Genomic DNA, 288,358 nt, shown 5'->3' on the forward strand with positions numbered 1-288,358 from the left:
CAGTCTTGAAGAAGAGAGGGTTGTATGGCCATTATTCAAAAATCTACATCACAGTGAGCAACTATAGATTCTGTGCACCCCCAAGTCTGCACAAAATCACAAATTTAAAAGAAAAAAACTCTTCATAATCCAAAAATATGAATATACAAAATTCTGTATTAACTTTGACATATTGTCCTCTCTGTATACTTTTTAAAAGTAGCTTATGTGTCATTGGAAATGTAATATTTTAGTTAAAATCTTGAAAGTTGAAAGAAGAAAGGGGGCCTGGTCTAGAGGTGATTTCGACTACTGCTCTTAAGGACAGATATTGTTAACTTCAATGATGTGCTTGCCATACTTTCATTTCCAGATATATTGCTTTGGATAATAGGGTAAAACATTTGTACGTTAAAGTGAAATTCGATTTATGGTAGGCTTCTGTTAAAGTTATAACAGCAATGAAAAGACTTATTTGCAGATTAACTTGTTAACTTGTTATGAATAAGACAATCAGTCATCTAAAATTGGATCTCTGTATTAACCTTGCAACTTGCAAATTACATTATTTGGCCATTTTGTGTGTGCTAGTGGAGAGGTTCTAACAAAATCTGTCTATGCACAATCAAAACTGGCAATTACTTCTATAGTTTAATGTTTTAGATTTTAAAATGACTAAAACGAATTCGAGTTTTAACAACCAGTGTAACTCGAGGGGGGTTCATCTGCTACTAGAAAATTATTTATAACGTGATAAAAACCCAAACTTATTTGGGACTCAGGAGACGTGAAGCTTGGCCTGCATACGATAAATGTGTCGTTATCGCTCTCTTCTGTTAGATTTTTGCAATTGCACCAAATATTTTCATTTAGATTGTCACATTTACAAGTACAATCATTTACGGACGTAAGCCAAGGCTTACTTTTTTACACTATACCCCCCCCCCCCCCCCCCACACGCACACACACACACATTGTGATTAATATAATTATAGTTTTGCTTATATTGGGGCCAGTGGGGTGTAGGTCAGTTCAGTATACCACTCAAAAAGTGTTTTTAAATATAACAGTACAGTAAAACGTACGGCGGCGTTTTTTTGTTTCTGTTTTTTGTTGTTGCTTTGTTTTGTTGTTGCTTTGTTTTGTTTTTCAATCAGGCAAAGTTGAGGGCACCGGAGAAGGGTCCTTGTAGCCTTGCCTGTCTGAGCATTATGATCAGCAGGCAGCCAAAGATCAGCCATAGAGCAGCAGTTTCCTCTTCAACCGGTTAGTGTATCACCCGGAGCATCTTTTCTGGAAAAATACCACAGAAACAGACAGCCTCTGAGTTCACCTGCACGATTGTTGTTAATCCAGTCGACGTAAATCTCTTTGAAGACAAAGAGTATAAAGGTATGATATCCGTACAATAATCACGGGGTGGCAAGAAGTACAAAATCCTCTTTTTTTACGTTTCAGCCGAGACGACTTAACACGACGAGCTGGCGTAGCATCCACTGATCTTGTTTGTTTTTCCGCACTTATAGTCACGGAAATCCTCGTTTGTAAACCTAAACGATGACATATTCGATGTATTAACTAATGACAGTGGCGAAAACGGATAAAATAGCAACATAGCACCAATAAGGGGTTAGCTTGCAGGCTAACAATGGGACATGGAACCTGAGACAAACGTTGTTCTCTAATTAAATACTTAAACGCGAATGAGGTTAGTTTCGTTTCACTCGTAGTCTCGGACAACTCAAGAACGCTGAAAGTAAGGTGGAACTTACAATGTTCCGCTTGTTCCGCTCAATTAGCTTTCGTTACGTAACATTTTGAACCTCTTAAAAATAACTGATGTCCCCTCACAGGAAAAAAAAAAATATATATTTCACAGTTGTTGCATCTGGTGTCTTTCTCTGTCGTGAATATTCAAATTTTGAAGCAACTGTAAACATCTACCAATAAATGGTGTTCCACAATAGTGAACTTCCACGCGATGGAAAGGTTTCTCACGTTGGACATTAAGAATTGGTTTACTCCAACTGAATCTTTTCCGAGCCCAACAAATACATAATAAAGTATAACCCACCACCTTCTCCCTCCATCTATCTCAACCTAATTTAGATGCCTTCAGCAATGGTTAGCAACAATGCTGTCCAGTCGGCCAGTCCAGAGGTTGGAAATGGGAACAAGTGTGAGGCCATCCAGCAAGTTCTTGGTGTGCTAGACAAGAAGGTTCGCAACATGGAGAAAAAAAAGGTATCAACCGCACCATCATTTTCATCACAATCATCATATTCATAACATGTAGGTCAACGCTTGAGAAACAAACACAAATATCCATTGGAGCATAAGGAGAGCTGTTTTAATATCTTCCCTGTAGTTAAATACACTCACTGAGGAATATTTTGGGAAAGTGGCTTTGGTTTCTTAGCATGTCAATTTTTCATCCTCACAGTGGAAAACAGATTTAAACCCCTGCTTGTGATTAACTTTGAATCCAACACCACTGTTAAAATGCATGTCTGCTTCCAAAATTAAGTTTGTGTGCTAGAAATGAATTTTGTAAGCTTGATGGGTGCACACATTTATTTAGTGACTCTTTCTCACTTCAAGTATTTTTGTTTTTTCGACCGCATATTTGGAATGAAAAGTGTCAGTCTCCGTTAACGATGTGTTCATTGTCTACAGATTATGCCATTTTACATTTTTTACCCCCACCCGTTTCTTTCAGTCCAAGTTGGATGACTATCAAGCAAAGAAGAACAAAGGTGAAAGCCTGAATCAGGATCAGCTAGTATGTACTTGATCTCTGGTTTATATACACAGCCTGTTTTATTGACCCCAAGTCAAATTCACTTTGCTTTTTTTTTTTTTTTTTGTGTGTCCAAAGGAGGCCTTGTCAAAATACCAGGAGATTCTCTCCACAATTGAGTTTGCTCGAGAGCTGCAGAAGAGCTTCCTGACGCTTGGCCAAGAGGTGAGTATGACTAAATTGCTTTTGTTTCAAACTTAGCAATGTCATCAGTTTTTCTGAAGCTGAGCCATGATTGGTTCTGACCTGAGACCTGGCAACTGTGATGTCATTTTCAGTTGACAGCAAGTGGCAAAATGGTCGCCCCCTGAGATGGCATAAAATGGGTGAATTTTGCTGCTTAACTCACATTCCACAAACGCAATATCAATAAGAATGCTGTGTTTAGACGAGTGCGGGGACATAAAACGTATTATTGCAAAGAATTTATAGGGTTGAATTCCCCCTTAATACACAAACGTGAAGTCCAACTGGAAACAATGAAGCTGCAGGTGACAAGCATAATGCCAGGGAACATGAGGTATGACAAGAAGCAAAACAAAACTCCGGTGTCTTCCTTCGGTGAAACCAAACCTAAATAAGTCAAGGATAATTGTAGGCTGGTCCAGTTCAGGGACTCCGCCCACCTACTAACCAAATTAGACTGTGGACAGAGAGAACACACATTAGCAACAGTCCAAAATTCTGAATATGATGGAATCATAAAGGCCAGGAACCTTTTGAGCTCTTACGCGTACACACTATGCAGTACGCTCTCTCGCTGTCTTAGACTTAGACTTAGACTTAGACTTGCACACACATTCAACATTAAGCATTCAAAACAAGGCTGAGCTTTACAAGAGTTGTTGTTGATGAGTATGAGATGCCAGGGAAATTCTTCTACTTCTCCAACTTTTTGGTACTGTTGGGTTTAATTGCGTTCACCCCATTTTACTATGGTCGATTAGGTTTGTCATCTGCATCATGACTGTTGTGTTTTTCTGGGCATCCCTTGCAGTCACAACCTATCACGTTTTCACCCCAAGTTGTCTCACGTCCGCCCCATTACGTCCACTGTGGACTAAAATGCGTGCGATGCCCACTGGGGACATAGTATAAACACAAGTTGGTGCTTCTTGGTCATCATTTCTATCTAAACAATAAAGGTGCATGTTTAGATTCAGAAGACATCGAAGAAAACCGCAAGACGCCAACAGCTGCAGCGAGAGGAAATGGAGAAATGGCGAATGAAGACGGTTTTGGAGCTGCAGTTCATATTGGACCAGTTGGGAGATGACAATGTCAGGCAGGATCTGAAACGGCCCGATGCTTCTGGCTCGCCCTTGCTCACCGATGCTGACCTTGCATCACTCGATGAGCTCTACAAACTTGTCGGACCTGATCGGAATTGTGACGTCAGGTGTGTGGCACCTGCCTGGTTATGATGAACATATTATGAATTCATATGTTAGGATTCAATATTGATAAATTGTTTAACCATAATCTGAATGCATGGTATACCATGTTTACTCATTGACTTCCAGGTTGACTGAACAATATGAAGAGGCCTCACTGCACCTGTGGGAACTGCTCGATGGCAGGGACAAGGCTGTGGCAGGGACGTCATGTAAGCTTTTCCATTGCTCCTGTTTACTTTCAGTTTCCTCCCCATTTTTTTTTTTTTATTTTCTTTTTAGGAGTGTCAAGTCATGACAATCGGTTTACATTTTGGTAAAAGCTTAGTGTCGTTTATTTTTTTTTGTACGCCTTCTATATTGCATCATATTGTGCTGATGTTTAAAATAAAGTCTGCCCCTCTCAAGTCTTCCGCTTGACACAATGCTGAACTGCATTCTGGAATTTGCATTTCATTTTAATGTTTATTGTGATGACTTCCATCCACCCAGACAAGGCACTGAAGGACATCCTGGACAAGTTGCTACAGAGCGGCTACTTTGATAGACCATCAAGTGGTCGAAATGGAACATGTGAGGAGGAGGAAGAGGAGAAGCAGGAAAAGGAAACGGTAGTGGCTGATTCTAACGTGGGAGAGCAACCATCTGAACCTGGTAGGATTTAACACAACAAGATGAGGCTGGTTCAAATATGCAGAAGAAAATAAAAGATTTTTGTAACTATTTTTTTTTAGCACCAGTTCCTGAAATTCCTCAGCCTGTGCAATTGGAAACCACAGAGGTACGATACGGCTTATCGCGTCTCTAGCATACGGCACAGAGTTTTCAGTTTTGTGCTCATGTATCAACTGTATATATTTGTTGGTTGTAGTTTGTAAATAGACAATTTATCCCGGAAAACACGTACAGCAGTACCGACACCGAGCATGTGGAGGAGTGGTCAGTGGACATGCAGGTATGCTATGCTTCTTTTCTTTTTACGATGTGTAAATCCTCTGTCCAAGTAGTTTTTTTGATTCATATTTCTGTTTAAGATGGTGAATTCCCTCCAGCACCAGCCCCCTGCCCAGCTCCCACCAGAACCGAGTGCGGCTGTGAATCGTGTCAGCCCGTGTCCGTCGACTGACCCGGTGATCAGAAAGCAGGTGGTGCAAGACCTCATGGCCCAGATGCAAGGGACATACAACTTCATGCAGGTAACAGATCAACTTGGGTTGCTCGGGGGCCTTTTCACACAAGGACATGATACAAAGTATGCAAATTAGTAACCATAGTAAAGCTTACCATCCTAGGATTTTGTAGCCTTTTCTGCAATGATGCCTTTTCTGTATGGTTACACCATGATTTCCAATTGTTGTCTTCTCCCACAAGGACTCAGTGTTGGACTTTGATGGCCAAGCCCTGGACCCGGCCATTGTGTCAGCCCAGCCAATGAAGCCTGTACAGACTGTGGACCTCCAACAATTAGCCTGTGCGTATGCTGACACAGGTTTGACCTTGAATGTTAGCAAGGCTAACCACTTGCCTCACCGCGCTTCTCATAATGTATTACTTGTTTTATGGCAAAGCCACAATACATAATACACTTCGTATAAATCACCCCAAATATTAAGTTGTCATTGATTGCCAGGGATGAGTGCAACTTACTCAATAGTCATCAGATAATACTTGTCTCACATTCTCAGCTCACTCAGAGTCCAGGCTTCCTCCGATGAACATGGTGACAGGACCAAAGGAGCCCTTACAAGTAAGTCGCAGAAAGAGAACAGAACTATCATGACATGGGCCCAAGCAAGACACTTTATCCCTGTGCCACCGACTGTCGATCACAACTCGATCATGAATGTTGTTAGATTTGTGATCGGACGAGTGAGTGTGTGCATAGTAAGAACTTCCTCTCTGACAACTGACTAGCGCAATGTTATTTTGGTATGTTCGTGGCTGGCAGTAGCCGTTTGTTGTCTTAAAGAAAAGTGACAATATAATGTTATACATACTGTAGATAGTGTTTTGCCACCCCCCAAAAAATAATTTCCATACTCTTCCATTGTTACAGAAAATGAACTTCTCAAATTACTACAATTTGTTGTTTCAAGAGCGCTTAGCCGGAATTTCCCTTCTGTTTATCTTCCCACATTTCTGGTTGTCTCTCCTCCTGTTCCCCAATTTCTGAACCCTCCAGGCTGCGATGTCTCTGCCTTCTGAGCAGTCACCTGCCTCTTGCTCCCTGTCCTCTGCCTTCCCACCTGCCTCCAAATCCTCCCACACCGGAGGCATCAATGTCAATGCTGCACCCTTCCAGTCAGTGCAAGCGGTAATGCTTCATATTTGACCAGCCCTGAAGTACTTCACTGAAATGAAGTCCGGCCAATACGTGCATGTCCTCTCTTCTCTCAGTTCTATCCTCATTTTTTATTTGTCCTTGAGTAGTGACATGTGGCTCTCTCCTTCCATTTATGATAATCGATGGGCATTACGAGTGGGTTGTACAGTATTCTTTTTGTAATGTTGAAATGTCAATTCTGTTTTTAAGGTATTCAATATGAGCGCACCTGCAACACCAGCCAGTGGCCAAGCAGACCCTCATAAACCGTCTCAGTTTCCCGGGGGCTACGGGCAGAGTTTTAGTGCTCAATCAGATCCTGCTGTGGACCAGCCTGACATTCCACAGGAAACATTGCAATCTGGTGAATGAGCAATGAAGATTGACTTTTTTCCCTTCAATAACGCTCGAAACAAATGTAGGATTTCAATGTATTATGTCATGCGTGACTCCCCCAGTTGTTGCCGGGTTCCAGCCCCAAGCCCACGTCATGCCTTCACCAGTGGTGCACGAAGACTCATCGCCCAGTGCGGGCTTTGGACAATCGAGCCAGTCCTTCTACAACAGCAGGGCAGTGCCCCGGGGCGGCTTGAGGAACAGCAGAGGTACCATGAATGGCTACCGAGGCGCTTCGAATGGATTTAGAGGTATGCCGTCCTAATCAGAATTTATCTTTGGGCCAGATTGTAGTAATTAATGTTTTTTGTTTTTTTTCATCAGGGGGCTATGAAGGTTACCGCCCTCCTTTTTCCAACCCTCCTAGCAGTGGTTATGGTCAAAGCCAATTCAACACGGGGCCCCGGGACTACTCGAGCAACAACTACCAGAGGGTAAGATTATCTTTCATCGGCAAATCTTTTGTCGTGGGGGGAGCATTTACTTGAGCAGTTTGGGTGTGAACTTTATATTTAGTGTACATTCATGATTCATGTTGCAGGAGGGCTACCAACAAGGTTTCAAACGTGGAACTGCCCAGGGGCCCCGAGGACTGTCTTGAGGGATTGCTCGAGGATGGCGATCCTACTGACCGGCTTATCGCTCCACGTTGAGCATTCAGGATTTTTGAATGTGCTCACCCAAACTCACTTTTGTAACGTTTCATTTCTCATTAATAATCTTTTATTCGTTTCTGAGTCAGTCTGCTTTTGTCTGCCCATTTTCTTGAAATGTTTTAACACAAAATGCCGAGTCTCCTAACTTCATGTAAGATTATCCGCACATAGTACGTACGTGCGATAATAAACTAGATATTCCGGTAAACTTGAAAGATTTCATTAATTTATTTTTTTGTACAAAACAATGCAAAAAATACCCTGCCACTGTCAAAATGATTCCCAAGAGATTTTCCTCTGGCATGTGCTCGTTGGTCACTTTTCCTTCACATCTTGTAGACATGACAATGTATTTTTTAATCTCTCACCATCACCTCTTTGTATATCAGTCAAGACTGATTCAATAAAGCTGTGTTCTATTACAAGACATTTGCTCATGCTACCCAAGACATTATGGTTGTGTAGTTTTGCAAAAATGAAAACTTAATTCAGTTGGCTAGTTAAAACAATAGATAAACCGTGTCACAAAAAAGGTTGGGGAACGCTGCTCTAGTGTGGCTTATTCATTATTTAATTTGAACTACATAAAAACACTCAATAAAGCACATGGAATCAAAAACTTATTTTCGATCGTGCGTACCACTCCGTTTGAAAAGACATGCTCCAAAGTCCCGTTGTCCGAATCATACCTTTTAACTTCGGAGTTGCCCTTCCTTTACTGATGACCTGATGCTTCGACCGAAAATCCATCGTTGAAAATCGTTTGGATATGTAATCCTCCATTGTAAAACGAAATGTAAAAACGGGAAGAAAAAAAAACCACGCATGTAAAACGAAATAAATGGACGACTGCCCCTCAGTTGTTCACTGCAAATTTGAACTGGAGATCTCACTCTACAGGTAGGCTCATGAAGCACCTAGGGATCACTAGCGCCCCCTGCCATAAGGCTGGAGAACCTTTTTTTCGTAGCCTCCGTAAGGTCTCTTTTCAAAGCCGTCTTTTTCATCTAAAGAAACACGACGTTACAGACGGATGACAAAAAACACTAGATATTATATACATCATCTTAACTACGGAAATTAGTTAGTATAGCCACAGTGTCTGAACACTTGAACAGCGACATGAAGACAGAGGGCAGTTCAGTCTAATTGCATGGGCAGCCGTGTGATTACGCAATCCTCAGAGGAGGCTGGGGAGGAAGTTGGCTCCACCGAGCGAATCGTCTTCGGTTTTAAAATAACTAATTCTATTCGGCGATTTTGGTTCAAAATGATACAAACGTATTGAAATTAAAAGAAAAATGACTTTATAATAAAAACAATTGAATTTGTTTTTCCCCTTTTCATGATGGCAGGGGAGGCGTTGCCTCCCTTAACGCCTCTGACCGCACGTCCCTGTAGTATTATCAATTGCACCAAGTGAATGGATGTAATAATTTTATTGTCTTGAAATGAGGCATACAGTAGCAACAAACACTTGACAATTAAATCCAGCAGCAAGCAATAACAGAACCACGTGAACCTATTGTGCAAACCTTTTATGCAGAATTTTCACAAAGAAAACTTCTTGGCACAAAGAAATAATAGCTTGGAAGTATGTTTGTATGTAAAAAACAAAGAAAATATTCTGTTTTGCTGATGCAAAGAAGAGATGAACACAAAACACAACATTGCATGGCATGTCAAGTGACATCACATCTGACCTAAAATTTCAATCCTTCAGATTAGGTCACTTCATGTACAACATATCACATAAGTGAGCTGAATGCAGAGTTTCTGCATTACAGCAAATATGGCCTCTCCTTTTTTGCCCTTTTCCAAATTCAGTAGTTAAAGGTCAGATGCAACTAAAACACCAAATGCCCAAATTTTGCTGTTCAATTAAAAAAACATTTTTAGCAATAGCTGTCCAATAAGTTAAAAATGATCAATTATGATCAAATAAATGTCATATACAGTTATGTATATGATTACAAAAAATGGCCTTAAAATGTCAACAACATCCAACTCCTACACTAACACCAATCAAATGATCGGGTGTTACCAAAGGAGGAAGTCCTGTGTCAAATTAAAAACAAATCCAAAAAGAATGATTACTTTATTCCAGTCTTGGCACCTCAGTGCTCAAATTTTAACGGATAATGATTGCCTAGATTAGGTTAACAAAGATGAGGGTAACAATTAAAAGAATGGCAATAATGTGTGACAACTGTGATAAGTGGTGAACAAACAGCATACCATCTGTGTTTTTAATGGTAATTCATGTTTACCCCGAAAAAAAAATCAGAAAAAAAAAAATCTATTCAAAATTTCACATCATAGTACTGGTCTGTCTAAAGTGACTTTTTCCACAGGCCTTGAAAAATAATGTCCCTTTGCTGTCGTTATGTTGACAAAATGCTCCTGAAAATCCATAATGTGATTCGCAAGTCGGGCACCAAAAACTAGCATTGTTCATCTTGTGTGCTTCATCGTCCTGACTCCTGAGTGTGTTCAAAAGCACCAATCAGTCATCATGGTGGAAAAGGCCAGACACTCTTAGATTGGACGAGGTTGCAGCAGTCCAGTGTTGAAGGCCCTATGGAGAGTGGTTCTCAACCTGTGGGCTTCCTTGGTGGCCCAGCGGCAGATCCTGGTGTGGTTGCTCGCCCAACTGCTGATTCTGGTGTTGACTTGGGTCCTGAGCCGCATCTTGATGAACTTGCTCCGCAGGCTGATGCTCTTGGACGAGGGCCACCCGGTCGTGTTGCTGTTGATCGTCAACTGCATGCATCTCCGGTAAGGCATTTCCTTCGACTGCGGCGAAGATGCCGAATCAGCAATGTCAGACAACCTATGCTAAGAAATAATGAACGCAAACCTACCATGGACCTCGGGAGGGAGTTCTAGTTTTTCAGCCTTGAGTCGTTCCATATGATCAACTGCCTGGTGAAAACAATCGCAATGCACATTTGCTAAGTACATTTATTTCAATAGTTTGCCTCAAAAGTTCAAACTACAAAGAAATACTTTTCAGAAGACCAAATTTTGATATTAAAAGTCATTTCAATAGTTGCTTATATAACGTTCAAATTTGTTGAGCTGGTGAATTTCGGGTTTTCGAAATTCTAAGAAATAAAATCAAATATGTCTGTGTTGTGAGTTTCACTTTTTGAAATGAACATACAAGATAGCTTTAGGTTAAAAATATTTCATATGTTTGCCGACTCACAAGCCAATTTGCCCAATGAGAAGCCTAATTTAACCCAAAAAAAAAAAAACGCAGCTAACTGAGTTGGTCATGCATTGTGATGCCGCCGCTGTGGAGCTTTTCTTTCAATAACACAAGTGTACCAACAATTTTGTGCCCTTACCTGTTGCAACTCTACTTTCTGCGCGTTCAGCTGTTCCTGTTGCCGCTCCAGCTCATCTCTCTGCTTCTGAAGGTCAACAGACTTCTGGTGTAGCTCCTGTTCTTGTCGAGCGAGGTGCTCCTCAAAGTCCCTCATCTCCTCATCCGTGTAGGCCTGGTTCTGTTCCAAAGTCTACAAGCACCAAACGAACTCAGCAAACATTTTCCAGTTCTTGAATTATTTGCAAAGACCATACTTGTTGTGCGTTTTGTCTTACCTCCCAGCTATCTGGCTCCAAGAATTCTTTTTTATTTGTAGCAGTCATGAACTCATCTAAAGACACCAGCCTGTCTTTGTTTGAATCCACCTGGGGGTGTTTAGTAACGTGTTTAGTGTCCTCATGTTTGAGTTACTTTATTCAGCGTCACGTGAGAATTTAGTGTCCTAATGTTTGAGTTACTTTATCCAGCGTCACGCGAGAAACAAACAAGCTGACCATAGGTACATAACGACAGTTGCACTATACCTCATTCATAACGTGTTCCCTCATGCGTAACCTCTCCTCCTCCATTTCCACCATATCGTCCTCTTCATTAGTGGGATCATAGAGTTTTTCCAACTGAAACGTCAGCGAGCAACAGTCAAGGACTATTTAGTCCAAAACAAAAAAAACAAAAAATTCCAACCTCCTTGGTAAACAGCGACTCCAGTTCCTGTTCATCAAAGAAGCCATCGCCGTTGGTGTCTGCATCAGGCAGAGGAAGTCAAAGTGTCTGTGTGTTTTATTGAACAGAGTGAACCTGTCACAGGGAAAGAATGACTTACCGTGCAAATTGAAGAACGTTTTGGGATCAAAATCTTCTGGGTCTAAGCCATCTGTATCTTCCCACACTTCCTTGAGTTGATTCTGGCTACCCTACAAAAGTAACACCTCATTTCAATATTTTCAATAGAATCTACAAATGATGCTAAATTTTGATGATTTTTTTTTTTCCCCAACAGACAGACTCACAAAACGTTATACCGGAACCAAAAATAATGAGCCAGACTTACCGGGTGGTTGACTTTGGGGTGATCAGCATGTTTTTTCCTCAGCTCCTCATAGTGCTCCTCCTCTCGCTTTCGTTCGTCGTCATCCAGCGTCTTCAGGTGTTCCCGTCTGTCGTGCTCCTTCATCATTTCATAACGCTTGAATTCCTCATGCCTCTCTTTGTCAAAGTTCTCCAGATCGTTTGTGGCCTTGATATAGAAACGACATGCTTGACACTTTGGCAAAATTGTTCAATTAGTCCAGCAATAGTGCTTGGAGATTTCTTTGAACACTGACTTTGAAGGTCCAATACATTTTGGTCTTTTTTTTTTTTTTTAATATTTTTTTCAATAATAATAAATTACATTTTTTAAAATGTATTATTTTTGTCTTTTTTTACCTAAATTAGCAAATTGAGTCAACCTGTCAGTTTTCAAAGATATTCCTCACAGTGTGGCCAAAAATCATTCACAAAGCAGCGTCTTACAATTTAGGGAGCAAACATGCAAACATTTTTGCCGGGCGCCCAATTTACCGATTTTATTAGGCGATCCAGGTCGTCCACTTCGAATGTGTGTGGGTTCATGTGGTTCAAGTATTCAAACTGTTTCAGGAGAGCCTGGTGGTCCACTGCGATATCTATTGAAATGACACGTGTACAATTACAGCATTTTATAGAACATAAACGTGTTTTATTACCCCACACTTAACCTACCATTTCCACCTTCAATATCATGCCGAGCCTTGATGAGGGTCCTGAGTCGACTAACCTCCTGCCTCTTCAACTCGTCCAGTTTGGTTCGAACGTGGTGGCTGACAAAGTCCAGCTCTTTGGCGAGTTTACCTTGCTGGAGGTAAACATTATTCAATGTAAGGGTTGTAGCAAAAACAGCCCAAACACAAAAACACCATGACTTCTCTTTTTTTTTTTTTTTTTTATTTCAAGTTTTTCTTCTGCTATGCCCTTTCATACGGGATGAGAAAAAATAGTGGTCAGAAAGAGGGCTCGAACTGCAGCTTTCAGAGTTCAATTCTGATACTGTAGCGTCAGAGTGACATCTAATTTCTTTTGAGCATGCATATGAAATTCGGAAATCTGTTTTCCTCAAGCCACATCATACACACAAGCACACGCACACACAGTTGAATGAATTCTGACACTGTAGCGTCAGAGTGACATCTCATTTCTTTTGAGCTTGCATATGAAATTCTGAAATCTGTTTTCCTCATGCGATATAATACACCCACCACACACACACTTCTAGATGAAGATATAAGAACAGAGTTAAGAGGGCTTTACCTTGATATCTTCCATGTCTGTATTGTGGAGTTTTTCTCTGAAATGTTCATCTTTTTCTAGGAAATCAATGACTTCTCTGAGGTAACGGTCATAGTGGAGCCCAGTGTCCTTTCCCAGAAGAAACAATCAAAGGTTAAAAATATATATATATTGTGATTATACAGTGTAATTATGGCACACAATACACCGATGAATATGAACGTACACTACTGGACACAAAGTTGCATTTGATGTTTAAATACACAATGATTCATCATATTTTGTTTTAAACGTTGGTTTTACCATAAACTTAAACTTATTTGTCACCCTGAGTTAAAGTGTATTTTCCGTGTGTGTGTGTGTGGGTTCAAACTGTTATTTATTTTTGATATTATTTATTTAAATGGTCTATCTCAGAGTTTGACATCTTCATTCAAATCATTCTATAGAACACTGAGCGGTTTATTCAACAAAGGATTTAATATATGCCTTTCCTTACATTGACATTTCACAAACATAAGACAACTGTAAGCTTACCACACTAGCAGGAGCATCTTCAATTTTCACCTCTGGCTGCGTCATTTTGGTCTTGTCCTTACTGATGGGAACAGCCTCTAAAGTGAGCAGCTGGACCAGCATCAGAACCAAAACCAGAATCCAGCTGACACGACTCCACCACATCTTGACATTGGAGACATAAGAATGGAGTTTTAACAAAAACTCATATATATGAGTAATGGCAACGTGGCCTGTGGTTTTTGTCATTTCATCATACCTTGTCTGATGAAATCTAAAGGGAACTGTTGATATTAGCCTTAGCACCACCACTGACAGTTTTTAAGAGTTTTAAAAACAATTAATATCAAACCTTTAGGACAACCTAGAATGGCATTGTGGCCTATGTTTTTTGTTATTTCATCACACCTTGTGTGATAAAATCTAAAAGCTACTGTTGATATAAGCCTTAGCACTGCCACTGACAGTTTTAGCTACTGAACCTCCAAGCAATTACAAATTATATCATATTCCGATCTCATTCTGTTAGTGTCTACAATAAAGTCACGGTTTAACACGCATAACAAAAGCGAATAAATATGTCTTTATTGTATACTCACGTTACTTTGGGTGTAAAACATTGTTTGCTTTAATAATCGCCTCCACTGCCGGAGCTCTGTCGGCAAGTTGCTTGTTAGTCCGCTCATGGGCGGTCCAAATCGTAGCATTTCTTTCTCAATGGTCGATTTGCACGTCTGTCAAAGCAACTGCAGTTTGGTTGCATCGAATAGTACGTGGCGAGGTGGCGATCGTTGTTCATCATGAATCGACACTGCGCATGTGCATGGTGAGATCGCGTCCTGACGTAAAACAAATTTTCTGTGCTGTATTTCTATGTTATTGTTGTTGGGGTTTTTTTTGCTTTTGACTTTGCAAATCATAACATGTTTTCACCTGGATAAACGTTGAAAAAAATGTTTAAAAAATATTAACAACATAATTTCAAACAAGTGTAAAATAATATCAGGAAATCTGCAAATATCCGTGCCGTATACATTTTATAATTGTACTACTAAAAATAGCTCGCTAACGCCATAATTGGCAATTAAATGTCATGTGACAATGTTCAATGTTTCAGGCTTTATAAAGCCTACTACTATAGTAATTGGCTGTTTTTGCACTTCTTTTTTCTAAACGTAATAATAATGATCCAGTAATGATGTGTTGAAGCAAGTAATAAATAACACGGGTTAGCATTTTTTTTATTGAATTTTTATTGAATGATCTAAGAAAGCATTGTGTGCGTCCGTGTTTGCATTTCTAGACTATGATAACTTTCAGATTTTCTCAAAAATCAAGGCCACCGTTTGTTGCTATAGAAACTCAGCTGCGGTGTGTGTGTGTGTGTGTGTATACGTATATATATATATATATATATATATATATATATATATATATATATATATATATATATATATATATATATATATATATATATACAGAGAGAGAGAGAGAGAGAGAGAGAGAGATACAATATACAATATACAATACTAAATGCATGACAAGAAACTAGATTGAATAGTCATCATTAATCAATGACCTTTATTGTAGTTCAGGAATAAATTTTCAAAAACGTTTCATCCTTACTTTTCTACACATTTTGTGCTGTGAAATTGTTGCATCCAAATACTTTTTTTCCAAAGCATGAATAAGAAATACATCTGAAATATGTAAACAAAAAGTACTATATCTACAGGAATCACAGCGGACCAAAAGCCGCATCGTACTAACCCCGCTCCATCATGCTACTTTGTGCTCTACTTGTGCAATAAAAGTTGTCCTTGAGAAATATGTTTTGCTTGTTGCAACATGTGTTTGTTCTTAAACTCAACAGCAGCAGAATTAGCATGGAGGCTTGTACATGTCAAAGACAGTGGATTAATTGTAAGATTTTAACACAATACAATTTAGAGCGTGGATACACCGTAGAAATATGCAAAGTCAAAGCATTAAAAACATACACACCCACACAAAAACACACACACACAAAGAATGTGAAAGTTTCAGCTATTCCGCCAACATGATCTTCCTCCAGAGCGTTATACAGTGCCATGTAAACTCTGTCAGAGGAGCAGCTGATCAAATGAAATGTACTGTAGTGATAGCTCTGAGAAAGAAAGTTGAATTTCTAGTCATCGCAGCCCAGCAGCTCCATGCGTAGAGTGATGCGCTCGTGCCACTCCCAGGGAACCACTCGGACAAATCGGGCATAGAACGGTGGCTCAAATACGTTCTTCATATGACTGTTGTTGTCAATATTACCTTGGAAAAGCTGTGAGGAAGAGGAATGAATGAATGAATTATTAGTGACACAAAAAATCTGTTTTGAATTCATTCTATTCTATTTTGTGGGAACAAATTGAGGACAGCTCTTTTATGATCCAGCATGACTGAGTCTAATTGCACAAAGCAAGGTCCGTACTCGTTGAAGAACCTGAGAGCCCCATTCTCCCAATTCTAAAATATACTAAAAACTAAGAGAAATGTTGGAATGGATATAACTGACCTTATCGCTGTCTGTGGTAATGTCCTTCACCACACTCCAAGACTCTCCATCATTACTGTAAGCCACTTTAAACAAAGACACAAATTGCACCACCCCAAAGTCTTTGGCGCCCTGAGTGATGATGCCCGTCAGGCGCTTTGTCTTCTCAAGATCCACCTAAGGAAGAAACATCAACAATGAATCCTTTTGAAAATTCAAAAAAGTCATTATCCCATGGCATCATATGTCACCTGGATCCACTCTGATCGGTTGTTTTGGGAAGGAGACCACGCATTAGTCTTCCCTTGCTTATCCAGGCGGGCAAACTGAGGCAGCCAAGTAAAGGAATCGATGCCCCACGTGCGGAAGGAACTGGAGGCTGAAAGTTGGCTATCTGAGATCAGCCGAGACTTCATTCCCATTGGCTCGGAGCACCCTGTTGTGTTTGAAGAAACTGTGAATAAAGAAGCAGACAGAAGGGAGGAATGGAAAAACCGAGAGAGGAAAAGCAGAACAGATGAATAAATAAACCCACAGAAGAGATTAATCAATATCCTCCACCAGGAAATTATGTATAAAGATAAAAATGAGAATGATTCCCTTTCTAAAGCCAAAGTGGACACAAAGGAAGAAGGCAGAAAGAATAATGGTGTGCGTGCAAGGAAGCGCGCACAGTGCTACATAACACCATGTGTCTGCAAATATTTTCACTGACATTTTCATATTGTCACATTGAAAACATTCCTCTTCAATTATAAACACTGCTTTTTACTTGGGTTTGTTGTTTTGCAAGATTGGTATGTGGATGATATGATAAACAGTGTGACTTCTTAACCGAGTTGTTTGCTTGTAATGAACACAATTCCAGGACGACAGAAGCATCAATCATTTATTCCAGCACTACATTTAACGATAGCTTAGCATTAGCGTGCTTTCTCCGGATAAATATTACTCGTTTACTTTTTATGTTAAAGATATTTATCAGAGGTGTCGCTTATTTGCTGCCCACAGAGGCAATGTTTTGAGACTTTGAGAGAAGCGGCTGTTGTTTAGCTAACAAGCTAGCCAGTCACCTGCTGCTTATTATTCACCAGCAGAATTCAAATGCAACTAGATGTTTTTGCTGTGTTTACCGTTGAGTTCGCATCCCACCAACTCCATGCGCAGCGTGCACGCCTTTCGGCAAACCACAGGAATTATGCGGATGTACTGGGCCACGATGGGTGGGTCAAAAAGATTGGTCTTTGTGCTGTCGTTATCTGTGTTGCCCACCAAAACCTGCAATACAATGTTGTATCACAATATGTACTGTACATGTAGCACTAAGCTAAGGTCGAACCTTGTCTCTCCGCTGTCCATCCATTCTGTATGTGGTATAAGACTTTCCATCGAAACTGCTGGACACCTTGAAGGCCTTTATGTATTCTGCTGTGCCCATGCGACTGGCACCTTGCGTTATTATTCCTGTTAGACGCATCTTCTTCTGCAGGTCAATCTGGCGTCGAGAAGTGCTGAGGTGTTATGACTGTTGGACAACTTGTTGACAACTTTTCTCACCTCAATCCAAGGATTCTTGTCATGAGCAGCTGATGTCCAGGCATTGGCGATACCTTGATTGTTGAGGCGGGCCATCTCTGGGCCCCAGCGCTGAAGACCCAGAATACCATAGTGCACAGAAGAAGCTGAAATCTGGGACTCTGTGATTGCTCCTCCCTCCATTCCCAGTAGAGAAATACAACCTGAGACGTAAAAAACACCAGTTGTACAGAGACCGAGTGGCCTGTGTCAGGGGGTCAGGCTCACTATGTTCCCAGAGCACAGGACCATATCGCGCCCCCAGAATCTGAGATTTCCAACAGAGCCTCTTACATGAAATACATACATTACAATATACAGTACTTACATAAATAAATAATACTTAAAGATTGAATTCGATAAATTGATGAGAATGAACGGGCTGATGTTTTACAGAGCGTACGTACGTAAATGGCACTGCTTCCCAACATAAGGTGATGGGCACTGGCACGAGTAATCGCCTTCGAGATCTCTGCATAGGCCTCCGTTCTTACAAGGTCGGTTGGCGCAGTCATTCACATCTGCAAATAATGACGTTATTATTTTCAAAGCACAGAATGAAAAATGTACTTTTGACAATGATAGTCTCATCTTCTATTAGCGTATATGGCCACATACAATTTCTGTTTCCTCTTATATTTTGTTTTTTATCATGGAGTCACCCTTCTTTTAAAGAGTTGATGTCAACTAGTATTTACGTATTACTGCGAAAGACGTCCTTAGGATTGGCAATATTTTGTTGTGATTCACTGATAGTAAAAAAATGACCCAATTAACTAGTGCAAGTGTCTAAGTAACTTAATTTTGTTGACTACAATCAGTGTGAATGCAACAACTCTGCAGAACAATGGCAAGCACTGTGTTGTGCTACCTTGCATCACATGGCCTAAAAGACTCTGCTCAAGTAGACGACTGGTTGACGTAATGCCACATGGATCTGTGCAATTCTTGCTCCACTAAGAGGATTGGTCAAAACTTAGAAACAAATGCCAGTATTGCAAAATAGGCTGACTGATTTGCTCTTAATCTAGCACTGCAACACGTGTACCAAACTAAACATTGAAAAACAACATAGAGACAATTATACAGTATATATAACATTAACTCTAAATAGCTTTAAAAAAATAAAACACATATTTACCAGAACTGCACTGTTTTATTACCAGATAACAGTTTAAGCTATAACTAAAGCTCCCTGACTATAACTATACACCGTAAACCACAAGACGGTTTCTGCCAATGACATCTGATACAGAAATAGAAGTGGTGCAGGAAGCAGACTGCACAAACACCACAATTGGTGTTCAGCCTGCGGACTATGGGGAGGAGCTTTTCATTCAAAACAAGTGTTTCTTTGGTCATATCATCAAGGCGTGAGTGCAAACTTTCTTTGACGCTACATATCCGATCTTTTCACCTTCCACTTTTTTATATACAAGCAATTTACAGTCATTGAACCACAAATGAGCCAGGAAAAAAAACATTTTGACCTTCTAATCATTTTAAACAACCCTGCAATGACTGCAAGCTCTCTTGGTCATTATGTTAAGAGGATTTGAAAGGGATTCAATAAAATAATTGAGTTGTTGTTTTTTTTTTGTCAAGTTTAAGTCTGTGAAAACCGGTGTGGGTGGCATCTGCATGCTAAGAGACTTGGGGAAGGTTTCACTTACTTAATTAGCCAAACAGAAAGACCACAAAACTCTGTGAAAGGGTTTCTTTCTTTCCACTGCAGGGGCTACACATCCTATCTAACAGCGCTGACCTCAATCACGTATTCAGTCTTTGCTATTAGCGTTCGTGTGATAGTGCCGCATTTTTCATCAGAGTGTCAAAAGTGATTGTTCAGGCCTCGATAACGTTTGAAGCAACTTACTGGTTTGGCAATGAGCACCCTCGAAGCCTGCCCTGCAGTTGCAGATGTACTCAGTGAAAACGTCTCCCCTTCTGGTAGGAGTGATTACCTGGCAAGACGCGTCATTCTTACAGGGGCTGGGACTGCAAGGTCCTGAGTCAAACAAGGGGGATAATGTTCATACAAATGTTTGTCGTCAAATGATGGTTTGTTTGGCCTACCCGTCTCTGTAAGGTTGCATGTGTCGCCGGCAAAACCGTCTGCACAGATGCAGATGAAGGGTTCATCTCCTACCCCTGTCACGCACGTTCCTCCATTATGGCAATTATTCACATCACAGTAGTCACCTAGGAGATTATAAAAAAGCAGCAATATTGAAATGGATAATAATTACATGGCAATCAATTTCAACCCCATTAGAATGTTCCATCTGTAAATGTCACTCAACTTTACTTTTCCTTTTTGCCTTTCCTAACCCACTTACTGGGTATCTGTGGATTTTGAGTGCATTGGATTACCAAAGTAGGGTTAATAATTTTGACCCAGCAGATTGCGAGGGATATTTGGTGCAAAAACTGTGCTGAACACATGCTCTGGCGACCACTGACAGGCGACATTTGCATTTGTTTTTTCTTTATAGAATAGGTTAGTAATGAAATGATGCTGATTATCATTTCAAAATGTTTTAATGCTGAGTTAAATCCTTGACCCAATATGCAAACCTAACATTGGGTAGGTGGTCTCTTTTGGACCCAACGCTGGTTTGGCTATTTCGCTCACTTTGGGTTACTTTTGACCCAGCAGTTTTTTGTTGTGATGATACTGTCGACTCAATATGTTTACAAGTTTAAGAAACAATTCACCTGAACATTCTCTGCAATTTGCAAAACAATTCAGAAAAATGCAGGACATCAACAGATTTTGCAGCAAACAAAAACACCATAACAAATGATAACTTTATATCTCAAGTGGATGAATACTCTGAATGGGGTCACAACATTCAAAATGAAGAATCAGATGGAAAAGAAAACATTTGAATATGTTCATCGTGTTATTTTGGTAGTGAATATAAAGTCCTAGGAAAGTGAGTCATACTTCTTGGACGGACAGCTCCACCAAATCAGGCAGAAAAGCCCAGGGGGAGTGGCAGGGCATGGATTGTGAGTCATAATCTGAGTGTTTGTTTATACTTAAAACGCTATTCGAGGTTGTTATTTACGTACTCCCTCAGCAGCATCTGGCATCTTAGGTGAATGAGTTTGACATCAATTTGTATCGTGAACTGATAAAATTCAGTGCTCCAGTACAAAGAGCTCAAGCCTGGGACTTGCATTTTGCCACCTTAGATGGGACACGTGCTGACCCAGCCACCTTTCAAACTGTGGCTTAATGACCGTTGTGTCGCGTTCTATTCTGTGACTGTCTATGACAACAGCACAAAAACGCACCACACAATCAAGTGACTATAACCTTTCCTTTTTTGCAGCTTGTTAAATTCAAAATTGGGAACAATGTTCCAACGGTGGATCGGATTTTTATTTCACAACAAAGCGGAGTACAAAATTATCCTTACTATTTAAGGCATTGACAACAAAAACGTGTCTGAGTGTGGTTGGGATTAAGAGATTGTAGGATTAGCCAAGTGGTTGAGAAGCATACAGAATTATCAGGGAACGAGCAGTTATACAACATGACAGCGCACTGGCAAAACGCTCAAGATTTTACTGCCAATGACCTGACTGGCAGGTGATTTGTCAGTGCAACAGGTGCTGGATGTCTATATGACGTCATAACGGTGAAGTAGCACCAGACAATGGGACTTTGCACAGCCCAGACATGTTAGGTTACTATTTTCGGCAAACGATGTGTGCAGGTGCAGGAAGTTGGCAGGACATTCCCAGGTTGAGCTCAGGTTAGGTGAGCAGACAGCTGCTTTATGTTAATTCCAGACACGAGCACATATGGCGCTATTTGTCCTCACCATCTGTAGCACTGCACATGCAAGGATGTCCACTGATACAAATGAAAATATGTTGTAAATAACCATAAATTACCTTGTTTCTAGACAACGTTTCTAATAGGGAAAAGAAGTCTCAAAATTCTGTAACAATGTAATATTGTCAGAGAAAAACAAATAAGTGGAAATGCATTTCCTGCGAACAATTTAAGATCGTAAACAACTGGTATAGGAATATCACAAGAGAAGTGTGCACGATCATATTTAAATTTCATACTTTCAAAATCCTACTGTCAGCATTGACTCAAAGGACACAAGTCATAAAGAAATGGCCAATGAAGTGGCTTCATTATTTTTTAAAAAATGACATTACAAGAAACTTATGTTGTGTGGTTCAGATAGTTTATTTTGTAAATGGCACATTTAATCAATGCAACACTTTGAATTTACAGTCGTCAGCAAAGGCCATTTCATGTAAAGCGAGACAAATAAGCTTACCTATAACCGACGACAGGCAAAGAAGAAGTGTAATCGCTGTCAAGTTGACTCCTCTTGCATTTTTGGAAGATGTCATATTGATTTATTCTTTATTGAACTAGAGTTGTTTAGAATGGAGCTGAAATTCGCGTTGTAGCCGCATTCAAGTGCACTGTGAAAATCGGAATCCTGTGGCAGCCAACAGACGAAAAACCAAATGTAGTGACGTCATTGTATGGGCGGAAACCTTTCCCCCTGTAGACTGAAGAGGATTTGGGTGCAGTCCTACCAAGTACATGGGTCTGATTTATCATTCAAAAATCGCTGAATGTACTTTTTAAATATATTGGTATGATCGACACTATGTGTCCCGCAAAATGTGACATGAATAGTTCGCAGATCGGAATAAATATATTGCTAACACGGTCTTCAAAAGTAATATTCAGTATTTGGTACCACCTCAAACCAAATTACCTGCACGTTTCATATGTCATAGTTATATTCAGTCAGAAGAATTACAATGTTGACAAGATGAGACGCTTAAAAATGCAATATTTTGGCAAACTCTGTCGCCCTCAGGTGGGCACTCTTTGTAACAAACTCATCTCAATATTCAATATACAGAAAATGAAAAATTGTGCTATAGTAGTTTGAGGCCAAACAAGTGTACTTCTGCTATTTTCCAATGAGAAACTACTTATTATAAAAATGCCAACGAAAATTTATTTCAATAACAATCGGATACAATTCTGAAAGAATACACCGGGATAAAGATGTCCCAAAATGAGTCAGTGTGTTGTGACGTCACTATATTCTCAACCAATGACAGCGCCCATATGCAAATTGGAGAATCTTCTCGGAAGCGGAATCGAGCTGTCAGTGTGGTGGCTACAGTACCAGTACCTGGTGAGCTTTGCATAGGCTAACTTCCAATGCAACGGCATTACACAACAGACAGTTATGACTTAACACGAACCTAATAAACAAACGTTTTGAGGCAGTCAGCGGCGGATTCTTTCTTCGACTGTGGTAAGTAACGCCATGCTAAAGATGCTGCTGCGACTGGTGCTCTTGTCTTCCTTTGCTCTACGTATTGTATTTAACGTACGAGCCCGTGGTTTAACCTGACGATCCTGCAATAAAATGAAATAAAATTTATAGAGACACTGAGTCAAACACAAACTGAGTCGATCAGCGTGACCTGAATCTTAAAAAACAAAACAAAAAACCCCCGAGTTTTTAATATTTTATTTTTTTTATACCAGGATTGTGGAGCCAATGTAATGTGAATGGTGGGTTGGTGGTATTTAAAACGACCACCAGACATATATGAACTTTGATTTTGTTTTTTATTTGAGGTTTTTGACCGCAAGTGTTTTTTTTTTCGCCTTTTCCATCATGCAATATGCCACCAGTGTGTGTCCTTGTGGCAGCCTGCAAGTCGTGACAAAGAACGCTAGCAGACGCAACATTAGCAGACTCCCCTGACAAATCACAACGTTCATTTACTGACTCAAGTGTTGTCAAAAAAGAAATCAATTAATTGCGGCTATTCTGACATATATCCACGAATTGTGATCCAGTGTTAAAATGCGGAAACTGGACGATCTTATTAATCGTGGGTGGGGATTCAGACGCTACAACTTGTGTTAACGTGTTCTCCGTCTGGAAAATAACTATCTGGTCAAATATTTTAAGTGTTCCTAAGTCATAATTGCTTAAGCTCTCACTAAAGATGAAAATGAAGGCGTCACTAAATTGCTTGTTGTAATACCATAATTTGCGATCTACTAACTAGTGCTGACATTCAAACTCAAAAAGGATTGATGGTACTGAGTGAACAATTCACACGAGGCAATGTAATGTTGTTGTTTTTTTGCTGACATATTTTATTTCTAATGTATTGTTTATTCTGCTCTTTAGGTCTGACCACATCACTGTGACTTAACTCATCACACTTTCCTAGTTTTGGAAATAATTGTTTGTTGTAGCCACGCTGAAAACAAGTAAGTCATCTTTAAAAAAAAGCACAGAAAAGACAGATGGGGGGAATAAAAATTATATTAAGTATTTAGCGATTTTTTTTATTGCACAATACGTTTTGTTGCAGGCAATGAAATATATTTAAAAACAATTTCTCAGAATGTACACAACAAAGTTATTGACTATAAGAAATGTATATGTAAGTTAGTTGACTAACAATTCACAAAACTATTTGCACATCATTATAAAGTATCAAAAACACTTCTGTAATTCATTGCTTAAGCTTGTATCCTTCTCATTTAGTGTGCTGTACTGGTAATGATGTAAACAGGGTCATGAAAACAAATTGTGGCATAAGACTGGCACAATGCTGTGTGAATTTATGCAATGTACTTCCCCTTGAATATGATCATGACAAATATGTGACTTTCCTGTGCTCTGTGCAGTTCCTCTTCTTACTGTAATGTCATCATCCAAGTAACAATTGATCATGATCGTCTATATTTTTCTAATCGTTAATTTTTCCAAAAAAATCCCTAGCACTAACAAATTGCATATCTTTATTTTTTATACTGTATGTTGCTTATCAATTTTTATTTTTTATTCCAGAGCAATCATGAGCACGCATGAATCGGATGTGCACACCATTGCTCCGGAGCTTCCGGCGATGTTTGATGGCATGAAATTGGCAGCGGTGGCGACGGTCCTCTATGTCATTGTGCGCTGCCTCAACCTTAAGAGTCCCACCGCACCCCCAGACCTCACCTATCAAGACACACCCCTCAACCACTTCCTGCTCAAGTCCTGTTCTCAGCTGACCAAAGAGTGAGTTTTTTATCATTCATGCTGTTGCCATGGAAATGTAGATGCTGGCTTGCCATTTGGGACTGTGGCGAATGTAGCACTCAGTCTAGTGACGATCCCATCTGTTGTCAGTGTTCCTTTGTGTGCCGTACATCTGTCAGGCTTTGTCGTGGAACATGAAACAACAGGGCCCTATGGTAGAATTCATTGAACAGGAGTTACAAATGCAGAAAATGCATTTTCTTGTCAGCTTCACAGCCTGTACAGTATTTGTGAGAAAATACCTGAACTCTTGAGAGCCAACATCCTCCTCTATTTTTCCAGAGGAAACCTTAGCTCTTTAGCGGGCCTCCTTAGAATTAACTCTTAAGAGTTAACCACAGGGGTCTGCTTATGTAACCAGTTCATCTGGACCCCTTTGCCTTTCACTCTGCTTCATGTTCAGAAGAGTCATTTTAACATGTGAGTGGATAGGATAGCTGTTGTTCACCCTAATCTAATCTGTTTTATGATTGTGTTTTTAAGAAGTCATGGATATTTGTTATCCACAATGGTACATTTTGTGCAAGCGATATATTATACAACTGGAAGCTCTGAAGAGCTGGGAAGTTATCAGAGCCAACTACTCGTGACTGTTTGGTTGTGTTTGGGAATGTGCACACAACTGGGACTGTTGCATGATCAATAAAATGTCAAGTGCGCCTTGGTGCTATGTGACTGTTTAGCTATTTGTAATATGAAGGTTTTCGAAATGAGAATCACAAGGCCACTACAAACAGGCGTCTGACTACTCATCCACATTACAACAAAGAGATGATCCACCTCGGATTAAAACTGCTGTGCGCCTTCCAGAAACGTGCTGTCAAGAGCCGCTTCTGCTTACAACAAACGGCAGAGGCGACCACGTTACCAAATTGAAGCTGCTGCCTGTCCTCTTATGTAACTGTGTATTTTCAAGGTGCGGTAAATGTTGGAGCCAGAGATGAGAAAATACAGGGAGAAGGTTAAAGTACTTGTGTAACGTGACATCAGGATGAACTGTATACACAGAAACGTGTCTGCTTGAAGCTATGCAGAGCATGTAATCACTGTGTCGCTAAGGTTTTCATTGTAATATAAAAAAACAGGACTAATGTTATATATTTTTGTGCTGATCGTTGTGTTTCGGAACCAGCCAGCAAGTTTTGTAAACAAATATGGTATGACATAATATGATAGTAAACGCACCGTTTTTGTGATCTTGAGCTATGATAATGTTATCTGCGTCATGTGCAGCAATCTCAGCAGCCTATTTCATAACTAAAGACTTGAGTTCAGCAAAGGTGTCCCTGGAATGCCAGCACGCCCAATGAGTAACTTGCAACATGACCTGTGACAACGATGTCAAACATTGATGGGCTCTCATTTGCCATTGTGTAATCTTTCAAGGGCTGCACCAAAAAAGCAACTGTATGATGACCCAAACATTTCCCATTGGCATAAACCACCAATGCAAATCAGTATCCTTTGTTTACTGTTATTTATAATGCGGCCTCATGCTCCTATCTAGAGCCATAAAAACAATTTTTTTTTTTTTTGAAAGGAAGTTGTTGATGAAACTGTTGCTACACAGGTATATTCCACCATTACTTTGGGGCAAGAGCGGTCACCTCCAGACGGCCTTATACGGCAAACTAGGTCGGGTGAGCGCGCCTCATCCCAGTGGCATCAGGAAGTACTTGCCCATGTCAGATGGGGCCACTGCGACCTTTGACCTCTTTGAACCAGTGGGGGACCATCGAACAGGAGGTAATGCAATTGGATTGTGAAGGGTCGTTTGTATAGTTTTTAGCAAAGCTAAATGGCTAAACAGTACCACATTAAAATTTTTATGACTAAAACTGAAAGCAAACAAATGCAACGTTGACATTTTGAAATGATCGTAATGTTTTATTTATACATAAAAAATATGCTATTTTTCCAGAAGTGGGCTGACTTTTTTGCTTTAGCTCGAGAGAAACGGTGTAATCCTTTGGACCCCCTCCCCTTGACTTGTTGTGATCTGCTTTAAAGCAGTAAAATAATCCATAATCTCTGATTCGTGAAATATCTCTCTGCCTGTTTGACCAGATGACATCACCATGGTGATCTGCCCCGGCATCGGTAACCACAGTGAGAAGCATTACATTCGAACCTTTGTGGATTATGCCCAGAAGGATGGCTACCGCTGTGCTGTGCTAAACCACCTTGGAGCTCTACCCAACATCGAGCTCACGTCGCCACGCATGTTTACATATGGTAAATCCTGATAATGGAATCACCGAAATGCATTCTGTTCTGCCCAGAAAACTTGTATTGATCAGTAAAATTATCGTCACAGGGTGCACATGGGAGTTTGCCGCCATGGTTGGCTACATTAAGCGGATGTATCCTCAAACCCAGTTGATAGTGGTGGGCTTCAGTCTGGGTGGAAACATTGTCTGCAAGTTCCTAGGTGAGAACATGTCCAACCAGGAGCGAGTGCTGTGCTGTGTCAGCGTCTGTCAAGGTTACAGTGCTCTTAGGTTGGTGGAATTTCATTGCGTAATCTGAATCATTGGTCTCATTTGTTTATTAAGTGTAATTCCATTATATCTATCTGGTGTACGTATGTCCTCCTGACTATCTTATCACATACTGCAACTGGCACATAGATGTCGTAAAGCAGAGGGGTTGATGGGTTGCACAGAAACTGGCATATTCATAAATGCTTTCGATATTTACACACCGGTAGGAGATTATGGGAGCAAAGCTAAGTGCATACATTTGCCAACAGCTCCTAGTAAGAAACAGGAAAGACTGCTCGTTCTTTCCATATGTAAAGCTACATTCACAACTCTTTGTCGGTTCATAAATAATTTGCATTTCATTCTTAGTTTCGCCCACTGAGCTTTTTGATAATGTCTGACGCAGACCTCGGCATGACTCTTTGTCCAATGGATTACATATGACATTGCGTTGTTAGTGCTCACTCAGCATTCCTAAACTGACTTCCTGTCTGTTTGTCTCTCAGGGCCCAGGAAACATTCCTACAGTGGGATCAGTTCAGGCGCTTTTATAATTTTCTCATGGCTGACAACATGAAGAAAATAATCCTTTCACACAGGTAACGCTTGTGGAGAAGAGCCTTAATTAGATTTGAATAAAAAATTAATTTAGCAAGCCATCAGGCATAAGTTATGTTTGACTCTTACAACAAATATGGTAATTTGTTCATAAAAAGATTAAAAAATGTAGTAACTGTTTTGTATTCATATATTCCCTAACTTATCTAATGTAACCCTAACTTTTTTGCCTGGTCCAGGCACAGTCTATTTGGGGGAAACTCGGTTAAAATGGTGCCTGGAGATCTTGGTCGGCTATATACAGCAACGTCCCTTATGCAGATCGACGACAACATCATGAGGTACGTTAAAGTTGCCGCTTCTGATCTTTAAATAACACAAATTTCAATCTCTTACCATGAATCTATCGTACTATTATGTCTTTCAACAGGAAATTTCATGGCCACAGCTCTCTCAAAGAGTATTATGAGAAGGAAAGCTGCGTCCATTATATTCACAATGTAAGACACGTCCATTCATATAACGCAGGTTGACATTGTTTCTGTGGTGTTTACCTTATGAATTGTAATTGTCTTCTTGTAGGTAAATGTCCCACTGCTGCTTGTGAACGCTGCTGACGATCCTCTGGTTCATGACTCTCTGCTCAAAATCCCCCGCACATTAGCAGGTAAGCAACAATTTGCCATGACGACCACCTCAGTGGCGCGACACGTTTAGACTATGTTTCCACATATTATTGTTGGATTAGTTTCATTTGGGCTTATTTAGAACCACAAACTTCAATAGAACAATAGAGCAAAGACCAGCACGGTGTGGTTTGCAGACAAAATCTCAAAATTGTGTTTTTGTGGCCGAAGCCTTCAATTTAAAGGCAGTTTGCAGATGCTTCTTGCTAAGATGACACATTTTGAGGGAGTTGTCAAGAAGAATGTCATCCTGCTAGATGACATGACAGACAGTGATAGATTACTCACTTATGTTAGAGATATTTGAGACTGGTAAGAAAAAATATCTATGGCCAAATTGTGGCAGTAATAGGGCGCAATATCTGCAATATGAGTTATAATTTGCCAACTTTTTCATTCTAATCCAAAATTCCTTGTAACTATGTCAATAGGCCTCTAGAAGTCTAAGTATGTTGGTTAAGAAAAAATGCATGCAAAGTAAAAAAAATAATATAAATACACCTAAATTGCATGAAAATAATGTTAACACTTGACTGTGACAGCGATACATAAATGCATCCATAATACAGAGAGACAGTTTTATTTTATTCAGAGGCTTTATTCAATCATTTTGTTTTCTCTTCACACTGCTGTAATTCATATCATGTTAGATCAAATTATAATAAATGAGCCATTTGACCGCAAAAAATCCAAAGTGTATCAGATGAACCGTGCAATGTGGGTTCTCTCCCTCTTAATACTCTGCCATATACAAACCCAGAGGCTATTTGGGAATAGAAAAGTCTCTCATCTGTGAGGCTTTGTGTAACTGACTTTCAGTCATGTGTCTTTTAAGTAACACCATGACCAGCTGTTGGTTTTAAAATATAATGTAGTCATACTGGGAAAAGGCATGACAGACATCTACTGCACATGCTGCTACTCTTGTGCTCCAAACATGAACACAGAGTACACCCATGCAACCACTATTACAACTATTGTTATTATTTTAGTGTTAAATCTTGAGCGTTCCATTTAACCATCATTCTGTGCCTGGTGAAAAGATGTCGAAGGGTGTGGACAAGCACTCAAGGCAGCTTCCATGCGTAATGCACACAGTTAAAAGCCCTGTGGGATCAAAATCACAACTGAACTGAATCAGTGTCTCCCACTAACCCAGATAAGAGATACAAAATAAAGAGATCCAGGCCAATCCTTTATAGCCAAGCACGCTGCTCCGCTCGGGCACAGCTGCAGCAACCTATGCAAGTTCACGTGGCCATCGGATGAAGATGAATAATTTATCGCCTTCAGGGAAGGTGTCCTAGTTTTGACCATTATCTTTTTTGTAATAAGTCAGATATACTGACAATGTCCGATTTATTCCACAATCACCTCGTATTGGAGTTAGCCATCGTGGAACAACAGTGTGGAAAGCTCACTTAGCTACTAATGCAGGCTTTTGAGCTGCATTCACCAAATTCAAACTCATTAAAACCCCACATATGTACCCATGCTCACCTAAAAATGTCTCCGCAAGACCCACAAACAAACAAACGCATGCACACACACACACACACTCACACACAGGAAGAAATTTGACAGCCTCAACCTCCTGTCCATTAAAAAAAAATCCCACAGAAACACTCCGCCATATTGTAAAATTGTTTCCCCTGAACAATAAATGTTGTTATAGCTGCAAAAGGAGGAACAACTACATAGTTTCCTTCATTTTCATCTCAGCAATCTTTTGTGTGCTTGTATTTATTTCGTGAGACTTTTTCCACTGTATTGAACCTGTCACATTTTCGACGACAGAAAGCAGCGCTCAAGCAGTGACTAAGTGGTGTAGAAAATGGATGAATAGAGTAGTTGGCAATTTTCAAGAAAGTGGTGGCAGTTGGGTGCCGGAGGAAATCCAATAACGTTGGGGGAAATACATTGTAGCATAATCGCGGCTGAAACAACCAAATTTATTGCAGCTTGACTCTTACTGAGTGGCAAAGGCTTGCGAGGGTGTCTGCATCAAATTTTGAACTTGTTAAAAATGTCCTCAACTTTATTCCGTTTTGGAAAGGTCTTTTTTATTCCCATAGTAACTTTGATAATTCCAACAGATTTGAAAATTCACTGAATTTTGCTAACCTAATTGTGAGATTGTCTAATGTTGTATTAATGACTGAAGGGGCGCCTCATTTATGGTCTTGACGTCCGCCGTCTTCCGACTGACAAATTGTATTTGCCGCCTCCGTAGCGATGAAACAGTGTTGCAAACCAAGGACCCCCGTGTACGGTAGTCCGTCTAAGTTGACAACCGGGCCAACTGTACTGACAAATCTGAGACTAGCTTGTCCCTTTAATATGAGCTCTATTCTGCGTTGCTATGTCTTTGTCTGACTGTAATCTTTTTTTCTGCTTTATCATACTCTAATTGAAGTCCATGTGGTTGTCTGGCAAGGTGATATGGAACCATGTAGTCATGCTTTTATCTGTATAAGCCGTCATTAGTGTCATATTCCAGGCAACTTTCTGTTCTCGTGTTCAGAGTCCAAAGGGTCTGATGACTGTCCGCTTTGTCACTTCCTAGAGAAGAAGCCCAACGTCATCTTTGCCTTGACGCTACATGGTGGCCACCTAGGCTTCTTCAAGGGCGCTGTGCTCTTCCCCAAACCCCTCACCTGGATGGACAAAGTGATTGTGGGCTACGCCAACGCCATATGCCAGTGGCAGAAGCAGAAAGCGCCGTGCCAAAGTGACCCCCTGAGTGAGAGTTCCTGCACAAAGGAAAAAGCCTAAAATTTTTCTCGACGTCTTTTTCGCACTCCCTGACCACATAAGACTCCACTGTCCCGACACTTAGGAGACATGTGGAAGTGCTCCCTCCCTCCTCTGCCTTCTTCTTTGGTGCTGCACCTGCCACACGTCCCCTTGCCTTCAGCACAGGAACAACAATCTGCTTCTGTAAAGTTCAGAGCAGGAAACACATTGTTTTACCACATGTGCTCAGCGGTGACCTTTGATAATGAAGGCATTGACCAAACATGAGTCAAAGTAGTGTGACCATTACTGATCACTGCTTATCACCGCCATTATAGCCTCATGATGTCTGCTTGGTGCAGCATCAGTCATAAATATAGCAAGACTGGGAACCATGTGTAACACGATCATCACGTAGGCCCGATTCAAGCGTAGAAAATTAGCAGCTAACGAAAACAAATAATATTTTGGTAGGATTTCTGTTCCACCCCCCTCTTACTGTGTGCATGACACTTGAAGAGGAAGAAAGCACATTTGCTCGTGAGGAGGGATCAAGCCCAAAGGGATCAATCCATGCACATTCCCGCAGTCACTTTCTATTACTCTGATTCTTTGCACTTTATAGCTCCTCCCATCCCTTCAAGTTTTTCTTTTGCTCTCTGCTAGTGAGAGGACAACGTTGGGCGTATGTGTGAGATCATTCAGATGTCCCCCGTGTGCGTTGCCTCTTGTTGGTGTCACCACAATCTATTTCCACAGCTGCAGCTCGAGTGGAGACGCTGACCCACTGCCAATGCTCAGTGGCCAGAGCCAAGGCCTTGTTCGCTGTACCGTTAAAGGGACGGCTCGGCATTGGCAAGCACACTTGCTAGCTTGGCTCGAATAATCTCAGTTGACTGGTTGAAATGCCAAGTCACTAAATGATAAACCAAATGGTTATTTTTGTGTACTGTTTGAACAATACTGGTGATTGTGAGGTGTTATCAGCCAGTGAACAGTGAGTGACAGATACTAAGATGTAAGGTGAAGGAAGATGTTTTTTTTTGTCTTTTTTATGGTGTTCAGTGCTTGAGTGCACCTACTTGAACAAAAAAAATGCAGTAAATTGCTCAAATGCAAATTATTAAAACATGAATTATTAGAGATCTAATTGCAACATTAATACTTTTGACTCATAGGCAACATAACTCCAATTACTCTTATATAAACATGATGATGAGATAGTTTAGTTTACTTGAAGAAAAAAAAAAAAAGCCGTAACAACTGTGTATATTGAAAGATCCAGCACCAATTTCATGTAAAATCTGGTTTTCGCCCTCATGTGAGTATTTTGTAATTTTTTCTTACATTGTCAGAAAAGAAAAAAAAAGTAGAACGCATAACTTAGACGATTCCTTTGTCACGAAAGTGAGGAATAATGTATTACTCCCAAGTACACCCTGTTTGTTGGTATAGGGCTGATGATAGAGTCCAGCTTCTTCTACTGGTTCCATTTCTCAGTCTGGCAAAATATGATACCCCTGTTGCTTCCCTTTCAAATTTTCTTTCTCTCCTTTGCAGTTCATTTTCATTCAAATGTGACCATTGTTTGATATGGTACAAAATCTAATTTGCTGAATTTAGTTGTAAGATTAAACTAAAAAAAAAAATTACATGAAATATAACCATGGCCAATAATGGAGAGGTTTCTCATTGCCAGGAGCCTTTCTATAAAAATCACTGATGCTGTCAGGGACGCCAATCATTATCATCTCAACCAGTGAGAGGCCAATGGTTGATTTGTTTCCAATTCAGTCATCATGAATGAGATTTTATTTTTTTGTTGCCTCTTCTAACTTAACAGATCTTTATTTTTTTGTGTGAATAATACTTGTTTCCTGAATACCTTTCTGTGTGTTGGTAAGTGAGACATGCGTAGGCCTACGTTGTCTTATAATCACTGACAAAAAACCAAAACGATTGACTTTAAATAATGAAAGCGTTTAATGAATATTTGGAAAATTTATTTATTTTGAAATCTTCATTAACCCATGGATGGGGCAAAACTAAAGGGACTAAAGGCAATAAGCAACCAAATGAAATTAATGAAGATCAGTGTAATGTAAATAAGACACCGTGGTGGTTGACTTGTAATGTTATGTACCATGTTGTAAAAGAAAATGTATTTATAAGTGCCCAGTGCATCTAAAATATGTTTTTTCGCCTATCCTTTTTGGCATTTTGGGCTCATTCTTATCGAGGGGTACACACATGTTTGGAGTCAACCTTTTTGGGCATGTGGTTGAGAGCCCACATTAAAAATGAGCCACAGTAAATATGCAGCTTTAATTTTGGTTTTGTAGTTGTTTATGCTGAAATGCCATAAAAGGATGCAAAGGAGACAAAAAAGGTGCACACATTATTTTCTCATGTTGGACACTGGGTATTTTTTATTTTCTTGTTTTCTTTTTCAAGAGTCTTTATAAAAGGAGTTATGATAAAAATAAATTTTGTTTGACAAAAGCACATTTTCTGTTGTTGATTTTTCTTCCCCCAAAAAATACTTTTCAGAAGCTGTGCGAGACTGTTCTGAGTCTAATAGCAACATGAACGTGTTTGTAATTCCCTGACAAATTATATTACAGCCACAAAAAATGAAAATAAAAAATTAATATGGTTAGAAATCCACTGCAGAGCACAGAGGCAGACTATATTTAAGACCATACAGATTAACTTATAACTTTATAACATGTCACTCTTTAGGTTGTCCTGCATTGTAACTGTTTCGTTTTCTGATAGCATTCATCTGACAGGTTTGTAGCCACAAATTCTGCCAGTTTTAAAGGAAAACATGAAACGCACCACCTCCAAAATATTAACTGCACATTCCAAAATCTAAACATCCATTTTAATTATCACCTTAAGCCACCTTCTGCTAAATCTAAATACCTATGTGCTCAGCACTTCCTTATCGATTAAAAAGAAAAAAAGTTTGTCCTAGAGCTTCACAACAGGGTGCCTGTCTGACCATCGATGGTCCAAGACGAAGGACATTCCTCCTTCAGAGAGCTGTGTCCTCTGAGCCAAAGAGCCTGGCGGCGATGGCCTGGCAGTCTGCCACGCAAGCTTTCCCATCAAAATCTGTAGGCAGGATGTCGGCATCAAATTCTTTCAAGTAGTTGTCCAGCTCGTCCCCGTGGACAAACACCTGAGGTGTAAGAAATTAATGCTAATCATACTAGAAGTGATGTGGAAGAAGAGAAGTGCTTGACCCCGCCCCTCTCCCCATACCCTCTCCAGCAGCTTGCTCTTCATGAAAGGCTTGACCACATTATATGTAGTGGTGAAGTACCATGGCTGGTGGATGACGTGGACCGCCTTGAAACGAGCCGGGAACGAATCCTGCATAACCAACAAAACGACACTGGAAAAAACACTCATGCATGTGTTGATTGACAGAATATCTGAGCGACCTGAAGCATGTCCACCATCTTCTTGAGCTCAGCAGGCTTAATTCCTGAGGCGTGCTGCATGGTGAAGCCCTTGAAATTCTCAATCAGGACAAAGCCATTGATCTGGGTCTCTTCATTCTCAAGCAACTTCTCCAGGATCACGCAGTACGCTCTTAGAATCTGACACACACAAAAGACTTAATATTAGCCTGTGATGTTTTGTATTTCTTCTTCGTGACGTCCAAGATGTTTTGCCCACCTCATCAAAGGTGATCTCCTCCAGGTCCCAGTTCTCAATGTTGAAGAGCAGGACTGCATGACCATACTTGTCCCTGCTGGGCAGAACCACAGGGTAGCCCGCCTCAATGGTGCTGCGGACCGCCTCAGGCGTCAGGTTCTCAAACAACTCGGGGTACTCCTTCCTGAAATGCACGTAACCTACAAACGACATCGTTTACCTCAAACTAAAATTGAAAAAATATTTCAATTGGAAAAACACGTTTCGGGTGCGTTTCTTCCAAAAACAAAACAATTTGGAGGGTAATATTGTGTTTGAAATGACATATTAAACTGTCATTTGGTATATTTATGTTTTCAATTTCTGACACAATCCAGTCAATTATAAACATTTCGAAAAGGGTCAATTGTGATTTTTTTCCACTTTTTGCAGGAGGGCTTGGTCGTTACTGAAATATTCATTTAAAAAAAAATACTTATTGTAAATCCCTATGTTTCTATGTTTTTCTCTGTTTCAAACTGCCCTTTTTAAAAGAATAATAATAAACACTTCACTGACTCTGATGAAGGCAGAAGAAACCGCCGAAACATGTCAGGTAAAGAACCTAAAACAATTTGTTTGATATAAAAGAAACCAGTGAAGTGATTAAAAAAGGAAAAACAAAATGAACTTAGTACAACTAATGAATAATAATAAAGTTATAGGGGGCAAAGTTCTGAAATTATTCATCTTGTCATCGACGGCTGTGTGTACACTTACTATATTCACTATGGAGTTCAACCAATCAAATAATAAGGATATTGTAATGTAAAACTAACTAGTACCACGAATCAAATAATAAGGATATTGTAATGTAAAACTGACCAGTACCGCCAGTGTAACTCATGGTGCGCTATTGTGAATTTCCCATCGGTACACGATGAGTTCACACGTTAAATAATCTTGCTGTCCCAGATGGACACAAAGGAGGTCTTTGTTAGGGGCTCATCAGAGCCTCCAATTAACAAACACATGGCTTCTTTTTTTCTATGATGGACAGTGTTCCTGCTCAACTGGAGCACAAAAAAAAGAGGCCTCCCCCTCAATTACTGAAGTTATCAGTAAATATTTCTGGAATGTGAAGAGATGAAAAATGAAGACAATTACCCTTCATGAGTTCATGGGCCCTGCCAACATCAAACTTGCGGGCTCGGAGGAAGCGCAGGAGCAGAGCGTCAGGCTTATCGCCGAGACGCTCCAGCACCAATTTGGCCAGGTCATCTCCTTCTGCTGCCCTCTCCTTCATCATACCTCGCAGGTCCTTGAGGGACAGTGCCCGCCTCTCCTCTGTCTCATTCAGCTCATCCTTAGCCTGCAGAGTGGGCACCATATCTCCAGTCATGGGGTCATTGTCATATCCAACGCCATGTTACCTTTTGCATAGTGTGGCCCGGCATTTTGTGACATGGCCCAAACACAGGCCCGTGATCCTTCACTGTCAGATGCTCCAGCTTGGATCTCATGGCCTGCTCGTCCTCTGACACCACACGGAAAGATCCAGTCTGCGTGAAAGGAATAAGAGCTTACACTACATTTTTTCACAAATTGCAAAATTGAAAACTATGCCATTGAAAGATGTGCTGTTTGTTTCGTTTGGGAAAGAAAGGTTATTTTTGTGTAGTCAATGTATATATAGACCTGGCAACCCAGCAATACACTATCAGGCATGCAAAGGAGACAAACATAAATTTCTTAATCCAAATAATAACTCAACTCAACTTGAATCTTGAAATGTAATAGCGACTCAGGGTGCATAGAACATATTATTGTGAAGACATGTTTGGATTTGACTTTCTCTTTAATTGTCGGGCCTACTTGTAAGCCGACAGGGACCCCGAGCGATGCACACCCACTGAGTGACTGCTTAAGCTGCTTCACATGATCATAGAAAAAGGACTTGTAAAGCCAAGACTTTAAAAGAGGAACAATTGCGTGACATCGGCTGGCACAAGTCAAATATCTCACACTAAATTATTTCACTTACGGAAGCCATGTTTGCTTGCAGTATCTGACGGCAGCCTCACTGTGGAGGATGGTGACAAATGTTTTAGTTATGTTCTGTTAAAGTCTCACATACTGCTAAAAGAGATCATTATATATAGGAAAATAATTGACTATTTCTATATCGCGAAGGTTTGCACAAAGACCTAATGGAGAAAATGTCAGTCTTACCGTCAGCAGGTGGAATGTGATATGAGGGGAGTGTGGAAGAGAAGACCACTAGAGGAAAGTGGACCAGAAGGGGAGGAGGCATCACTTAGTTGCCACCAACCAATTGGCTAATTTGCATAATGCAAAATGAAGGTGGAGCTTGAATGACCCTGTGGGAGGGAGAAAAACAATACAATTAATATTTTAACATATACGTAGTTCTAAAGCATATCATATTCCGTACAGTATAACATTGAGATTATTGCCACTGTCTACATATCCACAGTTAGTATACAATAGAATTATAAATAGTTTGTAATGATGTTATATCAGTGTAGTGCACTTTTTTATCCCCATCGCTTACTTATTTAATTATTAAATATATTTCTGTTGTGATTGGCTGTGTGACATTGTCTGGTTCTCCGTTTCATTTAAGATGCCAAATAAGATTCCTTGTTCCATAAAGAGCAACAACAACTTGAAAACAAATGAAAGAAATTCCACTCTCATCAATGTCAATGGAACTATGAGAGAAATATTTTATGGTTTATATTTGTTACATAGTTTGCTAACATACAGCTGACAAAATCCTCAAATCTAGCATCTTGACAAAATTGGAATTTACATTAAAAAACAATGTTTTAAACGTAAGAGTAAATTAGGTTCTTTTCCAATTTGTGCTGCATAACATTTGAAGATCTCTTTTTGAATTGAACTGAAGTGAATGATTTTACTTTTCATCAATATTATATCAGAATATCAACACAGGAAACGGGAAATCAATTTCCTCTATTGATTTTTGTTTAATATTTTCTTTCCTACACTCTATAGTCTTTTATTCTAATTGATCCAGACAGTTAAGGTCATATTAGAGTGTTGTTGCCATTGTGTGGCACAACACGTGACATGAAATGTGGGGTTTGATCTCAAAATTGTGTTGAGACTGTGGGAAGGGACCATACTAGACATCATGCTGCACATTCCTTTGTGTACATTCCTTTGGAGGGGACCACTTTTTATTTTTTCACACCACACATAAGTCATGAACAAACTACCTCATACAACTATGGCTATTTAATTGCAATAATTATTGTCAACAGAAAGGACAAAAACAGTCATTGTGTTTAAATGAACTTTCGTATCCGTCAGAAAATATTTTCAAGTGATAAGAAATAGATAATAATGGTCAGTCCACCATTTTAGAACTTCTGGATCCTCTCTGACTCTGTCATGTAGTATGAATTCACGAGAGTGTCTACAATTTGGCAGGCATGTGAGCGTTGCTTTCATGGAAACAACGTGACTGTCCTGAGATGTGAGAGAGAGAGAGCAGCTTAATGAGCTGTTTGAAGAGTTCATCTCACACCGGACGGAGCTCAATGCTCTACTGGCTCCCTCATTCACACTGAGGCCTCAGTGCTGGCCGACTTACTGCGTGCACTCTGTGCTATTGTTCGTCAACTCCACATCTCATTAACAGATTCTCATGAATAAGCCCCCTTTCACCTTGAAGAAAAAAAATGGGTGAGCAATTTCTTGCAGTGTGTGTGTATGTGTGTGTGTGTGTGTTGTGTGTGTGTGTGTCTTCTACCATTCCTCAAATTTCCCAGCCTTGTGTTGCCAATCAATGCTTTTGTGGAAATCGAATGAGAAAAAATTGTGTTGGCAATGCAGACATTAATCATATAGATTCTAACTGATTTAATGGGTGTCCAAACTAAGGCCTGCAACAATTTTTATATATGGAATAGAATATGGCATGCACTTCAACTTTCAATCGCAGGGCACACAGAGACGAACAATCATCCCCACTCGCACCTACGTGCAATTTGGAGACCTCAATCAGCCTACCATGCATGTTTTTGGGATGTGGTAGGAAACTAAAGTGCCCAGAGAAAACCCACGCAGGCACAGGAAGAACATGCAAATGCCACACTGGGAGGGTTGGACCCAGAAACGAACCCGCGACCTCTGAACTGTGAGACGGGCATGCTAACCAGTGCGCCACCCACATGCAATTTATTATTAGAACAAATAATGATATAAAATATACGAGCAAGTGTTCATAAAAATATTTTAGTGCATTAAAATAAACATTAAAACCATTTTAATAGTTTACATACTTTGTGTAATGAGGAAACACTAACGGTGCTTTTCATCCACTTGCATTGTAATACATAAAAAAATCCAGTAGATGGCAGTATGTTATCATCAACGGTCATGCATTGGTCGTTGCATTGATTGTATTACTAAGGATAAAGTTTTTGTACAATTACATTTAATTACTTCCAGCAACCAATATTTGTCTCAGATCCGATAAAACTGATCTCACAGTGAAGACCAGATAACCACTTATTTATCCATTTACGAATTCATAAAACTTTGTATAAATAAACCACAAATTCCACAATGCTGCTTGAATAGGGTGTAGCAAGTAGTAATAGTTATGGCTTCCATCGGCTGATGATGAAACCAAATGTTTAATCGTATTATTGTAAATACACATCAAATTGACTAGTTTTGAAATTAAAAGTCAAGGATAAAAAGTAAATGGAAGGCACTTACATAGTGTTTTATCCACTGTGCGGTGCCCAATAATTCAAATTACTGTGAAAAGAGTTACGAAAAATCTTGCAAAATCTCGAAGTTATTTACATGATAGTACGGAATTTAGCAAGATGATTCTGATCATAGAAGCTGACACATGATTTTCTTTCACGGGCCACATAAAATGATGTGGCCAGCCAGCTCTGAGCCCCCCGGCCTTGAGTTTGACGCCCCTGTGCTCTAAACAATAATGCTGAACATTTCATTTATAATAGGGAACAGGACTTTATGGCTAAATGGAGAACTGACCCCTGTGCTTTACGCAATAGTGTTTACCATTTCACCTCAGTTGTAAGATGGAACAGGACTTTCAAGTGCCAGTGTTGGAACAAACCCTGTCAGTTGTGGGATAATCTTAGTTCCTCAATTGCAAACTGAATTGAACACTAAGATCAACACTAAGTGGGATATTTCTTATCATGATATCTAGACAGAAACCTAGGTTATGTATGAATTTATTGGATCATAAAAAGCATTAATTTGTTTTGCCTCTCAAAAAAAGAAAAAGATTATTCATTCATTCATCTTCCAAACTGCTTATTCTCACAGGGGTCGTGGGCCTGCTAGACGCTATCCCAGCAGTCTTTGGGCAGTTCAGGTACACCCAGAACCGGTCGCCAGCCAATCGCGGGCACACCATCCACACTCACAATCACACCTACAGACAAATTGGAGTTAATTGTCCTTACATTACAATTAATGATTGGCTATGTAATGTACATATGCTCTCTTGTTTCATGTCTCACAATGCTAAAACGCAATACAATGCTGTTGAAGTAGTTTTATCAATTTGTGAATATATTTTTTTTGTTCATTTTAGTTCAGTACATACAAGCTTTCTCAGATATCAATGTTTTATTTTTAAAAAAAAAGTTTTAAAAACAATCTCGTTGTTTTTTCTTGATTACATTTTCATTTTGGGTTTTAATACATAACGCATCAAGAAGAGTGCCTACTTTTAAGCCACCTCACAAAATCTCATTATGAATCATACAAGCAACAAAATATTACTGAGATCAAAAATGGGTTAAAGGCAGTATCATAAAATGTCAGTACAAATCAAATGTCATGAGGTCAGTGATAGGCTACTAGAAGCAACAACAAAACAAAAAACAAAGGCAGAATAACTTTAAAATTAATTATGTACGTATGTATACACGTTTGGAGGCACTTGTAAGGAGGCAATTATCATTTCAAACAAATGAACCAAAAGTAAATGGACACAAACATAGTTGCTAATAACATGACTCAATTGGATAAAACACAATGTGTGATACACACGGTAAACATCTTCAGTGGTTTCTTCAAGTTCAAATTGTTTGTCAGTGACGTGAAAGTTTGGATGTGCTCTGTTTACGCTTGACTAGGATGGTTATTAATCAAGACCTGTTCTTAAGTAAAACAACATATACTTATAAATCAATCATGAATTATTTTAAGAGGTAGACAGAAAGGTCTAAAAAAAAAACAAAAAAACAAAATCAAGCAATGTTAATTTGTTCCTTTAAAAAATGCACTGGTGGACATGAAAAGTCAAGGACCTACAATACTGTCATAAGGTGAGGAAAAAATGTTATCTCCATGCTCAGAACAGAGATGACGTCAAACACAAAGTCAAACTCTTGCCGCGTCTCAGCCCACAAACGTGAGTGCGGCCATGACGGTGAATCCCAGCAAGATGAAGAGCACCTTGAGCAGCTGCTTCCCAGGGGAGTTGAGCTCATGCGGGAGGATCTCGAGGAAGGTGATGTAGACAAAGGTCCCTGCCGCGAGGCCCTCCAGAACGGATTGGATGAGTGCGCCGGCCGCCAGCTGGGCCTCGATCACGCTGATGCCGATGGCAATGCCCAAAGGCGACATGACGGCGAACACGACGATATAAGCGGCAACCCATGCGGGACGAACTGCGCTCTGGACCAGCTTCACCGACAGGCTGAACACGATGATGCTCTTGTGGACCAGTATGGCGATGCAGATTTCCAACACCTGGAGGATGAAATATTCGTTTTTTTAATTCATTTCATTAGACTGATTGTGTTTGCTATTCTTCCTGTGGAGAGTTGTATTTTGTCTATTCTATTAATTTTTTTAATCATTGTGAATACGCATCAGGAATAACGCTCGATATGAAATATTGTGATAAAAATTCACAGCTGTATGGCCGAGCCCTATTTGCCAACTTTATAGTGTCATGCTAATCACTTAACAAAAATTTAACCTGTATTTTTTTCCCCATTTCAATTTATTTTAAACCAACAATGAAAGTCAGGAAGATATCTGTTTGGTAATGAATTACAAATGAATTAACCTCAGAGAGAGTTGTTTGTGTTCTGTATTGAACTTAAATGATCTATTGCAGAGTGACTGTTATGTCTTTTATCAGAAATAAACTTAAGGTCTGCCTTAAAAATGATCTATATATCTAAAGTAGAAGTAGTGTCGGTTACTTAGTATCGTTATCAATGATTTCTCAAAAGTTGAGTGCTCAAATTGATCTGAAAAAAAAGTGGTATTACTAAACATCACTACCCAATATATACAAGGGTATGCTGAACAGTCACTTATTTCATGAGAAATGGCTTCTCCCTCAAAATGGGCTGATATAACCAAAACAAGAAACATGGCATGATGAAAAGTCATACCATGGAACTGTTTGAAACTGCACAAAGTAACTCTTTCAAACGTATTTCTACTCATGAGCCTGCAATGAAACCTATAGCTAAAAAGTCCTGAAGCGAAAGAATTTTGAGGCAGAGGGTCCTATATGACCACATGACAAGACTTATGTCCTATGACCGCAAGATTACTTTCTTGCCAAAGCATTTGACCAGAAGCTGAAAATGTACTCACTAGCCACAATTTATGATACACAAAAGTTGTATCAAATTTGATAGCTGTGAATACCTTGCAATACAGCATTGGCACTCCTGATGCACTGAACAGTAGAATTGATAAACAACAACTGTTAGTTAAGACTCTGCAAAAGTGCAATTAAACAATCAGAGAAAACCTTGCTTAATATTCAGTATAACCTGCAACCTTGAGATAATTCAATATCAGAAAATGTCACTCCTCTTTTATTACCTTTGAATCAGTATCCTGCAGACCGATAGCAAGCCCCTCGAACACGGAGTGGAGTGACAACGAGAGGAAGAGCATAAAGGAGCGAAAAGGCGAGTGGGCCTGAAAGTCCACATGGACATGGTGGCCACTGCTCTCCAGATCCGGACTCACGGAGGAGGTGTGGACATGGCCGTGGCCGTGGCCATTCCTGTTGTCCTGTATAAGTGGGACTCTCTCATTCCCAGTCCCACTATTCTCCCGGCAGTTCAGAACGATCCTCTCCAACATGAGGACACCGAAGAAGCCAGCAGCAATGATGAACATAGGAAGTGGGAAGTTGACCTGTGAGAGACAATGCGATCAAGCCTTGCCATCACAAAGTTTTGCGAAAGCAAATACGTAGATACTGTTAAAATGAAGTCAATAATATGAAATACATATTCCTGATATGAGAATAACATCACACGCAACCACAATATTATTATAGCTTACTGTCAAGCGCTCTTATGTAGTAAATCTTCTGATCGCAAAAGTAATAGGTAGGCAAATTATCCAGCAGGCAGGTTAACTGTACCTCCATTGATGCCAGGGCAGCATTGATGTCCGCTAGGTAATCTGGGATAATATCCAGCAAACATGCTGCCAGAAAGACTCCACCAGCAAAGCAGCTAATCAGACTCAAAACTGTGCGGTGAGTCTCTGAAAATGCAACATTTAAAACAAAAACATTTAAATTCTGAAATCACACATGGTCATGCAATTAATTGATCCCACAATCTTTTTGTGTGTGAATTAATGACAGATTAGACCAACACGTCATAGATTAGTTTTCAGATCCTTCTTATGGTGCTCAGAGAGAAGTAATATTTTCACTTCCACACTCGACAAGTCCAGATGCACTTTGGACAAGTTCACTATGACAACCACCTTTGTTGCATTATGAAAATATACAAACATTTACGATGCCTTTGGGCTACAGCATACAGTCATTGTCAGGTCAGGTGACCCAAACTTTGGGCAGAATGGAGTTCATATTCATGTATAAAAACCACTGCTGCAAATTCAAATTTTGTATTTATAAAAAACACACGGTTTTATTCCCTGGGTATTAATCAGCGTATTAGACCTACGTAATCGATCATGTACAAGTTGATAAAATCACTGACGATTAATCTAACACGTGACTCTTCACTGAGTAAAAAATCATTCATACATCCAGCCAGGTCTATCAGAGTCCGCCTTAAAAAAATAGTTTTGATTGTAAATTAAGCCTTCGTTTACCTGTAATTCGGTCAACGTAATTCAAAAATAAAAAGCAAGAAATTCGTCAAGATCAGTAACTGCACTTACCTGTCCCATTTGTGTTTCTGAACCAAGCGACTCTGGCGGGGATGAAGCCGAAAAAAAGAGTTAGAAGTAACAAACCGACCAGAGCGCCTAATTTTACTTGAAGCAAAAAATCCATAATGTGTTAAAATGTTAGAGAGAGCCTCCCTTCCTACCTGACCTACAATTAAGTTGTGAAACTACATAAGGACTGCTCGTCAAAACAAACACGGAAGGACTGTGGATGAGTCTCTGCTTCGACGGTGGCCGACAAAGGTCGAAAAGGAGCCAATAGAAAACAGCCAGTGAGAAGAGAGCTGTCCCTGCGCTAAGATACAGCCGCCTTTTTGAGTGTGGTAGACCGACCGGCAAAAAAGCACTTTTTGACAGCTTCTCATTTACTTATACGTAAAGTATAACACACCCGCACGCACAGACTCACGCATCCATTCATTTTCTGAACTGCTTAATCCTCACGAGGGTCGCGTTACACGCACACAAACATTAGTTTAATTTTAAAAAATAAAATAAAAATAGCACGAGTAATTTTATAATCGGATGGTTAGAATGGTTTACTCTGTAGTTAACATACAACACTGAGTTTGGTTGGCAGTCGAAATGCTCAGAAAAATATAAAAAAAATATTAATAATATAATATAAATAATAAACTAAAATAATAATAAATTATTAAAAAATTGCATTTTTATGTACAAAACGCATTAATTAGGACAAGAATTTTGGAAAGTAGTGGAAATGCTTTACAAATAACATATCTGTAATAATAAATACTACGTCAAATTAAAAATTCAGTTTACAGTTAAACGTTCTGTTTGTTCTACTGTACAATGCAATGCTGTAGTTGCAAAACGGCCACAAGAGGGCAGACAACCACCAAATTTCAGTTTTGAAGGACCGGAATGACGTTTATTTCACTCGCCGGAACTGCCGATCTCAGACGGGTTGAACGCTGATGTGTTACAAGAAATAAGGAGTGATTTTTTCTGCGAGTTTTCGATGAGGTAACATACGTATTAAAGTTGGTTCGAGGACAGCGTATTGTAAGGGGACACAGTGGAAGCGAGCACAAGTATCTCTCTGAGAGATAATGGCGGTGAGGTTGCACATACTTGCACTTTTTCTTTCACTGACTCAACTGTCCGACTGTGGCGTTATCTGTGCACATTTGGACCATGGATTGATTGACATATCACCACCAGTTTTTATCCAGTGATTTTGTCATTTAGTTCACAAATAATATTCACTGTTGTAATTTATGTATGTTTTAAACAAATCTAGTCATAGAGTAAATGTACAGAGTAACTAAACATTGTATGCAAAATGAGGACGATATTATTTGTTAAAAACATCTAGAAACATATATTTACGTCAAATTTAATATATATATATATATATATATTACTATATTAAACCTCAAGAGCGAAACCAAAATAATTTAAAACCAGCAATTCATTTAATGACACGAAGTGCATATATGAAGTTATTAATGAAACCGACCCCCCGTCTCTCACTCTCTCTTTACAGCCAAAAGGCAAAGTTGGTACCAAGGGAAAGAAGCAGATTTTCGAGGACAACGAGTCAACTCTCAAGTTCTACACAAGAGTCATTCTGGGAGCTAATGTAAGCAGTAATCTTGCATATGTGTCCATTCATAATTGATTGATAATAAGCTGATATATTGTTGGTCAACTCTAAAATAATATTAATTATGCACAGGCCATATATGTTGCTGTAAATCTTTTCATCTTCTACAGTTCATCTACTTTTTGGACATGGGTGAGCATTATGTATATTGATTGATATGCTGTTCGAAATCTTTGGCCAACTATTATTCTAAGTACATTTTTGGATGTTTCCATTTTCATGCAGCTGCTATTCGCATTTGCGCTAGCTGTGTACGTTGGGAGTTACCGCTCCATGTCCACGATGGCCAAACCAGTGTTTGCTGATGACGGAAGTCTCTTTGATGGAGGAATAGACTTGAACATGGAACAAGGAATGGCAGAGTCAGTGATCACACCACATTATACTGTCGCACCATAAAATATTTCAAATTTGTATGTAACTTGAATGAATGCATTCACAAGTTACATCATTAAAATATATATTACAGTAAATATCTCTTTTTATTTTTATCTCCACCAGGCACCTGAAGGATGTTATCCTACTCACAGTGTTTGTCCAAGTCCTCAGCTGTATCTCTTCATATTTTTGGTACCTGTGGTTGCTGGTAAGAGTTTTCACTTTAATTTTTACTCTTGACCCATGTACATTTATTCGATTGCTTATTTTAAAGAGACGTAATGTGTGCGTTGTTTGCCAGGCACCGGCACGCGCCGCTCACCTGCTTTGGGTGAACATTCTGGGCCCCTGGTTTACTGCAACAAGCCAATCGGCACCGGAGGAAGTGAATGAGAAAAGGCAGAGAAGACAAGATCGGCGACAGATGAAAAGATTCTGATGCTGCAGAGCAAAAGAAAGCAGTATTTTTTATACACAGGATCTACTGTAATCCTAAATTATGACATAGAAGACATTATGTTGTTTAAATTAAATGCAAACCTGATCTTGTCATCATGTCATTTCCATGTTTGTTTTCTTCCTGCATGCAATCCAGTTTCCTTGTTTCCTTCCCTGTCATGTATAGGTGTCAATGTCCACTTGGCACCTGTACATTTTTATTTTGTGCTGCGCATAAACATCCAACCCATACAAGTAAAATTGAGTTCCAAGTCATATTATGCTGCAGGGATGTTTTTGTCTTTATTTTATTTTATTTTTGATTAAAACATTGACGATACTCTGCAGTTTGGCTGTCTGTTGATAATGCAACCATGCAGCCATTTTTATTCTATTCTGCAAGGCTACGCGGCACAGTGAACTAGTGGTTAGCATTTCAGCCTCATAGTTGTCTGGGTACGAATCTCGACTTTTGCCTCTTAGTATTTGTGTATGATTTCTTTGGGCAATTTCGCTTCCTCTTATATTTCTGGAATATGCCAATTTAGAGAAGACTCCATTGGTCATTGTTGCGCGCGATGATTTGTCTTTGCTATTGGCTGGAGGCCAGTCCAGGGTCTACTTGCCTCTCACTCAGCTGGGAAAGCAAAGTTTGGTCATTGGAATAAAAGATATAATAATTTAAAAATAATGATTTAAAAAAAAAAATTAACATTATGTTGGCTACTTGCAACAAAATTTAGGCACAACTTTATATACAGTAAATAAATGTAAATGTTTATTTTTACTTTAGTTGATCATTTATGTAATTTATGACTAACTATAGACAGTTGACACATGGCAATAGTTTTGTCTGTTGGAGACATGCCTTGAACTTAAAAAGAAAGACATATCAAAGAGTTGATCTGAAACAAGGAAACAAGGAAACCAAATCGTCAACAGCTCAAGCTGTGACATTGTCGGTGCACGCACTCACATGTATGCATGCTATTTGAGCGTAGGTGATGACTACTTTCCTAAATTGAGAGTTTGTTAAATGTATCTTTTACGTGTAAACAAAGTGTGTCAATGATTGCGCTGTTAATGCAAAGAGAGGGAGTAGGCTGGTGAAATTCAGATCCATCCGCAATATAATTACACATTTCTCTTGTAATTACATACGCAGCCGCTTAACTCAACAAACCACTACCTCCTGTTGCAGTCCTTCCACTCAGTTTGAAAGTCAATTGTTGCAAGAAAATAAAAATACCAACAAAAATCAAAGCTTGAGTTAATCCATTCCATACAGTCATTCAAACAAGCTCATTTTAGCTAAGGTCATTCTTCTCCGGAAACTTTTCCAGGATAACTTGCTTTTACTTTGTCTGTGTCCTGCCCTGTGGTCCAATGCTGTCTCTATTATAGGGTTGTAAACAAAGTAACCAAAATGAGAGCAGCACTGCATCCAGTTGTCAGGGCCAATCCCACATGTGGCTTGTGAGAGGGACCAGGTTTCAGTGTAATTTAGCACTGGGTTTCCTCACACGCATGTTTGCCCAACCCCCACAAAATCACCAATATATAAATATAGTATGTGTGTGTGTGTGTGTGTGTGTGTGTGTGTGTGTGTGTGTGTGTGTGTGTGTGTGTGTGTGCGTGTGTGTGTGTGTGTGTGTGTGTGTGTGTGTGTGTGTGTGTGTGTGTGCAGAACATTGAGGCTTATTTGATCTTCAACCCCACTCTTCCACGGAGCCGGTCTTACTAGGTTCAATATCGTAAGTAATACTTTCAATAAAACGTACACACAAATTTATGTTCGTCCACCCACTTTCCATTTCATGCTGTTGGAGTGAAACACGGAGTGAGATGGATCCCGAGATAATTTACAGCATATGAGAGTCCTTCTTGGCCGCTGCTTGAAGTTGGAGAGAAGAGTAAAGGGAGAGCGTCTCATGCGCCATGGATGGCTGTAAAAAGGGTTTCTCCTGACAAGATGAAATAAGGGAGTTGAAAAAGCATTCCATTTACAAAGCTTGCCTCAGACTCTTTGCATGCACCTTTTTCAAAATGGCCTCAACTGTTGCAGTTGATTCAAGATGAACAAGAACGTACAATGACCAGCCACAAGAAATACTGTGCCAAGGTAATACGACGTCATTTCAATCGATACAAACAGCTAATGGGATATGTTTATTGGTGTTCCGTATATAAGGTGAAATAAAGCTGGACTGGGACCAGTTGATGTTTTTGTCTGGTTAAACCTAAAAGAAAGTGACCTTCACATTTGAGATCCTTTTAACCTGTCACACCAGACGTAACAGGAAATTGAGGGGGCATTAGGCACTGCTGGAGCTTTTGACCTTTGAACTGCAGCCATCCTTGACTTTGAAGTTAGGGGAGAGAATCACAAGCAATTACAAGTTGTGCTGAGTGTGTTGCCTTCAACATTTCGCCCCCTCTATGTAAACAGAATCAGAGCTGAGAGTATGTTTGGCAATGTGTGGGTGCTGGCTCCTTCAATTTCATCAAGCCCTACTTCATTTTGACCTTGTTTTCACTCTGAACCACATTGACCTAATACTTCGTGTAACGTCAAGCCAAAAGTTACTTCCCCAGTTTAATCTGATCATCTGATGATGATGATTCCTCCTGTGTCCATCTTGGCAGCGCGCACAGTTTTCAAATTGTTTCCTTAAAAGGAAGCTGTGGTCAAACTACTGAAAATGCAAAAATAAAAAGGCAAAAAAGCAAGACTTGCACCTGCTCAGCATATTTGGGAAGTTACTGATGTTAAGTTGCCATAGTAACTCTGTTTGGCAACATCATCCCCGCCCCTACCATTAAGGATTTCAATTCCCTGGTTGGTCTATTAGTCAAATAAATAAATAAAAGGTCACCCGTGAGCGACCACAGCCATTAGTCGTGGCAGTGGCGCCACTGTCCACATGACTCCAGCCTGCCCGAGATCTGTGAAAGGGGACCGGCTTCATCACACTGTGCTTCCCTTCCTTTTCCTTTGTTTTCATCCCGTTTCCTTCCTCATTTTCTTAGACACTGTCTCCCCACGTGGAAGTCAAAACAAAAAACAATATTGTGAAAGTTACCAGACTACATCTACATATATGACGCCCTTTACATTCTGGTGATTCACTATAGGAAGGATCACAATGATTGATTAAATTCCAACTTCTTTCATAATGTCCCCAAATGCCGAAGCAGCAAATGTGGTCTCAAATGCAACATCTATGTACAAAGTAAGAGCAACAGCTGGTTACTGTGTGTTCCACATCAATGCATAAATGACAGATCAGGGGCATGCAAAGTTCGGGACCAATTATTGGGGGCATCCAGGTCGTGCACACTTTACCAAACCAAAGACTTACAAGAAGAACCTGCAGTGCGAATACAATAGCTCATCCATCACAAGAGTTTATGGTGAAATCGAGAAGCTAGTAGAAAATCCTGAAGCCCATATGGAATTGTAAATGAATCCTCATGCTAAATGGAAAATGCTTTCATTTTATCACAATGGCGTCCACCTTGCACTATTACACAAATATGGCAACAGAACTCCACATCCCCACATATTTTAGGAATGATTAGTGTTTTCCATTAGTTAGAAGAAGAGAAGAGTGATTAACGAGCTTAACTGTTGCCGCTAGCCTTGCCCAAGTCAGAGTCAGACCCAAGACGGAGGAAGAAAAATTAATATCTCGCCTTAAAACATGACATGCATGGAAATTCACCACAGGGAAATCTGAGTGAAAAATTCAAAGGCTTGTCGCAGCATTAGAGCTGAGTGTGACGAGTGAGTAGAGATTTACACCTCCCTGGTGCCACAAGTAAAGCGGACGAGGATGGGCGTGTGCACTACTGAGACCCGCTGACAAGGAAAGGTTGGGTTTGAGGTCTCTTGACATTCATTGCCCTCTTGACCTGCTAGCCTATTCTGCAGCGGAAATAAATCAACCTATAGTGTGAGTGCACAATAAACAATGTTGTTGTTGTGTTTGCTGTTTTGGTAACACTTGTGCTCGACTGCAATTCAAAGTACATCATCAGAGATGCCCGCCAAATGAAATGTTTCTGATATTTGGGGTCCCGTTCAATATATGTTGTGTATGATCACAGACGGTATATTTTTAATTTTAAAATGGAACCCTCTCTCTGACAGTATGACTAATTTATTAAGTGACGCTTGAAGTGTTTGTCCGCATGGGGGCGACAAAAGCACCACACGTGCTTCAACAAATTCCCTATGCAGTAACCCCTCATTTATTGCTGGGGTTACATTCTGAAAAGAACTCGTGATAGGTGAAATCCATGACGTGGAAACTTTTAATTTTTTTACCATTATTATACATGTATAACAGTGAAACCAAAAAACCTGTTTTCAGGCCCAAGCATTTGTTTACCAAATTTAAATTAAATGAAGTTAAATTAAATCAAAAATTTGTTTTACAAATAACTACAGTAAAATAATCATTTTAATTATCAATACGAAGTACGTATTGAAGGACAAATTGTGACTCACGTGTATTTCGCTGCACCTCCGACTGTGCCACTTCGGCCTGCTCTGTGGTGTCTTTTTTTTCTGAAGCCATAACACAACGACTGTGAAAAAAAATCTGTGAAGGTGAACCGTGGTGTAGCGAGGAAATATTGTATACCTTCTGATTTAATTTGATATTGCAGAACATATTTCTGGAGTCCCCATAAATAGTTTTGTTTGTACTTTTGTCTCCAAGAAAAGACACAAAATGAAGAGAACAGACTGAAGTGGGGATGCATGCAGTGACGAAATTTCATGGAAGAAATATGGACTTGTACTGTAAATAGGAGACAGTGCTTCTGACTGTTTCGTTCAGAAAGGAAGGCATCACTGGCCCTCAGTGCTCCCGACAGGTTAAGTCCAAATGACTATTTTTGAAAATAAAGCTGACTTGCAAACATTAACATTTGATCAGTCTATTGTTACAAACCTTTATAGAGGACAGTCTGGCGCGGGTCCAGAATTCTAGCAAGACATTATCTCCAGCACCCCTTCATGTTTTCATAAGAGGACCTGTGAGTCTTTCCAGTCCAGTCTATAAGAGGCTGGGAGTAGTTGTGTGTGCATGTTTATGTATGCATGCATGTGTGTGTGTGCGCGCGTGTGTGTGTGCGTGCGTGTGTGTGTGTGTGTGTGTGTGTGTGTGTGTGCGTGTGCGTGCGTGCGTGTGTGTGTGTGTGTGTGTGTGTGTGTGTGTGTGTGTGTGTGTGTGTGTGTGTGTGTGTGTGTGTGTGTGTGTGTGTGTGTCCACTGCCGCCTCGGTAGGGCAACCCAGTCTGCCATGTCTCTGGTCTTGAGGAGGGCCATTAGGGGGAGTGATGAAGGTGATGACATGCTGTTCCTGTGGGCCCCAGACTCCTCGTTGCTGCCGCTGGGGCGCTGGGGAGCCTGCAGGTCTGCCCCCGGACAGACATGGAGACGCAAGGACGGCGTTTATTTTGGGAGGCGGTTTGGTGCTGGACACAGTGTCTACACTTCTGCTAGCCTCTATACACCCCACCCATCTCTTCCCACACTCAAAACACATACACACCTTATCACTAGCACTCACGCAACAATGTTTTGGTTGGGCGACTGGAATGACAGAGATTGTTAGTGGGTCGGTTCACTCAAAGTGGACACAAAACAGCTCAGCTGTAACCTACACCGAGGAGATTGTTTGTGGAAAGCGAAATAGTAGTTTTATAGGAAGTAAATTAGTGGAGCATACTCGGAAAAAATGACATTTGAATAAGGACGCCACCATGATGTTTTTCATGGGGCTTATTGGATTCACATCTGGCTTTGTTAAGTGAAAAATATGCTCTGTTAGATTGCCATTTGGCCACTGATTTGACCGTTGACGAAGTTTAAAATGGAAGATTAAAGACTTCAGCTTGGTTGTTGTTACTGTTATTTGCAAATAGGCTGAGTGTGAGCTTCTAGTAAAATCCTTTACACCTTACAATTCATACATTTTGTAGTCCAGTGTCCTTGATAATTTTATGTCACTTTCATTGTGGTAGTGTATAAAGTTTAAATGTACATAAAATTTACATAACATACACAAAGACTATATATATAAACTCAGCGTCCAAATACCTCTGGATAGAGGATTTAAAGTATTATAATCCGCGAAGTTCCTTCCTTACCACTATATCTCTATAAATGATTGAGTTACAGAAGGAAACACATTTTGGACAGGTGCCCAGTGAAGCACACGACTCCCCTCGCTTGCTCCTTCAATGATACGGTCTGTCAGTCACTTGCAACACGACTCCCGTCTCTTCAGGCAGATTTGGAGGAGTCTGTTGGCGACAGGACACATACGCTGACCTGTAACATTGAGGGCTCTATATATATTCATAGAATGAAAAAACGTGTGTATTCTGATTTCAAAATATTGGCACACTTAGTGTAATGAGATTTTGGTGAATTCAATTAGACAGATCAGAGAGACAAATTGTGATCACAGATGTGTGGTAGATGTCATCATAATTTATTCTTATACATAACAGCATCCATCAAACTGTGTTAAGAATTGCAGAAAGGTGAACGGATTATTATTATCATCACCATCTTTGTTAAGCATGCTTGCCGTTCCTTTGTCTCACTTCTTCCCTCCACCTGTCGGCGTATCCCCCACAAAGGAGAAAACTCGTTTCAATTATTGGTGAATCAAGCTGGCTGTGTTCACACCCAGGTTCTCCCTATTAGCATTTGGGGGGAGGCAAATCACCAAATTAGATACAAATAAAAGTGAAGAACATTTAAAAGCTGCAAAACTATCCAACATTTACAGTAGATTGGCGCTCCTAGAAAAAATACATCCAGTGCTGTACATTTTTTGTACAGTTTTATAAGTATTGTTCAGTTGTATTCATTTACATGTATTGTATCATTGCATACAATACAGTTGCGTCTTAACTTTAAACCCAGTTCGTTTTGAACTATTAAACTGAATTTTTTAACATTGAAATGCTCAAAACATTTGGTTTTCTTTGGAGAGTAGTTTGTGAATCAACAACAGCATAACCCAAATCGATTCAGCAGTTTTTTGAGTGTAATACGTACGTACACAAGAAAATTTGCCCCCCTACATGATAATGTACATATAATACTAACCATAGGCTATTGAAAGCTATTTCTAATATTTTGGTCACCTTATGAGATGGACACATTTTAGCAGCATTTTTTTTTATTGTAGTTGAATTGGTCCCAGCGATTACTACGATGTTATTTCCCCTTAAAGCAAAGCAGGATGTAAAGACTTTTTAAGAGTTGAGAAACTTGAAACCCTTTGCGCCACCAGCCAGTGCGTCTCCCCGCCGCCTGAACGTCTAGACTGGCACATGATGATGGGAATTAGAGAGAGAGGGAGAGAGAGACTTCAAAATAAAAGTATTACAAGTGGGTCATTACAAGTTAATTCAGAGGTGAATGTATTTCCTCTACTAACATTATGTATGATGTTTCGATTGAGCAGCGCACATGTAAATTCATGTCATTGAAACAAAATGCAAACTCAGTTATTGCAGTATTATTGCAGTACAATTTCATTTGATTTTTTCATGTCCTAGAAGTGTTTTTCATACATATCTGTATTATTAATGTAATGGGTTTTGTCATGTCTTGTCCCCGGTTTGTTTATTATGTGCATATTGTCTTAGTTTCTGTCCGTGTGCCTGTGTGCTCGCCCCTCCCCTCCTGTTTGCCCATCATTAAGTGTGATCATTCTCACCTACCTCTTGTTACCTGTCGTGTATATACGCCCTGTCTGCCCCTCACGCCCCGTCGGTTCATTGTTGTCGTACTGTCTTGTTGTCGTCATGTCCTGCTGTCTTCTTGTTTCACGTCCCGGTCAGTCAATCAAGTTATTGTTTTGTTAAGTCATGTCAGTTTGCTGAGTCTGTTAGTTTGTGTTCTCCAATAAACCCTGGTCCAAGCTGCATTTGGTCGCCCCGCTCCATCCGATCCGTGACAGGTTTGGTAATTTGTTGATTGCTGAATGATGATTTACAAACATCTGAATCTGAATATGTTGTGTGTGTTTTAACCCTTTAATTTTTTTTTTGAGTTTTGTTTTTAAAAGCACCCTACTGACTCAGGCACAGGTTTAGGTTGTCACACACGGTTGTCACATTGTCTGCTTCACGGAAGTCAAATTTACGTCATCTGCAAGTGGAGGTCTTGCAGTTCTTTGTAAATGTAGATCTATTTTGTGCATGTTAATCTCTTGCAAGGACTCTAGTGAGTCCGCTTCCACCAGACAGTGCGCTTCCCCTGCACGATATAGTCTTTAAACTTAAGGAAAGCTGCTGCTTCTATTTGTCAGTAAACAATGTATCTGTGTTCAGTCCCTAAATCAAACACCTACCACGCGCTTCTACGAAAAGAAAACTCCATCAATTTGCACAATTAGAAATTGCTTTGCGTCAGACTTGTCCTAGGCCCATAAAGTCAAATGTTTTTCTTAGAGGTTGTTCATTTAATTTTTATTACAAAAACGTTTGTACATTGTTACATAGTTTAAGATCTAATTATTCACATTTTTCTTTGTTAGCAAAATTTGTCGTTTCACTACCTCTGGTCCAAGAAATTTTTGTTGTTGCTCTTGCACATTTAGAATGTCAATTAACACAACACCAGGCAGCTCTTGATAGTCCTCCCCACCACCATTTTATTATTATTATTATTATTATTATTATTATTATTATTATTATTATTATTATTATTATTATTATTATTATTATATTATTATTTGTAGTAGTACTACTAGCAGCAGTAGTGCTGTTATTATCACTATTATTAAATATAAATATTAAATGTACATTATACTGCAACGGTACGTCGTAAAATTCATGATTAATAATAAATATAACTGACAGATCTAAGGGCCCAAAATCAAATTTTGCGCGGGGCGACTTGGCGGTTGTCTTTTATTCTGAAAATACATGCGGAATTAGACTCTCCTTCCAATGGCCGTTTTGATGTCGCGTCATTCCAATGCCTGCGCATGTTTGAGTGCGCGTGTATGTGCCTGTGGAGGACTTGCTTGCAGGGGGACTGGAGAGGAACGATTCCAACTCAGTTTCAAAGAACGGAAGCTATCATTGAAAAAGAGCTCCAGTGTGGTGCTTTATCTCCGGATTTTGTAGCAGGATTATAAAGGGATTTCTGTCGATTTGGGATTTACGTCGGAGTGGAAGTTTTCTTTTATGTGGATGTCGGAATTTCCAAAGGAGGAGGCAAACTCCTGGCAGGCGCTTGGATGTAATCCTGCACATGTTGCTTTTTAGATGCTGTTGTGGTGCCGAAGAAAAAGAAACACTGGAGGTGTGACACGAACGCCACACTGTCAGATGATAGTGATAGTGCTCTTGGAACTATGGTTCGAGGACTGTGCGTGGGATGTGGAGTTGAATGAGTTGAGGTTCCATAGAGTTTCGACGCAAGATCTTCAACGTGTGTGGTGTGCGTGCTTCACGTGGAGCTGTGATGTCGAAGTGAACGCTTTCTTTCCCAAATGTTGCGTGTGAGCCCGGGGACGGCCACCCCTGGCTGCGCTTGTTGGGCGCACTGTGCACCATCCGCACGTCCCGGTCGCCTAGTCTAAATAAACCCATGTGGGACCCTCCGAGAGCCGGACGAGACCGACGCGACGCATCCGGGACGGTCTAGGTTGTCGTATGTTCAGGCCGAGACGCTCCGGGCTTGTACGGCGACTGTGGAGAAGCCGTGCGCTCACCCAGAGCGATGGAAGCGGCCGAGCTGAAGGAGGATGTCCATGTGGCTCCGGGCTGCCCAGAAAAGAACAGGGGCCGGTGACACGCGCCGGGGAGGACCCCGCGGGCGAAGCTGGGGACAGGGAGGAAGGGGAGCAGGCTGACGACGATCGGGGACGCACAAGCTCTCGCAGTCAACAGGAGGCGGACGCGACAGTGACGTGTTGTTTGTTTGGGGAGTGGGATAGCAGACCTCGGGGCCCCCACTCAGGCCCCCCTAAAGACAACAGGGCCCCCTGCGAGTGTAACATCGTGAATATTGCCTACGCTTTTCTCAAAAGACTTCCGGAGCAAAGTCTGGACCTGTTACTGAAGGCTGTGGAGTCCAAAGGAGGGGTGCCAAGTGAGTGCGTCATGGTCCCCAGCACAAAGTTTCGGTTAGGGGCTCATCACGTCTCGCCTCAGTACCTCCTGGGTCGGATGTACCGATGGAGCGACCTGGCGCTCTCGTCCCCGCTCAAAGTTCTGCACCACTGCCAAAGTTTCCAAGGGGGGGATGGTGGAAAGGTGTGCTGCAACCCTTACCACTACAGTCGATTATGTGGGCCAGGTGAATAGCCTCTGTCTGTCTGTCTGTCTGTCTGTCTGTCTGTCTGTCTGTCTGTCTGTCTGTCTGTCTGTCTGTCTGTCTGTCTGTCTGTCTGTCTGTCATCCATTCATCCACTCACCCATCCACTCACTCACCCATCCATCCATCCATCCATCCATCCATCCATCCATCCATCCATCCATCCATCCATCCATCCATCCATCCATCCATCCATCCATCCATCCATCCATCCATCCATCCATCCATCCATCCGTCCATCCGTCCAACCATCCGTCCGATATGAAACCACCAAATACCTCGGGGAAGTGTGTGTGTGTGTGTGTGTGTGTGTGTGTGAGAGAGTGTGTGAAGAGCCCATTTGGGAGCCCATTTGGTGAACCTTGAAGCCAGCCACACGGCTAGCCATGACGCATGCACTCAATGAGAGTAGAGTTTGACATCGGAAGTCACATAAGCATGGAAACCCGTTTGAGTGTCAAACTCATTTTCGTTGTAGTTATGGCTTCCCTTATTGGGTCGTTATGATGGTGAAACCAAATAAATGTTTAATCGTCTATCATTATTACGTATTACATATACACAACAAATTGATGCCTTATTAGTTTTAAAATCAGAAGTCAACAATAATAGTTTGCTGAATTATTGGTTAAGCTCTTTTATTCCTGCCAGACATTCAAACACAACTCTTACAGACCTTTTAAATTTGCTCCAGAAAACTTGCTTGCAACAGCATCCGATTGAAGGCTGCTCTCAAATTGCAACGGGGTTCTGACCCCCCCTCTGTCTCCTTCTGACAAGGAGGTCCTCTTCTTGTTATTTAGGTGAAGGAGTGCCGATAATATACAGTTTGCATAGAGCTGGCGCCAGACTGACTCGCTGGGTATCTGACAGAGGACTCGGCAATTACTGCCTGCGCTCTTAAAGGGGCAGCGCGCTTCATTTCACTGTGTACGTGTTGAAGGGACAGAGCCTGAACACAAGAGTTGTGCTGTTTGGTATGGCGGGAATCATCATTTTAGTAATATACATGAGCAACACTGACTGCTCCACGAAAGAAACACTGTTATAGGTGATCAGTTAAAACTTTCTAAACGTTGCCGTGTGTGTTTTGTTCCAGAGTCACCTCCTCCTCCATACTCGGTGTCCCATTCGGATGAACACAAGCCACTGGGTGAGTTTGGCAGCAGACACACGACAAAGCAGTAAATGACAGGCATCGTCATCTTGCAGGCTGACACGTTTTCTTCTGTGGTTGACATCATGGCTTGGATGTAAAATTACATGTTGAAAAATAAAGTCTATCTAAAAATGAATCTGATGCTTAATCACATGTTTCCACTGGGTGTTTAGAAAGGATACCAAACTACAGTCTGGGTACTAACTACTGACCTGTGAAAGCAGTAGGCCATAGAAAACAGATGGATGGTTTAAGAAAAACAAACAACGTAATTTCTCGTCTGGTTGTTAACCAAAAGATTCATATTAGTTCAAAGTTCGATAAAAACGTTTGGAATGAACACATGGAAATTCAAAAAGGCTGTCACCATCATAAATAATTTATGGTGTCAAAAGGAGTGTTTAATGTTCCACTATATTTTGTTTACCATACCAAAGGAATGTCACCAGCTAAGCCTCAATTTTATACAGACTTTGGGAATCCCCCCCCAAAATTTAGATAGAAAGTCTTGGAAGAGGAAAAAAAATCAGAGCCATGCATACGAGTGTATCGGGTAATTGCAGTAGGGGAATACGTACTAAGATACTAATGACACTAAGATAAGATGTTTATGGTTGGGGAGTAACATCATTATTCTAGGTGAAAATGAATACAATATAATTATCAAAAATTAGAAGAAAACGAGGGCGGCTCGGTGGCGCACTGGGTAGCACGTCCGCCTCACAGTTAGGAAGGTGCGGGTTCGATTCCACCTCCGGCCCTCCCTGTGCGGAGTTTGCATGTTCTCCCCGAGCCCGCGTGGGTTTTCTCCGGGCACTCCGGTTTCCTCCCACATCCCAAAAACATGCTTGGTAGGCCAATTGATCACTCCAAATTGTCCCTAGGTGTGAGTGCGAGTGCGAAGGGTTGTTTGTCTCTGTGTGCCCTGCGATTGGCTGGCAACCGGTTCAGGGTGTCCCCCGCCTACTGCCCGATGACGGCTGGGATAGGCTCCAGCACGCCCGCGACCCCCGTGGGGACTAAGCGGTTCAGAAAATGGATGGATGGATGGATAGAAGAAAACGAATAGACATCGTATTATTGCAGCAAAACCGAACAATAGCAAAAGAACTATAATGCGTGTAAATAAGAATCGTTATTTGAAATGAAAATGAAATTTTCGATCTCTGAAACAGAGAGCGTCCATAAACTGTGACGTGTAATGTTACGTTCTTACATTACCTGAAATCATTGCACACGTTCATGACTTTAAAGTAATCCCAAAAGTCATTCTTGATTTCCATGTTTAAAATAGCCCATAATGCCTTTTTGCTTTACAGCTTGCTTCCTTGCGAAAGCTACGATGTCTCAAAGTCATAAAGATCAAACAGTCCTTACCGATTGCTGTCTCTGTAGTAGTCGCGTGTTGTGTTCCAAATGTTTTAAGGTTAGTAGTAAAATGTATTTACGACGAAAAAAAAAATGGGGGCCATGACCAAACTGCCTTAGGTAGAAAGTCGTGTAGAATCGAACCATGTAAAATTAGGGCTTTGCTGTATTTGTTTAATATGAAATTGATGGGAAAAGGGGAAACTTTAATCCAAGTGTGTAATATGCTTTCCTTTTTTCAACATTTTCCAGACTCTGTATTGTCTTACACTGAAACTCCGCCCTCTCCCATCAGACTGACCGACTATACAGGTAGAGTACATTGCAGTATTTTTTAATTGCAAATATTCGAGTTTTTCCCACTCCTATGGAGAACCAAAGTGCTAAAATTAAATAAATGTATACACTATGAAATATTTAATAAAAAATGTCATTAATTAAATGTTTCATTTATAAATTAAATACAGAATTGTACAAATCAAACAAAAAATAAATACAGCATTAAATATTGAATTAGATGTTCTATTAATCAAATGTTTCTTTTATTCCTTAAATATGGAATTCAATGAATCAATGTGTTATTGAAGTAATCAACACAATTTCCAACAATAGGTAATTATAATGATTATTTCAATAAAATTTTCATGGTCCGTGCAGTGTTTTATGATTCTTTTGTATTATTTAATGGTGTATTCATTTATTATCATTTAATTTCGGATTTAATTAAGACATTAAACATTAAATTAAATAATGATATTTTAGTTCAACATTTTATGGTGTATTTATTGATCGACTTAATTTTGGCACTTTTGTCCTCCATACATTCCTGTGGTACATGGCTGTGAAATTGTAATGGTGTATACCTCTCAAGCAAACAAAATTGTATGAATGTAGTTGTGCGTATTTGTGTGCGTATGTTGAAATGACCCCGCCACCCCTCTTTCAGAACATCTGCATAGATTGATAAGTTGCTGCGCTGTTGCAATGTCGTGCCTTCCTTCCTATTTTCGAAGGCTGTTAAGATAACCCCAAAGCCTGCAGCATAAAGCGTCTATTGTCAGTGAAGCATGGGGGACTTTGTTTGGGGTCTCTCACTGCCCTGATGCTGCAAAAGTAGCCTTCCACTCCCCCTTTCCCCATCTCTCTTTTCCTCTCCACCACAGCCAAATATTTCACTGGGATGAAGTTGCAATAAGATCTCCACGCATACACCCAATCCCCTTTGCCTCTCCAAGCGCCCATCCCCCTCTTTCTTCCCTCAAATCCCTTCATTCCTCTCGGCAATTGAGCAGTGGAAAGAGACTTGTATTTTGGGGGCGGGGGAGCCTGGCGGTTGTGATCTGGCTTAGGTGTAGAATTTGTGTGTGTATATGTGGAAAGGGGCAGTTTAGGGTTGCGCTTGGCCAGGAAACAGCCCCCTCTAGATGATGAAACTAGAGCTTTATTTGTTTAAGTGCTGGGGTCGGCCAGAGAGGTCCACGTAGTATTAAAAAAAAAAAAAAAAAATGGCCACAAACCCACTCGATCACGCCTGTCTGGACAACGTTGTGGAAGGTGCTGAAAGATGAACGGGCACCAAAGAAGCCCGTGCGGTGTCGTCGCGGCATCCCAGACATGTCCGATGTACAGCTGATGTACTCGTCACTGTCTTGCCTTGTTGTCATGAGTGTTGGAGGCCGCCTGACAATTTGACACCCCCCCAGCCCACCCCACGCATAGCTCGTGGCTTTTATGGGATTTTAGACCAGATATGTCTAATAGTGTCATAATAAAGTACAAAAGTGGGATCTGCCAAATGTTCTACGTACATAGCAAGATCGCCTCGACTTTCTCAGCTCAACTACAAATCTGGTTCCTCCAAGGATCACAAATGACTCAGATGTATCTATTGCAATAACGATGACGCATTCAATACATGCCCAATGGAACTTTTATACCACAGCTTGCCTAAATTATTAATATAAATGATTACCCAAATCGTTTTCTGGTTTGGGTTCTGGTTATTACGCAATGAGTTGTGGTGAAGCTTTTTGACCGAAATTATGTTTTCAATGGTCAACCATAGTAATTGTTGTTATGCATTAGGTACAGTCACGAATCAATGGTATTAGGATTTGAATAGGTGTAAAAAAGAGAACATTGAATGCTAATTTTCTCATTTGGAGTTAGTCAGGAATATTTGTGATGAGTTGATGTTCCAAATTAGGATTGGCCTTGTTGTAGGCCCGGACTCTATTATTCTTGTTAGACATGTTTTGAATTTTGAAGGCCGCTTTTAGTAAATCATCATCCCTCACTATGAGTACTTAAAGACTTTGTGCAAGTCTTTTGCAGCAATCAGGGTTTTATTTATTGATTGTTTGAACTATGTTAATGTTTAGATGTCTTACATCTACCGGAAGTGAAAGAATATAATCAATGGTTTGTCTGGCTCTTTAGGAAGTCTAAAAACGTCAACATGCAGATTTCAAACTGATCATAAAAATCATGATTCTTTTCTTCATTTTACTCCACACCATTTTATAATTTGGATTCTAAGGTGTTAACAAAGTCTGATCTGAATTACACAAACAAAAACATAGTTTTTGATGAAAAGCTTGCGAGGGATTCCACTTGAGGTGGCCATTTGGATACTGTGAACCGCAACAGGAGGCAGCACTGATTGTGCTGGGCGACATGAAGCAGCGCTTAATTTCCTTACAGACATGCTCCGTGTCGTGTTTGTGCGAGAGCACGCATGTGTGTGGTCTCAGCTCTCCTGCCCCCCACACCGCACCCACTGCACTAACGCTGCGACTGGAGCCCAGCGCTGGAACTTTTATGCAGTACACACAAGAAACAAACAGATCTGCACATTGTTCTCATCTCAGACTTTGTTGAGATGTTCCAGTGGCGACACAGGTGGTTTGTTCACCACAAGGTGAACATGTTGTCGATGAAGAGGCCGGATTATGAAACATTTACTGTCTCCTTTGAAACTATTATGAGTCTTTCACTAACTAGCCTGTGATGTTTTCTACATAACAAATGCGCTTTGGCTTCTTCGTTAAAGCTGCTATTTGCTTGAGGTTTAGAAGTAAAAAGCAGCAAGTGCGTATGTGCGGGTGTGGTCCATACATACCTTTGACCTCGCCTCTTTTATCATTCAATCACTTAATACTCCCTTTAAACTACAGCACACGGCGCAGCTCGAAAAAGGAAACTTCAGTAGATTTTGGTTCCTCATGTGATATTGTCAATTTTTAGCATTCAACTCTTATTGTCTGTGAGTGTGTGCTCGTGTGCATGTGCGTGTGTGTGTGTGTGTTTGTGACACAGAGGAATTTCTGCCATGACTTGCTGATAAGATCATTTCAGTGTGCTCAAATAGGGGTTCCATCAGGACAAACACAGATGCACTCACGCACATGACCACACGAGTTGAACGAAAGTTGGTTGTTGCCTTTCATCATTGAATGCATGTGTATAAATTAGTATACGTATGGTTTAGTCGATTTTAATAATTTATGATTAGCAACTGATGGATTTTTTTTCTGAAATGTTAGAGCTACAAATTACAACGCATGGTAGTAAAATCTGTATTGTGCAAGCTTTTAAAGGTCAAAATTAAAAAATATAAATGTAAAAAATGTAATATAAAACAAAAACATTTAAAGATCTAAAAAAAGTGTTGATATAGAAAAAAAGTAAATACATTTAATAAACATAAATCATGTATACCTGCATACATCAGCATAAAAAATACATTCAGGCACACAAAGCCATGTCTGATTAAAATGTACTGTTGACCAGTGTAATTATATTAAAAATGAAATGTAATCGGCAACAGGGGCAAGGGTAGGCGTGGGGTGGAGGTAGCGAGGGTCCGACTGAGCCAGAAATAGACCAGCCGTTCCGGAAACTCCCAGAATTTAGGGTTAGGGTTAAACCCGACTCTCGGAGCCAAACAAAACTTATAACCTGGTACACTTGCTATATTCGCCAAGTGAGCCGGGCTCTGCTTCCCCCGTGAATCGGGCCAATCAAATGATAAAAATGTACTAATGAACACAAAAACAAATGCTGAAGGCATCTAAATGAGATGAGCGTATTTTCTTGAACAACAATAAATGACAGGTTGCCTTTGTATCGTCGGCACAGAGACAAGTTCCGCTATCCATGTGCTGTCCCAACCAAAACACAAGGAATAACAGTTCTGGAGCGACAAATAAGGGGGCTGGTGGAGCGAACTCTCTGCCACCCCCATCATATTTTTTTTTTTTGTAAGTTGAGCAAGGTATCAGCCAAACAATCACGTCTCTAAGCCCTGTCTGCACTCACTGCAGCATTAACCCCATGAATTGGCTCTTTGACTGATGGGGCACAGCCCAGGAATGTTGGGAAGGTGAGGGGGAGTAGGGTCTCGGTGCAAAAGAGGCGGGAGAGGGGGCCGGTGGGGTCTGAATGACTCTGGAGAGTGACATCTGATACATGTTTGAACATATCACCGCTAATAGTTAAGACACACAGAGGAGCCGACATTCTTGGAAGTTTGGGAGACAGTTTCAAGAGAACGTTGTTGAAGTGGTCTTGCGGGATAAAAATGTTCCACGTTCGTCGACGCTGTATGACAAGCATCGGTCAACGTTCTGTTGGGGCTCTGTTCTTCTCAAGTTCACGTCAGACAATGAATATTAAATTAGATTCCAGAGCAAAATCCAGGAAGAATCAATTCCCGAGATATTATGAGGCTCAAAGTAAAAATAGTGCAAACAGTAGACATCCAAAGTGTGCTGTGACCAGTATGTCTGCCCAAGTCCGGACGGGTTGTCTTAGTGGGCTGTTTGCTGGCACGCTCACGATTTGAACTCTCATGCCTGGCTGAGACCTATTAGGCTATGGAATTCTACATCAAGGGTTGGCCCATTAACCGTTTGCCATTTCCTCAAATATTTTCCATCACGGCCCTTTTTCACCACAAGCCTCTAAAGACACCGAGTCACGCATTGGTAGGCTATCTGTTTTCCTCCAGTTTTACTACTTGCTCATCAGCGTTTCTGTCAGCTTTATGTTTTCTCTTGGCTTTCGTGTTTACTGAACACGCGTATGTAATTCGATTGAGTTTTGGCTGTCTTGTCATTCTCTGTGTCTTTCCAATGCGCTGCCTTAGTCTATGTTGTCAGATCTTCACGGTTTAAAATAAGGTTTAAATTACAGGACTGGCTGTGGCTTTCCTTTGTTCCCTTAGAGTTTCTGCCAACTCGCAATTTGGCTTTTAATGGAATCCTGCCATGCCGCCGAACTTAAAGATTCTTTGCAGATGTTGAAAGGCTCTGACTTGATGAAATGTAGGACAGCGTAGCCTGCGCTGTGACTGTGAATGCAATGCCGAATGACTGAAAATGTGTTTATCTTGGAAAAGCAACACTCACCTTGTTTTCACAAGCTGTGGTGGCTTTTTGTGTGAGTCAGCAATATTTACGTTTTCATCACGGAGTCATCTCACAGGCCACAGAAGAGACACGATCTTGAGTACGTTGAGTCTAATATCCCGAATTTGGATTTGGGATTACAACATGCTTTCGTTTTGATATGAATATCATTGCATCAGAAAGGCCCAAAGCTTTTAAAAAATGATACACAGTTATTTTACTTACCATGTAAAGCTCACACAGTCTATATAAATTTACTGTGCAAACATTATATTCTGCTGCTGGAATTTCATACTTTGATAATGCCCCCTAATTAACCATTCGTCGAAATTTCTTCCTCATAGTGGAACAAGTGGATGTGTTCCATGACTAATTTGTGTAATTACGTTCTGAAGAGTGAAGGCCATATAGTTGGCCCACGTGAGACTCAATGAGACACTTGTCAACTTGACCTCCACGACTGGCTGAGCGGGGGAGGAAGTGTCGAGGAAGAGGGCTTGTCCAGGAATGTGTTGGAAGGGCGCATGTCAACTATAAGGCCCCCCCCCCCCCCTTTTTTTACTCTTTAACTTGCTGCTTGAACGTATTCCCATTCGAATAAAAACATAATTAGACAAGTTTATTCATCATCAGATTTATGTCCCTATATGAATTTATGGTTACAAGGCTACATCAGAGAGTTTTCCTCAGACATGCGACCACATGCAGGATTTTTAAGTGCTGTATACCACATGAACTGGGACTGCGCTAACTCTGTTTGTTACGGAAAATCCAACAAGATTAACCGAGAGCTTGACTGATATGCTTAGATCATACAGATTACCGCAACATTCATTATAACGCTGAATTTGTGTCACTCATTATGTTAATGTTTTTCAATATGATGATCCTTTGTTAACTTTAAATCAAAGGGACTCAAAGTGTTTGGACTATGCATTTGGCAAAGTGACAATTTGGTGGCAGAAAGTTTATTGAAACCTTAGGCCTGCTCAGACCATATCTACATAACTCCAGCACAGGCTAGATAGCTGGTCAAACAACATATTTTGGTCATGAATATAACAGTGGGCATCAAACCCTTTGAGCCATTGTTTTATGTTTTGAAATCCTCACATTGGGTACTCAAATGATTGAGGACGGTGTCCATTTCACAACCCAGATGCACTTCTACCATGTGGAGACTATCGTGCGACTAGTGTGTCGCATTTAAAAAGAATCAAAGGAGCTACTTTGATTGGCCATGCCTGAAGTCGACTGTGACCACTCCCACAGCGGCGCGACCCTCCCTTTTGCAGATATACCGCTCCCTGCTCTTTGGTGAAATAACCACCATCGGGTCTAATGCATCTCCACGCAGAGATACACCACACAGAGCCTACTCGGACTTGATGAAAAGGTTGAGGCCTCCATGCCTCTCCCACCAATTATTATGTATACATAATAGAAATGACCCAAGATAATCCACAAAGCTAATGGTACACTTGCCCATGCAGGACGAATGTACCAATGATGAGTGATAAGCAACTTTTTGACACTAAACAAATAAATAGAGTGGTTTGAAATAAGTCAGGAAAATTGCTGTAATTGTCATGCAATGTGTAATGTACCGCAACAACTTTTTCAAGGTACTTGAATGAATTCCCTGTAAAGGCTCAGTAACTCGGTCCAGCATACATATTGTGCCAAGGCAAAGCTTCTTGGTGGATGATATAATGTTTAGACGTCCAGTCAAGCAGGATAAATGACGTATGTCATACCTGAAGAATTCCCTGGCTCGACACGGAGAAATGCAGGAAACTGGTCACTTTCTCTTTTCCTCTGGAAGAATTCTGCTGGAGTCACACATCTGTGGAATTCTACTGGCATTCTCAGATTCTAAGAATTCGGGAAGCTGTGGAAGAATGGAATATTAATATTGTTAAACTAGAAGCATGGGATTTTCACACTGCAGCATCGAAACGGAGGGAGCAGTGTGCGTGTTTGTGAGCAACAGCCTCATTGTGGTGGACTGTGAAGCCAATGTCTGGCGATAACAGTCCTCTGATGGCAGAGATAGTCAAGACGCCAGCCGGATTTGTGGCGTGCTAGATTCAAAGTCGCTGCTTGATTTTTGTTGTCCCAAACACAGAAAGTAGCATTCGTTGCCAGGATTGCGCTTCTCTGAATTTCCTGTTGATCACTGATTTTCAGGGAATTCAAGGCTTCTGAAAGAAAACATGCTGACAGTAGTCAGTCGTTGAGACCTTTTTTCCCCTGTGCCCCCACCCCCACCCTGCCTAAAACCACCCAGTTCTTTCAACACAGTGGAAGAGTCTAATAACTGGAGGGGAATCTAATCCTTGGCAGTGGATGAAAGACAAGGGTCTCCCTCACTCCCTCTTTTTCTCACAGTCTTTCTCTCTTCATTTTTTCCATGGATGCTAGTTATGCTTGGCAGGTTCTCTCTCTCTTTCATTTTCCAGTTCCCTTTTTCACTGAGGTTTTTTTACACCCTTTGACTTCCCCAGTTTCTCCTTGCTGTATTCCTGCTCCCCTGCAGGTTGAGGTTGGCAACAGGAAGCCTCCCTTGCTGTGACCTGGAAATGTGTGAATTAAAAAGAGACAGTAATTCAGTTTTCATATCCATATAGTGTAACATTCATTGTCTTGCCTGGAAAGAAAAATCTCAATAAGTCACTCAACCTAAAATTACAATTTGACGCTGATCACCTATTTTTTTTAAATTATTATTATTATTATTATTATTGTAATTTTTGGTGCAATAGGCAGTTTGCAGCTATAGGGCAGGGCACATACTGTACATAAGGTCCGCGGCCATATTTAAGTCATATTTATTGATGGCGGCCATTTACGTTGTCTGCTGCCACACCGATGTTCTCGTCACTCACAGATCGCTGTGATCCTGTTCCCCAGAGAGTTGTTCTCCAAGTGAGATGTGAGCATGCCGAATTATAGGGAATGAGAAGATCCCCTTTGATTGGCAGTGATGTAGTTGGCTGTGTTTACACCCACAGTAGCGCAAACGGCCCTATAAAATGTGCCGGCTTGCGCATGGCTGCGAAATTACCAACATTTGTTCGAACCCGCCTCCAAGGCAGAATACACTCTGGAGTGTTCGCTAGCAAGTCACAGGAGTTAAAAACCTCATGTTATCTTTACAGGCGCTCACTTTTTCTCACACTTGAGGATCTATTTGCAAGTAGAAGCAAGCAGCCAGCCGCACCAGAGCCAGTCCTGCCAGCATTGCCAAAGAGGAGATCACATACCAGCTTGCACACACACACACACACACACACACTGTTAGGCATACACTTGCTGGTGAGATGACGACTGGCAGCCCTCGAACCCTCTCAAGCAGCAAAGTTCAGGCTCCAGTAATGAAAACCAGACCCGCTGGTTCCCTTGCATGAACAGGGCCAGACCCCCAAAAACTTTCTTCAAAGCTATTTTGATCAAGTATCTCACAGACATGTTATAAAAACACCTCAAACTGTTAAATTGTGAAATGAAATGTTCCTTTAAGTTGCAACTTAAGCATAAAAAGCAGGAATAATATGCTGATTACATGTGGTGGTAAAACTGATTTTGTTATCTCCAAATCGAAAGATAGTTATCTGTAGCTTGATATTGTCTTTCTTTATACTGTCTGGCCAGACATGAAAACATTCTGTAAATACTGGCGCTATAACAAAATGATCACGTAGAATGCAGTGACCATGTAACACATTCCGCAGGTATGTGACAATCTCCAGGTCGAGAGAAGAAGCTAATAAAAAAATGTATGTTAAAACACTCTTGTACGAAGGAGAATGTTTTACAGTGAGATTGGCACTAAGAGACAGTGCTTTTGAAATGAAACAACAAAGGTTACTTATCTAATTGGTAAACAGGGCTGTTTAAGGTTGGCTGGCTTAAATGCTTGCAGGACGCAGTAATTGCAGCCAGCCCTCCCTCGCATCCAGAAAATGCGTATAGGCACGCACAATCTCCCAGGCACACACTTAGTCGCCCCAAACATAAACACACTGATAACCTCCCATTTTAACCCGTCTTTAAAAAATTCCATTGAAGAACTCGGTTTCCTCCAAGCTCCTCCCTGCTGCTTTGCTCTCACACTGGCACATTATACCTTGAGTTGGATAGGAGCCAAGCTGAGCCCGATGACACTAAGAACCGTCCGTGCCAGAAACATTCAACATGACATACCACGCCACGCATTCGTGATTAATCTTGTCTGTGTTTTGTTTCTGACGTCACAGAATAAGTGGAGCCGTTGGTATTATTTTAAATATAGTAATTGCACCTCTGTGTTTTGGTTCCAAGTCCCATTTTTGCTTTATTCCACAATGACATATTTGTAAGGCTTTATCGACATAAATCCTTGTCATAAGACAAGAGACAAGAATAAGACATTAACTAGATCAGTCTTGTAAAGTGATGAGGTCAAAGAACCCCTGCCCCCTCCCCTTTAAGAAACAACTGGTAAATGAATTATTGAGAGTGCAAAACTCTGCCAAAGAAGCTCACTTCACAATATACTACACTACAACTTTTTAAATGGCTTTTAACTTTAGATTGCTGAAAGTCAAGACTCTTCTTTTAAACACTAGGATGGTGAGAAGTGGTGTCTCACTACACGTTAAACTGATTTCTTCACTTATTTGCTGCTGTTGATTTGTAGAGCTCGACAACAGGCAAATGAAAAGTGTTGTTTTCAACGACTGCAGGTTAATGGACAACTCACGCGACGTGATTTTTCTTTGTGTTTTTGAGAAGTCCATTTAGAAAAACAGCTGATGTCATACGCATGCCAGGCCAGTGGGTGGCACTGTCAATTTGTCAGGAAACACCACGCATTCACGCCCACTACTTGTCCTCCAGGTTTTTATCCAAAACCATGCCTGAAATTCCTTTTGTCTGCATGTGTGGGTTTAAATTGATGTAATGCCCCTTGGCTTTATGCCATAGTGGAGCAATGCTATCTAGCTTGTGGTCTGACATTTGCTGTTTTGGCTAGGCCACTTGCCTACACAGAACCAATGTCCACTCTCACAAATGACCTTGTCACATATTCAGACTAAAATGTTTTTGGAGACTCATTGACATGAAAAAATTAGGGCCTAAATGGCATTTGTATGTTTTAGATCAGGGATAGTCAACTGGTGGTCCGCGGCTTTCTAGTGGTCCCTGGCGGTATTGCAGGTGGTCCGCAAAATTGAAAATAGAAAATAATTGTACCATTTTTAAAAAGAAAATTGATCTATTATTGAGACTTGGTTTATTCTCCAGCCAATTTTGTGAATCATTTATACCTAATACATAATACACAGGGCTAATGATAAGTTTCATAGCTTTCTGTGGGGATATTTTATAGGGTTGGAAATGTATGGGTGCATGCATGTTCCAAGCAATAAAAAGTATTTTTGAGGCTACCAGCACAATGATAAAACCAAGCCTTATTCTAGAGAATGCACGACTTGGTAAAGTTGACTTGACTTGACCTAACATAACCCGTGGCTCGCCAAAGAGCTTCTGGTTCTGCAGAGGTCTTCCCAGTGTTCTTCCTGTCGATTTGTTAAGACATTTGAACTGAAATTTGCGGCCTTCCTCCTGGTGTACTGTGGGGAAAAATGCTCGTGAGCTCATAAAGTCTAGCTGTGTTTCCGCATACATGTTTGTGTTGCCTTATTACAGGTGCGTGCGTGTGTGTGTGTGTGTGTGTGTGTGTGTGTGTGTGTGTGTGTGTGTGTGTGTGTGTGTGTGTGTGTGTGTGTGTGTGTGTGCGCGAGTGTGTTTGTGTGCGTGTGTGATTGGAGAGATGTAAAACCTCCAGACCGCAGGAGTTGCCAGCCTGGAATTCACTAATGATACACGTGGGGCTCAAATGAAATGTGCAATTTTGTGTGTATGTGCTTGTGTGTATGTGAGAGTGTGTATGCGTGCGGGGTAATAGTTTATGTTTGAACCACTAAGGCCAATTTTCGCGTGCATGTGCGACGTGCTATCTCATCATGTAGTGTGCGCTTGTATTTTGCACAGACAAGCAGACTTTTATCTCTTCCTACAAAGCCCTCCTCCTCCCTGCCAAATAAATACGCCCCCCCTCAATTAAAATGGCCGCTGCATACACAGCACACCTAATCTTGATATGTTTCACCCAAATGCAGCTTGTTAATTTAAAAAGGGGCTAGTTTTCTGATGGTAGAAAAGGGGGTGCGCCTGCGGAATATGACAGGAATGGGGCCATGGGCACATGGGTCTTTAAATCCTCTGTGTCAGTGGAGTCTCTGGAGAAAAATAATGGCATCACTCTACGAGGGAGTTAATGTGAGCTGATAGCATGAGGGCTTGGGGGTGGGGGGGTCAAGGGTTCACCGCCTTGCACAAGGTTGACAGAGAGCTGAATGCTTCCCACCCCTCTCGTCTTTGCCGCCCTGCACCTTCACTCCAATGCAGGATGTGAAGGAGTGATGAGAAGGGGGGATGTTGGAGGATTTCCCTGGAGGAAGCCGACCATTGACCCTCCTCTTTGAAAAAACATAGTAAATACAGTATAGCCTTCTGATAGCTCTGACTAGTTGTTAATCGTCAAAGTTCAGACCAAAGAAATGATCGCCAAATATTACCATTCATGGTGCCAATATATTTGATTGCTCAGAAATTCTTCTCATACGTCCAATCAAGTGTCTTGGATCCTCACCCCGCCGCCGCAAATTATGATGAACATTTTTAAAGAATATTGTGTCTGTATTGACAGTTGTAAACTACACATACAGATTATTCCTCTTTTTTTCTCACCTTCAGTAACCGGTAGCTCCCTGGGCTCGTCAACCACCAGCGGACATCGTTCTCACTGGTGCAGTGTTGCCTACTGGGAACAGCGCACGCGTGTGGGCCGCCTTTACCCAGCTTACGAAGCCTCGCTCAGCATCTTCTATGACCTACCTCAGGGCACGGGCCTATGCCTCAGCCAACTCCACTCCAACCACAGTCGTCACGACAACCGAGGCACATCTGGACTTCCGGCTTACCCCGGCCACGGAGGGAACAGCAGCAGCGTCCAACAGATCCGCAGTAAAATTGGCCATGGCATCGTGCTGAGCCGTGAGCCGGATGGCGTGTGGGTGTACAACCGCAGCCAGCACCCAGTGTTCGTCCACTCGCCCACTCTGGACCTTAGCGCTCGAGGATTGAGCGTAAAGAGGCTGATGCCGGGCTTCTCCCTCAAGATGTTTGACTATGAGAGCTCCAACTGGATGGCCGAGCATGGCGTGAAGCCTGAAAGCCAGGAGGGGCCCTGGGACCCCCACAGTGTTCGTATTAGTTTTGCTAAAGGATGGGGCCCCTGCTACTCCAGACAGTTCATCACTTCCTGTCCGTGCTGGCTCGAGGTGTTACTTAACACTCACAGATAGCACCCAGCCTGGATCACAGTTGTAATCCACCAAGATTTAATATAAAGCTTATTATATATTGTATAAAATCTATTATCATGTAAATATTTCATTTTGTCATTTTACAATGCAACTATTTATGTATAGTGTCACGTGTGTATGGACAAAACAAAAAGGAACAAGATTATGCACTTTTCAGTCTTCATATATGCATTACAGAGTTTCTCAGTGTCATTTTGCAAATATAAAGATACTCAGTTTATGTTGTCATGATTTCACTATTTCAAAGTACGCCTTACACGTGTCAATAAAACATTTGTATTAAATTAAATATTCAGCAGTTTCCAGTGCTTGAGGAATCATTACACCGAAAGGTCACTTTACTGCCATATTGAACTTCCAAAATCCTTCATTCGTTTCCAATAGTATTTGGTTTCTTGTGATGTCTGGGCACACTCATGAGTGGTCACCAGTCAATTGCGGGAGAACATTCACACTCACATTTGTGCCAGTTCAAAATTCTCTTGCATGCTTTGCGAATGAGGGGGAAAACTGTACCATCAGGAGCAAGCATGGACAGAACATGCAAAATCCACACAGCAAGGCCGCAGCCAAATTCAAACCATCAACTTCACAACTGTAAGACAGGTAGTGTACAAAATAAAAAAAGGTAATATCTCATCTTTATAGGGGTTTCAATTTTTGGGAATGATTGATTTTAGGATTTCAGAATCAAGCAAATTGTACAAACTTGCATTTAGTCTTTGGGACAGCATAGGGAATTTGCCGTAATGGTCGGACCATGGTAACCACTTTTTTTTTTTTTCAAGGGGGTGGGTTATAATTTATAGATTGTAAATTTATATAGATAATTTTTGCACTGTTTTATTGTGCTGCCTATGCTATTAAAGTTTATGTACAAATACAAATCTTTAAATAATAATTTAATATGGTTGTAAAGCACCAATTGGCAGTGAAATAATTTGTACATTTGTATATAATGCTACCAAGTACTACTAGCCGATCGAAAAAGTGTCCAAAGAAACATGAGTGGGTATTTGAAAAGAGCCAGAAAGGAAAAATTTGTGTGGGCTGACAATTGGAATGAAGACCCAGATCAATTTTCCAGCAGAAACATCAAAATTTTATGTGAAAACCTTCAAATTGCACTTACATCAAGTCATAATTATGCAACGATGCAATTCAAATGTAACACACATAGAGGGTAAATCAAATTTGTACCTAAATAAAAATTTCGAAATAATCTTAATAATCTTAAAGATTAAGACGAAGTCGGAGGTTGCTGCCAAAACTGTCGGAAAAGTTTTTTAAGGTAAAACCTGCACACCTTGTTTGAACAAAAGAATACAATGGCTGTAATCTTAAAGATAAATGCAAATGCATTGAACTTAAAAGGTAAATACAACAGAACTCTGCTGGGCCAGTGATTCATTTGTGGGCCACTAGAGGGAGCCCCTACACACCGCCCCTTATATATGTATATACACATATATATATATATATATATATATACACATATATATATATATATATATATATATATATATATATATATATATATATATATAGAGAGAGAGAGAGAGAGAGAGAGAGAGAGAGAGAGAGAGAGAGAGAGAGAGAGAGAGAGAGAGAGAGAGCGAGAGAGAGAGACACACACACACACACACACACACACACACACACAGAGAGAGAGGCTGAAAGTGGCCACATGATTTTCCAGGAGCCATCTTGTAGCTCAACTCTCCTTCTATGTATAACACATTTGAATTAAATAGCTTTTCATATCTCTAAATCTTTCATAGTTAAAAAATAATAATTTAAAGACACACTGTACTGTAAAAATACCCTTTTGGGGTGAAGCCATTTTACCTCACAAAATTAAGAGCTTTTTTTAATAATGACTTTATTTTTATTACAAGTCACATTGGTAAAGTCCAGTGATATATGTTAAATTTAAAAGGCTTTTTTTTTTTTTTAGACAATTGGGACTCATTGGCTGCCTATCAACACAACATGCCTGGACTGACCTCAGTAACAAAATAACATTGATTTTTGTTTTTCACTGAATCAGATCAGCCACAATGTGCAGATCCTATGGTTGTTTGATGCTTTAAAAGTCCACTTCTGCATATGACAACTCTTACCCCTACTAACACTGTCACAACGTCAACACATCACACAATGCTGACTGCTGAGACAAGTTTCAAAACCTTTTTAAAAATCATTACATCAGTATGAATCATAATCAGGCCAATCTATGTCCATGGTATTAAATAGAAGCAGCAGAAATGGAAAGCAGAAAAAAAAGGCATCAGAGTTCCCGTGTTAAAAAAATAAATCACATAACTGAGTGATTACACAACAAACCGCAGAAGGGCACTTGGGCTTAGATTGATTTTGGTGGGTGAAAATTTGGCATTTGCGTCTCCCAACAATACAATTATTTACAGTACATAAAAAGGAAGAAATAAAAGAGCAAGCAAAACCAATGGAAAGCTCTAATAATGAGACTTTCTGGAGACACTCAGCAGACGTCTTGCTCCAACCTGTGATTAAGTTTTAGTCAAAGCGTTAGGAAGGTTCCGCAAGTTAGTCACAGCTCTCCGTCTGAAAAATAGACTCACAATACACTACGCTCAAACTCTCGACTACTTCATGGGGGTTATTTTAAACTCCCGTTTATATATGACATCTTACAGTATATATATTGTAATAATAGCTTTCATAAACGCCCACAATAACCAAATATAAGCCCTCTTCCAAAACATTCCTAAGCATATTTCAGGCAAGTGTCTTCTCAAGGGTTACAGTTAGTGGTTAGAATACAATAGAAGGATTCAGGGAAGTGTACAAAGCATTCCGTGTTTCACATATATCTCTTTTTTGACTTTTATTTTGCCTCACCCCTTTAATATACAATGTCTTTTTTCTTCTTTGTCACCACAGGTCATGTCTTCAATATTGTCCTTCATTGGTGTCATGGAAAATATAAATCACCACAACATGGTGGTCTTGCTGCACCCTGTCAGAGGATGAAAACAGTCCATCAGTACCTCGTACGTGCGATTCAGCTTGGCAAGAACTCGTTTTTTTTTTTTTCCTGTCCACACTATGATGTTGTCACTCTAGTAATGAATGCAAGATGGGCAATGAGAGGCATTTTGTTTTTGCTGGCCAGCAAGATTTATACTGGGTATTTACAAGTCTGCAATACGTTTAATACATTGGAATTTTAAATATCATTCCTAAAGTGTATGACCGTGTTGTGGTTTTGGTGATGCATTGGCTAAACACCACATGACATTTTAAATTGTTATTATTATTGACTGCACATTTAGCAAAGGGGTTCAGGGAGCCTCCGATTACATCACATAAAAGTCCAAATTTAAGCACATTGTTTTTCAAAATTCACAAAAAGAATTGAATCTCTTCACAACTAATTAAAATTAAAAGTTGAGCAACACAAATTTTCTAATCATTACAAAAACTGAAAAAAAAAAAGGCAGTACTGACTTAAAAATAACAACAGGAGTGTCAAACTCATTTTTATCATGGGTCACATTATAGTCACAGTTTTATTCGGAGGGCCATGGTAACTGTCAACCCAAATAAATGTACGAATGCCTCAGTATAGGCTACACAACAAATTAATAACTAGTTTGGAAATCAGAGACCAGTAAAATTGTTCAAATATTTAAAAAGATGAATGGTAACAAAATATCTGTATATTTTGAAAGTGAAGACAATTTAGTATTGACACAGGAAGTTGATGCATAATTTGTCTTTCCGGGCCACATAAAATGATGTGGCGGGCCGTATCTGGCCCCCGGGCCGTGAGTTTGATTCATGTGAGTTAAATGTTGGAGCTTCTTTTCAGTCTCTTGTATCGACTTTGAAACCAGGAGACAATTTTCTGAAGAATCTGCTGAAAGGACAACTTTTCTCTGAGCTCAATAACAATCTGAGATTTATATGTACCTCACTCAGAATAACATTTAAATTTCAAAAAGAGTGAGACACTTGATCCATTTTCAAAGCGTATGACTTCAGCGTGAGCTTTATAAGCGCAATTAAAAGCATGAAATCACCCTAGAAGAATAAAAAAAGAACATGATTGCGATCTTTATGGTTTCAATTGTAAAAAATGGTTCCGCACCTCCACTAACCATCAAAGGCTGCCACATTAAAAGTGCATGCTCACCCTTCCGATGAGTGGCCGAGGTACTGTTTATTTTCCAGCCTGTCTTTGTTTTGTAATTTTAAGAACTACGTCTGTCAGCTATAGTGTAATTATATGGAGACAGAGACACAGGAAGGGGGGTGTTGCTCGAGACAGCCTTCTTCTCTTTCAGCCATGACCGACCAGTATACTGCCTGGAGCTGCTGGTCTTTTGAAGAACAGACAAGACACTCCTCAAGTCCCTTTTTAACCCCTTTAGAAGGTTTAGAAATCTTCTACCTGCGCTTTTCAGAGCGGTCCAACAATGAAGGCACATCGGATTAGCTCTGCCATGTGTCGAAGAATACTTGGACCTTACATGGCATGACAAATCCAATATTCGCTGGATAAGAACCAATTTTGAATGGACACAGAATGGAAAAATGTATGAGCGTAATTAAAAGCTAAATTACATGAACAAATAAGAAAAATGCAGACACTGATTCTAGCTCAAGGGCTTACTGTACATTTTGGAGGACGTACAGCGTCAGCAACAAATTACAATCGTTTGTGAAATATAAAGAAAGACAATGTGGTTTCATTAGATCACAAAGTACATTTGAACATTGTGAAATTACAGGGGTGAGCTATTTCCCTGAATGTCAAGACAACACTGGACCACAACATAAATCCACTCCCCTGTATCCGCACTAATCATATTTGCTTTTGCCAAAGAATATTTTGGACCACAATTTGTGCTTTTCTTCAAACCAGAATGATAAAAGCTGATGTGCATACTTTAAGACAAATTGGCAAGACTTTAATGGAAACAAACAATTGTAATTTATCTTATAATCATCTCTAACCATGAAATCAAGTACAAAACCCAATCTCGGTTTGGTTTTCAATTTGTTATTGTTGACAGATAAAAGGTTGCCTTCGCAGACTTGCATTAAACAGGACATGCAACGAAAGGACGGATGATTTTTCTTCTTGGGAAGTTTAAATGTTTTCCATATTGTGGGACTCTAAATGGATGCAGGAAATGCTGTCACTCCGCTGTGCTTTCCAAACTTCCAGAATGAGGTTTTGGCTGCAGCAGATGCCAGTGCAATAAATTCCATCGCAGCACCGACCCAGCTCAGGTTTCCTACTGTTGGTAGAGAGACTTGAGCAGTCTCCACCCACACTTGGTTCTACAGATGAAATGAGCTGATTTGGATTCTCTTTGGGTCATTTTGAGAATAACCTCTGCGTGTTGCTTTGGTTATATGTCAGCATCATCTCCTCATCTGACAACATAACACATTTTTTTTTCATTGAGTCTTACTTTACGACTTGCCGTTTTGCTGTCTTCCAATAAAACACCACCCATATATAATCAGAGATGAATCCTTTTGGACAAACAAGCCTGCTAGCTAAATATTTCCATGTAGAAAAAGCCAATGTAATATACCCGAACTGCTTGAATCACTTACAGTGCCTTCTTTATCACTTTTTATTTCTTCATGTCTCTTTGTTCTTCCTCACCGATGTTATTCCACATTTGAAATTGATTCACGATTTTCAGGTTTAAGATCAGTATTCATTTTTGCAAAACTCGTTCCAAAGGAGAACATCATGTTTTAAATACGGTATTTGAAGTATACACTCTCACCAGGCGGCCACAACATTAGTTAGATACAGCCAAAGAGGTACAATGTATTCTTTAACAACTAGCATGGATATCTATACAAAGGATGGTTTATTATATAAATCTTATAATAATTTTTATTCGATGAACTAGTGTACACAATGTTACCACGTGTTGGCATTTACTCATGGAATTTTTGTATGAATTTATCAGCCAAGCAGAGATGAAAAATGCCTGGAAATGCGAGCGTAATGATCTGATGATAAATGCAGTCATTGCATGCCTTGCAGTTCAACAGTATTTTATATTCTAATATATTTGTCTGACGTTTCTGTCATGAGTAAAATATCAGGTATTGTGATAGTTTAATGCTCGAAGAGTGTTAAATGGTTTATTAGTTTACACAGTAAACCACATGATGATAAATTCATTAACATGTCAAATTACTTATGTAACACAATAGGGGGAACAAATCAAATAGGCCTGGAGGTAGAATGCTTGAGTAAAAACTAAGATTTTATTTAAATGACGCCTTTCCTGGGAAAGGTTGAGTGCAATTGATTTGTATGTTCAAATACAAATACTAAATTACACTCTACTTTCCAATTGTGGATTCCTGCTGCCCTCTATAGACGAAAAGAACTCGCCCTTCTAGAAATGAGTGGAAGGCTTTCTGTTTTGCAGAAACATTATAGTTACAGTTAAATGAGGAAATATTATGGAACAGATGCAAACTGATTAGTCTACTTGCAGTTGTTTAGGGCAATTAAGCACGGGTAATATGTTTTTGGAGACAGTACAGTCCAAACCACAATAGAAGTTAGTTAATTACATAATCATTAAAAACAAGTGGAACCATGGGAAAGAAAATAGCCTTTGTACATGATTGAAAAAGTCAGTAAGTGTATCCTTTGAAATTTATTTTAAGACATTTAGAAGAACGTTACAATAATCGTTATTTTGTTTAGGGTTTATTTCAATGACTGTTCTACATGAAAGATCATCATGATTCTTCATTTCCGGCCACCTTCCACTCTTAGTTCAAGTGCAGCAGCTGCCCAAGGACATTATTTGCATAATGTCAAGGAGGGGTGTGACAACAGCGTGCAAGAATAATAAATTGTTTCCGCCACACTGCCGAACAATGGTCTGCGAACAAGTGTACAATTTCCTATGCATATGTCATCGCACTTTCAGGACTTGATGCAAGCAGACTGGTGTGCAAGGTAAGCATGACCAAAAATACAACCAAAATAATGTCCAGCAGCTTCACGAATGTTTACATGGCTTGCAGTATTGCAATTTCTCCACTTGAGTGTAGTGTAATGCATGCTTTTCACGAGGAAGCAAACTTGAGTTTGGAGTTCGGAACACACATGTGACATGCGTAATCATAAGCAAATAAAGAGGTAGGAATCACGGTGTAAATTACAATAGTTTGATATTGCAATGATACAATGAATATGTGTATATTTGAAAACAAGTATTTATTCACTGAAATTGAGTCTCATAACTTTTGTTAAAAAAGTACATAAAAGAAATTTGCACATTTCAAAAGTTAGAATTTTTTGTATGCATATAAATTATTTTTGGATAAAGGTGTGAGAGCTAATAAGCTATGCTTATTCTCACTCCTTTCCAAATGTCTTTTTTTTCTCCTTGTGTTTATTTTGCTTCCTCAATTTCATCTGCAAATGGTTTTATGCAAGGACTGTCTCAAGACAAACAGGAAACTTTGTATGATTTGTAATATCTGAATATTAAGGATAAAAACAAAACAAACAAAGGTTGTATTTTGCTGAATTTCCTCGGCTCCTCAGATGCTGACAGCATGAAACGTGATCTGTGTTTGTTATGAGCCCTGTCATCGATTGAATTATCATCCAGACTTGATCACACACATCTGCACATGATTATTGCAAAATACTGCAATGTTGACCTGATTTGGAAATCCCAAGTGAGTCACCAGCACCCCAGTCGACCTCAGCATGTGCATGTGTCAAATGATATGAAATGATGTCTCACATGTGACACAGACCTCCATGCCTGTTTCCGTTTACATCTTCAACTGGATGACTTCAATTTAATATCCGGTCTGATATCAACAAGATTAAGCAGGTATGCTACCAACAGGAAATTTGCTCTCACGAGGCATTACGCAACAGTCATTTTTGGTCATTCGTGAGTGAGGTCATAGTGATGGTGTCCCAGGTTAAGCTTCCATTTCAGAGTAGTCACAGTCAGGAAAAGAGGTTATCTCAAGCAGTGTTGTTTCACGTGAGTCACCACTCAAGTCGGGGTATGCGAAGCGTGGTGATGACTTACCTGCGTTATGACTCACGTGTTTGTGTTTGGTCCACCCACATCAGCAGACAGAGCCCACGGGCAACTAGTAGTTATGACTCTGCTGCTGTGTTATGTTACTACACAACAGTGTGACCTGGATCCCTCTGAGAACTTAGTCCGTAAGTACTTCTTAAACAAAAGAGAAATAAATAAATTCTGGCCAGCTCCTTTTAACTGGGGATGTTTTCCAGTGGTATCCCTATTCAATAGTAAACCAAAAAGGATTATTATTTGTTATTGTAATAAAAGGACACATTTATTCTGAATTTACAGTAGGTGAGCCGCCGCTGAGCTGAGTGACAGGCAATTATTACTGCGTGTGTTTTGATGATGATGATGTCTCAGGTACGACGGGCTTTCCTGTCAGGCACTGGTGAATGGCTGGTGATGTATTTTTGCAAGAGAAAACAAACTGTCATGTTGGAGCAGAGTCAGCCTTTTAAAACGTTTTTATGCAGTCTTGTTGCCTAGAGATGGATCCTCATAAAAATACCTGACATTCTCTCACCTGTATCAGAAAGGTATTGCTCAAACACAAACAGGTGTGTCTTATGGTTAGACACTAGGGCAAAAAAAATAGTATCGACATTACAATATAGGACAGGGGCATCAATGTTTAATCAGTTCTTAATATCATTTTACATACATAAATTGATGAACAACTGTGAAATCAGAAATCAAGGAAAATAATTCCAACTATTGTTTAAGTTACTGGAAGCTGACACGCTTGATTTGCTTTTGCAGGCCATATAAAGTGATTTGCTACAAAATTGCTACATAGAGTCAAAATACTGGTTGACAGGTACAAGCACAAATCTCGAACATCCACAGACACCACTTGAAACTACAGCCAAGAGAAAAATGACAAAATGAAGAGAATGGAGGGCTGGGAATAAATCAATACAATTTCAAGGATGAAATAAATATAAATTAGGTTGCTTGTGTCAATTTGTGCTTCTGATGCTGTTTAGGCTCCATGGTGATTTTAACTGTCACCCACAGAGCTCTCAATGGTTATGCGCTTAATTTCTAGGTAGAGCTTGTATTTAATAGCTGGGCACCTTAGAAAATTAGAGGACAACCAATCAGCCAGTCTGTGGCTTAGAGCAGTGTTTTCTAAAGCAGTTACAAACATTTGTTAGTCTACACTTCGATTTCATATCAGTTATTACATTGAACGTTCTTTGGTGTGTAAAGGAAAGATCATGAAATCTATCATTTTCAGACCTGATTTAGGATATTAATTAGCTAAATGGAGGTCTGTGCTTTTTCTTTTTTTTCCCCCTTCTGCTCCTTTGGGACGCCAGCTGACATCACACACACCACCCTCCTTGGTTCCCCACAGACACACTCAGGAACTCCGGACAGGTCCCCTGAGGTCACATCCAACACAATGTCATTATCATCCATCGGATTGCATGTGGTCACTGCCCATTCGGTCTTGCTGACAAGCCTTTTGTGCTCAGTAATTCTTCTCATAGGACCCCCCCCACCCCCCACCTCCCTTCCATCCACCACCAACCCCTCCCCTCCTGTCTACTGTGGCCCATCTGTAATCCCATCCCCCGTCCTGCATCCCCATATCCGCCCTGTCTCGACCCATACTACTCCAAAACAAACCAGCTGTCTTGGCCAGTCGTGTCCCGCGGGGGGCGTAAACAGTTACCATGAGGACCAGAGGGGCCTTGTCGTCATCGCCAGCTCCTGCAAGCTGCCATCCCATCATGATATGTTGTTGTGCCCCAAAGGTGATGCAAGTATTAACTGTTCCGACATGGGATGATTTAAAAATATACGTATATCTTGCAACATCTTCCCAAGTAGTTCACCAAAAAGCCCATATTTTAAGCGTGTGTGTACTGTAAAAGGCTAAATGAAGAACGAAAAGCCCTCAGCAGATCTAAAAATACACATACTGTACCTGTGGTCAAGTAACCAAAATAGATAAAAGCAAAGAGGTTGTCCGGCTGAGTCCAGCAGTATTTTTAGCACAAATGACACACTGTGCTCACAGAGGGGGCGGGGGGGTCCTGGGGGGAGGAGGTCAGTGTGGGCTGTACACACATACCAAAATGTTACCCACAGGTCGATGTAACTATTTTTGTATGACTGTGAAGTGTCAGTGGGGGCTCTGATTAAAGGCTCGCTCTTCTCTGATGCACAATAGCCTTTTGACTGCAAAGTACATCAGAGAAAGAGGAAGTGGTTGCGCATCCGGGTTGCCAGTCACATTTCACATCATCACACAATGTCGCTCGTGCACTTTTGCTAATAAATGATTCCTCACCTCAACTACATATTGTTTTAAGGGATAGTTGAACTTTTCAACATTGTTGAATACAATGCATCACCCTGACTCAACTCTACTGTAAATCTAGCAATGAAAGGCCAGCAAGTGCACCATCCCATGTGTGCATTCAACTTTCTTGCAGCCTGTTCTTGAACGTAATAAAGTCTTGCTTTTTGAAGCTCCACAACAAAGGCACTTTAACGCCCTTAACCCACTATCACTTTCACAGTGTGTGATTCAACATGGCTGTGTCTTGTATTGTGCATCTGGTGTTGGATGGTCAACAGTGTGTGCGTGTAGGTGTGTGGCTGTGTGTGTGTGTGCGTGTGTGTGTGTGCATACATGTACAGTATTCTGCACATCAAACTTTCATCTTGTTAAGTGGGTATTTTTTGTTCGTAGCGCTAACAAGCTGAGACAAGTGGCATAGCTTGTCTACATGCGCAAAATTCCATTTAAATTATGAAGCGCCTCGCAAACTACCCAAATGAATATTTTGACCCTGCAGTGAAACCTGTGCTTTGTTGATACTAGTTAACAATTAACAATAAAGAATGCGATGGGGTGGGGAAAACAGCTTGTGTAACGTAGGTAAGTGGTACGCTATGGCAATTCATTAAAAACAATGTTGCTTTCTCAGTTGTATATTGAATCATATCTGGCTTTCAAATTAATGTTTTGTCCAGTGTTGCATAACTCCCATTGGAGGGCTACAGCAGCATACTCTTTTTTTTTTTTTAGCAGAGTGCAAGTGCACTATTAGAAAAGGGGAATGGGTTGCATAATTGTCCAGCTGCTTAGACGGCCTTTTGAAGGGTGAGTTGTGCAGTCTGAAGTTTCAATAGACACGCTCAGCTGCAGCTCCTGCATTTGCATTTCATGCAGACTTTGCACGGGGAACCGCGGATGACTCTAAACTAACATACTAAGGAATACAGTACACTATTTCGACAAACAAATTTCTATTTGAGTTGATTTGGTGAATAATAGTGAGTTTGGGGATTAGTCATTGGTATATTTCTTAAAATAACCGTTGTTTGAAAACGTGTAGATGGGACTAGGTTTCCTGGCGGAAGGCTACTAATTCCACAGCGCAACAGACTGCCATCGCACATTTCATGAGCTCCAGTCGGGCGGACAGAGTTCACTTCAACGTTAAACCCCGGGATGCAACAATTTGCATTGAATCGCATTCAAATATCGTGGAAATAACCATTTTGCCCGTGGCGTGCGGTCTGCATTGAAAGACAACTCGCTTCCTTTTTTTTTTAAATTCCCACGGCAGCCGAACTTGTGGCTATTGGAAGAAGTCAAGAGCAAATCTAAAAGATGTCAATCCTGCCTTTCACTCCCCCCATCGTCAAGCGACTTTTGGGCTGGAAGAAAGGCGAGCAGAACGGCCAGGAGGAGAAGTGGTGTGAAAAGGCGGTGAAAAGTCTAGTGAAGAAGCTGAAGAAGACAGGACAGCTGGACGAACTGGAGAAAGCCATCACCACGCAAAATATCAACACAAAATGCATCACTATACCAAGGTAAGAAGAGGTGACAAGAACAGGTTAATTACGACTTTGTGCAGTGAAATCACACATGCACTGTTTTTTGTTTTTTTGTTTTTAACTTAGTCGCTGCGGTATATAATATCGCCCTCACTTCCGCTTCCTTTGTAGCGCCAATATGACATATTGCACTCAACGTATTTAAATAACACGCGAATAACGTGGTTTAGACACACGCAAAGGAAAGTGCTGGTGGACAGCAAGCAAAGCGTTGCTCATTTGTTCCACGCCACGCCAGCAAAACATACTTTTCATGACTTGAGTAGCAAAGGCACTGCAGGACGTTTTCTGTAGCTGTGCATTGACACATGCAATGCACAGGCTCAAATGGAGTCCAAGTTATATAACTTGTCCTTAATCTGCTTGGTTTTCTGGCGCTAGTGCTGACCTACTCTCGCCCTTCTCCTCTATGAGCTGCGTGGAGAGGCAATCAACGACACTGAATCAGTGCTTGGAGTAGACTAGAAAGTTGTTAGTGATGGGAAGATGAAGCTTCAAATTTGCTTCATGAACCATTTTCTGATTCCACTTGAAGGCGCTGTTGATTTAAAAAAAAAATGGTTTAAACCAGTAAGGTTTGTCATTATTTGGGTTTGTATCCAAAATGCTTATCATTTTTAAGCACATTTTGTGACATTGCACCAAACAAACATGCAACTTATCATCTGTTTCCATTTGTTATTATTTTGCGAATATTGAGGCGCCATCAGATGACATCATAGTATAAGAGCGTCTCTTCCATAAGACTGTCGGTTGCCTGTCAGCCTGATTTATTTATTTTTTTGGGGTTCTTTTTTAATTTGGGGGTCATTAATTAGTAATCGAACATAATTTTGGGATGGCATTGTGTTCATATTGATGGCAAACAGTTTGTGTCGATGATATAAACTGGCCCCAACTACGAGTCAAGACAGCCGCCATGTCAACCCTCGCAGCCGCGGGAAAACTTCAAAATGAAAGAAAACCAAGGCATTGATGTAAATTAATTCTTTGGTCCGCTAAGATTTATTTTGAAATTTTCCTTCTCGCTGTGTGTTACCATCATAAATAGTTCTCCCATCAGAGAACAGATGAAGCATATCACCCACAGATTTGACCAAAAATAACGAAAACAGGGAGACGTTTCGTATAATTTCCTGTTCCTGTGCCGAAAAAATTTGTCTTTTCAGGTGTAAATATCATAGTCTATGATATTACATTTATAATTGAATCGATTATATGAAATCTTACCTATGTATTTTTAAGCAACCTTTTTATTTTGTTCTTGTGTAGTTGCCGTACATTAACTACCTTCTGTAGTTGTCGTACATTAGCGACATCGCGCAGGGACTGCCAATTGCGCAATAGGGAGGTCATATCTGCCATCAACTGAGTTTTTCGCATGCTGCAGTCTTCTAGTGGATGCTGACATGGAAGCGAAATGTTGAAGCTGAAAAATTGCCCATTGATCAATCAACATCAGGAGCAAATTGAGGGTCAATATTTTGTAGTTTACAGGACAATTCAGATACGAGAATACTACACAAGCCTTTCTTCCCTTTTGGCGACTGCCTGTCACATGACTGTTTAACGGCAGCAACAGTGAATTCCAGAACGTGCACTAAGTTGTGAAAAGTAACACACAGAGGCTGTAATTTTGACTTAATCACATACCGCGTGTGAGCTGAAACTGAAGCTTACGCGGGCACTCCCAGATTCTTGATTGCCACAAGTGCACAGCTCGTACCGTACAACCCAGGCCAACAGCAATCATACTTAAGCCCTGCCGGAAATGTATACAATGTTTGGCATGATCCAGGTTTCGTATTTCCCACCACTAATGCGGAAGGGAAGAGGCAGAGCGCATTAAGATGACCCAGGATCAGAATTGGCTGTCATTGTGACCAAAGCGAGAGCCGCTGCTTCTATTAATTCTCCTGTGCGCCGGCATGCCGAGAGCAGCTGCCTGCATGTCGAGGCCTGTCCGTGTTGAGGTCAGCTCCTTGCTCTCCCTGACACTCAAACTCCGAGCCGAGGCTTAGCTACTGCACCCGTGAGCCGGTTGTCGGTGCACCTGCTGGTGGAGTGAATACAACTGTTTGACGGGATGTGCTTCAATTTACAGCCAATACCTCATTTCTAATATCATTTGTTTGATTAACATTAAGAGGCTCTGCTTAATGGCTGTGTATAAAGTAGACATTGCCCAAATCTTTGGTAAACCCCAAAACACGTCAGTCAGGCTTACTTTCACCAGTACTTTGACTGTTGGATTGCTCCATGTAAAATACCCCAAAACGTTCTTTGTTTGTTATTGTTTGCTAACCCCCTGCATGATGCTGTTTATCTTTTTTGGTCGATCATCTCCAAAGGGCTGCATCTTTTCTTGCCCTTGACGTCATTGTGGTTTGACCAGGAGTCTTCTTCTTTTTTGAAGCTCAATAAACACTCCACGCTTGATGGTTAAGAACCCCGTTCACCAAGGAGCACTTGTGGAATTGTGGTAATGACTTACTGTAGCTCCTTCCTCCTTCTCTGCCTGCTTTCTATCATTTCCATTTGCCAAGAGCAGTCAACTTGAGATCGTCACAAACAGCAAATTTTCAATGAGTCGGCTATGAGGCGACGCATTTGTGGTTTGAATAATTGCAAAAAAAATAGTGACAACTTAAATACGATTTTTGCACACATTTCTAGCCTCAGATCTATATATGTTGAATGTTGAACACCTTGCATTTGGAGTTTGACCAAAATATTTAGGGAACTCTGAGTGACGTCCAAGATGCATGTTTAATGCTACTGATTTACTTCCAAAAACCTCCATGTTCATAACCGTGACTTAAGTATTTGTAATAGTCTTTGTATTTGTTCACACATTGTTGTGTGTGGGTACTCTTTGCTTGACAGACACAAATTAGGTCACATTTGTGTGAAGATCTTTGAGACTCGTAAAAAAAAAAAAAAAAAAAGCTATACATGCAAAGGCTGGAGGGAAACTGGGACAGCTGATGTTTTCAATAGACACAACACTTTCCACACATATGTGGAAAGTACCGTGCAGATTGCTTAGGGACACAGCTTGTTAAGACGTTCATGCCATAAAGATATAAACCCGCTCTCCAAATAAAAACTTGAACTCTTGCATCAACTGGAAACAGCAGCAGCAAAAATAATGCAAGGATTTATGTATGTTGCTTTTATGTTTTTCTTCTGATTGAGTTTACTGTCTCTTGCTTTAGTATTTCATAATTTGGTCTCTGTACATGAGGAACATTTTCTTCATATACAGTCTGTCGCATTTAGTGAGTTTAGAAGTGGTGTGAAATTCATGTGACATAGAAAGAGTTCATGTGACAAAGAAAGAGTTGTAGAGAAGTCCTTGTAATGTGTCGTTATCAAGTTCAAAGACAAGTGTGTTATTGGCTGGACAAATAACCAAATAGAAAGAGATTTGTAATAAGTGATAGAAGTTGTTTGTTTCCACACCAGAGTGCTATTTTCTCAATGCTGAATTTAGATTTTTTTGCAAATTAAAGCCAGGGATGTTTATTTGCACAGCAACCGAAGAAGATGGCACAACATGATATTGCGATGAGTGATTTGTGCTTGCTGGGCTGCTGTCCATTTAAGCTGTAGGTCACTTGTTGGTCGAGTCATTTGTCATTTCAACATCTGCAGGAAGTTTTCTCAAGTCTAGCATCAGGATTTGAACAGAATGATGGCTGTTTGACGTAAGGAGTGTACGTTGTTTATCAAAATAACTCAAAATAGGTTTACATGGCTTACATGAATGAAATCAATCAAACAACTCTAACTTCAGGAGCCACTTTAGGCTTTTGGAAATCCATTTCTCATGGTGTGTTGGATTTTGATGCTCGATAACTGCGGTCAAAGTCAATCATTGCATACTCATTCACTCTTATTCTTTTCAATCTGTCAAGGCGCACACCTGAGTCATTCGAGATGTTATTGTGTATATGAGTCAGAGAGTAGAAATCAAGGTGATTCACTCAGCGGTTGCACGGTCAACCCGAATGCCGATAATAAGTGAATGAGAATTTCTACACGTTATTGTTTGCTATCTTTCTGTGTAATTTCCCTGTCAGTGTGAGCGTGTTAGCTTAGGGCAATGGTCTTTGAGACTGCCAGGAACTCTGGGCGGGTGTGGCCTGCTGTTTGCTTTATGGAGGGGTTAAGGAGACAGCTTGGCCTTGACTTTGCCCTGGCCCGTCTATCTGCGGGGGTGTGCGTGCGCGTGCATGTGCTTCCATGTGCACAAGCTGCATACACACAGACACGCACGCTCAGCAGACAACAAACCTGCCTTTGTGCTCACTGGGTACTGGTTTACAACTACCCGTGTGCAGGAAAACAACCGCACATAAAGAACCATAGACTGCTGCTTCAAAGTCATAATCAAGTTAATTCTAAAACAGGGGTTTTCAACTGGTTTCGTCTAAGGGACCTCCATTATAACCAAGAAGAAATTTAGGGGCCTCTGCTTTGGCGCAGTATGATTTTATTTTGCACTGAAGGAGGATAGACCTATACAGGATACCGTATTTTCCGGACTATAAGGCGCACCTAAAACCTGAAATTTTCTCAAAAGCCGACAGTGCGCCTTACAGTCCGGTGTGCCTTATATATATGGACCAAATTCATAAATTTAAACTGGCCCGAAGCATTGTGTCATGAAATCAATCATAAGTGGCCCGCTGAAGACTATGAATGATGAATCAAAACTACTTTGGATCATTATTTTGTGATTATAAAGTAATTTGTTGCGTCTGAAGTTGAAATAAAAAAGATAAAATGGAGAATGATTTGGATTAAAAATCTGACATGATGGATTAATGGTGTGCCTCATAGTCCGGTGCACCTTACATAAGGACAATGTTTTAAAATGGGCCATTCATTGAAGGTGCGCCTTATAGTCCGGTGCGCCTTATAGTCTGGAAAATACGGTATTTATTTGCATCTGTATGTCTATTTTGGGAATCTCAGCTACATTTGACATCATTTGGATGTGTATATGATTTACAAAATTAGCTGAAAAATAAATCAAGTCTAAATTGACTTGAGGATTGAACCCACCACCTTCAAGGTTGACGTTTATCACTCTATAACCAAGCCACGCCCCTTTAACTTGGAACTTGCTTGTTCAAATATGCTACACTTGGTGAAAACATCCCAAGAACACAAAATGTAAATTGAGGCTGCCATGAATGGTGCTGACAGGCCCTACTGGGAGCAAAATAGAAATATAAAATGCCTCGCTCAAGGACACTTTGACATGATCGCCGGGCTTGATGATTGAACCCAGCACCTACAAGTTTGGACGCTATCACTCCACGACTGAGCCATCTGAAAAGGTCATTCGGCTGTCAGGAATCATCGTTGGCTAGAAAAAGTTGGTTTGTCCATAATTCATCATTGGTAAATTGAGCCACGAAGAAATTGGGGTAGAATGGGAGGTACTACTTGGTCACAGCCAGTAGCGGCATTGTTGATCCACTTTCATAGACTCTGTAGTTGTTTTGGCACACAGCACTAGTTAGGTCAACACAAAACTGGCAATGAATTAGGGGTTTTGAATATTCTCCAAGGGACTCTCACAATTTTTTAAAATAGCAATTAATTTATTATAAATGTTGTTTTTCTTTTGCCCATGAACGTGCCTCAGTGTGGCCCAAGTTATTTTAGCACCCAGCATTCACCCCAGTTGTCGAACAGCAGCTCAAAGCTAATTGGTTTGCATCGCCATTCATGAGTAGTAGCCTGCCGCTTCTGACTGGTGAGCTTAGCGGTAGCGGAGGGAGACAACGTTAACATGTGAAATAGTTGCCACAATGGATTCCAAACAGCAGCTTTTGAGGTCACGCAATTGCTTGGAATTATGATTTTGATCAGAAAACAATAATTGTTCATCTCTAATTACAGTGGTAATTGAATTTTATAGCTAAATTAACCATTCTTCACCAAGCTCCTAATCGCTGTCCCGTATCTCTACTTCCAGAAAAGCTGTGTAACTGCCATTGATGTTTCCATTTATAACTCAAGTTACTGATTGTAATTTCATTAAATGGATGTTCGTTACTTAATCCCACTCCTGAAATGTAATCATACATTCCTATTGGCCCTATTAGTGAACACCAACTGTCTCAGTTTCTTGGATTTTAGAATGGGAATGTCACTCAAGTAACTGAATAGTTTATACAGATGTTGTGTGTGTGTGTGTGTGTGTGCGCGTGTGTATGTATATATACGTATATATATATATATACGTATATATACATATATATACATATATATATATATATATATATATATATATATATATATATATATATATATATATATATATATATATATATATATATATATATAAATAATTATTATTTGTTTTATTTGCTGTTTAAGAAAATTAATTTTTTAATTTGGCCTGCAGGCCGGGCTGACGTGTCTACCGTTCGCCTCACTATATTGCTTGGCATTTGAGTTAATTTGTCGATCCCATCTGGAACATTAAAATCATCATTCATTTTTATTTCAAAAGTCACAGGCTGCTCTAGTCATTAACCACCATTAAAGGTAGCCGGCAAGATTTAGCAGCAAACTCATTTATGGCCTAATTTATGAAACTTTTTTTTTAATGAAATCCAAATGGACGTGTCACAACAAAGAATGAATTCCAAGAAAAAACAAACATGTTAAGTTTACAATTTTTGGCTTTCAAGTACATTCCTCCAGTGGTGCAAGCGAACCATAGGAACTTATGCACACGCACACACACACACACACACACACGCACACACACGCACACACGCACACACACGCACACACACGCACACACACGCACACACACGCACACACACGCACACACTCTCACCTCCCACCTTCCTTCCAGCCTTTCTGGAAAAGCTATTAGATGTGTCTTTTCCTTACAAAAGGGGATGCAGAGTGAAAGGAACCAATAATTGGGTGGGCGAGAAAAGCGAAAGCCAGCTTGAGCGTGTCCCACAGGTGATATCATTGGGTTGGAGAGCGCTGGAACCAATGAGTGACGGGCCAAATGTGACATATGAAACCAGTAGACATACTGTACACGACCAGGCCAGTCTAGAGAGTCGAGTGAATTCCTCATGACAATGAAATGTTTTCCCCTGCATGAGAAAATTCACTTCATGACCAACCTGAAACTTAACAGACAAAATACAAGTCTTTGTCAAATGGCACTTTTATTAAAAGTTGCTATCAACTGTCTTTGTTTGAATGTAAACTCAATTGAATGACATCTGAAGATGAATTGAAACTTCATCTGGGAGAAACTGAATGTGTATGGATGAGATTATTTTTGAAATGCGAATACAAGTTCTTTTGCCACTTCCATGTGTCCATGTAGTAGTTATTAAAAAATAATTATAATAATGAAAGCTCAAAATCCCACAGGTTTATGAATAATTTGGGGCTAAACTGTAAATCTAAATTTGAGGTAAAAGTAACAGCAGTGTGGCAATATTGGTAAACACAAAATGTTTATACCTTTTTATCCATATTGTGTTATCGGACACCTCCCATTTACTTTTGAGAGAAATCAGGCAAATGAGCTCAAAACCCATAAGTGACCTTGATTACTCAGAAAAATTATGATTCTGCTCGTGTTGTCATTAAAGGACACCAGCTCAATGTTATTAGTCTGTCCCTTCCCCTACACAACCTTCTCTGGAGGTAGACAGACGGAGGAGAGGGGGTTATAGGGGTGGGGGTCACCAGGCCCAGACACTCTGAGCTGCCCTGAGCTTTTGAGACACCCTGCCAGCCCCTTTGTCCAGCAGCAACCTCCTTTCTTTAACCCTCCCCAACTTGGTTCATTACCCCCCTTCCCCCTTCATGTTTATGTACACTCACTTACCACATGGGGAGGTACAATTACCCCCAAATTTCAACAGCGTCCTCTTTATTTATTTTCTTACTTCAGTTTCAATGCTATAATATTCATCACTTTGAAACAACAGAAAGCGTCTGTCTGTTTCGTGTGCATACATTTAAAATGCTGGAAGTTTGACCGAGGTCTATGTCAAAAGAATCGAGGGTGGCTGTGCGGGTTAGGACTAGCAAAGCCACACAAACGTTTGCGTCTCTCGGACAAAAGCTTTCCTCGTTTTCTTCGTTTGTTTTGCCCTCAAGCTAAAGTCCGTCAGGTTCAATCTGCTCTGTCTGAGCCGGCCGGCTATATGGCTTTGAGACGTCACACTGGGTCGCACACAAACATTCACTGACAAACTACCGATCTATCTCACGTTTAACAGATGATTATCCAATTTACAGAGAAGATCTGTAAAAGCTTTGGCATGAATTGCTGTTCGGTTATTTTTGTTCAGCTGTTGTCAAATATAGTACTTGTGGTTGAACGTTCAGACAACAATATTAAACTATCCGCGTGCTGATGAAGATTTCAGCCTCAGGTCCCATATCAGAATCTTATTGACACAATATTGCCTGTGGTGGAACTGTGTAAAGGGCGGCACGGTGACGCATTGGTTAGCACGTCCGCCTCACAGTTCAGAGGGTGCAGGTTTGATTCCACCGTTGGCCCTCCCTGTGTGGAGTCTGCATGTTCTCCACGTGCCTGCGTGGTTTTTTTCTGGGCACTCCGGTTTCTTCCCACTTCCCAAAAACATGCATAGTAGGCTGATTGAGCACTCCAAATTGCCCCTAGGTGCGGATGATTGTTCGTTTCTGTGTGCCCTGTGTTTTGCTGGCAACCGGTTCAGGGTGTCCCCCCTCCTACTCCTGGGATAGGCTCCAGCATGCCTACGACCATTGTGAGGAAAAGCAGTTCAGAAGATGGATGGATGGATGGATGGATGGATGGATGGATGGATGGATGGATGGATGGATGGATGGATGGATGGATGGATGGATGGATGGAAATCCGTACAAATTGGTCCTTTTTATTTGTTAACCACTAGTTGAGGTTTGTAGTTTTACTGAGAATCAACAGGAGGCCGAGAAACATGAAAAGAAGTACGCCCACGTTCCAGCGTCACTCCTCTCAACTAATTTCTTTCTGTAATCCTCCTGACATCCTGTTACAATTTAAGTATTTATGATCGTGCTCTGACTCACCATGTTATGACAATATTAATCATTCAGACATGCAAGATTTAGTTACATTGAAATATTATTTGAGTAACTTCGACGAGGGTGCCCTATTTAAGACTGGTAAATATGAATGAATGTTCAATCTGTCTTACATGAAATCAAATAAGAAATCAGTTCTCTTTGGAAAATAATCATTTTAAAACAAACGCGACTATGTTTTCATTGGAAGCCCCTCACCTTCTCCACAAACACAAGCGGTTGCACGTTTGCTGACCGACTAGCCTCCTGCCACTAAACATCCCTTCAGGTTGTGGTTGTTTAGACAATGTGACCACTTCTTCCTCTCAGTAGCAAGCCCAAGCGTGAAAGCGGTGCAGTTTTTACTGCTGTTTCTCATCAGCATTGTAAATGTCCTCATGGAAGTGAGTCATTGGAATGAAGGGCACATATAATGTGTGTCTGGACCTGTCTGTCCTTCTGGATTTCATGTTCACAGTGTTTGGCTTGAGCAGCCATATAGCAAGAAGAGACTGTCATGACCTGTCGCACTATCCCGCATCCCCCTGTCCTACTCAACGTTTTTACAACCATGACTTACTCACAGGCTTATCTTGATGAGGCACATTCCTGCTTTGATACAAAAACAAAAAATTCTGTACATATTTACATAATTGCAGAATAAAGTGTAGCAATTTTTTTCTTTTTAAATAGCTCGATCCCAATCTTGGTTTTGTTAAGATTAGAGGTTCCAGTGTAATAATGAGGTACATAAAAGGGTATTTTCAAAGAAAATGAAGCAAAGTAGGATGACACGGCAGCCACTGGACTTTGTGCATGTCTGTGTGAGCCCACGCAGAGTCTCGTCCCAAGCAGACACCCACGCAGCAACAGCAGCAGCGACATAAGACGCATACCAAAGACATCGCATCATTTCATACATCAACACTCAAGCGAGCTGGTTTTACTTAAACATGCAAAAAGACAAAGGGAACACCCTGTAGCTGGATCCAATGCCAATTTTACAGTAGTTATATTTTCAGAGAGGTATTTTCAGAACCGCAAGTTGAATTGCTTTTATCCAACAGGCTAATGGTTTTAAGTAAATGTTTTTCTTCCATTCTCTTTTCCTCTTTGCTAATCTATTCTCCATGTTTTCCTTCTAGTCAGCAGGAGCTTTGGACATTTTAGCTGCTTGCATCAGTCCAAACTTTCACAAGTAACCCCATTGTCAATGTGAACAGTATAATATAAATTTTGTTAAATTTGACCCAGGGTTCTTTTTTGTATGTGGACATACACCGGATATTTATTCAATATGATTGCTCCGCAGCCATTTCCCTGCAACAAGCAGAACAAATGGTAATATTTACAGAGAGTGTGTGTTCTGTAACCCAAGCGGTTTGGTTCTTTGCTCGGCGGTCCCGTCAGCGCATGTTAGAGCATGTGAGTCCAATCTTTTGCTAAACATATTGTCAGAACAGCCGACCTCGTGGAGTATTGAGCTTCTCTTTCAATAGCTACATTTACCAGTCAGCGTACACTGAATTGCTTTTTGTTGTTCTACTCTGGTTTCTGGACAGGCAGCAATTGTTTTGATCTTATTTTCAGATCATAATCCTGTAAAAGGCAATGGTCGGAAATGCTTTCACGTGTACTTTCATCCGTGATGACATTCGATATCACACATATGCTTTGGAGATTTTTTTTTCTGCACTACTTTCCATTCTTTTAACTCCAAGTGTATGCCAGTGTGGTTCATGATTGATGAGGCACTGAATCATCCGATGTAGGATTTAAAAATAGCAACCCAAAACAAAACATCAGCCTATATTGCCATTTTGATGGAAAGAAACATTTTTCATCAAGAGATTGCCCCAGGAATTGTGGTTAAAGAAGTGACTAGGTTTGGATGTCCTCAACGTTCTTGATTCAAATGATCGTTATCAGGCTTGTGCAAAGCTTGCTGGTGAGCTGATCATTTTAATTAGGTTTGTGGAAGTAGGGATGCACTTCATTCAGGCTGCATGGAGGGTTTCAAGGACCAGACTTTGTCAAACAATATTGCAACCCTGCTGCTTCCCTCAGCAATCCCGGCACTATAACTGTGGTCTCACTTCTCTCCCATGTGCAGGTCTCTGGATGGCCGTCTGCAGGTATCGCACAGAAAAGGTCTGCCCCATGTTATCTACTGTCGTTTGTGGCGTTGGCCCGACCTGCAGTCCCACCATGAACTGCGGGCGGTGGAGTTGTGCGAGTACGCCTTTCACACAAAGAAGGACGAGGTGTGCGTCAATCCCTACCACTACCAGAGAGTGGAGACTCCAGGTAAGATTTTCATTGGGCACATTTTGTTTTTGTTTGGGTTACTTTCTCATGCGTCTGTGTGTCCTTCATACAGTCCTCCCGCCTGTGCTGGTGCCCAGACACACGGAAATCCCCAGTGAATTTCCACCTCTGGATGACTACAGCCATTCAATACCTGAAAATACCAACTTCCCTGCTGGCATTGAACCCCAGAGCAACTATATACCAGGTACAGCGTCGACCTACAAAAGCACATGCTGCACTCGCATGGGATTCTTTTATGCTGTGTATTGTTAAGGCTAATCATTCATCCACGTGGTGCTACTGATTCATGCTTGTTTTTACACAGAGAAAGTCAAACAAACATTTAGGGCACAGGTGTCAAACTCAAGGCCCGGGGGCCAGATACAGCCCGCTACATCATTTTATGTGGCCGGCGAAGACAAATTGTGCATAATATTCGTGTGTCATTACTAGAATTGCAAATTATCTTCACTTTTAAAAATGTCTTTTTTTTTTTTTTTATATTTGACCAGTTTTTACTAGTCTGATTTGAAAACGAGTTATTTGCCAGTTTGTTTTGTAGCTTATACTGTATATAATATGAGGTGCTCATACATTTATTTGGGTTGACAGTCATAATAGCCCTCCGAAAGAAACTATGACTACAATGCGGCCTGCAAAAAAAAAAAATGTTTGACACCCCTGATTTAGGGCATGAAATGAAAATTCCTGTCATTTTTTAAAAAACTTAATAGCATGGCACCATCAAATGTACAGTGCCTGACTGTCTGCCAGGGATATGTACGTATATTTAAATGAGATCGGTGAGACGGTGTTTGTTTGCATGCTCAGAAACGCCACCCCCAGGCTACCTCAGTGAGGATGGCGAGACCAGCGACCACCAGATGACCCACAGCATGGACACGGGCTCACCAAACCTATCGCCCAATCCTGTTTCCCCCACACACAATAACTTGGGTAAGGACTGTGTTTAAGTGTTTCTTTGTTTTTTTTTTAGTCTGTCCGCCTTCACTCGCAGACAAATGTTGTGATAGAACGTCTCCCCAGTGGGAAAGCCGCGTTTGATTTGACTCCTTTTTTGTAAGAGGAAACCAGGTGATGAAAGAGCCTTTTGTTTTCCTTGCACCGTGTGAGCTGTGAAACAGCCAAGATAGCATTCCGGCCACACAGACATCAGTGACAATATCCCATGTTTATCCAATCAGGACGGAAAACAGCAGGAGTTTTGGCAGCTTGTTTCCATTCATGAAAGTAGAGGACAAAATGTTGCAAATGACCAGAACCATTTTTTTTTTGGAAGTGTCATATAATTTGACCATTTCTGGCTCTCAAATGACCAGAACCAGAGGATTTTTTCGGAAGTATCATATAATTTGACCATTTCTGGCTCTGGTGTCCCAACAGTGAGGCTTGAGTTTCCACTATTAGTCTGGTAAAAGCTTCTGGGACACAGCGGATGATATTGAAATGGTGTGACGCAAGCTCAGTATAATGTCTTCCACACTTTGTGTTTTGAGTCTCCATGTTCATGTGGTCCTCATCATCACTGTGCTTTGTTGTGGCTGCTCTGTCGCTCTCTGGAACTGACTTATTCTGAAACATTGTGACCTTAAGCTTGTTCTACAGTCTAGTCGGGGGAAAAAAGGAAAAACAGACAACACACTGTGGTGTTCCATTTTGCCATGGACATGAGATCCAGAAAAGCAAATGTGGATTCATGTATTGACCATTGAATGAATGAATGGACCTATTTCATGTCGTTGATTGTGGCTTGTGCTGATCTCAGATCTCCAGCCCGTGACATATTGTGAGCCAGCCTTCTGGTGCTCCATTTCCTACTACGAGCTGAACCAGCGAGTAGGAGAGACTTTCCACGCCTCGCAGCCCTCGCTGACGGTAGACGGTTTCACCGACCCTTCCAACTCTGAGCGTTTCTGCCTGGGCCTCTTGTCTAACGTCAACCGCAATGCTGCAGTGGAGCTAACGCGCAGACATATTGGTGGGCATTCCCTGCTGGATGGAGCCGTTACTGCCACAGCCGGATTAATTGATCGTTGACATTTGACACCGTCTCGCTCGTATCTTCTTGGCACTATTTGCCTGAGGACTCTTTGCTTCTTTTGAGGTCGCGGAGTGCGACTGTATTACATCGGAGGAGAAGTGTTCGCCGAGTGTCTCAGCGACAGCGCCATCTTTGTGCAGAGCCCCAACTGTAACCAGCGCTACGGCTGGCACCCTGCCACCGTCTGCAAGATCCCTCCAGGTGAGTCCAGGACAGAGTAGAGATCGGCATGGAATCAAGGAAGAAAAAGGGAGGGAAGGTGCTCATAAGTCCATCTCGATAATTAGACTTATCACGCTCTAAATAAAACGGGATAGAAAAGTTTTTTCTACACTTGATAAACTTTTGTTAAAGATTTTTTATTGTGCTACATTTCTATTCAAATGTGCTGTATTCTTGATAATTAAAAAACAACTAATTTGAAAATTGACAGAGCTTACTTCAATTTGCTCATCATTAAAAAAAAAAAAAAAACTATAAAAAACGATACCATTGTTTACCGTCATAGTTTCTGAGAAAATCATCATTCTGGAAAAATTTGCTCTCGTGAAGTTGGCAAGCATTGCATTGGAATCTGAGATCAGGCCCTTTTGTCTGTTACGGCTTCCTCCAACATTCCATCGGCATGTGTGTCAAGTGAAATAAAGACTCTTTAGATGGCCCATTGTCTGTCTGTTGCTGGAATGGTCACCCACGACTGACTTTGACAAAACAAATAAATTTTTCACTGCATGAATAGTTTGTTGATATGTTTTGACCATCAAATATACTTTGAAACATTCCCTGAGGCAAGAATCAGTTGCATCGTTTCCATCCTAATGTCATCTGGCTCTTTCCGCTCTTCTGTCAGGCTGTAATCTGAAGATCTTCAACAACCAGGAGTTTGCTGCTCTGCTGGCGCAATCTGTCAACCAAGGTTTTGAGGCCGTCTACCAACTCACCAGGATGTGCACTATTCGCATGAGTTTTGTGAAGGGTTGGGGGGCTGAATACAGGTAAGTTGTCGCTCATTTGCTGTGCAAGGCTGCATTTGTAATTAAATATCATGCTGTACATTCGTAGTATCTTAAGTTAATAAGGGAAATAAATGTGAAGGTTAACCTCAATTAAGTCAATGCGGAGAGGGCTTCCTTTATTAAATTTGTATTAGATTTTAAGAGGGATCTTTATACTGTATGTAGTTGACTAAAAATCCAGATATGCAGCAACTGTGTTTGCAATCATTTACTCATTTCCGACTTCCTAATCATGTGGATTTTTAAAAAGTGGACTACATGGCTCACTAAAGATGTCTCTCAAGAGGACATTAGAGTACCTCAGTGGATGCATTTCTTCCTGTCCCAGAGACCATCTTCCCCAGGTCTCAGACGTCTTCTGGCTTCCCTCAATAAGGCCGGCCGGCCGGCCTCAGCTGGCACGACAGGCTATTTTCAAACACACACACATGGACTGTGTCAAAAAGAGATGTCAGACTTTCCCTCTACGGTTCCCTCCCACTTTTCCACGGTGTCTGACTCATTGATAGTAAGAATGATTAGCGCCCACGGGGGAGATGCTATTGCGCCGGGAGTGGCGGCGTTCCAGCTTGGTCATGTGGAGACACTTAAAAACAGGATTCTGACAACTAACTTTCTTCAGCTGAATGATTAAAATCTTCTGGCCGCACTCTATTCTCAAAATTTATTGAGAGGAAAGGAAAAAAAGATCACGACGATAACATTTACGAGTTGTTTTTTGTTATTCTGGTATCATCTCCTCTGCCAGAGTAGTAAAAGCTCATTCATCCAACTGGATCTGTTTGCAGGCGACAGACGGTGACCAGCACCCCCTGCTGGATCGAGCTGCACCTGAACGGCCCTTTGCAGTGGCTGGACAAGGTGCTCACGCAGATGGGCTCCCCCAGCATCCGCTGCTCCAGCGTCTCCTAGGGAACCCATCTATGGTAGGGACTGAAAACAACAAAATGATCCTTCAGTGACCCACAAGCCTGCTCTTCCCCCCTTACCAGCTGTCAGTAGCACTTTTTTTTATATACTGGACATGTTTGATTTTTATGTGGCAAAAGGGGACAAGTGCATTAAAGTAAGACCATGTTAGTATGAACTCTGCTTGTTGATTGTTCTTGTCACTTCTCAACAAGGAGGTGTTCTTGTTATTCAATTAAGAGAACCATTTATTGATTTTGATCAATTGTTTTAATATTGTACATACAGTATGTCATATTGTATTGTTGAAAAAAGAATCGCTGTCTTTAAGATCTTGTTTAACCGCCTATTATTTGGCTGTCTGGTGCGTGTACCATTTTTCCCCCCAAAATTTTAAAACCAGGTGTCTCAGAAACATATTGGACATGCTTCCTATCACACTAATGATATTTGGAACTGATTATCTGCACCACAGATTCACGTTTTTCAACATCTTCCCCTTGTTAGAAGGGTGGCTAGATAGAGATAGTAGCTCCGCCCCTGCTGTTAACGCAGCCTTTGCTACTGACACTCCTATTGCTCACGTCACAAAACCTTGTTGTGTTGTCTCAAAATTGTCATGTAGTAGGAATCCGCAATAAGGACGCCAGAGTCATCTCATATGGCTTAACATTTGCATTTGTGTTGACAGTGCAGTTGCTTCCCTACTTTATATTCATGTTTAAATTCTCAGGACTGTAAAAAACACAGCCTCATTGTATACAGAAACCAGAGGAAAAGATCGTCCTAACCCAAAATGACTTCTATTTTTCTGGTCAGAGACTTTTTCTCCATTAAGCTTTTGATAAAGGAAAAGTTTTTGATGGCAGCATGTAAATAATAACAGCTCAGCTCAATTTTTATTTGTACTATATCGTTTATATTGTTGTTTTTGACCAGTTTACCTTTGTAATGTTTTGTCAAAAGGTGATCAAAGATGGATGAGAAATATTCAGTCTTAGCTTTACTTCTTGCAGGGAGTTCATTTACTTCCAAAATAAACACTCCATTACCTGAACACGGATAAGAAACAAAACCTTCTTAGATAATATCGTATTTTCCGGAGTACAAGTCGCACCAGCCATAAAATGCTTAACAAAGAAGAAAAAGACATATATAAGTCGCACTGGAGTACAAGTCACATTTTTGGGGGGAATTTATTTGATAAAATCCAACACCAGACAAGTCATCTTGAAAGGCAATTTAAAATAAAAATAGAATAGAGGCAACAACAGGCTGAATAATTGTACGGTATGCTAACGTTACATGACACATAAACAACAAACTGAGAACGTGCCTGGTATGTTAACATAGCATATTAAGAGTTATTCAGATAACTATAGCATAAATAACATGCTAACAAGCTTACCATACCATCCGTGTCACTCCAAATCACTAAATCCAGTGAAATCTTCATTCTAGATGTCACTTTTAAACAACTCCGCTAACTCCGTCGGTAGAAGATGCTGCGCTTCTTCTACATGGCTTGTGTCAGACTCATTGTCAATTGCAGTTCCAATTATTCCACAGGCCTTGAGTGCCCTCTTGCGGTTTAGTGTGAAACTAACATGTGAAATGATATAATGTGTTATAATTTCACACATAAGTCGCTCCTGAGTATAAATCGCACCCCCGGCCAAACATGAAAAAAAACCTGTGACTTATATTCTGGAAAATATACCAGTTGTCTTCATAAATACGTACATCTTTGGAATTAATCCCTGCCCAATGGTGCTAATATTTAACATTATTGGGACGTAAAGCAAGTGTGTTATTTTAAACAGATGGGTGGTGATGATCAAACCCTGTCAGTGTTCAGTTTGTTTCAGAAAAGTAGCATCTACCAATCTGAGACTATGACTCCTTTTTGTGGTGTCACTGATCGCCTCAGTGCAAGTCCTTAAAGGGCTTTTATTAGACCCGCTAATCCGAGAAAGATTCTTTGTACACTCTTTAATTACTGTGTTTGAGTATTTCCAAATTGCTCACTTTATTAGTTCATCTGTAATAGTTGTGATTTTGCTTCATTTTGAATCTCTGGTATACAATTATGTCCATTATGTTCTCCTGTTTAGAAAAAGAATGATGTGTTGCTTTATACATTTGTTTTATCTATAAAATAAAATATATACCGTATAGCTTGTGATTCTTGACAATCTAATTGATGATATAAAATACTACAGTTTTGTATACAGTATGTATCACCAGACCTATAATTTTGTATTGTCTATAATGATCGTACTGTTTCAAAAAGTCTCTCTTGCGCAATGAAAGTGCTCACGTGATTCTTACTCCCCAATTTGCTCATGAATCTGTCGGCCAGCTGTCGTAATTGTTAAACCTGTTCATTACTTTGGTTTGTTAATCCGTACGCGTGTGGTTTACTGCACACCACGTTGGGCCGAGCCACAGGGCATGTGTGAGCTGGTCATCTGGAATACGACACGCGATCAAAGCAATAAGCATTTTTTCCTCTTCAAGGTTGGTGTCTCTCACATTCAAAAACTTGGTATCCGTGTAGTCTGTTAGTTACAGTGAAGTTGTAATGACAAAAAAAAAAAGAATGTGATGTTGAGCAAGGCTCAATGGCAGGAATTAGACACTCTGTCTGTAGACCTTTCAGATTTTAGTGGTCCATCTGCTTGACTGTGCAGTTTTGAGATTTCCTCAACCCCAGAGGCGAGTTTGGCAGCATCCTCAGAAGCAAACAGAAACAATAATTACCGGCCCAGAGCATGCAGACACTCTTGTTTCTGTGCTGCTGTGTGTTGGAGACTAATGAAAAGCATAACCATTCCTCCTGTCACAGACGCACTGCAGGGGTTAGAATATGAATGCAGACTTTGTTCTGGTACCCTTGGGGTAAAAGAGACTGCACGCCCTACCAAACCACTTAAGTGAGGGTTCAAATAGTTGGGCTGCTTGAGAAAAAAAGCTTGCAGAGCTGTTGCAGGAAAGGTAAACCTGTTGAACCTACCATTATGTAATATTTTAATAAGCTTGCCTCCAATTTGTATTAACTACAGCACCTAAATAGTCTGATTGACTGACTTTTCATTACTAGAGATGAATTAAATATGCAATAATGCTAACTTGTGACTGACCCCAGGACTTAGGTACTAATTGAATAATCTACGTTCTAATTAAATCGTAGGTGCATAAAAATGCACTGCCTCATGCTGAGAGTTGTAGATAACCTCTAATGTTATAAACCTCGTGTTGCAAAATATGCGTATCTACTATTTACTACATATATATATATATATATAGTAGTACTGTACTGGAGACTTTTAAAAAGCCTCCAAGTTAAATTTTCTAATGCTTCTGCTGTTGGTCCCTATTGAATGACAGTTTGTAAGTGCTACACTGCCCTCTGCTGGCTGGAAAAATAAATCCAAATGCAATCCCGCTGCTACGGGAGGCCCAATTGGTCATTAGGTTTAGGAAGAAAAAAACATAACACATAGGACCGGTTAGGTTTTGCTTTCCTTCCTTAATAATGAAAGCCACCATTTAAAAAGTACATTTTGTATTCTCTTTTATTAATATTTAAATCTCTTGAATGATGGCAAACATTGAGACAAACATGCCAAAAATAAAAAATCAGGAAGGAGGAAAACTATATCCCACCTCCCCCCAAATATTTTTATCTATCTATCTATCTATCTATCTATCTATCTATCTATCTATCTATCTATCTATCTATCTATCTATCTATCTATCTATCTATCTATCTATCTTATCTATCTTATCTATCTTATCTATCTTATCTATCTATCTATCTATCTATCTATCTATCTATCTATCTATCTATCTATCTATCTATCTATCTATCTATTTATCTGTTTATCTGTTTGTCTGTTTGTCTGTTTGTCTGTTTGTCTGTTTGTCTGTTTGTCTGTTTGTCTGTTTGTCTGTTTGTCTGTTTGTCTGTCTGTCTGTCTGTCTGTCTGTCTGTCTGTCTGTCTGTCTGTCTGTCTGTCTGTCTGTCTGTCTGTTTAATTTTCATTGCAGTCCTAACAGAAAGATCAGCAACAGTGAGCGTTTTGTTGTTGTTTTTTGGTCACATTTATGACAAAAGATTTGTCACACTTTTCCTCACGTCTCCATTTGGACATGCAGCAACATCTCACTAGAGCGTGCAATTTCATTTTCTTGTGAAATTCAGTGACAGTCACACACATATCCGAGACATTCTTGCGTACTACAAGTGAAATAACCAGAAAGGGCAAACGTTTCATCGCTCTCCATCATTTATCATTGCAACGTTGAGAAATGATCACAGGCGGGTATTGGTGCCTTGTGTGCATCCATGTGATTACAACAAATTGGGACTAAATGTGCATCACATGTTTTGAACAGTCTGTTGAATCAATAGAAATAAAGTGTGTACTCATAAGCACATGAGATGCATAATCATTTGTAACGTAATGCATATCAACCCTATATGAAATTTGTAAATGAAGCTAAATTTTAATGTTGCAAAGTCGCAAACTGCTCATCCTCTACAGTTCACATTATACACTAACTACAATATTTTCTAATTTTTGGGATTGGGTGTAGTTACAGTGCTTTACTTGCACATATTGAAACTTAATTACATTTTCTTTTCACTTGTCTTCATTCGGGTTGCGGCTCTTCTGGAGCCTATTCTAACCGACTTGCAATAAAGCAGATAAGAGCAAGAAATTGTCATGAGAAGAACACATCATGAGAGCATTACATTGAGGGATAAAACCGAAGAAATAACGTGGGAGTGAAGGAAACATATACTTACTGACATCCATGGGCTGTCAGCACTCTGATTAATGGTGCTTGGAATCCGTGCTTGGTGGAAAGGTGTCGTTGAGGTGTCGACAGAGCCACGTACTGAACCAGAACTAATAGCATTCAACTTGAACAAGCTGTCTAGCCTGCTGCCAGCGCAACACCAGGCATGAAGAAAAGAGCAAATCAGAAAAGTTGAGAACAAACAAACAGCCAGCCAGAGACAAGATTTCCATTTCATGCATCTGCCTACTTTGTTTCTTTTACCCTGAGATTAGCAATGCTATATCAGGCTATTGTAATATATATGTAATATATAGTATATTTTTTTTTGTTTTTAAAGAGGAATAATTCGCTTTGTCTTGATTCAATTGGATTACGATTCATAAGGCTCAGTTTAAATAGGAATTAACTGATCAATCGGATGGTCAGTCTCACAGAAAAGTTTCGTCCCATCTTGTGCCCCAGGAATGTAAATCGTAAAGTGAATGCTTAATCACATCCCGGAAGTGTCGAGATTCGCGAGTATTTCTCATGTTAATAACCAGCACAGTGGGCATCAACTCAACACATAACACATTTAACAAGCCATGTTTCCTGCTAAACTCTGGAAAACACAAACAAACTGTCTGTTTTCATGGAGTCTACGTTGTATTAGCCAATAACATCATTCCATCATCTTTGCTTTTGCTGAAGGCGACAGCGAGTCCAACAGCTGGGACATAATGAAGCTTTCAGGCACTTGTTCTCCCCTCGTGTAGTGCCAGCCTCTGCCGGCTTCTGCCACATGTTCCATCATTGCACTCCAAAGTCCCTGCTGCCAGAAAAAAGAGGATGTCTGCCAGCAAACTAGATACCTGCTAGTTCCACACTGGATTAATGCCTCTGGGGGGATAGTTGGGTTAATTGCTTATTTCCTGTTTATTGGCAGGGTTCTGTTATCGCATGTTTGGTGGGAAAAATCAGCTTTGCTCAAACATTTGAATTGATTTGGAAAGTAAGAATATACTTGAAAGAAAATAAAAAAAGAGTTAAATATTCCTGAAGGGCTCATCTGTTTTGAGAAAGTTACCAGCGCGAATTAAATCATTAGACAGGGAAAAATGAATCCCAGCGAAGGAGTTGGAAGACATGAAAGGCTTCAGGAAAATGAAGTTCTGATACAGGAGAGACTTGACCTCTAAAAGTCTCTTTTACACAAACGTCAAGCAAAATAGATACTTTACTGAAACCTTATGAAGAACTCATGCATGGACTTGATACAGGATGGACCGTTTATACACAACGTTGACCTGAGAAAAAAAAAAGAATGAAAGAGGGACAATTATATATCTTGTTTTGTAAATGAAAACCGTGGGATGAGATCATCCGGGTAATAGAAAATGCCTTGCAGCATGGCGTGGCATGTCAAACCCTCAAACACGGTAAACCAGACACGAAGTTTTGACGCCAAGTGGACATTCGCCTGTCTATGAAAATAAAGCCAGATGTCTGCATGAAGTGTACCTTGACCAGGTTATATGTAAACTAAAACACCATGCTTTCTTATTTCAAAATAAAATAATAAAAAATAATGATATTTGTCTTTTTGGGCAATAGTTGATAATTTAGTTAGAATTCATTGCGTGTTGCTGCTCATTAATTAAATGGTTTCATTTATGCCTCACTCATAGCCCATTTAGACTGTAAATGTGGAACATTGTCAAAAAGTGCTTTATTTTGAAGTAAATGAGGACATCTCTGAAGCCTACCTCATCACTGATCCGTGCACATTTAGACGTTAAACATCTGGAAATTGGCTTCTACGGCACTATGGCTTTGCCATCATCCTCCCGTCATTAGGTTTCTCTACTGCCCCGGGGTTCATAATGTCGTTATCTTACGTAGAAGCGCACGATAGTCACGTTACGTGATGGCTCTTTACTACTTTATTGAAGCAGCCTGCCATGCAGCATGCTTGTCTTATTCCGTGGACACCACAGGGAAAATAGGCCTGATGAGAACGCAGGCTTGATGACAGGCGGTTTAACATTTCTTGCGTCAAACATCATTGAATTTGGGGATTAGGCAAATAAAAAGCATCATTGCGGCAAGCAGGAGAAGCTCTGTAGTAGTGCTACACGTTTGGAATGGGCTGTTTGGGAGCTGCTATTATGCCAGTTTGCCTGCATGAGCTTTAGTACTTGTTCACACTCTCTTTTAGATACAGACTCAGTTCATTGTATTTCCTGCTCACATTTGTCCATACAGAATTGTAGAAATGCGCCATCCCAGCATTACTAGTTTTAATCGAATGTGCAGTCAAAATGATTAGCCACGATGTCTTAAATAATGTAGTTGTAATTACAAACAGATGGAAGGCTTTATTTGCACTTAAGGCGGCTATGTGCATGGGAAATGCAGTGTGAAGAAGAATAATTAAGAAGTTAGAGTCTTGTTCTTTCCAAGTTGCCGTTAAATAATTAACACAGTGATGTAAATTTGTTTTAAATTAACTATACGGCTATATTAATACTTTGCTTGCAGCCTTTGGGCCTTCGGGGTGGCAAGAAATAGTTCATTACTGAGAGTTCAGCTGGAGGCTTTCTGCAGGGAAACTGTGTAACTACTGTGGCGCATCATGCCTCGGTGCTTTGTTACCTAAGGGCTCATCGGGGAGACGCTAAGTTGAGGAACAGCCGTTACACCCTGCACCCCCAACTGGAGCGTTTGGGGGAGATTACGAGCTCCTACTTTAAATGAATGAGGGTCCAAGTGGTGCTTTTACACATCTTTCAAATTCAGCATATTGCAAGTGTAACGTTTTCCCATTTAATGTATGCCGTGATCTTCCTTCTAGAGCTTGCTTGGCATACTTACGGAATATGTGGTACATGATATATATTTTTTTTATTTACACAAAAAAATGGTTTAGTTTAATAGTCTTGTCACCATGTCTAAGTAATCTAAATTGTCTGTTGCAGCGCTCTTATTATACAGCAGAGGTCGCTAGAGGCTACGCTTGCGCGATTTGAGATCACTCAGAGGCCCAGTGTCAAATGCGGACAACAGCCGTGCTTAAACCTTAATTCAACCATTTGTGTCTGAGTGAGACTCAGACTGATACATTTACTGAGTTATGCGCTTAGATTGCATTTTTTATTTTATTTATGCCGTGACTTTGCGTGTGCAATAAATAACACACTTGAACAAGAAATTCCTGGTCTGAGTTTCAGCATTTTAAAAAATGTAACAATTTAACCTACAAATTACAGAAAAAGCAAATGTGGATTTTACATTTACAATGCAGTTTTGCCGCTGGGAAGAGTTCAAAATTAAGTGTATTACATAAAATGCAAATGTAGATTTTACATTTACACACAATACTGTTTTGTTGGTAAAATACGGACAAGGTTAACTTGAAATATTTATTTTATCTGTTTTAAAGCACTCAAATGTAACACCAAAACCATAAGTGGCTGTGTTCAGAATGAACAAATCACATTCAAACTCATGTTAGATGTTAGGCAGCACACCCTTTCCAGCATTTAAATCACCTCTAAATAAAGTCAAATAAGGTTCAGCCATTCTTGTAGCCTTGACAACTCAACCTAAGGTCCCCAAAGAGTGTCCACTGCATCACAGCAATGTTATTTTTCTTTGTCATTCAGGAGACGAGTGCAAAATAATTTCCAAAGCAATGAAAATACTACAGAACACAGCGACAAAAGTCAAGTCATGCGTCATGACCAAGAAAAGTATATGCCCGTCCAAAATTGAAGACGATAAGAAAACTGTGAGGCCGACAACAACTCCAAAGGAGGTGTAGGTATTTCTGGAAAGTACTTTCTCATGCAGCAATAATCATGTTTCCCTAATTTACAAAGAAAGTGGAAAACACACTTGAAATCTCCCCTAGGCATTTAGTTTTTGGGAAAATGTGTTACGGTCCAATCAATGAAATAAAGGTTGTGCCTTACAAAGTAACAGAAGACGGCTTGGACCAACACTGTGCACTTCATGACTACTGTGATGAAAATAGCACACAGTAAAGCAAGCAGATGGTTTGTAATATAAGTGGATTTAGTGACACCAATGCACAGGGTTGCTTGTGAGTTACTCATTAGGTGAAGGATGCTCCAACAGTCCAAGCTAAACACGCTTTGATCATCATTCCATAGAAGCGTATATTTAGTACCTAATAGTGTCATTACAATAAATTACTATAAAAGCCATATCCTTGTGAAATTGGAACCCGATATTTCTACTCTCGCAATTATAGCCTCCTTCAAGAGGGGACGTATTTATGCACAGCAGTTAGCGATGCATTGATTTAATATGTTTCTAATCAGGACATACAGCTAGAGGGCCCAAAATGTTAATTTTACACGCTGCTTACAAAGTAGCCTTTGATTTTCTGTCAGCGCAGTAATTACAGTGTTTTGCCACTAGATAGAGAGAGCGCTTTGTCTCCTCTAATTATGAGATAATCATTGCTGCAGTGCCAACGTGTCGTCCTCACCTTTACGCTTAATAATGTTTTCATTTTTATTTCTTTCATTTTTGCCCTACTCGCTTTGCCTTTCCACACACAATGTTGTTAAAGCCGTGCAAGCGTGTTTCTTCGTGTTGGAGCACGGCAGCCTTGTGGCTGCAATTGTTGGGGGTATGGGTGTTGTTAATTACTGGAGTAAATGGTTGAATTGGAGCCAGGCTCCACTGTGATTGCAGAGTGGTGTGTCGAGGCAGAAAGAGGCAGAGGGCTGGAGAATTGTTTCTACCATCTGGGGATGGAGGGGAAAAAGAAGGGGAGGCAAAAAAAGGGGGGACAGTGGCACACACAGGGGCTCAATAGGTGGCCTCAGCCTTGGGGTGCGCGGGCCCATATGGAAGGCAACACTTTGCCGTGCTCTTTATTGCACACCTTGCTGTTTTAATCATTGGCAAGCCTGTTCACAGTGCCTAGAGCAGCGGTGGCGGTTGTTTGTCTGACTTCCACTTTCCCTGCTCCATCACACTTCTTATCAAAGCACTGCGAGCAGCGCTACTTTTGCAGCTCTCGGGATGAATTGCTTGTGCCTTGACAAAATTTGCATATGTGTGAGTTAAATGATCTTGGACGTGATATCATTTTGGCCTCTAATTGCCTCTCTGTAATTACGCGGCAAAGCAGAGAGCGCTTTTTCCATTCACAGTTTTGAGTTTTCAAGGAAATTGAATGGGATTAATCAACAAATGATGTGATGGGAATATACAATGGCAATTATTGTTATTGCTCAGATGCTGTCTATGCACTTAATGACATAAACATCTGCAATGAGATCCAATACAAGTGCTGTATCCAAAATTCCGCTTTACTACTGTGATTATTGTTGTAGCGGTCTATAATTGCACTCATCATTCTGAACGGTATTTTCTTGATACAATTCATGAGCGCGACAAATGTGCAAATATCTCTTAGTATGCTCTGTAAAGTATTATTTTCTTATACACATCTAACAGTTTACATTTTTCCTTTTCAATTGTTGTTCAACAGCTCACAAAATAAGATTTTATTACTGTTGTTAAATTCCCTCTAACATCACTTTTTAATGTACTGGCTGGAACAGTGTCAAAGACAGTCTTTATGCAATGGTTCACAGTCAAAAACATTGAATTGATCTAAAAAGTCAGCTGCAGTATGTGGACCACGACACAACTAATCACGCAAAGGACACACACACACACACACACACACCAATATAAGGCTGAGGACAAAGGCTGTGCACATTTTGGCCTTTGCCATCACCGCGATGGCCAACTGTGATCACTTTCTTCATGATTAAATTCAGCAGAGTGCTGCTGATGGCCAAATTGTTCAGCCACTCCCCATTACTGTCTTGGGAGGGTACCTCAGAATGCTTAACACAGCAATTAACAACTTCATTAAGTGCCACAGCCATTGTGGCACTTCTGGAGCCACGCAACAAGGACCATATTGATGGCAGGGAATTGCCAGTTGGCCCTCAATTGATTGCTCAATTGATTGGCTCGGATAGGCATTCGTCAATGACCCAGGGAAAGACGCGCATGTTATTTTTCTTGTCTCAGAGGAAGAAGTCGTCATGCGGCTGCTGTGTCACACAGTGATAATGACCTGCCAAACTGGTTGTGCGGCCTATCCGAATCCCCCTGGGTATGACACACACACACACATGCCTGGTATCAATCATTCACTCTCACCTTGTTCCACACACACATACACACACACAAACAATGCCACTAGTCGAAACACATTGTTACGATTAATGTTTCGTTTGTGGAATAGTGTGTGTGTGGAAAAATGTGTTGGCTTGTAGATTTGACATAGCACATTGAGTCACGATTCTGTTCCAACGACTAATAATGGTAAATTGAAGCTACCAAGAAATCGATTACCAGGTCGTCAGTAGCCTTTGGCTGTGGTTAAAAACAATGCTAATTTTACGACCAATATTATCTAAGAAGAAGCTACAACTCGGAGTCACCACACACTCTTAAAACTGCTGGGTCAAAAACAACCCAATTTGGGTCAAATTGACCCGTTAGTGGGCAGATGCAATTTTTAACCCAGTATTGTTAAGCTTGTAATATATTTGCCATATTTTCAATTCAGGCTTGGGACCAAGAGACCCAAGATCATACTTGTGTTTGCAGTGACGGCGATTTCCACCATTCAGCCACCACCAATGGTGTTTATTAATGTTAAATTTACTTCAACTTCAGTGAACACCAAAATGGCAACCAGCTTCATCTTTTCATCCCACCCAAATCCAGTCTTCAATTCAATCCGTACGAATTTGTCAAACAATTATCCTAACCTCAGTTTAATGTAACTCAACCTACTCACAACATCTGAGTTTAGGAAACAATCCAATATTTTTTAGTGTGTATGAGAAAGACATGAACGTGAACACTGATACACACACACACACACACACACACACACACACACACACACACACGCACGCACGCACGCACGCACGCACGCACGCACGCACACACGCACGCACGCACGCACGCACACACACACACACACACACACACACGCACATGCGCACACACACACACACACACACACACACACACACACACACACACACACACACACACACACACACACACACACCAGAATGTATCTGATAGACACACGTAGTGCTCCCAGGAGAGCAGTTAGGGATGCACTTGCAGCTAGATATAGGAAAGGAGTGAAGTGGTGGTAGGACGTCAAATAAACTGTCATGTCTTATTGTGTCAGTGAAGTAATTCCCTTTTAAAGGCTTGACCCTCGACCCCGGAGGAGCTCCACAATTGCACAGTGCATCAGGAGAGCCAAGAGGTAATAACAAATGACTCAAGCGAAGGGGGCCAGCTGCCACGCCACAATCATTTGGAACCAATTACACCACTTAACCAGGTAGAGGTTATCTCTAAATAATAAATGAAAGTTGAAAAATATTGGGCATGGAACTGGAAATGAATTGACCCATGACACATATCTAAAGTATCTTAATGCAGTTGCAAGATGAGCTTTCATAATTACGTATTATTTATTTTGTAGTTCTATATGCTACCATTAAGCGGTAGTGTCTCATGGACTACCTGAAATACAGTATAGTAGTCAAGACTAGGTCACATCTAAAATGTTGCAGACCAACATCAACCAAATGTGTGTGTATGTGTGTGTGTGTGTCACAGTGTTTGACAGTTTCTGTTTTGTGTGTGTGACTGCTGTGGTTTGGAGGTGTTCAACTTATGACCTGTAATTACATTGCAGCAACTTTCCTCTCATGTCTCAGCAGTGCAGGCTGCTCTCATTCACTTAAATGACCTCACCTCAGTACCTCTGCGGCTCTCACATTCTTAACAAAATAATAATGACTGCCCGGGGAATGTACTAATTCTGAATTTACGCCATGTGCACTACCCATGAAATGTGGAACAATTAGTGTTTTCTTTCTGGATTTTTATTTTACAATTGACCAAATGTGACACTTTTCCACTCATTCCAAGACACTTCAACAAGGGTAGCTTAAGGGAACAACGCTGCAAGGTCACTACTGTCCAACGCACGCACACACGCACGCACACGCACACGCACACAAAAATGCTCTGCATCTATTTGAATTCAAACATGAGATGGAGAAGATCTGTTCTAGAAAATTTGAAGGTTGGGTCCAGGTTGAAACGGGTGCCCTTGTGTGGTTCTGTCACATTGTGTAACAGAGCCACAGCTGCACGACGGCAGATTTTAATGAAAAAGCGGGGGCTGCCACGTCCAGGTAGACCCCTGGAGGTTGTCTTTGCAGTGCTTTGTTATATCCCACAATGAACCAGACACACACACACACACACACACACACACACACACACACACACACACACACACACACACACACACACACACACACACACACACACACACACACAAACGCACATACAGACACGCACACACGCTGAATCAGACAAATATTTCTGTTATTATTTATCACACATTCATAAAGCTCTATCATGAATGTGAATGTGTAGAGCACAAATACAATACAGTTTGGCATGTCCTTGAAGAGTTTGTTGCAAAGTAAAACATCTGAAAACTTCCCTCATGTGACATTTTAGTTAAATCACCCGTCCAGCAGGTTTCAACGTACATAAATATAGTATTTTGGGCGAAAATAACAATAGTGTAAAATGGGTGTATATATTTTACATATTTTCTAATTAATCACTTTTTTCATGTTTAGGCTGGTGAGAATTTTGCCACAAAACAAAATCATGAATATGAATTATAAACCTCTTATGTCGGCAAGCATTTCAGCATGCTTATAGAAATTTGATCAGCGAACAGTAATGATCATGTGTTCACACTTTCTAATTATATATTTTAAAAGCGAAAATCCAACCAATGACATGACTAAGGAGTTACTGTTTTTGATATCATTTACCATCACTTAAACTTTATTACCAGGCCAAATTGAAAAAGGTACATTGACCAAAGGTCAAAAGCATCACTTACTGCAGGAGAAGGACCAGCAAGCCACCTCCACCACTGTGACCCGTTCCTTATTCCCTATCAATTATTGACATGCGGTTGTCTGCTGTAAAGGCAGCCAGACTTTCCGTTGATGTGTTCAATGAATATTTCAGCTAACAAACCGGTCACCTGACACTGTGTACTGAAATAGAAGCTGCACCCATGATGTGCATTTACTGCACATTCACTGTCAACTCACACTATTGCAGCTCAATTCTGTCATGTCATGACATTAAACATTGAAATGTTCGTTTTCTGTTCAGACAGTTAGCAGAAGAGGAATTTAATGTAGCGTATTTTCCGCACTATAAGGTGCACCTAAAAACCTCCAATTTTCTCAATAGCCGACAGTGCGCCTTATAATCAGGTGCGCCTTATATATGGACCAATATTGAGCCACTACAGCAGGTGTGTCCAAAGACCGGCCCGTGGGCCAAATGTATATATCTTATATATGGACAAAGTTTTAAAATGGGCCATTCATTGAAGGTGCGCCTTATAATCCGGTGCACCTTATATATGGACAAAGTTTTCAAAAATGTTTTCCACTCATCCTTTTGAGCACTTGATTTAAGGAAAAAAAGTCCAGACACGGACAAGTATAAAATAGTAGTAGAATTTTATATCAACCAATAATCTTTATTCTGATTTATGCCTTAGCGTTTAACAGTTTAATTATTCAAATATCACAAAAATAATAATTGACAATTTGATGCTGCTACCTTAATCCGTATCGATTTCGGGGAATATTTACTCGTGTCGGATCGATACCAAAATAGTCAATATCGCCCACCACTAGTCAAGACTCAATCTGATACTTTTCATACCTTTCACCAATTTGTTCCAGTCATCGTATCATGTGGCGAAAACTACACATTCAGCATTCAGTAAAGTCACTTTAGTGGCAAAAAAAAAAAAATAGAGCCAGTGGAGCTGTGGTGTTGTTATTTATGTTAGACACAGTTGGAAAGCAGCCTCTATGGAGAGGACACAGCTCATAAATCTTGCTATGGCCCCTATGAGCAGGTCAGAAAGGCACCAATATTTCCTCTTTATTAGAAACAACAGAGAGAACACGTAGCCGTAAAAGGGGGGGGGGCGAAGAGGTGAATCTCAAACAAGAGTAAGAGCAGCTAAAGCATACTTCTACACAATCATTCTTTAAACATCAGCTCCATTTATTGGGGCTTTCCCACTCTGATACACTTTCGCTTATGCTGCTTTTGACCTGAAGGTCATTAACATGTTTTCGCTGTTATGTGATAATATACCGTCATTCTTTCCCCCTATATTATCTTTCAATTGACTAATGTGCTCTATATTTAGACTTTTTATTTAGTAGCTGCCTCTGAATATATTTTGTGACTTGGATTATTTTAAGTGAAATAGAGAAGGACCTGAAAATGGCCTTTGCGCATTGCCTTCAAATCATTAAAACCAGCCCTGTTCATCACATGTCAACTTTGAGATGAACTTTACAGGAAGGTGTAACAAATGATGTCAGCCACGGTGGCGATTCATGGCTGACGGCGTGCCATAACCCTCTATATACCCTGACCTCAATTTGGAGTGTTCGTGTTGAAGGCCCATCTGAGGGAGATGGTATCGATCTGAGTGGCTGCTCAAACAACGTCAATAAACAACAGGCTTCGGGCTTCAAGGCTGAGGAGACGCATCTCCATTTTAGGAGGGTACGCATCTGGATCACAGAGTTTGGACAAGAGAGTTAGCGCTGTTGAATTCACAGCAGTTCCTCTGAGTCACTGACAACTTCCTCACTGTTACTGCCAACGAGGTAAGTAACCGCAAGCACGCACGTGCATGTTGACTTTGAATAATTAATATTTATGTTGAGGGACACACCCGATTGATGTAGCTGTCAATAACTGGAAGAGCAATCAGTGCTTAAAAGCAGAAGATGAATAGTGTTTGGAGATCTCCTAGATCAGCATTGCAGTGAAAGAAGACAGAGCTCAAGTTGGCTCTTCAATCGATGAACAAAACAATCTAACAAATACACATGATTAATGAAATAATGATCACATCAACAAGAAAAGGAAGCGCAGGCAATTAAAAACAAGGCGTAGTACACAATACTGCACGTTTCCTTCTGGTCTCCACTTAATCCTGGTTAAATAAAGTCCGCCTCATATATTTAGAGTCAAACTGGGCTCTGTTTGTGCTAAGCAGCTTGTCAATACGAAGAAAAGAGGTAACAGCCAAGAGAGGAGGTCCGATAAAATGACTTTTAATTACCAGACAGTGAATGCTGGCCTTCCTCTTCCACTTTCTCATCCAAGCAAAGTCAGGAGTTTGATTTCTGATAATGTAGATTGCTGACTGAGCGTCATCCTGCTTGCCCCTAAAAGCAGAAGGTCCTAACGTCAAGCCCTGGGAGAACGTGTTTGACAAATGGGCCAAATAGATCCTCTGCTCTTCATCTGAGGCCACTGCTTGTGGAGGCACTAATCAACGCACTTGAGAGTCTCCCATCTTTTACTCATGCTGCAATTAGACATGCAACCATTTTGGCATGCTCAATGGATCTTCATCGTGAAAGTTGGCCCAGGAAGCACAATACTGTACTAATGCACTAATGGCCAAGTCATAAACAGTGATGCTCCGTGCAAGAAAGGTGACAAGCCGTGCGCAAGGGCACTTTGGCAGAGCTGTGGAAGCAACCCGACGCCTCCACAGCAACCAATCCCAACAGCCATGCTTGGGTCATATTACTTCTACGCCAGGTGTTGAACCTGACACCTGGTCCCAAGTCCAGTATCTTCTCAAACTGGGGTCTCCGGACTCCCGGTGACCCACGGGGCGTAACTTGTGGTCCGCCAAATGATGGTCGATAAATTATTGTGTTGAATCAAATTAGAAAGTCCTTACAAATATTCACACTGATGACGTGACTGTAATGCAACATTATGATGTGAAGTTGGAAAGTTAGACTTTTTCGACTTCAGACTAGTAAAAGTGCACTAGAACGCCCCTGAGTTGCAAAGTTGAAAAGAAAAAAGAACCACATGTTCGCCAATGGACTTCGGTATCACAGCACTCGACAATGGCTATACAGACTGTGAATGGCAAAATACCATTTACAAGATTAAAAACATATATATACTAGCTCTATTTATTTATTTATTTATTTATTTATTTATTTATTTATTTATTTATTTATTTATTTATTTATTTATTTGTTTGTTTATTACATTTATTTATTTATTCAAAAATAATTTCACATAACTCAATGTGATTTACTGACTGCATGAAGTTATCTGGTGAAATGAATGACATACTTTGAAGATATTCATTTATTTATATAAGTCAAAGTCAAAGTCAAAGTCAGCTTTATTGTCAATTTCTCCACATGCCAAAGACACACAAAGAAACCGAAATTTCGTTCCCCCCTATCCCACGGTGACAAGACATGGCTCACAACAGACAAACAAGTAACAAGTATAACAAAAGCGTGCTGAATAAATAATGAATAAATAACACAACAATAAATAAATAAAGTCAAGGGGAATTATGATGAAGGTTTCGCTGGAGGCCAAAATTAGTTGTGCTGACCCAAAACAAAATAAAATTGATCAGAATCAGCTATTGTTTACATTCGCCCTGAAAGCTTTGAGGCACTCTTTCCACTATGCTGCATATGATCACAGCAAGTATAATAGTTCAATTGCATTAATTGAATCCCCCTCTCGTGCCTCAAAATATTTTTTTACAATAACGTGCAATGTTAACATTTGACGATGAATCATAATGAGTCAGCTAACTGAGACTGCAGTGATTTGTCTGATCTGATTCAAAGAGTAATTGAATATTTGAAGAACCTGCTTCAGACCAAAAGCACATTTGTCTACTTTCTCTTTTAATTTGAAACGAACTGAACGGATGTCAATTCTGTGCTATTACTGGGACACTTGTGATTTCCTTTCAAACACATTCATAGCCAAGCATCCACAATATAACACGCTAAAACTTTAGCAGAACGGTTTTTGGAGTTCTTTTGGCTCGTGAAACAATTATGACATGATTCTGACTCTCACACAGTTACTGTTACCGTCCTTTAAGTGTGTGCATGACTTAATACAAGCATATGGACTGAAAGGGATGCTAACGTGTGTTAGCATACGTCAACAGGAAATTAGCTCGTTAGCTTGGATAAATGTTGTTATGAAGCTTATTTTCTCGTCCTTCTATTAACAATCTGCTTTAGTAGCATCTTCATAATGGACACCGAGGCAATTGTAATCCGAATAAAAACTCCGTTAGGGGACATGGATTCTTCTGTCGACTGTCCATCACTGCTAAACTTCAGTGACTTGCTGGTAAGTCCAGCGATGCTTTTGCTGCTATAAGTAGCTGTGAAATCAGTGTTAGTTATTTGATTTGTTTCATTAAAGTTCAATCGTATATTCTGTTATAGGTCGCTATCAGGGATGTTATGCCCGAAGCCACCGTCACTGCATTTGAATGTAAGTGTACAGTATTTGAAACTTTTCCAGTGTTTGAATACTGTTGTTTTTAATATTAAGAGCAGAGAGCTTTCTCCTGCGTTGCCCTCAATACAAATTCCTTTTTCATTATGCTCGGATCACTTCCTGTTGAATTACATTCTTTAATAACATAATTGATTTAATAACACATTCATCTTGTTGATGTGTACATCTGGTTGCATTAGTTTTATTTTCAAAAGTTTAAACTAACTGTGTATTTATCATTTAGATGAAGATGAAGTTGGTGACAGAATCACTGTGAGAAGTGATGAAGAGCTCAAAGCCATGTTGTCATATGTAAGTACGGCAATGATTAAATTTCCGTTTGTTTCTCATTGTGGCATAAAATAATGAGGTATTGGTTGTATTTTCAGATTTTTTTTAATTATGGGAAAACATAAGGGTGCCTATTGGATTGTAATGCAGTTTCTTATAACTGGGTACTAGAAATAGAATTACATTCTCACAGATTGTTCGCACAGAAAATAAGAAGTTACTAAATGCGTGGCGCTGTCACATGACTGGTTACGACACAGTACAGTGTATTAATGTCCCATATCAAAGTAAAGCAAAATATGCATTGTTGCTGTCTTGAAAATTGTGCAAAAGATGAGATGAGTTCAGCAGAATTACCAGCATGTCAAAGTGACCCAATTGTGGAGCGCTGGGGCATTATCTTGTTTTATTCTTGTAGACCTCGTGCTAACATCTGGCAACTTGCTAGAAAAAGATAGGAAGGTTTGTCAACTGGTTGTTAGCTGCCACTTGACATCATTGTTCACCGATAACCTCTTGATGTAATTTTTGTCTGCACAACCGATTGTACCTCTCTGAAGAGGCTGTGAGCACGTTAGGCATTGATACTGGCTTCATTGCGTGATTTCATCTAGGGCTGATCAATACATTATATTGATACATTTGCATTCCTTTCAAAAGCAGCTTATGTTTTACAAAGTGTGTCCTCGCTGAGTGCAAATAGAGAAGACAAAAGCACAGTCACTGTCATTAAGTTAGCAACTTTTACCACTATGTTTCAAAATCACGACAAGCAGTTTTACGTTCCGCTATGAAGCAGACATGAGTGGAATTATTTTCTCATTGTTTTCAGTATGAAAACAACACAGTGAAAGGCAATCACACGCATGGGCTGGCTAGACTAAGTGTTGTTGTTTTTTTATCACAGACACACGCAAGCCGCTGCATCATGGCAAATTTTAAAAAAAGAGATTTTAGAGCCATTGTGCATATGTCGGCTTAGAGAGAGGTGTGTCATGTCATGGAAAAACAGTCTATTTTACTTATGTTTGTGTTTACTCGAATATCAGTGTCCAACATTTCTTTGGTCGTGTACAGTGTCTTATCAATTTTTTTTATGCGATGATCCGACAACACAGGCACATGCGCACACACTGGTTAGTGTTCATGAGGCGGACAGCACGTGTAATGATGTGTGATGGGTCTCTCTACAAAGAGGACATACTGACAGATAAATGGCTGTCGATTTTTGATTATTTATTATTCAGTACTTAAAGATTCGCCTCATTAAGAAGCACACACGAAACCCCCACCCCCTCGGGCTGCTCCAAATCTGCGTTCATCTGTAGATGTCTTTTACCCCCCCATCAACTCAGATTTCCGCAGGACCCAACTTGTTTCAGGAAGATGGGACGAGTAATGTACGGTGAGGGTAAGGAACAAGTCATGAAGCAAAGCACACTGCGGAAACATGTATAACGGCGACAACTGCAGTTGATCAGACTTACTGGTGTTCCTTGACAATACTGCTGACAAAAGTTACTAGATCAGAAGATCTAATTCCAAAGTGTGTAATGCTATACTCACCATTAAAAATCTCTATCCCAGCATTGCTTTGTCCACAACATTCAAGTCATTTGCAGAATAAATATTTCGCAAACAAATACAGCAGCTCCGTAATGGTTTCCTTGTCCCATCGGGACAAGCATGTTTGTGAAAAGCTGCTGACCACCTGGAAAGTCGAATGTACACTACATGAATTCCCATCATGTCTTTTTCGAGTGAGTCCTGGAGATTTGCCATAGTCGCTTGCTATTTGTTTTGGGATTTATTAATTTCATTTGATTTCATTGTGGGCAGCTGATTTTATGCCTCGACATAAAGTTCAATGTATCAGTTTGTATGCATCGCTAATCTTTATCTCACCGTATTATTTTTGTCTCTACTTAATAATTCCCTTCCTCTCATTGCTGAATAAAATGAATGCTCAAATTCAGCAGTTAATTAACATGAGTCTGCAGAGGACATTTACTGTGAAAAGTCTGGCCATCAGTGAAAACACTGATTGCTACATGCTCCTGTGAGACCCACTAGTCTTGCAGGCATCCCTAATCATTATTGGACACCTTGAAAGACAGATGCCCCTGTTCAAAGTTAAAGACTGGCCTCTGTCAGGTGCTAAAAAAACATGTGACCTCATCTGTTCCTCAATCAGCTCCCCCTGGAGGTAATGGCTCTAATTCCACCATTCCTGCTCCCATCGCCCCTCAGCCTGCTAATGATGATGAGACCCTCTCCCTGCTCTTGTCCCTTTAGGCTGAGCGATTGTATTTGGGATTGGACACAGTTTAGTTATTGGCCAACAATGGAGAATGTCTTTTAATAACACACCTTCCACAGATTTGGCGGTAATTGCCAGCTTAATCAATAAGCTAGCTGAGCGGAAAATTAAAGGTACGCGAAGAGCGCCCTCACAACACGTGCGACATGTTTTTGGTATTAGGCCCATTGTTCAGAAGTGGACGAGTGAGAATGCCGGAGGGCAAGAGCGGAGAGCTAGAAGCGAGGAGGGATGTGACAGTGATAAATAGGCCGTTTAATAACAGCTGTGCCACTTGAGTAGCCATTCTGATCCATTTCTATCCAAGCCGTCCTCCATCCCTCCCCCGCAATGAGAAAAGGCATTTACATATCTGCGTAATGACTTGAGGCTTCATGCCGGAGTGTAAATGAAAAGATACAATTAACACCTGTACGTAAAAGCTACACCGATTTGTACGTTTTTGCAACCGTAGCGGCGGCAAGGTCATCGTGTTAATTGTTGTTGATTTGAAGGCTCCTCCAAAAAAGGAGGAAGATGCACACACATGCAGACAAACTCACAAAAACATACACCCGCGCTTTAACAGATGGTTTGGTTAACTGAAACATCAATTATTGCAATGGCTTGGCAAGTGTCTGAGAGGCTCCCGTGTGTGTCTACACGTGTTAGTCCTGTAGGATATGAGTGTTTGGTGAGCTGTTGACCTGGAGGAGAAAAGGGTAATACTACACTCCTTCACAACAAGCCCACGGGGCATTAGTCCTCATCGACAACAGATTTCAACACAGCGTGCGCACATTTTGGAAACTCATTGGCTGGCGATTGAGCATTTTTGCATTATTTGAATCCACTGAAGCGAATGTCACCCGTTTTTTTAATGTTTATGTCATTTTAGCACACTTTGAGATAGTCTTCTTGGTGAAAGATAAAGCTTGTAACAGTGAGTTTTATTTTCACCTTTAGTACTGCAGTACAATGAATGAACAACGCATGAATGGACAGCTTCCAGAGCCTCTTCAGATATTTCCACGAGGTATGAAGTAATTGCTATTCATCATGAATTTGAATTTGAAAAAGATATTTATGATTGATGAGTTCGCTATGGGACACCTTCTCAGCTCTGGCTGCGTTTTGTACTATGCAAAACAACGATGAAAGTGGCTGGAGGTAACAATGTAGCCTCTCAACCCGGGGTGGCCCATTAATTGCGAAAAGGAGCTACATGAGAAATTTGAAGGCCAAACCAAAATGCTAACCTCAACTTTGTCTATACTTTGTAATGTAGAAAAAGTCTAGTCTTGTTATGATAAATAGCTACATTTATAGATTGTTAGAATTGAGAAATAGTCATTCCAAACAAAATTCTAAACGGTTATTGAAATTACATCTTTAAAAATGAAAAATAATTGTTAAATTACCGTATTTTCCGCACTATAAGGCGCACCGGATTACAAGGTGCACCTTCAATGAATGGCCCATTTTAAAACTTTGTCCATATATAAGGTGCACCGAATTATAAGGCGCACCTTCAATGAATGGCGCATTTTAAAACTTTCTCCATATATAAGTCCATATATTTGGACACGCCTGCCGTAGTGGCTCAATATTGGTCCATATATACGGCGCACCGGATTATAAGGCGCACTGTCGGCTTTTGAGAAAATTGGAGGTTTTTAGGTGCGCCTTATAGTGCGGAAAATACGGTATTTGCACCAACTGATGCTAGCTGATCCGAGTCAGAACTCCCAAAGACATAGCTAAGCGGAAAAGTATACTGTGCCTCTCCATATTTTTCATCATGTTTTCAGTATGAATGCTTTTCCAATCTATCTGCATGTTTGCTCATACATATATCCACGCAAGCAAGCCCCAAGGGCTTAGTGCCAAAGAATTGTATTGTGTCCTTCAGTGCTTTGATATTCATTTTTTCTCTCACTTCTCTCTTGTACATTTCAATGCCCGGAACTGTTTCCCTTCCTCCAAGCCACCGGGGCGTCTCAAGAGGCCAGCAACCCTCTCACTTTCTTGTCTTTAGCTAATTTCAAGTCCCTCATTTCATTTCTATTTTTTTCTTGATAAAACTGAAGTGATGCATTTGTAAATGGCCCAGTGATGTGTTCTTCAATCTAGTCAATTACTGTTTCAGCCGGCAAGACTCCGGGGATCCGGAACATACATGGCCTGAAGGTACCTATCTCAATAATTGTTTCAGCTGCCTTACACAGAATGAGGAGGAGGTATTGAAGTGAATGGATTGCTAACACCGTGTTCCACTTATTGAAATGTCAATTGCAGTCAAGCCTTTCCTTCTGTCTCACTCATGTCTACGTTTTTTTTTTTTTTTTTGTATGGAGTGGGCTGTTGTAGGACTTTTCTGTCAGTGCACTCCACTGCCCCTTAAAAATCATGTTGGGCACATGTTGCTATTGAATGGAAATGCAACTGGTTGATTGATAGCATGTCCTCAATCAAAATGATCAATATTATAGACATCTTCATTTGAAAAATAAATCCTCCTTCCCCCATCCTTGAATGCATGGGCTATTGCAGCAACGCTCTGACTCCGGCTAGTGCACTACGACGGTCAAGGGTCCGTTATGACAAGATGATGTTTTCCCCCAAACCTTTGGAAAACGTTCACCTCTTTTGTCTCATGTTAATATAAAAGTAATTGACTGAGTAGAGTCGTGTGTGCTGTTTAAATGAGATCTTCCTGGGCACTAATTAAAGAGAAAATTCCTTCGCTTTAGTGGACCCAATACACCCGCCTTTTAACCTCAATTAAAAGAGTCATTTTCAGTATTCCCCGAGTAGTCTCTTGTCTTTTCTTTCATGTCTTTGGAGTAAACATGGATACACATGAAAAGATTTGAGGGACAATGTCCCTAGTGAAGCATGACATTTTGAATGTCCTAACTTTCTTATCTTTCTTCAGTCTTATTGATGTGATATGTACTGTATGTCCTTGAATGTACCATCATTTGAGAACTGCTTTGGGTAAAAGTGGATCCTCCTTCTTTTAGCTCAAAATAATGTAAACAGTAAAGAGAGACAGTTTTTCATAGACCCATCCCTCAATTATCTATATTCTCCTGTTCAAAATATTATGCACCACAGGATATTGTGTTTTTGAGGGACGTTGTAATTTTGGAGGGGTGTTGTGAAAGTAATCCTTACGAAATGTCCATAGCGGCTGAGATACAATTCATTTTAGCCTATGGATAATTTTAGTTTCCTGATTATTGTGAAAAACAATATCATGATCAGTATCTTCTCATAAATGAATATCATAAATTGTTAATCATTTTATTGTTTTGGATGTGTTCGAAATAAAGATATCAATCAATCAATCAATCAATCAATCAATCAATCAATCAATCAATCAATCAATCAATCAATCAATCATAACAACTAAAGTTGATTTGAGGAAATGTTTTGTTTCAGAGGTGTGTATCAAACTGGTAGCTCCTCACATAAATCAGTAATTAAATCGCCAAGTACCTCTCAGTTTCAAACATGTACGTAGGTGACCTCTAATTCAGACAGTGATTTCCAAACGTTTAAAACAGTGGAAATGCCTGCATAAAACCCCACGAATAAAAATACTTATAAGACATGAGACCTATTTTCAAGATGGAAATAATAATTGAAGTGATGTGTAAAATATATACATATATATACATATACACGTATATTTCACTTTACTACCATTGCGCTTAACTGTCTTTTGCCACTTAATTCTGTGAGTTCCAGCGAAAATATGGATTCACTTTAACTCTAAACTTGGCCAGGTTATGCACAAGTTTTGTATTAACTGTTTGTCGCTCCATTTTCTTCTGTTGCTTTGCAAATTAGGTTAATACTAGACCTAATCCAGCCAATGACTGCACGCATGGTGTCATTGTCACCGACTCGATGGCCAACAACAGGTAAGCTCAGGGAAAGGTTCATTTGAAAGATGGAATAAAGAGGAAAATTGCAGAGCATGTGTTAATACAACTGTTTTGAATGTGATTCAGTTTAAAGAAATCATCTGCTGAGCTGAAGAGAATCTTGACAACCGGACAGGTCAGTGTGTTTTGATTTAAGTGAATGCTTTGCTTTTTGTGTCCCAGAGAGACCTTCAAGGCTTTTGCTTACCATGTATGTAACATGTTCTGTACATTGGAAACTTAGTTTGCGATTACCCAGTTCACAAACAAAGTTACAACAATGGGTTCGTTTATTTTGTTTTAAGTTCCTCTGCATATGTGGACAAATGACGATGGGTTTAGAAGTAAACTGATAAGACCATAGTCTCCATTTTGTTGACATAATGGAAGAACATAATTAACAATAGTATTACAACAGTGAACAATTTTTTTTTTTTTTGTTGCCTCTTCCATTTCATTTTGGCGTCGGTACCTACTGTATTAAGATATATCTTGTTCTTGTTACTTTTCAGATAAATGCCCAAGATATCCAATACCAAGAGCAGCTTGGACAAGGAAATGGAGGCACAGTTTACAAGTAAGTGTTTCTTGGCTAACGCAACATGGCACTGAAGTCACAATGTTGGGAATTTACTCTGAAAAGATACATGCTGATGCTCTGACATGATACGATTGGGGATGGTGGTAGGGGATTTTCTTGTCTAGTTTGGACCTTTCACTCTGCAGCTGACTTCTTTGACCATGCTTGGTTGCCCCGTTTTTTTTGTTTTTGTTTTTTATCTTCAATCAAGCTATTATATGACTATTTTGTCAGTTATTTATTTTGTTGCGGAGTTAACCAATATGCACTCGATTGAGGCAATGAGATTGACTTAATTGGCCTTTATTTAACAACCATGATCTGCAGCTCTGTCCTCAATGGTGAGACGGATGTATTTTTTAGCAGCTAAAGTTATGACAGTAATGTTGCTTCTCTCTTTCCTGCACTCCTCCCTTATTTCCTCCCTCTATCAATCCACCTACATTGAGCGGTTTTATTGAGATTGAAGTATTGATTACTGCTCCAACTAACCTTGACTCAGCCGAGTGTTCTCTCACATCCACAGCAAACCCAGTAAATTTCCAATCGAGCAAGGCCACAATGCTGTCTATTTATTTTCTCTTGTCTCAGTCCAAACAAATTTGACTCTTTTATCGCTTTGAGATTGTTTCATTAAAGTCCAATCTCTCATAGTTGTAGGACAAACTGAATGTTGATGTTTAGTGGTACAAATGGTTACAGTACACTTGCGAAGGCCAATATTGCAAATCCAACAACTTCTCAGTCAATTTAGCTCAGCAGAAAATCCATATGATTTGGTGCTGAAAATTTTATGGTTGAGAGAAGAGGGGAGAAAATAATACATATCTCACTTGTTTTGCTGTTGTGCATTGTTTTGTTATAAAAGTACTTAATAGTAGAAGCAAGGCATTTTCATACTGTAAGCACTTCGTATACAAAACCAACATCAATAAAGTTGAGGTTGAAATGCTATTGCGTGGAAATTGATACGTTATACCAGGTATAGTCAAACGGTGGTCCGCGACCCTCTTGTGGTCTGTGGCATTATTGCAGATGGGCCGCAAAATTGGAAATGGAAAATAATTGCAACATATTTAACAACCAAATGTATTTATTATTTAGACTTGAATGATTTTCCAGCTAATTTACCCACTCAAATGACCGTATTTAAGTCTCTCCAGAGTACAAGTCGCACTTGAGTATAAGTTGCGTTTTTGGGGGAAATTTATTTGATAAAACCCAACACCAAGAACAGACATGTCATCTTGAAAGGCAATTTAAAATAAAAATAGAATGTAGGCAACAACAGGCTGAATAATTGTACGGTATGCTAACGTTACATGACACAAACAACAAACTGAGAACGTGCCTGGTATGTTAACATAACATAGTAAGAGTTATTCAGATAACTATAGCATAAATAACATGATAACAAGTTCATCAAACCATCCGTATCACTCCAATTCACTAAATCCAATGAAATCTTCATCTTCTGTGTCACTTTTAAGAAGCTCCGCTAACGCCGGAAGTAGAAGATGCAGCACTCTTGTACGTCGCTTACGTCAGACTTATCGTCAGTTGCAGTTCCAATTATTCCACCGGCATAGAGCGCCCTCTAGCGGTTTAGTGTGAAAATAACATGTGAAATGATCTACTGTGTTAATAATTTCACACAAGTCGCTCCTGAGTATAATTCGCACCCCTGGCCAAACTATGAAAAAAAACTGCGCCTAATAATCCGGAAAATACAGTATGTCAAATGTAGCTGAGATTCTCAAAATATACATACAGATGCAAATAAATAGCCTGTCCTCCTTCGATACAAAATAAAATCATGTTCCTCCAAAGCAGAGTTGAGTTGCTTCTTGGTTATAATGGTAGTCCCTTGGACAAAACCAGTTGAAAACCCCTGTGTTATACAATTGGAACAATTTAAAAAAAAAAAAAAAAAAAAGTTTAAAAATTGTTACTATATTTCAGTAAAAAAAAATAAAAATTTAAATTCTGATTAAATGTATACCGTATTTTCCGGACTATAAGTCGCTCCGGAGTATAAGTCGCACCAGCCATAAAATGCCCCAAAAAGTGAAAAAGCCATATATAAGTCGCTCCGGAGTATAAGTCGCATTTTGAGGGGCAATTTATTCGACAAAATCCCACACCAAAAACAGTCATGAAATAGCAACAACAGGCTAAACAATAGCAACAACAGGCTAAACGATAGGTATGCTAATGTGACAAATACAAACAAAGAGCTGAGAACGGGCCTGACGTAACATATACAGTGATTAAGTACAACTATTACATGAATAACATGTTTATAAAACCATCGGTGTCACTCCAATACATTAAATAGCAACAACAGGCTAAACAATAGGTATGCTAACGTGACAAACACAAACAAAATGCTGAGAACGGGCCAAATAATAATAAATAATAATAATAAATATAAGAGGAGCAAAAATAGAGCAAGTGTACATGCAGCAGACAGTGGACTTGGATATGGTGCTTTAAAGTGTTAATTGCTTTATTTGATGTTTTCTCTATTTTTTATGTTTTGAATATGTTCAAGATAAAGATATAAAAGCATGTGAAGTGATCAACTATACTAAAAATAACATGGGAAGTGGTCAACTATACTTGTAAGTAAGTGATGTCTTAATGATCAAGTAAAAATTTGTGAAAAAAAACATATATAAGTCGCTCCTGAGTATAAGTCGCCCCCCCCACCCAAACTATGAAAAAAAGCGCGACTTATAGTCCGGAAATTACGGTACTTGAAAAGATTATTCCTGTCGCCCATTTATGCTCGTCCGCCGTAATCCACTGGTCCTGTTTTTGTTGTGCTTATCAAGTGTAAAGGCATCACTAAAGGCCCCCACAGCCTTTAACCCTTTGACCCATTTATGAACCAAAGCCATTTTGACTCAATTGGATGTTACCAACATCTCAACTCTCTAAAGCCATAAGACGTGACCTGGCCATCCATCAGTGTCAGCCTATTATTATTATTTTTATTTTTAAACACACATTTTCAGGAGTCCATCTCATCTGCCTCATCTGAATACACAAGTGCAATTAAATTCAGATTCTTTGCAGAGTTCTGAAGGCCCTCATAGTATCTCTGAGTACAAATTGTAGTTGCATCTCTGTTTGTGTTTAGGATTTGGCCTCTGTGTCTTAACTGAGGCCATAATAGCTGTCAGGTAGAGAGAGCGGTGGCCTGTCAAGCACGTGGCAGTGTACAAGTACTGCATTAGCCCTGATCCAGGAGGCCAGCCTTCCTAACATACAGCCCCTACTTGAGACACATCGCGAGAGGGCCTATGAATACTGCATGATGGAGCTTTTATTACACAGGAGCTACAGTGTAAATAAGATCCAGACAATGAGGCACATTTACTGGGGTCGGATCAGGGGGAAGTGATGGGGGTTGCTATGTAACCTTGTCCCCATCTCTCCCGCTGTCACAGGCTTGTAACTCTGTAATTCAAACGGCAGCGTTAAGGCCTGAGGTGGTCAAGGACAGTCTTCTTTAACCAAGCTGTACCATATGTTTATCTATATAACACCCCCCACACTTTTAAAAATGCAATGTGTCTCTTTTACCATGCTTAATTAAGATTCTGATTCTGTCTTCTAGCGTCCTTATACAGTTATTACTGTATCGGTTTTGACAAACAAATTGTTCCACGGCAAGCAATGTTTAATTTACTGTCAGCTCTAATTCAAGCGAAAACTCTCCGTTTAGCTCAATGCATTTCATTTTAAGAGACTTTTATTTTTTTATTCCAAATAAAACAAAGCTTCCTGTTTGTTTTCGGACAAAGTCCTTGCATAAAACCAAAATGTAATTGAGGAGGCAAAATAAACATGTAAACGTGTGCACGCACGCACGCACGCACACTCACACGCACGCACACGCACACGCACACACACACACGCACGCACGCACGCACGCACACACACACACACACACACACACACACACACACACACACACACACACACACACACACACACACACACACACACACACATACATAATGAGAGCATGACTTTCATATTTTGGTTATTTTACTTTCGTGGTAAACCAGATCTCTCGCTATGATAATTTTATACCTCAGCCAACTACAAGCACAATGATAGCCGTTATTAAACGTAAATCCTCCTGACAGCGTAAATTGTGAGTCAAATATAAAGATTATTGTTGTAAATAAAAAATATTTTGCACAGCTCTTGTAATGAAACCATTGCAGTATATGTGCAAGTGGTCATAATGTGATTGGTCTGTTCAGAGACCAATCGACATTCTAAAGACATGATTCAAGCAAAATTAGAACAAATTTTGAACACAGCAACTCAGCCACATGCTTGGTAACTCAGGCTCGAATAATGGGAGGACTCCAGGTAGTTTGTTTGATAGCTTTTTAGGCTTCCACAACCTGCTCATTCAGCATTAACTTTTCTACCCCTGCGATCTAGCCTCAATTAACATCCTCGTTTTAATTACGAGGCAGCAGTCATGCTTAGCTGATATTGATTGTTGTTTAGAACAACACTGAGACATCAACGGGAAAACAAGGACATCAGCCTTTTGTGAAATTGCTCTTTCGTGGAGAACATGACACTACAGTTCAAAAACACTCTTGGGGCTAAAAGAAATAACAGTGTATTCATTCAAGTCAGTTTTGTGTCCATATATTTAGCCATTCCACTTTGATTTATGTGTATGAGTCATCTAAAGGACACCTATTGACTTGCAATAGTTTGAATTCAAACACACACAAGTTGTAGGTGTCTAGCCAAGAAGCAATGTGATACTAGTCTGGATCACTGTTTACAGGTAGGTAACACGCTTAAGTAAACCATGTGATATCTGGACCCAGACCATCTCTCGTCACCTGGCTCCTGTTAGACCATGTGCATTCTTGACAAATGTGTGGTGAGAGGTCTTTAACTATTGTGACTAGTAAACTATTCATGCAGTGTGTAACTAACCCTCTATTCTGGTATTAAGGACTTTAATCATTAAATCATAATAGGGCTGTGCTTCTCTTGCCAACATACTAACCTTGGGACTGTCTGTAATTGCTGCAGTGTAGCCAATTTGACCTTGCTGTGTCTTACTGTCACTCCTGTCTTATTTTAAAGCTCCTTTAAAAGAAGAGCACAAGCAAATATGTGACATGCAGTTTTTATGTGGTCTTCTTTTTTTTTTGTCCTTCTAGAGCTTATCATCTACTCGGCAAGCGTGTCTTAGCTGTTAAGGTGAGACATTCATATGCCTTATATTTTGTTTTTCTTGAGGTTGACGCGATTTTCAGTATTGACTTTTTCAAGTACCTTAAAATTGAAGATGCACACTACCTTAAAATTGAACAAGTAAAGGAAAATGTTAAATGAGCATTTCAGTGGACTTTGTCAAGTATCTTAAAATTGAAGATGCTCACTACCTTAAAATAGAACGATTAAAGGAAAATGCAAAATGAGCATTTCAGTATTGACTTTGTCAGGTACCTTAAAATTGAAGATGCTCATGACCTGAAAATTGGACGAGTAAATGAAAATGCTAAATGAGCATTTCAGTTTATGTTCAAATCAAAGATATTTTTAGAGGAGAAAAAAGGTCAACAAACTTAATTGTAATTGTAACTATTGAAGGGATTTTTTATTTTTTTATTTACCTCAACACGATAGTGAGAGTGACCACTTAAATTTTATTATCCATGTGCAACCAAAGAAATTAGAACTGATTCAGGATGTTCAGAACTGAATGTATTTTTAATTTTTCTTTTTTTTTTCTTTTTTTTCTTTTCTTGGCTGCGCAATGGAACTGGAAAGGTGGGAAACCATCTGTAGAACAATTTGCAGGAATCCTTTGGGTTTTTATTTGTGCCATGTACAAGCACGAAGTGCTCCAACTTTTTTGCCCCTGTTAGATTAGCATCGGCGTAAGCACACAGCTCAAAGTATCATGTCATACCTACTTTTTGTTTGTCTATTGCTCACCTCAGAGGAAAAATAAATTATATTAATATTTATTTATTAATATTTATTTATATTATAAATATTTAATTAATTAATAAATTATCAAGTAAAATGTTTTCCCTCATCAACCTTGACTATGTTTGATACTTGGGGATCCTTGACAAAGACTTTATCTTAAAAAAAAAGATACCTGGGAACTGATTTAAGATGTGGTGGGTGTGGGTGGAATAAACTCTCTTTAATTGTGGTATTTCTATTTTGCATTATTCTAATAGGTGATTCCTCTTGACATCACTGTGGAGCTACAGAAGCAGATCATGTCAGAGTTAGAAATTCTCTACAAGGTTAGTTTCTGTGTAATTCATTTTATTGAACAATTTGATGTCCAGATTATAGGTACATCTAGAACGTTTTTTGTTTAAGTTATTTATTGAACTGTTCCACACGGGAAAATTCCAGTATGCTGCAGCTATAATAATATAATTGAAGAAAATTAAAAACAAAAACAGGCGTTAAAACAATTTAAAGATTTAAAAATAGAATCTACATGAATCTCATTTACGGTTAATTGGTAATTTGTCTTGTTTTTGTTATGCTAGATTTCAAGCCAGACATAACCTAATGTCCTTGAAATGTAACTCGCCTCCATTGTACTCGCGTTCGTCTGTAAACTAAAGGTGCATTCAGTGACCGCTCACAAAGTAGGACGCCTCAAAACTACATAGAAAAAATAATTTATTGCACCAAATAACAATGGCGAATACTTGAATACACTGCGAGATGTATGTGGAAACATTTTATAATTTGATTAATGCAACAAAATCAAAACAGCCATACGGCAACTCAAATTGCAGGGACAGCTACTCTGAGAAACTGGGCATGTGTTTAATCTGCAAGGGCGGTACAGGGGTGGCGTCTCACGTTGTGACATCACACAGTGAGAACCGATCATTTTCTTAGATCTGGTGGGGCTGCTCCTTAGAGAGAAGGAATGAGTAGGATTGCTTCAAGATGAGAGAACGAAAGAAAGCATCACTTAGTGAAGAATTGGCATTAAAACATGCCTAAAAGCTAAAAAAAAAAAAGAATATGTTTTGAATAGAACGATTAAAGGAAAATGATATGTGAGGGGATATGACATGAGTCCTTTTACAGTATGAGATTTTTTTTCCCAATGTCTGGTGTTTTCATTCCTTTCGCAAGGCGTTGGACTATAATGTGCTTTTTATCAGCCAAAACAGCCTTCATTCCACCCTCATGATACATTAGATACAAATTGTTATAATGAAGAGCAACCTCTTTGGAAAATGTTCTCTTAATTACTAGGCTAATCTGGGAAACAATCAAACCTGTCAGATATTTTTATTAGTAATGCATATATAAAAGATAGAAACATTTCCAGACCCCCAAAAAACTTGGCTTGGAAAACCGACATCATTTTTTTTTTAATTTAATTTAGGTCTTCTAATAATATGGGTGATTTGAAGTACTGTTTTTATACTCTGCAATTATTCTTTTTTTCTATTTTTATTGCAGTGTGACTCACCCTACATCATCACTTTCTTCAGTGCTTTTTTTGTGGAGAACAGGATATCCATATGTACAGAATTTATGGATGGTGAGTTTTTCTGTGACATCAACGACTGGTGTTGCTCTGACCTGTCCTCCATGTCTCTCCCATGTATCCATTTACACATCTGCTGATCAAAAGAATGTCACGGTGTTGTGAGCTGCTTAGCATGCCAGTGTGCTAAAAGCTACAAGGGTGTAACAAATCTGACTTGAGTGGAATTTGAAGTGCGTGTGTGTGTGTGTGTGTTTTGTGTGAGTGTGTACGCGCGTGCACTCCCATTTCAATCAGTGTGAGATGTGTTAGTAGTTGTGTGTCAACTCTGTTAATGCATTGAATCCCCTGTTTCACACTTTTGCCAAACTGTCAACAAAGTATATCTAACAGCTTGGCATTTGTTTTAAACGTTGATAGTTAATAATTTTCCTCTCTTCAAAAAGCAGATAGTTTTTTTTTTATTCCCTGAATCTTTTGTTTCTATTTAAAAATAGGCAATTTTTAATTTTCCAGATGGAAAAAAAAACTGGATTTTAAGCAATACAATAACTTTTTGTATACTGAATACACAATTGTGAGTGATTTTTGGGGGAAATTTGTGACCCAGTCAGACATTTATTCATTTTCCACTGTTTTTAATAAGCAGTAAATGACCTTTCAGTAAATTACCTTTGATTCATTGTGGATGACGACACATAAGGGTGATCAAAAACTAATTGTTGAAAATTCTGAAAATATTTTGTTTGCATGCGATGTGATTCTGTTCAAAGTGCATCTTACATTTGTCAATGTAAAAAGCTTATTCTCTTGAAGGAGCTATATTATGCTTTCACACTTCCAGAGACACAACTACGGCATTTGTATGGCAAACATTAAAAAGCCAGGTTTCCATAATTTGTCATCAATTAATTATAATCAAGTGATTGTTTTTGGATAAATGAAATAACTGTTTATCCCAATACAGGTGGTTCACTTGACGTGTATAAAAGGATTCCAGAGCATGTCCTGGGAAGGATTGCTGTGGCAGTAAGTTATAGCACACAACATGGAAACAGTTGGCCAACAGAGGAGATTTCCAACCTGAAATGGTGCATCGCTACCTTTTGATGGCGATTTAGAATTACCACCCCTCAAAGTGATCAAAATTTAAAGCGCCAGCGCGTCAATCCCTCTTGATGGAAAGAAAATGCATCTAATGGCATAACGCGACCTTGGCACTGAATGTTTCGATCGTAGTCAACTTCTTACGTTGTTCTTGGCATTTACTGAGCTAAGACTTTTTAAATAGAAAGGGGTGACCGACTCACAATTTTTTAACCAAATGTACAAGATAAATGGGGATTGAATACATGAAACTTGTTTGATAAAAGCAGATTAGAAGAAAGAAAACACGTGTGAAAAGATTAATTAGCCTCGATATAGTGCAGTCCTGACCACAGGCTATGTGCCTGAAGGATCAACTCTTCTTTTTTTTTTTTTTCTTTTAATCCTCCATTATACAGTACCTTGCCCTTTAATAGTAATGGCCTTGATGTTATGTGAATGTCCTCTTTGAAAAATCATTACCATTTTCTGGTCGCTCATCCTCTACTCTGTCTCCCTCCTCAAACTTTGTCTTTAATCAATGACATCTATTAAGTCTGTGTTAAATCAGTAATTTACGACTTTCCCTTCTGTTTACCATCACCTTTAATTATCACGTGAAAGGCATCTAAGAGGGCCGAAGTATAAAGCTCTAACTTCATTCGTACCACTTTAGGCTTCTTGACCAAAGATACTTTTTTTTTACTTTATGGATGGTCAAAAAGCTTCAGAAAAAGCTCCCACTGCTGGTTGTTGCATTACTTTTTACAAGTGTACTTTTCCGACTCTGTGCTGTTGTACTAACTGCACTTTCTAATGGCGTTCAGGAGAGACGCTATTCAGCTCAATTAATTCTCAGTATCTGCACTTGGGTAGTAACTAATTCAAGGTTTACAGAGCCAAAAGTTTGACTAATGAAAGAATGGTAATCGCAAGGTCTACACACAAATGAAAAACTTTTTTTCTGTCATTTTGTCTTGAATCATTGACTTATTTTTATCGACTGCCTGAATGACAAGTCCTCTTGTCATCATGGCCAATTAATGACATTCCCCGTCTACAAAAGGGACTCACTTGAGATGAGACTACAGATCAAAACAATCCCACTTATGAGCCTGTACTTACAAGCATTTCATAGAATAGCTGACAAAATTAATACACTATTGCAATTTATTACTTGATTATTTGAAAAGGAGTGAAGTTGAATGACGTTGAAATTTCTTAATTAGGATCTTTTTCTTTTTTCTGGGCAGGTTGTGAAAGGCCTAACATATCTGTGGAGCTTAAAGATTCTTCACAGAGGTGAGTGAACCTTGGTTTGGGCTTTGTGTTAGTAAAAGGATCCAAGTTGATAAAGATCAGTGTCAGATTGCTGATGTTGCAGTTGTATCATGCAGTTTGTTTCTGCAGATGTCAAGCCCTCCAATATGCTGGTGAACACCCGAGGACAAGTCAAGCTATGCGACTTCGGTGTCAGCACTCAGGTAAACTCGTTTGTTGAATGTTAGGTTGATGGTTGGAAGATACACTTTTCTATTGCGTGCAGTGCTTTGTGCCTTTGGTCAAGTTGTCAATCAATGCATTCATTTTACAACCAGTGCTTTCCCAAGGGTCTTTCTCATGCGTTCACATTACCCCCCATGCCATTGTTCTACAGTACACCCTTCAAAAATATCTCGTTATAATTATGACCACATCCACAACTGCGAAGCCTCATTGATATGCATTCAAAAGAGGTAGTGAAAGCATGGGTGACTGACAATACCCTTGTCATTGTGTTTCTTCTCAGTATGTGCCTTTGGAGAATGTTGCAATGTGTGTTTGTAATGGCAGTATTTGGGACATTTATCTGAACATCAAACCTGAATATTTAGATTTTTTTTAATAGACAAAAAAAGTCTTGAAACTGCTATTTTTTAACCTCAAATGAAGGTTCCAACATCATACACCTACAAAATAACACTGGATAACAGCTATAAGGTATTTCATTCAGTATCTGTTTTACTCTTTACAGTTGGTGAATTCAATTGCCAAAACATATGTGGGAACAAATGCATACATGGCGGTAAGTGGACATAAGCTATCATGGCTTTTGTCTGACTGAGAAACCATGTCCATGACCGATTTTTTTTTTCTTACACAGCCAGAACGGATATCCGGCGAACAGTACGGTATCCATGCAGATGTCTGGAGCGTTGGAATCTCTTTCATGGAGGTATGATGATAAATTGTCAGATTTTATGAGATTAGATTCATAGGTGTGTTTGTGCATGCGTGTGTCTTGTGAGAGCTGAAGATGATGCAGTGAAGCAGTGTTCATTGTTCCCGAGGGTCTTGCTAAAGTGCCTGATTGACAATGTGTTTTCAAATATAATTTAAATTTTAGTATCCCACTCCTGTCACTTGCCTGCCCACTCAGGCTATCGATTTTCAATCCGTTTCTGGCTACAGTAGAACAAATGATTTGCTCTTCTGCCTCAGCTTTTTGTGTCAATATTGTTTAATATCATTAAAAGTGAAACAATAAGACAGCTCACACAAAATGAGCCAAGTCAAAATTATTGACAGGAACTCTCTGTGATTGTTTAACCCCGTTTTACCTGTCTCCTTTTATTCAGTTCATCTTCGCGAGGTATTGAGCGACATGAAATGACTTGCATGCCTAATCGATTTAGATTGAGCTTCCTCCATCATGATCATGTTTCAATCAATAAAACCCGTTTTGGACTTGTAACTTGTTGTGACACCCGTCACAAATCCCCCTACAACACATGTGTCAAAGTAAAGGCCCAGGGGCCAGATACGGCCCGCCAAATCATTTTAGGTGGCCCGTGAAGAAATTGTGCATCGAATTCATATGTCAATTCCAAAATTTCAGTTCAAACATCCAACCAACCATCCATGATCTCCTTCCCATTTATTCTGTTCATGGTCAAGGGGGGGGGTTTTCTTGAATACTAAAATATATTCACTTACATTTTGTACTCATTTCCACACAGCTGGCCCTCGGAATGTTTCCCTATCCACAGGTAAGTTTTTAATTTCATTTTTAATTTCTAGTCAAAAAGGTACAAAATAAATAAAAAGACATGAATAATACACGGTATGTTATGAAATATACGTATAAAAATACATAAAAGCCATTTTAATGTATTTGTATTAAATTCCATGTCCTTGTGATAAAGTTTGTATTTTAAGAAGTAATTGTGCAGTATTTATACCACAAAGGTACAGTTTCTGATACTTCCAAGCATAATACAAGCACACTGGTATTAATCCACACATACATTCAGTTGTTTGAAATCCTTCAATAGGGAAAGATTTAATATTAAAATGATCGACTTACCTGACTGTGCTTTTATGGTCTTCAGGTAATGTACTAAATTATACAAAGACAGTCAAACTAATCTTAAACTGAACTCTGTATATACAATGCATGAAACTGACTTTGTTAGTCACTTTTCACGGGAATAATAAAGGATTCCAAGGTTTCATTAGATGTCCTCTTGAAAGCCAATAATAAAGGATTCCAAGGTTTCATTAGATGTCCTCTTGAAAGCCAGGATGAAGAGGTTTGTGTCAACTAGATTGTTCTTTAGTTTTGGGTTGTTGTTTGTTGCTTTTTTTTTTTTTAAATTGATGCACGCTGTCTTTTATTTGAGTGCAGCATTTTCTCTCATTGCATTACCTTAAGTCCTGCTCAGATGTAATTGCCGACCACAGAAGTGACTTCCCAATCTCATCAAGTCTTAATTAGCCCTTCAAATGGGTTTATCTCACTAATCTCTAGTTGAGCAATCTGATTCTGGTTACCTCAGCTTCCATCTCGGGCCTATGCACGAAATGAGAGCCTGTGGTTTCTATCTACAGTGCAGTGTTTCAGCTATGCTTTGAGTTTACGTACTTTCAGGGCTTTTCAAGGCACCCAAGGTCACGCAGTTTTTGGAAGACGTTTTTTTTTTCCTGTATTGATTGCTTTTGCTTTACTTAATATTCATATATATAGTTTATTATGTTATAATAATATTAATGACTCCCCAAAAAATCTTGTGCTCATTTCCTCTCACCTTTGCTTTTGCTTTTCTAAATATTCATATATATTTTATTATGTTATATTAATATTAATCATACACTGTTTGACTCCAAAATAATTATTGTGCCCATTTTCTCTCACTTGTCTCCGGTGAATCAAAAATCACTCATTTGCCTACACCTGGTTCCGAATGCAGATGCAAGGCTTCTCACTGAGCCACGCATACAACAATACATCACCATAATTGACCTTTCACGGAAGATCCGCCCCGCCACCCACCCCCTCTCACTTGGCTCTTCCGGGTCTGTCATTTGAATGTTTATGGAACAATACAAGCGCAATATCTTTGAGATCGAGGCTGAAGGGCTATAATATGCAGTGGAAAGATGAAGTTTTAAGATGAAGATGAAGTTTTAAGACTGGCTTTTGAGAAGGAAGGAGGTAGGCAAGAAAGGGAGTGGGGGAAGGAAGGAAGGAAGGAAGGAAGGAAGGAAGGAAGGAAGGAAGGAAGGAAGGAAGGAAGGAAGGAAGGAAGGAAGGAAGGAAGGAAGGACCCTGTTGTTGGGTTCTTCTGCAATGCCTTGCTTTACTCATTTTTACACAGTAGGTCGTATGATAGCTGTTGTCCATTTAAACTGTAAATGCATGCTTCTTCAATTCACTTTGTAAACATGTTTTTAAAGTGCTTTATAATAAATAGACATATAGATGAGTTATTATTATTTATTATAAAGCACTATATAATAAATAATAGATGAGTTGTTATAATTATTATTATTATTATTAACTGTAAAGCCATGGTGCGGACCTTGTCATATCTGGTTCTTGGTCTTTTTTTAATTTTTTTTTTTTAAGTGAAGCAATACGTAAAAGCTCCAAAAGTCTTAGTGTCTTAGTGTCATGCAGCTTTTAATCTCTTAATTTTTCTCAGCCTCCATATGGTACTGCTGACCGATCACCTGCAGGCTGTTGCCGAGTGGTCTGGCAAGAGGACTTGGATCTAGCAAGGCACAGCTATAGCCAAAGTCCTCAGGCCTAAACTGTCATTTTTACAGACGTTGGGACAGCTGTTTATAAATCCCCCCCCACTACACTTTCTCAGAAAGCATTTTAATACAGACCGAGAAATGATTTTTTTTTTGTCTGTATTGTAGTCTAGTGAAAGATAACATGATGCATGTTATTGTGCTCACAGTAATAATAATAATAATCATGATACATTTTATTTATAAGGCGCCTTTCAAGACACTCAAGGTCGTCGTATAGTAGTAGATCGTAATGTGTGAATACTTCTTTGTCATGATCAAAGATCTTTGTCAGGAGTTAATTGAGGTCTTTCTCCAATGGCCCAAAAGTATTCGAAGACACTCGATCTGATGTGCCAGCAGCACATTTGATTCCGACTGACATGTCTGTTTGTATGCTAAATGGGATTTTTATTTTTCACTTTGCTGTTTTACTGCAAAACACAAGGCCGTGTTTGTGAACGTTTTGACTTGCTCCAGCTATCCAGAGCAAGGTCTTAATTCATCATAGTCCTATAATGCTGTAGTGTGTATGAAAGGTCGTATAGAAGACAAGACCGTGTACAAACAGAGCACACAGGGACGCGAGGAAATGTCTGAAACATTTAAGCGTGACAAAAATGCAAAATGTCCTGTTTTAGATCAACTTAACGTTTATGTTCAAATTCAAATGATAAGCAAACTCCATGTCAAGAAAGATATGCAGAAGATCAATTTTGATATGTGGTTAGGCTTCCCCGTACAAAAATAAGTGCTTGGTTATGCTTGAATTGGTTTGTGTTCCACAATACAATTTCAACCTCTGAAGCAGTATGCAATTTGGTCCAAGTAATTATTTCAGGGCAAATTACTTTTACATTGTTGCCTTTAATGTGTCTGAATCAGGCAAAAGTGGATATGGAGGCAGTTTAAGAGTCTCTTGATATTTACAGTGTGTGGGAACCTGTATTTAATTGAGTGAATCAATAAGTGCTGGAATATACTGTCAAAAAAGTTGCATTATGAGCATTTTTTTAGGAAACGTCATTAGATTAGACACACATTAGGAAAGCCTTGATGTTGGAACAGCCATCAATTGGTAGAACAAAATCTAAACTTTTTTCCTAGAAAGGTTTTTGTGGAACTGATCCTCGGGTATTTACTGTAAATTCTCACTGGTGTGTGCTCAAGCCAATCAATAAAAGACTTTCGAGCTGTCTTGTGGAATCTTGCTGTTCTAGAGTTTCATTAATTTATGGTGTCGTCTGTTTGACATGTCCTGTTTTTTTGGCGTTCCTTTGCGAAAGCCAAAAGATGAAAGTGAACGTTTTGTTTTGCTCCAGATGCAGTTACCAATAGTCGTCTTTTCATCTCGCAAATTCCCCAACAGTTATTGTTGAGTAAAATTGCAGAAAAATGAGTTGTTATATGTTAATTGTATGTCGACGATGGTTCATGATACGCTCCGTTTCAATTGCTTTGCTGCCATCTTGTGGCATATGTATGTAATGACTAACTCCTTTTGTGGGCACTCAATTATTTGTGGGTTCTCACTATTAATGGCAAGTAGGGGTGTCCGTATTCGATATTGATATGAGCTGTGGCCCAATTTGAGTTTTTCACGAAAATGCAGAGCTGGAACAGATATTGTATATCTCTTCGCACAGGATCTCACAATGTCTTGTGAAAGTAAAAATCCACTTGTTCATAACCCCTTTGCAACCTGTAAAAATATCAATGACTATTTTCTGTTAGGCATTCTATTACATCTTTCACTGAGTAATATAAAGATACAGTATTTAAATAATGAAGCCTGGATTGAGAAAATAAGACCGAGTTGTTTCAAAAAAACAAAACTCACTGTGGTGACCACTAATGGGACAAACCGAAAGTCACAACAACATTGAGCGTCCACATTGAGAATCTTTTGTGCTCTCTGACTTGACTCTTAAGAATTAATAATTCGGCGTTTTTTTTTTTGTTTTGTTTTTTATGGTCAACTCGCTACTCTGTATATTTTTTTTCCATTATTCCTTTTGGAAAAAATATATTCTGATTCCAGACAAATCGGAGACCAGCATCTTGAATCGACTTCAAGTTCCACTGTGTTATAGATTAGAACTTGGTGCTTGCTCACTTTGACATCTGGTCATGCCGATTGTAGCAATTATTGTACATCTCAGTACCTCGAGATAACCTGCAGGGCAAGAATAAAATGGTACTCTGAGAATTCACATTAGTGGATCTTTTATGCCCATTCTCCCAAATGAGAGCAAGGCCATTAACAATTGTGTGTTTTCATTATGTAAATGGTGTTACGCATACCCACAAATTGCCACCAGGAAAGCAATAATTTTCTCCTAGTGATCATAATGTGTCCAAGTGGATCGTCTTGATTATGATATGCTAATTACATATTGCCGTATCTCTTGTTTGTGTTACAGATCCAGAAAAACCAAGGATCACTAATGGTAAGTTCTATTTTTCTTTGCAAACTCTTAGTCTGGTCTCATGTTCTCACATTTCACAGGAGTTGCAGTAAAATATTTGTTCAGGCTCAAAATGCTGGTATTGTTGCGAAAAAAAAATAATAATATAGGAGCTAAGGATGGCTTTGTCTGACTTTCCTGCATTTGATTTATTTGCAAAGACGAATCACAACACGGCTTTCCATATTGCCCTGAAAATCCCTATCAACTAACGTGAAATTCATCTCCTCTTTCAGCCTCTTCAGTTACTGCAATGCATTGTTGATGAGGTGAGTCGTTGTCTTTCCGTGCTTTTGCATCTAAAGTCAGTCCTAATGGACCAGAAAGCTTATATTTTGTTTCCTAATGAAGCAAACCACTCGGGCAGCTTATCTCCCCGCTCGCTCAGCCTTTCACCCAAAGCAACCGCCTTAGGCTATACAATACAATATATATACATTTGTACTGTATGACGGACCCTTCGTTCGTTAAGTGTTATGCACAACACTGCTGTTTTGCATTCTAAAGTTGCACCAAAGTAGATAAAAAAATATTTTGAAACAGAAACCCTTGCACAAGCAAATAGTGCCAGTTAAGTTTGCTGACCGTCCAAGTGGCAAAGGACATATCCAGACTTGGATATTTATTTATTTGGTTCATGTAGGAAGGATTTAACCTGATGCGCATTCCACCTTGTGTGTGTAGTCTGACAAGATGGACACAGAGTTGGAACGCCTTTACTGTATGTACAAGGAGGAGCATTAAAACATGCCCTTGTGCTGCGCGACCAGTTGAAATTTTTACAAGCACACTCGTGCTGGGGGGAAGAAAGTCGACCTACTCGATTCCATCAACCACAAAATTTGTCGAAACAAAATGTTTGGTTTATTAATTATTATTATATTTTAATAATTTGGCGGGTGTTCAGAACCAACGATTGTTGCTGCAACAATATTCGTCTGTCCACCACTGCATGGCAGTAGGATAAAAGTTTGTTTTTTACTTATTAGCAGATGTAATATACTAAGCTATCCCTAGTTAGACCACATTCTGTGACGTATGTAGAATCCATACTTTGTTGTACTTATTTGGAGGGGCGATGGGTACTCCCAGATTAATCAATGGACTAGTTTGGATTGTGTTCATTATGTCTCCAGTACTAATAGCCTTTTGGTTTTCTTTTGTTCAGACAAATTATGTAGGTCTTACCTTAAAACCCTTTTCCGACAGTTTCTGTGGCAACTTAAGGTAAGACCTACATAATTTGTCTGAACAAAAGAAAACCAAAAGGCAATCAATGGAATAAGCGGTAGGATAATTACCGTAATTTCCGGACTATAAATCGCGTTTTTTTTCATGGTCTGGGTGGGGGGCGACTTATACTCAGGAGCGACTTGTATGTTTTTTTTCCATCCATCCATCCATCTTCTTCCGCTTATCCGGGGTCGGGTCGCGGGGGCAACAGCTTCAGGAGGGACTCCCAGACTTCCCTCTCCCCAGCCACTTCATCCAGCTCATCCCGGGGGATCCCAAGGCGTTCCCAGGCCAGCTGAGAGACATAGTCTCTCCAGCGCGTCCTGGGTCGTCCCCGGGGTCTCCTACCGGTGGGACATGCCCGGAACACCTCCCCAGGGAGGCGTCCAGGAGGCATCCTGATAAGATGCCCGAGCCACCTCATCTGGCTCCTCTCAACGTGGAGGAGTAGCGACTCTACTCCGAGTCTCTCCCGGATGACCGAGCTTCTCACCCTATCTCTAAGGGAGAGCCCGGACATCCTGCGGAGAAAACTCATTTCGGCCGCTTGTATCCGAGATCTCGTTCTTTCGGTCACGACCCATAGCTCGTGACCATAGGTGAGGGTAGGAGCGTAAATCGACCGGTAAATTGAGAGCTTTGCCTTTTGGCTCAGCTCTCTCTTCACCACAACGGACCGGTACAGGGTCCGCATTACTGCCGACGCTGCACCGATCCGCCTGTCGATCTCACGCTCCATCCTCCCCTCACTCGTGAACAAGACTCCAAGATACTTGAACTCCTCCACTTGGGGCAGGATCTCATCCCCGATCCGGAGAGGGCATTCCACCCTTTTCCGATCGAGGACCATGGACTCGGATTTGGAGGTGCTGACCCTCATCCCGACCGCTTCACACTCGGCTGCGAACCGTTCCAGCGAGAGCTGGAGATCACGGCCTGAAGAAGCCAACAGCACCACGTCATCTGCAAAAAGCAGAGACGCGATGCTGAGGTCCCCAAACCGGACCCCCTCAACGCCTCGGCTGCGCCTAGAAATTCTGTCCATAAAAATTATGAACAGAATCGGTGACAAAGGGCAGCCTTGGCGGAGTCCAACCCTCACTGGGAACGAATCCGACTTACTGCCGGAAATGCGGACCAGACTCTGGCATCGGTGATACAGGGACCGAACCGCCCTTATCAGTTGGCTCGGCACCCCGTACTCCCGAAGCACCCTCCACAGAACCTCCCGAGGGACACGGTCGAACGCCTTCTCCAAGTCCACAAAACACATGTGGACTGGTTGGGCAAACTCCCATGCACCCTCGAGGATCCTGCCGAGGGTGTAGAGCTGGTCCACTGTTCCACGGCCAGGACGAAAGCCACACTGCTCCTCCTGAATCCGAGGTTCGACCTCCCGACGGACCCTCCTCTCCAGCACCCCTGAATAGACCTTACCAGGGAGGCTGAGGAGTGTGATTCCCCTGTAATTGGAACACACCCTCCGGTCCCCCTTCTTAAAGAGGGGAACCACCACCCCAGTCTGCCAATCCAGAGGCACTGTCCCCGATGTCCACGCAACGTTGTAGAGGCGTGTCAGCCATGACAGCCCCACAACATCCAGAGCCTTTAAGAACTCCGGGCGGATCTCATCCACCCCCGGGGCCTTGCCACCGAGGAGTTTTTTAACTACCTCAGTGACTTCGACCCCAGAGATTGGAGAATCCGCCTCAGAGTCTCTAGGCCCTGCTTCCTCAATGGAAGGCGTGTAGGTGGAATTGAGGAGGTCTTCGAAGTATTCTCCCCACCGACTCACGACGTCCCGAGTCGAGGTCAGCAGCACGCCATCCCCACTGTAAACAGTGTTGACGTTGCACTGCTTCCCCCTCCTGAGACGCCGGATGGTGGACCAGAATTTCCTCGAAGCCGTCCGAAAGTCATTCTCCATGGCCTCACCGAACTCCTCCCACGCCCGGGTTTTTGCCTCAGCAACCGCCGAAGCCGCGTTCCGCTTGGCCATCCGGTACCTGTCAGCTGCCTCCGGAGTCCCGCAGGCCAAAACGGCCCGATAGGACTCCTTCTTCAGCTTGACGGCATCCCTTACCGCCGGTGTCCACCAGCGGGTTCGGGGGTTGCCGCCACGACAGGCACCAACGACCTTACGGCCACAGCTCCGATCGGCCGCCTCAACAATGGAGGCGCGGAACATGGTCCACTCAGACTCAATGTCCCCCGCCTCCCCCGGGACGTGGGAAAAGCTCTGCCGGAGGTGGGAGTTGAAGCTCTTCCTGACAGGAGATTCTGCCAGACGTTCCCAGCAGACCCTCACAGAGCGTTTGGGTCTGCCAGGTCGGACCGGCATCTTCCCCCACCATCGGAGCCAACCCACCACCAGGTGGTGATCAGTTGACAGCTCCGCCCCTCTCTTCACCCGAGTGTCCAAAACATGCGGCCGCAAATCCGATGACACGACTACAAAGTCGATCATCGAACTGCGGCCTAGGGTGTCCTGGTGCCAAGTGCACACATGGACACCCTTATGTTTGAACATGGTGTTCATTATTGAAAATCCGTGTCGAGCACAGAAGTCCAACAATAGAACACCGCTCGGGTTCAGATCAGGGGGGCCGTTCCTCCCAATCACGCCCTTCCAGGTCTCACTGTCATTGCCCACGTGAGCATTGAAGTCACCCAGTAGAACGATAGAGTCCCCAGAAGGAGCGCTCTCCAGCACTTCCTCCAGGGACCCCAAGAAGGGTGGGTACTCTGAGCTGCTGTTTGGTGCATAGACACAAACAACAGTCAGGACCCGTCCCCCCACCCGAAGGCGGAGGGAGGCTACCCTCTCGTTCACCGGGGTGAACCCCAATGTGCAGGCGCCCAGCCGGGGGGCAATAAGTATACCCACACCTGCTCGACGCCTCTCACCGTGGGCAACTCCAGAGTGGAAGAGAGTCCAGCCCCTCTCGAGAGGGCTTGTACCGGAACCCAAACTGTGTGTGGAGGCTAGTCCGACTATATCTAGTCGGAATCTTTCTGCCTCGCACACCAGCTCGGGCTCCTTTCCAGCCAGAGAGGTGACATTCCATGTCCCAAGAGCCAGCTTCTGCAGCCGGGGATCAGACCGCCAAGGTCCCCGCCTTTGGCTGCCGCCCAGCTCACATTGCACCCGACCCCTTCGGCCCCTCCCACAGGTGGTGAGCCCGTGGGAAGGGGGACCCACGTTTCCATTTCGGGCTATGCCCGGCCGGGCCCCATGGGCGAAGGCCCGGCCACCAGACGCTCGCCTTCGAGCCCCGCCTCCAGGCCTGGCTCCAGAGGGAGGCCCCGGTGACCCGCGTCCGGGCGAGGGAAAACTAAGTCCATTTATATCACTCATCATAAGGGGCTTGTGAGCCGTGCTTTGTCTGGCCCCTCACCTAGGACCCGTTTGCCATGGGTGACCCTACCAGGGGCATGAAGCCCCCGACAACATGGCTCCTAGGATCATAGGGGCACGCAAACCCCTCCACCACGATAAGGTGACGACTCGCGGAGGGGATGTTTTTTTTCACAAATTTTTACTTGATCATTAAGACATCACTTACTTACAAGTATAGTTGACCACTTCTCATGTTATTTTTAGTATAGTTGATCACTTCACATGCTTTTATATCTTTATCTTGAACATATTCAAAACATGAAAAATAGAGAAAACATCAAATAAAGCAATTAACACTTTAAAGCACCATATCCAAGTCCACTGTCTGCTGTATGTACACTGGCTACATTTTTGCTCCTCTTATATTTATTATTATTGTTTATTATTATTTGTTTGTTTATCATTTATTCAACACTCTTATTTATTCATTGTTTGTGCCTTCTTGGTTTTTTTTGTGTTGCTTGTATGCATATGTGTACTATCTCACCGAGGGATAGTGGGAACGTAATTTCAATCTCTTTGTGTGTCTTGGTATATGAAAAAAAATCGACGATAAAGCAGACTTTGGCAAAACAACCAAATAAACAAAACAAAAAACTACATCTGAAAAAAATTATATTTTCAGACGAAACTGGATGAGGGCGCTCTAAATTTCACCGTTGGCCGTGGCTCATCAACTGGGTGGGCTTAAGAAAAATGACACCAAAAAGAAACTCATATTTTGCAGGTTACAAACTTCAAGTTGTAAAATATGCAGCTGAAAGAAAGTAATCGAGCAGCAGAAAGAAAGTTTGGGGAACCGTGATGTCCCAAGGGATTACTATTTCAAGTGACGTCACGTGGCACGGCGCGGCACGGCGCGGCGGTTGTTTACATAAAGGACAAACGTACCCACGTAAGGACTACCGGCATCATTAGCGGTGATCATTTCTAAGTGACACGGAGGACAAAGAGTTTGAAGGAATTAAGGATTTGGAGTGACATAGAAGGTTTGAAAAACTGTTATGGCTTTTACGCACGCCCGGTCCTACTCTACTGAGTCGGGGGCCGGCGCTCGGCCGAGTGGCTGTCCGCGAACGGTGCATGGGGCTCGGACATGGCCATTACGCACGCCCGATCCTATGCCATGGAGCTCTCGTGTCTGGAAGTCCACGCCGCCACACGCTTGGAAGTTTGTTTTGTTTAATAAAGAGCCGTTTGCCAAACCCACGTCTATCCTTGTACTTTGTTAACGCTACAATATAGTTATATACTAGATCTGTGGAATAAAGACGAGGCTGATGTCAGGGCGCACGCACCGCGATGTTGACAAAGGACGAGGAATTTGATAGATGGATTTAATGGATTTAAAGTGCACGGATGGTTTGATAATCCATCCATCCATCCATCCATCCATCCATCCATCCATCCATCCATCCATCCATCCATCCATCTTCTTCCGCTTATCCGGGGTCGGGTCGCGGGGGCAGCAGCTTTAGGAGGGACTCCCAGACTTCCCTCTCCCCAGCTCATCCCAGGGGATCCCAAGGTGTTCCCAGGCCAGCTGAGAGACATAGTCTCTCCAGCGCGTCCTGGGTCGTCCCCGGGGTCTCTACCGGTGGGACATGCTTGGAACACCTCCCCAGGGAGGCGTCCAGGAGGCATCTTGATAAGATGCCCGAGCCACCTCATCTGGCTCCTCTCAACGTGGAGGAGTAGCGACTCTACTCCGAGTCTCTCCCGGATGACCGAGCTTCTCACCCTATCTCTAAGGGAGAGCCCGGACATCCTGCGGAGAAAACTCATTTCGGCCGCTTGTATTCGGGATCTCGTTCTTTCGGTCACGACCCATAGCTCGTGACCATAGGTGAGGGTAGGAGCGCAAATCGACCGGTAAATTGAGAGCTTTGCCTTTTGGCTCAGCTCTCTCTTTACCACAACGGACCGGTACAGGGTCCGCATTACTGCCGACGCTGCACCGATCCGCCTGTCGATCTCGCGCTCCATCCTCCCCTCACTTGTGAACAAGACTCCAAGATACTTGTACTCCTCCACTTGGGGCAGGATCTCATCCCCGATCTGGAGAGAGCATTCCACCCTTTTCCGATCCAGGACCATGGACTCGGATTTGGAGGTGCTGACCCTCATCCCGACCGCTTCACACTCGGCTGCGAACCGTTCCAGCGAGAGCTGGAGATCACAGCCTGAAGAAGCCAACAGAACCACGTCATCTGCAAAAAGCAGAGACGCGATGCTGAGGTCCCCAAACCAGACCCCCTCAACACTTCGGCTGCGCCTAGAAATTCTGTCCATAAAAATTATCAACAGAATCGGTGACAAAGGGCAGCCTTGGCGGAGTCCAACCCTCACTGGGAACGAATCCGACTTACTGCCGGAAATGCAGACCGAACTCTGGCATCGGTGATACAGGGACCGAACCGCCCTTATCAGTTGGCTCGGCACCCCGTACTCCCGAAGCACCCTCCACAGAACCTCCCAAGGGACACGGTCGAATGCCTTCTCCAAGTCCACAAAACACATGTGGACTGGTTGGGCGAACTCCCATGCACCCTCGAGGATCCTGCCGAGGGTGTAGAGCTGGTCCACTGTTCCACGGCCAGGACGAAAGCCACACTGCTCCTCCTGAATCCGAGGTTCGACCTCCCGACGGACCCTCCTCTCCAGCACCCCTGAATAGACCTTACCGGGGAGGCTGAGGAGTGTGATTCCCCTGTAATTGGAACACACCCTCCGTTCCCCCTTCTTAAAGAGGGGAACCACCACCCCAGTCTGCCAATCCAGAGGCACTGTCCCCGATGTCCACTCAATGTTGTAGAGGCGTGTCAGCCATGACAGCCCCACAACATCCAGAGCCTTTAAGAATTCCGGGCGGATCTCATCCACCCCCGGGGCCTTGCCACCAAGGAGTTTTTTAACTACCTCGGTGACTTCGACCCCAGAGATTGGAGAATCTGCCTCAGAGTCTCCAGGCCCTGCTTCCTCAATGGAAGGCGATTAGGTGGAATTGAGGAGGTCTTCGAAGTATTCTCCCCACCGACTCACGACGTCCCGAGTCGAGGTCAGCAGCACGCCATCCCCACTGTAAACAGTGTTGAAGTTGCACTGCTTCCCCCTCCTGAGACGCCGGATGGTGGACCAGAATTTCATCGAAGCCGTCCGGAAGTCATTCTCCATGGCCTCACCAAACTCCTCCCACGCCCGGGTTTTTGCCTCAGCAACCGCCGAAGCCGCGTTCCGCTTGGCCATCTGTCAGCTGCCTCCGGAGTCCCGCAGGCCAAAACGGCCCGATAGGACTCCTTCTTCAGCTTGACGGCATCCCTTTACCGCCGGTGTCCACCAGCGGGTTCGGGGATTGCCGCCACGACAGGCACCAACGACCTTACGGCCACAGCTTCGGTCGGCCGCCTCAACAATGGAGGCGCGGAACATGGTCCACTCAGACTCAATGTCCCCCGCCTCCCCCGGGACGTGGGAAAAGCTCTGCCGGAGGTGGGAGTTGAAGCTCTTCCTGACAGGAGATTCTGCCAGACGTTCCCAGCAGACCCTCACAGAGCGTTTGGGTCTGCCAGGTCGGACCGGCATCTTCCCCCACCATCGGAGCCAACCCACCACCAGGTGGTGATCAGTTGACAGCTCCGCCCCTCTCTTCACCCGAGTGTCCAAAACATGCGGCCACAAATCCGATGACACGACTACAAAGTCGATCATCAAGCTGCGGCCTAGGGTGTCCTGGTGCCAAGTGCACACATGGACACCCTTATGTTTGAACATGGTGTTCATTATTGAAAATCCGTGTCGAGCACAGAGGTCCAATAATAGAACACCACTCGGGTTCAGATCGGGGGGGGGGCGTTCCTCCCAATCAAGCCCTTCCATGTCTCACTGTCATTGCCCATGTGAGCATTGAAGTCACCCAGTAGAACGATGGAGTCCCCCGAAGGAGCGCTCTCCAGCACTTCCTCCAGGGACTCCAAGAAGGGTGGGTACTCTGAGCTGCCGTTTGGTGCATAGACACAAACAACAGTCAGGATCCGTCCCCCCACCCGAAGGCGGAGGGAGGCTACCCTCTCGTTCACCGGGTGTCATTTGCAGGCACCCAGCCGGGGGGCAATAAGTATACCCACACCTGCTCGACGCCTCTCACCGTGGGCAACTCCAGAGTGGAAGAGAGTCCAGCCCCTCTCCAGAGGGCTTGTACCGGAACCCAAACTGTGCGTGGAGGCTCCTCCGACTACATCTAGTCGGAATTTTTCTGCCTCGCACACCAGCTCGGGCTCCTTTCCAGCCAGAGAGGTGACATTCCATGTCCCAAGAGCCAGCTTCTGCAGCCGGGGATCAGACCGCCAAGGTCCCTGCCTTTGGCCGCCGCCCAGCTCACACTGCACCCAACCCCTTTGGCCCCTCCCACAGGTGGTGAGCCCATGGGAAGGGGGACCCACGTTTCCTTTTCGGGCTGTGCCCGGCCGGGCCCCATGGGCGAAGGCCCGGCCACCAGACGCTCGCCTTCGAGCCCCGCCTCCAGGCCTGGCTCCAGAGGGGGGCCCCGGTGACCCGCGTCCGGGCGAGGGAAAACGAAGTCCATTTATTTTACTCGTCATCAGGGGCTTCTGTGAGCCGTGCTTTGTCTGGCCCCTCACCTAGGACCCGTTTGCCATGGGTGACCCTACCAGGGGCATGAAGCCCCCGACAACATGGCTCCTAGGATCATAGGGGCACGCAAACCCCTCCACCACGGTAAGGTGACGACTCACGGAGGGGTGGTTTGATAATGTTATTGCTTATATTGTAGTTATTTAAAATATAGTTTATCTATCGTTATATGAGCCTGTGGAATATTTTGAAGTGCAAGCGCCCTCAGCCGCGCGTACCCATTGTTGACAAAGAACGATCGATGGATTTAATGAATTGGAGTGACACCGATGATTTTAGAAACGTGTTATTCATGTAATCGTTTTCTTTAATAACTCTATATGTTACGTCAGGCCCATTCTCAGCTCTCCGTTTGTGTTTGTCACGTTAGCATACCTATCGTTTAGCCTGTTGGTATCGTATTGAACGATCGATGGATTTAATGAATTGGAGTGACACCGATGGTTTTATAAACATGTTATTTATGTAATAGTTGTCCTAAATCACTCTATATGTTACGTCAGGCCCGTTCTCAGCTCCTCGTTTGTGTTTGTCACGTTAGCATACCTATCATCTAGCCTGTTGCTATCGTATCGAACGATCGATGGATTTAATGAATTGGAGTGACACCGATGGTTTTATAAACATGTTATTCATGTAATAGTTGTCCTTAATCACTCTATATGTTACGTCAGGCCCGTTCTCAGCTCTTTGTTTGTGTTTGTCACGTTAGCATACCTATCGTTTAGCCTGTTGTTGCTATCGCTTAGCCTGTTGTTGCTCGTTCATGACTGTTTTTGGTGTGGGATTTTGTCGAATAAATTGCCCCCCAAAATGCGACTTGTACTCCGGAGCAAGTTATATATGTTTTTTTTCACTTTTTGGGGCATTTTATGGCTGGTGCGACTTATACTCCGGAGCGACCTATAGTCCGGAAAATACGGTATTACAAAAAAAGTCATTTGTGACGGTCCTACAGCAACCGATGAAAAACCAAACATAATGGTTGCAATTTCGAGCCTTCAGTAACTCATTATATACCCTCAATAGATTCCTCTAACTTGTTACTTTTGTTATACATAACCCCAACACTAACGCTAAGGCATAAAAATCCTGCCTGTTAATGTAATATGAAACAACTCATTCAAAGAAATTGTTCTCTCCTTCATGTTATGGTGATTTGTTAACTGTTTTTAGTTGATACCTTGAAGCAGGGCTTCTCTGTAGTTCGTCCTACCATCTGCCCACTGTCCGCTCTCATTAATGTGCCGCTTTTCTGTTTGGGTAAAAGCAAGCAGCTCCACTTTATTTTCAAGACTGTAATTACTGATCTAATTTTGCCTCATAATTGCTTCATGGCAATGACATGTATATTTACTCGTAGCCTTGTACCCTTGTTCACATCGTGGAACCAGGTTGACAACCAGAGGAATAATTCACATAGAAGAGCCACTTTCATCAGCCTGCTTGTCTTTTGTGCTTTAGCCTATTGCCACATCAAAGCTACAGTAGTCTTCCTCTCAGCTGGAAACATGAATACATGCATAAATGCATGTTTTTTTGATACCGCGAAAGGTACATGTGCCAGTGAATAGGTGGACTTTAACAGCAGAATGTATTTCTTTTAAATTGATATTGATTTGGTACACTCACTTTAAAAGAGTGGTGTGATATGACCACATTTTCTTATCTCATTATTCTTGCTGGAAATCTCGATAGCGATACAATAACAATATTACTATGGGTTCAGCACTGCAAAGTGCAGTGGGATGAGATGGAACCAATGTATTTGTTCAGTTAAATATTAAAAATTCCAGGATCTCATTCCTTATTACACACATGTTGTGAGGTGCCCAGATAAAGGGGCTGTTAAGGAGTGCTGGCGAACATGACACAGTTCATAACCTACGAATGTGACACAAAACCTATTTCCCAGAAGTTACATAAAATTTGCAACGATTAGTAATTGCAGAAGACCTATAAAGCTCTTTATCCACATCATACATTGCCAAAAACGTTTTAAAACGGCAGACTTTCTATTATTTGAAAAGGTATTAAACCATGAAACCGTAATCATATGCTGCTGCAAAGAAGACAAAGTAGAACAAAGCAAAGAAGAAAACAGAAAATAAATGGCAAAGAAAACCCGAGACGTAGTGTTTGTTTTTGGCTCTGATCATTAAAACTCATGGAATTGTTTAGCGATATTGACGTTGATTGGTTCGTTACAAACCATCCATCCACCGATAAATAAAAATGAACACACCACCCCTAATCTTCACATGTATACCTTTATATCTTCAAAGGATCCTCCAGTACTTCCTGCGGGACAGTTCAGCGAGATTTTTGTTCACTTCGTTACTCAGTGGTAAGTCTAGTTTTTAACAAGATGTCATTGTTGTCATCGGAATGTATTCACCTCTACTTCACAGTCTCATAAATATTTTCACTGTCCACACAACGTTGCCCTGAGGGACTTATTTTGTCTTTGAGGATACGTATTAATTTGTTTTATCTAAATAACTAACTATTGCCGTATCAACTTAGCCTTGCAACAGACTGAATGGACTTTTTTATGGATTTTAGCAAAAACCATACAGTACATATCTTATATTGAATACATTTTGACTCTCTGCTCTTTCAGTATGAGACGACAACCCAAAGAGAGACCTGCCCCCAATAACTTAATGGTAAGTAAAACCAATTTGTTCAAGCAGTTGTAACCTTCGAAATAATCATCACATTGAGAATCTGTGTATACAGTGTCATCATATTCTTGCGCATTTCAATTAAATGAAGTTTTATCTGCGTAGCTTTTGTCTACAGTTGTACTTTTTGTAAAGTTGCAGAGTTCGCGGTCAAGCACATTTAAAATTCTACTAATGAGTAAAAATAACGTGAATGAACTTTCATGTAATGAAAAAAAGCCACAAAGATCTGTGGAAAACCTTGAGACTGGTTGAAGGTGCACTTCAGCAGTAATTCATTAAATTGGCACTTTGTTGATTCCAGCTAAGTACTGTTCAAGAGTTAATCAAATCTATTGTGACCATTTTTAGCATACAAGCTTCTGTGCCTGTTCGTATTTGAGGATTATGCTTCATAGGGGCTAGGCGATCTAACCAAAAAGTATATCACAATATATACAAGTGAAAGTACTGGTATTTCTTATTGGTCAATATCAGTATATGTTGAAAATTTTTATTTTTTTCTATATTATATAGCGCTGAAATAAAAAGGCTGAATTTGGGATGTTTCATTTTAACACTTATTGTTTCATAAGAAATCAACGCAAACATGAAAAAGTCAAATGAAGTGGTCAATATAAAAATTGAAGCAACACGTTTTTAAACATAATGATTATTAAAGTAATAAGCCTGGGTGATATGGCTGAAAATATTAATATTTTTTTCTTTTTTTTTTGCCTATTTAAAATAATAAAAACATCAAATTTTGTGTACATTATAGTTTAATGGGCAAAGTTACTCCTCTAGCAGTGCACCGTAAATGCTTATTTGCGGAAGATGCTACCCCAAAGTAGTATTGTTTGCTTCATTCAATATTCAGACAAAGTGATGTCAGACCCACAGTAGCGGTTTTGCTGGCTGAAACAACACCATTGTCATCCCTGCACGCGCAGATGATGAGTGCCCTAAAAAATAGATGGAATATGTTTAACATACAAGTTATTATATTAAACAAATTTATTTCTTAATTCATATAAGTGCAGATGTGATTAAATTTATTGATATCCTAAAAAGCATTCAATACATCATATTATATTTGGCATTCATCTTTCCCCTTGCTTCCCAAAGTTGTTTCACAGCCTAGTCTCTAATGTATGACACTTCTGTGCATGGCGTTCTCTGCGCCGCAAGACTGTTATTTGTACTAACCACCTTTAAAGCGGAGAGACATTTTCCTCTCTGTTTTAAGGCCAAGGACAAGCGACAGTTGGGTCCTCGGAGAGTTTTGGGGTGAAGTTTTACGTTGTGAGAACAGAGCATCAAAGGGTGTAAATGTGGAGCTGCTAACAGATAGCAAGTTTGCAGTCTGACACCATAGAGGGCTAAATGGAAACCATGGTCTGACACTCATCGGAAGTGAATGTCTCATGACAAAGAGGGTGTTCTTAGCAGCTCTTCTTAGGCAAATGTTAGGTTTTGGATGTACTAGTTCTCGTGGCAGCTTGATCATCATTTGAACAAATAATACCTCTATCGACATCACTTCATCCAAAACAAGTTGAATCAGGTTGTGTTGAGCCAAAAGGTAAAGCTCTGAATTTACTCTGCTCCTCTGCCTTGAGAGGAGCTCGATGAAGTGGCTCGGGCATCCTTTTAGGATGAGTCTTAGACGCCTTCCTGGTGAGCTGGTAGCAGGCCCCTGGGACAACCCAAGACACGCTGGAGAACCAATGTCTCCTGGCAAGCCTGGGAATGCCTCAGGGATCGCCCTGGAAGATCTGAACAAAGTGAATGTGGAAAGGAAAGTCTGTTCTTCTCTGCTGAAGCTACTGCCCGCTTGACCTGTCTTCTGATAAGTGGAAGTAAATGGATAGATGGACAGCATCATTAATAAACACGTTGGATATTTAGAAATGTACCTAATTCTTTTGTTGTTGGCTTTTGCCCTGTCAGCTGTCTCTATATCATCTACTTTTCCCCTTACCTGTATTTTTGTCTTCCTTGAGGCATGTTCTTTCATTCTCCCCGCTATGAGCCAAGAGATGTAAGGTCATGGATGCCTGCCTTTGTAATGCCAGCCTGCTGATTATCTCTGTCTTCCTCTCTCTCCTGCCTCATTCCCCCTTTCTTGCACACTTCTTACTCTGCTTTCCCATTCCACCAGCCTCCTGAGTCCATTAAAACTCTTTTACCTATTCTATCTGTATGTTAATGTGCCAAACGGCATCGACCTGTTTTGCTTGTGCTGCCGTTTGCCTTTAGTTTTTATCTTAGCTACTCCTTTCTACTGGAAGGCAAACGTACCAAATAATAACACAGGTAGATATGCTGAGCTAATCAACATGCTTGTAGGAATAATAGCATTTCAACCCTATGAGGACCAGGTTTTGCAGTTTTGCTCTGAAAAGAGACTGCTTTTCTGTTCCTCGTGAACTTGTAACTTATGGACTGAAGTTGGACAGTGAAAATATTGTCTTTTTGTTGACCATAGGTTTAAATTAGGTCGACTCGATCAAATTGAATCAGTCGTCATTTTTCTGGTTTAAAAGATAACTAACTCTACCTAGTATTTGTACAAATCTTAAGCTTTTGTAGTGAACATGTGATAAGCCATCTCAGATGAAAGTGAGTGTTTTTCTCTCCTTATACTTATGCATTTTTTATTGTGGACACACTATACTGTCGTCATAAGTTAATGACGTTGCGCAGTTGAGGAGACTTTTCATTGGCCTCTCTCCAGGAGCTTAGTTGGTAGGATTTAATGATCACCTATCATGTTTGACATTTCTTGCTTTTGCTCCTTAACTGACTATCCTATGTTGGTCCAAAAGTGTGAAACATATGTGACAAATAAGTAAAACAAAAATAAACAAAGCAACAAATAATTACACAGAATAACTAAAATCTAAATGCAACAGGAAATGAAAATAACAAAAACTAAACAAAACAGCAAATGAAAATCACAAAATACCTAAACAATACAAGAAAACAAAACAGCAAATAAAAAACAAAACAAATAACTAAACAAAAATTTAGAAATAAAAAATATAAACTATATAAAAATGAACCTACTAACCTATATAATTAACCTACTGGAAGTGTTTTATGTTGCTGCATTTAGCTGTTTGTTGTTTTGTTTAGTGGTTGTTATTTTCATTTGCTCTTTTTTATTAAGGTCATTATTTGTTGTGTTTTGCACTCCAGGGCTTCCATATTTCCCCCTGCCTCTTTTGCTTAAAAAAAGAAATCCACATTTTAAAATGACCTTATTTCACATTTATCAGACTTCAGTGGTCTGAATATTTTGTCCATGTGCATGTTTTTGTCCATGAAGGCCAGAAAAACAAGTGCAAGCATTCAACACAGTTACATTATTTGATTGGGATTTGATTGACATGTCATCCCCCCTGCTCAGCCTCATCATCCCTAATTCCCTAGCCAGTAGCCTTCACACAGCCTTTTAGCACCCTTGTCAATGCAGCCCCCCTATTCTGCTTCTCTATTCAAAGGCGTGCACAGACACATTCAACCTCAGAGACACCAGATGAGCCCCTCTAGTTTCCACAAAAGAATCCCTCCCATGTCGCTCTGTCTCCAAATTAACACATATATGCAGACATAAAATACAGTACATATATCTCATTTTCTCAGCTGTATTTTTTAAATCAACTGAACTCTAATTTTGCCTTAGTTATCTGTCTGCGTAAAACATGTTAGGAAACTATTCCTCACATAGCAGTCTATTTAAAATGTACCTCCGGAGATCCCAAATTGAGGTCTTGATGGAGAAAGGGAGTGATATCACACCACTTGCTATTGAGTGATATGCCAGATCGCTTGGATATGGATGGTAATCTTTTCTTTTCTTTATGTGGCGCATAATCAGCCTCTCAATATGGGGATCTCTGGAGGTACATTTTAAGTTAATCATGTAATGTTTAAACGACTAAATATTTAGTACATAGTGTAATGCCATATTACCTGCATCTGAGGTCAGCATATCATTGCACCTAATTTGGGTTCCTCATGTGTGTTGTCGGATGTCTTCTTCCACCCTGAACTTTCCTGTCAGCACCTTGACTCCAAAATGCTTTCACGTTTGACCCATGGGTTTTTGTTGACAAATATCCCATTCACACATACTGGTGTGCTGCACTGTGGCACTCATGCATAGTTGGTCACGCCATTGAAGCGTCATTCAAGTCCCATCGCCAGTCAACTTTTCTCCATAGTTGTCTGAAGCCGACAGTTTTCTTTTAGTTATATACAACTCAGATGAAACTTGATTTTGCACGTTAGTGGGAAGATACCATAATCTCTATTAACAGGCAAAGTTATGGTGTGATTACAGTAAATATTTGCATGAAAACACTTCTGAATCTGTATATGTATAACATACACTACCAAATAATTTGACATAGCTTCTTATTCAGTAGCACTAGAAAGTGTGTCTCATTTCCTTGCTTGCAAACCAACTGATACAAAAACAGTCATTACTGCTTTCTCTTTGCACTTTAGGGAGATTACTGTTGGAATTGTAAAAATCATTGCCCAAGTTCTATTCCTTTTAACCGGAGATCTACAGAATGAGTGCAAGGGAATTTCTATCCCTCAGTTTCATCACCCTCATCTGTGTTGAGTTATCTTTCAAATCTATTCCAATGAGGCAAAGATGAGTCTTTTGTTATACTTGCCTCAGTTATTTTAAAATTTCAGTAGCATATTAATCATACTGCCTTATAAAATAGCATTATATCCATTTAACATACCTCTTTTAAGACCTTAATTATTTAAATAGTTAAGTAGAATTTCCCCAGTGTTTGGGTTATTTGTATTGCCGTACGGTGCTTGTAAATGATTATTCTTGTTTTGATGTGGTAATTAATGTGACACTTCAGAGTAATTTCCTCCCATCTCAACTATCATATGTGCAAAATAACCTATGCTGATCTAAAGAGTACCTGTCTGCGGCTCTTCCAGTGTTGTCACGATACCAACATTTTGACTTTGACATTATACGTGCATAGAGTATCTTGATACTTGATCGCAAACGCTGATATAGCAGTGGAGCGTTTCATAGATCCACACTTTGACATCTAAAACGAGAGATATAAAACACATTTCCCAACAGTTTGTAATGAGACATTTAATATGGATCTCAGCCAAGGCCAATTGTGCCAAAGCCAGACTAAAGAGATAACGCAGGTCAACAGCAAATATGTTGTCTGAGTTTTTTCAGCTGATTTAGGATGAATCTGATGCGCTGAATCCTAAAATCACATTGGTTTTGCTCAATCATGTCAAGTTTTTGAGATATGGCCACGTGTGCTTACCATGCATATTTCGGAATTAAACTTGGTGACCAGGATAAAGCCTGGGCACCACACATAGTGTGCAAGGCATGCACTGAGACTCTGCGTGGATGGACCAATGGCAAGAGGAGTCTGAAATTTGGGATTCCTATGGTTTGGAGGGAGCCGACAAACCATGTCACTGACTGCTACTTCTGTGCTGTTGATGTGACCGGTATCAACAGAAAGAACCGAGGAAGCCTCAAGTATCCTGATCTTCAATCAGCACGTCGTCCTGTAGCTCATTGTGATGAAATGAGCCAGTGCCTATCTGCGGAGAACTTCCTGACATTAGTGACGAAGATGTTTCCAGTGTTGAAGAACATGAAGAATAAGCAGAAGTGGTTTTTGAAGATGATGCTCGACATCCATTTTCCCAAAACGAGTTGAATGATCTAGTTCGCGACCTCAGCTTGTCAAAGGACAACCGAACTGTTGGCATCTAGATTGAAAGAAAAAAAACTACTCTCTAACAGTGCTCGTATCAGTTTCTACCACAATAGGCATCGAGAGTATCTCAGTTTTTTCTCTGAGGAGAAGGACTTGGTGTACTGTGCAGATATTGCCCAGCTTCTGCTAACGCTTGGTGTGTCACAGTACGAACCCAAAGATTGGAGACTCTTCATTGACAGCTGTAAGGGATCACTGAAATGTGTTCTGTTACACAACGGCAACCTGTTTGCCTCTGTACCTATCGCCCACTCAACTACGCTGAAGGAGAAGTATGAAGCAGTGAAGTACGTACTGGAGAAAATTGGCTATGATCGGCATAAGTGGTTTATTTGTGTTGACCTGAAGATGGTGAACTTTTTGTTGGGACAACAGTCTGGCTTCACCAAGTACCCATGTTTTTTGTGCATTTGGGATAGTAGAGACCATGCTCAGCATTACACGAAGAAGGACTGGCCTGTGCGGGAGGAATTGGTGCCTTGTAAGGAGAGGAACGTCATCAACGACCCTCTGGTGGACAGAGACAGAATACTCTTCCCACCTCTGCACATCAAACTTGGCTTAATCAAACAGTTCACCAAGGCTCTGGACAAGGATGGTGACCGTTTCACTTACTTGTGCCAAGCTTTTCCAGGATTACCCATGGAAAAGTTGAAAGCTGGCATCTTTGACGGTCCTCAGATCCGTGAGCTCATCAGAGATCCAGAGTTCGAAAATTTAATGAACGAAGTGGAACTGGAAGCTTGGAAGGCATTTGTTCTGGTAGTGAAAAACTGTGATTTTGTCACGAGATCTGATTTTTTTCAAATCAATTTGGCACAAAAACCTGACCTGATGGAGACAAATGGATGTTATTTCCTGATTCAGCAGCGCAAAGCTACCCTAAATCAGTTGTAAAAATCAAGACAACATTCAAAAAGTAAAAAATTGTTGCCCAGCTTTTATGATTTTTTTTTTTGTTAGGGTGTGTTTAAACTGACCAGCCACAGGGTTGTTTTTTCTAATTGTACAACCAGAGGCCCCATGCAAAATTAATGGGCGGCTTCGATTCACTTGCTGTCATTTACAAATTCATCCTTTGTTAACTTTTGACCTCTGACCACCCTTAACAAGAACTGTGTAGTCTTTCAGATGAGAGTGGTGATTGTTGTCATTGAGACATCACATACCACATCTGTGTTTGACTTGGTAAGCTTTTGCAATTGTGGAGGTCAACACTGTAGCAGCATGTGAAGATGTACCAAAGATAGACATTTTCTAATTATGTGCTGTTACTAAACTATTTCACCGCCTGTCAAGCAGATCAATAAAGCCAATAATCACAAACGTCCTGACAAGACATTATGATAATAAAGTGTAATCTGTTGGTCTTAAATATTTAACAACATCTTGTCATCTTCCACTTTGATTTATTGAGGGATATTTTTATTATTATGTGCACTTACAAGCTGTTAATAGTAAAAATGATCATAAAAGATATTGCACATTGAGAGTGAAACAACATCGGAAAGAAAAAAAGTGTATTTTTATTGTTCCTCCTGTTCATTTAAGCATCAATGTATTATTCTGTCACCACCAGGAAGAAGTATTGGAAGTAATTTATTTATGGGGAAAAATAACTGAGCAAAAATATTGTAGAATGTTTTTTTTTTTTTTTGAATGGATGGATGGATAGATGTGGATATATATCTGTGGACTGAATAATTAGCTGTGTTCTAATGAAAGCATTTGAATACTTTCTGAATGCACTGTAACTGATAAGTCTAGTTGCAGTATACAGCAATCCTATTTATTTATCTCTTTTGCTTCATCCTGTTTTAGGATCATTCCTTCATTGTACAATACAATGACGGAAATGCCGAGGTCGTGTCCATGTGGGTTTGTCGCTGTTTGGAAGCAAGACGAACGCAGCAGGTTCAAGGTCGTAACTTACGCCTTGATGGACCATGATATTCTGAGCCAATGCCTTGACTGCTGCACCGCTTCAAGGTCATGTACTGTATGTCCACCTGCAAATGAGTCATCGGTGAAGGTTGTCAATCACGAAATGTTTGAGCCAATTCCCATCACTTTTGTGCAGTGACAGGAGCTCACTTTCTTTGGACACACTCTTAAGCTTTGCATTCATTATGAAGAACTCTCTGGTGCCGATCGTCTTCTGCTGTCCAACCAGATGAAGGAAGTTGAAAAGGTGATTAGTGCTTGTACGACCTCAACGTTTAAGATTGCAATATTATGCGAGCGATGGTGGTTCTGGCACCCTGCTAAGGTGTCTGCCTGTGGTAGGGGGGGTCACGGCTCAGTGGTTGAGTGGTCGTCTCCTTACCCCAGAGGTTGGAGGTTCAATCCCCAGCCACTGTGATCATGTCCAAGTGTCCTTGAGCAAGACACTGAACCCCCTGTTGCTCCTGATGGCATGTCATCAGTAGATGAATGAGAAACCAGCGTGAAGCGCTTTGATTACCAAAAGGTCAAAAAGCACTATACAGTACTGCCCGTTTACCATGTGTATGCTCCTCTTCCCAGTGGTATCATTTATCGCTTCAGCAGCTATAGTGGTTCTCCACAATGGTTATCTTTCCTGGCAAAATATACCAATTTATAACGGCTTGAGGAGAAGATCAGGTGTCCCAATTCCTTGATAATGACAAGAATCAGGGTGTGCTAAACTATTTCAGCTCTAAACAAGTAGGAAATTTGACTCCTCCCAGCAAAGAATTATTGCACCTTAAGTATTGAACCTACTTATCTTATTCAGATTAACTGATGGTAAACTACTCGATATGAATTTAGGATTGCAGCACAAATCAAAATACCCTTTGCCATGAATATGTCCACAGACGTACTTGACAATCAATAAATAGCTTTTTGTTCTGACAATCGTTGAGCCACTAGAAGTGTATCTCCGGAGATCCCATATTGAGGTCTTGATGGGGAAAGTTTGTAAAGTTTGGTCAATATCCAGTGTTCCCATTTTTATGTCTTGTATTTGCCAAATGGATTCTTTTAGTGCACATCGCCATGTTGGGAACGGACGGTGTCTCAATTCCTCAATTTCAGAGAGGTTGATCATTCACCAGGCATGTTTTAAGAATGATGTATACTCCATTGTAAAATCACAGGCTTTAATTCGTTTTGGACAGCTTCGTTTCCTAAAATGTGCAAAGCCCATGACAGAAATGCCGTTCTCAAAAGAAAGACCAACCTCTGTATTTGCTTTTGGTGCACACACGCATGGAGTGAACAAACAAAACATTCCCCCTCTTATAAACCAAACATTGTTACATTCAAGACACTGCTTTGTTCTGTGGTGTGTCTAAAAATAAAGTTGTAATGTGATCGTACATAATGTTCATGGAGGACATTAATGCAAGTGTACTATACTGGTACTTCTCTTTGAGAACCATGATATGGATTTTCCATGAAAAAAAAAACACAATTTGAAAAAACAAATGTGATATTTGACCATTTCTATATGCTTCAAGATGCCTTCACTGCCCTGAAGACAAGGTAAGAAACGTGGAACAGTAGCACAGATTTTGTCAGGAGTTTGGTCTACTGAATTTCTTGTCCTGCACAGTTGAAACAATGTCTAAAATTTAAAAGTTAAGTTAAAGTTAAAGTCCCAATGATCATCGTCACACACACATCTGGGTGTGGTGAAATTTGTCCTCTGCATTTAACTCATCCCCATGTATTTTGATCCATTCCCTGGGGGAGAGGGGAGCAGTGAGCAGCAGCGGTGCCGCGCTCGGGAATGATTTGGTGATCTAACCCCCCAATTCCAACCCTTAATGCTGAGTGCCAAGCAGGGAGGCAATGGGTCCCATTTTTATAGTCTTTGGTATGACCCGGCCGGGGATTGAACCCACAACCTTCCAGTCTCAGGGTGGACACTCTACCACTAGGCCACTAGGTCAACGTCTTGGTATTTTTTCTGTCATCCCCTAATAAGATGACGCTATGCCAGATCTGATCTTACGATCTTCATACATCGTAATTACATACAAAAAAAATATGAAAGTTTGTAAAGTGGGGCAAATTATACTTAAAAAATATAGACAAAACTGATAATTATTTTTTTTATACTTAATTTGAAGATTTATGGATGTCAATGGGAAAGTAGGGTTGTGTCTTGTGTGCTTCCACAGAGTCACCAATGTGAAAAGACCTTGTTTATTGTACCAGCAGCCAATGAGTCCTTAGGAGCTGGTGAGCATTGTCATAAAGCATTTTGTATTTACCTCAAAAACATATTCAGTTCTTATGAAAGAAATAAAATGAGCTCTGGATTGTAAATGGCAGAGAGAAGGGTTCCTATTAAAGTGATGTTAAAAGTTGTTTAATGCGTTCAGGGTTGCGACCTCATAGCTTCATTCCCCAGATGATATTTGCATGTCGTGCCATAGTCACCCAAACCTGTATGCACCTTGCAGGCTGAAATTCACCTTTAATTTGCATTTTGTAATTAATCTGAGTCAACCTTTAGTTAGAAGCAGCCTTTTTGGTAGGTAATTGTTTTCATTAACCTGGGAAGAGGTGCTTAAACCACAAATGTCATAGATTAGAAGATGAGTCCAGATTTTGAGGTGGGGGGGGTGGGGGGGGGGCATTCTATTATACCCTCTACTGTGAGCACTTTTGACTGTTCACTTCTATAGAAAAGATATATAAATCCAATGCATTATTGTCATTACTAAATATTAAATAGTTATTCACTTTAATTTGATGAGTGTTCCATTAATTTGAGTGGGTGAATTCAAACCAAATGTGCTCTGTTCAACACATCGAGATGTAAATACCACAAAATAAAGGCTGGCCTTCTAAACTTTGGTCTCATTCATCTTTTGATCTAAAACTTAAAATGTCTTCAGTATACAGTACATCCATACATAACGAAGAGATTGACCTTGCCATTCTAAAACTTTTTTACTGTGTATATCATCCATATTTGAATAGCTGGAAATACAAGCTGAAATGTCTCATATTCATCTTCTAAATATCCAGCAAAAATAATGAAACTGGCCTTACTCTGCCACTACTTTTGAAGGTGGGTGGCGATGCCTTTTGTAAGCTCTAAATGAAAAGCTTGAATTAAGCATTTATTCTGATGTAGTTTTAACACTATGACCTTCTAGAAGCTTAATTATAGGAGACAAATGATTCATGTCTGTGCTCACTGTTTTTCTTAGAAATACCTTCCAAATATCTATTTTCTCTTATCGAGGATGTCAAGTTCACCAATTTGTTTTGTCACTGCTATAACGTTGTTGTCTTATTTTGATTTCCACGTGGACTTTCAAATGCCATCTTTGTTTTACTTTAAAGCTAGATAAAACGCTGCCTTGTCACCACTGACCTTGGACAGTTTATTTATTCAAGTAGATGTCTGAATACATGCGTGAATCTTCTTTGTTCCGTAACCAAGTTATTATACAGCTGCGTGCTCCGTGGCGGTTCTCGAAGACCCTGACACGCGCACCACCCGCATAGAGTCACTCATTGCTCATTGACTTGTATTACATGTATTTTAAGCTTTTAATCAAGTTCCTCAGCGTGGAGGACAAATTGCATGTTTTGATGTGTCTACCCTTCATGTTACTATCTACAAATTCTCTGATTAAAAATGTAGCACAAAACATAATGATGTTTGTGTATGGGAGTTATTTCTTTGCTGCAATGCAATAAAATGTATGTCCCATGAAATTTTTTCCGAATCTACACACCACTGAAGCTCATGATCGTTAAATTAATGTTATGAGACTATTTGTCTTGTCTTTCCAACCTTCACCCATCCAAACACCAAATGAAAAGGCTCCTTTAAAATGATTTCCAATTGAAAATGTATTGCCAAGATTATTATTACTACAAAGAAATAATCCATGGATTTTCAATTGGACAGTCCACATCTTTGGGGGGGGGGGGTTCTTTTTTCAATTATTGACCATTCTAAAGTGTTGAAAATGGTTTGCCATCTTTGCCGATGCAATGATGATGGTTGAACAAATGAGTTTGGAGGTACATAGTTTTGGCCCATTGCCAGCAACATTTTTAAGTACCAAGACTCATCAATGTATTTTCAAAACCGTTCCTGAACTTTTTTTTTTCAATTGCAATTGGCTGGATCAAATGCTCATGTGGATCATTAGTGGCCCACAGCCAAATGTGCGATACCGCTGGTTTGTGAGAAGTTTTGTATCTGTCTGTTTAATCTAATTTATGAGTTGCAGATGCAAGATTAGATCAACACTGATCTTGATAGTCCAGTATGTAAATATGAAGTTCAAGTCTACTTTAAATATCAAATGGTGCACAGTGCGCTTGCCTCTACAAGTGGTCTTGGGGCAGAAGTATAAATCACTGGTGTGATTTTAAGCGGGCTGCAAACGTACGCGCGCTGCGTGTGCGTGTATGTGCCAACTCCACGCGTAATTTCCCTCAACAGATGATCTATGGGTCTGCTTCAAGTGACCTATAGTGCTAAACATGTCTCAATGAGAATGTGGATGCGCCACGCGATCTCATCTGGTGATATTGAGCGCGCATTGTTTGAAGATGCGTCTTCATTTGGCTCATATTCCCAAATTCCCAGTGATCTCCTTTGAATGGGACGGTGACCTTTTCCACCCCTTCCTCCTTTCCGCGCGTCAGTCCGACTTGATTAGCACGTCAGGCGCGACAATGCGTGGGTGTCCCGCGTCCTGCCATTAGCCACATCCCTTTATCAATGCCCTGTAATTAAAATGTCACCGTTTAATTTTCAAGGCATCGCGTTGCTCTCGGCGGAATCTTTGCTACAATAAAAAAAAAGTGCAATCGAAATGCTCTTTTCACTGGAAAAAAAAAGTCTGAGCAGGGAGGGATCAATAGGGCCTTTAGTCCAAGAGGAGGATTGATTGCGCTCTAAAATGGGATTTATTGGCTCACGCTTTTATAGAGTGCTGATACAACTGTTAATTATAAAACGTTTGGCCCAGTTGCTACTCTTATTAAAGCTGCCCCATCTGATTTATCTTTTTACTCTAGTATGCGTACTTGTAGAAATACACTATGAATGACCACGCCCACTAATGTCCCATTGACTTTAATAACCACTTGCAATGTGATATCGGCTCTAAAAATAACGGAGATGTCCAAGTTGTACCTGGAGAAGCCGGGGCTCGTTGATCACAAAGAAACACAATACTTCTGCTGATGTTGACGTGTTTAGAATTTAATGAAAGCCATTGCACAATTAAAGGATAAAAGTAATCGAAAGTTATTCAATGCAAATTTGCGTAATGATTTTATTTGTATTGCTTGTAGCCTACATAAACAATGATTAATGATAATAATTAGATTGCTCTTGAAGTCATCTTTAAAGAAAAAGTTATTGGAATCATCTCAAACGGGAGAGGTGAGTAAAATGCGTTCGCTTCATCCGCCCCGCGTAAAGTAAACCCTTATCAGCCTGCGTGCTTCCGACGTTAAACCACGCATGCACGCATGAATATTTCACGTTACAGGTTTGTTTGAACAATCGGCCGCCTATCTACTAGGCCCTGCTCGTTTGTATCCAACGGAAATAATAAGGAGCTCGCCGAAAACGACTGCTTAAATGTCGTCCACGTCAGCTCACGTTTCTCGCGGAATAAGCAGCCACAACGGCTTCACTGAGCTGGCCCGTGTAAATAATTAAGAGGAGAGGAATAATTACAGTGTAAAATTGTAATTATTGCTGGGGGCGGCAGGAAAGCCTCTTGATGGTGAAAGACGAGATCGAGGATCATGTTTAGCATCAATATTGTAGAGAGGATGAGGACGCAGCTTATCTTGCGTCAGTAGAGACTGTGCGGTAGTGATACAGTACCGCACAGTCTTCCTCAAGTACCACAAACAACTCAGAAATGTCTCACAATTGCTGCCAAGAGCCATCAAAATACCTAAAAATAATTTTTGGGGCTGTATAGTTGTGCCCATTGATTCATAAATTAAAATTAGGTTCCCCCCCACGCCTGCGTGCGGGGGAACCTAAAATTAGTACAGTGACTCCACCTTTGTATATCAATTGGTGTTTGTTTTATTCTTGATATTTCATCAACATGTAATTCTGAGAAGCCAATTGTCTAATGTGGTGCCAAACAGGGAGTTTTGTTAACTAAACGTATGCCATGTGCACCCTCTTGTCAATTCCTGCAAATTATCCTCCCCCAAATTGTAGACCACAACTGTCTCAAGGCTGCATGGCCTGGAGGCTGTCCTTTGTGTGTGTGTGTGTGTGTGTGTGTGTGTGTGTTGTGTGTGCGCACGTGTGTGTGTGTGTGTCTGTGCGTGTGTGTAGGCCTGCAGCTGCTACGTTTTGAGCCCCCCCCCACCACCACCACCACCACCATCAGCCCAAAACAACATTTTGGTAACTGTCTCTCACCTGCCACCCTGTCAAATTCAAGGCTGCCTTTAACCATAATGAAAAATTGAGTTGCTGTTGATTGCAACACAACTACTTTTAATGTACTTTAATATGATTTATTATTAAAATTATTACATCAGTATTATTATTGTTATCCACTACATTTTGCAAATTAAATGCAACCAGATTAGCTTCAGCCTTTCTTTGCCATCATTAGGTAAATATCATCTCTTGACTCTGTGCACCTGCTGCAGGTATATCCACAATGTCTCGCATAACCCCCCCTCCCCCTCCCTGGGCTAATAGTCATAGATATGAAAACATTTTTTAAACATCAGCTCTTAGCCCTCCCTCTTTCTGCCACATTTCCCTTCATTGCTGAGGCCTCACATTGATTTGCGTGACCGTGGAAGCCAAGCAGATGGTGTTGTAACTTGATAAATGAGCTGAGCCAATTGTCTGTCGCGGTGCACCGTGGAGCAGCTAGCTCAGTCTGTTTCCTCTGTGAAAACACTGGCTGTAGTCCAATCTAAAATGACACTTTATGAGACTCTTGTGGCCATCAATGCCGGATGTAGGAACGGACAATTTTTGGGTTAAAATACTCAGATTTTCACTTGCTGCTTTGGTGTAAATGACTGGTTGAATTTAATGGTACATCAGCCTCATAACACGCCTCTAAATAATATTCATGAAAAACAGACTTTTTATTATTAGTTTGCATGAAGAGAGTATGGTGGTATTTTAGGGACAAAATGTGTTTTGCGGTAAGGCCCTTTATGCGATGTAAGGAGCCCAGACTACTCTATTATCATGAATCATGCAGCTATTTTCAAATATATTTTTATAGAAATGTTAAGAGACAAATGAGTCATTATAGATTGATTTGGAAAGTTCCACTTTTTATTTTACTAACAGTATTAGATGGAAAATAATACACCCATGCATGTGATGTAATTAAAATGGATGCCATTGTTTTTTCTTTTTTTTTTTTTTGTTTGATTGCGAGGTGGCAGTATGCTTAATGACTGGTGGCTCAGCACCCCTCAGTTTCACAACATAGACTTTCCTCACACATATTTCATCCAAAGGACCCCAAAACTATTAGAGCTGCTATGGCCTAAAATGTTTTATCGTGTGGTGCGTCATTGCCGCACAATTATCCTAACCGGGGTTTTGCTGTTCATCGCGTCTGAAAGCGAGACGGCGAGAAGAGCTTGATTTTGAGAAAGAGAGAGAGAGGGGAGGTGGGTGAGCAAAAGAGAGAGGGCGATCGAGAGGTGGCGTGTGTTGGCTGTCTACCCGCTATTTACCTCCCTGCTGGCCGACAGGATGGAGGCACCTTGTCTGCTGCACCATGTGTGCATATTAGTCAAATAACGCATCCAGCACATTTTATACTGTCCTAGTTGTAGCATTGTTTGCATTTCTATTAATTATTATTATAGTGTTGTGCCCAATTTCGGGGGGGAGTGTCGTCTTTTTGAACAGAAGGTAAGAAATTTATTATTTATTAAAGTAATTATTCATTTCGTGTTTTTGCGCGCTTAATCCGAATTTTGAAAAAAAAATTTTTTACACGTTTAGTGCCATTCGTTTTTCCTCGTGGAGCCACGTAAAAGCTCGCAAAAGCGTAAATGTGTGTAAGTGTAGACGAGGTGGACCTGCTTCCTGGCAGTTTGAGGTTAATCCGTGCCGATGCTTTAATTATAAATAGGATTGGTCTTTTATTAACAATACGAATACGCACGTTTGGATCTGTGTAATTACCAGCAAAGGAGCTTACACCTGTTCTTTTCCTCCCCGCTAAGCGCATTTGCGCAGCTAAGGCTGCATTTTCATCCTGTCCTTATCTGCCTCTAAAGGTTTTATGTGGGTCTTTAAGAAGTTGACTCATAAGTGCTGATCCGATCTGAAGATAAGAGGAGCAGCACATCCACTCTTCAGCACAGGAGGGACATTACATACACGCATGCAGGAGGAATTAAGACAAAAGTTCACTTTATAATGTATAGGAACTCAAGAAAGGGCTTGCTACCGTATAATTTATTTTGTTGACGCACTAGGATGACTCTTTTTTCGTTTTCGCATTTTATATATGTTGTTTTGTGTCCAGCGTCAATCCAGTTTTCCATGTGAATGACAGGCTTCCAGGGATGGAGTCAATAGCCGGACAGCTTCGAGAGCCTGGAAGAGAAGCCAGCTCCACCCCAAGTCCCAAACGGGACACCCAGGGCCTCTCCGGCCCCCTCAAACCGAACCAAGTGAGCGAGACCTCCCTGTACGGGGTGCCCATCGTCTCCCTTGTCATCGACGGGAGAGAACGACTGTGCCTGGCCCAGATCTCCAACACCCTCCTGAAGAACTACAGCTACAACGAGATCCACAACCGCAGGGTGGCATTGGGCATCACCTGTGTGCAGTGCACCCCCGTGCAGCTGGAGCTCCTGCGACGCGCCGGCGCCATGCCCATCTCGTCCAGACGCTGCGGCATGATCACCAAGCGGGAGGCCGAGCGGCTCTGCAAGTCCTTCCTTGGGGCGCACAGCCCCCCAAAGCTGCCCGAGAATTTCGCATTCGATGTGTCCCACGAGTGTGCGTGGGGTTGCAGGGGAAGCTTCATCCCGGCCCGATACAACAGCTCCCGGGCCAAGTGCATCAAGTGCACCTTTTGCAACATGTATTTCTCCCCGAATAAATTCATTTTCCACTCGCATCGCACCCCTGAGTCCAAGTACCTGCAGCCGGACGCGGCCAACTTCAACTCGTGGAGGCGCCACCTGAAACTGACGGAGAAGAAGCCCTCGGACGAGATCAACCACGCGTGGGAGGATGTCAAGGCCATGTTTAACGGGGGCAGCAGAAAGAGGACGCTTCCTATGGGGAGCTCGCGGGAGCAGTCGCCCATGAAAGCGCAAGCTTCATCCGCACTCAGCCGCACCGCTTCCCCGGAAGTCCCGCGCAAAACTTTACGGTGCGACGAGGATCAAGGAAGTAATAACATCACTTTGGCGAGCAGTGCGAGGAGCTATCCACTCATCCCGGTCCCCAGTAAAAACTTTGGCATGCTCCAAAAAATCCCCCCACCCTTATTCCCGCACCACCCGTATGGTTTCGCTAGCTACGGCTTGTGTCCGAAAAAAAGTGACAGCGTGCCAGATGTGACTAAAAGCAACGTCCCCGGCGTGTTTTGGCCGACTACCAAGGACGCAATTTATCCCGCTTTCCCCGTCTTTTGGCCCTCGGCTAGTAGCCTCCCCATGCCGCCCTACCAGGCCAAACCTCCGGAGCTGCCCGGGGTTCGCCAGGCCGACCTCGACTTATCAGACCAAAGCGAAAGGGGTGTGAGCACCCCCAAAGACGGCCACCAGCAGCAGGATGCGGGAGAGCGACGCCCCAGTTCGTCCAGCAACTGCAGGAACGACGATGACAGGTCCGGGGACGAGACGATTTCACACCGGAAGATCAGCTACATCTCCGCCTTTAGACCTGTCGTCAAAGACGCGGAGACCATCGCCAAGTTGTACGGGACCCGGGAGGGTTTCAATGTGCGGGCTGGCTACCTCTCCCCGGACTTTGTTAGCGAAACGTCCAGCTATAGATCCATGTCCCCGGACAGAGACACCGTGGAAGACGACGACGACGACGAGGATCCCGACGTTGATGTGGAGTCAAGCAGAGGAGCAGAGGATGAAGAGCCGATCCGGATCTCGCCGAGAGGGAACCGCCACGAGTCTCCTGCGCCCGAGGCGCCTGAAGAGAGCCAGGGGAAGGGTGCACCTTGCAGCCCCGCTGTAGCATCACCTGAGGACTCGGCGCACACTGGCTCTTCCGATGAAGGCAGGCTCATCCGGGATGGCTCACCTATTCATCACGTAAGATAACATTCAACTCTAAAATGAGGTCAAGTCGTATTTGCACGGATATTTTAACCCTTGAATCGGTTGTTCAAAATCAAATAAAAATAGCATTGCTTGCATGCAAATCAGTGACTGTGTGTGTAACATTTTAAATAAATGAAGGTACACTGTTAAAAAAGTGGCTTGGAAAAAAAACTGTTTTAAATGCTATTATTTTACCCAGATAATCAATTCTATTGTAGCCTACGTTTCATCCTTTCCTTTAATTATACTTAATTTGATCACATTAATACACAATTTGAATCCGTGGCTTCCTCATTTATTCGCAGGGTGCCTGTCATTTGTAAAATCAAGGCCTCCATTGTAAAGTTGAAATGACGGTAAATGTGCGTGTGCGTCTGCGCCATTTTTGCAGGTGTATGCGGATGAAAAGGACTGCCAAGTGCAAGTGGACGAGACATTCGAGTCGCCGAGCAGCCCCTGCAGATCAAACGGTGATTATTTGGGTCATTTACCTTTCGTGCGTGTGAACCTGTTCGTCCTCCTTTTTAAATACTTTTTTCTTTCCTCTTTCTTTTTTTTTTTTTCATTTTCAGGTGCGCACCATGGTCAACAAAATATAACATCCAATCAGGAACAGATGGACAAACAAGGTATTTTTACATTTGAAGGGATTTTCACATGATAAATATGCTCTTAAAATATTTGCATTAAGCCAATACATTTTATGTTGTGTTTTTATTTAAATGCACAATATACTCTGTTGTAACTAGCCAAACTTTCGATTTATTTATTTATTTATTTATTTATTTATTTATTTATTTATTTATTTATTTATTTATTTATTTTACAGCTGAGGGAGCTTTACGCATTGACATCAGTGTACATGAACGAAATCTGGAGAACATGGCAAAAGGTAAAAGATTTAGAAAATAGATGCTTTTAAATTATTATTGGATGCAGCAAAAAATAGGGCCCACTTTCAGTATATTTATGTGCAGTATAGGGATGTATGTAATATTAAATTCAATGCATTTATTGTTTGGACTTCTGTGCAAAAACGATCATTCTATTGCTGATTCCTGATTTATGAACCCCCCCAAACACACACACACACACGTTTTAAATGCATGCATCTGTCCTGCTAAATATAATGTGGCACATTACACATGCGAATTTGCATCTTATGAGGCCAAACCGTTCCCATAGGTGTTGCGGACTAAATCACAAGACATGGTCGTTTGGACTTATTATTGTAAGAGGAAATCGTTTAGAGGCTATTAATATTTTAACGAACAGAGCCACAACCCCGAGGCGTGGCAGCTAATTATTTTTGAACGCTTGGAAAAACCCCTAGACCCAAATATCATGGCCTCGCGTAGCCTGCGGGTGCTGTGCGACAATTATGTAGCGCGCGCACACATGCACGAGTCCGACAGGCGACGCTTGTTGTAAATGCCCCTCATGTCGCGGTCTACTACATGCTCGCGTTTTCACGTGCATATATTCAAAACATATTATTTCAAGAGAGTGATGGGAAAATTGAAGAGAAGATTGCCTCATTATGCACGCGGTACGCATGCACAATCTGCTTTAATTTCGCTTGGCTCCGTCACAAATGTATTGTTTGTTGCGGTTGTGGCGATGGCTGTCGCCTACTTATACTTTATTTAGCTACACGGGGCAGTCAAAACATTAGACACTGCAGTGCATCAAATAATATATAGTTAAATAAAATATTATTCATGAAAATTAAGCATAATGCATTCTACGGGTATGTCCAGGTGTTTCCAGAGTGTATAATATTTTTGTATTGTTTGGCTTCACAGAGGAGTTGCAGAAGCAGCTCCTGGAGCAGATGGAGCTGAGGAAAAAGCTGGAGAGAGAATTTCAACATTTGAAAGGTAATTTTCTCATGTTTAACCGTTATCTTGTTTCAAGCATTATGAACGAGTCTCCACAATATCTGGTATTCCTCAGATAATTTTCAGGATCAAATGAAGCGCGAGCTGTCCTACAGAGAGGAAATGGTCCAGCAGCTGCAGATTGTTCGAGGTGGGTGTCTCTCCGCTTTATGCATCAATAGATGCAACTTTGAAGCAGAAGTAGATGAGTGCTCTTTAATCTAATGGAAACAACTTGGAGCCATATTTTTTTGAATCTATAACTCAAATCAAAATGAAAAAGGGACACTTCTTTATGTTTAAAAAATAACAATTCAGTCAGGTCCTGAATGGACGTATTGGCTGGATTTAAAGACTTTAGTCCATGACCACAATGAATTTTAACCGTCACAATTGTAATGTGACAAATGTGTCACAAAAATCTGGTATTTAGGCTTTTTGGAAATTATGATGCTGACTACCTCAATTGTGTTTGACAAAACAAGTTTCACCCAGGTCATAAAAGGTGTGGTTATATTTACATATTATACCAATTGTCAAAAAAATAATTAGCTTTTAAAAATGCAGGCTTTTGAGAGGCAAAAATCAAGACTATTGTTACTGTCCTAATATTTTTCGACCTAAGTGCATTGTGTCCCTTATATGTCTTTCCACCTCATGTTATTTTTTTTTTTCCTGCTGTGGTTGATTAGAATAACAGAGCTCTAAAAACAAAAAAGTGAAACTGAAACCACGCTGTTTTGTTTGTCAGGGTTATTTTCTCTTAAATCGTCGCCTGGAAAATTGAATAGACAGCCCGTTATGTGGTGCTGTATCAGTTACATGGGCTAGACGGCAACTAAAGCTACCCGCTAAAGGATTGGCTTCGTGTTACACTTGTTTAAGTACACAGAGCAGGGTCACAGTAAATATGATGAGGGCAAACAGCATGTTCGTACTCAAACCCCCCTCCCTAATTATTTTTATTAATTTTATTCTAATAGATACTTTGTGCTTGGACCAAGAGCGAAAAGCCTTTTCATTACAATACCATAATAACGATTCAATGTGCTACTTTTTTTGTTTGAAATCACTACAGCAATAGATAACTGATCAATGTCAATATTTTGGGTGAGAAGTAAGCAAGTAATTTGAATGTGAGTGGACATGTTCTTACTGATGGGCCCGTTCCTCCTTAGAAGCTCACGACGCCCTTCACCATTTCTCCTGCAAGATGTTGACCCCTCGCCAGTGTACTGGAGCCTGCGCTTTTAAACCTCCTCTACTGCCTCCTTAAATTCCGGCACAAACCCTTCACCCACCCTTAACCCCCAACACACACAAAAACACTCCTATCAATGATCAAGCACTTGAGCAAACACTCAGAAAAAGCAGGATTTATTCCAACACTGTTTTACGTTGAGTCCAGTGGTCTGATATGAACGCTCATACCAAGAATTCACCTGCTATTTAACGATTCAGAAAAATGGTGGCAAAGCACTAATACAATATATACCATGTGACAATGTGCAATGGCATGTCTAATTGTGATAAGTTGAAACCTATGTCATACTTTCGCTTTTTATTGCTTGTTTAAATCACTTCAGTTCTGTATTCATCTTCATTTCTCTTTCAGATTATTTGTATCACCATATGTGTTGTAAAGCACTTTAAATGGGCAACATCTCTGCTTTTGTCGTCCTTTATATACCAAATGTTCATATCAGAAAAAAAAAAGAAAAAGAAAAGAAGGATGTTTAGGTTGAAAAGGAAGCACTTACTTCAAAAGTGACAGATCATAATGTTTGTTTGAGATCATGCAATAAAAGATTGTCTCTCTCATGTGTCATGATGCCTTCATACACTTTGGACGTTCTGCGCCTTTTTTTTTTTTTGTTTTTTTTTGTTTTGCCAGTAGTCTTAGCCTGCCACCTACTGGAGACATACAGAATGATCTTATTGTCTCGGCATATTTGACTTCACTGTGATCGCTTTCATTTGGCACGGACATCAGGAAGTCAACTTACAATGTTTGACACGGTGTCAGGGGAGCAGGCTGATCTAATAGTGAAATTTAATTCTTCTGAAGGGAGTCCTAATAGATATTGATTGTGCCGCTGCGAGTCCCCGGACGGTTCATGCTGAGACATAAAGTCACTGAACTGACACACAATGAATGTTAATTTTCTGTGATTGTAAATGCCGGCGTTTTTCTGTATGCATACTAAAACGTCCTACTGAATTAGTTGCTTTATTACATATTTTATTTAGCACAAAAACTCTTAAAGGTCATTTAGTGGGAGTTGAAAGAAACCTCAGAAAACCACTCATGATTATTTGTTTACAGATCATTTCATCATAATAAAAGATATTTGGAGATTTCAGCTCATTGAGTACAGATAGTAGTTAGCTTTTTATTAACATTTTTTGTGATAACGCCAGAGAAGACTGCCAGTGATGACAAAGAGCAAAAGTGTCATGCCCATAGAACACGCTACTAATTCATGGTGATTGAATGGACCCCTTTTCCAGTTTAAAATGGTAAACATATTTATGGACATGCTGCTTTATATAGTTTTCATGAGCCACACATTTACTCAGTGGTTAGTATGTCTGACTCACATTCCAAAGGTTCTGGGTTCAACTCTGGGCATGGAGTTTGCACTATTCTCCAGGCTGTTAGGACCCTGAACTCTCTACCCCCTTCTGCGTAGCGTGTGGCACTGTTGCGCTATTTTCTGGAATGTACGCTCACTTGCTCCTTTTTGCTCCTCTTATTTATTTGTTGTGTTATTTATTCATTATTTATTCAGCGCGCTGTTGTTTACTTGTTTACTTGATTGTCTATTGTGGGCCATGTCTTGTCACCGTGGGATAGCGGGAAACGAAATTTCGGTTTCTTTGTGTGTCTTTGGCATGTGGAGAAATTGACAATAAAGCTGACTTTGACTTTGACTTGTGTGGGGTTTTTCCCGTAACTCTAACTTCCTCCCAAAAACATGCATGTTCGGTGAATCAAAGACTATAGATTGTCGTGGTGAATCCACGTCTCATCCAAAATAAGAGCTGGATTGGCTCCAGCTCCCTTGTGAGCCTTCTATAGAATGAATAGATTTTATTTTTTCTTGTATGACTGTTAAAAAAAGTTTTCATGTGTGATGAATAAGCTTAGCACAGCTTCAGCAGTGATCCCTTTGTATGTTACAAAATTTAAGGGTGGGTAGTTTGAGCCGGAGTTCAGATTGCCAACCTTTTGCCAGTGGTAATATTATGAACTGACTGCATATTAGATAAATGGGCCATGCATATCATTTAATTCTGGCCACATTATTTATTGTTTGTACTATTACTGTGAGCGTGTCTTGATTTCTGTTTATCCAATGTGCCTTTCATTTAGTTAGACTGCATTTGCACAGCCAATTTTAAAACAGCATTCAGTCTCAGCTCCCATGTGTTAACCACTGGTGACATTGTCTGACTGTATTTGCTGGGATTATTTAAAACTTGTATAAACATGTGTGGTCACATACACCTGTCGCATCTATGACTGTTAACAATGCACCAGATGGCGGACATACTGTACATACTGTTGAAATAAAACCTTTTCCATACTAAACGGTATGACTTGTTTCACTATAGAATCTTTTGTGGCTGAATCTCAGTGTGATAATAGATGAAAGCCCAAAAGCAAATTACTTTTTATGCTTTTGCTGTGTACAAACATTAGGTTGCAAAGGGAAGACATAACAAACTATTGCAAATACAAAGGAAAGAGATGATTGGCGAAAACAAACAAGGATGGTGACCTTAATGCTCAATTTCTTGGGGTCTTTATTTGCTGTACAAAGGCGTCATCTACTGTCTAAAAAAGGAAATGCATTTATTGAAATTGGCAAATTCATGAAGCGTGCAAAGATTAATTACCATTTATGCATGGTTCAAGTTCTGTATCCGTCAAACTGAATTAATTAATCAGATATTAATAGAGATAAGATTACATATAAAATTCAATAATATTTTTTTTTACCTTGAATGTTTTCATATCTATGTAGTAGTTTTCTGAATGAATGAATTGTGTGATCGTTGAGGGTATAGCAGAAAATAATTTAAAAATAAAAATTATTTATATTCCTTCTGGTGCTTGATTATACAACCGACAAAAGCACACCTCGTGAACTTGTGAGGCGCTTATTGTAAATAAATTAAGCAAAACAAAACAAAACAAAACAAAACAAAACAAAACAAAACAAAACAAAACAAAACAAAACAAAACAAAACAAAACAAAACAAAACAAAACAAAACAAAACAACAAAAACAAAACAAAACAGAAATAGAGTCGTGGATTGAAAAAAAAAACGGACGAAATCTGAATGAACATAAGGACTTCAACTAAACTGTATTTGATAACAAAATTGTACAGTGCATCTGTTTTTTAGGGGGTAAATGCATTTGTGTTTTTGAACGTACTGGAACCCAGTGGATATGAGCGCGTTCACGAAGGGACATACGCGTGCCCGTTGGCAGGATTCCTCACCACGCCTGCGCAGAGAAATACAAGATGGCGGAGAGTGCGGAACTGAAGGTAAGGCGCAGCCTAAAATCGGGATGGTTTTCCGCGCTGGTCGAAGGTTCACTTGTCAAGTCAGTCGTGGCGCTGCCGGTTTAAGCGTCTGTGTGTTGCGATTTCGTCCGGGATGACGCTGACAGCGCAAACAGTCTGGCAACTTTATTGAGTGCACGCGCGAGCGTGTTTATGTTGATATGGAGACTCGCAGGTTTGGCTGAACTGCAGGGACCCTTTCCCCCTCTCAGTCCAGTTGAGCGGCTGCTGAATGGGCGGGCATCAATGTTTCACGTTTAAACAGCACGCTAGAAGCTCCCATCAGAGGGGTTAAAATATGCATTTTGGAAGTAGGTTTGCAGATGTCGGCGTTTTGTTTCGCCGACTGACTGTCGAGGCTGTCACACAGGGCACGAACATGACAGCGGGTTCGTGTGTATCGTGCACGCAAATTCACGCTGCAAAATCATCTCACACTCGCCGCTTATTTGTCCATATATTTTACACGACTCAAACGATGAGTCTAAGCTCTTTCAGCCATAGTTGCTTACCTGTCCCGTTCATGTGACGCTCACTTTACCTGTTGATGACAGCAGCAGTGCTTTAGCGCCTCCTGAACCGTTATGCACTCCAAATACACTTTCCATGCACCTTGTGCATAAATTGAGCATTAGAGACCTCATTGCCGTTTTTAAATAGATTTTTCATGTGTGTATGAACTTGTGTATTTGCTTTTACTCACCAGTAATACTAACATTTTGACTTTCATACTGTACCTGCATAAATTACCTCAATGCCAGTACTGAAACGCTACCTCGCCAAAGTTTTTTTTTTTAAAAAAAGCTGCAAAAATAAAGCTGACAAAAGAACTTGATTATTTCTTTTATTATTTACTCAAAATATTGGATATGCTTAATCAGAAAATAACATTTGAAATATAAACACTTAGCACATTATCACACTTAAACCTTGTTAAACACTATTGAACACAAAAATACAATATTGAGCAGGTTATGATCATTTTCATGGCCTGATATGCAGCCCATTCTGGTGTTAATAATGCATGGTCTTTTATATAAATAATAAGATTAATGCCTGAGATTAATATGTTTGCACACTATGCATACTCTTGTGTATACATTTCATATACAGCATATTTATGAAGTTACTGCATATGAATGAGATAAAAAGTTTCATCTATCAAGCAGACGCAGTGCTGCCGATTTGTTTTAACTACAGAATTTTTTTATTTTTAGTTCCTACTGGCTTGCCTAAAATAGAATCGTTGATTGCATTGTGGCCAATGGTAGAGTCCGGCTCGGTTATTGCACACGTTAGTGTTGCAAAATAGTGATAAATATTTCTCCCAGCAAACACTGGATGTCTTAGTGTCTTCTTGGGAGCTCGTTGTCGAGACCATAGATATACAACATCTCGAGTGCTTGTGTTTGGCTCCGTTCATTATAACTCATTGAATTCTTCAGCGATTTTGACCCGGAGTCGGTTGTTACAAACATTAGACACGCAGTTATGATGCAAGTGGAACATGTGCCAATTTAATATCGGTGCTTCAGCAAAGAAACCATCGCAGGACTCCCTCTTCAACACGACAGTAAAGACTCTCTACGCCATGTCTGCCTAGCAGTTCGGAGATTTTGGTTTTGAATCCCAGTTCTTGGCTGCTTTCCTGTTTGAAGTGTTGCCTGTATGGGTTTTCTCCAGGTACTCTGACTTCCCCCTACATTCCAAAGACATGCATGTTGGATTAACGGAACACCCTAATAGCCCATAGTTGTGCGTGTTAGTGGACTTTTATTTCTCAATGTGCCCTGTAATTGGCAGGCTGCCAGTCAAGGGTGTACCCAGCCGCTCCCCCAATGTCAGCTGATAGGTTGCAGCTCCCTTGTTACTCTGGTGACTTGCTCAACAGAAAATGGATGCCCCAAACAAATGTCTGGTATTTTATATTATGAGCGTTAAATATTGTCACGATTCCTCTCAACTGTAATTTTTACACAGTAAAAATTCATAGGTTGCCTACCAATGCTTTGGTTGTTACTTCTTTTTGCCAGTTGGTGTTCTCATTGTCTCAGCATAGGTCGCTAACCCCCAAATGGTGTGATTGAAGAGGAAAGCAGAAAAAATAAGACAGTTGGTACTAACACAAACAAAGTTGGCTCCAAAAAGCTCATCTGAAAAATAGATAGAATAATGGGCCAGCAAGACAAAGATGGATGGAACTTGAATGTTTATAAAAAAAACATCCCCAAAAGCTTTCTCTTATAATTGATGCTCTGATTAATTTGTCACTAGCTTCCTCCAGGCGGTGATTGTTTTGAGTCATAATATTTGGAGGCTTTGAGGATGTGTGACGTGCATCTCAGTGTTTCATTTTCCTGGAGTGAAGAGAAATCTTAGATTAATTTGATTTGATCTACAAAGATAGCCATTTCCTTTCTTACGAATATAAAACAGGGTTCTTGCGTTGAGTGATAATTCACAAAAGTCTAAAGGAGACAGTTTTATAGCGTGCTGATAAGAAATGTAACTTTGGCTGAGTGGTAGAAAGCACACACGATGCACTTGCTTCCTTGGGATTAAAATAACAGATGAACCACAGACACAACCACATTGAAATGTACGCTGAAATTACTCTTCTCTCTTCTTCTTCTCTCGGTGTTGACTGTTTTGATGTTGATAGTTTTCCATTTAATCTTTATTTATAGCTGTGAGATAAGGACTTTCAAATATCTACAAAATATGAACGCTGTGTACATTTGGCCTTCATAGAGGCTAGTAGAGGAAACCTTCAAGGTTGAACACCGGCTCTATCGAGTGAGTAAGTCATAATATTTTGCAAGAATAGCCATAGTATTACTATTCCTTGGCTGTGAGAAAATTAATATATTGTAAAGTACCCATGAAAATACACTCGTGTACAGTTCATATGTCCATTGGCATGTATTTTAATAATGATAATAATGATATATTTTAGGGGCAAAAAAGTCTTGAACATTAAAGTGTTCGGGGTGGGTCAGAACACTGAGAGAGTCACATTCATAACACAGCGATAAATTATGATATCAAGATTTGACCTGGGTGTGTTGATGCTCTATCTTATTCAGTCGAGTTACAGAACATTCAGGCACATCTAGATTTAACCTGAATGTTGTTAGTCACTTAAATGTTGTACAGAGGCTGAGATCAACCGGAGTCAAATTCCTTGTTTGGGATGCACAAACTTGGCCAATAAAGCTGATTCTGACAGTGTCACATTGGGGATCAATCTGTTCTAGTTGCAACTCTTCTGGCACTGTTTCAGGATGTGCGAAGGGACATGAAACTAGCTGAAGTGACATGTCTATTTTTCCAAAATCAGAGAACCGACATGCATGCAGTGTATTTTTTCACATGTCGAGGGACCTCTTTCAGTGTCGCTGTTGTGGGGAAATGAGCCAATGACTTGTTTAACATTTGCTTTCAAACTAAGGTGAGCTTGGTTTTGACCGCTGTGACGTTTGTGTACATTTCATTCACAAACTGGTCTTTCCCTTGTAGCTGCATATTCAGCGCGTTCATATATGTCAGTATGTCCACAGCAAATGCTAACTCACAAAGCCAATCTGTGTCACTCAGCTGAGGAAAATTGTCAACTTTCTCAAGTAGTTCCAAAAATGAGATAATCTCTGGGTTGAGCTCCCACACTCATTGACACACTTTCCCCAAATTTAACCAGCGGGGGCTTTTCTCTACTTAATCCACACGTAGGACACACCGCATTATAAGATGCATGCATGCCATGACTTATGGTAAAAAAAAAAAAAAAAAAGAAACATCACAGAAGCAAGGCAGTCAGTTACATTGTACTTTATTCTACTATTTAATCATGTACTGTATTTTACTCACGTTGTTAATCGATATTAATACGCAAATTCATCAAAATCCTCATCTTCTGTATCCAAATTAAACAGTTTGGCAAGTTCGCCATTAAACATGCCAAGTTCCTTCTCGTCGTTGTCACGTTGCTCTTCTGCGATGATCCTGGCTTTCCAGATTTTTCTAATTGCGCCTCGTAAACATGTCTCTTTGTCCATGCCATTTTAGAGGGTTCTAATGCTTTGCACAAACGATAGTATTTATTTTTCAATGGCGGCGGAGGTGCGTACTCTACGTGTTGCGTATAGTCCTCAGATTGGTTTACCGCCCCGATCTACGTAAAACGTAATGTCTTCTGATTGGTTCATCGGGTCTACACATTACGCCTGTATATTACGGAAGCCAGACAAATTTATTTTACCTTTTATTAAAAGGCGCTCCTTTGTTTTTGGAGAAAATTAAAGGCTTTTAAGTGCACCTTATGGTGCAGAAAATACGGTATGTATTTGATTTGAGCATGTATGAATAGTAAATGAAAAGCAGTTTTTACTATTGTTTTGCCATAATGACAGTTGTACACGTAATCCGGTTACCATGCTAACAAGCCTGATGTCAAGATCACTCGACAGGTTTTTAGAACCAGTTGATAGTGGTTCAAATCCGAGTTGATGTTCCTACAACCTCCTCCTGCTATAAGACGAAGAGTCTGTCCAAACAGTTTACATTGTTCAAGGTGCTGAAGAGGTGCCTGTGTGTGTTCACTGTTTACATTTACTTGACTTACGCATTGTACATGAGAATACAATACTTGGTGCTTTCCATGTTGGGTTTGAAGTCACCTCCGGTGCCACTGGGCTGGGTCACGCAAGCATTTTTGGGATGATTGAAATTCCAATATCTTGACTACACGTCTTGGTAATAATGTCTATGTTCCCCTTTCTCGTTTGCTATGACAAACAAAGACGACATTGTATGTTAAAGTGTAAATAAGTGTGACTTTTTTTTTTTTTCTCTACCAAAAAACAGAAATGTTAGTCTTTCCCTTGATGCAGTGAAAATTGAACCAGTTTTCACACAACACAAACAGAAGAACCAGGAAAGCTCGATTTAGATCTTGGAGGCTTTCGTGAGAAATTCTGAGAATGTGGCACTCTCAATGTTGCAGGTCGAGAGACCAATTTACTTCGGAAAAATCATTCCTTAATCAACACATTTGAAGTGAAACGGTATTGTGATTGGTGGTTTTATTTGACAAGCCAAATTACAAGATGCTGCTGTATAAAGATCAATAGAATGTACTCACGTGTGTCTTTGTTAATGTAATAAGAAAAATTGTGTCATACCAAGATACGTATATTAATTGGGAGAAAAGGACCTTGTTGAAATATAAACTAGGTCATTTTCGAATGCTTTGCTGTAACATGATTTGATTTGATTTGAAGGAAATTAGAAGTTGCCTGCCATTTGTACTTAGGGTTGGGTTATGTGGCTATAAATAAAATCTCTATTTCTCACTTTAATAATTCTTCTTCTTCCCTTTCTTCTCTAAATCCAAATCAGGTTTTTCTTTTTGTCATTTCCACTGGAGATTAGTATTTTATTTCTCCAGATACTATCCAAACTCTGAAACTGTTAATTTTCCCTCCTGAGCATTAACTAACATCAACTTCCACGTAAAAAAAGGCTATTTCGGCAAAGATATTACCTTGCAAGTATATACTATATTTCAGGTAAAAAAAAAAAAAAAAAAAAAAAACATGTTGAAATGTATGTGTATGTACCATGTTTTTGGCAGTGTGAGTAATTCTGTGATTGCCTTTCATTGGGATCCCCTTCTTGTTATACAACGTCAAAACAATGTCAAAGTGATTCCACCAATTTTGTCGTAAACATAGTAAAGCTACAAATTGTGCTTTTTAGCTCTCCTTTGCTGGCAGACACGCTGTTAGTGGAGGTGGCACACATCAGTGGGGACACACGGAAACGGATTTAAAAAAAAAAAAAACTGCTTGAAAAATATCAGTCTGACAAATCAAATTAATTTTAAATAGTCCTATATCAGTCTGACAAATCAAATCAATTTTAAATAGTCCTATTTCTATTTATTTTTTCAAGCAATTGCAAAAGTACTGAAATTATGTTGTTTACCCACAGTCTCAATCCCAAAGATTATATTTTTAATTTGGAAAGCTGTCATGATTTTGGCAAATTATACTGTCATTGAGATGATCAAAGTTGCTCGGTGGGCAAGTAGTATTATAATCGCTGTAACAAATTATTTTGCCAATGTTGAACCTTTTTTTTTTTAATTGCTATGTGAATTCATATTAATACAAAGTATATTGGTGTACGATCACCATGCAGGCACTCAAATGTGTCCTGTTGCGTTTAATTGAGTTTCAAAGGAGACCCGGCCCGCCGCAGCTTCTTTGAACTGTCTTGCTTCTCTCTTTTCTCCAGCAGCAACATGGCAATACAAATAAGCATCTGGGCTCTGGCAGCTTATATGAGGAGACAGTCTATTTGTAGAGCCTGTGGCTAGGTTAATCCCTAATGATACAGGTCCTCTGCTTTTCTCTCCTACCTGAGTTCTTGTCTTTTCTGCCTTTGTGTGCATGCTAAGCATTCACACCGCGGGTGGGAATTTTCAAGCAATATAGTTTAATTACAATTCGAGTATAGATTGTGGAGGGATGTTGAATCAATTTTTTTGTATAGCTTTCTTTTTCCTTCCTTTTATCCATATATGTAATGACGCATATTATCATGAGTAAAATAAATTAGAGACCCATCGAATGCCATTAACTTTGTTTGCTAACAAAAATGTTTCAAGTATTCAAATCATTAGCTAAATCATCACAATAGTGTTAGTAATTCAAGTTTTGTTTGTTGCGTTAGATCATGATGATGCCTGTTGATTTTTGCATTAACCTGATGTCTTATCACCCACAAATCAATTCACGCATCCTCCACTTGAATAACACACTCAGTCCCGTACGTCCACAGCCACGTCACAGAAAGCTGAGGCGCTTGCTCACGTCACTGACATCTGAAGTTGTCTCCTTCTTCAGTGCTGCACCCACTGACAAATAAACGCAAGTCACATTTTAAATTTGGAATAGATTGGCTTTTCCCTTGCATTATGTGGTTGTGGAACTCATTGTAAATGTGCATTCATTGTTGTAGCACTTTTGGCTGTGCGAGTGATTTACTGTATGTAGCAAATGCTTGAACAAAGCGATATGTAATGGAATGCCCGACTTGCTTTTACCGCAATTGTCGCTGTCCCCTAAGTACCATCACACAAATTGTCGGCATAGTCTTCAGCACGCATCTAATAATTATCTTATATTATGAAAGATGCCTCCTGCGTTCGGTTCGGTCTCTGTTGCACAAATTTAGTGTAAATACTGTTAAATTTCTCAATTAATAAAAAAAAAATGGCATTTTAGCTCGTTAGATGCATTTCTCAGCAATCTGACCAATACAATTTGCTTATTTTTTGTCATAAGGCATAAATAACACTACCAAGCCTATTTTATTTTTTTATTTATTTTGTCCTTTGCATAACAATTGCATGTTTTCTACAGCCTAGCTCAGGCACTGGCTTATACTGTGCCTCGAATTTGTCAGCAGCCATTGACGTCTGGAACGATTTAGCAAGGGGGGAGCTCTTGTTGACTTCTGTGGTGATTTTGTTAAGCAGTTCTGTTGCTATGGAAACCTGTCACATTTGAGATGGACATGGCTAGATAACAGTTTGGAACGCAAGTGTGTGCTTCCAACTGGAAGAGAAAGACATTTCATTGACTACCCTCCTGTTGGGTTGGCTGACAGCTGAAAATTTGCTTTTGTTATTTAGGTAGAGATTGATCGTTACAGACATTTTTTTTCATTTGTATTTTTTTTCACTGCAAAGCAATTTTTCAAATCAATGACTTCATTTGAGGACTAACTTTCTAATTTTGAGAAGCATTTTTTTTGCTGGTTAGCACTAGGGACCGGAAGCAAGGGTTTCATTAAACAACAAAAAAACAACAACCCTTGCTTCAGGTCCCTTGAAGTTTTGATTTTTTTTTTTTTTTTTTTCCGCGATGTACTGAAGCTGCGATAAATGAACCGCGATGTAGCGAAGGATTACTGTATATATACTGTTCTTTATCTTATATCCTCATTGTATAGTATAGCGGCAAACTATTTTCTTATCTAGAAACTTTTTAGTCATGTGATATTAGAAAGCTGTGCCCTTGGGCACTTTGATATCATTTTCAATTTTGCTGCTTCATTTTATAGTCGTAAAATGAAATATTAATCAAAATACCGTTTGTTGGATTAGTTGGGGCCCATAGAACATACCTTTTTTTTTTTTATCTTGGCATACCTCTTAAAGCAAACTCAGGGATGGCAGAATCACATACAAGTTGCACACTTGCTTCGCAAGTACACATTTTTGTTTTTCATTTCCATTAATTGCCCAGCCCTAACTGATACTAAATGAGGGGTTGAATCATACATGCAATATATCAGAGGTAGAAATGCCTGGCTGGATGTCTGAAGGGAGTATGACCGAAGTGACAAGTTTAATATCTGACTGGATGCCCCTAAATGCTGACTGAGTAATTGCCACTGTTGTAGATGCTGTTGCTGATGTCAAATTATCTGACTGCACATTACGGCTACAGGATTATCCTGCTTCCGTGAGTTCCGCCTCAAATGCACTGACAAATAAATGCTGGGTGGTTATGCCTGTGATGCACCAATCTAGCTGAAAGGCTGTGAAAGAGGGGCTGAGGCTTTCTTGTTGGCTTATGGCACTATCTTCTGTTATATCCCTGAAATAATTTGCAGGTTACACTGTGTCACGCAAACCAACCCAATTTACACACCCTGTGGTGTAAATCCAATCCAGATTAGGGTTTATCATTTTAAACGACTTTGGTAAACTGGACTAAACCGTACAGCTCGGTAGAAGCTCGTGCTTACGGGATGTGTTTGTGCGCTCAAATCCGGCCCCTTTTTGTGCTATGATATGAGCCGCGATTTTGGATACTATAGAGGCCGGAGGAAGATAAAACAACAGGCGGAGGTATTTCAGAGTCAGAGAAGCTGGAAGGCTAAGAGGTGGGGGGATGGGAGCACAGAGGAGAAGAGGATAGGGAGGGATCCAACGCTCAGTACAGAGTCCTTTCGCAGAGAGTGGGAGCTTTATATAATGGCCAGGTAGTGTGCAGGATTCCACCCCCATGCCTACACAACTGTTTAACACCCACATACACAAACACACATTCCACACACAATGCTATTACCCTCACCATCTTCCAGTCTCCCGGGACTTGTAAGAACAGTCTTATTTTACAGCTTTTCTTAACCACGTGCAGCATAGTTTTATTACTGTGTGAAAACATTGTGGAGTCACTGTGCAAAAACAAGGTCAGGAGCTTAAAACGTATCCTATAGAATTTTCTGTCCCCTGGAAGGAAACAGTTGTTTACGTGACATTGTTTTCATTTGAAAGCTGTTTGGAACGGGTCTGTGTGTTTTGTAGCTCCGAGATGCAAACACTAAAAAAGAGCAGTTTTTTTGATAACAACATGGTTATTCTTTCTGAGTAAATGCTGAAAACTGTTATCTGTGCAAGAGAGACATCCAGATGTGTGACTGTAGACATGCACTAATCAACCAAATCAACATTAACTAAGCACTTGGTAGATTTTGCACGTCTGTATGTGTTTTGTTGCGCAAGAGAATGAATTTGACAATGTTTCTCCACACACCAGTGTCGGTACCATTGGAGACCTACAAAAGGTCAAACTCTAAACCTGTATACATGCTGACAAAGGGTATACAAGATGCACCTTTGGCTGCCATTATTTGCATAATTCTGCAGTACGTGTACAAAAAAACCCCAACAACAACATAATGGCAGAACATTAATTTATCTCTTGCCAAAGACAAAGGCTTTTGCCTGTGATATGGTCTTGTGCTGTATACCCCCACACAGCATTGATGGGAATTGTGGTTATGATTATGCATTCACTATTTGCTTTGGACTTGGTTGCAGTAGTTGTAGTAGTAAAGTAAAAACTCAGGCTCATGTATGGCAAATAAACTAGGACAAAATGTATAGGTCACTTAAAGATACTTAGGTTCAATTAAATTGTAAATATAATTATAAAAAAATTGTCATAATACGTGGCATATTTAATATTAACAATTGAAAAGACTGTCAGCACAGGAACAAGAGTTTTACCAAATGTCTCCCGTTTTGCGTTACTTTGGTCAAATCCGCAATGAATTTTGGGTAGTACGGTTCATCAGAGGGGTCATTGACGTGGGCTCAGGTGAAGTGATTATATTATATAATTATATAATTATTTTGTCTATCATTTCAGTGACTTTTGTGGGCTTTTCTGATTTTAACGGAAGGGTACAATTTTGTCCAAACGTGTACGTGATTCTTCCTTCCTCAGAATTTTATATATAGAGCGTATTCCTCAAGTGTGGTCATGAAACAGATTGATGCCTTTAAGGCTTTGTGCACCACACTAGCCATTTGGAAATCAGTGTGAGCTTGATGATCTCTGGTGCTGTGTGAAGATTCTAATGCTTTGTGGGTATCCCTCGCATGCCAATCTTTTTGTGTGCCAGATTGGTGGCACGCATGCACTTTGTCTTTGTGACTGCCCTCTGCGTGTGTGCTGAGTTAAGCTGAAACGTTGCATGATAACTGTGAAATGTCGGCTTTGGGCATGCGTGCATAAATGCCAGGTGTGTGTGTGTGAGTGGTTTCTTGATTTTCCAGTTTGCAATAGTCATTCCACACCCTACACATTCGCAAAATTGTTACAGAAATCGGAATTAAATCTGAATAACCCGAATATTGACTGCCTGTAAACTAACAGCTTGTTCCAGTTAAAAAATGATGGAGCTTGGAAGCTCGCAGAGTTCCAAAAACTATGAATTGCAAGTGTAGCTAGCAAGCAGATACTAAAGGTAAGCTTTCCTTTAAATTGTGACCAATTTTGTGTGTTTTTGCCTTTCTTACGTATTAATTTTAGCGGCACGTTCCAAGGCCACAAGAACTCCTTCCTGAGCTTCCGCCTTCTTGTCTACTCAAAGTGTGGAGAATGCCATTTGGTTTGGAGGCTCATCTGCTCTCTCGCACCCTTTACTTCATCTTACCATCCCTTAGTTTCACTTGCAATTATCATCCAACACATCATTCTGTCCGTCCACCAGCAATCAGATAGTTTTTAATATTATTTGGAACTTAGAATTAATGGTATGCTGCCAGGGGTAATTTGCAATAGAACACAGATGCTATTAATTGTATCATGTCTCCATAGATACATGTTACTTTGAATCGTGAGTCGAACAGATTTCCACTTTTTGAGACTTCTGGGAATAAGTATTACGCTCTGTGAGCACAACTAGCATGGAAAATGTTATTCTTTTGTTTTAAATGTTGCATTCCATGAAGCAAAATTTAAGACCGGTGTTAGAGGTGCTATGCTGAAATGGGAAGTAGAACATGTGATTTCCAGTTTTTGTGGTCTGCACCAGTTCTGCAATGCTGCAACGTTTCAAGGGAGTTGCACATCCGGTTCACAACCCTCTTTGTTTGGCATAAGCAGGTTACATGTATCAGCACTTTCTGGAAGTATAAATCAGCTTCATACACAGGATCAGACATTTTTTCTTTTTTACCACACATATAAAATTGCTGCAAAGTTTTCCAACTTTGATTTTTAAGAAATGGGATTAGGTTGACTAAATATGCTAAAACTAACAATCATGATTGAAAGTGGACTAACATTGAGACCAAATAAGAAAAAAAAAATACTGATAAAATTAGCCTTGTGTACCATTACAACAAATCAAAATAAACTGAAGTTCTAATTTCTTTCATTTTAAGCTTTAAATTTGAGGATACAAATTGCCTGGCTCAATGGTAGTGTTCATCTCCCAACCTTATTCGTGTAGCATCAAAGTGATGTACTCAATCCGTCTGATAGTCTCATCTGCGTAGTGCTTCTCTTTTAATAAAATGTCAACAGACTTCGACGTGTCGGGAGACGGACGGCAAACGAACCACTTCGGCTGCCCAACAACATGCCTGACCTAAATTACCGTATTTTCCACACTATAAGGCGCACTGGATTATAAGGCGCACCTTCAATGAATGGCCCATTTTAAAACTTTGTTCATATATAAAACGCACCGGATTATAAGGCGCAGAGAATAAATAACTCAACGTTGCTCACACGTTAATGCAATCACAATATAGTAACACTCGAAATAGTGAAAACAATAACAATATATTAATAACTCAACATTGTTCAAACGTTAATATCACACAACACACAAAATAAACACGTAAAGCTTAGTTTAATAAATTAGTCCTCTTCCACGAATCTATATTGGTCCATATATAAAGCACACCGGACTGTAAGGCGCACTGTCGGCTTTTGAGAAAATTGGAGGTTTTTAGGTGCGCCTTATAGTGCGGAAAATACGGTAATGTAACAAAGGACCCAAAGCTCCCTAAAAACAAGCCTTTAAAAAAAAAATACTTTCGGGGTTAACGTGATTCCCAAATTCTGGACCCCAAAGTCCGTGTAATATCAAGATTTAGGTGTATTATGTGCTAAATTGGGTAGTAACGTTACAAAATGATCATACTAATCATTTGAAATGTCTTATCAGTAAACTACCATTCTTTCACACCTGTGTGTCTGCTTTGACCACATACTGTATGATGATATGTACATGGCCATCAGTTGAAAAATTCTGTCAAAGTCTCTAACTGGAAAAGCTACAGTACCTCTCTGGCTGTACTGTTGAGACTCAAGATCTTAGAAAATCAAATGGTGACCTATAACCTATTGTGCTATTGTTTTCTCCTGTATTTGTCTTCCTCTATTTTTTTCTGTTGTTCTGGCAGAGGAATGTTACACATCCGCGGTGTGGTGGATGGTGAAGGTTTGCTTGTGTTTTTGCTGTTTTCTCTGTTTTATGTGCGTGTTTGCTTTGAAATGAGAGTGAGTGGTATGCTTTGTATGTGTTTGTGTTATAGAAATATAGAAAAGTGTGTTTGAAATAGTGGCCTGCCAGTGTAATCGTTTGGCTAAACCACCCCCACCTCATCTTTGCCATTCCGCCACATGCATATTTCATGGAGCTGGTCATTTATGTCACCAGCAGGGTAGTTCCTTGGCAGCATGTGTGTTTGTGGAAAGGGGATATGAAACAGAATAACATCTAGTTAGCAAGTCATTCTAGTACAAATCCACAGATGGACAGCTGCTACTCGCATGCTGCTGCTGTGATTGAAGCTCCTTGTCTTGCTGTCAGAGCCATCTGTGTTTGAATTATGTGTTTTTAGAACTGCACTGTTATTCACATCCAGACCCTCAGAATTACATTTACATAATGTGTGCTTCCAGCGAGGTGCAGTGTTTATTTGTTGATACAAAGGAGAGAGAGCTAAGCCATGACTGCAAGCAGTGTCTGGATATAATGCAGGTGCAGTACATACTGATCGATTGGACTGTAAGGAAGTGCTCATAGAATAGAATAGAATAGAATAGAATAGAATAGAATAGAATAGAATAGAATAGAATAGAATAGAATACGTCATTGTACAACAGGTATACAGTGATCCCTTGGGAAATGCATTCCAGAAACACTCGCGAAAATCTGCAAAGTACATATGGTATACGTATGTATTAATGAGAAATCTAAACTTCATCGTAGAAAAATATCCAACACGTAATGTTGCTTGTTGGCTGCCAGAGGGCATGGGTGTAGAGCAAGTCATTTAGAAGAGAGGTTTTCTTCCCAAACAATGCATAGTGTGCACCTTTACCACATTACACTAACCCAGGGGACATCTTGCTTAGCAAAACCAAAGTGAGTCATGGTTGCGAATGATTCTCCTATTGCGTTGTGGTCCAGTTCCAATTATTCCACTGGCCTCGAGCGCCTAGTATGAAAATAACATGTGAAATGATATAATAATGTGTTAATAATTTCACACATAAGTTGCGCCAGAGTATAAGTCGCACACCCGCCCAAACTGAAAAAAGCTGCGAGTTATAGTCTGGAAAATACGGAAGTTGGGCTGCACAGAACATCTTAGTACAAAGAAAATTTAGGGGTTGACTTCCACTTTAAGTGGTGACGTTTTACACATTGGGATAGCTCTGTTGCTACACGCATATTAGCTTTTCTTTCTCTTAGTATGACAAACTAAATTACACTCAATGCAACCATTAGGCAAATGTAAAAGTTTGGTTCTTAGTTTAATTGGCCATGCTTGGAGAGGGATGGACAAATGGATCATCTATTCTTTTGCCAACTAGAATACTTTTTGCCATCAGGCGACGACTACAATTTTTCAATGGATGGTAGGAATAAGAAGTTTACACACGCTCTCATTCAGCCCATCACCGCTGACCGCAACGTCGGCGACTCAAGTGAGTGGCAATCCTAGGGGAGAGATTGAAACTGTCAAAAGTGTGGTTTCATTTTTCAAAGTTTGATGGTGGCAAATGCATGTTGCCACACGTGCAATCAATCATTAAAATGTCAGCGAGAAACACAAGCAAGCTAAACAAACAGAAAATGTGCGTCTCTCCTCACAGATGTGCTTTTTCCAGCCCAACTGCATGTACCAGCCTTGGTTCTCAACACTACTTGTCTTTTACACTAAATAATTGTTGATTTAATTATTAACATACTGACAAAACGCTTGTTTTTCTAGAGATCTTCATTTTATTTATTTGGGCACATTCTGTTGTTAACACTGTTTACAGTGGGGACGGTGTGCTCCTGACCTCGAATCAGGACGTCACGAGTCGGTGGGGAGAACATTTCGAAGACCTCCTCAATTCCACCGACACGCCTTCCATTGTGGAAGCAGGGCCTAGAGAGTCTGTGGTGAACTCTCCAATCTCTGGGGTCGAATTCACGGAGGTAGTTTAAAAAGATCCTCAGAGGCAAGGCCCCGGGGGTGGATGAGATCCGCCCGGTGTTCTGGATGTTGTGGGGCAGTCCTGGCTGACACGCCTCTACAACATTGCGTGGAGAGTGCCTCTGGATTGGCAGACTGGGGTGATGGTCCCCCTTTTTAAGAAGGGGGGACCGGAGAGTGTGTTCCAACTACAGAGGGATCACACTCCTCAGCCTCCCTGGTAAGGTCTATTTAGGGGTGCTGGAGAGGAGGATCCGTCGGGAGGTCGAATCTCGGATTCAGGAGGAGCAGTGTGGTTTTTGTCCCGGCCGTGGAACAGTGAACGAGCGCTATACCCTTGGCAGGATCCTCGAGGGTGCATGGAAATTCGCTCGCATGCGTTTTGTGGACCAGGAGAAGGCGTTCGACCGTGTCCCTCAGGGAGTTCTGTGGGGAGTGACACGGGAGTATGGGGTGCTGAACCAACTGATAAGGGCTGTTTGGTCCCTGTATCATCGATGCCAGATTTTGGTCTGCATTTCCGGTTTGGTGATCTCAGCATTGCGTCTCTGGAGCTCATGATGTTTCCTTCCTTTTATATTGTAATAGCACCAACTTGCACAAACGCACACAATTTGTTCCTCCGCACTCTCTGATGTCTTTTATTTCAATGCCATAGTTTCAATAAAGTTAAGTTACAATACAACTGTCAACAATGTCTGTGGGATTTAGCTATTTCTCTTTTTGATCAAAAGATCTGACGTCTTAGCCATTCTCTCTATTACATTTGTTTTTGAATGCAAGCTGATTGCATTGACATGATTGCAATGTTCTCATTCTTCTGTTTCTCTCCATTTGTGTTTGCTTTAGCAAATGGTGATGAGCCTGCGGGTGTCTGAGCTCCAGGTGCTGCTGGGCTACGCCGGGCGCAACAAGCACGGACGTAAGCACGAGCTTCTAACCAAGGCGTTGCATCTGGTAAAGGCAGGCTCGAGCCCCGCCGTGCATATGAAGATCAAGGAGCTGTACCGTAGACGCTTCCCTGCAAAAATGGTGTCGCACTCCGAGCTCTCCTTGCCCGGACCGCATCACCCAGCCACAGCGGGGGTGGTTGGAGGAGGCGGAGCCGCTTTGCCTAGTGGCCTGACACAGCTGGCGTACGAAGGCCACGCAGGTCACGGTGGAACCCCGTCACCCGCCGCCTTACTACCCCTCTCGCTACTCGGCCCCGGAAAGCACGAGTTCACTGGGTTGACACACCACCTGTCCGCTGCAGTCCCGCTACACCCCGTCCATCCAGATGTGAAGCTCCAGAGGTTGCCATTTTATGACATGCTTGATGAGCTCATCAAGCCAACCAGTCTAGGTGAGACCATTTCAATGTTTTTCATATGTGAGGTGGTTTAGTTATGTTCACTATGTATGGGAGGCTCAAAATAAGCGCTTTTGTGTCGTCGTGTTCCCATCAAAATTAATATTTTGCATGTAAAGTAGTGGCTTGTATTAGGAGCCGTTCTCATGTTCTCTTATTGACTTTGCCACCTTCTCTTCACAATGACATGGAATATTTTATTCTAGACTCAGAACTGTCTCCATGCATAGATTTATAACATTAGAAAGGTCAAGTTTGAAATCGTGTCCGTAATGGTTCTCTTGCATCTATTTGTTTGCATTTACTTATTACTATATTAAATCAAACACCAAGTAATAAACAATATTAAAACATACCACACACAGTTAACACTATCTTGTGTGACTTATCTCTGCCAGCTCACTAATGAAAATCATAGCTATGGAGTTTACGTCTTCACTTGGGGCCTGTTTCTAAGAGGACGCATAGAGGTGAAAATTCCAAAATATCAGCTGCGCCTTTCGTTTAGACCAAGGGTGTCAAACTCATTTTTGAATCATTACAATAGGTCACTGTTATTTATAGGAAAGGCACTTTACAGTTTTGGTATTTCAAACATTCAGTTGACACACATAATTTGCCTTTGTAGGCCACATAAAATGATGCGTTGGGCCGGCTCTGACCCCCGGGCCTTGAGTTTGACACACACTTTGACTAAGTTAAATATGCTCTGCCGTTGCATTCTCATATACACGGCTCAACCGTTTGCATTGTGAGGGTAACAATGATTTCTTAGTTACAGACAGTAAATGCAGCAGCATGTCTATATGTTAATGCATTTTTGTTTAATCACTTTTTATTTCATCATTTTAGCTTCTCTACTTGACTATGGAATTAACCTCTTCAGAAATGATCATGAATAATTTACCCATAATTTTATATAGTGAGATTCGTGATACAGACTATTATTGTGAAGGGATTCGTGATAGACCATTATCGTGATGGGATAGAATTGGTACTATTACCGTAATTTTCGGACTAAAAGTCGCTCCGGAATATGGGCCGCATTAACCATAAAATGCACAATAGCGTGGAAAAAACATATATAAGTCGCACCGGAGCATAAGTTGCATTTTGGGGGGAAATTTATTCGACAAAATCCAACACCAAGAACAGACATGAACGAGCAACAACAGGCTAAACGATAGGTATGCTAACGTGACATAAACACAAACAAAGAGCTGAGAACGGGCCTGACGTAACATTCAGAGTTATTAAAAAAAATCTATTACATAAATAACACGTTTATAAAACCATCTGTGTCACTCCAATTCATTAAATCCATCGATCGTCCTTTGTCAACAATGGGTGCGCGCCGCTGACGGATCTTGCACTTCAAAATATTCCACAGGCCCATATAACGATATATAAATTAGATATCAAATAACTATTATATAAGCAATAATATTATCAAACCCTCTGTGCACTCTAAATCATTAAATCCATCGATCAAATTCCTCATCCTTTGTCAACAACGCCGCGCGTGCGCCCTGACGTCAGCCTCGTCGTTATTCCACAGATTCAAGATTCAAGAGTTTTTTATTTGCCATGTTTGAGCGTGCCAAACAAGGAATTTGATTTCGGTAAATCACAGCCTCTGTTCAACATTTAGGTGACTAACAACACTCAGGACATGTGAAAAATGGCAAATATTCTCAAACATCCCCTGATCCTAAACTCCCAAGAGGGCAAGGAAAAACTCAAAACTCCAGCTAGGGGAAATGAGAAACCTTGAGAAGAGACCACAGATGGGAAGGTCCCTCTTCTAGGAGGACCAGGCTGCAATGGATGCAGAGAGGACACATAGTACACACAGTGTAGACAATTCAAAAAAGGTGTGGAGAGCAGGATGTTTTTGCACAGTAATGACTCTGAGACTCTAAGAGTGGTGTGAGTTCATCAGAGCAACAGCCTGGGGGAAGAAGCTGTCTCTGTGTCTGCTGGTTTTGGCGTACAGAGCTCTATAACGCCGTCCGGAGGGGAGTAGTTCAAACAGACTGCAACCCGGGTGAGAAGGGTGTGTAGAGATGTTACTTGCACGTTTCCTGGTCCTGGACAGGTACAAGTCTTGGATAGATGGGAGGTTGATTCCAATTATCTTTTCTGCAGTCCTGATTGTCCGTTGCAGTCTGTGCTTGTCTTGTTTGGAGGCCAATCCAAACCAGACAGTGATGGAGGTGCAGAGGACAGACTGGATGATGGCAGTGTAGAAGGTCTTCAGCAGCTCCCGCGGCAGGTTAAACTTCTTGAGCTGTCTCAGGAAGTACAGCCTCTGCTGGGCCTTCTTCCGGACAGAGTCTATGTGGCCGGTCCATTTCAGGTCCCGAGAGATTGTGGTTCCCAGGAACTTGAAGGTGTCTGTTGAGAGAATAGTATTACTGCGGATAGTGAGGGGTGAAAGTGGTGAAGGGTCTCGCCTGAAGTCCACTGTCATCTCCACGGTCTTGAGCGGGTTCAGCTCCAGGTTGTTTTGGCTGCACCAGTGGGCCAGCCGCTCCACCTCCTGTCTGTACGCAGTCTCATCACCGTCCAGGATCAGTCCGATGAGAGTGGTGTCGTCTGCATACTTCAGGATCTTCACAGGAGAGTCACCTGAGGAGAAATCATTGGTGTAGAGAGAGAAGAGCAGTGGGGAGAGGACGCACCCCTGAGTATTGGTGGTCCGGGTATCAGATGTGATGCTCCCCAGCCTCACACTCTGTCTCCTAGTATCTGATCTAGCTGATCTAGTATATAACTATATTGTAGCGTTAACAAAGTACAAGGAAAGACGTGGGTTTGGTAAACGGCTCTCAATTTAACAAAACAAACTTCCAGGCGTGTGGCGGCGTGGACTTCCAGCCACGGAGGTGGAAGAGAGATCCATAGAATAGGACCGGGCGTGCGTAAAAGCCATGACCGAGCCCCATCCACCGTCCCCGGACAGCCACCCGGCCGAGCGCCGGCCCCCGACTTCTATTCACGGAGATGAAAGAGAGCTCCGTAGAGTAGGACCGGGCGTGTGTAAAAGCCATAATAGTTTTTCAAACCTTCTGTGTCACTCCAAATCCTTAAATCCTTCAAACTCTTCGTCCTCCGTGTCACTTAGAAACAAAGCCGCTAATGATGCCGGTAGTACGTGGGGCCCTTCGTCATCTTCGTCATCCCGTGATCAATCTTTGTCCTTTTTGTAAACAACCGCTACGCCGCGCCGCGCTGCTGACGTCACTTGAAATTCAAATGACAGTAATCCCTTGCTACATCGCGGTTCCACTTTTTTTTCTTTTTTTTTTTTTAATTTTTGAAAAAATTCACATATAAGTCGCTCCTTATTATAAGTCGCCCCCCCCACCCAAACTATGAAAAAAAAACGCGACTTATAGTCCAAAAATTACGGTATATGAATTTTAGGCCATATTGCTCAACCCTATGCATATGCTAGCGCTTATCAATCTGGTCCAGTATTCTTACTTAATCGTATTTTTGTTTTGAAAAATAAATATTAGAATGCTGCTTTATTAATATTATTTTCAGTATAAATACTAATACAACCTGTCCCTGCAGCTACAACAACATACATTTAAAATAAAACAACCTAAAAAGAAATGGATTGAACAAATCACTATTTTAATGTTAACCACCTGCGATTGGCTGGCAACCAGTTCAGGGTGTAGTCCGCCTACCGCTGCTCCTCTTTCAAAGTGGGGCAGTGATGCGGTGGCAGCCCGTTATGCTGTTATTTTATACTGCACTGGCACAGAAAGTTCCTGTGCCTGTGTAGTGTATGACGTGGAGGGATTGTAAAATGCTTCAAAGATGAATATATTAATTTTATTGCTAGTTCGAAATGAGATCAGAGGTAAAATGTGTAAAATAGCGTTCATATAGACTAAATAAATCAAAAATTAATTTCAGTAATTTCTCTCTTTAATGGACCGTTAACGAAACTGCTAAGGGTGAAGCATAATGATGCTCTGGTCTTTAATAATTCAGCTCCGGGGCCGGTTTATTACCGGGGCTCGGTACCCATCCCTATCGACTGCTGCCTTTGTTTGTTGGCTTTTTTTGTAACCACTTTAGATGATGGTGAAAACTCCAAAAGTTGTGTGCAATTTGGCTCATATTTCTCATTTAAGTCTTGTTTGAACTTTGCAGATTGTACGATTGGCAGTATGTCAGTACTTATGCTTTTGTTTTCCATGTTGGCCTTATTTTTAAGAAAGGCACAAGAACCTTTAGCAATTATTCATAAAGTGTTCACTACTGGTTATAATAATAATAACAATTGGCCTTTTTTAAATGATTAAAATTTACAATTGCCCAATTTTTATTCTTTCAACATACTATATTGTTTTAGATTTTAAATTATAGTGTGAATTGGTGCCATCTTAAATACATTTTTATCCCAAATTGACATTCCAATGCCAAATTAAATGTTGACAGCTGTCAAATTAGGATTTGAGAATGGGATTTTACGAACAACAAGGATAAAGCCAAACACGTGACAACACAGAAAATTTTATCTAGTCTTGTCTTAAGCCTCTATCGCACTGAGAGGTGTAGCGTTCTCAGCAGGCTTTGTAAGAGGTTGCAAATGTTCAAACGGTCAGCACACGTTTTTTCCGCCGAACATCTGGTGAACGTTTTGCAAACACTTGTGACCTTGAACGAACCACAACAAAATCAGACGAGAATGTGACACTTGCAATTGTTTGCAGCTCAGTAGGATAGGTGCTTCAGTGAACATTTTTAATCATGCCTATTTTAGAGTGGATGATGAATTCTCTAGTTTGGCCAGGTTTGATTCCAACCCTGGTGAGATCTATCATTGTCTCGAATGCTCCTCCAGTATCCACCTTTTATATACTGTCGAATTTAAATGCTCTGGCTTTGTAAGATATGACTAAATAATGGAAATATGTCTGTGACGTTTTTCATTTCCATTTTAATAGCATAAGAAAGGATCATGTCATTTCTTTTCTTGCCAATCCATGGTGGCATTTCTCCTCCCGTACATTGTCCTAAATGAGTCCTTCCCCTTCATTTGTTTTCTTTCACCACTCTGCCTGCCATTATCCGCTTTGCACGCAAACATTTGCATTCAAAGTGATAAAATTGTGCAGGCCCACAACTGTGCCTGTAGAATACATTGGCCCTTTTATTTGAATCGGTATTGCACGACGTTGATGTCTCTGCACATGTTTCCTTCCAAAACTAGACCTACTTCGATATTAATAATATATAAGTGTTCGCTCAACAGTGAGAAAAAAAAACCCTGCAGAATATGGTGCACATGATTTCACCAGGCTGAATATATGGTTCTGAAAGACTGCTCAGCTTCAGTTTCTATGTGATCACTATATTTAACCTAATTATAAGGTAGAGACTCCTGTTACCATTTCATCATGCACATTTGCCTCAGTCAGATCTGATGAGCCGTATTCATACAACTCCCGCAATTGTTTCTTTCCAGCATCCCTTCTTGCCTCATTCACAATATCATTCTTACCGAATCCCTACCCCCCACTCCTTCTGCTGCATTTATTTATACATTGAGTATTGATTGCCATGTGTGTCATAAAATGATAAAACAATACTCTTCTTAATTCCGATTGATCATAGCTGAAAGGGTTTCAGTTAGGGCACGATACATTCATGTGAACAGGTTTGTGGCCAATGAATTATGTTCCAGCGGCCCTCCCCTCAGTGAGTCTGATATTTTTACAAAAGAAAGACAGAAAATGACTTACAGAATTTTCCGGACTATAAGGCGCACCTAAAAACCTAAAGTTTTCTCAAAAGCCGACAGTGCACCTTATAGTCCGATGCGCCTTATATATGGATCAAATTCCTAAATTTAAACTGGCCCGAAACGTTGGGTCATGAAATCAATCATAAGTGGCCCGCTGAAGACTACGAATTATGAATCAAAAAGACTATGGATCATTTTGTCATTATAAAGTAATTTGTTCCATCTGAAGTTGAAATAAAAAAGATAAAATGGAGAATGATTTGATTTGGATTAAAAATCTGACATGATGCATTCCAGCAATGGTGCGCCTTATAGTCCGGTGCGCCTTATATAAGGACAAAGTTTTAAAATGGGCCATTCATTGAAGGTGCGCCTTATAGTCCGGTGCGCCTTATAGTCCGGAAAATACGGTAAATGTTGAATGAATTTATCCAGGGGTTTTTTCCTGATAAAACAAATGAACAAACTCAATGCTGTAGTGATAAACAAGACAGAAAGGAGCACCCCTCCGTGAGTCGTCACCTTATCGTGGTGGAGGGGTTTGCGTGCCCCTATGATCCTAGGAGCCATGTGTCGGGGGCTTCATGCCCCTGGTAGGGTCACCCATGGCAAACGGGTCCTAGGTGAGGGGCCAAACAAAGCACGGCTCACAGAAGCCCCTTATGATGATTAAAATAAATGGACTTTGTTTTCCCTCGCCCGGACGCGGGTCACCGGGGCCTCCCTCTGGAGCCAGGCCTGGAGGCGGGGCTTGAAGGCGAGCGTCTGGTGGCCGGGCCTTCGCCCATGGGGCCCGGCCGGGCACAGCCCGAAAAGGAAACGTGGGTCCCCCTTCCCTGTGGGAGGGGCCAAAAGGGTTGGGTGCAATGTGAGCTGGGCGGCGGTCTGATCCCCGGCTGCAGAAGCTGGCTCTTGGGACATGGAATGTCACCTCTCTGGCTGGAAAGGAGCCCGAGCTGGTGTGCAAGGCAGAAAAATTCAGACTAGATATAGTCGGACTAGCCTCCACACACAGTTTGGGTTCCGGTACAAGCCCTCTCGAGAGGGGCTGGACTCTCTTCCACTCTGGAGTTGCCCACGGTAAGAGGCGTCGAGCAGGTGTGGGTATACTTATTTCCCCCCGGCTGGGCGCCTGCACATTGGGGTTCACCCCGGTGAACGAGAGGGTAGCCTCCCTCCGCCTTCGGGTGGGGGGACGGGTCCTGACTGTTGTTTGTGTCTATGCACCAAACGGCAGCTCAGAGTACCCACCCTTCTTGGAGTCCCTGGAGGAAGTGCTGGAGAGCGCTGCTTCGGGGGACTCCATCATTCTACTGGGTGACTGGCAATGACAGTGAGACCTGGAAGGGCGTGATTGGGAGGAACGGCCCCCCCCGATCTGAACCCGAGTGGTGTTCTATTATTGGACCTCTGTGCTCGACACGGATTTTCAATAATGAACACCATGTTCAAACATAAGGGTGTCCATGTGTGCACTTGGCACCAGGACACCCTAGGCCGCAGCTTAATGATCGACTTTGTAGTCGTGTCATCGGATTTGCGGCCGCATGTTTTGGAGACACGGGTGAAGAGAGGGGCGGAGCTGTCAACTGATCACCACCTGGTGGTGGGTTGGCTCCGATGGTGGGGGAAGATGCCGGTCCGACCTGGCATACCCAAACGCTCTGTGAGGGTCTGCTGGGAGCGTCTGGCAGAATCTCCTGTCAGGAAGAGCTTCAACTCCCACCCCCGGCAGAGCTTTTCCCACGTCCCGGTGGAGGCGGGGGACATTGAGTCCGAGTGGACCATGTTCCGCGCCTCCATTGTTGAGGCGGCCGACCGAAGCTGTGGCCGTAAGGTCGTTGGTGCCTGTCGTGGCGGCAATCCCCGAACCCGCTGGTGGACACCGGCGGTAAGGGATGCCGTCAAGCTGAAGAAGGAGTCCTATCGGGCCGTTTTGGCCTGCGGGACTCCGGAGGCAGCTGACAGGTACCGGACGGCCAAGCGGAACGAGGCTTCGGCGGTTGCTGAGGCAAAAACCCGGGTGTGGGAGGAGTTTGGTGAGGCCATGGAGATTGACTCCCGGACGGCTTCGAGGAAATTCTGGTCCACTATCCGCCGTCTCAGGAGGGGGAAGCAGTGCAACGTCAACACTGTTTACAGGGGGGATGGCGTGCTGCTGACCTCGACTCGGGACGTCGTTAGTCGGTGGGGAGAATACTTCGAAGACCTCCTCAATTCAACCTACACGCCTTCCATTGAGGAAGCAGGGCCTGGAGACTCTGAGGCGGATTCTCCAATCTCTGGGGTCGAAGTCACTAAGGTAGTTAAAAAACTCCTCGGTGGCAAGGCCCCGGGGGTGCATGAGATCCGCCCGGAGTTCTTAAAGGCTCTGGATGTCGTGGGGCTGTCATGGCTGACACGCCCCTACAACATTGCGTGGACATCGGGGACAGTGCCTCTGGATTGGCAGACTGGCGTGGTGGTTCCCCTCTTTAAGAAGGGGGATCGGAGGGTGTGTTCCAATTACAGGGGAATCACACTCCTCAGCCTCCCCGGTAAGGTCTATTCAGGGGTGCTGGAGAGGAGGGTCCGTCGGGAGGTTGAACCTCGGATTCAGGAGGAGCAGTGTGGCTTTCGTCCTGGCCGTGGAACAGTGGACCAGCTCTACACCCTCGGCAGGATCCTCGAGGGTGCATGGGAGTTCGCCCAACCAGTCCACATGTGTTTTGTGGACTTGGAGAAGGCGTTCGACCGTGTCCCTCGGGAGGTTTTGTGGAGGGTGCTTCAGGAGTACGGGGTGCCGAGCCAACTGATAAGGGCGGTTCGGTCCCTGTATCACCAATGCCAGAGTCTGGTCCGCATTTCCGGCAGTAAGTCGGATTCGTTCCCAGTGAGGGTTGGACTCCGCCAAGGCTGCCCTTTGTCACCAATTCTGTTCATAATTTTTATGGACAGAATTTCTAGGCGCAGCCGAGGCGTTGAGGGGGTCCGGTTTGGGGACCTCAGCATCGCGTCTCTGCTTTTTGCAGATGACGTGGTGCTGTTGGCTTCTTCAGGCCGTGATCTCCAGCTCTCGCTGGAACGGTTCGCAGCCGAGTGTGAAGCGGTCGGGATGAGGGTCAGCACCTCCAAATCCGAGTCCATGGTCCTCGATCGGAAAAGGGTGGAATGCCCTCTCCGGATCGGGGATGAGATCCTGCCCCAAGTGGAGGAGTTCAAGTATCTTGGAGTCCTGTTCACGAGTGAGGGGAGGATGGAGCGCGAGATCGACAGGCGGATCGGTGCAGCGTCGGCAGTAATGCGGACCCTGTACCGGTCCGTTGTGAAGAGAGAGCTGAGCCAAAAGGCAAAGCTCTCAATTTACCGGTCGATTTGCGCTCCTACCCTCACCTATGGTCACGAGCTATGGGTCGTGACCGAAAGAACGAGATCCCGGATACAAGCGGCCGAAATGAGTTTTCTCCGCAGGATGTCCGGGCTCTCCCTTAGAGATAGGGTGAGAAGCTCGGTCATCCAGGAGAGACTCGGAGTAGAGTCGCTACTCCTCCACGTTGAGAGGAGCCAGATGAGGTGGCTCGAGCATCTTATCAAGATGCCTCCTGGACGCCTCCCTGGGGAGGTGTTCCGGGCATGTCCCACTGGTAGGAGACAACCCAGGACACGCTGGAGAGACTATGTCTCTCAGCTGGCCTTGGAACGCCTTGGGATCCCCTGGGATGAGCTGGATAAAGTGGCTGGGGAGAGGGAAGTCTGGGAGTCCCTCCTAAAGCTGCTGCCCCCGTGACCCGACCCCGGATAAGCGGAAGATGGATGGATGGATGGATGGATGGATGGATGGATGGATGGATGGATGGATGGATGGATGGATGGATGGATGGATGGAAAGGAGCACATGACCAACTAAATTGTGCTTGAATTTTGACTCTTCTTATGCAAGTTTGCAGATACGTCTTGGGTGTGGCCCATGTAGTGGAGCACTGACACGTCCTGTAAAATATGTCCTATTTGCATTGATGAGAATAGCAGGAGCAACTGCCAGACTGATCTAAGCATTTCTGTATGTGCGCACTGGAATGCCTTAATGAGCCCAGTGACATTGCTGGAGAACAACCCCATTCAGTTCTCAAACAGTCCCTCTTGTTACTGAAGAAGGAAGAAGTTATACAGGTTGGATTGTAAATTCTAGAAGTTATCTATATTGTTTAGCAATTTTGTCATTTTCATGTTGTTGTTCTTGTTTTTCTGAGAATGGAGCTGTCTTTTGTGTTCATCTGCATGTGAGTCTGTTTGCTGTGACCTACTAAATTAATGGAAAAAGTAGCAAAGGCCTGACCAAGCTAACAAGATCCAGCTGGGGTTTTTTTTGTGCTTATTAGGCAGATTGAGTCGAGTAAATGCTCTCTATCTTAGCTCATACCTAAGACCAGACCTTAAGCAATATGTTTTTTGTTTTTTTTTTACTTTAGGGCCATAATCAGCACTATTACCATATTGCACCATTTTTAAATCGCTTGCTATGTTATCCATGCATGTTATTTCAAAAGAAAGAATACCTCCTGTTGTCTTTAAAAACAATCCAAGGATCTTGGGATAACAGTAAAAGATATTACCCCAACTTGTATTGAATACCCCTCTTCTTCCTACAGAACTATGCAATTTTTTTTTTTTTTTTAAGACCATCTTTTTAGGTAGACATGACATCACAACAGTTGGTCTACTTCGATCAATTATTTTTATTTGTTTCATTTATTTATTTTAAATAACAGCAGAACAGTTGGACTACATATTGTCTTTACACTACATAGTTTTGGTGCCACAAAGCAGATTTATTTCACAACCCCCTCCCAAAAAATCAGTTCTGCATCAAGTTATAGATCTGAACATATTTTCACTTACAATGAATGATTTAGAGGCCTTTTCTACAGTCTGTCTGTGAATCGTTGGCATGGAGACACATTCCACGATACATGTGTGGACCCAGCCAAAATACACATTGAAGAAATTAACAGCTCGGGGGGCCTCAAATAGTGTACATCCGGCCCGCTGGCCGCCTAATGAGGGCCTGAGGTTAAGTGTTGTCTCAGTTCGCTACTTTTGAGGTGCATGGAAAATCAAATTAGGGAAGAATCAGCCAAGCCAACTAAACATTAGGACCCTATTTTGGTAAACTGGCACCAGTGCACTCGGCATTAAAACGGGCGTAGCTTTTCATTTTCGTGCCCGTGCAAGTCCAGTCTAGCATGTTTGGAGCCGCGCTGCACTCATTTGGGTGTGCCGGCACGCAAATCAGCCTCCTGACGCACTTGATAGATTGGTGGCAGAAAGTCCCATCATTTCCAGATTAGTGTGAAACCTCTATTTACGACCTTAATTGGTTCCGTGATCGGATTCGTAGGTAGAAAAGTTTATAAGTAGAAGCAGTTTTTCTCATAAGAATGAATGCAAAATGTGACATTAATTTTAAGTGCTTTCCCTTGAAAGACGTGGCGATTTGCTGTAAGAGTAAGCACTTGAGAGACGGGGGGCGGTGGGGGATGGTGATTGGGGGGGGGGGGGGGGGTAAGACAAAGAAAACAAATCATTTTACATATAACAGTTATGAAAAATCCATAGATAAGCTGCACTTTTTGCACAAGCTTTGAACCTTGTGGAAGTTAAGGTAGTTTGCACCTGGCACAAAAGCGTGTGCGTCATCATTTTTGTGCTTGGGCAATGGTTTAGTTTGGTGTGTTTGTGAATTTGGTAGACGCTGTAAACTTCACTGGGCGTTTCTGCTTCCCCCACAAGCTCATGTGCAAATTTTGTTACAAAACTTTGAATAAATTTTAGACCGGGGAAAAGCTGGTCTAATTACAGACGCAGGCAGTCTAACGCAATTTTGGTGCATTCAATCGAAGCATTGACAGAAAAATTGGCACTCGGTGGGTTTGACGTCATTTCATGAATAAATATGACATCAGCATGGGACAATCACTCTGAATCTTTAATTGAATGGATTCTGATATGATTTGACATCCCATTACTAATCCTACATGGGGAAATTCCAGTATACAGCAGTGAACAGGAGTTAGAAAACAATGGATATGCTCTAAGAGGCTGCCGCTTCCCCGGTGCCAGAAGTTAAATAATTTAAAAAAAACAACATAAAACACTTATAAAACATTGGCAACAATGCAAACATAACAACTATCCCTCTGTATGCCAGTTACACCCAATTCTACCATAGCCAAGTCTAGCAAAATAGCAAATGAAAGAAAACTGCACCCATGCGCACACTTGGACTGTGTTTTGCGATTAGACTGCACTTTGCATGAGACTTTAAGTAAGGCCTATCAGAATATGCCCCCAAAAATTCAGATGACATTCAAACATGCCATGGTTGAATAATGTAGTTGCACATGCTTGGTCTGTTTGTCCAAGCCTCACCTACCAAACATGAAATTGATCAATATCTCTTATAAAGAACATCAATGATCGTCCCATTATGTCATCATTTCTACCTCAATTCGTCATTTTTATTCACACAGTTTGTCTTTCAACATTACTTTCTGTTCCACAGCGTCATAATCACCACCGGGCAGGAATATAATGAAATTAAGTACCAGAAGCGTTCTCTCCTCATGATCATGACTCATATGTCTCTTACAGCAAAATACCTACAGTACCAGTGTATAGATTAAATATGCAGAATTACCTGGTGTTGCAGTCTCACTGCATTCATATGTGATGGGTTTTCTTTGCGGATGACATAGTATGTGCAGATGAAACCTTTGCAGAAAGATAATCTTAGCGTTTGATCAAGTCTAAGATGATATTACCACAACAATTCTGATGTGTCACCAGCCTTTTCATTTGCTTCTCTCATGTGAACTGTACTGCCTTTATTAAAAGCTTTGTGTCAGCTAAGGGTTATGCTTGATGATTAAGATAAACGTTATGGGCATACAAAAAGGGATACGAATCATATGGGGGAGTAGTTAGTCTTTAATCTCTTTGGTCGACTTCAGAGCTCTGTCTTGATATTTTTTTTTTATTCTCTTTATGCAACTTAAAAAAAGTGGCAGTTGCATGATTGTAGATTTAAAGTAGGTGGGAGTTGTCACCTTTTCCATGTCTTTTAGCCACACTGCAACATGAGAACAAATTCAGTTTTGTGGTGAGAGTGACTGACTTATAATGGAGCGGCCATGGGGAGTGAGAAAAAGCAAGCAAGGACAGAGTGAGAAGGGGGAGGGAGAGGGAGAAAGGGAGTGATGGAGCTAGAGTGATCGAGATCTATTTTTAGCTTCAGTTGCCCGAATGAAGAAAAGTCTGAAAGCACATGACATGTAATATTATTCTGTGGCACAGACAGGCTCCAAAATGCATGAAAGAAAAGAGATGGTACAATGAATGTATAATATGCCATTTACAGAGTGAGTGGCAATTACACCCTTAATACTGCTGGCTTGGAAATTAGACTGACCCAGAAAGTAGGGTCAATTTGACCAACTTTAATTTATTTTGCAAAAATTGTTTTGGACCGAAAATGTTTTTGTTTTTTAACATTTGGCTCAACTTCCTGGGTCGGTCCAATTTTTTTTAACCCAAATTGGGTTGATTTTAACCCAGCAATTTTAAGGGTGTACCAAGGACATGAAATAATCACAATACCTAATGACCACGACTGATTATCTTAAATAGATGAACTACCATAAGTAATATCCATGTGTTTTCAAAAGTGTTTTAACCAGTATCAAACTAGAATTTTTTGTTTTGCTTCAATTGTACACTAATTCTTGATTTTACAATAAAAAATTACTATCCTGCTGTTGCCAAACACGATTGGTTTAAAAAAAAAAAAAAGTTTTAAGTGTGAATTATTCTGTCTATCTTCATGTTATGGCTTCTTGTTTTTCTGCAGCTTCGGACAACAGCCAGAGATTCCAGGAGACATGTTTTGCCTTTGCATTAACGCCACAGCAAGTCCAGCAGATCAGCAGTTCAATGTAAGACAAATGAAACGCCATTTTTGTCCCAGCCAGACTGTGAATTATCAGGCTGCTTGGTTCATATCTGCTTTTTGTGCATTAAGGGACATCTCGGGGACCAAATGTGATTTCTCAGTTCAAGTCCAATTGCGGTTTTGCCTGTCAGAGACAAGCTGTCCTCAGGAAGATCATTTTCCACCCAGTTTGTGTGTGAAAGTAAACGGCAAGCCATGTAACCTGCCGGTGAGAAACACAAACACATGCTGTACACAAGCAGCCTAATACCATGTTTTGAGTTGGATCTCGATACAATACGCAATAATCATGTTTTTGCCATTTAATATCACAGGGTTATCTTCCTCCGACCAAAAACGGTGTTGAGCCCAAGCGGCCCAGCCGACCCATCAACATTACCTCACTGGTGAGATTGTCCACGACAGTCCCTAATACCATTGTGGTGTCCTGGACTGCTGAGATTGGAAGGGTGAGCGACAGAGGGATGGATTTACTAAAATCCCATATAGAAGGCATGAAAATGGGTGTTCCCTCTCCCAGACTTGTATGCGCTGTTGGTTTCCCATGTTACACCACATTTAATAAGTTTGGCTGTAGGCGACTGTCACATTTTGAGGCTTTTGCACTTTGATGACGTTCTTCATTGGAAAATTGGGGGTGCACCACCTGGAAAAAATACAATTTGAAGGTATGGTGATGTGGAAGACAAACATCAGCTCTCCACCCTGCCTAACAATGCCCCCTTCCTCCCCAAAAATGACGTTTAGTGTTAAAGTTATACTTCATTACGAATAGGGTGATTTTCTGTGGTGACACAGTTCTAGCAGGTCAGAGCGAGGCTGTGGGGCTATGCCCATAATCTGTGCTCGCCAGTGTACGCCAAATAATCGACACCTTGTAAGTTGCGTCGTCGGTCTCTGAGTGGTTGGTTTTTTTCTTTTTTTTTTTTCTCAGTAGCTATTGTTTCTGTTAAATCAAATTCGAGGCATAAGGTGAGGCTAGCAATAATTGATTTTTTTTCACAGATCATATTTAATTTGGTCAAATGTCAAATCTTAATGACCATTGTAAAAAAAAGTCTATTGTTGTTTTTAATGTGCTCAGTAAATAAATTTAATTAGTCTGAAGCATGAAATAAAATGAAGAAATTTATCATTTTGGTACACATTTAAGCAAGAAACATTACGCGGGCCCTATAAAATGATGTCTTGAGCCAGATCTGGCCTCTGGGCCTTGAGTTTGACACCATCCAGAAGCTTTAAAATTGCAGTGCTGAATAGACAACTAAGCACACTATGCTTGTTTTTTTGTTTATGGATTTTGAAAAATATTGACGCAAGCAGAAAAGAGCTTTTCTGCCCACCATCTCTCATTTTGCATCTATTCGTCATGGTTACACACAGTGATGCCGTTTGCCCCTGTCTTTCAGATGGGCTACTTAAAGATGCGAAATTAGCCAATGCAATTCCTCTTTGGTTTGCTAAATAACATTGAACCATGCTAAATTGATCTATTTGCCTATAGGTATATAACCTAGAGGTACTCCTCAGAATGCCCAAAATTACCAGTGCAGCAATTTAGCATGTTAGACCGATGCAATTCTGGGTGCCCCAGTGAGTAAATCAGCTTCCACATTTGGGTGAACAATCAAGTTTTTTTTAAGTTTTTTAATCGGTTTTGCACACAGATGCCTTGAGTAAATTACCTCCAAACTCTTCCAAGGTCTACCTTTCTTTGCAATTCTAGAGAAATACAATAGATGGCAGTATTACACCTGTCAAAATTGTCTTAGGAAAGCAGACTGTCTATTTGGTACCCTTTGTTTTAGTATGTTGTTTTTCACCTCCACAGAATTACTCTATGGCAGTGTACTTAGTGAAGCAGCAGTCCTCCACGGTGCTTTTACAGAGGCTTCGGGCTAAAGGCATAAGGAATCCAGACCACTCCAGAGCACTCAGTAAGGCCTCTCTGAACTCTTTGTGTTTAGTAAAGCTCAGGTCCAATTATGGTGTGCCAATTTCTAGATACCCACTAATTTATCTATTCTTTGCTAGCTCCAGTGACAAATTTCTGTTCTATAATGGACGGATATGTATATTTATTTTTACAACAGTATGGCAGGGTGCAATGTGACTGTAGTCTGCAAAATGGATAACTTACACCAATCTGACTAATCTTTAGTCTTTATTACACTTTGATGTTGGTATTTATTATCCTCCCCATTTGCCTACAGTCAAAGAGAAGCTAACAGCAGACCCAGACAGTGAGATAGCAACAACTAGCCTTCGTGTGTCTTTGCTCTGCCCGGTAAGCCTGCTGCTTTCATTTGAAGGCAATCCTGTCAGTCTCTTTTCGATCGCTAGTGTGCACCTTTTCCACATGCTTGACGTGTTTTTGATGCTACCCATAGACAGTACCTTATGCCCCTGCTATGCGAGTGACCTCTCTATTGCCTTAAGACATATCCTTGCACATTTTCAGCTCGGAAAAATGCGGCTGATGATTCCATGCCGGGCGCTGACATGCTCCCACCTGCAGTGCTTTGACGCCACACTGTATATTCAAATGAACGAGAAGAAGCCCACCTGGGTTTGTCCTGTTTGTGACAAGAAAGCCCCTTATGAACTCCTCATCATCGATGGGTAAATTACGCTGCTTCTCATCCCGTGGCAGAGCAATGCAATGTTTTTTTTATGGGATGGTCTGTTTTATTTGTATTCGATCCAATCCTGGAAATGTTATGAATTTTAGAATATACATGACAGCAGTATGGTCAAGTAAGGTTTATTTCAATTTATGAAACAGCATCTTCATGATTATTTAAACCTTATACCAATTATCTGATCACCCTGAATCTGAATTCAGTAGTCTCCGTTTTAATCCAGATGTGATTTAATGAATAAATGAAATATATCAGGTTTGCACAATTGGGCACCACTTTAAGTTGACTTGCATATCTGTTATTCTTCATCTCACTGTTAAATCACTCAGGCTTTTTGTGGAGATCCTGAACAGCTGTGTGGATTGTGATGAGATCCAATTCAAGGAAGATGGGAACTGGGCCCCCATGAGGACAAAAAAGGACTTGCAGGAAGTCTCCTGTGCTGCTTTAAGCAGCAGCTTGAATGGTAAGAAATGAAATGGTGGCAGGGTTTAGTAAGCAGCAAATAAGAAGGACTGCTAATTAAGTCATTAAATCAATGATACAAGAACCGAATGTAAGGATACACAAACTAGGGAAACACATATGATGATGGTGATGAAGATGGTTGAATATTATCCGTGGGCCACCACATATTAGTAGCTTGGCATTCGCAAAGTCACCTATTTCCTAATTTTTGTTATGAGGGAGGAACCTATCCTCCAGTATTCTATTGATTACACTATTTGGAATTTTCAGATTTTTTTATTTAATGTTGCAAATGTCTTATATGGAATAAGCACAAATAATAATCGGTTTGGTTCCATGAAAATCTACAGAAATCTGAGCATTCGGGATTTGGACACTTTTAATATAAACAATGGTTTTAAACGAATAGTAAACGAGTATTTGTTGATCAAAATAGTTGTCAAGTAATTTGAAGTTCAATGAATTGTCCATTCATTTTGACATCTACTCTCAATGGCGCTCTCCAGGTCTGTGTCCGACGTCTGCTGGCTCAGATCAGCAGTGCTCCTTGTCAGCCAACCACAGCAGTGGCAATAATGACAGCAGCAGCAAGAAAATGGCAGTGATCGACTTGACGTTAGACAGCTCCTCAGAAGATGACGAGCAGGACACCCCGCCGCCACTGCCGCCACCGCCTCTACCTTCATTGCCTCCTCCCGCCAAACGATCCTGTCCTTCCATTTCCCCAACATCGCCGCCCATCCTCAACAAAGGGTCAGTCAGACCCGGAGCACCGGTTGTGATTTTCTCTGCTCTGATAGCTTGGGAATCATCAAATGTGGAAAAAGCTCACATGGGAAGCGAAGCATGTAGATAATTGAATGAATCATGAGATGTACACTTGAATGCCCGAATAGGGTTTTACCATTTTGCTTGAACAACCACATAAAAGGTTGTGTCTGTGTAACAATTGTACTTCAAATCTCTTGTGGCAGTCAGAACGCTTACTGGAGATTTTTCCTGGAGTAATAGACATGAAAAGCAGTCTCTTGAGTAGTCATTTAGTGAATAAGACTAACTTGGTTTGGTACAATTAGATTGATGTTCTTAAAAGAAATCTTTCATGTTGACTGCATCACGTGAATTCTCACAAAAATGGATTTGATAAACGTACAAGATGTTCTAAAATCACTGTTTCCAAGCTAAGCTTAAATTGTCTTACATTCAAACGTGCTCATGTCAACCATATGACATTTCTCACAACTTTGGCTCATTGGAAGTGCAAAAACACATTGACTTCACTGATGAAATGTCAAGTATGACTCTAACTGTGTGACCACTTGTCCCCACCTACCTCAGGGTGTTGAACCTGCACCATCAGGCCTCCCCGGTGAGTCGTGCATCCAGCATGCCAGCTGTGGACACGAGCTACATGCCTCCTGTCCCACCACTCATCCAGGACTATAGACCCTACTACCACACCACCAATGACCTTCCAGGTAATGACGAAGACAAGTTGAATTCAGTGTTGAATGCAGTGAAACAAGCCATAGATGTCCCTCCATTCCAAATGTTTGTGCATGCGTGCGTATAGATAGATAGATAGATAGATAGATAGATAGATAGATAGATAGATAGATAGATAGATAGATAGATAGATAGATAGATAGAATCAAATGAATTGTTGTGTGTCCTCCACTTTACCAGTCTCTCCTATTTCTCTCCGATTTACAGATTTGAACTTCTTCTCGTTCCTGCAAGGTGACAATCATCAGGTCTGTGTCACAGCAAAGTCCTCACTGCAAGAAAGAATGCAACCCCTGGCGTTGGCATTTAGAAAGCAACATTTTGAAGCGCCACCGTATAATTATATTGAGTCACAACCAGCATGATTTGATTGAAAAGAAAATAGCACATTGCCTTGGCAACTGAAGCTATTGGCAAAAGACAATGCAAAGAAAGGAAAATGAGAGCACTTTCATGATTATCATGGGCCATGTGCTACTTGTCGTCAGCTTTCTGGATGGTGATTATGCCTCCTTTGCAAATTTCACCAGGAGGCATGCAGAAATATTTTTTTGCTCGCCATGCATAACCTCAATATTTGTACAGAACCACCATAGTGGTGTGATTCAAAGTCTAACGTTGAACTTAATTTCTGGATTGTAGACTTTTCACAAATTCCATAAAGATTCATTTGGAAAATATGTCACATTTTAAATCAGTAATCTGGAAGTCAGACTGATTGTCAACAGTGAAGTGCTTGCCGCAAACTTTTTGGGGAAAACCTACTTAATTTGTATCTGAAAAAAGACTCTTGATTGTTGGAGTTTGGGTCCAGATGCACCTGCAAAGTCCGGTAGCAAGGTATTGCTCACTCCGTGGTGTTAAAAGTATCAAGTGATTGACCAAACATCACATCTTCTTTGTCAGCATTACAACATGGTGATGGCGGCGGCCGCCTCCGCCTCGGAGGACCACGAGCTTCTGCTCAACCGCTTCCTGCCCTACAGCACCTCTGGCTCCTCGGCATCTTTACTGACGCCGCCCTCCAACGGGGCCGGTGGGTCCGGCAGCAGCAGCAGCCTGGTGTCGTCCGGCGGCCTCCGGGATCCTCACTCCTTATCCTCACACTCGCATGGCGGGGTGCTGGCCAGCCGGGGTGCCGCAGAAGCAGCGGTGGCAGCTATTTACGGAGGCATTCCTGATGTTATATCGTTGGACTGACTCACAAAGAGTCGGGCCGGATCCAGCGATCAATTTGGCTGCAGGGTAGAGAAATGACTCACAAACCAGACTAGAATCGTGCGACTCCTCTGCGGAGTCGCTGCCTAAGAGGAGCACCAGGCAATGTTGCCTTAAACTGTCGTGAAGGTCAGCTGGGCACATTGACGTTTTTAGTTGCCAGCGTTATGGCTTTACAGCTCTCAACCTGGCACAAACAGCAAAAACTCAAAGGAGGACAGCTCTCTCTTTTTTTTATGAACTCTAGGAGAGGCATCATGTACAGAGAACAAAATCTATTTTCTTCTTTGACTTTTGTATGGTCAACGGGGACACGTCCAGGCTCCTGAGCTGCTTCAACTGCTGTTTCTGACCATGTTTGAGTTTGGCTCCTGCCATGTACCTGCTAACCTGGTTTTGAAGTCCTCACCCTCCTCTTACAGTCATTTCTGTCTTATGTTTATGAATTCTGCTTTTACACAATATGCATTCCTTTTCACGTTTTCAGGTTAGCCCGGTTGTGTGATAGGCAAAGCAGTCACATCTGCTTTATCATGTTCACTCCTTTTAAAGATTCCATCAACATCCAGCATTTAGACTGTTCTCAGAGCTTCACAGTATTTATATATGTAAATTATGAAAAGAAAATAATTTTTTCATTTCTTTTTTTTTTGCTTATGCCAAAAAGTAACAAGGTACCTTGACGATGATCAGAGTGCAGTCGGAGCGCTTAAAAGATGAAGTGTTCTTTTGTTTCTTTTCTTTCTTTGGACACTTAAAACACATTCATTGCGACATTCTCATTCAACCATTGGGAATAAATGAACAATGCAGTTGGAATTCAAACAGCAGCCCATCTTAAGGATTCAATCCACGGCGGACTTGAGTTTCAACTTGTGCCTGTTTGTGCAAATGCGTCACTGCTTGTCAGTGATGAAAGTTTCTCCTGAGTTAAAGAAGGATGTCTTCATATGTCTCCTGGAGGTTTAGCTTAGAGTGGACTCTTAGAGTTTGAATGCTGTACAGTTAGGGATGGGCAGTGAGGAAAATGACCACGTTCTATATAGGACATGGTCATTTAGAGCATCTTTGGTTGATGGGCAGGTTGCAGTCGTCTGTTCACATTCGCCTCGGCCCCTGTCAGGCTCGCCGTTCGTTTTGCCTGCATGTCTTAAAATCTTTCAAGATTCCACTCCTAGACGTGTGCAGTCAGATAGCACATTCCCAAGTGTCACTGCTGACAACAAGCGGCGTTTTTTGCAGCGCACGCTCCCATAGCTGGGTGACCCACTTTTATTTCACTCTTGGCACCTGTTAAGGAGTCCAAATGAAGTCTTAGCCATTAGTCAGCATTTTTTGTGAATGGCCCCTGAAGATGTTTGCTTGTTGTTCATAGAGGAGCTTTTGGAACAAACAATTCACTTTGCCTTGTCTCCATTGATCAGGTTTTCACAGGAAGTTACTTATAGGGTACCTGGCATTAATTGAGTTCCCCTTAGACCTGAAGTGTGCCAGAGAAAGGACTAGGCTCCCTTTTTAATGAATCAACCATAAGAACAGACTCCATTTTCTTCTAATGACGTTTGTTCAAGAAGGCATCCATCGAGCTGATCTTTTCATCTTTTCACAAGAACCAACCCAGTCTATCAAACTCACTCAATCATTTTTGGGAGTAAGCTCTCGTGTCTTTCCTGTGTTGTGCAGTATTTTATTTATTTGTGTTTTGAGCAATTTGTGAGAGAATGCGTGAGTATTCTTTATTCCCGTTGTGTTGAGTTCCCTTTTGTATTTAACTCCCTTCGACAGAAGTGTTTTTTTTCTGCCTAACGACAAAGGTACAATTAAGTTCTGAACAAGACATGTTCATTCATTCTCTTGAGAGCTTTAATGGTGTAAGAATCTTAGCCTGCTCATGCAAAAGACAATGACTTAATGGATGTAGCATGCCTTCCTGTCCTTAAGTCATTACGAGTTAACTTAATGGATCAATTCATAATTACGCAATGTGCAGAAAAGATATTTGATGTTAAGTCATTGGAGCATTTATTGTATTAATACATGATTTGACCCCACCCAAAATTTTTAAGTGTGAACGTATAAAAGCATTGAAGAAGGTCAAACTAAGGTTTAGTAGCCACTCCCAACTATTGGAGTGAATTCAATGTACTGGAACTTGCATCTGGGCTGCGTATCAGACTACATAATAAGGGTGTAGTGGGTGATGCAGGCCATGTTGGATGTGTTTCTGCTCAAGTGCCCTGGATAGACAAAAAGTATCTCAAAATGTCCCGATTGTCTACAGCGCTGCCCTGGTTCACTACAGATATTAAGCTACTGTATTTATCTCTCCTTTAAAATGACTGACTTGTGTGAGAGGACAGCTGAGCCTGACAGCATGCAGGGAAGGATAAGCGCACGTCTGCACACGTGCACATTGTGACTTGTCCATTATCTACCCTGTGAAGTCAGCACGAGTGTGCTGGAGCCCAGCCTACTTTCAATCCAATGGATGAAATGAGGCCACTCCGCAAAAAAACAAAACGCTTATGTGTCCCAATGATCAAAAGGGAAAATTCAACAATGTGCGTATTCTGCCTGTATGGGTTCCTGAACATTGAGATCCAAATGTGTTTGATGTCCGTTTGTACACTTTTTGTGTCGATTCAGAGCCGTGCGAAGAAAGTAATTTATATATATTTTTAAGAGAACGGAAGCCGTAGCTAACTATCGAAGAAAGGACTGTGGCCAATAAAGAGTGTCGTCGATCTGTAATAGTCAACCCCCGCACTCACTGCCTTAAAACATGCACAGGTTTGGTTTCATGGTTCCAACTCCAAAACCACACGAGGCTTTTAAAGAGGACTGTATCGACTACAGTAAACCCTTGTCAGTTTGTACAAATGTACCAAGTGGAAGAAAATATTTATTACATGCATTGGAATAAATTGTTTACTTCTTGAATGTTAACTGTTGATGTAGAAAAGTTTAGATGTATTAAAAGTGCATTCTGCTAATTCACTGTTTGTTTGACCCCCTGAATGGTCCATAACTGCACTACGGTAGCACCAACATAGCTGAGCTACCTTTTTATTTTATTATTTAGGTTTGACAAAGATTCTGTCTTTTCATCGATTTTCTCTCCAAACAAAAGACAGTGGTATTCACGTTTTGTTCCAAAAGGGTTAGCTTTGACCCTTCCTTTATTTACATCCGCTTTCCGTTGTAGAAAGATGGTGGTCTTTAATTCGCTGTCATATACCCATTGCCATTTCAGCCTTAGTGTAAAAAATGAGCAGATCACAAACTAGACAGTGAATATTTAATAAACAGTGGACAATGATCATATTTATTTCACAGAAGCCAGATCAACGGCTATATGTTTGATATGCAGAGAAGCTATTGCAACAGCATGTTAGCAACATTATTTCATTTCCTGCATAGTGGAATGAAGAAGGCCAAGAAGATTTGGCTTGATAATACGTACACAAATCTACAGTTACAAATACTTCTTGCGTTTATAAGAAGCCATAAATATAAAATTATACATCACTGTCAATAATATACTTCCCACGTAACTTTATATTTTGGAGCCTTGTCTACATCAGGCTGAGTTAGTTGTAAGTATAATAATCTAGATTAAAATGTCTATTTTCTAAATTATAACAATATATAGCATATCTAAACACGCAGCACATTTTTTTTCTACACGCAAACTCAAAATTGAGGTTAGCGTGTTAGCTTGGCAAATTACCTACATGAGAGAGTCGTGTTTTTTGACTCATTTAGATGGCACTGTTATTTTAAATAAATGGGTTAAAACAATGGCAAGTCAAGGTACTTTTAGACCAATGTTGAACACAGCGCCATCCAGCGGAGTCAAAAAATACAACGGGTTTATGAAGCAAATTCGAAGCTTCATTTCCCTATGACTACATGGAACACAGGGAAAATAGGCATCAAGAAATTTATAAGAGCCCCCATCAGAAATCTGTGTAGCCCCAGTTTTAAGCCCCCGCAGCATTTTATTTGATATCCTAATATGTATTTCAAGAAAAAAATCCACTGTTTAATAGAAACAATTTATTGGTTTACATTTTCCTTTTTTTTTTTATTATGGTCATTTCCACCTTTATTAAAAATATGCAACAATAGAAACACTTAAGTTCACTTATGAAACACTTAGTTGGACTACATGCTTGGTCATGGACCCAATGTTTAGAGAAGAGAAGGTGCCTCTGCTGCTGTGTCAGTGGTGTGAGAGTCGTGATGATGATGTTTGTGGTAGAGGGGAGGGGGGATGTGAGTGAAAAGGGCTGAGAAGTCGGGGCTGCATATGAGAGCGGCTCATGACTGCAGCGGAGCCGGTCGAGCCATGAGCGAAGACAAATACACCGTTTGGTCCAACAGCTCCACTTTTCTTAACCTGGACGACATTGACGTCTTTGCGGACAAAAGCCCCGTTCTCAGAGTCTTCATCTGCTCGGTTTATATCCTGGTGTGCGCCGCGGGTCTTGTGGGCAACCTTCTGGTCTTTCTTCTCTTGGGGACCAGACAAGAGCGTAAGGCGTCCCGGATGAACTTTTTCGTGCTTAACTTGGCGCTGACGGACCTGCAGTTCGTGCTGACTCTGCCCTTCTGGGCCGTGGACACGGTGCTGGACTTCAGCTGGCCCTTCGGCAGCACCATGTGCAAAGTGGTGCTGTCCGTCACTGTGATGAACATGTACGCCAGCGTCTTTTTCCTTACGGCCATGAGCGTCACCAGATACTTATCGCTCACGTCGGCTCTCAAGCGCACGGACGCGCAAAGCCCCCGTTCCGACAAGTGGACCTGCGGCGCCATCTGGATCCTCGCCACCGTAGTCACTTTACCCACCTCGATTTACTCCACCGTCAGCCACGTGAGCGGAGAAAACCTGTGTTTGCTCAAGTTCCCCGGCGGACAGGACTGGCTGGCGGCTTACCACATTCAAAAGATCCTCGTCGGCTTCTTGGTGCCCATTTCTGTGGTGTCTGTCAGCTACATCAAGCTTCTGCGCGTGATCCGCCTCAGGAGTATGAAGACGAGCAACCCCAAAAGCATATCGCGAGTCACCAAGTCTGTCACTATCATTGTGCTCTCCTTCTTCCTCTGCTGGATGCCCAACCATGCCATCACCCTGTGGAGTGTTCTGGTCAAACTAAATGTGGCCAACTGGGACAGAAGCTACTATATGGCGCACACGTACGTCTTCCCGCTCACCGTGTGTTTGGCCCACGCCAACAGCTGTCTCAACCCAGTCATATATTGCCTCATGAGGCCCAACTTCAGGACTAAGCTTAGGCTTCTTATCTACAGACATGTGTCCGATATTTAGTTACATTATTTATTTATCTATTTATTAATCTTGTTTGTTTGTTTTAATGTTTATTTGTTGTAAACGGGAAAGTCACCCCCAACATTTTCTTGGGGATAAGTATGCCCCACTAGTCTAAAAACGGTATTCTGATTAATATTGCGTTAGTGGAATGGGTTATGCAGCAAAATTCACCCCTTTTTAGTCATCTTGAGAGGGCAGCCATTTTGTCACTTGTTTTTGATTGAAAATGACATCACACTCGCCCGGTGTCAGGTCACAATCAATCATGCTTCAATATGTGAAAACTGGTTAGCTGTGATTGGTTGTGAACTGAGACCTGTCAACTGTGATGTAATTTTCAGTTGACAGTAAATGGCCACCCTTGAGAAGAATAAAAACAGGTGGATTGTGCCTGTTTAATTCATATTCCACAAATAAACTCTGTTTTGACGAGTTCAGCTGCACAGAACATCATTTTAAAGAGAAGATTTTGGGATTGACTTGCCCTTTAAACTTTGGGTCAGCACGTAATTACATGCATTTTAGCGAGCTGTTTTTAGTGACTAGTACTGTGCTTTCGTGAACTCAGTGACATGTTTAGATCAGTGGGGGGTGAACTGGCAAAAACCACAGACTGGGTGCTGGGGGTCAGAATTTCTTGTTCGGGGACTTTTTGTTTTGCTCACGTCACAGTTTTTGCTGGACAGGGGGGCTGTTTGCGAAGCCTCCCCACTGACTTTATCGGTCGGATGACTCCCAGCCACCTATGAAGATAAAAGCTTTGCAACCGATTTTCTCTCCCCTGGCTCCAAATACAAAGCAGAAAATGGCAAACATGTACAATCAAGATCTGCATTGATTTTAAAATGGATAAATGAGTGAAACAAGGCATAGAAAAAAATACAGAAAAAACTTCTTATCTTGGCTCAGAACATCCTGTGTAGACACGCCAGGTTGTTGTGATGACCCCACCCCTCTCTCTCCCCCGCCCCATATCATTGGGTTAAAATTGTTTTTCACAAAATGGCTACAGTGACCGAAACCTGGCATGATAAGGCTAGTGGTTCCTGTACAGGTTTCAGTACAGAAAACCCTTTTGGAAGAAGTTCTTCAAGGGCTGTTGAAAACATGGGAATTAGAAGATTGTGTCCAACAAATCTTCAAATATTTAGCCAAGTTTCAGTATTTGTAATGCAATGTATTTGTAATGCACTGATCAATTTATTGTGCTCAGTCTGCTACAGTTATTTCATGCCATACAAAATTGAATTGATACATGTATTGAGCAGCGTCGTGAGCTGAGGGGTTCCCTGCACTGGGTTTTGAACATCAGTCTCCAAGACAAATAACTGTACTAACCAGTCACCTGATGAACTAAACCCAACTGGAAAGCATATCATGCCACGTGTGGTTGTAACACCACCTTCTCCTTCAGGATCGAGACGCATGTCAAAGCACTTTGGCATAACTTTCTCGACACAAATCTCTAGCTGCCTGCTTGTTCAAACTTAGAAAATGATCAAGCAAATGAGCGTTCCCATTCCAAATTTTGAACCTGAGTCTCTCAGACCACAAACAACTTCACACACAGCCAAAGTCAACTCTCTTTTGGACCAGTTTCAGACCTGGCGTGGGAACACAACCCAAATGTACTGTACTTTCCGGACTATGAGTCTTGAACATACTGAAAACATAAAAAATAGAGAAAACATCAAATAAAGCAATTAACACTTTAAAGCACCATATCCAAGTCCACTGTCTGCTGTATGTACACTTGCTCCATTTTTGCTCCTCTTATCCATCCATCCATTTTCTGAACCGCTTAGTCCCCACGGGGGTCGCGGGCGTGCTGGAGCCTATCCCAGCCGTCATCGGGCAGTAGGCGGGGGACACCCTGAGACGGTTGCCAGCCAATCGCAGGGCACACAGAGACAGACAACCAATCTCACTCACACTCACACCTAGGGAAAATTTGGAGTCTTCAATCGGCCTACCAAGCATGTTTTTGGAATGTGGGAGGAAACCGGAGTGCCCGGAGAAAACCCACGCGGGCCCGGGGAGAACATGCAAACTCCACACAGGGAGGGCCGGAGGTGGAATCGAACCCGCACCCTCGTAACTGTGAGGCGGACGTGCTACCCAGTGCGCCACCGAGCCGCCTTGCTCCTCTCATATTTATTATTATTATTTATTATGATTTGTTTATTTATCATTTATTCAACACTCTTATTTATTCATTGTTTGTGCCTTCTTGGGTTTTTTTTGTGTTGCTTGTATGCATATGTGTACTATCTCACCGAGGGATAGTGGGAACGTAATTTCAATCTCTTTGTGTGTCTTGGTATATGAAAAAAAATCGACGATAAAGCAGACTTTGACAAAACAACCAAATAAACAAAACAAAAAACTACATCTGAAAGAAATTATATTTTCAGACGAAACAGGATGAGGGCGCTCTAAATTTCACCGTTGGCCGTGACTCATCAACTGGGTGGGCTTAAGAAAAATGGCACCAAAAAGAAACTCATATTTTGCAGGTTACAAACTTCAAGTTGTAAAATATGCAGCTGAAAACGGTAATCGAGCAGCAGAAAGAAAGTTTGAAGAACTGTGATGTACCAAGGGATTACTATTTCAAGCGACGTCAGTGGCGCGGCGGTTGTTTACATAAAGGACAAACGTACCCACGTAAGGACTACCGGCATCATTAGCGGTGATCATTTCTAAGTGACACGGAGGACAAAGAGTTTGAAGGAATTAAGGATTTGGAGTGACATAGAAGGTTTGAAAAACTATTACGGCTTTTACGCACGCCCGGTCCTACTCTACTGAGTCGGGGGCTGGCGCTCAGCCAAGCGGCTGTCCGCGAACGGTGCAAGTTTGGCTCGGACAAGTTTGTTTTGTTTAATAAAGAGCCGTTTACCAAACCCACGTCTATCCTTGTACTTTGTTAACGCTACAATATAGTTAGTTATATACTAGATCTGTGGAATAAAGACGAGGCTGACGTCAGGGCGCACGCGCGGCGATGTTGACAAAGGACGAGGAATTTGATCGATGGATTTAATGGATTTAATGTGCACGGATGGTTTGATAATATTATTGCTTATATTATAGTTATTGGAAATATAGTTTATCTATCGTTATATGAGCCTGTGGAATATTTTGAAGTGCAAGCGCCCTCGGCCGTGCGCACCCATTGTTGACAAATATCGATGGATTTAATGAATTGGAGTGACACCAATGGTTTTATAAACATGTTATTCATGTAATAGTTGTCCTTGATCACTCTATATGTTACGTCAGGCCTGTTCTCAGCTCTTTGTTTGTGTTTGTCTAGTTAGCATACCTATCGTTTAGCCTGTTGTTGCTATCGTTTAGCCTGTTGTTGCTCGTTCATGACTGTTTTTGGTGTGGGATTTTGTCGAATAAATTGCCCCCCAAAATGCGACTTATACTCCGGAGCGACTTATATATCTTTTTTTTTTCACTTTTTGGGGCATTTTATGGCTGGTGCGACTTATACTCCGGAGCGACTTATAGTCCGGACAATACGGTAATGCAACTACCTAAAATTTTCTTAAAACCCGACAGTGCGCCTTATAGTCCTTATATATGGACCAAATTCCTAAATTTAAACTGTCCCGAAGCATTGTGTCATGAAATCAATCATAAGTGGCCCGCTGAAGACTATGAATCATGAATCAAAAAGACTATGGATCATTATTTTGTGATTATAAAGTAATTTGTTGCATCTGAAGTTGAAATAAAAAAGATAAAATGGAGAATGATTTGATTTGGATTAATGGTGCTCCTTATAGTCCGGTACGCCTTATATAAGGACAAAGTTTCAAAATGGGCCCTTCATTGAAGGTGCGCCTTATAGTCCGGTGTGCCTTATAGTCCGGAAAAATACGGTAATATGAGGCAGTGCAATGTGTGTGGGATTGAGTTTGGGGGCATTTGCCTGCTGAAGATCTTTCATGATTTTCCCAGTGATAATTTCCAATTCATGGCTTCAGTTCAAAGGCTGTGACGACGAACAGCAACACACGTTTACCCAGACACAAAGGATTTAATGGAGTTTTGTAGCTTAAAGTAGTGATCGACATCCTGATGTAACAGAAAGAAACATACCTACCTGTCACGAAACAACAGGCCCCATCCGGTTATTATAAGACTCAAAGCTCTTAACATCATCAAAATCCATTAAATTATGTGTTTGCCTTTTCAATGTGTCAAGATCTGCATCATGGAAAAGCAGATCAAGAACTTCACTATTACGGCAGATAGAATAAAAAGCTATTTTTCTGTGTGGGCTGTTTGAGTACTGAACCTTGCAGGTGTATTTACCATTCTTGTCTTTCAATTGGGATGAAAGCAGAGTTCTCAAATAGTGAACGGCAACCTTGCAAAACAAAAAGAATTTTGACAATACCTTGGAACTGAAGGAACAGACAGAGTAGAAGAGACAGAACATGTGATCAGCCTGACAGAAAGCGTTCTCTGGTCACGGACACTTTTTACATGGAGAAACGTTTCCACAGTTAATTATGATTGCAGCATAGTTGTAAAGTCGGCAATCAATTCACTGAGTGTTACGCTGCGTTCAGATTACTTCACTCAAGTTGTGGTAAAAAAAACTCTTCAGGCTATTTGGGTTTTGCTGGCAGTGTTGGCAGTAAAGCATTACCAAATTACGGCAATTTACGAAAACATTACATTTTTCTGCAACATTACATGAAACCACGGTGCGCTATGAAGACATTAGTTAAAAAAAAAAAAAGTGTGTCCTCTATTTGGCATCACCAGAGTCCTCAAAGTTGTAGTGAGTTGGCTATTTAAATTTTTTAGATATAAAGGTTAGTGCATTTTAAAGTGCACGATGCATTATTTGGAGTTGCACTACTATGAAACTATAAACTATAAATAGAAAAACAAATACTTGTAAAAACATATACTCTATACTCTTCTTGGGCACCATGCCTTTTTTAATGTAGACGATAGTGAAATTAAGTAGTAGTAAAATTAAGAGTAAAATTAGGGGAATTGCACAGTAAAACTGTTACATTGGTTTTAATTTTGTTTTTATTTAACCTTTTTCCAGATTGTTTTATTATTCCTTCCAATATGCATAATTTGACCTACACATTGATAAGCAAGCACTCAACACAAAAAAACAGCAGGTAAAAACATCTAAAGATTAGGAGGCACAAATCTTTTTAGCACTGTAAATTACTACATTTTAACAACCTCGGGAGGTTATGAGTTTTATTGTTAGGTATTGTCGTTAAGGGCTTGTGGCAAATATCTCCTTAATATTCAAGATGATTAGCAGATGTGCTAAAATAGAAGTGATTGAGTGAACATAATACATCATTTTCACACGTGGGTTAGCCAACAAAGGGACCACATTTGAACTCCATTGTTAATCTTGGCTTTGTACTTTAGCTGTCAAATGTCATCCACACAGCTCCCCTAATACGAACTCAGAACTGTCACTGCAGCAAGCTTCCAAACTAGACATGCTTGCATGTATAATTTCTTAAAATGCCACCTAATTTCATCTCTGTTTACTTTTATCTCTCTTCTAGTTTGATTTGGAGCGATGCTGGCTGGTACTCCACTTGATGAGAAAAGTCTGGTTTTGCACCTTGGTTACCTCCAGGATTTCCTCAAGTAATGTTTTAATGCTGGTGGGACTCTCTACTGTCATGTTTCATTCAGATCCACATTAGTACAGTCAGTCCTGTTCCATGTTCTCCAAACAGAACTGATTTTGTGCAGCAAAGTGCACACTCAGAATTTATACAGTGCACTCACTGTTTTAACGGCTCTGATTTTTTTTTAATAACACAAGGTCCTGGCATTTGGAAATGGGTGTGGACTTTTTTTCCATACAATATTGCAGTATGACATGCCAAATATTTTCAGACAAGTATTCCTTGGATAAGTGGAAAGGATTCTACTTGTGTTAACAGTCTTTTGACCTTTTAATAGCTTGTGGATAACACCATCATTGTTAATTCACATCATATCTGACGACAGCTATCTAGTTAATAATGCATCCACAGTCTTTAATGCAAGCGACTATGAGGTGGCGTCCCCAGAGTACCACGGCAAGACTGTATGAGAACTGGACACATTCTTCCGTTTCCCAGGCCACCTGCGTTATTACCATTACCACGCTCCTGAGTGCACACTTGGATGACATTTTCACTTGGACAAAGGTCTAAAGTGCTCATCACACTTCAGAGATAAATGAGGGACTCTTTTAAAGCTAAAAGGTTATGTCTCAATGTGGATTTCCTTTTTCTGGTTCTCCACTTTAAAAAGCACACTAAAAAGACTTCTGATTCGAAAGCTGCACTCACTCTTCGTTGTACAGTTTATGTTGCTTTCATTTTTTCAAGCTGTATACTTCATAAACAAATGTACACAATGCTGTTTGATGTCTTAGTGTTGTTGTTCCTAAATTAAAACAAAACTATTATACCGGCATCAAGTTCACATAAAGTTACTGCTGTTGGATGCACCATTTTGCACATTGTGTTTATTTGAATGTTTCAGTCATGGGGACAACACTTTATAAGCGATGTAGATACAAGGGCTTTGGCCGGTTCAACAATGTTGGGCTTTTGAGTCTGTGATTTACACAATCCAAAAACGAGGGGCAGGGCATTGTTACTCTGCGTCACAAATCCTATGCCTCTAGCTTTGTTTCCATGGTAACTACTCTGTTGCCATGGAGTCACTGAGAAACACATTTCGCAGCTGGCAGCATTTTTAAAAGGAACCATGTCCAAAACGACAAATGAATCTTAAAAACACAACGACAAAGCTCTACTATCAAAACACACGATTAGAAATACGTACAATAATAATTTCTTGCAAATTAATAGAATTTTGCATACAAGATACTTTCATACAAAGTGGCTGCCATGTTTTTGCATGCACAATGCATTCTGGATGATGACATGATATGGTTGCAAACCACATTGATGCCCTCAAATAATAATAATAACAATAATAATAACATTTAATAATAATAATATTTAATAATAATAATAATAATCATGAGTGGCTGATAGTGTAGGTACACTCGCCTGACTTGTCCATGTGGGTGTGACTTTTCTTCCGTCTCTATATGTTTGCCGACAGTTCAAGGTATAGTCTGCCTTTTGCTCGATGTCAGCTGGGATAGGCTCCAGCACCCTCTGAACAGTGTTGAAAATGGATGGATAGACCATAATAATTAGCGGATGAACCTCACAATGCAGAGGTTGCAGGTTTGATTCTGGCCTTCCTGTGTGGGGTTTGCTTGTTCTCCTCGTGCCTGTGCAGGTTTCCTCAGAGGACTCCCATTTCCTTCCACATCCCAAAAAAATACCTGCTAGGCCAATTGAGCACTCCAAATTGCCTGTAGGAATGGTTGTGAGCATGAATAGTTGTCCATCTATGTGTGCGCTGCAATTGGCTGGCAACCACTTCATGGTGTCCCCGGCCTACTGCCCAAAAGCTGCTTGGATAGGCTCCAGCACGCCCAGGTCCCTTGTGAGGGCAAGCAGTTCAGAAAAAAAAAAAAAGACTGCTGTGAACTAGGACTAGCATCAGAAAAAAATTGTCAAAATGCCAACTGTGTTTTTTATTTACTAATTTTAAATCAGCTTTCTATGCTTCCATAAGAAAGAAAATTAAGAAAAGGATCTCATCTCTGCTAACAGATCACTGACTCGAAGAAACAACAGCACGCATCCATGTCACGCCCAGATTGCGACGTAAACAATAACTGCGATGTATATGCAAAACCAGTTTGTATTTAATGTATTAAATTCAAAATTATTTTTCTTACAATTAAAATACCCACAACCAAATACATCAGCAAACATCGTTACAGTCAGTGTTCCTACAGATTCCAATCCGGTTGGTCACAATTAACTACTGAGTAACGTCAGTATGCATTTTGTCTTTGTTAAATACTGTCTTTGCCAATACACCGATTGACCAGAAATAATCATAAATATTGATCACAATGGCAGTATGAGGGAATACACTAAAACAGTTGGACCTGCATTGGAAAGTCTCTGCCTGGCGTTTGCATGTTCTCCCCATCCTCGTATTGATTTCCCTTCCACATCACTAAAATGTGTTGCTTAGGTTAATTCAATGTCTTTCTCAGTTTACTTGGGTGTTTTTACTAAGAAAAAAATAAAAGTTTTTCTTCTTTGCATTGAGCTACATTGTGTATGCTACTTGTGCATTTTTATCTACAGGTATTTATTATTGCTTGTGCATTTTATTTTGGTTAATCAGAGAGACTTTGGTCAAGATATTTTCAGTTTTTCTATCCAAGGACCAGGAACGTTTTACTCCATCTGACCAACCAGAAACAGGTAGTCATATGAGCGCAGACAGCCCCACAAAGAACCAAAGTTATCAACGTGACTTGTTCACATGAAGCAAGGGAAAACATCAATTTTTCCCATATAGTCTATAGCTTAATTGAGGATATGACAGAAAATAGATAGGCAATGACAGAGAACAGCCTTATTAAGCACTCTCATATGTGGCTAAAATATTGATGTTTAAGCCCACAAAGAACCCAACTTTGAACTGGAGACACATACAAGATACTCTCAGCATCTCTTAGCCAATAAATCTGGATGAATCCACTTGTAAATTTTCTATATAATCAAACTTTATACATTTATGTTAGAATCTTTTTATTTACAACTTATTTACAGCCTATTATGTTGTTTCTTGTCAGTAATCACGATTATTCATTTATTTGTGAGGAAATTGCCCTGTTTAATGTTAAAAAATATTGCTTTAATGTTAAATTGCTATTTATGTATTTTCTATTTGACATCCATGCATTAAAAATAAATTGTGTGTACTCGCCAATTGAGTACTTGAGTAGTTTTGGCACTGAATATTCATGATATCCAATTATTTAGAGGACTCTTTCTTTTTAACTTTAACTTGCGTCATTCTAAAGTAATTATCTTGAGGATTTTTTTTGAAAATTTTTAAATACGTACTTTGCCCACCCCACCTCTGCCTGACATGAGTCAGTTGTGACACCATACAAATATTATATCTCATTTACAACATTCACTTCGTGCTGAGATATCCATATCAAACATGTCTTATACAAAAAGCTTTATGGTGTTTGTGTTTTCTATTTCAGGTGTTTCGGTTTCAGGTAACCCTGACGTCACCCCGCCTTGTCCCAGGATGTCTCCAACTTTTCCCATCAATACCACAAGGAAGTCCCGCCCTGTAACGCAACTGATTGGATTACAAATGAACCAGCCTGCTAATACTCGCCTCTGATTGGCTGCAGTGGCTCCTTCCTCTCTTCTGATCTGGCTTTGCGGTTAGGAGTCAGGTGGAACTCACCCCGTGGGAGAACTGGATAAAACTTCGTATTCATCCACGGGAAGTTGTTTTTTTTCTCTCTCTCTTGCATTGTTGATGCTTTTATTAAAGAAAGAAGGAATTTGACTAACCGTCAAGTCGAAATGAAGAGTCTCAAGTATCGTCTGAAAAAGCACGAAGTTAACATCAATGTAAGTGGACTTTTGTTGTTTCCTGACGATTGCGATCGACTCCGTTTGTGATTGCCGATTTAGCTTTAGTTGTGTGATCGTGAACAAAGTTCACCACAACAAGAATTTAGAGTGTAGTGTATAGTGTAGTTTAGACTTCTTCTCCACCACTTTACGCCGATCTCGTTCCCACCGTGTTCTTTTCCAAACTCGCGAGCCTTTGGAGAGCACCTGCAGTTGTTATGAACTAGCCACTTGTTGTATGTACTACGCCAGCTCAAAATACACAACCAAACTTGACTGACCGGTGCTTTCTATTTCACGTGGATCCAAGCGCCTATTTTGTTTAGTTTTTTTTATTTTCTGTTTCTCCGGGTACACGCTAGACCGATTTATACACTGAAGCTTTAATTCGCATAATGTCAAGCTGTGCGGGCCTGATTCAATGTTCTGCCAGACTAGGACGGTGCATCTGTCCAATACCAATATTACCCGATCAGAAATGACGGTATACGACTTGCATTATAAAATAGATGTATTGAATAAATCCTAAACCTGGCTGACAAAAATGTTGTTTATCAATGTGGACAAGAAGACACTGTTGATCAAGTTCAAAATTCAGATACGCTCCTATACAAGACACTGTTTAAAAACAGCTAACATTTTTGCTGGATGCCTTTTTAAAATGAATCATAATTATTAAAGGGTTTATATCTAACCATCTATCTTCATCCCTCTATATCGACTGATCGGTCGAGTGAACTACATTGAAACCTTCAACATAGAAGTCAGTGGCTCCATAATTATTTGGTAGAAAAATCTAAGAAAAACAAAACTAATCCATCCATCCATCTTCTACCGCTTATCCGGGGTCAGGTCGCGGGGTCTCTCCAGCGCGTCCTGAGTCGTCCCAGGGGTCTCTTGCCGGTGGTGGGACATGCCCAGAACACCTCCCCAGCCGGGGAGAGACAATGTTTAAGTGTTTTGATTTTTCCAATGTTAAGGCATTAAAAATCATTAATTTCAACAATGCGCAAAAAAATCAGTCATATCACATGGACATTTTTATAGATAATTGTAGGCCTAGTAATTGCTCATTTATGTTACATGGGTCACACCTCACCATATAGGACGCTGACATGTCTCACCGCCATCTTTCTATCGTGGATGCCCAAAGGAGAACATTTCCCAATCACAAATATGCTCTATGACTACAGTGTGTCATTTGTGATGAATGACATTTTCTTGCACCTCTGCTAAAGGATGTGGTGGTAGGCTTGCAACGTGTGGTTTCTCTTTGGCACCGTAGTGTGCATGAGTCAAATCGTGCGCTTCGAACTCAGGTCCTTGCATTCTATTAGTTCACCACTACATGACATAGTCCCTTTAACCAGGGTTATGAAATCATAGGCATTCATCGCAGTTATGCTCACCCTTCACAGGCTGGTTATAATGAAGAAAATACACATGTATAAACGGCTTGGTATTGTTCAGCTCCAGAAAATTGGTGAGCCGTTATTGGTTGTGACCCAAGAGCTGGCAACTGTGATGTCATTTTAAGTCGATGGCAAGTGGCCAATCGGCCACCCTCTGAGATGGATAAAAACACGTGGATTTGGCCTATTTAATTCATATTCCACTATTAAAACATTAGAGCATCAGAACACTGTTTCAACTGGACCGCGCAGAACATATTGGCACAACGGAAATTTAGGTGTTGACTTCCACCTTAATGAAAAGGCTTAACCAAAAAAAAAAAACAATATATTATTTGAAAGTTTAAAGTCGAATTCTTGTAGGCTGAAATGTGGACATTTTTCCGATGACTGTGCTTGACTCACTGTTTGTTTTCATAGTCTGTAAAATGAGATGGAGTGTTAGGGCTGGCCTGCGTCCGTCTCCAAGTCGCACAGCGTGTGTTTTTTTTCTTCTTTGTTTCTGCCATGCTTCAAGAAAATGTAGGCCCTGAAAACTTCTTCTGTGTTGGACCACAGAGCTTTTTTTTTTGCCATGACTTTGTATCTTGGTGAAATGGAGTTAGATGTCGCTAGTAGTATGTTAGCTTGGTGAAACAGACTCGCCTGAAAAAAAATCGAAACAAATGGATATGTTTAGTGTGACAGAGCAAAAGTAGTATTTCTTCTGAACAAACACACTAAATGTAAAAAAAAAAAAAAAAACGTTGAATTACAAGTAGAATTTGATGATAGCCTTTCTATAGCATTGCATAATGTTGCAGTGACATTACAATCTATTTAATAACATTTACTATGGCCTTAATATGAGGTGCAGGTTCATTTCAAGCAAACAAAAGCAAAACAAAACATATTTTAGTCCAAGAGTGTCTCAAGTAAACTGATAAAAGCCAGCTTGTCTCACTGTGTGTGGCTGTACGTATTTAGTTTGAACAAATGGTGTATTGATTGATTGATTGATACATAGTGACATACGTATAAGTACATCAGTGTTAAGCAGTGATGATTCATGTGTCTTTATCCAAAGTTCATTTTAAAGCCTCATACAACATCCGTGGTTTAAGGGTGCCGTGTTGGCGATAGAATGTGTGGGAGGGTGACCAGTCTGTGTTTTTAGGATTATTGTCTGGCTCTTTGGGGGCCAGCCATGAGGTCATCTCCGGTTTTACCCGTCTGTGCTCCCATGCTGTGCAGGCCGGCAGTGGCATGCTTGCAGTGTTTGTACGCCAACTCATTAGATTTGTGTTGTTTTAATATTCCAGGCATGTATCTTGTCTGGTCCTGTGGATGTTTATACGCAGTAGCAAATATTTGAGAGTCCACCACTTCTCATGGATGATGGTATGCGAGAGGGCTGAAGCTCGTTGACCCACTTTGGTCAGGGTACAGCTGAAATCATCTCTACCAATGCACACACAGATGCCTACATACCATATGTTAAAGTATTAGGCATGCTCGGCAGCAGTGGCGGCAGGAACCAGTTTTGCTGATGAGCAGCAAACTGTTGTGACTTGGCTCAGACTAAGCCTCATCAAGCTGTGCTATGGCAGTTGTTGTTTGTTTTTTCTTTCACCTGACACTTGTGACAAATTAGTTTTCTGCTCCTTCATGGCATGGGAAAATCTTTGCGGGTCTACACGAAGAAAATAAGTGGTAGTGTGTTGAAAACATTGTCTGACCAATTTTCGTTCTACTTGAATATAATCTACAGCATGTTATTTGGAATTGCAATGCAGTCAGAATGTGTATTGCAAAGACATTTTTTTTTTTTTTTTTTTTAAAACTTGGCACGATGGGATAAAACAAGGCAATTGTATCCCATGTGCAACATTAAACCTTATCTTTACATCTTATGGTTTTTCGGAAATTGTGCTCGGTCTAAATGTCAAATCAGTCGTTTACAGACCATATCACTAATTTTCTCCCCTCACAAATAAAATAAACCATTCACCCTTCAAACAGGTCAAGTTCCCACTGATCGTTGTAATCCTTGTGGAGTTTATTTTTATTGCCTGAATGTTGATTGTACCACATAGCTTCTCAAACAAGTTTGCAATGTGTGTGTGTACTCTTATGTTTCTTAAGACTGGGTGGAGATCTCTCTTAAATGTTATTTGTCACTCACAGGTCCCTTGTTATGTGTTAGGCAGGTTCGTACACGCTTGTTCTCGACTAATCTTTATCTGCTGTCAAAAGAATGTGTGAACATAGGAATTGAGGGCTCTCCCTCATCTCAAATGTCTTTTCTTATTGTTTTTTTTATGTTCAATGTACTAGCCTCTTTGAATATGTGTGTGTGTGTGTGTGTGTGTGTGTGTGTGTGTGTGTGTGTGTGTGTGTGTGTGTGTGTGTGTGTGTGTGTGTGTGTGTGTGTGTGTGTGTGTGTGTGTGTGTGTGTGTGTGTGTGTGTGTGTGTATTGGTAAAAATAGCAATAGGCACTCTAAACATATTTGAGAAATTAGTAAGTATGTATGTACAATACGTATGTGTATTTATAGTGGTTCAATATTGAATCAGCAACTTCCCCTTCAATTCCATATTGATTCAGCAAATCCTCTGAATCAAATGATTCATCTTTTCACCCTCAGTGTGGGAGGCACTTTGCATATGACTTTCATAAAATTTGGAAAGAAGATAAAAAATCATGGTGACGGAAGCTAATAGAACGCCCGAAACGATTGCCTTCTACTTCTGAATCTGACGTTAAATCTGATGTTTTTAAAGTGCGTATTTCCATGTTGTCTCATCTCTTCAATTAGGAGATTTGGAGCAAAAAAAATAATGTGTCTTCCACCATTTCCAACCACATCTCAAAATTTGAAGAAAATCTGAAAGGTAAAGGGAAAAATGTAATGTACAAAATGGGGATTTTGAAAATGAGTCCAAGTTTGACTTTTTGTACAATATTTTTTCCCATAAAAATGCTCGTTGTACTCCAGAGAAACTTAAAATCTTCATGATGTATTTTTTGATCGGTAAAACTTGTGCTTAAAAAATACAATACCAATAATTGGTCTCTGTATTGGCCCTGAACAAAACATATAGTAGGTCTAGAACTAAATAAAACATTAATATTCTTCACTAAGCTTTTAAGGCCTAGAAGGTGTGAATTGGCTAATCCATTAGGGATAAATTCAGCTAATAGCATTATTTTGGTATTATAGTAGCTTTTGTACAGATTTAACAATAGTCCTCTATTCTCACAATAAGTGATCATGAGCAATTTTGATTTTGACTGATTAAACTGATTTTCTAATCTCCACATTTGCACAACTGTGTTATTATGACTTTATTGCATCTTAAGTCTCTCTATTGGAACACTGACATGGGCAAAGTTCACTTGGCTTGGCCAAATGAAAGACTGATATTCCCTCTGGCAGTGTGAACCGTAGAAAGAATCACAAATCTCAATGGTCTGTCCCAAAACGTAGGGAGTCTGGGGCCTCGTTTATCAACATGTAAAAGTGTGCGGAATGAATGCGTACGAGCATTCCAACACGTAGTATTAGATTTGGACTGAGGAATAGGAACATATATATTCAAGCACAATTATTCTGTGTGCACACACAAAATTATGTGGTAGCTTCAAATCTATATCACTATATTTCAAGGATTAACTTTTTTGAAAAACATGGGGAAATAATTACTGAACTATTGAACCACTATATCTGATAGGTGCTTTGAAACAACAGCATTTTTATTTCATTTTATTTTATTACACAATATTGATGTGCTGTTCCACCACCAGTCTTGCCTGAAATATTTTTTTTGCATTTGTTCTTGAATTAGTTCTTCATTGGCACTTGAGTAGGGTGAGTAGTTTTGGTACTATAAGGCAGTAGATAGTATATCACACAGCTGTAGCTGACACTCTCTCTTGAAAAGAATTGTGAAAACTATAGTACCCCCAGTGCCTCTCATGTCGGATATGTATTGATTTAAATTAAAGCTAAATAAAGTTACCATAATATTTCAAAGAATTATCAGACTGAATGGTGTCTTTACACTGTTTGTCCACTAAGTAGAGCTGTGACTTCATTTAACCCTCAACGCTTCTCAGTAGAGACAACTACAGCCAGACCTGTTTACAGTAATGGGCTGAACGGAGCATTCCAACAGGGCACTGTAATTTGGTGAAATTAACAGTGACTCAACATGTTCCCATTTTAGATTAACTGTCTGTCATGAGTGCCTGACAACGCGTGCATCGTTCGGCTAGCTTTTGCTTACTTTTCATTGATAAGGTTTTAAAGTTGTTCCACCTGCACAATGAACTACCACCAATTTACAGCAACCAGAGGTATCTCAAAACCCATTTATAATTTGATCTATTTTTATTTTAGTTAAACAATTAATAATAATAACCATATTTTCCAGACTATAAGTCGCAGTTCTTTTCATAGTTTGGCCGGGGGTGCGACTTATACTCGAGCGACGTGTGAAATTATTAACACAGATCATTTCACATGGCATTTTCACACTAAAACCAAAGAGGGCGCTCTAGGCCTCTGGAATAATTGGAACTGCAACTGACGCTGAGTGACGTAAACAACATAGAAGAGGAAGCGCTGCATCTTCCACTTCCGGCGTTAGTGGAGTTGTTTATAAGTGATAGGATGAAGATTTCGTAGGATTTAATTATTTCAAGTGACATGGATGGTTCGATAAACTTGTTAGCGTGTTATTTATGCGCTAGTTATTTGAATAACTATTACAATCTTATGTTAACATACCAGACATGTTCTCAGGTCGTTGTTTGTGTCATTAACGTTAGCATACTGTACAATTATTCAGCCTGTTGTTGCCTCTATACTATTTTTATTTTAAATTGCCTTTCAAGATGACAAGTCTGTTATTGGTGTTGGATTTTATAAAAAAAAAAAATCCCCCAAAATGCGATTTATGCTCCAGTGTGACTTGCATGCGTCTTTTCCTTCTTTATTATGCTTTTTATGGCTGGTGCGACTTGTATTCCAGTGCGATTTATAGTCCAGAAAATATGGTACCCTAACCCTAACCCCCCCCCCCCCCCCCCCCCCATATCAACATTGGATTCCAAAAAAGGTTGTGCCCTACTCTTGACCCTCACATTCTCCTGCCTTAATTTGTTTTATTTGCATGCTACATCCCCAGACAGCTGCACAGTTCAAACTGCCAGGTAGATGTCGCTGCCCAATGGTGGAGGGAGAGTAGGGTGTAAAATTGAAATACACCCAATGAATACTTTGCATGGCAACTCTGAAATAAAAATGTATTTCACTTTACCACTAAATCACTGTCTTTGGACTTGGGGAATTGCAGTTCAAACAGTGAGCAGCCAACAATTAAAATAATTAACATTTTTACCCAACATGCCTGTGACCCTCGTGAGGATAAGTGGTTCAGAAAATGAGTGGATGGATTATTATTCTCAACAGATTGATTGATGTATGATTTTAGGAATAGGCAGGTGCAAACAGATTTATGACAAGCACAATATTTGGGTTAAAAAAAACTTTTTTTGTGAACTGTATGAACAAAAACTTGCTCTCACTGTCATAATGAAAATGATAAATGTAACCAAAGGCCTACCAAGAATGCAAGTGGAATGTACTGATGACGCCTGGATTGAGCTGTAAAAACAACAAAAGTGATGTGAAATTCATCCCCCTGCCCTAACCCGGGCAGAGTCGTTTACACAAAACCTATTTTGGGCTACAGTTTGAGAAGCTTTTATAACATTTTGATGATATGATTCTATTTTGTTTTTATAGCCTGGTCACCAAGTACAGTTAAGACCCTAAATTCAGATAGTTTAATCTGAACTTGCAAGGCCAAAATAACTATCGTTTGACATTAAAAATTTTTTACATTTTTAGTTGCAGACTTACTGGGACGCACTGTGGAATATATTAAATAATATTGTTTAGTACTTATTTCACAGCATGCATACGTGACTACCCTGGCAATTACTTGGACTCGCATAGTTTCTGGATATTGCTATGACACAGTTAGTTTCATAATGTTATCGTTATAGCTCCGATACAGGCAGGGATTTGGGGTCTTACCGCCACAGTATATTGCACCAATAAATCAGCATGTCACCGTGTTTTTCATGAGCATGAAGCTATGTTAATGCAATATGTCATTGGTTCCAGTGATGATAGAATGGAGCAACTGGTGATTAGGGTCTAATTTAGGTATCATCACAGACCAAGTGTGGAGTAATGTTATACCCTATTGTGATACTGACCAGTACCCGAATTTGTAGGCATTGGTTTTGTTCATCTTCCTAAATAGTCAATGCGATTTATTGTTTATGGAACATATTTTTGGAAATCATTACCGTATACTAGACTGTGTAATATTCATGACTTTATGGATAAGAAACTTGTTTTAAGGTGTTATCTTATCAGTGAGAATAGTGTTTGTTTGATTATTGAATAATCACGTAGCAGAAAATATCCTAGTGGGAATATTCTGAATTGTTGTAATAGGAATAGAAACAACATCACCTTTACAACTCTCTTAATCATAGAACTTTTAAGTTAATTGATGTTTTGATGAGACAACCATTATACCTGCTCCATTGAGGTGATGGGAAAACTGTTTGAGATGATACCACATAAATCGATGACCAAACTTTACCCAGCTATATGTTTGATACTTGAGGCGCGGTATTTGCAGTATCATACCACAACAAAAATGGGAAATGGTACCCCCGGATTATTGTTGTGGCCAAAATTTATTTCTGGCGGAACTCTTCAGCTAAATGCATTTGTGGGAAACACTACGGATGTCTTATTTGGCTCAGCCAATCACGGACAATTTGGAGTTTTCAATAAACCTACCATGCATGTTTTTGTGGGAGGAAACTGGAGTAGTGACATTATTTTGCATGAATTGTTCGATTTGACAGAATGCTTAATTACTATGGTCAACCCTAATGCATGTAGTTGAGTTCAAAAGTAACTAACTGTTTGATAGTAGTGGATTAATGTAAACCGCATTTATTTGAAAATGCATGCATTACTAATACTTTGAACAAGGTGCCTAGCTTTTCTCGATCAAACTTTGACATTTCATACCACGTCATGAATCACAAATAGATACATACAGTATGTCTACTATGATAGATTTCACCACCATCTCCATAACCTTGTGAAACCACATCTGTAACATCAGTAGTTTGGCAGTATCCGTTTACGTATTAGCCTACAGTTTTATGTTTGTGTCCTGGCAGGAGGCTGTTATGAGATGACTGGTTTTCTATTTGCTGCCAGTGATTTCATCCTTCAGGACATTAGAGACCCGTCAGTCTTGCTGGGAGAGAGGCAGGAAACCAAGGTGTCGTGAAGAGTTACAGCCTGTATTGAGGGCTTAATAGCACGAGTAAAGGATGACAGAAGCCTCACGCTGAAATATTTTCAGGCAGAAAGAATGTGTGAATAGTTAAACACCTTGGGTGTGTCAGGTGATGTTATGCAGCAAAGGTCAGTGTGTTTAAATAGCAACTTGATATGCTGACATGCTACCTTTAGATACATGTAAACAAGACGTGTATTAATGCTTTGTCCCGCCAAAACAGGCTATTCGTATTTAACTATTTTAACTTTTATTGTGACAATGCTAGCACATGCTTCTGCCTCACAATTGAGGAGGCAGTATCCTTTCACCGTCTTATGCTAAAATGATTTTACTTGGGACGGACGGGCACAGCAATCTTTTGGAATTTGCATGGCTGTGTGGAATGGATTGTTTAATAATGTCTTGTGCAAGTTGAAATGTTTGCTTCAGTTTAACACATTTGAGTGATGGTGAATAAAATTCTCAAAATACATGCTCAATATGCTGTCGCTCTGATATCCCCACAAAAGTATGACCAGTGTTGTGATCTAGTCGTAGAACAAATTAAACCTGAGGGTCAAAGTACGACATGTCTATTTGATTTCTCAAAGTGTGTGTTGTATTCCTCTATAGCGCCAGCTCTCCTCAAAAGCAACTAACTCTGGGGTTGTATTTTGTTTGCTAACAGCTCTATTTTTAACTAGTACATAAACAGCGTGACAAACAAATACACACACAATCAACGCATGTGAGATCTTTACTTGATGTGCTCTACAGTATGCTGAGCAGCTAGGTGCCATTTTGGCACCTTGGTCTCCATGCCAGGGTGAGCAGCTTTCGTAAATTGACACCCACTTCTTAATATGACCTGTCATGTGGAGGATTGTGCGTGTTGTTGGATCTCCGAGCTGCTCTTTTTACACCACTCCTGAGGAGAGGCCAGTAACACGAGTCCACTCTGACCCGAAAATTTTCTCCGTTAGATACTCTCCTCATCTCTTTCACTCTTATTTTTAAGAGTGACTTTTCACTGACTTTTTTCCACCGCTCTACATCGGTGGTGGTGGTACGACTGTGTTTCAGTCTCAGATGGCTGGTTGTACAAAGGCTGACGTTTAACCCTGCTATCGTGGAACTCGGATGAGGGGGCTTTGTAAAAGCAGCTCTCTTGTCTTTAGCTGGACGGGTCAACAGTAGCCTTTGCCCAACTAATACGCTATGTGTGTAAATGGCAAGACCCTTTCAAATGTGCAAACACTAATCCCGCTCTGGCCTTAATATTTTCAGATGGGGTACACGGTGGGGGGTAGTAATGTACGCGGTGTCTTTTGGATGGACTTCTTTCATGCTAGGCGTGGTGACTCTTTAGCCATTACTCATGGTGCAGTAATGTGCAGAATGTATTCTTGGCTCCTGTATTCCAATCAGTCACTATAGAAAGGTTTGCAAGTCCAAAAAAGAGGTAGCCAGTCTACAGGCTGTCTGCACCACTGCTATTTACCAGGGAGGGGGTGATATTTTAAACCGGAGAGCCCACATATTTACCCCACTGAGCTTGACTGACCTTGCCATTTGTTGGGGGTTAAGACGCATGAGACCACAGACAGTAAAAAGAAGCTGGGAAAGAGAGAGGCTTTGTAGATAAGCAGCCTGCTCCCTGTGACTGTAGGCAGCCTGAAAGCAGTCCAGAGAGGAGAAGGAAGACTGTCAAAAAGAAAACTGAGTAAGGCAACTCATGTAAGATTTTGACGAGCGTAGCGGAAGACATTTGGTGGAGTTGAGAAGAAGCCAAGCTGAGCTGACTTCCCCCCCGAGGAGGAGTTGCAGTTGCCGGCCGGGGCAGGTCCCAACGGCTGGCAGGGGCTGGCCCGACTGCTTCTCCACCTCCATTTCTTTCCTCCTCTTCCATTCTTCCTTATCCTCCCTTGAAGAATCGACTGCTGTGCAGTGCTGAACTTACAGGCAGAGCCCGTAAGAAACCCAGGAATGCTCGAATGAAGAACACTCCAGAGGATGAGCCTTTTATGAGAGGACCTCTGCTGCTTTTGATCCCCTTTTTTGCACTCACTGGTTGAGTGCATATAGGAAAATAGCATCCCTTTTCCCCCTTCTAATTGTTTTTTGTTTTTTTTTTAAACCGGAACGCTGGCAACCTTTTCGGTAGCGCGGTGCAAGGACCAGCTCCACTCACCCAAGATGAGCCGCTGGCTGAAATGCACGTCCATGCACTTTGTAGGTACTTCTTTCTAAGAGCAACTAGTAAATGCTGTTTTTTGTTTTATTCAATGCGTTTCCAATAAAATTAGAGCTAGACAAAACGGTATTTGAACTTTATGATTGGTGGCTTGTTGGCAGCCAAATGCAGCAAACAAGTTGCCATTCTCGCTTGCCGTAATGCACTTACCATAAAACGTATGACCGTATTTTCTGATTTAATCCGGCTTTGTGCTGGTGCTTCATATAACACTTTTGATTTGCATAAAATAACCCCACCAAAAATTGTAGATCTTAATCATTGATCTAAACTATGTTTCTATCAACAACTGTCCAAGATTACATCTCTGATAGTGTTGTGTTGTTATTGTCAGAACACAGACTGGAACAAGCATGATGATCGGCTGATGAAGGCAGTGGAACGAGGGGAAGTGGACAAGGCGGCTGCTGTCCTGAGCAAGAAGGGTATCATCCCAACCAAGCTTGATGTGGAGGGACGCTCTGCGTAAGTAAACAGACACGCACTTTTCCATACTCAGACATGCTCACGCCCAGTCACTGTCTGTTGACATACAGAAGTAGAGACCTTTACAAAACACTTCAAATATTCATTACCAATACACTAAGAGCATATTGCTCCTGCTCATATTTAGAAAAAAATATAAGTTGTTAGCTCAGGTCTTAACTGTTTACTCATAAATATTTCTTTATGACCTCAAGGCTTGGTCTCACTTACTGACACGCTCAAAATTGCAATAAAAGCCTGACAGTTATGGAGAAGGTTTCACTTTAAATGTTCATCCAACTGCCTTACATTTTTGCTTAACTGTTGGGCTTTATATATATCCAGCTTGTCCCATTAAATGGCCATCTGCCTCCGGAGGTCAGTGTCGGAGTTAGTCAAAAGAATGTTTGCGGCCTCTCGAGGCTTGACCACACTGGCCACGGGCTTTTTGGGTAGTTCTCACAGGAACTAAAAATTCAGCTTTGCTTTGTTGTGGTGTTCACTACATCAAGTCAAACAGATGTTTTGCTTGAAATGAAATCTATTTTTGGGATCAGTTGACATCTTGAATGGACATGTTTTATTTACATAGTTTCATTTTTGTTATGGAGCCTCCCAATTTTCTGCAGAGAAAGCCAGGCAAACTTGACTCCACGTTTCATGAAATGAAGTCACATGACCGCCCAATATATTGCAATCTTTGGCCTCTTCTAGGGTCAATTTGGAAATTACTTTAATAGCTTATCACTATAGAGCCTCTAATCCGACAAATATTTCCAGTCTGTGTAAATTGGTTTTCAGCACTGTTGCACAAAGCAGGAAAACATTCAGTCCTGATCTCAGATTTATCATAATATTGTGCTCGAATGTATTCGAAGTGAATGCTGTAACCCGGACCTCATCCTGTTGCTTGGTCTGCCCAAAACAAAAATGAACCACAACTGCTACTCAGCAAGTCTACATTTAGTTCAGTGTGCCACACACAGGCAAACGCGTGTCTAGAGCAATCTGGCTGCTGCAAAAGCCAGGAAAGAATGTCGAATGGTGACCGCCAGTGGTTATTAAAGACTTCTCTATGCGGGAAACACAAACTGCTAATGCATTAATTCAATTTGTCGTAATTTGTTTGTCAGTCTGTACTTGTTATTAATAGGGGTGTTCGCAAGATGGATTAGCATTGTAATTACTTTAGGCGTCCAGCTGAACAAACACAGTAATGCCTGTCATGGCATTAGTTGTGTAATTCGCCACATACTTTCACACATACTTGACTGTGGTCCCATTATTATTCAAAGATTAGCAGTCATTTTTATTATTTTAACAACAATATATGACTGTCAATGTTGAATTAAAGACTTGGGGCTATACTGTATTCGCCTGTGTATGTCATGATTGGGTACTAAAAGAGCATCTCTGAAAGGTTCGGTCGTTCACAAGCAAGGATTGGGTGCAATCATCTACGATCAATAATGTCCTCAAAAGATTCAGAAAATCTGGAGAAATGCCACGTGCACTCAGGAACACTTTAGAAAGCCATTGTCAGTTAACACAGTTAAACTCTTCCATGCAAAGCGAAAGCCATATGGGAAGTTCTCTGACGTTTTAGGCCAACCTGCTGCTCACGCGTCAGAGCATTTTTGATGATAAAGGGGGAGTGTTTTAGTGACTATGGCATAAGTAACTTGCACATCTGTTAAGGCACCATAGATGCTAAAACGTACAAATGGATTTTGGAGCAACGTATGCTCTTTTTTGCGGACGTCCCAGTTTATTTCAGTAAGACAATGTCATGCCACAATCTGTATGTGTTACAACACCGTGGTTTTGAAGTGAAAGTAGGGCTGTGCAATACGGACAAAATTCCATATCTCGTAATTTTTGCCAGATATCTCTAACAACGTGGTAACAATATTATTCTGGGTTCACTTAAAACTAAGCTTTTTTTTTTTTAAAGAAAAATCTAAATATTACCGTATTTTCCGGACTATAAGTCGCTCCGGAGTATAAATCGCACCAGCCATAAAATGCCCCAAAAAGTGAAAAAAAACATATATAAGTCGCTCCGGAGTATAAGTCGCATTTTGGGGGCAATTTATTCGACAAAATCCCACACCAAAAACAGTCATGAACGAGCAACAACAGGCTAAACGATAGCAACAACAGGCTAAACGATAGGTATGTTAACGTGACAAACACAAACAAAGAGCTGAGAACGGGCCTGACGTAACATAGAGTGATTAAGGACAACTATTACATGAATAACATGTTTATAAAACCATCAGTGTCACTCCAATTCATTAAATAGCAACAACAGGCTAAACGATAGGTATGCTAACGTGACAAACTCAAACAAAGAGCTGAGAACGGGCCTGACGTAACATATAGAGTGATTAAGGACAACTATTACATGAATAACATGTTTATAAAACCATCGGTGTCACTCCAATTCATTAAATAGCAACAACAGGCTAAACGATAGGTATGCTAACGTGACAAACACAAACAAAGAGCTGAGAACGGGCCTGACGTAACATATAGAGTGATTAAGGACAACTATTACATGAATAACATGTTTATAAAACCATCGGTGTCACTCCAATTCATTAAATAGCAACAACAGGCTAAACGATAGGTATGCTAACGTGACAAACACAAACAAAGAGCTGAGAACGGGCCTGACGTAACATATAGAGTGATTAAGGACAACTATTACATGAATAACATGTTTATAAAACCATCGGTGTCACTCCAATTCATTAAATCCATCGATCGTTCTTTGTCAACAATGGGTGCGCACGGCTGAGGGCGCTTGCGCTTCAAAATATTCCACAGGCTCATATAACGATAGATAAACTATATTTTAAATAACTATAATACAAGCCAATAATATTATCAAACCATCCGTGCACTTTAATTCCATTAAATCCATCGATCAAATTCCTCGTCCTTTGTCAACATCGCCGCGCGTGCGCCCTGACGTCAGCCTCGTCTTTATTCCACAGATCTACTATATAACTATATTGTAGCGTTAACAAAGTACAAGGATAGACGTAGGTTTGGTAAACGGCTCTTTATTAAACAAAACAAACTTCCAAGCGTGTGGCGGCGTGGACTTCCAGACTGACCGGGCGTGCGTAATGGCCATGTCCGAGCCCCGCGCACCGTTCGCGGACAGCCACTCGGCCGATCGTCGGCCCCCGACTCAGTAGAGACCGGGCGTGCGTAAAAGCCATAATAGTTTTTCAAACCTTCTATGTCACTCCAAATCCTTAATTCCTTCAAACTCTTTGTCCTCCGTGTCACTTAGAAATGATCACCGCTAATGATGCCGGTAGTCCTTGTGTGGGCACGTTTGTATGTAAACAACCGGCGCGCCGCGCTACTGACGTCACTTGAAATAGTAATCCATTGGTACATCACGGTTCTCCAAACTTTCTTTCTGCTGCTCGATTACTGTTTTCAGCTGCATATTTTACAACTTGAAGTTTGTAACCTGCAAAATATGAGTTTCTTTTTGGTGCCATTTTTCTTAAGCCCACCCAGTTGATGAGTCACGGCCAACGGTAAAATTTAGAGCGCCCTCATCCAGTTTCGTCTGAAAATATAATTTTTTTTGGTTGTTTTATCAAAGTCAAAGTCTGCTTTATCGTCGATATATTTTTTTTATATACTAAGACACACAAAGAGATTGAAATTACATTTCCTCTATCCCTCGGTGAGATAGTACACATATTGTCAGGAATGAGTTGAGCCAGGGCGACCAAATGCAGCTTGAACCAGGATTTATTGCAGGGAAAAGGAGTTGGAAGGGAGGCAGGTGGGGAACCGACGACACAGACGGGAGGAAGACTCACGGCCAGCAAAACAGACAGACTGACCGACATGAAGTCCCCTTGGACAAGATTAAAATTCTGACCGTGAGCCTTCAGACAGACCGAGGGAAAACCAGATGACACGAACAGGAACACTGGGCACGAACAGGAATGGACACCACAGTAGACACCGACAGGGAGAAACACACGGGCAGGGCTTAAATACACAGGGTAACAAGAGGAAGCAGGTGACAGACATTACGGTAACGAAAGGGGTGTGGCTGAGCGAAGTGGCACGGGCGTGACAGTACCCCCCCCACAAGGGACGGCTCCCGACGTTCCAAAAAAGAAAAAAAACCCAAGACTGTCCAACATGGGCCGGGAGGAAATGGGGAGGTGGCCGCACGTCACACACCGCCGAAGGCCGACTGGGTGACGGCCGCTGGATCCACGCCGCCGGAACTGGTGGCGGCCGCAGCATCCGCGCCGTCGGTACTGGATCGGGGGGCGGCCGTGTGTCATGCGCCGTTGAAGCCGACTGGGTGACGGCCGCTGGATCTGCGCCGCCGGAACTGGTGGCGGCCACAGCATCCGCGCCGTCGGGACTGGATCGGGGGGCGGCCGTGCGTCATGCACCGTTGAAGGCCGACGGTGACAGCCGCTGGATCCGCGCCGCCGGAACAAGTGGCGGCCGCTGGATTCGCGCCGTCGGATCTGTTTTTGGGGGGGGGCAACCGTGCATCTTGCGTCGCTTGAACTCATCTCCTTGGCGACCATGCAGCAGTTGCGGGAGCCGGCAAAGGGTTGGTCCAAGCGCTGGTCGCTGTGATGGTCGGTGTCTTCTGTCAGGAATGAGTTGAGCCAGGGCGACCAAATGCAGCTTGAACCAGGATTTATTGCAGGGAAAAGGAGTTGGAAGGGAGGCAGGTGGGGAACCGACGACACAGACGGGAGGAAGACTCACGGCCAGCAAAACAGACAGACTGACCGACATGAAGTCCCCTTGGACAAGATTAAAATTCTGACCGTGAGCCTTCAGACAGACCGAGGGAAAACCAGATGACACGAACAGGAACACTGGGCACGAACAGGAATGGACACCACAGTAGACACCGACAGGGAGAAACACACGGGCAGGGCTTAAATACACAGGGTAACAAGAGGAAGCAGGTGACAGACATTACGGTAACGAAAGGGGTGTGGCTGAGCGAAGTGGCACGGGCGTGACACATATGCATACAAGCAACACAAAAAAAACCAAGAAGGCACTAACAATGAATAAATAAGAGTATTGAATAAATGATAAATAAACAAATAATAATAAATAATAATAATAAATATAAGAGGAGCAAAAATGGAGCAAGTGTACATACAGCAGACAGTGGACTTGGATATGGTGCTTTAAAGTGTTAATTGCTTTATTTGATGTTTTCTCTATTTTTTATGTTTTGAATATGTTCAAGATAAAGAAATGAAAGCATGTGAAGTGATCAACTATACTAAAAATAACATGGGAAGTGGTCAACTATACTTGTAAGTGATGTCTTAATGATCAAGTAAAAATTTGTGAAAAAAAACCATATATAAGTCGCTCCTGAGTATAAGTCGCCCCCCCATCCAAACTATGAAAAAAACCGCGACTTATAGTCCGGAAATTACGGTAATCCAAAAGGCAACTGCCCTTACTAACAGCCATCAACATGAACAAAATCGACATTAATAAATCTACCTTACCTACAATGTTATGATACAACACAAGTGTTTGTTGTGTTTGCGTGATGTTAACTACATTGTGTGTTTTTCTGTTCATGCATTTGGCTTGATGAATTGCGTACGTAGATTTCGTCCTAAAGTCAGCCTGCACAGGGCACAATGCTTCTAAACCCGACGTGGATTGGGGCAAAAACAGTTAGCCGCTCATCCAATGATTAAAAAAAAAAACTTTTCCCAGATTACTGTTTATTTATCAATTATTTTGGTGTATTTGGCATTTTAAGTAATTAAAAACAACTAAACTGCAGATAAGGAATATCGAACAAGAAGGATTAATAGTCATCGATTTCCAACGTAAAAGCAGACGTTTGCAAATGTCCTATTTTGATTAAAAACAAAAGATGAATCAGCCTAGAGAAATCTGAGAATTATTTATTTTGAAAGTCTGAAATTTGATTTGGAGTTGGACAATATATCTAAACAATGGCTCTATACCAGGGGTCACCAACCTTTCTTAAACCGAGAGCTACTTCCTGGGTACTGATTAAGGCAAAGGGCTACCAGTTTGACACGCACTTCTGAAATAGCAAATTTGCTCAATTTGGCTTTCACTATGTGTTATTATTGTCATTTCCAGTTCATATGTAAGTGTGATTTTAACAAGAATAGCAAAAATACAGTCAAACCTTGGTTTTTGACCACAATCCGTTCCAGAAGGTGGTTCGAGAAGCGAATCGGTCGAATTCCGAATCTATTTTTCCCATTACAAATAATGGGAATTTTTTTTATCCCTTTCAAGACAAAACACCCCGCCTTTTTTAAGCATTATTTTTCATTTGCGCATATTTGTCCGATCGCGCAACTGCAGCTCACCGCCGAACGTGCAACCGTAGCGCGTCGCCCACCGCGCAACTGCACCACGCTGGTCGCATTATTGTGACAGAGCCGTCGCTGTAATTTAGAAAATATTTTTAAAGTCCTGATGTACTTTCAAAAATGTAAGTGTACCTCAGTGCGCAGGGAGCTTAATTAGGCCCGATCGCCCAACTGCAGCGCACCGCCGAACGCGCAACAGTAGCACGTCGCTGACCGTGCAACTGCACCGCGCTGGTCGCATTATTGCGACAGAGCCGTCGCTAAAATTTAAAAAATATTTTTAAAGTCCTGATGTACTTTCCAAAATGTAAGTGGACCTCAGTGCGCAGGGAGATTAATTTGGTTCGATCGCGCAATCGCAGTGCGCCGGGCGCTCACTGTCGCATTGCTTTAAGAGCGTCTTTGTGTTTAAGGATGACTTTACTGCTCCCACTTGCTTTCTTTGGAGGCATGATTAGGGGTTAATACAATCGTCAAAGTAACGAAAATACAATAACAACAGTCAGTCGGCATCCGGGCCGCGAGGTCGGGTTTTCTCGGGTCCTCCCGGCTCATCTCGCGAGGTTCGACCTCCGAATTTTGTTCGACAACTGAAGCTAAAAAATCTTGAATTTTTTGTTTGAAATCCGATTTGTTCGAGAACCAGGACGTTCGAAAACCGAGGTTTGACTGTAAAATAAATAGATGCATCTCACTGACAAGTGCCGCGATTTGAGCTAATTTTAGAACAATCCTGCGGGCGACTCATGCGGTCCTCACGGGCGACCTGGTGCCCGCGGGCACCGTGTTGGTGACCCCTGCTCTATACAACTACTTGATTATTAAAATACAAGGTGATGAATTTTACAATCAATTTGTTAATTATTTTTGACACAGGTATTGTGAGAGGAATATGAGAGTTACCAAATCAACTTCAATACACAATTTTTAGACATTTTTCAAGTCGGTGTACATGACAGGTTATTGAAGGAGTGTCCTCATCCTAAAGTGAGAGTTACTTCCAGTAGTTTCTCTGGTTAACATGTCTCATGCAGTCTAAAAATAGCCACCATACCCTGTAGGCTGCCAACCTTAAAGCTGCCCAAATAACATGTAGGATGACAAAATGACATCACTGAATGGACGGTCTTGAAGCTCAGAATTATGTTTAGCCTTTTTATGAAGCCGGTTTGTTGGGTAGCTTGCATGTATCTGATTTCAGCTTTTATGTACATATATCTTTATGTTCCATTATTAACATGCTTGGCAGCACTGTTGTGTCTTAACATTCTTTGTATGGGGTCAAATGACTTGTATCCCCCCCAAACTAGTTTCTGCTTTGGAGGTGTTTACTCATTGAGGTGGGGAGGGACCCTCCAGTTCTCCCCCAAGAACCGGCCTCCCGGGGCCATCCTCACTGCTTTTAATACTCATATGGGTGTTGAGGTGACAGCCATGCTGTCGCCTTGGCAGATAGCTTGGGGTTAGTGTATAAACAGATTCATGTGACTTGATGTGTTATGGACTGAGGTCAGTTTACACAGTGCGGGTGTTTTTCTGAGCAGCCAATGGTCACTTTGCTGCTTTGGGTTAAGTCACTGCAGAGAGTCGCAAATCTTAATTCTCCAATGTGGTGATTAAAGACATGTTGTGCATTTGATCTCATTATACTTTTGCAATCTCCCATAATCGTTTTGGAATCCTTATCAAGAGATTATACAAAGTGTGCACGCATTGAACGTGACAGCTCTTAGGTAGTTTTCCTTGCTGCCATGGTTTCATCACATATTTTTTTCTCTTCCTCCTAGGTTTCATCTGGCTGCAACACGAGGACACTTGGACTGTCTCAATCTCATCTTGTCACACGGTGCTGATATCACTGCAACTGATGCCACTGGTGAGTCACCAGTAAAAAAATGAAGCTTCATGAACCAGTTGTATTTTTTTTACTTCTCGATATGGCACTGTTGTTTTCAATAAAGGGGTTCAAGAAATGGCAAGTCAGTATATACTTTTGTCCTCTAATGGAATGAAAAAATACAACTGGCTGATGAAGCAAATTTCAAGATTCATTTTGCATCACTACTACCTTACTTCCATACAGTGTTGCTCCACGGATGAATGGCAACAGCTAAATAATTTTACTTGACTTGAGGGTCTCATTCTTATTTTTCTCAATATTACTGATCATGCAACCTCGAATTATTAAGGGGGAATGTCTGCTCGTATTTTGTAACTGAATTTGCTTTTAAACACAGTATAACTGCTTGGAAAAAGCTTTTGTGAATAGACTACCGTAATTGCCGGACTATTAGCCGCACAGGATTATAAACCGCACCAGCTAAAATTCAGGGAGATTTCAGTTTTTTTCTTACATAAGCCGCACCGGTCTATAAGCCGCACGTGCACACGAGTTTTTTACAAAGAAAGACAGTTTTTAACGTTTTAATAACATACTTGAACATGTCTTTCTAAACATTGCCTGTAACGCAGCAGTAGTACCGCAGCAACGGGGAAGTGTGCATGCGAGTTATTAGCAAAGAAAGACTGGACACAGAAAGTTTTTTTAAAGCTTTAATAACATACCTTAACATTTCTTTCCAAACACTGCCTGCGACGCGGCAGTAATACCGCAGCAACACGGAAGTAACACAGCAAAGTCACTGAGATGCGGCGGTAACACAGCAGCAATACGGTAGCACAGCACTAACAGGGCTGGTTAAAAAAAACATACCAGCAAAAGTAAAAAAAGAGCCGTCTTCATCTTCCTCCTGTGCACTGAAACCATCGAAGTCTTCCTCCTTAGTGTCCGATTGGAATAGCGTTAGATATCCTTCGCCTCACACTTTCTCAGTCTCTCTTTCGTCGTCGGTTTTATGCATTTCTTCGAGTGTGAAAAGGGTCTGTTCATGCTAATCTTATTCATGCACGAAGCGCTAAATTACATTAAACTAGCGAGCGACACGTATAGCTTAAAAGCGGCATCATATGCATTTCTTTTGTCCCCCATAATGACGGTTTGTGTATAAAAGCTCCTGTCTTTGTGTGAATGCGGGTGTGTGCGTGATGCGCGAAATGTAAACACAAACTAGCACGTCTTCTTCAGCGCATTATCTCTTCTTCGTCTGTCTCGCTCTTGCTTCCTGCTAGAGCGCCCCCTGGAGACCGGAGGCTGTAAAAATCCATACGTACGCTCCAGAGTAGACACAAGATAATGTCATCAACATTGACTGCCTTTGGCTTAAAACCGGCATCATATGCATTTCTATTGTCCCCCATGATGACGGTTTGTGTATAAAGGCTTCCTTTCAGTAATGTCCGTCTTGATCGCGTTCTGCGTGATGCGCGAAATGTAAACACAAACTAGCACGTCTTCTTCGGCGCATTATCTCTTCTTCGCCTGTCTCGCTCTTGCTTCCTGCTAGAGCGCCCCTGGAGGCCGGAGGCCGTAAAAATCCACAAGTACGCCGCGCCGCCGTTTAAGGTTCAAAGTAACCTTCTGAATAAAATGCATTAAAAGTTCACATTCATTACAACTTGTTTTTGGTGAGCAAAATGTCAGAAGAATTGAATTTAAATGCTGATTGATTGGGTTTTAATACAATGCAGATGGTGCAAACAGCGCCACTGCTTTGTGTAATCTCTGAGTGACATGGCAGAGTAAGAGAAAGGGTTTAGAGCACAGGTGTCAAACTCAAGGCCCGGGGTCATTCTATGTGGCCTGCAAAGACAAATTGTGCATCAAATTCATGTGTCATTACTAGAATTGCAAATTGTCTTCACTTTTAATAATATCTTTTTTTTAAATATTTGACCAGTTTTTACTCGTCTGATTTGAAAACGAGTTATTTGTCAGTTTGTTTTGTAGCTTTTACTGTATATAATAGTGTTAAGAGTAAAAGTGATCAAGTCATCACAAAAATCACGAAAAAAATCTTATATAAACCGCACCTAACTATAAGCCGCAGGGTCCAAAATTTTGGAAAAAAGTCGCGTCTTATAGTCCGGAAATTACGGTACTTCAATTTCGAAACAGTTCCTGATGCTGGTTTTTTTTTCCTATTTGTGATTTGACTCTGTAGGTAAAAACGCTCTTCATCTGGCTTCAAGAAATGGCCATTCGCTGTGTGTGCAAAAACTCCTGCAGGTAGAGTGATTTTAGTGTTATTTTAAGGCTCTCATTTGTATAATGTGTTGGGAAAGGAATGTTTTTCTTGGTCAGTGTCTAGACACTTAACTGGGTACACTTGCACAATCTAATACAATCCATCACAGCCTTAAGGTCTTGAATGACGCTGCCCAGAGGTATTGCTAAAATACAGTTCATTGTGTGCAATGCAGTGCAATTACAAAGCTTTCATAAGTCAACCACTAACTAAGCATATAAATACGTAAATAAGTACCCTTCAAAAAAACACCCAAGAATGCATTTTAGTTTTGTAATGAAGTTGATGCAACTTTTGCATTGGATTGATCACTTTTTGCAGATGTATGGCAGAGCTTGTTGTGGCTGCTGATGTCATTTGTGTTTTTTTTTTGCATTTTATAATGTGTATTATTGATGGTGAGACCTTCCAGTCAGAGCATTTTTCCTTTCAACTTATTTGAATAATTCATGCAAAAATAAACTGGCAGTTGTAGCCGCTGCCTGCTGTATGCTGCAATATTGTTCCCTCACTGAAATGGAGCCCCCACCTCCTAAATGTCCCTTTTCCTCATGGCTAGTGATTTAAGAGGGCATGTCTGTTGATTTCCAAAGTGCCCTGCTGCCCATTCTGGGTGCCGTCATCGTTCCAGACATAGCCGCACGATCTCAGTCTCAACTGCCACAGTCTAACTTCGTCATCGTCTTTTAGGATATCCCCCTTAGATGCTCTAAAATCAACTCCCCCAGCAAACCTGCTAACCCCCACCACCTACCCTGAATGGTCATTTGAGCATGATGCTCAACTTTGGCCTTTGTTGCCAGAGAGAAGTGGATTTTTATAGTGCGTATGGGTCCGTATTGACTGGCAAACTACCCAGCAACATCAGGCCTCCTTCTGATCTGATGGCTGTCATAGCAGGTCCTCTTCACTGGAGTGGAACACTATGTCTTGTTGTGACTAAATCTGTTGGCTGAAATGTCTAGTGCATAGTATCGCAGCTCCACTTGCCCTAACTTGACATGCTTGATGCCTCACATTTCACTGCCACCCACCCAAAATAGAACCTTTGGCACATTTTCTGCTACAGCGACTACAATGGAATGCATTTACAATGTTAGTAGTATGGAAGCTTTTATGTGTTTGTTTTTGTGACTGCGTGTTTTCGCCCATGGTACATTAAGAGAGACAGAAGTGGTAAGGAGGAGCCTTTTCTGCGGTATTGTTTATGTCCCTATCATGGTTCTGTGTGACACGAAATAAATAGGCTGAAATTTCACACTGAGTTGGTAAATTTGATCATATATCAGTATTCATTCTTTTTCATGAGATGGTGGCAATAATTTACATTTATTTGACGTTTGCATGTTTTACGTAGTTCTCTCACTGTTGAAACATCCCATCGCAAAATCTCATGTTGGTGGTGATTGTTCATTAGTTGAAAAAAAAAAAAACAGTAGAGCTGCTGTTTGAAAATACACTAATGCATACTGTCGAGTTTCAGTTGTGATGGCAGTAATTCATTTGTTCATGGCTCTCATTCATTCTGCTACAGTAAAAAAAAAAATGGCCAATAGTTGTTGAAGAGATGCTAGTCTGCTTCCTGACCACTGTGGTACGTGCTCTTGAGCAAGGCACTAACCCATCCACCTCAAGAGTTGCTGCCCTATTTGCATGGCCTTTCAGTCTGACAACTCTGCGTGCATGAATTCGGGTTCTCTGTGAAGGTGTCAAATTAATTTCCTCTTGAGAGTTTATCAATAATATCATAAATTCACTTTAATCAAAGGAAAATTTCAATGTTACACTGTGAACCTGTACAAGATGGTCATTAATGTCACTTGACCACAGTTTTTAAGTGAAAGATGAAATACTACTGTGGTAATTTGTTATCAGCTCTTGTAAGCTTGTGTTTTACTCTTATAGCATAACTGTCCAGTTGGGAATGTGGACCTTCAAGGAAGAACAGCTCTGCATGATGCTGGTAAGAATATTCAATTCTAGTGGATAATAATAAGTTGTTCAGAACAAAACATATCACAATCGTAACTTAGCAAAAGGTAAGGAATCATCATGATAAGGAATGCATATTTGTTGAACGTTTTAGCTAATAGCAATTGATGTACAGTGTGTGTTAGTCGTTTTGAAATGACTGACTGGATGGTTATTTTGTTCTCTCCACAGTCATGGCAGGCTGCTCATCCAGTGTGAAACTTCTCTGCGACAGTGGCGCTTGTGTCAATGCCAGTGATTTTGTAAGAATCCAAATTTCATTTGACACCAAACATCAGGGCCGCCCACACATTTTCAGCTACTTATGAAATGACCAAGTCCAAAGGAGCTACGTACTAGTTGGTTGGTCGGTCTGGTCCATCAGTTAAAGAATATTTACAATTCTTTCTGGCTGGCATAACAAAATATTCGTTATAATACGAATGAGATCAAACATACATATGGAATACAAAGAAACAGTATAACATTAAGAACATACAGAAATCTTAATTCTATCTTCAAATTCTATCTTGTCTCTTGAAATACCACACTCAAATTGATGAGCATTTGTGTTTCAAAGTGAAAGACTGTTGTTGCTACACATTAATGGAACACTTCCTGGGCATGCATGTGTAAATATGGCATGTCTGTCATTCATCTCTTTTTTAGGATGGCAGGACTCCTCTGGTGCTTGCAACCCAAATGTGTCATCCACGCATCTGTCAACTCCTTGTCGAACGAGGGGCTGATATCGCTGTGCGAGACAAACAAAAAAAGTAGGAATCAATGTTGCTTGCATGAATAGACATTTTTTTTTTTTTACTGACGTAGTGAAATATTGCTAAAATGTTGATCATATTTTCTAGTCATTTTTTGTGCCATAAGAATTTCAAATTATGATGAGCAAAAGGGTTAGGTTAATTAATACTAGCTTATTGTCAATTGTTTGATTTTATGCATATTTTGTAATTAAATTGCTTGTTATATTGAGTTAGTTGTTGCTGAAGCCCTTTTTTTTTTCTCCTCATCAACTTTAGAACAGCACTCATTCTGGGTTGTGAGTATAGCTGCAAAGACGCAGTGGAGGTGTTGTTGAAGAGTGGTGCTGATGTGAAGGACGTGGATAGCTTGGGTCATGATGCGTTCCACTACGCTCGCCTCAGCAAGAATCCAGAGCTTGTTACTTTGGTCAAAGGTTACCTCGAGAGAGCCAGTAAAGGTGAGAATGTGTGAGTTATTGGAGCTCTGCAGAAGCACAGCATTGATGTCTATCAAGACATAACGATGTGAAAACAAACACCCCTGTTCAAATGTTGATCTATAATCAAATTTAATCTCTAAAAATGATTTTCTGATTCAAACATTCATTCATTTTTGTTACTTGGCCTTAACATTAGGTCATGGGCATAAAATAGACTTGCACACTAAAACAGTGGTCTAAATAGCTTTGTATATGAAGACAGTAAATGGTGATTGGGAAAATTGGAGTTTACTGTTGAAATTGTTTATATTAATGCAAGATAAAAGTTGGCATGTGAGTAAGAGTCATCTTGTTTCTCTTCTGGATCGTCATACCAATGTTGAAAAAATGTGATGCCATAACAGTGGTATGTTTTAATGTTTTGTGGTTGCAATGTTTTTCCTTTTGGCTTAACAGAAAGTAATTCTGAAATTTATTTCACCCTACAGGAAGAGAGGCAGCAAAAATAGAACAATGGAGGAGACAGGTAATGTGGCGTTAAAAAACAAACACATTTCACCCATAGTCAATGTTCCCTCTAAGATGCATGCATGCAAAAATCGCACACTATTCTCACCCTCTCAGTGCACAGATTAAAGTGCATTAAAAAAACTTCAAACCTGAGTTGTATTGGCGTTTTGTTTTTTTCCATATTCGCGTCGTACAAATTGTCTAAATGAATTTCTAAAAACACCATTTGACTGGCTCAATCCGGAGCTGAAATGTAGTTAATCTTTTTTTTAATCTTATACTCATGTTGTTATTGATAAGCAACAATATACGATTAAAAAATGCTTTTTAGTTAGTCCAATTCATGAAAAAAAAGTGGCATTGAATTTATTCTCAAAAAGTATGTCTCATTTGATGAGTCATACAAATCTCCAATCCAACGATATACTCTATTGTTATATATTTGAATTTTTTGTAGGAACATTATAATTATGTAGTTTACCAGTCGCATGCAAAATTCGAGGGAACGTTGCTAGTGATAGATGCCTAACAGAGAGCACTCAGACATTTCAAAAGCTCTTCAAGGCTTTTTTTTGCTTGCAGGCTACAAGTATTCCTATTATGATCACATGCAATAGTCTCCAACTATTTTCAATTTGAAGCTAACTTGGTGTGCATTTTTGCTGCTTGAGTGTAGATTGTTACAGGAATGTTGCTGTTTTAAAAATAGTAATAATCATAACTGTCCTTTCCTCAGCAGTCAGTGACAGACACCATGGAGGCTAACAAAAAGGATCATATTATACATGTAAGCACAATCTTTTTTCATGTTAACAGATTCTGCAGCCAATCAATATATTGTATCTGATGTTAGTCTTGTCATTTTTCTTTAAATTTTGAGCCACTGATATTTGATTTGGTTTAAGTTGTCACAAATGATTTTATTACTGGTTTTATATATCAGGACCTGGAGAGGCTGAATGAGTCCCTGCAGGAAAGTCTCAGGAAGTCACAATTGGAGCAGAGGGCCTTGTTTGATAAGGTCAACCTGTTACAACAACAGCTCACACAGGTAAATGCTTGTCGTAACATGTACACATTGCTTGCGTAGGACAGACACAGAAAAACAAAAATAAAGTGCGTGGATGAATTAATGTACAGTACTAAGTTCAAACTCACTGAAGTTGTACTGTTGAGTGAGACAAAAATGCAATTGAACAATTTGGAAATCCTTTTCTTTTAATTGCAATAAGCACTTGGGAACTAAGGATACTAATTTTGCTAGTTTGCTTTGGTTCTTATGTGTCCTTGTTACAGAACATCAGGATGCACAAAAAGTACAGAAACAATCTGTTAGATATGCATTCAGAAGCAGAGCCGTCGAATCCAGTGCAAAAAGTAAAAACTCTGCCACATTTTGGCTTTAGCTACATCTGCTTAACCGAGGCAGGTTTTTTTTTTTTTTTCTGAACCTGGATTTGACACTTCTGTTCAAAAGTTTAGAGAGTAAAGTAAAGTTCATTGGGAAAGGTTACAGTGCATTTTAGGTTCATGCTTTACTTTCACCCAGAATCTGAATATCCTTAACATTTCATCTATATTTATTTTGTATGAAGAAACACAGCCGCATTTTCCAGGCTTCAATCAGGATATAAAATTGTTTTGCGGCAATGTTTTCATCATGTCTTGCTGTGGTAGTAAGAAAATTACAGTTTAGTTATTTAGAACATAACTTCTAACTTTGAATTGACATATTTTGATAGAGCAGCCCTTCATTGGCTCTGTCTAATTTTTTTTGTATTTATAGGAAAAGAAGACAGTAGAAGACACTCACAAAGAGGTACAGTGTAAAATAAAAAAATCCATTTGTGTATCCGGGATTTTGTTTAACATGTTGAAACATGTCCTGCAAAACTGGGATAGGGTACTCTTTTTATGATTGTTGGTATTTTTCTTTTTTTGAAGAGTTTTTTCATGCACATTGATAGTTAAAAAGATATTTTCTTAACAAATGTCCTGCATGCTTCTATGTTCATTGAACACGTGACTCGAGAATGTGGGTAGAGACCTCGCGTGTTTGACACAAGCACTGTGGACCAACACAAAACAAATAGGACTAACCTCTTTCGATTGAGGAAAAATCCAGTGCCGCATCATCGGAATCAAGCCAGCGGCTACAGCGATTGTTCGTACTATGCATTATGGAAACCTGCCACCAGCGGGGCGATTGCAAACCAGCAAAACCCAAAATGACATGGACATCAATTCTTTGTAAATGTCCATTTGACCAGTGTCCCTTAAAAACCAGTGCAGAACATCTAATAGTACCCATTAAAGCACCGAGATGACCATAATGAAGTATGATGTAATCCTAATTTTGTTCTCCCTTTGAGAATTGTTTGAAAAACACAGGCTTCTAAAAGGACAATTAAGATTTGTTTTTGTTAAACTTATTTGTTCTTTTTTTGTTTTTGTTTTTTTTCATTGTATCACAAGGAGCAATTAAAGGCGTTACTTAGTGCCAACGAACCAGAAGGGTCACGAGGCTTGGAGACTGTCAAGGTCCAGCTCAAAAGCACCATGGTCTGTGAATGTATACAGATCATTTGATATTTCCTGATAGGAAACTGTTGGAGTGCATTTCCCTCAGTTGTTCTTTTATTGTGTGATGTTTTTTTTTTTTTTTTATATATATATATATATATATATATATATATATATATATATATATATATATGTAAGTGTTGTTCACTTACTCCAAATGTATTGTTTTTGCAGGGGGATTACTCTGGACAGTCAGTGATCAAAGGTTTGACTTACTCGTCTTTCATGAAAATATAGCTATACAAACAAAAACACATGAAATGTACATCACTTAATTGATATTAACTTGCTTGAAATTGTGTTAATTAATTTTTGGACTGTCCTTTAGGAAAAGAGAACATTTTGGTCAAGCAAGCTTATAGCCTGGATTTGGATCAGGTAAACTAAGTTACTTACAATTGATACATATGTGGGTTGTCAATTTGTCTCACATGCATCTTTCACTTCTCCTGGCAGAAAGTCCAGAATCCAGCAATGTCACGTTCACTGTGTAGACCACTAGAGAAAGGTCTTTCTGGTGAGCGCGATCTTCTCCGACATGAGCTTGAGATGCTAAAAAGGAAACAGCAAACAACCGAAGAGGAAAGGATGCGACTTCACACGGCTCTGAGCCGAAAAAATCGAGAGTACCAAGAACTCGTTCAGAACACAGAGCTCATCAAGAGACAAGGTGACCAGCAAGTCAAAGAACTCGAGGATGCCTTGGGGGACGTCCAGAAGAGGATGCTTGATTCGGAATGCAAGGTTAAGCAGCTGCAGGCCCATGTGGTTGCAGTGAAGGAACACTTGGGAGGCCAGGCCACAGAAGAGCTTCGTGCTCAGCTTCAGGATGTCAAAACCAAGTATGAAGGCGCTTCGGCTGAAGTGGGTCGTGTTCGTAATCGTCTTAAACAGAGTGAGAAGGCATTGGAGGAGTACAAGAACAGTGAAAGCCAGCTGGCAACTGAAGCCGAACGGTTAAACGAACAGCTCGGAGTTGTGACTGCAGAGAGAGATGAACTTTCAGAAACTGTCCTCGCCATGGAGACCCAGTTGAAGGGAGCTCAATCCAAGCAGAGCAACATGGTGCCGGCCGAGAAATTTGACAACATGAAAAACCTACTGACCAATGCAGTAGATGAAAAGGAACGGCAACTTGCTGAGCTGAGAGACGACTATGATCGTGTCCTCGAGGAGGTCGCGGAGCTCCATCGGAAGTTGGATCATCCGACCCAGGGAGGAGCGGGGGCGGTGCCCACTGAGGAGCAACAAAGGATTCAGGCTGCCCTGGAAGAGCAGAATATCTCGCTGAAAAGAAAGCTACATGATGTAACTGCAAAAAGCCAGGCACTTATTCACGAGATGGAGGAGAGTGAGGAAGAGCGGGAGATACTGCAAGAGAAGCTGGAGGAGCTGAATTGCAGGCTTGAGGTGGACTTCATCCCGATGAAGGAACACGATGAAGCTCGCATGAGGATGGCATCCGCTGTGGAGGAGCTGGAGGACAAACTTGTGGAAGCCAGTGAACGTTTTGGCAAAGCAGAGGCACAAGTCCAACTGCTTCACACCGAGAGGTTGATGCTCCAGGAGAATATTAACAATCTGCAAAGTACCAATGAGAAACGGGAGAGTGAAATAGAAGCCCTGAAGACTCACAATGCCGAACTGATGAGAAAATTTGAACGATTACAGACGAGCTGCGACGACAGAGACAAGCAGTGTGAACAGCTGACAGCGCAGAGCTGGACTTTGAAACAGAGCCTCGAGGGAGACTATGTGCCGAGACAACAGCATGAGCAACTGAGGATAGAACTAACCGCTACTCTAGAGAGTGTCAAGGCTGAGAATTTAAGTTTGGAGTCCGCATGTAAAGAATTTAGAGAGGAATTAAAGAATGTGAAAGAAGGAAACGGCAAGTTACAGGAAAAGTTGGAAAAGGTTCTGTTAGAGATGAAAAACGACTACGTGAGCGTGAAGGATCACAGAAATATCACAGAAAAGCTGGGTGATGCTGTTGTACAGGCAGAGAATAGAGCAAGCCAACTGTCAGACACACACGTGCTGGCCCAGGAGGACAATGTGAAGCTGACGGAAGAATTGCAAGCTCAAAAGAAAGAACTCGACACACTCATGGAGGCTATTCAGTCCAAGTTTGTCCCACTGGCAGCCGTTGAGGACAAAGAAAACTCGTACAACACTCAAATCAAGGAGTTGAAGGCCAAACTGTTGGAAATGGAGGAGAAATATAACAGAGAGAAGTCTGAAAGAGAGAATAACAAATTGGAGAAAGACAAACTGAAAGTTGAGATTGAATCTGTTCAACAAAAACTTGACACTGCTCTTGTCACCGGTGAGAAGCGCAAGGGATACGAGGTAGAGTTCAAGGGTCGCTACGAGGCCGTGTCTCTCAAGTTAACCAGTCTGGAAGAAAAGCACAATGAGGTAAATCGTCAAAAGGCTGAGCTTGAAGACCAGAATGCCCTGTGCAACACTCAAATCCAGAATCTTCAGGACCGTCTCAAATCGGAGCTGACACGAATCGCAACCTATGACACTGAGCTGAAGGCCCTTCACGACGCCATGCAGCATGCCCAAGCCGATTGCAAGAAAGCACGAGAGGCTCAGCAGGTGGAGGCCCAGAAGGTTTGCGCTCTGCAGAAGGAAGTTCAGGAACTCCACAGAGAACAGGCTTCTCTGTTGCAGGAGCACAGCAAGGCCAATGAAGCCCTGGCGACTGAAGTCTCGACGCTTCGAATAGCGCTCCGAGAAGAGGAGGAGAACAGCGGCCAGAGGGCCGAGGACGTTTCAGCCCTACAATCTGAACTTCTTCAAGCCACTCAAGCTCTCGAAGAGCTTCGCTTCAAAGAAGGTCATATGACCCAAATGAAGAAAGAGAAACAGCATTTTGAGGAGGAAGCTACCAACTTGACCAACAAGCTGTTGAGTTTAACAGAAGAATGTAAAGCGGTCCACCGGGAGGCAACTCAAGCAAGGGAGGGCGAAAGCAAGGCCAGAAGGGAGATGGATGCTGTTCGTGAGAAGGGACAGGCCATCGAACGAGAAATTAGGGAGCTGAAGGAACGATATGATGAGTCACTCAGCACCATTGGCGATCTTCAGAGACGGATTCAGACATCATCTCAGCTGACTGAAGCCAAAGACAAGAAGGTAACAGTTGAATCAAGGATCAGAGCGTGTTATTTCCTCCATCTTTTAAATTGTCCTTAAGTTGTCTTGTCCTTCTGTTGTGTGGTTGCGTAATGAATCCATTGTCTTAATGCTTCTGCTTGGCTCAGATCACAGAGTTGCTGATGGACGTGGAGCGGCTGAAGCAAGCACTGAATGGTTTGTCCCAGCTGGCGTACACGAGCAACACCCCTAACAAAAGGCAAATGCAGCTCATCGACACCCTCCAAGCCCAGATCAAGAACCTACAGCAACAGCTGGCTGTGAGTCAATGAGCAAAACACACAAGACATGGCATGTACTTGACTCATCGACAGATAGTAACTTGTGTGCTTCATTGTTGACTTAGCGTTAAAGCCCAATGAATGTTATTGACGGAAGTGTGGAAGCTGTCAAGGTGGAGTAAACAGTTTTTGCCGTACGTTCAGACGTACTTGTTCAAATGCACTTGGAGCTAAATGCTACAAACGTAGCTTTTTTCTCGTAAAGTCATACGGAATTGACTTGTGCATATGCAAGTAGAAAAGCTATTATGTTTTAAGCACTTGGCCCACATTATACCAATATGTTCAAAAATGGCTCCATTGCTTGATTCTCACTCTGCATTCCCCCATATGGGCAAAATGCTGTTTGTAGAAATTAGCTCCAAGTGCGTTTGAACAAATTAGCGAGTATATTTGAACATATTTGCCAGTAAAAAAAAAATCTCTACATTGGCAGCCAATGCTTCTGTAATTATCGAACAAATGTTTGGCTGAAGTTTATATTGGGTGATGTAGCCGTTGAAGCAGTACTAATTTTGTGTTTTGTCTCTGTTCATTTAGGATGCTGAGAGACAACACCGAGAGGTGGTTTCCATATATCGAACACACCTCCTCAGTGCAGCGCAGGTTAGTTGTCACGAAATATAATATACTTCATTAAACATTTGATATGGTGACAAACCAAAACAATATGTATAAGTGTAGAAAATGCTTTTAGTCAAAATTGCCTAGTTGGGGTCATGGGTTAGTTGCACCCGATACTAGCTGACTGGAGGCAGGCAGATTACACCCCGGTCTCATTGCCAGTCAATTGCAGTGGGCATATAGACAAACCAGCATTCAAACGAATGTCATTCATTCATTCATTCATTCATTCATTCATTCATTCATTCATTCATTCATTCATTCATTCATTCATTCATTCATTCATTCATTCATTCATTCATCTGTCATACAACATTGTGGTTTGTATCAGTTTCTAAAAGTGAGGTAAGGTCCTGTTTGCACAGCTCACACTCCTTGCATGCCTGCATGTGTAACCTGGTTCTCTGTTCTCTGTGCAAAACAAATATACAGCAGAGTAGCGTGAATTTCCCCTTGAAAGATTATCTTGTGTAACACACAAATAAGTCAGGTGTAAAATATGTCGCACGCACAGCAAGCCTAATGATGCAACTCAAATCGTAATCTGACACATAGATTCTTACCCTGATTTTCTATTCTGGCAGAACCAGTTTCCATTTAGTTCTAAATGCATTTTTCCATGAACGGTGAAAACTGTTGGATTCTTGAGGATGGGATATGTTCAAGTTTATAATGCAAGATGTTGGGGAAAGGAGTGGTAACGGGAAAACAATAATTCTTACACCCTTCCCACCCAAAAAAAAACCTGATGAAAATAATTGCATAAAGCCAATGGTTCCAATTCACAATTTATGATTACACAATGTAGAAAGGTAGTTGTACAGAATTCTTGTGTAAGTGTATTTTTTATCTTTGTAGGGCCACATGGACGAGGACGTCCAAGCTGCCTTGCTACAGATCATCCGCATGAGACAAGAGTTTGTGTGTTAAAGCTTTCCTCAGCATAATGTTATGCTCCCGCCTGCAGACTCAAATTCACCATTCTCACACTTCCACGACACCGCCATGTTTCACACTGCATTATGTCACACGGATGATAGCTCTTCAAATGGACTGTTATTGAATCCCATTTCATGTCAAGTATAGCTATTGGTACATTGGCTCCCAAGTAAACCTGATTGTGATTTGATCAGATGGCAAAAGGGTGTGGTTACATATTGTGTTATTCAGGAGATACAACAATATCACGACTGAAAATCTCAAGTCTCAGCGCCAAATCCAGATACTGTTTTAGTACCAAGGCTGACATGTAGAGACGGCATGATGCCACAGGGCGTCTAGAATGGAAGCTAGGCTAACTTGGCGTAATTGATAATCATGGTTGCAGTCTCTTCTAGTCGTTTTTGTTGTGGCAGATGACCTCGGCAACATGTTCGAAAAACAAGCAATTGCTTCTGTATAAGATTCCACTGCTGGACAACATCGGTGCCATTGAAATCTTAAACAGATTTGGGATTGTTGGCCCTGCCCATTGTTATCCTGACCATTGTTTGTCAGTCAATTGAACTTTTACTCCCCACCACCACCCCCCACCCCAAAAAGTCTTGAAATTTAGCCTGATTCTTTTTACAAGCATACCCCACTTTATAGTAGTGTACAATAGTAGTAGTGTACAGGACTAGTTAAAGATGGCCTCCATGAAAATAAACTAAAAGTGATGTCATTTTATAGATTTTTAGTGTTAACGCCACAAACACACTGATCACTTCCACATTCCCATACTTAGCCCTCAGATAGGTTGTTTGCTGTGTGCTCTCAGCTGACGGATTCAAAGTACAACATTGCAAGTACAAATATATTCAAATTGTATAATAGGTACAGATTGAATCGTCTTCTCACAATATCTGCTTGTTTTTTTTCTGTGACCAGCAGTGCTGAAGAGAAGCCTCAGTGACATAATGTTGTGTACAAATAATTGTGGTTTTGCAATTAATGTTAAAGTGTGGTGAAATCCTACATTTCCACGGTTTTGTACCCATTAAATACAATATTTGAAAACAAATTTTGTTCCCTGTTACCAGGGCTTTTCCAGCGTAACACCACCAAAGACGTCATCTAACCCTGAAAATGGCTCACCATTATTGTAGAGGGTCTCATCTGGCAATTATAGTGGTTCGTTGTTGTGGATAATGTTGGATTTGAGTCCGGTATGTGTGTGTTTGTGTGTGTGTGTGTGTGTGTGTGTGTGTGTGTGTGTGTGTGTATGTGTGTGTGAGTGTGTGTATGAGAAATGGGTTCTCTTGCTGTGTAGTTATTGCGGTGGCTGCCAGGGATGAGAATTTTCCACGGATCCGCGGATTTCCGTGGGTTTTTTTCCATTGAAAGTGTCATTTTCGTGAATTGTGTAAATCCATTGAGAATTTTTTTTTTATATATATATGGGGTGGTTATATGGAAGCGGCCGGCCAGCTGGCCGGGCAACGTTAGCCTCGGCGACTCGCGAGCATTCGGCATCTTTTGGCATATATCTCAAGGCAAAAAAGAAAAAAATATATATATAAAGTAGCCGAGGGTCTGGGGGGGCCGATGATGTATAGAACCCCGGTCGGCTCCCCCAGAACCCTGGTGGGCCCCCCAGAACCCCGGTCGGCCCCCCAGACCCCCGGCCACTTTTCAGTGTTTTTTCACAATTGCCATTCTCATCCCTGGGCTGATCATCTCCTTGTTGAAACCTGAGTGCCCTCTAGCGGTCAGACTTGGCAGGCCAAGTTAATAAAATGTTAACTTCAGTGTGTGGGAGGTGGACACACTTTAGTCTTTGGGAGCTGCTTTTGTAAGAAACATTGAAAACTTGTCCATAAGAAAATGGAAATTGAAAACTCCGGCAGCTCCCCAGGACAACAGCTGTAGCGCCTTCCTCCCCCGAAGCGGCCGCGTGTGTCCCCTGAGGGTGTAGTGTTTTTTGTTTTTCTTGATTGAGCGAGTCTCTTGTGCCTTTTCACTGACTTTTTCAATGCTTTGTACTATTTTAATGACTGTACTAAAGTGTGACAGTTGCAACGTTCAGCAGGTCTGGAAGTAGAAAGGCACAACTCGGATGTTACTTACCGTATAGGATGATTTTCAAATAGAATCAAACAAAATCCATTAAGATATGGTTAGTTAACCTCCTAAAAATGTGTTATTTGAAGCACTCCTGTCTTTTCCTGTGATCCTAACCCTCTTAAACTCTGTTTTTATACTTTGGCCTGATTTCTTCAGATCTTTAGGATGGACTTTTAGTCCCTCAAACTTCAACCAAGACTATGTTAAAGCTGTTAATACAAATATTTGTGTTTGTGAGTCATTAAGACTATAATTAATAAAAGTGCCTAACATAGAAACTATGTTTGTGTTTGGTTTATTTTTTTATTGCCAGTTCCTCCGCACAGACAAGTTGCTCGCCAGAAGTTTTAATTTGAACAATTGCCCTTCAATAAATCCAGGTGGAAATTTCTATTCCATCCACCCATTTTCCATAGTCCATCCTATCCCAGCAGGGACGCGCGCACACACACACACACACACACACGCACACACACACACACACACACACACACACACACAGGTCCATGGGAAGGTAGTTTCATATGTTTTCACTTTAAATGTAATCAACCCAGGAATGAGAGTGAGTAGCTCTTTGGCACGCGGCACTAACTTTTTGCTCTTTCAACTTGTGTTTTTATTGATTTGTCTCCTGCATGCTCGCCGTCTCATCTCAAAGTTTATTTTCATCAAAATGCTCGCATACACGATGTTCCTTCTTCAATTGAGGTCAAAGCTATTCCAAACAAATTCCTATCATGCAATCACATCAAAACGATTTCCGTAAACTATTTCAAATAGTTGAAAACAAGCTTGCTGACAGCACCAGTACATACTCATCAGCTGGAGCATATCTGGACACTCAACACAATGTCTATTTGATGCAATACTTTCCCTGGCTTTTACTTAACTTTATTTTTAATCCTTATTGATGCTATTTTGTCTTGTGGCCTTGATTTAAACCTGTGCAGTTTCCACCACTAACATCATGTTAAATGTGCTGCTCTTTCATTAGTACTTTGTCTCATTTTGGCTCTCAAGAACACTTTGGAGAAGAACACAACACTCCTTTACAAGTCATTTTCATTTCCGCTTCTTCATGTTAAGTACAGGGAACCACTCGAAGAACCTGAATCAAAGGGACAGGAAACCAACCCTTGAGTTTTTGTTTTTGAATTCTAATTTCCAATTCAATGGTAATGTTGTTAGTTTCACAGACAATATATTTAGTGTGTGATTCATGGCTGCACACATTTCCTGGTCATGTCACACATGCCCAGCCAGTGGCCATGTCGTAGTTGCTTGGCATGTCTCAAGTGGAAAGAAATAGCATGGAGGTCATGCCCACTTATGCTGTTTGGAAGGTCAATCCAGCATGACAAGGAAGTCAGGAAATTGCTTCAAAAACAGAATTATAAGGATAATGTTACAAGTATGTTTATTCACAATTTTGAAGTTGAAGTACTACTCTCGATTACATACAGTAAGCAATGGGCCTTTACAAACCATCCTTCCATCTAGGTAATTTCTGATGATCAACTCGGTGATAAGAGTTGTGCCTTATTTGTTTTTGTTGTCTAATTGCAAACTGTTTTTTTTGGTCATTAATAGTCGGTTACTCAGGCAGCACCAGCAGAGCATCAGGCCAGGGGCTCTCTTATTTTCATTAGTCCCCAGAGGAAGTAGACCGATCTTGGATTGGGGCCGAGACAAGCAAGGCCTCCTTAATGTTTTTGCAGGGTTCCAAAGCACTTTGTTGCTTCGTTTATGGGATAGTAAGCGTCCGGAGGACACATGGTGCTGATTTGAGGTGAATGTCTTCAACATGGTTCCCATTTCCACAATTTGCTCCCTTGGCTTCCCTTCATCTTTTTGACTTTGTGGCTCATCTGGTTCCTTTTTCTTTCCCCGCTTCCTCACCTTTTCTTTTGTTTCTTCATCTACCGTCATTGGTGCCATACTGAAACCGGCTGTTCTGGCTTTGACCTGGAATTTGCACATCAGCAAGGGCAGTAAAGTGAGGAGCCTAAGGATGGATACACCGAATTGTTAATATAAAAATTTACATGTTTGCCGGTGGTGCACTCGTACAGCCTAACAATTTTAGTTAACTGAAAACTGAGAAGGCAATAAGAATTTTCTCCCTGAAGTCATAATAAAATAGAAAGTCGTCCATGGGTTTTGGATGAGGTGAAATCCCTCAAGGCGCAAAATGCAAAGAAGTAGAATCAGATCAAGTTGCTGGAAAGCTGCGTCACTGATCTGGAGCATTATTATTATTATCATTATTTTTACCTTTCAGAATGGTCACTGTATGAGTAGTGCCTCAAAATGTCATATGTGACTTTGCTTGACCACATTGCAGAAAGATGTCTTGCCCTGGCTATGACCAAAGGGAAATATTTAGAAATCATTTGCTCAACAAATATTGAAGCTGACTCACAGTGCGAAAGCTATTCCACCCTCGCCACAATTGTGCAAATAAATCTCCAAGTGGGCCTGTTGACACACCTGAAAATCTCTGCACTGACCTATGTTCTTTTGACGACCTCTGATCCACAGTGCTGGGACCTGAAAATGGCTGCATGAGTGTGCACTACACTGCTCACTGAAAGATTGCATGTTAACAACTGGACTTGAAGGAGCCATTTTTGGTCATTTAAACCAGTGAGTCTGCATTTGAGTCAGGTTGAGGGACCAGAATTGGATTGCTGATAGGATCAAGAAATTACAAGTGGCTCAAGCTCCTGTTTTTTCAACCATATAGACATTAAACTTTGAAAGGTTATGAACGGCACTCAATAAACCAGTTTACAGCCAAGCGCCCTCTGGCAATATGCACGCCGCCTCTCACCCATAAGTCAGCCTGGATTGGGTCCAGCTAAAGCAGGAGGGCTATAGAAGATTGATTGATTGATTGATTGATTGATTGATTGATTGATTGATTGATTGATTATAAACATGACAATGATTACACGTTTTGGCATTTACTATATCAGTATTGTAGGAAATGTTCTCAAATACGCTTGTGGCTTTGCTAATTATAGCAGCCATCTGCACTAATGCTCGTGGAAACGTTGGCCTGTTGCATACATTATTAGACACGCAAATGCCTCAGAGGTGTGCGTGCGGCCGTGTGTTAAACGTAGCTGCTGTCCATCTTGCATGTGGGAGGAATTAGAAAGCAATTGCAAGTGACTATTTGTTTAACGTGTTTAGAAAATATGTGCAGTTTTTCTGTTGTATCCATATGGTCTAACAATGGTTGACTACCATATTGAAAAAAAATCTGCAAAACCTATTTACAACAAAGTCAAGCACCGTTGCGATTATACAAATTTGATCAAACATCACACTATATGACACTAACAATGTTGTGTAGTCTGACAACTGACAGTAATAATAATAATAGCAATAATAATATTACTATTACTACTACTACCACCAATACCTCTACTACTACTACTACTACTAATGATAATAATTGATTTAATCCCATTAAAACGTTTTTTGAATTCTTTGTTTTACAACTCCGGTTTTATTTTTGACCCAACACCAGAAGAGTTTCATGTTTTACTTTATCTACCAGATTACATCATTAATATAATAATAATACTTCTGACGAAGGGGAAGAATTGCATTGCTTCTGGGTATAGAAAGACTATGGAAACAAACCCAGTGAGCCTCTGACGTAAATTCAATATCAATATGACATCAAACACTGACGTTTGATGTCATATTGATGTTGAATTGACATCAGATGACCACTGGGAACTACTATGAGAAAATATCAAAACAATAATGACAAAACTGGCATTTTCTATGACAAGAACTAGAATTAGCAAATAACCTGAAAAATGAAAATAACAGACTGTTGTGAAACACGAGTCAGCACTTACAGCAAAGGTAAAACCGAAATATAACACTGTACCCCTTGGGAACTGGAATTTTCTATTGTGTCTGTCCACATTGGGATTGTGGGTGTGCTGGGACTATTCAGATGTGCAAACTATTTTTTCCGCTAGAGGGCAGCACTTACTTATCTATTCAGTTTTGATGTGGACACTTTCAGCAAATATGAACTGAAGCCTCATGGATCTGGGCTTATTCATGTGGAAATTGGTCACAGGAAAATGAAATAGTTGGTTTCATGCAGACAATTGAAAGTACAATAATAACACCAGGAGACTTTTTAAGTGCCCCTACTTTGGTGACTGTAACTTGCTGTGCCTATCACAGGTTAGGGAAAGCTGTTAGAGCATTTTTTTCAATGTTCTTAACGGGCATCTCAAGGTCTATGCTCTTTGTCTTAGAATTTAGTGCACTAGTCGAATAATCGCATCGGTAGGATTTTTTACTACTGGATGACATTTCTGCACTCTAGTAGGACAACTTGGACAATCTGTGTTAGTAGAACTAGTAGGCTATAATTTAATGACATACTTGTTCTACTAATATGTAAAAGTTGTATTACTAATGTAGAAAAATAATGATTTCCCAGAAAGAAAGGGCTGAAACAGCTTTTGAGGACATGAATCAACTTTGACCTCATGAAGAAGTGATCACTGTCGACACACTCACAACAGAAAGTGAAAAACAGTCACAAGAACCTGAGGCCAACTCCACCACCGCACTACTAAATGCGTACTCAAGTCAAACCTCATAGAAAGCCTCAGAGTGTCTGTCTGCCTGCCTTTTGGTGAGACATCGTAAACCACTATTTTCCTTCTAAGAAAAAAAAAAAAGATGACCTCATTCTGAACATGGCTCTCATGAGAAAAACTTATTTGATTCTGGGCCTGACCATGTGGGGGCCTTGCGGATGGATAAACCAGGCTGCTGCTCCATTGCACTCATGCACTTTCACGCTCATAAACACAGTCAAGGCTCAGTGCAGGCACACTCATCACTGAACTCCTGCCCCTCCAATCCGTCTTCCAAATTCCTCCACACACATACACCCACAGTGCTCCTTCTTGCAGCAGTTAAGCTGGTTGTTGTAATTAAATAATTTATTTGCCATTTGTTTCTCCTGCTCAAGGCTAATTGAGTGTTCAAGATCTTAATTAGATTAGTGCTCTCTCTTTTCAACCCAGCCTTTATCTCTCAAACGCTTGGCTTTTCATGTTTGGAGTGCAGCGTTGTAAAGCTGCAAAAGATGTGATCACTGAGCAACCTCTGCTAATCATCCGATGCGTTCTGGCAGCATCAGTAATTAATGAATTCCTCGCAAAGGGACAGGTACACCACAGCCAAAAGTGTTTATAGCTTTAAGAGCACAGAGGGACCCCCACCCCACCTCCTTTCAATTTTCCTCATACTCGTTTTGTTTCTGTCAGTGCATGTAAACACTCGTGTTTCAGAGACAAACAAATCCCAGCCAACTTGTTTTGCAATCTTGGTGAAGCTGCTGACAGATAAAAGCTTTAAATTATTTATGGTGTGGTTGTTAGCAGAGATACTTCGGGTCCTAATAATCTCGACACTGTTTGATCTTTTCTGTATCTTTGTGCTAAAATAGGAGATTCAGAGCTGCATTCCGCCAGAACGCCCTTAGTTGGTGTTTGTTTGTTGTTCTGTGACTTGTATTTGTCATATTGTCTCATTTGAAAGTTAGGTTAACAAAAACTTCAGTAATTGGATATGGAACTTTGTGACTTTTTCAAAACTAGACTTAAATAGGGACTGCATTCGTTTTTTTTTTTCTGTAATTATTATCATTTAAGCAAGATTCCTTTTGCCATTGTCATCTTTGTGCAATACAGTTCAAACAAATCATAAAGTACTGAACTACACATGCTAATGTGGAATGATTTAAGCAATACAGACTACAACTATTATTATGGAGTGTGCTTTAGTGTTAATTTATTTGTGTAACAATAGCCTGTTTAGACAAAAAATTAAATGCTATTTCATGTCTCACCAGTGCACCAAAGCAGTGAACTAAGATTACACGAGTCACTTCTGAAGTGATTTTTGTTCTGGAGCCACAACTGACAGTCCAAAGTGGGGCAATTGCACCACATGACACCAACAAGGACATTCTAAATTCCCAAACTCTGTGAAAACCGATGTCAGTCTTCCAAGGTTAATATCACAACGGGCCAGAATTCCAAAACAGCAGGTCGTTGCAGGCTGCAAGCACATTTGTCAATGGAAACCACACGCTTAGTGGAGCAGGATATTATTATTGCCTGCCAAACCACCTGCTGATCAACTCTTTGCAGCCTGCTACACTTATGCGTGTTGAAGAGAAATAAGCAAGAAACGCAAATGACAGTTAATGAGGACAAGAAAATCATTTTATTTGCGGTATGGAATTTGAACGCCTGTCAAAATCTAGGTCATCTTTTACAGCCACTATGCTCGTGTGCTTCCAACATTATGCAGTATATTCCTTATCTTTTTGTACATTTTCCAATTAAATATTCATGTACCACTTGCATTATTCACTCTCAATCACTTCACAGTCTTGTGTCGGATGAATTACGTATTTGTTCTCATGTAAATGGCACATAAGATGGCATTATAGGAGGCCTTTATTGAGCCCTCACAATATTTTGGTCACAATAGGAAACAGTACACCATTATAGGGGGAGTCAACCACAAACATTTTTTTGTAACCTGTTCTGTGTAGGCCAATTAGTCAACACATGGTGTTTTGATTCATGTTTTGTTTGTGGAATATGAGTTAAATAGGTAGCAGTTTTTATCCATCTCTAATGGCGGCCATTTTGCTACTTGTTGTCGACTGAAAATGACATCACAGTTGCCAGGCCTTGGGTCACGACCAATCACGGCTCAGCTTCAGAAAACTGATGCGCAAGTGGCAAAATAGTTGAGATAGATGAAAACAGATGGATTTTGCTTCTCAATTCATATTCCGCAAACAATATACTATGAATGAGAAGACTAGGTTTAGGCTAGTGGGTCACATAGAACATATTATTGTAAAGAAAATGTTGCCGTTGACTTCCCCTTTAAGTCATACAAAACTAACATCCTTGCATGCAACACACATGGATCTAAACATCATTACACATGCGCAACTATTTATTGCATCACAGTTCTGGGTTTGAATTTTGATTTTATTTTTCTTGTTTTTGTCTCAAGTTGCAGCATTTTTACCTCCTCAATTCAACATGCACGTAATCGATTCTGACGACTCTTGTGACGCGTGTATTCTGCCTCTACAGAACAGGTAATGAAGAAGAAGAACAATAATCTTTTTTTTTTTTTTTTTTTTTTTACAATGACACTGATTTTTTTATTTCTTAACGCCTTGTCTCTATGCTCAAGCTATCAGAACCGTAACAGAGCACATCCCCTCTGGAAGAGAAATGATTGTCTTTGTGGTTGCGGCACTCCAGACAGAAAATGTCACTCCAGAGAAGGACCAGGCATCCCTAAATATTCAAGGGTGGAGAGGTTTATAGGGTTTGTCCTTAAGGATTTATGGTGGACCGCAGAAGTGCACATGAAAGTGGGCCTTTGGATATTGTTGATGCAGTGCTAGCACCTCAGAGGGCATCGGCTCATGTGGGATCTATTAAGAGTAGCAAATGCATAACATACTTCCAGTGTGAAAGTCATTAAGATGGATGGTATTATGAGGCTTTTATATTTTGTTGCAGGGTTAAGGTTACGCCTGTAATGTTTTCAGGCTTTATTATGCCGAATGTGCTCCGTTGGCTTAATTTACATTCTCGCGGATACTCTATACAACAATTCTTAGTCATGACTGTGCCACTATAAAGACTGGTGCTGAGGATAAAACAAAACTGAAGGCAAAATGCCCCAAGAGCAAAAGGATTGCAGTCGAGGCCTGACTGAGCATCACCAGGGATGAAATGCAGTGTCTGGTGATGCTTACACGTTCCAGACGTCAGGCTGCTAAGGATTTGCAACCAAGTAGTATTCAGAAGTAAACGTTGGAATTCTGATTTTTCATTTGTACTTTGTACTCTAAAAGTGGAGCTTTGTATAAAAACAGATGTAAATCTTCACATTCACATTGTCTTCATTTCCAATCCATTGCGGTGTTGTTTGGACCCATTAAGATGAGAATTTTGTCCATGTCCCAATATTTACGGCCCTGACTGTAATTCACTGATGTTTGATTTTGATAGAGGAAGCATTAATCACCACCCCGCTCCACTGTCATGCCAGATAATATGACATAATTCTGCTGTCATTCTTTGCGTCCCCACAACCTATTTTACAGATGCGCACACACTCATGATCCACCCAACCAGAAAATGGGCCACAGATCTGCTTTCCTCTAGTTTTGCTGTCCCCCAAAATGTTGCTCTGTCAGGATATCCCTAAGGACAACCTCAGGCTTTGTGTCTGCATGTCAGTGGCTTTGAGAGTGTTGCTACCCGGTTGAAAAAGACTGATTTGTTGTGACCATGGACAGCTTGGTGACATTTGTCAGCATTAAGTGGGGTTAGTGAACAAAGACTCTAATTGTGACTCATCGTCGACACGGTCTCGGGGAATATATGTGTGTTTTCTATTTGTTGGGTACATGAGCCTGTCGTGCAGACATGGCTGACGTAGACATCGCTCTGTGCATGTGAAAGTTCTGTTGCTTTGTTGAGGATCTGTCTAAAAGTGTTGCTTTTCACAATTTGAGTCCTTCAATGGCACCAAAGTGGACTTTCACCAGATCAGAATTATCATTTTCCAAAACAAGAGAGCTTGATGAACAAATTTGCACTGTACCAAAATGTGATCATTTTGATTCTCCTAGAATCATCAGTACAATTATTTTTTAATCATCTCAAGTTTTCCCACAGTTTATACATGGAGTTGCTTTACGTGACCCCACTAACATTCATCAACATTAATTTTTCTCTGTCCATGCAATTGTACATTGATATACCAATTAGAAAGTGGTTGACAATAAATTCAACTATAACATGGAAGATGGATGTTCTTTTGCACTGGGTATAAAACGTAGTGAATTGAATACAAAACACAGACCCAGTTAAACACTTGCAGTCCACATTTGCTTTACAAACTCACCAATGCTTTGAGATTTACTGTTTAATATTTTTGTATGTATTTATTTGCCCATAGACAACAAAAAACAATACAATAACCCCAAAACATTTGGAGAAATTGAGACCATAAAACCCATACAGGAAAAGATCACGCCTCTCTTGTCTCTTCATACACAGTGTACAAACAAAAACAACATGCAAAGTATATACGGACATGTATAAGGAGTTGTTATCTTACAATATTTCAATCAAAAAGATGTACAATGAGGTTTAGTGGGTTTTGCTCATCAAATGTTTTGAGCTTCAATTGCTCAGTGAAGCTGCCTGATCTGATAATTGAATATATTTGTAATCTGTAGGGCAGCATGGTGGTACACTGGTCAGCACGTCTGCCTCACAGCTCAGAGGGTGTGGGTTTGATCCCACCTGACCATTTAAATGATGTCCAAAAACATTCCTAACAATGACATTCTTCTAACGTGGTTGTTTCTTGTGCCCAGACCTAGATTTTAATCGTCTCATCCTTTTATTGAAACATCTACAGTATCTAACAGGCAAACAGTTTGGGAATATGTAGGACATCTTTAAATATGAATACAGAGGCATTAAAAAGAAGAGCGAAAAATGTGGTATTATAGTAACACATTTTTGAGTCTGCACGTGATAACCTTGACAGAATTATAAATCAGCGTAGAGACAATACCGCTCTCAGCCGCCTCACTTAGAGTCTTTAGTTACAACCATTACAGAGCGGGTAAAAGTCGGGAGGTCTGCCAATAATTGTTTCGACAGGGTTTTGAATAACAATGAGCATGGGGCCAATTATAAACTCACCGTGCGACACCACAGACGTGTACGGCAGCGATAGAAGGTGACAAGGGACCCACAGGACGAGCGATGGGAAAGAGGGACTCAAGTAGAGAAGATATGAGCGGAGCTGTTTCATCACTTTTGCTCGCCATCCTCAGCAGCACATTATTAATAACATAAATCAGTGGCGCCATCAATTTTAATAGAGGGCTTTGGAAAAACAGTCAAGGCCTCCGTAGATAGCTCCTCATTTGAAATTCCATTTGCATAAAAGATTTACACAACACCGCAGATTAGATTATTTCTTTATTTATTTTTAAATTGCATATTCATTCATTAGTAATAAAATCATTTTTACATGGTGGGATTGATGCAGCAGCACTTTCCAGTTTTTCTTCCAATTTACACATCATGCATGTGCATTAGCTGCAGTAAAAGTAGCAGAGTGTGTGCATGTTTGTGAAGATGCTCTAATGCGCTGTGATGTTCTTTTTAGGTGACATGACAACAGTAGACAAGGCTGAGTGGCCACCTGGAGGCTGTTCTCCTCTCAGAAACAAAGGAACAACTGTTCCCATATTAGTGGGTGGAGAAGCCTTGTCAGGTGGAGCAAGACTTTGCTCACAACTGACAGGGATAGATTATGGTCGTGTTTGTAATGAAATGACAAATGTTGTACCCTTAATGACAAATAAGTGTGTACTTTTCTCCATCCATCCATTTTCTATGCCACTTCTCATTAGGGTTGGGAGGAGTCTACATCACCTATGTTCACAGTCGCCACTCAATAGCAGATGTGCATATTCAAATATCCTACATCCCCTTGTATTATTGCAATTAGCATGTTTGTGATTTTAACTCGCAATTGCAAAAACTCACCTATTAGAAGAGGCGGAGCTAGCACATATTCAGTGGAGTGGCCAGAGTGCCACGACCACTTCTTATAGTGTGGCTGTTCCATGAAATGCACACATGAAGCTCACCTTGCCCAAAACACTCATACATAATGCAGACAGGGACAAATCTCAGGGAAAGCAATACTTGGCTGATTTTAATTTACTAGAAAATGTTGTGAAATCTTGGCTGGATTACTGTAGTGCACTTTGGAGTCAGCGAACATCTTCAGTCGGTCCAAAATACTGCTGCTTGCCTCCTAACTGGAGCTTGTAGGAGGGATCACAACTCCAATTCTGGCCTTCACTGGCTCACTGCACATTCATCAGAGTTCATTTTAAGTTTCTTTTATCTTCAAATGTTTAGCTCCTCTACAAACCTGCCCAATGCCTTGGGTCAGCGCACTATATGGTACTGGAGGTACCAAGGCTCAGAGAAGCTCTGCCCCTGCCTATGAACTGTTTTTGTGTTCATAACAAAGTACCTTTGGGGCCATCTTCTGGCGTCTTGGTTCCCAAAAAAAAACCCACAGTCTAAATGAAGAAAAGAGTGTTATTTCAATAGGCCATAGCACTGTCTAATAGAAAAGTAGTGCTTTGCCACCATCATGTGGCATCTACCAGTAATCATAAACACCTGTAACATGAATTACCACTAGGATTATTCTTTCATGGCTAGACCTCGGTTCTCTCTTTAACCATTTTCACGTCAACTAATAGAAGCAGAGATTATCCAATTAAAATAGGCACTAGTCCCCCTCCAGACCTGCAGGGGGCAGAAAAAAAACAGCCTAATCACAATTCACCAAATTTCCTGTAAGATACCTGGGTCGGCCATAGCTTGTGAGCTGGGGGAACAAACAAGTCTGTTAGTGAAAGAAAAAAAAAAAAGCTTAAACAGAGAAAGCAAAGAAAAGAAAAAAACGAAGACTCCTCAGTTCCTGGTCACACGCAACTGGTAGGAAATTGATTTGGATGCAGTTCTACGTTTGGTTAATGCTTAGTTTGTTTGAAATATTTGGTTTGAGCTAAAGCTGTGTTTATCTGAACTTTGAGTGGCTTAATCAATTTGTTCTAAGGACCAAGGCCCTTTTTCAAGTTGGGGCTAAGAACACTGTTTATACAGTAGAATCAAACCTCTATGTTAAACACACTCCATTACAGAACACAAGTCAACCTCCAACTCTTTTGTACAGCCTATCATTGAAAATTTGCCTTGAAGAGGGATAGATGATTAATTAATCAACTCCAAACTTTAGCAACTTTCAGATGTCATACACATCTTGAAAACATGCTTTCAGAAAAGTTCAAATATATTGTGTAAATTATATATACAGTGACAAATGAGAAATGAATGAAAAATTCAAACATTTAGATTGCATTTACTGCTTTGTATTTAAAACACATTGCCAACTGAATGACTATTCTTCTCCTTTCAAGCTCAGTTTATTCTGTCTCTTGATGAAGCAATCAATGCTGTTTTAATTGTTTGCAGTTAGCCTTAGCGCTGTCCTAATAGAGCTGGATTTGCCTGTTTGCAGGAGGAGGCCATTGTGCTGAATAATGCATGGCCCATTGCACAGCTTTGCCGTATGAATTATGGACACATTGGGCTGACATGAACTTGCTCTGACTAGCTGCGGGTGAGAATAAAGAATGAGACTGGGGAAAAAAAAGACATACCTTTATTGGATTTGATGAACGAGAGGAGACTGCAATGTCTTGCCACTTCCATGTGATGTGTTAAATGTCTATGAAATCTAAAGGGAGGTAACCCCCCCAAGGAAAGTTTTTTTTTTTCTCTTATGATGCAACTGTGCATGGATGTGTGAGCATGAAGACATAATTGTCTCCTTTTTACGTTGTGTCGCCTTGCTTGTCTTCAGTGATGAGTACCTCCCCAATTAAAGCTCTCGCCCAGTGTCAGCTTGGATCACCTCCAGCTCACGTGAGATCCTAATGAGGACAAGTGGTTAAGAAAATGATTGGTTGGACTGGAAGCCATGACACTTTAAAACAAGCCTCATGTGTGATTGTTCATCTTTTAATTTCTTTAAACGTGTTGCTCTTTAAATGACATCTCATTTTGTTTTCAACATGCTCCTGCCCTGACAAAGACATCTGCCTTGCACGGGTTGCATCTGCATGCTTACATAAAAATAGCCCAGAGCTTGTCAAGTTGTTTCCTTTCTTTTTGTTGCTGTCTACTGTTTGAAAGACTATTTAGGAATCCGATGGTGTCTGATATGTGTGAGGTGGGTGCTTTGTGTTGAAGGCTGTGACACTGGGGTGTGCTTTAGGGCATAGAGGACTGAAGCGGAGCGTCACCTTGAAGATGCGCAGGGAACAGATATATCAAGGGAGAAGCTCGGGCATTTCACCCCCTGGAGAGAATGCGTGTGTTGGAGAGCTAGAAAAAAACAACAACAACAACCTTCTGACAACTTATTAGCATATTTATATTTACTAAAAAAAAGGAGACAAGCAAACAAAACTGTACAGGAGCTCCTGCAGCTTTCAGGACATATTGGCCCCTTTCATTACATCCTCAACTATGCAAATCACATTGTGTTTGCCTTGCCCGAAAAAGCAACTCTATTATTATTAGCAACATAAAAGAAAAGTCTGACTGGGGGTTGGTTATTTTACCTCTCCCAGTGGGGAGTGTGCAAATTAACAAAAGAGAAAAATGAATGCAGTGTTCCCTGCTTCTTTATTTTTCATCTCTTTCTCTCCGCATGAGCAAATTAATTAGCTCTGAATATGTCTTAATGATATTTATACTTTTTCATGTCATTGTCTAATTGCGCTTTCGTAAAGAAATGTATTCAGTGTGTTTGAGGAGACAGCTTGCTTGTAAGGGTAAATTAGGAAGAAAATGTTGCATCTTATTAGACTGTATATTTTCTGTGATGCTCACATGAATAGGCCGCCTGCCGTTATGATTCCACCTAAGCAGCCTGGTTCCGTCTCCAGCTGCCGTGTCTCTGGAGGTAGATTCTGCACAAAGATGTTGATCAATTAGTACGTGCATGTAATTCAAAGGGTGGGAACTGACCAGAGGGAAATAAAAAGTCTTGTTCGTTTGTTTGTTTATGTGTTTTAAATTTTGGAGAAATGTGAGCAACACCCCACTATATACCAATAATATGTGGAAGATTCCTCCTAGCTTATTCTCCACTGTAACATTTGTAAATTAATACATAAGATTGCTAAGCTGCTTGTAAATTTGTAAGCGAACATAGTTTAAATCTAAACTAATTTAGTGTAGCAGAGCGCATCAGATGGTTGTGTTTGAGCAAATCAAAGTGTATTGAGTTAAATTAAGTCTTTTCATCCATCTGGTTGTTTATTTTCTACAAAAATAATATGATTTGAATCTGTTTATCATCTCACAAAAGGATTTTCAGTGGAGCTGGTAGATGCAAGTCAAACATTTGTTCATAGTACTTCACGATTTTCATTTGTAAAGAAATCCAAGTCAAAGTTCATCATTCATCATAGATTAAAACAGCACAGAGACCGTCGTTATAGACGTATATATATTTTAAATCTGCACCCCCCCTCTAACCTCCAAATGCATTCCTTTTCTTCATTTTCATCTAGGTTACTGGTATCAAGTCAACTCTTCTTGGGTTCTCAATCAAGAAGGCGACAACTTTTCTGAATATATCCCAGTGATCATGACTAGTCCACAAATCCAAGAAGGTGAGCCGATGGCTTATGGAACAGGCAGAGTCGGAGAAAATGAGAGTGGCAAGGCAAAGGAGTGCAGACGAGGGGGGTGCTGCTGCACTGCTGAATTTTAATGAGGACCGCGGGGAATTTCTATCTCACATTTTCCCATCTTGCTCTTTTTACAATTCCCCCCCCCCCCCACCCCCTCTTGGAGATGTATCTGTCTGCTACATGACATTTTTTTCTAAGCACCGTGGCAATACACATCGTGGACGTAATAGGTGAAGTTTCATTTGGATTCTCTTCCAGTACCCCAGCAAACAACACCCACACCATCTTCCTCGAAACTAGCACATAACTTTCTCACCATGACTGATCTGTGAATTATTCATTCTTGTCATTGGAATCTTCATAGACAACAAAACTGCCTGTGTTGTTGTCTCTCTTCCTACTTTGAGCGGTACCCGCACGCCTGTGACTTTCCAAACTGCATGCACTTCATCTCTTCCTTAAGAGAAGCCCCCCCCCCCCCATTTGCTCTGACAGCAAAGTACACAGATAAAAGATAATTGCCTGTCTTGACTTCTCAGTTGATATTAAATAGCATGTAAATTATTCACATCTTTTAAAGGTCGGTTGAAGGTTGTTACTGGCACTTTGGGTAGGAATAGGGAAAGGAAACCCACCACATGCTAGTTGCAAGATGTGGCCGGCCGCAAGGTGAGGTGTCTTTCTAAAAGGCTCATTTGCAGTCCAGGCAGCAGAGACAATGTGAAATAAACCACAAAGGCCTCTCGAGGGATTTCGGACATGCTAGTAGAAGTCAATTATTAAGCAGCAAATTAAGGGAGGCTTGTCCATAGAAACTTCCCTGTTAAATAAGACCAGTTCCTTGGCTGCACGTAAATCCTTCCGTCATCTCCTGTCTAGCCCGGCACAGCATTTCCTGCTTTATGCAGAGCCGCCGGTGTACTTTAATAATAAAGCGTGTCTTCCTGGAGAGGATGGAACCAGGTGGGAGCGTGGGGTTTGAATCAGGGTCAGTTCTACAGGGAGGGACGCCGCCTGGCTTGAATTACCTGCTCTGCTCTTGCACCGTGGTACGCTACCCCCGAGGATACGCTCCCTGATCACAGCGGGGGATTGTGGGATAAACAGCAGAGGGGAGAGGTTATCAGACCGACCCTTTTTTTTTTTGCTTCACTCACATTACCCCAACACCAGCATGGATGTCTGAGAGGTTTTGTTATGCCTGCAGACAGGATTGAAAGCTATTCGGAATGTTGGTGTGCTGTAGACACTCTGTGGACAAAACAATTTCACTAGCATCCACAGCTTTGACTGCTTATATGCGCACACACGCAAACACTTTCCTCCTCTGAGTCGCCATATCGTCTGAGCTGGATCCTTAGCTTGCTTTGAAAATCAACAATAATTTTGCACTTGAACACTTTATGGAAGTTTCAAGCCTTTTTTTTTTTTTTTTACTGCTTTTATTAAACAGGAAAAAAGTCGCTCCCAGCAGGGTTGAGAACAAACACGCTCCTGCTGTGACATACGACATAAACATGGTGGCCATGCTGTGCCAAAATAAATGCTAAATCTTGCCATGGAGATACTCCATTGTCGTGTATTTTTATTGTAGAATGAGTTTGGACATTGGAGTTTTGGGAAGTTTTATTCTTTTCATGATGTTATTGTTACAGTGATGCCTGTCAAAGCTCTTGCAACCTTAAAATATCTTTCCTTATTGAAATGAATGGAAATGCTATTAATCCGTTCAAACCCTCCAAAAACCAAATAGTTTGGTAATACAAAATAGTACTCCGTGATGCGTTCTAGTCCAGTCATGATGAAAACTTTCACTACTATAATATACGTATGAAACAGTGAATTGAAGTATTTTTATTTGTTTTTCACAGAGGATGAAGAAAAGATGCCTGTGAGTATTATATTACCTCTACACTTTCTTTGTCCTAATATCCATTGCCAAAAAAGTAATAACGCCACAACTATTGATGTTATTTGTTAGCCTGTCTACAGCATTGGAATTATGTAAACATGAAGCTCGCAGACAGCTGTTATTGATTTAATGACACAATGTATAATTGTCTTTGTATCATGTTTAGAATGATATAAAACTTCAATCTGGAGTGGCTTGAAGCGTCTCTTTTGAAGAATTGTTTACTATCTGCCAAAGTGCTCTTGTTGTGAAGTGGGTTGATTTCAGTCGGAGGTGTGAGAAAGCCTTCGGGAATGTTCCCATCAAGTGCTGATATTTCAGATTTCTTTCCTACAAATAATTAGCTGAACGACATCTCATATATCCAAAAATGAAATGACTATTTGAATTCTGTGGATTTATTTCTCCCCTGTCATTGAATAAGTGTGACATTTGTTGTTGCTGATGAGCTGGTTTGCAACTGGCGACATGGCATTCCATTTGTGTTTGGAAGTTCACTACAGATATTTTATTCCTCAACTGTATGACTTTTTACATGACTACTTTCAGTGATGTAACGTCACAATCAGAGAGCCTGTAATGATGATAATGAGTTCATGAAAAGTGAGATGCAAGACAAACGCACATCACATGACTCCTCTGCACATGCACATCTGCACATATTTCAAATTGAGTCGCCTTCATGATACCCTTGAAAGATTTTCGATGAACTCACAAAACCTCAGTAATGTAATATATACCATATATTGGTCAGTGATTTTTAATTAAAACCAATGTTAGTCAGCCTTCTGGTTAGGTCAACTGTGTTTAAGTGATGACCTCACTTAACTAGTATTTATCATGTCTACAATGTGCCTGTGACACGTAGCAGACTGGTCTTGGTTTTGTTGTCTTAATGCTAATTTAGTCGCCTCAGGGAAAACTGAAGCAGAGGGTAAACTCAGCCTCAGGACAAATATGATGTAAGTGCTATCCCAGCGCACCAGCAGATCATTTTTTCATTTCTTTCCAGTGAATTTTGTTGGGTGTGATTCTTCTTTCACCGCGTCAGTGCATATCTGTCTCTTTAACAGCTTTTGTATTTTCCGAAGCCCTGTACACACCGACTCAAAAATAATTAAATGATCTGAACGTCACCTTCCTCACCCCCACCCTCCCCAATCAAAATGAGTAAACGCCTGATTATCTGAAGCTTCTTTATGTGGAATGCTTTGCCAAAATTTCAAAGCAATGTAGTTCTGCAAACTTCATTATAGGGAAAAGCAAATTAAAATCTGGCAAATTATGTGAGGAAGATATCTGAAAAGCTGAGTACATATTCTCGTAGGAACTAACTCACCAGAAACAGCAATGATTTTTTTCCCCCCCTGCAAATGAGTTGATGTGATGTGTTCAAAATATTGCTCATAAGCTATATGTGAGGACATATGAGTGCATTTGTGCATGTATGAACGTGCATGGCGGGTGCAGTGAGGCCAGCCCAGTCAGAGATCTGAGGAAGCCTGCGGGAATGTTCCCTGCCTTTGAAGAGTCTGCTATGTGCGCTCAACATATATCAGGTCCAGAATGAAGAGAATGTGGATTCATCCAAGTCCTGTTTTATTAAGTGATCCCCTTCTCTTTTTCATCCTCCTGTCTCTGTTGTTGTTGGGGATGAAGAGGGCACATCCATACTGATGAGGAGGAGTTGGACTAGAGGCTGGAGCTCACAGAGCGCCTCCCCTTCACTCAGTCACAACACACAAACTCTGCTGACTGAATGAACCGTGTGTGGCTCGTTGCTGGAATACTTGATAACCTGTCGACACAATAGCTCATCATTTTTGTCAATATTTCCTCATACCTTCTCATTGGACAACATTAACAAACACTTTGCTCCATTGTTGTCAGTATAGAGCGTGGAACACAGCAAATTAAAACAATAACTCACCACACAGACTTTAATATTTAGACCACTGGCAAAAAAGTGTGTACACCCCTAAAAGAAAATGTAAAAATTTTGCCTAATCAGCCCGTGTCTCTCCGAGGTGTCACGCAAGTCATAATTGTCTCCGGTGGGAATGTAGTGCTGGTGTGTTAAATTTTGGGTTATAGGTCTTGTACAATCAGATCACCCCACAACTGGGGAAGTATACAAGTAGATGCTGATGTCGTGATGATGGTTTATGATGTACTTTTTGTAGATGTAACGAAGTCGAATATGTAGCTTTGCTGACTAATTACTAATTGTATGGTTAATAATTACCTTTTTTTCACGTGTGCAAAAGAACCTTTTATGACCTGAAAATTAAATTAGCATTCATTATATTTTTTCACATACTCAAATATAAATGAAGGAATTTTAAAGATCTTGTAAGATCCTTTGAACTGTTTGAATTTTTTTTTTGGGGATCCTAAACAGAACTGAGAATATTTTGCCAGTGAAATCTGAAGTTTAATTGTTGTTTGTCCACGACATCGTCTTCTGTCACTCATCGCTTTCTTCATCTCTTCATTATTCACTCCCCAATCATGACTCAGCATCTTACCAGTCCAGATATCGATTGCAAGTGTTATCTTGAATAGTAGCTTCAATTTTTCCTAGTTTGAAACAATATAGCCTCACTGTTGCAATTGATTTCAGTGGACTGTGCTCCAGTAAGCACTCTTTCATGCCCCAGCTGCTATATTAAGCAGTCATTTCCCACAATGGATGATACACTTTCCCTGCCTTCCGCTGCAATTTGGTTGCCTCTAATGGGCCTGGCATTACTCAAACGCCACATTGATTGCACAGTAGTGGATTTTAAAAGGAGTGGTTGTCACAAAAGTGCCTGGTTTTTCATTCACACGGACATTTTCGTCTTGATTGGTTCAGCCTGATAGTTGAAACTACATCCCCCACTGAATGATATTCAACCCTGCTGTGAAGGAGGCCTGAGGATTTTGTAGACGGAAACTCAATATTGTACTTCCAAATGGTGGACTCCTATTAGAATCGAGCAACAATGACTTTCCAGGATTGATTCCTCTAGCCACGCATTTAGGGGCTAAATCTCCTGGGTGTTTAAGTCAGAAAAGGCGCATTGGTACGCAGTTTTGGGGATGCACAGATTCTCCCATCGATCAGCCAACATTCAAACGAGGGTGTGTCAAGCACAACAGGTGACAACGATGGATAACTTAAGGTTCAAATAAAACCGTGACTTCTAAGCTTGTAATAATACGCCAGAGCTTGTATTGTTCTGCAACTCACGTGACCTATTATGTTCTCAGCGTTATATCTCACAGCACCACCAAACTGATGAACAAGAATGTTGAGCTCCTCATTAAATGTCCATCCATCCATCCATCCATTTTCTGAACCGCTTAGTCGCCACGGGGGTCGCGGGCGTGCTGGAGCCTATCCCAGCCGTCATCGGGCAGTAGGCGGGGGACACCCTGAATTGGTTGCCAGCCAATCGCAGGGCACACAGAGACAGACAACCAATTGCACTCACACTCACACCTAGGGACAATTTGGAGTCTTCAATCGGCCTACCAAGCATGCTTTTGGAATGTGTGAGGAAACTGGAGTGCCCGGAGAAAACCCACGCGGGCCCGGGGAGAACATGCAAACTCCACACAGGGAGGGCCGGAGGTGGAATCAAACCCGCACCCTCCTAACTGTGAGGCGGACGTGCTACCCAGTGCGCCACCGAGCCGCCCAATGTAATAATTTAGAAAATGTAAATGAACAGAGGTTTGAGTGTGAAGTGAAACAGGTTGTTGAGGTTGAACAATGTTTCTGGAGTAAATATTGGCACATCTTTAGCCAGCCAAGTAGACATTTGCATGCATTCATTTTGAATGTAAGAGCATCCGTCTGTCTGTCGGTCTGTACCTCCGTGAGTCACAGTTAACAGTAACAAGTGGAGGGACATGGCTCATTACATGTCTATGTATGCATCCATACTAGAAGGTTACGGCTGCCCACACGACTACCTGATTAAAAGTCTCAAATGCATGTCAATAGATGACAATCTGCCTCCTGGCTTCAATTATGGCGCTTCTCGTCCTCCAAGCTCCCCTTGGTGTGGAGAGGAGAATTAGCTGTGAGCCTCATCATGTATTCAGAAATGTAATAGCTTCTGTGTGCCTGCACTGCATAGATTAGCAGCAAAGACCAAAAGGGAAGCTACATGTTGGCTCAGGCTTCATGCGCATTGCTTTGATGGATGCCGAGCCCAAGTGTCATTAGCAAGCTACTGCAATAAATTGTGCAGTTGATTGCCAAAACAACCCTGGCTCGTTTTCTAATGGTGCAGCCATGAAGACGTGTGTACTGGAAACCAATGGAAAACGACCGACCTCTTATTATGCTATTATTTTTGTCTTTGGTCAACGTGTAATGCTCGCACATGACAAGTCCCCCAGTTCATCTCTGCAACCCTCAAGTAGTGACAGAAGGGATGGGGGCGGGGCGGGGGGGAGCATTTGAACACCCCATAAATTGTCATGCAGGCTGCTTGCTACTTTCATTCCGGCAGTCTCCGTGCCATTGGCCCAATCCGAACACTTTCGACAGTAAAACGCAATTAATGGCATAGATCACTCACATGGTGGCAAAGCTCATTTTCATAATGTTTCCTTTATTATCTGAGGAGGATATTAAGCCAGGAATATATTTACGTACCAGCTGCCAATGCTAACAGCTTGCTAATTGCCTGTTCGATGATTAATAGGCTTACAGCATCTGCTAATGGAGCGAGCAGTCATAGTTCCAAAGGTGCTCATGTGGCAGGGATTGTATTTTTTGCAGCTTAATTACAGCCCTAATTATGCACTTGTTGCATCTGCTTTGGTGCAACTACAATTAATTGATGGAGATGATGTATGTCTCGGCTAATGGGTGTCTAACTGCGGTGGAGTGCCGTCCCTTGTAGAGTAATCAGCATCGATTTCATCAAGGATGCTTTTCAAAGATCTAAATACCAATGCAGACTAACAAAGTGTCACTAAACACACCGTTTTGTGCACCATTTAGTGATGTTTTAACTGCTCTATACTTCCCAGATGACTTCTTACTGCATATTTCATCCTGGTTCCCTTCAATTATGGCTCTTTGCATTGGTGCATTCTTTACCCTTTTTTATACCACCTGTTAAAAAAGATTGTTTTTTTCCAAGGTAGCATCAGAGGCATAACACACCTTAGTTGGATGCTGCCTGAATGTCTTCTTGAAAAAAAAACAGTGATGTAGAACTGATTGCGTTCAACCTGCCTATGGTTACAAACTAAGGAATAAGATGAGTCTTAATTACCAAAGTTTGTTGGAAGCCATTCCTTTCTGTGAGTGTTTGCGTGTAAATCTTCAGAGAAACACACCAAAATGGCACTCTTGCATCAATGTATGCATGATTAGTATTGTATGATGAAAGCCTTTGGCACAGACCGACGAGCTGCGCTTTAAGAAAATGGAGGCAGACCCACCGGTCCTGATGCAGAACGAAATAAATCCTTCTCCAAATCCGATTTTTTGCATCAATTATTATTTCAGTCGTCCCTCATGCGGTTTGAGGAATCTTACGAAAACACCCACTCAATGGCATCACAGGAAAGCATACACAAGGCTCGTGACACTCATTAACTGAAAATATGTGCATTGTCTCGCTCTTTTCACAGGTTTTTAGTTTACAGTTACTAAACAGCTTTGAAGTAATTGTATTGCTACTCCGACGCTACAAAACGTGATTAGCGCAACAATGTCTGGTAAAACCTCTTTCTGCTGTATTATTTAATTGCTCCTATGATGCCACAGCTATGCTCTATTTATTTTGCCGCTTAACTAAAACAAAAGGCCTGGTTCGACTTTCGCGTAGGCTCATGCAATATTGAGCAGAGTGGAAGTCTGAGCTGCACTCCAGAGACGTCGCTCCTGTGCTTGCTGCACAAAGACGAGCAAGAGTGTGAGATTGTGTGTCTGTGTGCGTGTGTGTGTGTGTTTTTGTTCCCGTTGGTTCCATGTTAGTGCCAAGCCTGTGAAGAACACAGCTTTGAGGCTATGAATAATTTCCCGTGTTTATGCTTTCTATGCCCCCAGAGTTGCTAGCCGGAATGATTCCATTCCTCCATCCCACAGATTTGACTCCTGTTTACCTCCAGGATCACTTGTAATCATTACTGCAACATCTAAATAGATTATATCCAAAGCAGAATAGCGAACAGTGCAACAAAGCAAATTCTGAATGTCATAATAATACAGTGTAGCTTTATCTATTAAATATAAAACTAAAGTATGATAACGTAAAGCAACTCATCTTTCAATAAACACGAACTGGTCTGTAAACTCACTCATATCCGAGTATATTTATACCAACAAATGATCAAGGGATATAAAAAGTAATGTCGGGACCAATTAGGCACAGTGCCTGAGGGTTTTTACACTTAATACTATTCAGGGAAATCAGCATTTCCTATGTTTTGCAAAGAATATGCTTGCTATCAGGAATGCAAATAACTGCTCACTAAGAATATGTGTGTACTGATGGTGCTTTATTGAGGTCATTAATGAATGTGCTCTTTAACTCGTAAATTATTCATCTATTGAGTCAAGTAACTATTCATTTCCCCTTGTTTCACCATTAATGTGAAATGGGCCTGCTGTTGTGCTCCACAAATCTGCATACATTATATATGATTAAAAGGATATTTCAAAGGATGGGTTCCTCGATTACATTGTGACCGGTGTGTCTTGGCTACCACGCCGTTGATGTCCAAGAGCAATTTATATCTGAGGTAGGCCTACACTATGGTGCCGTAGGGAATCTGGACCAACGGACAATACAAAGAAGAAAGAGTAAGAATAGACGAAGACATTAAACAAGTTAGGCTAACTGTTAGCTTATTTTAATACTACATTTGCTCTGCTATTTGTTTCCAAGAGCTGCTGGTTTCCAAATTAGTTGAATGAGTTGAACAGGTATAAAATTTACAATGGCCATTTTCCCTGCAAGTTGGGAAGGAAAATCATTCTTAAAACATCCCTTACTGCAGGATAGTCATTCAGCATAATCCTAATAAGACTGATCACAGAAGCGTGATAATGGTCCCATTTAGCCCAATTTAGAAGCATGTTTTGGGGATTTGTGAGTTTACCAAAGTACTTGGAGCAAAACATGAAGAAAATCATTGCCAATTACAAGTACAAATTGATTTTAACAAGCAAATCGAAGTTTGAAGGGTATTTGCACTTGTCATGTGAGGCAGACATCTTTGGGTGTTTAATTTGCATGTACTTTATAATCTACACTTATAAATTTAAAGTGTTTTATGAAAGTTGATTATTTTAATGGTTACACAAAACTTCACATCGACAGCTAATAAAGGTTGTGTGATGGTGACAGTTTGAGCCGGGAATGCGTGAATATTTTATTCATGAAAATAAATTATATACTCAATAAAATAATGTGGAAATCAGCCAGTGTCACAGAGTGGATCGTTTTATTATTCAGTCTATCTTAAGCATAAACACAAAATAAAATGAAAAAAAACTATAACTGCAAATGTACATTAGTAGCGTTGTAAAAATGAGGAAAAGAGCAGAAGATCCCAAAGCGACCTTTGAATAACAATTTGGAGGAAAAACATGTCTTATATGGTAATATGATACTCTTTTGATGTCACAGTGTGGTATTTGACACTCGTCAACATGGATTAGGCTAAATGGTATTCAGTAGTCTGCAATAAAGCGACTGACAACACTAGTCTGTCATAGTGGTAATAAATTTGATTTGACACTGTAGTAAAAAGCACGTGGCTTCAAATCAACAAACATCATAAGCTGTGCATTTGGCCTCCTCCTCAGTGAAAGCTCTTAAAAGTGTTTGTCTGCCTCAATCTTAATTGCTTCGGGCAACCTCTGCGTTTATTCTCCGTGGAACTGTGTTCTCATTAAAGATATTGCTTTGACAATGGTGTTAATTATTTTCGCATGTTTTATTCGTATCTGATAAAGTACTCTGGCATAGGAAGCTCATGTAGGAGTTGGGTGTATTGTGTCATGTTGTTTTCTTACAACCTTATGGAATGTACACAAATCTGCAAAAATGTGATACT

At 40.9% G+C, this 288,358-nt stretch overlaps 14 protein-coding genes and 1 long non-coding RNA gene across 24 annotated transcripts; 11 read left to right on the forward strand and 4 right to left on the reverse strand.

Annotated features, from left to right (window-relative positions):
* Positions 1 to 1,170: 1,170 nt before the first annotated feature.
* LOC125967043 (caprin-1) lies at positions 1,171 to 7,975 on the forward strand. Of its 2 annotated transcripts, XM_049717728.1 has the most exons (17): positions 1,171 to 1,371; positions 2,089 to 2,223; positions 2,699 to 2,761; positions 2,858 to 2,944; positions 3,937 to 4,178; positions 4,303 to 4,385; positions 4,666 to 4,827; positions 4,908 to 4,954; positions 5,045 to 5,128; positions 5,208 to 5,369; positions 5,545 to 5,644; positions 5,859 to 5,920; positions 6,356 to 6,487; positions 6,707 to 6,860; positions 6,955 to 7,143; positions 7,217 to 7,326; positions 7,434 to 7,975. In XM_049717728.1, the coding sequence occupies exons 2-17, from the start codon at positions 2,089 to 2,091 to the stop codon at positions 7,491 to 7,493; spliced, it is 1,872 nt and encodes a 623-aa protein (XP_049573685.1). In that variant the 5' UTR covers positions 1,171 to 1,371; the 3' UTR covers positions 7,494 to 7,975. The 2 variants fall into 2 exon arrangements, with proteins under 2 accessions (XP_049573685.1, XP_049573686.1); XM_049717729.1 differs by lacking the exon at positions 6,356 to 6,487 and having other exon boundaries at positions 1,172 to 1,371.
* A 997-nt stretch (positions 7,976 to 8,972) lies between these two features.
* Positions 8,973 to 14,454, reverse strand: LOC125967044 (nucleobindin-2). Its single transcript, XM_049717730.2, has 13 exons — positions 14,305 to 14,454; positions 13,727 to 13,870; positions 13,211 to 13,318; positions 12,626 to 12,758; positions 12,446 to 12,549; positions 11,934 to 12,119; positions 11,706 to 11,796; positions 11,567 to 11,625; positions 11,407 to 11,499; positions 11,158 to 11,247; positions 10,902 to 11,072; positions 10,413 to 10,473; positions 8,973 to 10,344 (listed from the first exon to the last, which is right to left on the reverse strand). Exons 1-13 carry the CDS (start codon positions 14,410 to 14,412, stop codon positions 10,127 to 10,129), a joined length of 1,566 nt encoding a protein of 521 aa, XP_049573687.1. The 5' UTR covers positions 14,413 to 14,454; the 3' UTR covers positions 8,973 to 10,126.
* Positions 14,455 to 15,258: 804 nt separating this feature from the next.
* LOC125967045 (lactadherin) lies at positions 15,259 to 22,303 on the reverse strand. Of its 2 annotated transcripts, none has more exons than XM_049717732.2 (10): positions 22,115 to 22,303; positions 19,881 to 20,006; positions 19,681 to 19,812; positions 18,212 to 18,325; positions 17,787 to 17,968; positions 17,569 to 17,724; positions 17,363 to 17,507; positions 16,481 to 16,665; positions 16,251 to 16,406; positions 15,259 to 16,016 (listed from the first exon to the last, which is right to left on the reverse strand). In XM_049717732.2, the coding sequence occupies exons 1-10, from the start codon at positions 22,188 to 22,190 to the stop codon at positions 15,873 to 15,875; spliced, it is 1,416 nt and encodes a 471-aa protein (XP_049573689.1). In that variant the 5' UTR covers positions 22,191 to 22,303; the 3' UTR covers positions 15,259 to 15,872. The 2 variants fall into 2 exon arrangements, with proteins under 2 accessions (XP_049573689.1, XP_049573688.1); XM_049717731.2 differs by having other exon boundaries at positions 16,481 to 16,683; positions 22,115 to 22,302.
* A 639-nt stretch (positions 22,304 to 22,942) lies between these two features.
* Positions 22,943 to 33,890, forward strand: LOC125967048 (monoacylglycerol lipase ABHD2). The gene is made up of 11 exons (XM_049717736.1): positions 22,943 to 23,122; positions 24,017 to 24,099; positions 24,686 to 24,901; positions 26,493 to 26,668; positions 26,990 to 27,157; positions 27,240 to 27,423; positions 27,912 to 28,004; positions 28,203 to 28,304; positions 28,394 to 28,463; positions 28,546 to 28,630; positions 31,216 to 33,890. Exons 3-11 carry the CDS (start codon positions 24,693 to 24,695, stop codon positions 31,422 to 31,424), a joined length of 1,296 nt encoding a protein of 431 aa, XP_049573693.1. The 5' UTR covers positions 22,943 to 23,122; positions 24,017 to 24,099; positions 24,686 to 24,692; the 3' UTR covers positions 31,425 to 33,890.
* Positions 32,934 to 37,414, reverse strand: LOC125967052 (retinaldehyde-binding protein 1). The gene is made up of 8 exons (XM_049717740.2): positions 37,266 to 37,414; positions 37,078 to 37,116; positions 36,467 to 36,595; positions 36,201 to 36,405; positions 35,076 to 35,254; positions 34,838 to 34,996; positions 34,656 to 34,766; positions 32,934 to 34,572 (listed from the first exon to the last, which is right to left on the reverse strand). Exons 2-8 carry the CDS (start codon positions 37,084 to 37,086, stop codon positions 34,426 to 34,428), a joined length of 939 nt encoding a protein of 312 aa, XP_049573697.1. The 5' UTR covers positions 37,087 to 37,116; positions 37,266 to 37,414; the 3' UTR covers positions 32,934 to 34,425.
* Positions 37,415 to 40,687: 3,273 nt separating this feature from the next.
* Positions 40,688 to 44,596, reverse strand: slc39a1 (solute carrier family 39 member 1). Its single transcript, XM_049717741.2, has 4 exons — positions 44,265 to 44,596; positions 43,489 to 43,613; positions 42,936 to 43,256; positions 40,688 to 41,837 (listed from the first exon to the last, which is right to left on the reverse strand). The coding sequence occupies exons 1-4, from the start codon at positions 44,377 to 44,379 to the stop codon at positions 41,484 to 41,486; spliced, it is 915 nt and encodes a 304-aa protein (XP_049573698.1). The 5' UTR covers positions 44,380 to 44,596; the 3' UTR covers positions 40,688 to 41,483.
* Positions 44,597 to 45,162: 566 nt separating this feature from the next.
* Positions 45,163 to 47,059, forward strand: tmem208 (transmembrane protein 208). The gene is made up of 6 exons (XM_049717742.2): positions 45,163 to 45,352; positions 45,784 to 45,879; positions 45,976 to 46,035; positions 46,129 to 46,265; positions 46,405 to 46,489; positions 46,583 to 47,059. The coding sequence occupies exons 1-6, from the start codon at positions 45,347 to 45,349 to the stop codon at positions 46,718 to 46,720; spliced, it is 522 nt and encodes a 173-aa protein (XP_049573699.1). The 5' UTR covers positions 45,163 to 45,346; the 3' UTR covers positions 46,721 to 47,059.
* An 8,674-nt stretch (positions 47,060 to 55,733) lies between these two features.
* LOC125967046 (mothers against decapentaplegic homolog 6) lies at positions 55,734 to 72,745 on the forward strand. Its single transcript, XM_049717733.1, has 4 exons — positions 55,734 to 57,064; positions 58,182 to 58,235; positions 59,862 to 59,921; positions 71,825 to 72,745. The coding sequence occupies exons 1-4, from the start codon at positions 56,419 to 56,421 to the stop codon at positions 72,433 to 72,435; spliced, it is 1,371 nt and encodes a 456-aa protein (XP_049573690.1). The 5' UTR covers positions 55,734 to 56,418; the 3' UTR covers positions 72,436 to 72,745.
* A 10,909-nt stretch (positions 72,746 to 83,654) lies between these two features.
* smad3a (SMAD family member 3a) lies at positions 83,655 to 101,993 on the forward strand. Its single transcript, XM_049717737.1, has 8 exons — positions 83,655 to 84,395; positions 95,635 to 95,828; positions 95,902 to 96,036; positions 96,663 to 96,788; positions 97,618 to 97,830; positions 97,957 to 98,094; positions 98,744 to 98,888; positions 99,698 to 101,993. The coding sequence occupies exons 1-8, from the start codon at positions 84,193 to 84,195 to the stop codon at positions 99,819 to 99,821; spliced, it is 1,278 nt and encodes a 425-aa protein (XP_049573694.1). The 5' UTR covers positions 83,655 to 84,192; the 3' UTR covers positions 99,822 to 101,993.
* A 15,562-nt stretch (positions 101,994 to 117,555) lies between these two features.
* map2k5 (mitogen-activated protein kinase kinase 5) lies at positions 117,556 to 163,974 on the forward strand. Of its 2 annotated transcripts, XM_049717735.2 has the most exons (23): positions 117,556 to 117,989; positions 118,088 to 118,136; positions 118,387 to 118,454; positions 121,699 to 121,768; positions 122,882 to 122,922; positions 124,591 to 124,664; positions 124,755 to 124,803; positions 125,180 to 125,244; positions 130,461 to 130,500; positions 131,496 to 131,564; positions 132,757 to 132,838; positions 133,752 to 133,813; positions 135,124 to 135,172; positions 135,281 to 135,354; positions 135,885 to 135,935; positions 136,014 to 136,085; positions 136,870 to 136,899; positions 141,352 to 141,378; positions 141,633 to 141,665; positions 152,965 to 153,026; positions 153,303 to 153,348; positions 160,968 to 161,145; positions 161,227 to 163,974. In XM_049717735.2, exons 1-22 carry the CDS (start codon positions 117,891 to 117,893, stop codon positions 161,094 to 161,096), a joined length of 1,341 nt encoding a protein of 446 aa, XP_049573692.1. In that variant the 5' UTR covers positions 117,556 to 117,890; the 3' UTR covers positions 161,097 to 161,145; positions 161,227 to 163,974. The 2 variants fall into 2 exon arrangements, with proteins under 2 accessions (XP_049573692.1, XP_049573691.1); XM_049717734.2 differs by having other exon boundaries at positions 160,968 to 163,974.
* A 4,884-nt stretch (positions 163,975 to 168,858) lies between these two features.
* On the forward strand, positions 168,859 to 176,198 carry LOC125967039 (SKI family transcriptional corepressor 1 homolog-B). 2 transcript variants are annotated; one of them, XM_049717724.2, is made up of 8 exons: positions 168,859 to 169,029; positions 169,682 to 171,410; positions 171,811 to 171,889; positions 171,992 to 172,048; positions 172,249 to 172,311; positions 173,225 to 173,299; positions 173,376 to 173,450; positions 174,478 to 176,198. In XM_049717724.2, exons 2-8 carry the CDS (start codon positions 169,692 to 169,694, stop codon positions 174,573 to 174,575), a joined length of 2,166 nt encoding a protein of 721 aa, XP_049573681.1. In that variant the 5' UTR covers positions 168,859 to 169,029; positions 169,682 to 169,691; the 3' UTR covers positions 174,576 to 176,198. The 2 variants fall into 2 exon arrangements, with proteins under 2 accessions (XP_049573681.1, XP_049573682.1); XM_049717725.2 differs by lacking the exon at positions 168,859 to 169,029 and having other exon boundaries at positions 169,050 to 171,410; positions 174,481 to 176,198.
* A 1,610-nt stretch (positions 176,199 to 177,808) lies between these two features.
* Positions 177,809 to 216,626, forward strand: LOC125967042 (E3 SUMO-protein ligase PIAS1). Its single transcript, XM_049717727.1, has 13 exons — positions 177,809 to 177,861; positions 193,541 to 194,036; positions 207,698 to 207,782; positions 207,869 to 208,007; positions 208,114 to 208,248; positions 209,631 to 209,736; positions 210,013 to 210,086; positions 210,261 to 210,421; positions 210,771 to 210,907; positions 211,416 to 211,662; positions 212,248 to 212,387; positions 212,623 to 212,663; positions 213,322 to 216,626. The coding sequence occupies exons 1-13, from the start codon at positions 177,838 to 177,840 to the stop codon at positions 213,613 to 213,615; spliced, it is 2,079 nt and encodes a 692-aa protein (XP_049573684.1). The 5' UTR covers positions 177,809 to 177,837; the 3' UTR covers positions 213,616 to 216,626.
* Positions 216,627 to 217,946: 1,320 nt separating this feature from the next.
* LOC125967051 (relaxin-3 receptor 1-like) lies at positions 217,947 to 221,810 on the forward strand. The gene has a single exon (XM_049717739.2). The coding sequence runs from the start codon at positions 217,985 to 217,987 to the stop codon at positions 218,966 to 218,968; it is 984 nt and encodes a 327-aa protein (XP_049573696.1). The 5' UTR covers positions 217,947 to 217,984; the 3' UTR covers positions 218,969 to 221,810.
* A 6,495-nt stretch (positions 221,811 to 228,305) lies between these two features.
* uacab (uveal autoantigen with coiled-coil domains and ankyrin repeats b) lies at positions 228,306 to 264,232 on the forward strand. Of its 6 annotated transcripts, XM_049717701.2 has the most exons (20): positions 228,322 to 228,522; positions 239,468 to 239,535; positions 239,892 to 240,022; positions 248,211 to 248,299; positions 250,485 to 250,549; positions 252,474 to 252,531; positions 252,732 to 252,802; positions 253,209 to 253,315; positions 253,577 to 253,758; positions 254,229 to 254,266; positions 254,987 to 255,037; positions 255,194 to 255,301; positions 256,037 to 256,069; positions 256,723 to 256,812; positions 257,008 to 257,038; positions 257,162 to 257,211; positions 257,290 to 259,980; positions 260,109 to 260,261; positions 260,823 to 260,888; positions 261,765 to 264,232. In XM_049717701.2, exons 2-20 carry the CDS (start codon positions 239,500 to 239,502, stop codon positions 261,834 to 261,836), a joined length of 4,122 nt encoding a protein of 1,373 aa, XP_049573658.1. In that variant the 5' UTR covers positions 228,322 to 228,522; positions 239,468 to 239,499; the 3' UTR covers positions 261,837 to 264,232. The 6 variants fall into 6 exon arrangements, with proteins under 6 accessions (XP_049573655.1, XP_049573656.1, XP_049573660.1 ...); XM_049717698.1 differs by lacking the exon at positions 239,468 to 239,535 and having other exon boundaries at positions 228,306 to 228,522; XM_049717699.1 differs by lacking the exon at positions 239,468 to 239,535 and having other exon boundaries at positions 228,306 to 228,522; positions 254,990 to 255,037.
* Positions 264,233 to 275,552: 11,320 nt separating this feature from the next.
* Positions 275,553 to 277,731, forward strand: LOC137840250 (uncharacterized). Its single transcript, XR_011086778.1, has 2 exons — positions 275,553 to 275,599; positions 276,183 to 277,731. It is a non-coding gene; the product is annotated as an uncharacterized lncRNA (long non-coding RNA).
* The last annotated feature ends 10,627 nt before the right edge of the window (positions 277,732 to 288,358 follow it).

This window comes from Syngnathus scovelli, chromosome 4 (assembly GCF_024217435.2).
Source record: "Syngnathus scovelli strain Florida chromosome 4, RoL_Ssco_1.2, whole genome shotgun sequence".
Classification (NCBI taxonomy): domain Eukaryota; kingdom Metazoa; phylum Chordata; class Actinopteri; order Syngnathiformes; family Syngnathidae; genus Syngnathus; species Syngnathus scovelli.

Bases quoted from the DNA above. Each gene is read 5' to 3' on its own strand.
- LOC125967043 (XM_049717728.1), top strand. From the start codon at position 2,089: ATGCCTTCAGCAATGGTTAGCAACAATGCTGTCCAGTCGGCCAGTCCA. The intron at 4,386-4,665 runs GTAAGCTTTTCC...CCATCCACCCAG, and splicing joins GGCTGTGGCAGGGACGTCAT to ACAAGGCACTGAAGGACATC. The intron at 4,828-4,907 runs GTAGGATTTAAC...ATTTTTTTTTAG, and splicing joins AGAGCAACCATCTGAACCTG to CACCAGTTCCTGAAATTCCT.
- LOC125967039 (XM_049717724.2), top strand. From the start codon at position 169,692: ATGGAGTCAATAGCCGGACAGCTTCGAGAGCCTGGAAGAGAAGCCAGC. The intron at 172,312-173,224 runs GTAAAAGATTTA...TTGGCTTCACAG, and splicing joins TCTGGAGAACATGGCAAAAG to AGGAGTTGCAGAAGCAGCTC. The intron at 173,300-173,375 runs GTAATTTTCTCA...GGTATTCCTCAG, and splicing joins AGAATTTCAACATTTGAAAG to ATAATTTTCAGGATCAAATG.
- LOC125967048 (XM_049717736.1), top strand. From the start codon at position 24,693: ATGAGCACGCATGAATCGGATGTGCACACCATTGCTCCGGAGCTTCCG. The intron at 27,424-27,911 runs GTTGGTGGAATT...TTTGTCTCTCAG, and splicing joins CAAGGTTACAGTGCTCTTAG to GGCCCAGGAAACATTCCTAC. The intron at 28,631-31,215 runs GTAAGCAACAAT...GTCACTTCCTAG, and splicing joins AATCCCCCGCACATTAGCAG to AGAAGAAGCCCAACGTCATC.
- LOC125967045 (XM_049717731.2), bottom strand. From the start codon at position 22,190: ATGACATCTTCCAAAAATGCAAGAGGAGTCAACTTGACAGCGATTACA. The intron at 16,407-16,480 runs GTGACATATGAT...TTTCTTCCTTAG, and splicing joins ACCGATCAGAGTGGATCCAG to GTGGATCTTGAGAAGACAAA. The intron at 16,017-16,250 runs GTCAGTTATATC...TCTTCCTCACAG, and splicing joins TTACCACAGACAGCGATAAG to CTTTTCCAAGGTAATATTGA.
- LOC125967042 (XM_049717727.1), top strand. From the start codon at position 177,838: ATGGCGGAGAGTGCGGAACTGAAG. The intron at 207,783-207,868 runs GTAAGACAAATG...TTGTGCATTAAG, and splicing joins CAGCAGATCAGCAGTTCAAT to GGACATCTCGGGGACCAAAT. The intron at 209,737-210,012 runs GTAAGGCCTCTC...ATTTGCCTACAG, and splicing joins AGACCACTCCAGAGCACTCA to TCAAAGAGAAGCTAACAGCA.
- LOC125967051 (XM_049717739.2), top strand. From the start codon at position 217,985: ATGAGCGAAGACAAATACACCGTTTGGTCCAACAGCTCCACTTTTCTT.
- slc39a1 (XM_049717741.2), bottom strand. From the start codon at position 44,379: ATGGATTTTTTGCTTCAAGTAAAATTAGGCGCTCTGGTCGGTTTGTTA. The intron at 43,614-44,264 runs GTAAGTGCAGTT...TTGCATTTTCAG, and splicing joins CAGAAACACAAATGGGACAG to AGACTCACCGCACAGTTTTG. The intron at 41,838-42,935 runs GTAATAAAAGAG...TTCATCCTCCAG, and splicing joins TGCAGGATACTGATTCAAAG to GTGTTGGAAATCTGCATCGC.
- LOC125967044 (XM_049717730.2), bottom strand. From the start codon at position 14,412: ATGCTACGATTTGGACCGCCCATGAGCGGACTAACAAGCAACTTGCCG. The intron at 13,871-14,304 runs GTGAGTATACAA...TCCAATGTCAAG, and splicing joins TGTTTTACACCCAAAGTAAC to ATGTGGTGGAGTCGTGTCAG. The intron at 11,073-11,157 runs GTAAGACAAAAC...TGGTGCTTGTAG, and splicing joins TGGAGCCAGATAGCTGGGAG to ACTTTGGAACAGAACCAGGC.
- smad3a (XM_049717737.1), top strand. From the start codon at position 84,193: ATGTCAATCCTGCCTTTCACTCCCCCCATCGTCAAGCGACTTTTGGGC. The intron at 96,037-96,662 runs GTACAGCGTCGA...TTGCATGCTCAG, and splicing joins CCAGAGCAACTATATACCAG to AAACGCCACCCCCAGGCTAC. The intron at 98,889-99,697 runs GTAAGTTGTCGC...ATCTGTTTGCAG, and splicing joins GGTTGGGGGGCTGAATACAG to GCGACAGACGGTGACCAGCA.
- tmem208 (XM_049717742.2), top strand. The intron at 46,036-46,128 runs GTGAGCATTATG...ATTTTCATGCAG, and splicing joins CATCTACTTTTTGGACATGG to CTGCTATTCGCATTTGCGCT. The intron at 46,490-46,582 runs GTAAGAGTTTTC...GTTGTTTGCCAG, and splicing joins TTTGGTACCTGTGGTTGCTG to GCACCGGCACGCGCCGCTCA.
- map2k5 (XM_049717734.2), top strand. From the start codon at position 117,891: ATGGACACCGAGGCAATTGTAATCCGAATAAAAACTCCGTTAGGGGAC. The intron at 117,990-118,087 runs GTAAGTCCAGCG...ATTCTGTTATAG, and splicing joins TAAACTTCAGTGACTTGCTG to GTCGCTATCAGGGATGTTAT. The intron at 136,086-136,869 runs GTATGATGATAA...ATTTCCACACAG, and splicing joins TTGGAATCTCTTTCATGGAG to CTGGCCCTCGGAATGTTTCC.
- LOC125967052 (XM_049717740.2), bottom strand. The intron at 34,997-35,075 runs GTGGGCAAAACA...TGTGTGTGTCAG, and splicing joins AGGAGATCACCTTTGATGAG to ATTCTAAGAGCGTACTGCGT. The intron at 34,573-34,655 runs GTATGGGGAGAG...CTTACACCTCAG, and splicing joins AGAGCAAGCTGCTGGAGAGG to GTGTTTGTCCACGGGGACGA.
- LOC125967046 (XM_049717733.1), top strand. From the start codon at position 56,419: ATGTTCAGGCCGAGACGCTCCGGGCTTGTACGGCGACTGTGGAGAAGC. The intron at 58,236-59,861 runs GTGAGTTTGGCA...AACATTTTCCAG, and splicing joins GGATGAACACAAGCCACTGG to ACTCTGTATTGTCTTACACT. The intron at 59,922-71,824 runs GTAGAGTACATT...TCTCACCTTCAG, and splicing joins CAGACTGACCGACTATACAG to TAACCGGTAGCTCCCTGGGC.
- uacab (XM_049717698.1), top strand. From the start codon at position 228,475: ATGAAGAGTCTCAAGTATCGTCTGAAAAAGCACGAAGTTAACATCAAT. The intron at 250,550-252,473 runs GTAGAGTGATTT...TTACTCTTATAG, and splicing joins GTGTGCAAAAACTCCTGCAG to CATAACTGTCCAGTTGGGAA. The intron at 255,038-255,193 runs GTAAGCACAATC...TTTATATATCAG, and splicing joins AAAAGGATCATATTATACAT to GACCTGGAGAGGCTGAATGA.